At 36.0% G+C, this 202,417-nt stretch overlaps 1 protein-coding gene and 1 long non-coding RNA gene across 3 annotated transcripts; one reads left to right on the forward strand and one right to left on the reverse strand.

Moving 5' to 3' along the window:
- Positions 1-30,048: 30,048 nt before the first annotated feature.
- LOC150104916 (uncharacterized) lies at positions 30,049-50,903 on the reverse strand. The gene is made up of 3 exons (XR_016548522.1): positions 50,700-50,903; positions 49,017-49,076; positions 30,049-30,155 (listed from the first exon to the last, which is right to left on the reverse strand). It is a non-coding gene; the product is annotated as an uncharacterized LOC150104916 (long non-coding RNA).
- A 174-nt stretch (positions 50,904-51,077) lies between these two features.
- On the forward strand, positions 51,078-176,927 carry LOC150104917 (ATPase SWSAP1-like). 2 transcript variants are annotated; one of them, XM_090396052.1, is made up of 6 exons: positions 51,078-51,337; positions 135,824-135,979; positions 141,903-142,020; positions 164,500-164,576; positions 165,083-165,147; positions 176,059-176,188. In XM_090396052.1, the coding sequence occupies exons 1-5, from the start codon at positions 51,216-51,218 to the stop codon at positions 165,123-165,125; spliced, it is 516 nt and encodes a 171-aa protein (XP_090252178.1). In that variant the 5' UTR covers positions 51,078-51,215; the 3' UTR covers positions 165,126-165,147; positions 176,059-176,188. The 2 variants fall into 2 exon arrangements, with proteins under 2 accessions (XP_090252178.1, XP_090252177.1); XM_090396051.1 differs by lacking the exon at positions 165,083-165,147 and having other exon boundaries at positions 176,059-176,927.
- The last annotated feature ends 25,490 nt before the right edge of the window (positions 176,928-202,417 follow it).

Raw genomic sequence — 202,417 nt, forward strand, 5'->3', positions numbered from 1 at the left:
CGCGTCGTCGTGACTACACGTATCGATAATTAGTCATCGATATCTATCCTTAAGTATTTATATATTTCGATCTCCATCCTCCCACCCCCCCCCACATATTAGAAATTCCGTATGTGAATAGCCACGTTTAGGCATACAGTTTAAGCCATCTCTTATATGATCTGCTTTCCATAATTATCTCATGTGTTCCTTATTACATATTAAGTAAACGTTCAAATGTTACATAAATAAATTACAAATTCCAGCCTTCAATATCCAAGATGATTTTCCATTGTGTTCTGAAAGTGAAATACATTTAATTAATAACCTATAATGGGGGGACTCAACCGGTCCTAAGGAACGGATGAGAAAGATAGATAACCTATAAGAAGCTTATGAGATATGGCCTGGGAGGGATCAACATAAACTTACTTGCCCAGTTCACAAATATTATTTTTAATTTCAATGAATAAAAAAAGTTAATTGTGATAAATGTCATTTAGGTCAAAGTTGGGTTTAAAATTTGTGGGCTTTTTTTATTTTGTTCTGAGTTTTATGATAAAAATTTTATCTTCAGTAATCCCCCCCCCCCCCAAAAATACAATCTTATTATATTTGTTATCAAATTTCTGATCCTTTGATTCTGAACGATTGAAATCATTAGAACTCTTCAGACTTTTGAAAACTTTGTTTTCAAATTGCCTTATCTATGCAATGTTTAAACAAATTTTAATAAAGATCTTCAAATACTAATTTCTTCAAATGTAGCAAGCAAGTGCGGAATTGGAGTAGTACAATAGTAGTTGGAGTAGTACAATAGTAGCAACTAGATGAGAACCGAAAAGTTCTCATCTGGTAAAATTTGATCTTAGCATAACACTTTATAATTATGAAAAATGAACAATGTGCAATATATTAGGGTTTACTTACGCTTGTGTTTCCGAGAATATGAACGATTATACTTGAAACTTTATTCTAAAAACTGTTTTAGATTCTCATTATTACTGGCCGTTATTAAATTTACGATAAAGTGGGTATTCCATACATATGAAATACCCACAACTTAAAGACTTTTTTTTTATTACGTAATACAGAAAATATATATAGCGATCTTCATTTCTGTAACATCTGAATATAACAAATTTCAAAGTAAACACAAGAATAAAAGCCCGAATTAAAACCTTTGGAGAGAAAGGCAGTGCTGCCACATGTATACATCCAAAACGGAATTGATTTTTAACAAACACCTTATATATATAAATATATATATATATATATATATATATATATATATATCAAATCAGCTAACGCCATTTTATTCCCGTGAATAGGGAGTAGACGAGGCCATCTTACCCCTATCTAGCTTTTTAAAGACTGAGTGGGCAGTTCAATCTTCACTGGTACCTAATCAGAGTAGCTGGCCCAAGGCTATCATTAATTAAGCGGCACGAAGTGAAGAGAGACGGCTCAACAAGTGCTGCCATCTCGTGGTCCCTAACCCTAACACTCGTATTTAATATCTGAAATAATGTGGGTTCTACGGTTGATTTTACGGGAGAAAAAACCCGCTTGCCCGTGCCAGAGATCGACTAACTCGGGACACAGTCGAAAAAAGGCTTAGAAAATTTTTTTCTAGTCGCCGACTAGATTCGAAACCAAGAAGTCTTCCTTCGTGCGGTCAAGCGCCATGGTGTGCAAACGCCACATAGAACAGTTGACTCTTGAACAGCACAGGGATTAGGGTACGCCGAACCCCCGCGTCGTTCGAAAATCCACATATAACTTTTGACTCCCCCAAAAAAACTTAACTACTAATAGCCTGCTCTTGACCGGAAGCCTTAACGATAACATAAACAGTCGATTAACACGTATTTTGTATGTTATATGTATTATATATACAGTATTGTGTTCTTACGATAAAGTAAGCAGAGAAAAGAAAATGTTATGAAGAAAATCCATTTACAGTATAAGTACGAAACTGTACTTATCGATACCGTAAGTTTACGTCGTCTGTTTACAAGATGAATCGTCTGTCAGTATCTACATCAATATTGTCTTCTATGATACAAAACATTGTACATGTTATACGTATTACTAAGAGTAGACGTCAAAAATGAAAAGTGATGTGAAAAAGAGATTCATATTTATTTACAGGTATAACGATTCATGCTTGTCCGCGCGGTTAGCCTGGTGGCTTTGCAACTATATGACTGGGGAAGGAATGTCCCAGGTTCGATTCCCGTCAAAGACGTGAGGAATTTGAGGATATTCCTCAGCCATAGCCGGTCTTGTAGGGTTTTTCCGCAAGTTTATCTAGCGTTTTTCATCCCGCAAGCAGGCAAACCAACCCCGTGAACATACGCTGCTACAGTCAAAAATATATCCCCCAGCGGCAGGTTAGGTGCCAGGTCGGTTGGGAGTGATACTAATAAGAAGTCGCATCTAAGTAACACGCGGACCCTGCATATGAAGCGGGAATAACGCGTAGTGAAAGAATATAACGATTTGCTTGGATAACTGTTTTAAATTCTCATTATTACTGGCCGTTATTAAATTTACGATAAAGTGGGTATTCCATACATATGAAATACCCACAACTTAAAACGATTTGCTTGGATAACGAAGCAGTAGCAATATGATCTTTATGGTAGCCTAGTGCAATCGATACGATTGCTCAACGGAAGCCTAGTTTATACACTAATGAATGAATTGTTATAAAATTATTTTTATGCTAATTAATTTAATTTAATAATTACTATGTTACTTTTATGCGGTATGATTTACCCTATAGTGGGCAGAAAAGACAGGCTGATCGTCATTTAACTACATCTTTACGATGTTTACATTTCTCTCGACTGCGAATGGTGCCATGTACGGTCTGTAGGTTGTGTGCGTAAGTTTTAATAAATTTTAACTTTTTATAATAGATTTGTGTATATTTATAGTAGTAAATGATAAAATAGACTAATATCTACATATTTTATGCATTCATGGCATACCTAACTTTTTCTTATTTTTTTTCGATATTTCTAGCCGATATTTCGATTATTACTGGCCGTTATTAAATTTACGATAAAGTGGGTATTCCATACATATGAAATACTCACAACTTAAAATTTTTAAGTTGTGGGTATTTCATATGTATGGAATACCCACAACTTAACGTCAAAAATTTTTCCAATCTATTTATTGAAAAAAAATCGTGTATAAAGGAACCTGCACAGTTCAAACCCGTGTTGTTTAAGGGTCAAGTGTATATACACACACACACACACACACACACACACACACAGAGAGAGAGAGAGAGAGAGAGAGAGAGAGATACATACATACATACATACACTTCGCTCTAGGTAAAGGCAAGTTAAACTGCTCAGTTTGTGTAAAAATTAAATTTTGGTGAGAAGCTATGTCTCCTGTCAAATTTAATCAAGTACATCAGGAAGCTTTAAGAGATGGCGCGATGTACCTATATGCGACACCCATTTTATACCCTTTAAGATATACAATTATCAACTTGGCGAGGAACGGCTAAAGATCAAGTTGAACACAGCGCAAAACTCTTAATACGACAGACAAACATCGATTTCCAAGAGTACATGATAAATTAACTTTGTTTCTCATGATAATTAAGGTTATTTGGGCATTACGACTGAATTCCCACTTCATCTTGACTTGAGATTCCAGAAAACATTCTCCGCCGTTTGGAAAATCTCAGGCATAGCCGATCCTTCTTTTTACCTTGCATTTTGCACTGTTTCATACTTAAAAAAAATAATAATAAATAAAATAAAATAAAACCCAACGATGCGCAAGTAACAGAATGGTGGTACGAATAAATTAGCTATCACTGATTTCGGAAATTAAAAAAACAATATATTTTCCCATTTAGAGGAATGGCTGTTAGCAACATATAATCACTGTTAAAGTGACAAGATGTAATGGACTATTTATTTCCAACCGGTTTCAATATTTTTAATCACAGTCATTATTGCTACAGCATTCAGAATATTGATTTGCTGTTATTATGTCAAATTCAATTCCAGTGTTCGTGTTTGCCCTTTTATGGAAATAAAATTATACTTCACATGGTTTTAATTGGTACCATAAAAGCGAGTTGTTATAACAGTTGCTTATACAGAAGTAAAATATTAGTATGCCGCAAATGACTCTGCGGGAAAAAACACAGTTTATAATTCAGTTTACATAATAGTAGTTATAACATTTAGTTGCGCTCAAGAATGAAAATAAATATCTTTGGACCAAACTACATCAGACAAAATAAACTTTAATAAACTATCAAACTAATATCCATAATTACATATTTACTGAATGCATTTATAATGACATTTTTCATACATTAGTTTATTTAAAGAATCTTCTGTATGTTATCCCTCCTCTCAAGAAAGGTTGTTTGAAAATAATTTGGGTCAAGAGGTCAGAGTAGTTGGGAACCGTGCACCCAGCGAAACCACCATGCTCCGAAACTTCTCAACGTTGGAACAAAATGAGAAAGTCCTTAAAACTCTTGGATGAGGACTTTACGAAATTCTTATATGAGTAGGAGGCGAAAAATCATGTTCTGAAGGATAAAACACAGCTTTATGCCACCTCAGGTTTCTATAAAGCAAAGTGATGGTCGGGGGGGGGGGATAAAGGTGATGGAAATCTTTAACATTATCAGAGACTTAATTATTGTTTCTGAGTTCCCAGAACACTATGTATTCCTGGATAGCTCTTTTGTTTGTGCTCCTTGTCTTGCACTGTAGGACGTCGCAGTAAGGCAGTCGCGTTGCGAAAAGTTTAATTCCAAAGGAATCTGAGGCTGCTGTCAAATTCGAGAACAGTTAATCAGTGTGTTCGACTTTTTAGTTGGTTGAAAATTTTACAATCCTTAACCAAAATTTATTAGTGACCTATTGGTGAGCAGTGGCAAATCTAGGTTTGGAAATCGTCCTCAAGAAGTCAGAATAAAATAATATTGCAAAATTTCAGTTAAATAACATACTGTTCGACCACAGATGAGAAAATCCTGATATTATTAGTGAACAACAATATCCCTCCCGAAATCCAAGTATAGAATATATCATTCACTTCTTACACTCATTTTTATTAACGATCATTAATTATTTCTGAATCAGTTTTACTATTCCGTCAGGTGCTATGCGATTTTTGGGTTTTATTATTCAAATGCATTCTCTACAAAACCAGGAAGCAGTTTAGAGCTTTCATGAATACACATACGTAACTTCCTTTCACACTACTGGTTAAATCACCAATTTAGGTCAGTGATATCCGTGATGTATAAAATCACAGAGGATTTTATTGCAGCATACCAAGTGGGCCGGCTTGGTTAGCAGAGTGGTTAGCGTATCCGCTCTCTAGCCAAGAGGCTGCGGGTTCGAATCCCGCCTAGGCATAGATGTTTGTGATTGTCTTCTACCTTCGTACATTCATACAAGTGAATAAACACTTTCCCAAGATGGACTGGGTCACGGGAGAAGTAGACCCAACCCTCCCGCAATGGGAGGCCTTCACCCTGTAGTGGGTAGAAAAGACAGGCTGATCATCATCATCATACCCTTGGGAAGGGGGGGGGGGTGAGCATATAAATGGCGTATTATTCTATTTCTGGATATTGAATAGAATAAAATGTCTCCGACGAGTGAAACAGACATCTTGAAGCCTAAGTATTTAAGAATGACGAAAACACAATTTCAACAGTTTCTCTGGTTCCATCCTCAAGCAACACACGTTCGGCATTACATGACGCCTTGTTTATAAGGATGTACAACATATGTTGCCGCCCATACTTTTCAACTCCAGAGAAAGTAGTTCCTGTTGTACTTATTAGCCACTTGAAAGTCATGACATTAACAACATAACCACAGAGGGCACGCTCTTCTTAAATTATCCACTTACTTTCTTACTCTCGTCTCCGGAAACGGGGTAGGCTCTTAAATTATTCCTTATTTTCTTTTTCCAATCTGTATACGCATTATTACGCTGCTCTCGTAAAACAAGCTTAGTGAATTAAATTACCAGCCACTTACATGTCATCGAAAAATTTCTTTTAGCAATGCCAGTATGGTTTAAGGATGAACGTTAAACACACCCGCATTCAATAACGTAATCAGACAATGAAACGGAAGGGGTGGGAGAGAGAGAGATGAGGGTAAGAAATTTGTTTTACATGTAGATGCAACTTAAAAAAAAATTTTGTTTTTGTACATGTGTCAAAAATCTCCCTCTGCAAAATATTTAAATATTTGCTTTTCATTCTTGTAGAGGTACCATTTCAGATCGTTTTTACTATCAGGTGAATATTAAATTAAACACATACATACAGCATAAATTCAGCAAGTAATGTACAATATGCATTCATCTGACTGTTCATATATTAAAAAAAAAAAAGCGTTCAGTTTGCAGCATTAAGCACCTGTCCTCGTTTCATTGCAACAGTATCTGGAAAGCTTTTTAATTTCCGATAAATCGATAGCACTTCTTAACTGCTAATATCGATTATTGGAAGTAAAATGATGTATATAAATGAAAATGTTAGCAAAATTTATCGCTTGAAGAAGATCGAAGTCTTTTACAAGTTGCGAAAAGCCCTTGGTAGGAATTTACAATTTACTGATTCCCCCCCCCCCCCCCGAGAAGTTCGGAGAACATATCACAAAAAAGAGGACGTAAGAGGAAGTCCGTGCTGCGCGTTTCGATTCTATCAGTGATCGCAAATCTATAATAGTTCACCTGCTAGTAATCGATACTTTTTCGTGACACGCTCACACTAATGCATCTTCTGTAAAATACAACGCTCGTGTCTCAAGATGTGTTCCCTTCGAATGCTCTGTTTGTTTGTTTTTTCCTCAAAAATAATTTCGAACACTTTTTTTGCAATAAAGTACAGAGAAGGAATTGGGTAATTCGTATAGCTCATGCTAGTTCTATCTGATATACCTGTTTCCTTGGGGAAGACTGATGATGATGATGATGTTATATGAAAATACGAATCGACTACATTGATGACGATATTAGTACCGAATATTTCGACATACAAAAATTTCATTCTCCTTTTCTTCCAAGAAAAGGTTCAATTTAAAACTTTATGAAAATCAGACAAAGCTTACTAACAAACAAAATAACAAATTATAAAGAATGTGTGCTAAGGTATCTTAAAAATAGACGGCGTGTGTTCTCAGATTATTACGCATCACACTGGATGCCGTGATAGATAAGCTTCCAGTTTGTTGGTGAAATAACAGGTGTCGGTTCACAGCTGTGCTCTATGATTCCGATCCTCAACCCACATACTTCCTCTCAAACAAAGACAAAACACTACCGCAAACTGAACGAGTGGTGGCACCTCACACGCGGCATGATACATTATCGCAAAACCTGCTGTGCCATATTTAAAGTTCTTACTTCAACTTCTGGATCCCCAGCGTACCTATCTATCTCTTTCTTGACTATGTATTTACGTCAGTCAGGGCATTTCTCTAGAAGTTGTAGAAGCATCGTCAAAAAATGATACACTTTTCTAACTTCTTGTTAAACTGCTCTACCATTCGATAATTTTCTTAATGGAGAGCACAGATTGGAAGCATTTTTATCTTTGCACCTTGAAGAGGGGAAGCTACTAAAAATTCATCAACTCAACCATATGCTGCGTTATACATTTTGGCAACGCCTTATTAGCTTTGCTTAATTAGCCTTATGGGAATTTCGTGAATAGAAACCTCAATCACTGGGTCTGATAAAAAGAATAGTACTCACCTAATTCTAAGAACTTAACAATGAAGTGATTTTTTGAGTTCTAAAGCTTTCTGGATGAATTTCTTGGCCGACATTATTGGTCTAGTGGACGCTGAGTATCGGAATTCAGATCAAACCGTGAAGCAAATGCTTGTGAAAGTCAAATAGTAGATGATTTTTGTTGCTTGTGTGTGACCACCATCTGCTTATTAGAGGCTTGAAAAATGTTTGGTCTTTAAAGCAGGGTTTCCGGACTATCTAATCTATAGCACTAAGATGTAAATAGGTTTATTGCCTTTTGTAATGAAATTTGCATAAAAAAGAGAGATACTATTCAACTAAGATACTCCAAGTTATTCCATTTATGATTTCATGAGCAGTAATATCTCTTTTCCAAACTTTCTTCCAAATTAATGATTTCTGAAATATGGCGTCAGCGACTGATATTACTTTCTATCTTCTCTTTTGAGGACATTATACTCTGAAATAAGATAGCAGCAGTTCTGTTCGCAAGCCCTTAACAAGTTGGGCCATTTATGATGACGTTATGGGTTGGTGATCGCCAACCAGAGCGTTCCATTGGCTCTGTTGCAGCATTATGTTTTTTTCTTGTATTTCCATGCATGCTTCTCCACTGAACTGGCTACTATCACTCCTCCACTTTCCTTTAATCATGTACCAACATGAGCAGCTGTTGGTCAATACCACATACAGTTCAAATCCAAACTCATCGAACCAACTTCTCATCCTCTTTCATTCACTACATCTTCTCTTTGGAACAGTCTTCCCCATATACTGTTTTCTTCAATGATTACAATCGTCAGCTTTTCAAGGAACATGTCAACAAATTTCTTGTTATAAGTCTTGGGAACTCGTGCGTGGGGCTGACATTAAAAAACGTCAATCCACTTACTCTTAGTTTAAAACAGCTTCATTACCACGTAAGCTGTCACCTTCTTATACTTAGTGGTCAAAGAACGTCCAAAATGATTAAATGAATGAAAGACGGATATACACACCACGATTATTGGGAGCAATATCTATAAATATTCACTACGTTTGTTTCATTTCAACAGAATACAAATGATATATTCTAGCCGCTGCATGCAATTTCAACTGGAATCGATTCGTTTTCAAGACAATTCTCTGAGTCCGCTATCAAATGCATTAATACAATGCTATGAGACGTCCATTATAATTTCACACTGATTATTTTCTTTATCTAGATTGAATGGCATCGACCATAACACTATGATTCTGTTGCTTTTCGAAACTTTTTTTTTTAATTTTACATACGCACGATCATTTGTATTCGATTAAATTAAACGAAGAATTAGTCCTTAAATTCTTACACGAAATTTAAAGAGATAAAGAAAAACTAATTAGCCAACCAATGCTGATTTCACAAGGATCTGTTCTTTCAACTACTCTGCCGCTTACTGCAAATCCAATCCACAGTTTTACTAATGACAGTCTACTGCATTTCTTTTTCATGTGACCAAGTCTTGAATTATACAACCCAACAAAAACTTTCGGAATATCAATGTCTACAATCCTAAATTCTGAACACCAAACCATTCGTCAAACAGAATTATAATCAACTTGTTATTTTGAATGTGGCATAACTTAGCCCCATCTCATTTATCGCATAAAAAGAATCCTTTTGATAACTCACATCTCTAGACAAGAAAAGCTCTCTCTTCTGGGATAACTTTAACCTCCAATTTTCCATGGTATAAACATATTAAAAAAATATTGCTTAATCCTTAATCAGCAACTTTGAAAAGTGAGTCACTGCGTGGTATTACAAGTAACATTACGACGAAGGCATTTCTAGGGAAGGTCACAAATTTAGTGAACTTCACGTTGATCTTTTACCAATTAACTTCACACTTTTATAAAGATGTTTGTTTCAATCTTCTTTCAAACTGTACGGAGAGAAAATGATTACATATTTGCTCGTTTGTTATCCCATTCACTTTTTTCTTTCTTTCTGGAGTAATTCTGAAACAATTCTGAAGTAATTTTAAGTAGATATTACTGGAAATATCTTACTGCGACAATAAAATTATTTTCAAAATATTTCCATGATGATGAGGTCAATTCCCTAATCAGTATGGAAAAATTGAAAATAATTTGGTAGAAATGCTGGCTATTCCAGATTTCCTTCTATGAACTTTATCCAATAGTTTGTTTTTAGTTGCCAAAAAATATTAAAATCGAGCTCGAGCACTGAAAACAAGAAGAAAAATTTCTTCTGTGAGAGTGAACTACAAATAGCAACTGCACGTGTCTTAGTATATTTAAATGGAGTGGGGGGGGGGGGTAAAAAAACGATGCTAACATTTATGAACAGTGATCATGGATACATTTCTATGAAATGCAAACAGCAATAAAGGAACATATTTATGAGAGTGAAGTAGACTGGAGAAAACAGGATCATTAATTATTGACTGATCTCTTCTAAAATGTATAACTAATTACTTGATTGCTACCCATTTTCAGTGGTTTCCTAAGAGCAGGTTGTTTGGAATTATGGCCGAGACAACTATGAGGTGAGTGTATTATGTTTGTTAACTGTGTACATTCTTTTAGATGGTTTGCTTGATTTGCAGGATGATAAACTCTTCCGCCACTGTGAGACTAACTCACCTTCAACTGCAAAGTCCTTATAAAGATTCCTCGCGTCCTTGACGAGATTACGAGGAACACGACATTCAGAGATAAAGTAACACCCAAGGGATGAAAGAAAGCTACTTTCTCGGATGTTGAAGAGACAATAACGAGTAACATGTCGATGCGAAGAATGACGGTAGGTTAAAGTTATCAAAAAAAAAAAAAAATCGTCCTCTCTCGAGGAATTCCCATTTGTAAAAATAATATGACAGGCTTGAGTTTGTGACAATGAAACTAACATACATTGGTGTCCAAAAGCTAAGGATGAACTACATTTTTCCTGTGTATGAAAAAATTTTCATGACTACAGTTAAATGTGAAGATATTTTTATTGCCAGCATATTAATAAATTATATTACACAAAAATGTTTTATAAATTTCGTACAAATTAAATTGAAGTACATTTTTGGCAAAAGTTAAAAGTTTCCTAAGGACGTAGTTAAGGAATTAATGTACAGTGCTTACAGAAAACTATGCGGAGAGACACTTCAGTATGGAATATGTCCACCCCGAACAGTGATGCAGCCCCTCACAACGTCGCATCATGCTAAGCACTAAGCGATTCAGGAGTTCTTGAGACAAACTTATCCACCTCAGAGCAAGGATAACACCTTGTTTTCTGGAGGGTATTTAGAGCAGCAATGTGTCTCTCTATCGTCCCAAACTTGTTCTATGGGGTTCAGATCTGGGAAGCGTGCTGTCCACTAAATTTGGTTAATATCCTCGGTCTGCAGAAGAGGATATTAACTCCACTGCTCGTGTGCGATGTGATGTGCTAATGTCATCTATAAAAATGAATTCTGCCTACAACACCACGGAATAATCGAACATGATACTGAAGAACTTCATTGCAATATCGCTCAACAGTCATACTCTTTTTCCAGCACTCAATGCGTCCATTAAGCATAATGCCTGCCCACACCATGACTCCAGCAACGCCGTATCTATCCCTTTCAAGAACATTCTCGCTACGGTTAGCAGTATCGCTTTCATGGCATATCAATGTCGTCTAGAATTTGAATAAAGACTGAAACGACTCTCGTCTGTAAATAGTACATTAGCCCATTGGTGTCTTGCCCAAATTTCATGGATACAACACCACTGAAAACTGTGGCAAGACGTCTGCGACACGTAGGCCTATAGTCAGCGTCAATTACGTTTTACTGTTATAATGACTTCAGCACCGCCATATCCGTCCCTTTCAAGAACATTCTTGAGATGATAATATCAAGATATCCCCCCCCCCCCCCCCACCCCCCCCCCCCCCCACCCCCCCCCCCCCCCACCCCCCCCCCCCCCCACCCCCCCCCCCCCCCACCCCCCCCCCCCCCCACCCCCCCCCCCCCCCACCCCCCCCCCCCCCCACCCCCCCCCCCCCCCACCCCCCCCCCCCCCCACCCCCCCCCCCCCCCACCCCCCCCCCCCCCCACCCCCCCCCCCCCCCACCCCCCCCCCCCCCCACCCCCCCCCCCCCCCACCCCCCCCCCCCCCCACCCCCCCCCCCCCCCACCCCCCCCCCCCCCCACCCCCCCCCCCCCCCACCCCCCCCCCCCCCCACCCCCCCCCCCCCCCACCCCCCCCCCCCCCCACCCCCCCCCCCCCCCACCCCCCCCCCCCCCCACCCCCCCCCCCCCCCACCCCCCCCCCCCCCCACCCCCCCCCCCCCCCACCCCCCCCCCCCCCCACCCCCCCCCCCCCCCACCCCCCCCCCCCCCCACCCCCCCCCCCCCCCACCCCAAGCTTCTCGAGAAGTCCTCCACGTCCCAGTGTTTAAAAAAATGTGTTTCCTGTACCATGAGGATGTTAATGTTATGTGTTAACATAAGTCTCCAGACAGCTTTTTGCGCATACGGGTTGCGTAGGTCATTTGTGTTTAGGGTAGCAATTTTAAATTTCATGTTGTTATTCAGAGGATGGGGGGATGATGTTTCTGGACCTGAGAGTTCTGCTGTGAAATCCATGGCTAATTCTACCTCCGGGCCTATTGGGGGGGGGGGGGGGGGGGGCTCCAGCCTTGTTCAATAAGCATCGTTTTTCGAATTTTGACAGTATCCAACGGTTTTCATCTTTTTCGGTGTCAGTATATGTAAGGTGTTGCACAGTTGTTGCTTTTCTTCTTCATTTAGGTCCAGATAATCTCCCAGTTTAGGAGGCCTAGCCATAGCTATATCTTTGATATGTAAAGCACCCCAGTTTAGGTCAGTTCTCCTTCTGTGGAGCTTGAAGGAAGGTTCCCCTTTTCGCATCATTATCATATATAGTTTATCTGCTGTGCTCAGGGGTCCCTCGAAGTAATGTAAGATTGCCGAGCCATCTGGCATGTCTTCGTTGACAGATTGTTGTTGATTGTTGTCGGTTTCTTCTATATGTCTTAGATTGTCGTTTTTTTTTCCTTCTTCAGCTTCCATGTGGGTGTCGGTTTTGGGTTCGTTTGTTTCTTCTACCTCCGAATTTGACGTATCCTCTTCACTTTCATTGTTTTGCTTGGTTTCGACTGCTGGTGTAAGGGGTCGTGCGGTGGTGTTGGAGTTGCCTTCCTTCTTTCCTCTATAGGTTCGTTGCTATTTTCTTCAGTTTCAATATTATTCCTTGCTTTACGCTTTTTCTTTTTCTTTGTTTTTCCCTCTGCATTATTGCTAGGCGGTGAATGATTTCCGTTACTTATTTCCTCTATGACTGGGGTTTGAAGTGTTGGAAATAAGGCTTGATCTATAACGTTAGCCTCATTCACAGTTTCCTCTGGCGTAAGGGAGTCTCTCTCTGTAGGTTCCAGATTGTTTGCAGGAATGTTAGCCGGGATTGGCAATATGGTGCCTCCTGTTCTCTCTGCTATTGTCCTTTTAGAGCAATTATTTACCCTGTGGGTAGCCTCCCTACATTTCAGGCAGTGTGCTTTACATTGGGTTATCACATGACCCGCCTTCATGCAGTTTTTACATTTGTTCTTATTGCAGTCTGCGGCCAGGTGCCCGAGCGACCCGCACCGAAAACATTGTCTCCTCACGGCAGGATAATTTATCATCACCTTGGCTGAACCGATCATAATGAAGTTGGGGATTTCCTTCTGCATTATGATGGAGAATGATACTTCTCCCGATTTCCACTGAGGGAAATCTGCTTCTCTACCAATTCTTATGTCGCGAACGGGTCCCCATTGCGAAAAAACCCTAGAGATTATATCACCGTCTTCCTCTAGGTATTCAATCGGGAACCTATCTATTTTCACTATTTTGGCTATGCTTCCTACTACAAATGAACTAAAACTTTTCCCTTCGCATTCAATACCCTTTAGTAGTTTATCTCTTGTTTCAGCGTTTTTGCAGACGACCTGAAACCTGCTGCCACCGTACGGTGTAAAACCGGAGATATTTTCTGCCCCTACATAATTACTAATAGATTTAGCGAACACCCTCTTATCAATTGTCTCATCTATTTCAAAACTGAGGGTTCTCACCCTCGGTAAGGCCGAAGACATTGCTCAAGAAGTATGGGGAGGCCCTATGTTAGAAAAGTAAATTCCCATAGATTGTACTTAAAATCGAGCAGACAAAGAGCGTAAAATAGACAAAGGGAACGTAAGAGACAAACAAAGGATTTCTTACCAAAGATGCAGTCTCTTCAAGGCTTACCACAGGTTTTGGAGCTCTCTCATACGTTCGCGTGATCTGAATCCAAGCTGTAATATCGGTCACAAGAAGAAGTTCTCGGCTGCAGGAATGAAGCTCTCTCATTGGTTCGTCTAATCTGCTAATGGAAGGTCTCATCAGTGGGAGCCAGGCAAACAATACTGGAATAGGAGCTCTCTCTCAGGATCTGGTAATTGGCAACTGGAATCCAAAAGAAGACTGGAACATGGAGCTTTCTCTCGGGGCCGCTAAAGGTCTCTTCAGTGGGAGCCAGGCCCAAGTGGAGATACCAGGCAGAAGCATTAGCAGGTCATCTCTACCTATAGGAGTTGCCAAATGGTGTGCCACCCTTTTTTAATAAATTACTCTGGATTTAGAGAAAGATGTTGAAAGTTTATTTTTCACTTGGTTAGAGTATAATAAAATTCAGATCTAAATCCAGAGTAATTTATTAAAAAAGGTTGGCACACCATTTTTAGTAAAAAGCTTTTTACTAAAAATGGTGTGCCATTTTTACTCCAAAGGCCGATGCTTTTTTACTCCAAAGGCCGATGATGAGAAACATGAACTCCCATTCGACCTCAATAAAGGTCGAAACTAGTCTGGGTAGTGGCCCTTCCCTTAATGCATAACATTAGACATATCCGCAAGGAGATGTGTTTTGCATTATAGGAGATACTGAGATAGGAGTGTTGGTATCTTGCTTCACCTTTGCAACGAGTTGCCCTGGTGTTGTACCACCTTACCCCAGTCCTGAAGATACTTTCAGGCCCAAACTTTGTTTGTTCACACTTGGAAAAAGGATTAAACTAATTTTATTATAATAATAAGTGCTAATTTATAACTATACTACTAAAACACTATTTTGTCACTCAACTATAAAACATTAATGAATATTTATCCTGTTTTTCAACACAAAGAATAAAGATTTCACTCTCTCTCTCTCACTCTTTTCTTTATAGTTATAAATTATGAAATGAATGAGAGTTCACATATGAAAAATATATAATTCAAACAAGAAATTCTATGGTATCGAGAGGTTTGTTATTTCTAAAGATTTTCTGCCTAGTCTTTGACAAAAACCAAATAGTTTGAAACACTTATGGGGGGGGTTGGGTTGTTTGGAATTATGGATGAAGTAACTAAGGATATGAGATCAGTATATGTCTATTAATATTATGCTAATATATATATATATATATATATATATATTGTGTGTAGAAAGTCTTCATAATTTGGTTTCAATTTGTCCCTTTCAATGGAAAGACCCAAGTGCAAAAAAACTTTTATTAGAGCTTTTCACAATAGAAGGTGAGTTAGCTGGTCTCATACAGAGGTGGCAGGGCTTATCCTCCGAGAAACCTGGCTAACACATGCAATTCACATGCAAGAATATATATATTTAGGTACAAGACTAACCACCTTATCCTAAAATTACATTTATAAAAGCCAATCTGAGTAGATTGTGAGCATTAAGTACAGTGGGTAATTATTATTATTACTTAAATTCTTCTGGGTAGTTTGCCTGCTTTTCAGGATGAAAAATCTCGTTTCTGGAAGGAAAAATCTTGTTCGCATATGTGACTGGATAACTCAGTCTCAGCTAAGAAGTTTTATAAAGGTTCTTCAAAGCATCCTATCTGAAAGTGTGCTCAACCATACAGCATCATCATTCTTACAGACTGAGTTATGGAGACTCCAGGTTCAAAGGCCGTGATACTGTTAATCAAAAGCACCAATAAAAGTTGAATATATAGGCTCATAGAAGAGAGTTCAACTTTAAGCAGTACAGTATACAATACCAAGGCAACTCTCATGCCAAACACGTACCCATAAGCTCTGACACCTTTGAAACTTTAAGTTCATGAACTGTTCTTTCACTATACACAATAACAGATATTTATCATTCTTCCTTTTAACAGTACCAATTTATACTAGGAATTAATTTGCATTTTAAATATGTTAAGTAACTGCTGCATTTTCAGTGGATAACTATTTCTACTAATTTTCACAGCACTGTGATATTTTACAGGACAAATATAAACAAGTATAATGAATTAAAATAGCATATTTAAGAATAAAAAATGTTTTGTAATTATTATTATTATGTGACATCTCCAGGGAGTCCAAAGACTCCTCGAGGGAGGTCATCTACTCTACAACTCTGTATCCACTACTCAATCCAAACTACAAGGAACCACAACTACACCAACGCCATCTACTGCCCACTAATATTTTCAAAGACAATCACAAACCTCCATGCCCATGGCAGGATTCGAACCCTGGATGGAGAACAGGTAAGCTAACCATTTGACCAACCAGGCTAGCATTATCACTACAACCTAAATTTCAATGGCAATATACTTACTAGACAAATGAAGACATTTCTAACTATTTTTAATTTCATTAGCAGAACAGAAATGAATAACTGAGGTTATACTTTTTAAGAAACAAATAGTAAAATAAAATTTCCAATGAATTGCAGTGGAGGAAAATGAATAAAAGGGAAGAAAGAAAGAAAAGTTTATTCTATGAATACAGTGGCCAGACACCATGAAGGCCTTCGAGTCCTAGAATTGCAAAAACCCAAATCCCAGAACCCTTTTAATTTTTCAGGCAATAATAAAATATCTTTGATGCTCAAGGAATTTTGAGCAATTTCACTAAATTAATTTTGATTTTAACAGCATCTGTTTAAATGAAACTATAAGCAGGCATCTGCAATTGCTAATTATATGTGACTTGCATCTAGCTGAGGCTAATGATGTCAAAATTCAGGAGTGGTATAGAGTCTGTTTATTCAAAATTCGAATTTTTTACATTTTTCCTATTACACTTAAAATGGGTTTCTAATGTAATTAGTTTTCTTCTATCTTCTAAAGCAGTCCTACTTGACTCAGTCAATCTCTAGATTCTGACTTTTTCTTGCCTATCAAGATTTGCTTCGAAACATCTGCTTTTATTATTCTGCTAATCTTTTTACCTCCCCATTCTGTTTAACTTAACGTTACTAACTTAAATGAGTTCTTTTTACTTTTAGGGCCAACACATCAGCATTCATTAGGAATAATTATAGAATATTATTAATAATTATAACTACCATGTTAGAGAACTTACTGTAATTAAATTAAAAATTTAATATTCAATATTTTGACCTTTATATCATACTCATTTTCAGGAATGCAAGCGCACACACACACAGGATTCATCATGCTTCCATATATTAGCTCTATTTGTATAAAATTGGCAAAAATACTTAAGGAATATAAAATCAAAGAGTATTTATCCCATTTATCAAGATGAGATCACTACTCTGATCCACAAAACCTCGACATAGCCCACTTCAATATCTCGGTGCATATTGGCTAGGGTGTGATTGCCAGTCATCTTACTATGGACAAACAGAAAAATACTGAAGAATATGTCCAAGATATTGAATACCTCAGGAGTAAAAGCTCAGCACGTGTGCTCTCCTCAGCTGACTCACAAGATGCTTTGCAAATGAAATGTGTGTTATGAGATAAATTGGAACTGTTACACCGCTATGACACAATGGAGATAAAAAATTTGAAAGTCTTTGGAAATGGCATTAGATCCTAAACATCTAAATATTAACCTAAATATTAACTTGGATGAATACATCCTACCTTTCATTAACCAAACAGATCATCATCAATTTCCTGCTATATACCCCCAAGGGGTGTTCAGGTAACCTGTCATCTTCACTAAAAGCTGTACCTAAATAGCTGAAATATTTTACTTGTTCTATAGAATATGAATCTGAAGTTTTCTATACTCCTGCCTATTTTCAATAGTTTTGGTGTTTTTATTGCTGATTTTCATGCTACGTTTATTCAACATTTATTCTTACAGTTGTTAATCAAATTTATTAGTGAATCCTGGATACTTGCACTAGATGTGTTTAGGAGTAGGAAGTTTATTTGTTACTTGGTTAGACTATAATAAATTCAGTTTAATCCTTCATCCAAGTGTAAGCAAACAAAGTTTGCAACTGAAAATATCTTCAGGACTGAGGTAAGGTAGTGCAACACCAGGAAACTCCGAGCAAAGGTGGACCAAGCTCTCATCACTCCTTGTCTCAGCATCTCCCATAATGCAAAGCACATCTCCTTGCAGACATGTATACTGCTATTCATTAAGGAAATTTACCTATAGGTAAATATGACCTCTCCTATTGCTTCTGCCTTGGTATCTCCACGTTTGGGTCTGCCTCCCACTGACGAGAACTCAATAAAGGTAGAAACCGGTCTGGGTAGTGGCAATTCCCTTAATGCATAGCAGTATACATATTCGCAAGGAGATGTGCTTTGCATTAGGGGAGATACTGAGACTAGGAATGATGAGAGCTTGGTCCACCTTTGCTCGGAGTTGCACTACCTTACCTCAGTCCTGAAGATATTTTCAGGCGCAAACTTTGTTTACTTACACTTGGATAAAGGATTAAACTAAATTTATTATAGTGTATAGGAGTACATGATCATCTACAAAAAAGCAAAAGAACTAAGTTTGACATCTCCAATTCTAATATCAGGCTTGATGCCACTTTTTTTTATAATGTTTTTATTATTATTATTATTGTTCCGGGAAACTCCAAGGAGTCGACAGACTCATTGAGGGAGGCCCTAACATCATGTCAAGAACAACTATTCAACATTCACACAGTATCTATCATACCTTGCCTTGAACTCATTCACGGTCGTAGCACCCACAACAGACTCTGGAAGCTTATTCCACTCATTTACCACTCTCCAAGTAAAGAACCTAGCTCTAACACCCTTGTCAACCACGCTCTTGCCCAGCTTTCATGCATGGCCCCTGGTCCTCCCACCACCAGTCATATTTTCAAAAATATCTTCTGGATCAATCACATAAAAACCCTTCAGTAATTTGAATGTCTCAATCATATCACCCCTCCTTCGCCTATCGTCCAATTTCTGCAACCCACAAATCTTCAACCTATTCTCATAAGGTTCATTCCACAGACCTGCTATCATCTTGGTCACTCGTCTCTGGACCCTCTCCACTTCCTCCCCATCACAAAGAAACCCTGGTGCCCATAGCTGGGCACTGAAGTCCAGATGGGGTCTTATCAAGGCTCGATACAGAGGAACAACAACTTGTTCGTCCCTGCATGTTAAAGTATTTTTCAGAAGCCAAGTGATTTGGCGAGCTGTTTTAGTTACTTTTGCAATGTGCCCCCTAAACTTCAACTCCCTATCCACCAACACTCCCAAATCCCTGGCCTCATCAATCTCCTGGAGTATGGTTCCACCAATGCGATATACTGCTGCTATTCTTTTCACCCCAAAGTGCATAACCTTACACTTTGCCACATTAAACTGACATCCATTTTTCCTAGCCCAGTCCTCCAAACTATCCAAATCATCCTGTAAAATTTTGACATCCTGTGCACTCACAATTGCTCTACCCAACTTTGCATCATCAGCAAACAAGTGAACACTTCCTCTCAGATCCTTTCCAATATCATTGATGAACAAATTGAAAAGCAGTGGTCCAAGAACAGAGCCCTGTGGCACTCCACTAGTCACAAGACGTCTTTTAGACTCCACTGCTGAATAAACCACTCTTTGATATCTCTCCTTCAACCACCCTCTTATCCATCTCACCAACCCTATATCTATACCCATCTGCTCCAGTTTACTGATTAGGGTTCCATGTGGTATCCTATCAAAGGCCTTGGCAAGGTCCAGTAGTATCACTGTGAACCCATTACCCCTATCCAGTTCAGCCGTCACTGTGTTATAAAACGTGAGCAAGTTACTGAGGCATGATCTACCCTTCACAAAACCATGTTGTCCCCCATACAATATCCCATTTTCATCTATCCAATCCTGTATTCTTTTCTTGACTAATTTCTCTAAGACCTTGACAATGATTCCTGATATGCTAATCGGTCGGTAATTTACAACAGCAGTCTTGGAACCACCTTTATGCAGTGGAACTATTTTCCCCTCTTTCCACCCGCTCGGGACTAACCCAGACCCGAGACTCAAATTAAACAAAATGGTCAAGGGTACTGACAATTCTTTAGCTGCTTCTCGTACAACACGAGCTGGTATACCATCCAATCCCACAGATGTATTGACATTGAGGTTATGCAATAGACTACTCACCTCCACTTCATTAACCACAATTCCCGTATAATCTACTGGTTTATTCGTTTCTGCAATGTCACCACCTGGATGATATACTTTTGCAAAGTGCTCACTCAGTAACTCAACTATCTCAACTGATTCAGTTACCTCCCTACCATCGGCATTCTTTAAAATCAATCTGCCATGTACATTTTTCCTTTTACTTGCTACATATCTAAAAAACTGTTTAGGATTCTCTTTAGCCTGCATGGCCAATGTTCTTTCGTAATCCTTTTTTGCTCTTCTTACCACACTCGTCACCCTTCTGGCCTGCGCTTTATACCGTTCATGTGCCTGCCGGTCACCCTTCTCCTTAAATTCCCTCCATAGTTGTTTCTTTTTTTGCAACTCAAGCTTAATGGTGTTATTCTTCCATTTAACCCCTACTTGATTTATTATTCGGACTCTAGGTATACAGTCAGCCATTGCTTCATGCAAGCACTTCTTAACTACCTCCCATGCACTATCAACTTCTAGTCCTTGCAGTTGTACATGCCATGGCACTGAACCAATCAAACTCCTAAGCTTGTCATACTTTCCAGCCCGATAATTCCACATGTACCCTGTCTTAATTGAAAATTCTACACCTTTAGCCACCTCCCAAGTTAAGACCCTATGATCACTCTCACCGATTGGTGGCAATGTGGTCATATTTGTTACAGCCAAATCCTCAGATGTAATTACTAGGTCAAGCACTCTCTGACCCCTAGTATTTTCCATTACATGCTGTCGCAGATAGTTATCCCTTAATAACCGCATAAAATTCAGTTCCTTCCTCCCGTGTGTCCTCTCCTCACTCCAATCAATGCGACCATAGTTGAAATCTCCCATAATAATCACCCTTCTTCCACCCATTTCTTCTATTTGCTTGTGCATACTGTCACCACCATCTTCTCCATCACCTGGTCTATAGCAGCACCCAATTGTATATTTAGTTCTGCTAGCCACAATCTCACACCAAATGGCCTCAAATGTGCTCTTTTCTCTATCCTGCAATTCAACTTCTATTCTCCTTGGCTGGAGCTCATCAGCTATCATCAACAATACTCCTCCCCCCATTTTATTCTCTCTGTCATTTCTGAACACACTATACCCATCACATTCAATCCCACTAGTTATATCATCTACAGTCAGCCATGTTTCACTAATACCTATAACCTGTGGTCTGGAAGTGCCAACCATGGCCAAAAACTCTTCCTTCTTGTTCCTAATACTCCTAGTATTAGTGTACATGAATTTAAGACCCCCATTAGCCCCAACCCTACCTTGATGCCTTATATTAACTATCCCACTCAGATTTGTTGTCCTTATTTGCTCTGGCATATTATATTCATTCTTACATTCAACTGCCTCCATAAGGACTGTATCTCTACTCCCCCCCCTTAACAAATCTAGTTTCCCTGAATTTGCACATCCACTACATTCAGCAACACTTTCTCAAGTCTTCTTACACCGTAACCATTCAAATGCAAGCCATCTATTTTATATAGATCCTTTCGCCCATCAAACTCACTCCACACATCCACAAATTCCACACCACTCGTCATACATAACCCACGCATAAAGTCATTCGCAATTATGGCCCTCCTTTTAAACATTTCACTGTCATACCATGGCAAAAGACTAATCATTCTAACTCTCTCACTCTTTTCTTTTGCTACCTCAAACAATTCATTCAGGTCTTCTATCATTTCCATTTTATCACCTTTCAAATCATTCGTACCTGCTACAACAATCATTTCTTTCACCTTTCCTTTTGCTCTCTAATAGATTCAGTTACGTCCTTTATGGTCGCACCAGGTTGGTACGATTTTGTCAAATCCTCTACTAACACACCTCATACTAACGAGTCTCCATACAGCACTCTATCCTTCATTTTGTTCATGTTCACATTCATACGTCTATTTTTCCTGTCATACCTTTTATTATTGGTTGGTTCATTCAGTCTACTTTTGTTCATGCACTCTAGCTGCTGTTTTGCTCTTTCTATCGCACTATTCAACAACGCAATCTCACTCAATGCATCTATCTCATCTTTTTTGTTCTCTGAGAAACCATTTATACTATCATTCACACTCTCATAATTCTCACGTACAACCTTGCCGTTTCTTGTCATATCCCTATTTCCTTCATTCTGAAGGAAATAGGTGATCCATATAGATGAAAAATAAGAGTGGAGATCCTTGTCTTACCCCTGATTTTACATCAAACCATATTCCTGTATTTCCTTCAATTCTAACTGGTTTTAACCTGGCATTGTCACAGTTATTTCTTTCTATATCTTTGGGGTCTGTGACACCCCACCTTACTAACGCCGGGTTAATTCTAACTGCTGACTGACAACTTAAATATAGACTATGTATTGCTCTGTATAATGTTCCATTGACTTCATATCATTGCAATGTTTTGAAAAGCTTTTCTCTGGGTACCTTGTCGTATGCCTTTTCCAGATCTATAAAACTTAATACAGATCCTTTTCATATTCCTACGATTGCTCAACTATCTATCTGTCTTAAAGTGAAAAATCTGATCTTGACAACCTCTACTTGGCCTGAAACCATGTTTCTCTTCCACTATTTTTCTCAACCTCTTTTCAAGTAGGGTTGCATACGTCTTACCTGGAACACTTAGTAGAGAAATTCCCCTGTAATTCTCACATTCAGTTTTATTCCCTCTTTTATATAGATGGGTACTATGAGAGCTCTACTCCAATCATTGGGAATTTGACCTTCTGACCAGGCCCTCTGAATTATGCAGTGTAGCCACTGCAAAATTTTTATACCTCCATACTTAAGCATTTCTGGTCGAATATCTTCTACTCCAGCTGCCTTTCCATGTTTTGTTTTTGATGGCTTTTTCTACCTTCTAATGTTTGTATAGTTGAGTCTACAATTTACTTGTCAAAGCTGCTCAACTTTAATTCTTTTTAAAACTTTCTTACATTTCTTACATACATTCAGATCATGTAGACAAGCTTATATGTTGGTTGTGTATTACTAAATCACTTCAGGAATTGACAACGTACATAAAAATATAATAAATATTTATAATAAATAAATATTATAAATATTTATTTATTATAAAAAAGTAATAAAAAAAAACTTAATAAATATTTCCGATATTTCGGCAACGTTACATTGCCATCTTCAAAAGGAACTTACAAAAAAGGCACGTGCACGTAGGCACTACAACACAGTAACTGAGAATGAAATGAGGAAGCTATTGTTCTTCTAAAAGTCCTAATGGTGCCCCCCCTAGAGCTATGTGTTCTTGGCCGTTGACTACCCCCCCCCCCTCCCATAAAATCCAAAAAATATTGAAACCAACAAACCACCCCCCCCCTTCACAACAAGAATTACTCTAAATCCATCACCATCCCCTACATCCGAGGCACCTCGGAAAAAATTGCCATCTTCAAAAGGAACTTACAAAAAAGGCACGTGCACGTAGGCACTACAACACAGTAACTGAGAATGAAATGAGGAAGCTATTGTTCTTCTAAAAGTCCTAATGGTGCCCCCCCTAGAGCTATGTGTTCTTGGCCGTTGACTACCCCCCCTCCTGTAAAATCCAAAAAATATTGAAACCAACAAACCACCCACCCCCCCTTCACAACAAGAATTACTCTAAATCCATCACCATCCCCTACATCCGAGGCACCTCGGAAAAAATTACCAAAATCTTTAAAAAAACATGACTTGACCTTCTGTTACGGACCATACAAAAATTGGCATCCCTTATCCACTCCACCAAAGACCAACCACTTCCCCTAGACCTACCTGGTGTATACCAGGTCCCTTGCAGCTGTAAACTGTCTTACTTTGGCCAAACAGGTAGGACAGTGAATATCAGAATTTCGGAACACAAGGACTACATCTGGTTTCACAAGTACAGCCACTCGGGCCATGCGGACCATGCTCTGGATACATGCCACAGAATACGGTGGAAGAAAGCTACAATAATACATTGTAGCAAGTTCAAATTCGAAAGACTATTCATGGAATCAGCCTCAGCCCTAAAAAACTCTCCAAACCTCAACAAATTTGATTGCATTTCAGAGACTTACATTAGCAGACCTTCAGCCTAACGGCCAAGAATACTTACATAGCCTGCTAGGGGGCACCATTAGGACTTTTAGGAGAACGATAGCTTCCTCACTTCATTCTCAGTTACTGTGTTGTAGTGTCTATGTGCACGTGCCTTTTTTGTAAGTTCCTTTTGAAGATGGCAACGTGACATTGCTGAAATATCGGAAATATTTATTAAAGTATAATTTAATTTATATTCTTATGTACATTGTCAATTCCTGAAGTGATTTCTTACATACTGTTCTTTTCAATGTGATATCCATTGTTATCCTGCTTATTACTAAATAATGGTCATTTCAAATTTTGAATCCTCTCTACGTCTTGTATCCTGAAAAAGCATGAAGATACCACTATCAACAATGGCATAGTCAATGAGGCTTTTCTTATTTCTTCTCTCCATGTGAACTTGTGTGCATCTTTATGTAGAAACATGGTATTAATAATGTCTAGTCTGTGTCCTGAGCATATGATAAGCATAAATAATTATAGTTATTAGCTTTGCCCTTTTCTCCAAATTTTCTCAAAATGTTCCTATATGCCTGGTGGGATTCATTTCCTACTTTGCTGTTCAGATCTCGAACAAGAATCACTTTTTCCATTTTCTTTATGTCAGCTGCCTTCCAATGACTAGTCATATATATGCTGGATCACAAGCTACACTGGTATACACTACAGTGGACTACCTGGTATAATTTCTTTGTTTAACCATTGACTCTAGCTTGACTTCTGATGGAAAAAAAAATTCATAAAATTGATAAAATTACATCAGTGGCTATTAGTTAAGTGTTTCCTATAGTTCTGTTTTTGTCTGAGAACCACTGGATCATTAATCAAATTAAATTTTTATTCATCCTGATATCCAATATGTGAATTACTCCTGCTTGAAAAATTGAGTTCTTTTTCTGGATGCTATGTAAGTTGAAGATGAGCTATTCAAATCCTTCATACTTTTAGCAGTCATTTTTGTTGAGATCAGATTTCCAGATAAGCATTTCATAGCCTTCCTTGAATTTATGTTATACAGGGTTTGATCTGATGTAAACATTGGATGCCTTTCCAATCGGTCCTGTGGTGTGTTTGAAGAGTGCAGAGTGAGTAAGGCCTGCTTTTCCATAATGAAGGAATTTGATGTATTCTTTTCATTTTGGGATTGTGCATCCTGTTCCATCTTTGCAGGATAGATTAGAGGGTGCAACAGATTTAATATACACATGGATGGGTGGCAAGGGAATTCTTAGAAGAGCTGAGTATACATTTTATTTTCTGTGGTGGTTTAAAAGTGTCCTTAATGGTGTATTATGATACACCATTAAGAATACTTTTACATATCAAGTAGGTGATCCTGCTAATACTGACTGGTTCAAATGACAATTCTAAATACTATTTAGATGCGATACTTGATCTTTGTAAGATCACATATTGCATGACCTTATAAAGTAGCACATCCATTTGAGTGATATTCCAGATTAAATCTAGGTTTTTTTTTTTTGTCAAATCATTTGTGTAGGCAACAGCAATTATAATTTTCTTGATGAACTGAAAATTGGCAAACTTCAAAAGAAATAAATAATGGAAAATTTACTTGAAATAACTTTGTACAGAATTTTTTCCAGTTATCATTAAATGAAATGTTGCAGAGCAGGATGATTTGTTAATGTGATAGATCATCTGAGCCTCACCCAGACTAAGGTGAAGCTCAGTAGCAAAGACTAGGCCTAGCATCTTGTCTGACATGAGGAATGCTTATGACGGTTTTCAAATGAAAGAAAGTTAGCTGGACATACAAAATTTGAACATACTTTGGTACTGCATATGTCTATAATAATATGGATTCCTGAGATTCATAACCATCGTGACATTACAAGCTATACCTGAATGTGCTGTAACTGATATAGAATAATGCCATTTGATTTTTTTTATTGCTATATTGTATTCAAAAGAAATAGTGTATTGTTATATTATATTTGATTCCTTGCATTCTTCTACTCCTCTTTGCACTTCTTGAATATTTCCTACTAGTAACTGCTTATTTCATCTAACAGTTTTTTCAAAGTAATTACTCCAGACCTCTAGAATATCTTTATCTTCAGTTTTCATGTCACCTTTGATTCCTTTTACTGAACTCTTTTCTCCATTTCTAAGCTTTTTTTTCAATAGCCTATAGAACATTTTGCAACTTGATATTTATTTTCTGTATTCTTACTGAAGTCTTCAGGATTCTTGATAGGTTTTACCAAGTGTAAAGCAAGTACATTATATTACTAATATAAGGTATCATGCTTGTGCTGCATAAATTAATATATAAACACTTCAAATTATTTTTCCCCCCATATGTTTAGCAAATAGTTTCTTATTTCACAGCCTCAAATATTAAAGCTATTGCAAGACAGTTTTTTCAGTTGGTTAGAAAGCAAATTATAGTTGCCAAGAAATTATATTCTTGTTTAATCCTTTATCCAAGTGTAACCTATAAAAATTGAAACCAGTCTGGGAAGTGACTTTCCTTAATGTATTATTCAATTCCGAAAACCGTGCTTTTGCATCATGGGATTCTAAGGCTACTCGTGAAATCACCAGTCCCTCTATATAGCCTAATAATGAAAATACTTTATGTGCAAACTTTGTTACTTGGATAAAGGATTAAACAAGAATATAATTTATTGGCAAATTTAATAAGTAACCTACAAAATGTATTTTTTCATAACAGTATCCATTTATTCCAAATATCATTCGTTGAGTTCTCACTATTATTGGACTGTTCAGAAAATTTTCTGACAACAGACCTTACTATTCATTGCTAATTATCCTTCCTACTTTGGTGTTATCTGCAAATTTAGGCTAATTTCCCTATCAATGTTATTGGCAAAAATTAAGAATGATGGACCCAACAATGAATTCTGTGGATACCCACTAGTTAAAGGAGCCAAATCAAAGGCATAACCATCAAATATTACCTTCTGCCTTCTCTTCCTTAACTGTTTAACACACTTCTGTGCTTTTATCCTTAATGCACTATTTCAAGAATTTGTAATGAAGATGATTGTATGCTACAGTATAGAAATACCTCATTAAAAACCAAATATATGACGTCCAAATTATATTCAGCATACATTGTAAAAGTATCAAAATAGCTACTAAGTTGGATAAATAGGATTTGTGCTTAACATAGTTGTGTTACGATTTACATATTCTAAGAATATCTAAATGTCTCTGTAGGCAAATAATTAACATTCATTATTTTACATACTACAAATGCCTGTCTTGCAGGCCAGTAGTTATTTATTTTGCTATTTAATCCTGCATTATGGTTTGGCATAGCGTTTCCATTTCTATAGTCAAGTAGAACTTTTCCTAAATCTAATGAAGCCTCATTATTAAAGCTAACAGTTTTACTATATTTTTCCTTGTTTGATATAACATGGGATATATCAATTGTCATACATCAGCAGCAAACAGTTGTGTGCAACGAGTAAGAAATGAAGATTTCCATGCTTATTGTACACAGTTGTTTACTACATGGACAGACTGAACAAATTTTGGTAAACTAAGCATTGTTAATTTCTTGGAATAGACAAATACAAAAGGAGTGGCTTAGCTTTTATGACCACCTGCATCGGATTACAAGCCGGTTTATAACCTAATATTATCCTTGGGGACCATCCCCACTCCACCTACCTCTCCAGCCCTCCTCTCTCACTTTACCCAAATACTACCATGACTGTAAAAACCAATTAAAAATGAACCCTTCCAACAGAAACATGTCTACTAAAAGAAAGTATTGCTTGGGAAAACACCCCCCCCCCCCCAAAAAAAAATAGAAACGGTGAGCTTACAAATGTTGATGAAACATTGCTTCAGTCAGCATATTCATACAAATGATATCTGGGTATGTCATTATATTTTTCTCTCTAATACTTTTTTTGAATTTTTTTATTGAGTTATTGATAATTTAAAAACAAATAGGAGGAAGATTTATCTCATCACTAATATAGTAATGGTTATAACAAGGAATTTTTGTTGTCCCCTGATGCTCATTATAACCTCAAATATTCAACTGTAGTTTTGGTGTTCTGAATGTTGTTTTTTTCCTTCATCCTATCATATTCAAGATAAACAAAACCACACAGATTCTTATTATAGTCTTATGATCTCTAAACTGTTTATCTTAAAGTCTCAACAATCTATATTATTCAGCTTTCGACAATTATACATCCGTTTCCGAGGGGGGGGGGGCTGAAAAGTTCTGATTAAAACCAAAATAAAAATTAATTTTATGTCTTCTTATATATCTTAAAAGAAAAGGAACAAATTATTACAATTCAATGAAACATGGAGGTTAAAGGGTTTTAAGATATGTTCTTTCTTGTAGTTATATCAGTTGCTTTAATATCATACTACACAAATTTTGTGTGGAACATTTGGTAGAGAAATTCTTATATGAATATTTTGCTTTTTTTTTGTAAAATGGTTCAATAAGACCTCTACTTTTATTAAGTCATCTGGAATTCATCTACTCTAGTTACCTTTCAACTTTGTTGAAGAGCAGGTGTGCTATCCACTCAAACATCCAAGCCTGCCATTACTTCATATATTTATATTCATTATTATAATTTGTGATCTCCAATTTCTTTTGAAATATTCATTCATCCATTTCTCAACTTTTATTTCCAGCCTCCAAAACATTTACCACCATCAGGATATTTATCATCTAATATTCATCCCAAAATCTTATTTCTTAAGTATTTTTCATACATACCTTAGAACTAGTTTGGTTGAAATTATAGTTGAGTTTAACTTATGAGGCATGTGTTCTCTTAATTGTATGTATCCCCTATCTATTTTATTTGTTTCACAAGACACAAATCAAGCTTACAGAAGGAAAAGCCATGCCACTGCATAGGACTAGCAAGCTCACCTTCAGCTGAGATAGCAGTCTTATATGAATCTTAGTCTCATATAGTGTATAAGAAGCTATATTTTGATTCCATACGAAGTGTATAGCTTCGTAAGGAATCAAATATATAGTCAAGTAGAACTTTTCCTAAATCTAAATCTTCTTAGGAGAATCAGAACGATGACATGACATTATACCTTTGGTTGAAAAGTCCTAGAGCACAAATCATTTCCTAGAGATGTTAACCAGTCTTTTTGACCAAAAAGTATTTCACATATTGTACAAAAAGTACAATAAGTTGTACTTTCAGATATCTTCCAGCAAGTTCTATTAGGTTGTATGGTATATTTAACATGAAATTACATTTGTGCTATAATTGAATGACCACAATGAACATGAAGGGACAGTTTTTTTCTTTGTTGTTTCTTTTTTAGCATAACATTATACCTATGGGGGCGTCGTTGGTTGGGATTTTTTCAATAGTTTGTTATAGTGAGGAAACTCATTATAGTAGTATTTGCTGTAGTAAGCACTGGTTGTATTATGCATATTTTATCCTATTGTATGCAAACAATAAGTCGAAATACCTTTATAAACAAACCTTTTCTAAATAGGAATTGTTTCATCTTGAGTGTCTACACACACAAATTTTAATTTTATTTAAATTATAAATAAAAAACTGAATTTAAGCCAACTATAATAAATCAGATTGTAAATTAAAAAAATGTACTCAAAGAAATTTTTTGTTAATATGCATACAGAAGATCTTATCATATGCTCTGCTTTATCTCACAAACTATTTGATATATTTTAGTATTAAAAATAATATAATTTATAAGTATATGTATTACATGAAGAACATCTAAGTGAAGTGTCTCTGCTTTGCTTCAGCATCCACTTGGTTTGTAATAGTACTGTCTTCCTCACCTTCTGACCAAATTACTGTTTTCTCTACTGACTGTTAAAAAAAATTAATAAAATTCAATGATTTTTCTAAGCAGTAACAGAATTTATAATTTTATGAAATAAGACAAAAATCTGATTAGATTCTTCTGTGTGTGTGTGTGTGTGTGTGTGTGTGTGTGTGTGTGTGTGTGTATATATATATATATATATATATATATATATATATATATATTGACAATGGTTTTTTTTTTAATGTAAACTAATTTATTACAGACAACTTAAAATTTTAAAAATTCAATAATTTTTTAAAAATCTAAATTACTTTTTTTATATTTTATATATTGTTGCCAGTCACGATTCATCCAAATATGACATTTGCTTGCTATAATCTTGCTATAATATTTAAATGACACTTGATGCAGCAGAAACTGTACCAGGATAAAAGCATGAACTTTTTCTATATAAACTCCACACAACAATGCTGTATGTTTGCAAATAATCTGGGAGAAAGGAATCTGTTGAGTTTCTTGAAGAGCTGCAAGTTGCATTCATTGGGAAAAGGTATTCGAAAGAACAAACAGTACATAAAATGAAGTAAATAATTTGGTAAATAAGTAAATAAGTTTGGAGGTGAATATATACTGATAGTGACCAGCAGCTGTTTGTGTTCTTACAAGAACAGAGGAAAGTGGAGGAATAATAATGACCAGTTCAGTGGAGCAGCACTCTGAAAAATATCTATAAAAACAATGTAGAAAAGATCATCTGTAAAAAAATTGCATGTTTTGAAGGACAAGAAAATTGACCAGACTGGAAATCAAAATATTATCACAAGTAAGATTCTCCCCATCTAAGAAATAGGATAGGATCGAGTTTCAATAGCATTGAAACTCACTAGATCAGGGGTGGCAAACTTTTTTATGGGTACGTGCCAAAATTTTTTTAAAAAACTACCCTTGCATGTCCCTCAGAATTTTGCAGCATATTACAATTTTTCTCATAGATGTCTTACTTCACAAAAGCATTAAAAAAAATTAAAAAAAAGAGAGAGAGAGAGATAAAAGACATTTCATCATAATCATCACTAAATTACTGCCATGTACCCTCAAGGGGTGTACAGGATATGATAGTACTACATGAAAAAGTTACATCATTACTAACTTCCTATCTACAATTTTCCTCCAAATCAGTCTGTTACTTGTCAAGACTCCAACTTTATCAGATCTTATATTTCTATCGTCTAAGGCACTTTGTACCATATCAATCCACCTATATCTTGGTCTTCCTTTGGGTCGTTTTGCTGCCAACCTGGCAGAGAACACTTGTTTTGCTAATCTTTCCTCGCCCATTCTGTCTAAGTGACCATACCACCTGAGAATAAAGGTATTAAAATAAACTCTTTCATTAAAAAAATGTTCAAAAAAAAAATTAAAGGGTTTAATCACAGTTTCATTAGTATGTCTCACCATTCCAACTTCAATCACTGCATGAATACAGCTGTTTACTGAATAGTGTCTAAGTTTAACACACATGAACCACAGTAATAGGTATTTTTATTACGTAAATATTTCATCCTAGGTATCTTAGGACATCATCAGTACAGTAAGGCAATACTAGGAATGACAAAAGAAAGGGCGCGTAAGTACAAAGGAATCCAAATTGCATGCAGTGGTGCGTTGCAGCCTGAACTTAAATTAAATTGAACTAAATTACTTAAATTAAAATTAATTACAGTTAAGTTATTATTTTACACAATTTTGTATGACAATTTCCCATACTTTAGGGATGGCAAGAACATCATTGCGGTTTAGATTTGGTCTGTGGAGCACTTCAGCACTTTCTTTATATAAACGTTCATATTTATATGAAGATCTGTGTAGAAGTTTTGTTTTTTTCCAATGGATCTTGTGGTTTGGGTTTTCAACTCCGTTTTGAGCGAGGCTTGATTTATGTGGTTTGATGAGGCAGATATGGTCTTGATGTTCCGAAATGCGTTTAAAAACTGATCTGCCTGTCTGTCCAAAATAAGAGAGTTTACAGGAGCATGGAACCTCATATACACCAGGTAGTAGCATATGTGAAAGTTTGTCTTTAGGTGAGGGTAACAAGTTTTGTATCTGGTTGATGGGTTTGTAGGTGGCAACAAGATTGTATTCCTTAATCTCTTAATTTCTTAAACCCATCAACCAGATCCAAAACTTGTTACCCTCGCCTAACGACAAACTTTCACCTATGCTACTACCTAGTGTATATATGAGGTTCCATGCTCCTGTAAACTCTCTTATTTTGGACAGGCAGGCAGATCAGTTTTTAAACGCATTTCGGAACATCAAGACCATATCCGCCTCGTCAAACCGCATAAATTAGGCCTCGCTCAACACGGAGTTGAAAACCCAAACCACAAGATCCATTGGAAAAAGACAAAACTTCTACACAGATCTTTATATAAATATGAATGTTTATATAAAGAAAGTGCCGAGGCCCTACTCCACAGACCAAATTTAAACCGCAATGATGTTCTTGCCATCCCTAAAGTATGGGAAATTGACATACAAAATTGTATAAAATAATAACTGTAATTAATTTTAATTTAATTTAAGTTCAGGCTGCAACACGCCACTGCACGCAATTTGGATTCCTTTGTACGTACGCCCTTTCTTTTGTCATTCCTAGTATTGCCTTACTGAACTGATGATGTCTTAAGATACCTAGGACAAAATATTTATGTAATAAAAATACCTATTACTGTGTTCACATGTGTTAAACTTAGTCATGAATTCTCCACAGGTTTCTCTATATAATCAAATACTGAATAGTGTGTAGCATCACTACATGCCTGGCAGAAAGAATAGGTGCCGCAACTCAAGGTTCAGTCCCAGAGTAATGCTTTGGAGTTTAAAATTTTTTTGGGACATAGAATTCCACATGCACAAAAAATTTGTACACATGCCAGTTTGGGCACGTGTGGCATAGGTTTGCCACTCCCGTACTAAATATCTTCACCCTCTTGAGAATGGTCAAGAGAATAGTGTTTAAAGAAGTAATTACAGAAGTTCTTGAAGTTGAATCATTTCAACTCTACAAGGTTTCTCAAATGAAGAAAAATAGGAAGTACTGCCATCAACAAAACTATGAATAGGATTTGAGTTTTTTGAGATAAGGTCATTAAATATATGAAGAAAATTGGAGGTACAGCACAGAGCCTTAGGAGATACCAGGGCACTGACAGCAAAAAAAAAGTGACAAAGGAAACCAATCACCATAAAACGTAATGACCAGACAGGAAATGGTAACAACTGGAAAAGGAAAACAAACCATAAATTGGTAGCTTGGTAAGGAAGAAGGAGCCTCTATGCCAACGTGTCTTTCAGATGTGAAGAGTGAAAGAACTTTTCCAAACGTTTCATATTAAAGCTGGATAAAGTTAGAAGATCTACTGTGAGAAAAGTATAGTGGAATCCATGTTCAGTGAAGCTCTCAGTAATGAAGAAGTTGGTTGTAAATAGCATTCCTCCACTGTTGTCAAGATGAGGGCAATAGGACAATAGTTTGATGGCTGACTTATCTTTTTTTTTTTTTTATGGATGTGCTGTATCCAGCAGCTTGCAGAGACTTGCTTCCACGCTGTCAGGCAGATGTCATACTAGTTTTTAGACTTAAATTGATTTTTCTGAAAGCAGCTGGACACATTACATCCATACATATCTGAATGATATGAAAACAAGTCAATAACTAAAATAAAACCTCTTTACAGAGCTGTGCTATTTTCATAGACAATCATATTCCTATCTGCCCATAATCACCAACAACTCTTGAGATACTGATTAGTCTATAATTTGTCACCTCTGTGTAGGAGCCTCCATGTAAATGTACTATCTTATCGTTCCCTCTTTAACTACTCTAAGGAATCTCCAATGCTGAGACAAAGCCTGGTTAAGAGAACTACCATTTTCTTGTACTTTCTTGTAACACATGGACCAGCATTATTTCTACTTCAATCATCTGTATTAATTCAAGTTCTTCATTATCAAATTACTGACATGTACTCTCTCAAGGAGTGTACAAGATATTATTATTACACTGGTGCTTCGTAGTTTGTATTTAATTCATTCAAAAACCCATTCGAAGTCCGAATCAAGATTTTACATAAGAAATAATGGAAAGTGAAATAATCCATTCCCATATCCAAAAAATTTCAATAATTTTTTTTTTATTTTATCTATTTTAGGTTTTTTAATGTTAATAACTTAGAAAAAATTCAACAAAATAATCTTATTTATTTTATTAATTTTAATTATTACAACATAAAAATAACAGTGAAGAATATTTTTTTAATATAAAAATCACAAAGACGAAAATAATGCTTCCGTTGTTAAGCGTCTTCTTTCTGCTTCGGAGCTGGAGTTGAGAATGCTGATTCACATTCTCTTTTTTCTGCAGAGAAGAATCTAGCTAATGTTGTTTGGCGGTGACGATTTTCTTTGATATTTTTAAAATAACCATTCACGTTGTCATTGAATAAGTTGATATTCCTGGTCACTACTGTCTTATTAAGGTGCCATTTTTCCAGAATAGCTTGTGTTCTAACCCAAACGGAGAACAATTCTTGAAGATTGGCATTGGAAATGCATCCTTTGGCATCCTTCTCTTCCATAAAAATTTCTTTTTCCACTTCTTTTTGTTGTTGATCATGAAGATGTTGAAGTTCTGTGCTGAGTTTGGTTTTATCCTCATCACTCACCTCTAATGCTACAGCTTTACCCAAAGACACAATTTCATTTACAATAGACTCTTCTTCACTGACCGAAATACAATCTGGCCAGAGTATTTTCCAAGCAGAAATCATTGTTTTAATAGAAACTTCTTTCCATGCCTTATCGACGATCCTTAAGCAATGAAGAATGTTGTAATGCTCTTCCCAAAATTCTTTAAGAGTCAGTTCTGTGGCATTGGTTATTTCAAAGCACTTTTGAAACATAGCCTTAATATACAATTTTTTGAAGTTTGAAATCACTTGCTGGTCCATGGATTGTAGGATAGAAATGGAATTGGGTGGCAAAAACTTTATCTTGATGAAACTGAATTCACCAACTAAATCCCCCTCTAAATTTGGGAGATGAGCAGGAGCATTTTCCATCACTAGAAGAGCTTTTAATGGTCGATTTTTTTCAGCAAGATAAGCTTTTACAGTGGGAGCAAATTCTTGATAAATCCACTCAGTGAAAAACTCTCTGGTAACCCACGCTTTCGTGTTGGCTTTCCACATAACACCGAATTTTCTCTTTATGACATTGTTCTTTTTAAAAATGCATGGGTTTTCAGAATGGTAAACAAGCAAAGGCTTTATCTTACAGTCTCCACTAGCATTACCACAAAGCAACAAAGTAATTCTATCTTTCACAGGTTTATATCTAGGTACCGTCTTTTCTTCTTTTTTGTGATATAGATCCTTTTGGGAATTTTTTTTTTTCCAAAAAAGAGCTGTTTCATCACAATTAAAAACCTGTTGAGATACAAATCCCTCACTATCCACGTACTCCTTAAAGGTTTTTACAAATTTCTCTGCTTCTTCTACATCAGCACTCGCAGCCTCTCCGTGCATGACAACACTATGGATCCCAGTTCGTTTTTTTAATTTATCAAACAAGCCTCTACTTCCTTTAAACTCCCAATTTTCAGTACTGGTCTCAGGTGTGCATTTCTTAAGTTCACTATGCAGATGTTTGGCTTTCTCACAAATAATTCTCCCAGTAATAACGTCACCACGTAATCGCTTCTTGTTTATCCACACTAAAAGGAGTTTTTGCATCTCTTCAATAACATGAGATCTCCTGGAGATCAATGTTGTCACACCTTAATTTAGCCACATTTGCTGCTTTTATTGATTCCTTATTCTTAAGAATACTACTTATCGTTGACTTTGACATTTTAAACATCATCACCAGATCCATCAAACGTGTACCACTTTCATGTTTCATGATAATTCATTTTTTCGTCCCAATTGTCAATACTACAACCAGTGCCGCGGCGTGGGTTGGAGGTGCCCTTGTGCGAAACTTTTTTCAGCGCTCCCATAAAATAAGTTTCCATGAAACATTTTTGCGAAAAATTTTACTTTGTTAAAAGTACAAAACAGTTTATACGCATACATAAAAATAAATGTTATTTAACAGTAGTAGAACATTGCAATCACTAAAATTCGTTAATAAGGAATTTTTAATAATAAAAATTTTCAAAAATGTTTATTCCTTGATATATAAATACAACAGAATATATATATATATATATATATATATATATATATATAAACAAAAATTACTTTTATTTTAATATAAAAAGAAATATTACATAACAAAGATAATTTGGAGATATGCTTTTTTCTATATAACAATTACAATAAATGTATTTATTTTACATATTTATCCATCTTGCTTTAGCCACCACAAAATTTTTAATAATATCTTTAATGTCTAATGAATCCATAATATTATTTTCAATTGATATAACTGATAAATCCGTTAGACGCTCTCCAGACATTGTTGAACACAAATAATTTTTTATTAGTTTCAGTTTTGAAAAACTTCTTTCCTCCTGATGCTATGGATATTGGTAATGTTAAATAAATACGCATCACAATCACAGTATTCAGAAACATGTCGGTTAATTTATTTTCGTATATATAATTTAAAACATCCTGAGGAGCCTACTCTTTTTTTAATAAAACATTGCAAAGTTTTTAATTCCTCAAATAAAGTCATATACCATCAATATCGTGATTGTCGCTCGGTTTTAAGTGCAAATCTTTACAATGTTTCATTAAATCTTCATCCCTCCAATCTTTTAATTTGCTAATGTCTCTTATAACTTTAAAGTCCTCGCTATGTTGTTTTAAGAGTATCTCAAGTTATTGTTGTGTCTAAAATCACAAAGAAAAAATTTATTTTAAAATTGTGTTTAGGATCATGCGTTATCTCATCTAATGCTTCGTAACCAAACATTTTTGTTTTTGTTCTTTTGCGAATGTACCCTGTCGACGGTACTGGGCAAAGCACAGCGTAAGAATGAATTCATGGTCTGTCTTAATCTAACAATTTCCACTAAAAATATAATAAACAATCGAGAATATTTATACAATTTTCGCTGAGTTGATGCTTACTCTGTGAAATAAAATCTGTGATAATATTGATAACATTTCACTTCAAACAAATTATAAAAAACTGGTGATGTATTAAGTTAAAAATGTTGTTAGATTATTAAGAATTAATAATAATTTGAATGATTTAAAATTTTTTATTGCATTAACTATAATTTGTAATTGTGATATTTATATAGTACGATATAATTCAAGAATAAGAAAATTTATATATATATATATATATATATATATATATATATATATATATATATTTTTTTTTTACATTATTTCCCGTGGTGAAATGGTGCCCCTATCTTTGAGCGCCCTTGTCCGGCGCACAATCTGCATGGCTTGGCCCTGACTATAACTTTTCTTTTAGGTTTTGTTCTTTCTACATTCTTGGGTGCCATGGGCAATAAAAAAAAAATGCCAAAAACAGTTAAAAATTCTCTACACAAAATGTATCGCCCAATGACTTGGCTGTGTAAAGTAAGGGACAATGCACAGCGGACTGAGACAGACACACACACTGTGCAGGCATGGGGAAGTGAGCGAGGGAAATTAGTGGGGAAGAAGCATGCCCAATGACATGCCGAAACTGTCTATTGCTATATGACTTGAGTTCCTGGACTATAGTTCGAACTGCGAATCAAATTTGTGTTTTCAAGCGTTTGAACTCTGGAACGCTCGAAGTTAGAAGCATTTGATCTACGAGGCAGCACTGTATTATTATTATATAGCACCTCCAGGGAGTCCAATGACTCACTGAGGGGGGGGGGGACACCCACTTTACAGCTCTCAGTCTCCACCACTCCAACTACCTTCACCATCTACACCAGTGCCATCTACTGCCGACCACTACTACCACCACCACCACAATTTTCACAGACAATCACAAACATCCATGCCCAACCAGGCCGGCAGTAATTAATGCCAGCAACATCCGGGGTTCCCTCCCAAGTACTAACTAGGCTCAGGTTTGCTTAACTTCAGTGATCAGACGAGAACTGGTGCTTTCAAACCAATCTGGCCACTATAACAATCATATAGCATTAATCTTAACAATACTTTTAGTCCCAGTTACTCATATTTGTCAAGATTCCAAATTGTTTGATTTTATACTTTGGTCTTCAAAGGCACTTCTAACAACATCAATCCTTGGTCTTCAAGACAAAGGGTTGATACAGTTAGAAGTGCCTATTCTGTTAACACCTACCTATTCTGTTTAAGTGATGATATCACTTTGGATTATCTCTTTTGCATCTCTCTCTCTCTCTCATTCACCCCCTGACCCAAATTTTTCTCAGCACTCTCATATTTGTGGTCTCTAATTTTTGATCACCTCTTTTATTTCTAACCAGACTCTCATATTTACAAATTAAAATTGATTTAAATACTGTCATATACTGCTAGCATACTGTTGTGGCTAATTCCTTATTCCATATAAATTCTTCCAACTGGCTACCTACTCATCTAAATACTTGAAATGTTTTATGAGCTCTTCATTAAGAATGCAGATGATGTGTTTAATAGACAACCATAGTTTGGTTCTTTATTGCTGATTTTCGTGTGAAATTTGTTACAGCAGTTATGCAATTTAGTTAAACAATCCTGAAGCTTTGCATTATTCATTTAGGAATATAACATTATCTGCAAAGTTCAATATACCTCCAATTTAAACCTGATATTAAATGTCACTTTCTTTCAAGTGAGCTTCCTTCTGCATTACAACAAATATTGAGAATGTACTCGTCTACATAATATCCCATCTACGTCATATCATAGAGTGGTTTGAGCAGCTTTTCTCTTGATTAGCACCTTCGCGTATAGCTTTTCCATATCTATAAAACAAACAGATAATTCTTACATTCCCTTGATTTCTCAACTGTTTACCTCTTTCTGAAAACTACTATTTAGCCCAAACCAAAAACTTTTTCTTCCCTCATATGCTGACCATGTCAAGTTCTTTCCTAATATCCTCGTTTTTAATATGATATTGCCATCTGTTCATGCCTCTAATCTTTCTCAGGACTCTCATATCTATGGTCTCTAGTCTTTGGTCAAGTGTTTTACTTCTGACTCAGCTCTCAGATCCATAAATTAAAACTGGTTTGAACACTGTCTTGTATACAGTTAATTTAGTGTTTCGACTAATTTCTCTCTTATTCCATATGAATTTATTCAATTTACTTCCTACCATACCAGCTTTGTTGATTCTGTTTCTATTTCCATTTTAATTTACCATCTTCAGTAAAAATCGTGCCTAAGTAGCTGAAATGTTTTACTTGTCCCACAGGTTCTCCATTCACAAGACAGTTTACATTTTCAACAATTCTACCTATTTTCATTGTCTTTTTAATGCTGACCTTCATACCATATCTATTACAACAGTTCTTCAATTTAATCAGGGAATCTTGCAAACTTGTAGCGGATTTATTTAGAAGTATAACTTCGTCCGCATAAAGCAATGAGCTGACATTAACATCTCCAATTCTGATATCATGTTTAATACCACTTTCCTTCATAATGTGATCCATATAGATAATGAATAACAGAGGGGATAATGTACATCCTTGTCTCACACCAGATTTAACATTAAACCATCTTCCTGTACTTCCTTCAATTCTAAATGCCAACTTACAACTCAAATACAGACTAAGTATTGCTTATTAAGTATTGTTTTTTTATCACTTTTCATTTAGCAAATTTTCAAAGTAATTACTCCATACTTCAAGGATATCTTTTTCTCCCGTTTTCATATCACCTTTATCATCTCTAACTCCTTTTACAACACTCTCTCCTCCATTCCTAAGCTTCTTCAACAACCTCCAGAATATTTTGCCACCTTCTTGATATTTATTTTCTATGTTCTTGCCAAAGTCCTCCCATGACTTTTGTTTAGCTAGTTTTACACAGTGTTTCACTTTCGTATACATTTGTCTCTTTATTCTCCAAGAGCAAAAGCTGACTTATTTGCAGGAACTTTTGATAAGCTTACTTCTTTTCCTTCACTGCCTCTTTAACTTCCTGTGTCCACCATGGAGTTCTGATTTTTCTATCCTTGCAAACAACTTCACCAATTGCCTCTCTAGCTGAATCAATCAGGGTTTTCTTCAAGACTTGCCACTGAATCTCCAAGGTTTGGTTCCTGTTCTCAAACTCTTTCATTTTTTCTTCTATAATTTTTGTGTATTTAGTCTACAGTTCACATCTGAAAGCTGCTCAACTTTTATTCACTTTACAACTTTCTTACATGTCATTCTTTTCAATATGAAATTCAATTTTATCCTGCTCAACACTAAATAGTGATCGCTTCCAATTTCATATCCTCTGTACACTCTGGTGTCCTGCACCAGGGAGAAAACATCACTATCAACAATAACATAGTCAATGAGACTTTCTTATTCCTAGCCTCTTCTCTCCATGTGAATTTGTGCACATTTTTATGTTGGAACATGGTGTTAGTAATAACCAGTCCATGTTCTGAGCAGAAATCCAACAGGTATTTGCCATTATTATTAGCTTTGCTCTTTTCTCCAAATTTTTCCAAAATATTTTTGTATGTCTGACAATCATTTCCTACTCTGCTATTTAGATCCCCAACAAGACCAACTTTCCTTTTTCATTGCATCAGTTGCTTTTTCTAAAGCATCAAAAAATTCCTCTACTTCTACCATAGTAGAACCTTCTGTGGTCCCATAGGCACAAATAAGTCTAATTGTCCAATTTCCCATTCTGATATATGCACACATCAATCAACTTGAGACTGCCTGCCATTCAAGAAGATTAGCCTCATATTTTGTGTTGAATACTATGGCTACTCCTCCTTCTTTTCCTTGATTGTCATTTCCTGAATATAACATTTTGTATTTATTGTTCAGAAAGATCTCACCAGTTTTGTCTTTTTTGTTTCAGTCACCCCTATTATGTCGATCTGGTACTTATCTAATTCCTCAGCTAGCTCCATTTCTTTGCCATTCAGGCTTCTTATGTTGATAGTACTGATCTTTAACTCTGGTGATGTTGAGTTGGGGTGTGCTTTCAGATTTGTTCCAGTGACTTTTCGCTGTTCGCCCTGGTTCCCTGGCGAAAACAACAGGGGGTTGTTTAACAGGGTGATGCCCCAGCCAGCATGAAATTTTGTCAAGTTGTACCATCATTTTGTATTTTGGTTTAACCAAAATACAAAATGATGGTACAACTTGAGGAATACAATTTGGTCGGCTAAATCCCAAATTGCCAGCCCATCCTCATTCGTTCAGTATCCAGGTAAATACCCAACAGGGTGCACCATGAGAAGGTGAGGATTGGACATTAGGTCAGAAGCCCTGGTCAGTTCTCTACATTCCTTTAAAGGCTATGTGGAGATCTCCTCTCAGTTATACAGCTTTGACCCTTAAGCACCCCCTCTACTTGTTTAATTTCATCAGTATTGATTCTTATTTCTGGTTGGACATAGCTATTGAACATAACTTGGTTCGTCTTTAGGTTTATCTTTAAGCCAGCTGTTTTGCTAGTAATTTGGAGTTCATGGATACGAGTTTGTAATTCATGTGCAGTTGAAGTAAAGATAACTATGTCTTCTGCAAAGCGTAAATGGCTTAAATATCTTCCATTTAACTTCAGACCTTTCCCTTCCCAATCAAGAAGTCTGAATATTTCTTCTAGGTGCTGTGAATAATTTTGGAGTTATCGTGCCATCCTGTCTTATACCTCTCTGTATTTCCACAATAGAGATGTTTCCATTGAAATGAATTTCTGCTGCTGCATTGGTGTATGTTGATTTGATGGTCGGGACATATGTCTCCTCCACTTGTTGGTTTTGTAATACTTTAAGTATTGCACTTAAGGGGTGCTTAAGGGTCAAAGCTGTATAACTGAGAGGAGACCTCCACATAGCCTTTAAAGGAATGCGAAGAACCGACCAGGGCTTCTGACCTAATGTCCAATCCTCACCTTCTCGTGGTGCACCCTGTTGGGTATCTACTTGGATACTGAACGGACGAGGATGGGCTGGCAATTTGGGATTTAGCCGAACAAATTGTATTCTTACTGGTTAAACCAAAATATAGAATGATGGTACAACATGACAAAATTTCATGCCGGCTGGGGCGTCGCCCGGTTAAACAAGGCCCCCGTTGTTTTCGCCAGGGAACCAGGGCGAACAGCGAAAAGTCAGCTACTGGAACAAATCTGAAAACAAACCCCAACTCAACATCACCAGAGTTAAAGATCGGTACTATCAACGTAAGAAGCCTGAATGGCAAAGAAATGGAGCTAGCTGAGGAATTAGATAAGTACCAGATCGACATAATAGGGGTGACTGAAACAAAAAAGACCAAAACTGGTGAGATCTTTCTGAGCAATAAATACAAAATGTTATATTCAGGCAATGACAATCAAGGAAAAGAAGGAGTAGCCATAGTATTCAACACAAAATACGAGGCTAATCTTCTTGAATGGCAGTCAGTCTTAAGTAGAGTAATGTGGGCAAATATGAGAATGGGAAACTGGACAATGAGACTTATTTGTGCCTATGGTCCCACAGAAGGTTCTACTAAGGTAGAAGTGGAGGAATTTTTTGAGGCTTTAGAAAAAGAAACTGACACAATGAAAAATGAAAAGTTGGTCCTTGTTGGGGATCTAAATAGCAGAGTAGGAAATGATTGTGAGATATACAAAAATATTTTGGGAAAATTTGGAGAAAAGAGCAAAGCTAATAATAATGGCAAATATCTGTTGGATTTCTGCTCAGGACATGGACTGGTTATTACTAACACCATGTTCCAACATAAAAATGTGCACAAATTCACATGGAGAGAAGAGGCTAGGAATAAGAAAAGTCTCATTGACTATGTTATTGTTGATAGTGATGTTTTCTCCCTAGTGCAGGACACCAGAGTGTACAGAGGATTTGAAATTGGAAGTGATCACTATTTAGTGTTGAGCAGGATAAAATTGAATTTCATATTGAAAAGAATAACATGTAAGAAAGTTTTAAAGCGAATAAAAGTTGAGCAGCTCTCAGATGTGAGCTGTAGACTAAAATACACAAAGATTATTGAAGAAAAAATGAAAGAGTTTGAGAACAGGAATCAAACCTTGGAGATTCAGTGGCAAACTCTGAAGAAAATATTGATTGATTCTGCCAGAGAGGGACGAATTCCCGATGATTGGAGTAGAGCTCTCATAGTACCCATATATAAAAAGGGAAATAAAACTGCATGTGAGAATTACAAAGGTATTTCCCTACTGAGTGTTCCTGGCAAGATCTATGCAAGTATACTTGAGAAACGGTTGAGAAGAAATGTGGAAGAAAAGCTTGATGAAGAACAAGCTGGATTCAGGCCAAATAGAGGCTGTCAGGATCAGATCTTCACTTTACGACAAATAGTCGAGAAAGCATGGGAATATAACAAAGATCTGTATTTAAGTTTTGTCGATCTGGAAAAGGCATATGACAAGGTGCCAAGAGAGAAGCTATTCAATACGCTGCAGTTATATGGTGTCAATGGGGCATTATATCAAGCAATACTTAGTCTTATTTGAGTTGTAAGTCAGCAGTTAGAATTGAAGGAAGTACAGGAAGATGGTTTAATGTTAAATCTGGTGTGAGACAAGGATGTACATTATCCCCTCTGTTATTCATTATCTATATGGATCTCATTATGAAGGAAAGTGGTATTAAACCTGATATCAAAATTGGAGATGTTAATGTCAGCTCTTTGCTTTATGCGGATGATGTTATACTTCTAAATAAATCCGTTACAAGTCTGCAAGCTTCTCTGACTAAATTGAATAGCTGTTGTAATAGATATGGTATGAAGGTCAGCAATAAAAAGACAAAGATAATGAAAATAGGCAGAATCATTGAAAATGTCAACTGTGTTGTGAATGGAGAACCTGTGGAACAAGTAAAACTTTTCAGCTATTTAGGCACAATTTTTACTGAAGATGGCAAATTAAATATAGAAATAGACAACAGAATCAGCAAGGCTGGTATGGTGGGAAGTCAATTGAATAAATTCATATGGAATAAGAGAGAAATTAGTCGGAACACTAAATTAACTGTATACAAGACAGTGTTCAAACCAGTTTTAACTTATGGATCTGAGAGCTGGGTTAGAAGTAAAACACTTGACCAAAGACTAGAGACCACAGATATGAGAGTCCTGAGAAAGATTATAGGCGTGAACAGATGGCATCAATGGCAGTATCATATTAAAAACGAGGATATTAGGAAAGAACTTGACATTGTCAGCATCCAGGAATGCGTTAGCAGAGCTAATCTCAGGTGGTATGGTCACTTAAACAGAATGGGCGAGGAAAGATTAGCAAAACAAGTGTTCTCTGCCAAGTTGGCAGCAAAACGACCCAGAGGAAGACCAAGATATAGGTGGATTGATACGGTTCAAAGTGCTTTAGACGATAGAAATATAAGATCTGATAATGTTGGAGTGTTGACAAGTAACAGACTGATTTGGAGGAAAATTGTAGATAGGAAATTAATAATGATGTAATTTTTTTCATGTAGTACTATCATATCCTGTACACCCCTTGAGGGTACATGGCAGGAATTTGATGATGATAAGTATTGCACAAGTTTTTACTGAATCCAAGGTTTTCCATAATCAATAAAACCAAGACATAACGGTAACTGATATTCATTACATTGTTCAATAATCTGTTGTACAACTTAATGGTCCATTGTACTAAAGCCACTTTGAACGCCTGCCTGTTCATTTGGTTACACACACACACACACACACAGAGAATTTTGAAATGTTTAAATCATTCCAATTAAGATTGGGTTGACTGAGATGAACTTCATAGCATTCTTTGAAGAGCCTCTCAAATTTGAAAGGTCTTATGAAGAATTTGTTCTATCCCACACGATTCCATAGCTAGTAGAAATTCCATGTTCTGTAAGATGAGATTTTTTTTATCTTGGAGAAAATGGATATAATCCGCATGTTATGATCATCATAATGTCTACAAAATAACCAGTCTGGCCAAAATAGGAGAGACTGAGCTGCAGGAACAAGGAATCTGGTACACTCGCATGTGAGTCAAGCGAGGAATTTTGTCTTTAGTGTAAGGCGGAATCAACGAAATCTTACTTATTGACTTGAAAGCTGTCTGCAATTCAAATTTTTTAAAACTTCAGAAATGCTTTTATGTAAAGGAATGGAAATTTCCTTGATACTGAATAATGAAGTATTAATAGGAGAATAATTACACAAGATGTGTTGTTATTTGGATGGACAGTGTCTGTTGAGAATCAAGTCTTATAGATTGTAAAATTCTAGTCTGAGAATGTTCTCAGATGAGATGTGCCCTGTGGGAAAGTCTTGACAATTCCAAATTTTTTGTGAAAGGTGATGCATAGTCCTCTAGGATGTCTCTTCTGAATGGCTGCTTCTTATTTAAAAAAGTCATTCACTTCAATCTTTACGAGTGAATCCTTGTAAATTTCATTCAAGGAGAAAGGAATTGTTAATTTTATTAAAAATATGTAATTTGCCAAAATCTACCATTTGAGTATGGTAAAATAGTGAACCCGTCAACTTATGTAAACTTGGTTTCATTACCGAAAGTAAGTGGAGAGAGAAGGAGTGATAGTAGTGAAGAGACATTCTTCCAGGTGTTCCATGAAACACTTTGATAAAAGTGATGACAAGGGGAAGCCCATAACGTAGCCTTTACGCAATGGGTTCCCTCCTTGTCATCACTTTGTACTGGGTATTCTTTGCCTCTTCTCAAGAAAGTCTTACCTAGAACATCAAGTACAAAAATCCCTTTAATTTTCATTGTTTTATTTTCCTTTTCTGTTTTTTATAGATCCTCTAATCACCCAGAATTACCCTTCTGAATCATGCATCAAAAAAAATGTTTTTTTTCATGCTGTAAAACTTTTATACATCCATATTTGAGCCTTTCTGATCAAATGCCATCTACTCCAACAGTCTTTCCATATTTCAGGAACCTGAGGTAGAAAACACCAACAATGAATAACTTTCTACCTGAAGTACCAAGATATATCCTGATTGCATTCCTCTTCAATAATTTCTACCATTCTGTCACTGATTGTTTCATAGTAATTACTCCAGACAACCAGAATATCATTACCCTCAGTGTTTTTTGCCTGTTTTTTTTTTAATCTCTGATTTCTTTCACAGTTCTTTTTCCACCATTTTTAAGTTTTATCATTATTTCGCTGCCTTCTACCTGAAGTACTATAATCTTATATATTCTTACTAAAGACTTTCCATGACTTTTTCTTTGCCATTTTCACATTGCTTCAAATTTTTCTCTGCATAACTTTCTTCATTTTTATGATTGCCTTTTTAATGCCCAAGTCCACAAAGGTTCTAAATTTTATATCCTTGCAGACAATTTGTTCAGAATCTCCCAATGGGTAGCCAAGGTTTCATTCATGTTTTTAAATTCTTTCATTTTTTTCCTTCTTCTTGAATAATATATGCATCTACAATTTACTTCTGACATTGTTCAACTTGACTTCTTGAAACTTTTGTACATATTTTTCTTTTAAATATGAAATGCATTCTTATCCTGTTCAAAATTACATAGTGATCACCCCTTATTTCAAATTCCCTATATATGCTCGTTTCCTGAACCTATATATGCTCTGGTTTCCCGAATCTATTAAAACAATGCTGTTTTAATAGATATCCATATTAAAACAGCATTGTCAATAAGACTGATTTTGTGTGCCTTCTCTCCAGTGAATTTGTACTATACAGTTTCAGCCTATTACACTGATAGTACTTCTCTAATTATTTATATTGGAATATAGCATTAGTAGTCCATGTACTGAAATCCAGCAGGTACTTTCCTTATTGTTAACTTTGTTCTTTTCTACAAAATTTCCCAAAAATGATGATAAGTCTGGACTGATTAACAATAACCAGCTTTTCCTTTATGTCACCTGCTTTATATCTAATGATATGAAAAATGCCTGTACCAAGAAAGGAATTTTCTTCCTTGAGACCACAAGCACAAATAAGTCTCACCTGTCCAATTTCTCATTTTGAAATACCCACATTTCTCTACTTGAAATTGCCTACCATAATCTGCCTTAAAGGTACATCAGTGAAGACAAGCAAGTGTTTTCATAAATTTAATCTACACACTACCTTCAAACTGTTTTGTAAAATGTCTTCTTTTCTACCCTCCCTAAAATTCCAGCGAGGTAAAGGAAGATGAGGTAAAATTACCTCAGCAATCTTTTTTTTTTACCTGGTTTGAATTTTATATAGTACTTTTTCCTTGATAGCTATCTTCTTTTTTTTTTTTTGACAGACTGGCTCTTCTGCCAAAATCAAAATCCAAGAATATCAAGTTGCACCAAATACTCAAAATATCATCATCATCACACTTTTCATGGAATTAGGCCTTGATTTAAATTTGATCATCTTGTTCCCAAAACTTGTGAAACTTTACATCAATATCTGTAAATAATCACAATAAAATATATACAGGGCAAATCAAAATGATGCAAATGATTCTTGCCTATTTTTACAAAGAAACGATTAACAATAGGAAAATGGAACACGAAGTAATTGAAAAAGAAACTCAAGAGTTTCAGATTATGCAAGGATACCATCTTTCAAGCAAGATGAAGCACTACTGCACATCCATTACAAAATCAATGTTCCTTTTTGAATACCCAACTTTCTGTCAGATGGACAGACTGAACAGGTCCTACAGCCTGGCTTGCATGGTCACTGGACCTTACACCCCTAGATTTTTTCCTTTGGGGGTATGTAAAGGACTAAGTTTATGTGCCACTTTTGATACAAAACTTGTCTAATCTGAAGAATTGCATATGCAGAACTTCAGAAATGATTAATCATCAGGTGTTAGTTATTGTGTGGCAAAAAGGTGCATATCGTTTTGATGTGTGCTATACGACATGTGGTGCACATATTCAATTTTTATAAATCAGGTAAAAAAAACTGTTTCAGTTACTATTTCAACTAATGCAAGTTTTGTATTGTTGTGATCAACAGTTCTGTTCAATAAATGTTTCTAATCGCTCACATCATTTTGACTCATCCTGTATATTAATGATGTATAGTAATATGAATTATGTTCTGCAATGATTTTAAGAGGAACCTGTGGCATAGTAAATTAAATAATAAAGAAAGACTTAAAAACCACAGTGATATCTTTAATTAGTAAAAGGACAAATTACTAAGGGGAGACTTTTATCTTATGTAAAAAATCATTTATCTTAATAGATTAAATTTATTATTTTCTATTATTTCCTAGCACACGGTAACAATTGTATTTTAATAGGTGATCCACCAAACGTTTTGCTTGTATTCCATTCCTATTACTGTAACAGACACTGAAGATGTACTATTAATTTTAGTACGAAATATTTGTCCTTTTACTAATTAAAGATAGCACTGTGGTTTTTACGTGTTTCTTTATTATTTATGTTCTGCAATGTTTCTCAAATGATTTTGTTACTTTGATGACCAACATAAAATGGTAGATATAAAATTTGTATAGTGCATTAGTGACCTCCATTCTTCAATTTGCACTTATCAACCTAATTCCTATTCTTGTAAATAGTCCAAGAGAAATTAGACAAATTTGAGACACCACCACCTTGTAAAAAACAATGTTCTATGGGATGTATGAATTTGTACAAGATTTATATGTTACAATATAAATAACAGTACACTATTAAAACAGGTAGATAAAATAGGTAATTGAAGCATATGCTTTTTTTTTTTTTTTTTTTACCTGAAAAGTTACTTATTTTCAGAAACTTTCCCAACATCACTTCTGATCCTTCTCTTGGAGCTATAATGATTACAAATACAAAAAGTATTATAGATTACAGATATCAAATATTACCTTTTCTTTTTTACTTCCTACAATGTAAGGAAAAAAAAAACAGTAAACATTTTAGTATTACCTTACTGGAATCCCTTCCATAAAAGTGCATTATTGTTAAAAAGAAAAAAAAAAGGGAGAGAAGCCACATCCAGAAGTTTTGGTTAAAAAAAAAAAAAATTAACGATTTTCATAATACATAGAAATGCAATGTAAGTAAGTGTGGTAGGTGATGCTATATGCATTTAAGGAGAAATATAGAGGCACAGTAAAACTAACTGAATCTTTTTCTGCACTGTTTTATGATCCCATTCCAAGTAACAAGTATTCATATGGCAATAATCCTATATTAAAAGAAAAACACCATGCTGGTATTGTATCATTTTTTAAAGTTCCAATTACCAAAGTAAAATACTATAAAATGCATGCAATTGCAGTAGCTGCCCACTTTTTTATTATTATTACGTAACACCTCCAGGGAGTCCAAAGACTCATCGAGGGAGGGCACCCACTCCACAACTCTCAGTCTCCACTAACTACAACGAACAGCAACTACCATCATCATCTGCACCAATGCCATCTACCACCCCATCATCACTACTACTATTTTCACAGACAATCACAAACATCCATGCCCACGGCAGGATTCGAACCCGCAGCCTTTTGGCTAGAGAGTGGATACGTTGACCACTAGGCCAACCATTTAATCCATTACTTTTAATGTTTCTCAAATGATTTTTTACTTTGATGACCAACGTTTAGGTACTCATGCAGCAGTGAAATGTATAAGACACATAATTTAAGATTTTAGCTTCATGAAGTTTCCCTGGCGTGGGGGGGGGGATCTCAAAAAGTAAACTCAAATTTCCCTTCCACTCAAAATATTTGATGAATATAGGTGGGAATTCTGTAAAACACTAGTAACAGCTGATTTTATTATAAAGAGGTTGATTTTATACATAATATTCAATTATAACAAGGTGAGCGGATTATTTGCTCACATGAAAACTTAGTAATGATACTGATGTGGGAAAAAATAATAATAATAAATAATATATATATATATATATATATATATATATATACACACACACACACACTGTATAAATAAAAAAAAAAAGAAATAAATGGCTACTAACTGCAATAATATGTGCAACATCTGCAGTAAAGATTGTATCTAACATATTAAAGAAACTGATAATTATTATTGGTCTATTATTATGCTGTTTTTCCTGCAATGTTAGTAACAATGAATATTAAAGTATTTTTTAGAATAAAAATATTGAAGTGATGATACTAAAGACTGTTATCAACAAGCCAACACTTCGATTCATTAATGTAACAAAAACAATGTATATTTTATTAAAAATTATATTTCAATGCATATATCTCTTCGAACAGTCTCGAAGAGTTAAGATTAAGCTATATAGGGAGTTTTACAACTTTTAATATATTTTTAAAGTGCACACAGCGGATGCCCCATACCTGAAGAATGAACAAGTTGAACGAAGATGCAACGAAAAAATTGTTAAATCAAATTAACAATAACTAATTGTACCTGGTATATAATGACAAAATTTATTGACATACCTTTCCTTGAAATATATATATTGAAATAGAAAATATTGAAACTACGATGCTTTTTTCCATTTAATTTTAGTAATAACCTAGTAAGTTCTCTATGTGACAAGCAGAGGACTTACACGTTTGTTACATTTAATTGCATCTATGATTAGAGACATTAAATTTCTATTAAAAACTAACAAAATATCGTACGCATATAATAAAATAGCATGGTCTAGAATCAATGATATTAAAATGATAGCGGTTCCAAGTGCGTCTACGTCCTTTCCAAATTTATAACAATGACGTCAATGAAAGCCAATAAGAAGAAAGAGGAGAAAAAATGATGATGTAATTAAGAACGAATCAGAATTTAAGAAGGTCCATTTCGGTAATGGCGCCAAGGTTAACTAGTGGATAATATTGTTCACATAAGTAAACTCGAACTATTGATTTTTTTTTCGTATTAGATTAATAAATGCAAACGTTACGCACAGAAATACTTATTACTGTTATTAAATTATTCGCAATGCAATAACAGACATGTCCTTGTTAACAATATTTCCTCTTAACGAACTGCAGGATTTATGGATAGCAAGTAGAGAATCTGCAGAACTGTTAAGCGAGAAAAATGCGACAAGCTTGCTTTTAGGAGAAAATATGACGTGAGTTTTTTTTTTTTTTTTTACTCTTTTAAATCTCAAATGAAAAAACGTTAGGAATAAAGTCCTCTGTTGAAATGAACATAATAACAGCAGTACTTCTTAATCGCTTTTCATGCCATATAATTTTAATGTCACTTTAATTATGTTATATATATATATATATATATATATATATATATTTATTTATTTATTTATTTATTTATTTATTTATGTGAGTATAATTATTCCAACGATATACTGTATATGTGTGTATTACAATACTCCCACCCACAATGGGCCTGAAAAATTAAGTAATAAAATTCATTTACTATCCAAAGACTTAAAGAGATATATCCTTGTGACAGTGAGATGAACCCTACAGCCATACCCCCCCCCCCACACACACACTTTGCCATCAAGGGAAGGAAAAGAATGGCTACCCACATAGCCACAAGGTAAATATAAATATATCTTAACCAGTCTAATTATCTCTTCCTTGCGCAGAAGAGGTGTTATCCCCATGAGGGGATTACTGGCAAAATGCATCTCATATATATATATATTTCTACATATATATATATGAGGGGGGGGGTGAAAACTTCTGATAAACGCCTAGAACAAAAATGATATTAAGGCAGCTGATATAATCATATGAAAGAACATATCTTAAAACTCTTAATCCACATGTTTTGTCAAATTGTAATAATTTGTTATTTTTCTTTTAGGATATACAAGAAGACATGTCAGGGGTTCTGAAGAAATTTGAAGACACAGAGGTGCAGGCCGTCATCGAGTTTTTCATGCTGCAAGATAAGTCTGCAACTGAGATTCACCAAACTTTGTGTGAGACTTTAGGGAACTGTGTCTCAGCATATCCAACAGTTGTCAGCTGGGTGGCCAAGTTTAAAACGGGGCATCTTGAGACAGCAGATGCCCCCTGCTCAGGAAGACCTTCCACAGCAATCACACCTGAAAACATCGATGTAGGTACATGCCATGATCCTTGATGATAGACCAATACTAGTCAAAAACATTGCAAACACTGGGAAATATCCAGGGAATGAGTTGGGATTGTTATCCACCAACATCTGGACATGCAGAAACTCTCAGAGAAGTGGGTCCTCAAATGTTTGAATGGTGACCAAAGAGCAAGAGAGAGAGAGAGAAAGCATGTGCTGTCATCTCAAGGGATTTTTGGTCATTCTGAGAAATCAGGTGCAAATTTTTTGGCTTGTATTGTGACTGTTGATGAAACATGGCTTTATCACTAGGACCCAGAGACCAAACACAGTCAATGGAATGGAAACACAAAGTTTCTCTATGGCCAAAGAAGTTCCGAACACAAAAGTCAACAGGGAAGGTTCTTTGCCATTGTCATTTGGGATATGATTGATGTAATCCTTACCAATTACCTCAAAAAAAGGTGAAACTGTTACAGCAGCAGTTTATGCAACAGCTCTGCAGGATTTGAAAGAGTACTGAAGGGAAAAGTCACAGGAAACTGTGCATAGGCATGTTGCTTTTGCAAAAAAACAAACTTACTCACACTGCTCACGAAACACAACAGACAATACACAACTTAGGCTTTCAATGTCTGCCTCACCCACCCTATTTGCCAGACCTGGATCTGTTCGACTATTTCCAAATTTAAAGAAACACTTGAAAGGACAAAATTTGCACAGTTGATGAAGTCATATCTGCAGCTGAGGACTGGTTTGTGCAACAATGGAAAGACTTTTTTCTCAGAGGATTACAGATGATGCAGCAGCATTGTAACAAGTGTATAACACTTCGTGGGGAATATGTAAAATAATGTGTAAGTTACATGGTTCTACCTCAAATCCTTCATGGTGTTTATTACAACTTTTTTTTTTTTGGCACACCCTCATAGAAAACATCATTTATTGATAGAGTAACACTGTTTCATGGAAACGCTTTCACATTTTGGTATTATTATTAAGAGACACTTCCAGGGATCAGGGATTCATAGTCTGTATTCTACAATCCTGATATTTTTAACACTCTCCTTTGCACACTCTCTCCACTGTATCAGAGTCATAATGGAAACCAGGAGACCATGCCTACACACTGTATATCTATATGGTGTGTATTGTATACAGTATATGTGTATTATAAAGAAGCAAAATGACATCCTTATCTTTACATAGGAATATCTATGAAGTTCAAATAGTCATCATGGGAGGTTCACGCTGACTATTATTCACAATACCAATCATGTTTGAAGTCATTTGCTGATAAAGCACTTGTGACCAACTCTTACAACCCATTCCATTCATTCACAACTCTCCAAGCAAAAAGTCCTCATGCCTTTGCTAATCACACTCGAATGCAATTTTTAGGGGTGACTCCTTGTTCTCTGCCTTCATGTCCATATACTGAAAAATTCTTCTGCATAATAAGAGGAAAAAACAAGGAAACTGCATTTTATTATCCTGATAATTTGTATGTTTTATCATATTGCTTTTCTGCTTATCAGCCAATTTTTGTAACCCACAAACCTTGACACTATTGTCAGGGTACAGCATTCCATTGACCTATAATGTTCTTGGTCACTCGTCTCTTGATTTTCTCCTCCACTTTTCCATCTCCAAGAAACACAGACAACAACATCTGTGCTCATTTATCCAAATGTGCCATAATCAATGCTTTAGAGCAAGGTTTAGCAAACTTATTTTTCCCGTGGCCCAGTTATTTTAATACTTCATCTTCATGACCCACTAAACTTTTTATGGCCAATAGGTAAAATGAAACGGATTTGAAAAAATACGCTCTCTCTCGATGCTTAACTCAAACTGAACAAGCAGAGTGAGTACATGGTGGGTGAGCAAAACAAATGCCAGACCACCAAATGATTCAGCTGGTGGCACGGTTGCTGCTGTGCCACCAGCTCAATCTCTATTAGTTGAGCTACTTTACCTCGCCATTAGTTGAGTTACTTTACCACGGACAAAGAGACTGTGAAATGACGTGTTTTTCATCTCTATTAATTAAATTGTTTATTCATTCAGATGAAAAACCATGATTTGGCTGTGGTACAAGCCTATGCACCTAATCTGGAATCAGAATACTCTACCTTCCTAGAGGAAGTGGATGCTACTTTTGACAGGGTGGCAGACATGGAATCAGTCCTGCTAATGGGTGACTTCAATGCACATGTTGGAACAGATGACCAGACATGGAGGGGTGTGGTTGGGAGGTACGGCACCCCTGACCTTAACGCAAATGAGTTGAAATTATTGGACTTCTGCTGTACTAACAGCTTGTCCATAATGAATACCTTCTTCCAGCACCAAGAAGTCCATAAATATACCTGGTACAGGGATATTTATGGACTAGAACAAAGGTCTCTGATTGACTTCTTTATAGTCTCAGCAGACTTATTTTCCTCAGTGTTGGACGTTCGTGTGAGAACTGTCAACTGACCACCACCTTGTTGTGTGCACTCTATGGCTTCAGAAACCAGATGCTACCATCAACACTGGTAGGCCTAAGCAGCTATACTGCGAGAAATGGGAGGCATTGGAAAATGAGGTTGTGAGGAAGAATTTTGCAGATGACATTTCCTCCAGGTTCAAAGAGATTCCCAAGCATACTGCAGATGTTGAGGAGAACAGCTGTCACTGCCTCTGCACTCTCATGCTGTGGCAGAAAGCGGCTCGGCATGGCAACGGGCAGTGAGAAAAGGACACCTTGGTGGAGCCAAGAATTCCAAAAAACTGTCCGTGCAAAAAAGGAGTCCTACCTAACATGGGTCAGGTCACCTGAGATGTGTTTGTGGTATGCTGAGGCATGAAAAGCTGCAGCTGAGGCAGTAAAGAAAACAGCAAAGCAGAAGGCTTGGGAATCCTTTGGAGAAAGATTAGACTCATCCTATGCAAATGCAAACAAAGTATTCTGGCGGACCATCCGCTGCCTTCGAGGGAGGAATTCGTGCACATCAAGGGCAATTAAGGCCTCTGATGGTGCACTTTTAACAACTGAAAAGGATATCCTCCGCAGATGGAGGGAATACTTTGAGAGCCTTCTTAACCCAGGTGGCCCAGCAGTTGTGGACATCCAAGAGGTGCAGATCGAGTCAATGACTAGTCTCACAGCAGGAGAGGTCCATTTAGCAATAAAATCACTAAAATCGGGCAAGGCTGCTGGCGATGATGAAATTCGGCTCAAAATGCTAAAAGCCTTCAATCGAGATGGTGTTCTCTGACTGACTCGAGTGTGTCAGGCTGCTTGGATATCTGGGTGAGCACCAAAGCAATGGCAGACAGGAATAATAATACCAGTCTTCAAGAAGGGAGACCAGAAGGATTGCAGTAACTATCGTGGCATCTCTCTGCTCAGCCTGCCTGGGAAAGTGTATGCTATGCTAGGTGCTTTGGAAAGACAGTTCAGGAGCATAGTTGAGTCAAAGTTCCAAGAAGAACAATGTGGCTTTTGGCCTGGTAGAAGCACAACTGATCAAATCTTCACTTTAAGGCAAGTCTTTGAGAAATCTTGGGAATATGCCAAGAATGTCTACACATGTTTTGTGGCCTTGGAGAAGGAATATGACCGGGTTCCTCGGGATAAGCTTTGGCAAGTAGTACAGGAATATGGAGTGGATGGCCAACTATTAGCTGCCATCAAGTCCCAGTATGAATGCCCAGAGTTTTGTGTCAGGGTAAACAGCACAAAGTCTGAACCTTTCACAGTCTCCGTTGGCCTCTGCCTAGGGTGTGTTCTGTCACCCCTCCTTTTCATAATATTTATGGACTGGATTGATAGGCATAGACAAGGCAGTGAGTGTGTCAGAATTGGAAGATGTAGCATTGGATGTCTGCTTTTTTGCAGATGACCTAGTTCTGCTTAGCTTTTCCACAGATGACCTCCAGCGGACCGTGGATAGGTTTGTAGCTGTTTGTGCAGACGCCAGAATAAAGGTCAGTGTGGCCAAAACTGAAACATTTGTGGTCTCAAGACAACCATCCCAGTGTACTCTACATGTAAGTGGAGTCCCAATGAGGCAGGTGGAGAAGTTTAAATACCTTGGGTCCATATTCACGAATGATGGAAAATGGGACGTAGAGCTAGATACTCGAATTGGCTTAGCAAGCTCAATATTGCGGGAGCTTGGCCGTTCAGTAGTATTGAAGCGGGAGTTAAGCCAGAAGGCAAAGCTGACTGTCTTCAATACAGTCTATGTCACCATCCTCACGTATGGTCATGAGAGTTGGGTAATGACCGAAAGAATGCGGACACGAATCCAAGCGGCTGAAATGAGGTTCCTTCGAGGGGTTGCGGGGCTGACAAGACTCGACAGAGTCAGAAGCTCTGCAATTCGGGAAACCCTCAATACTCAACTGCTGCTTCTCCGTGTTGAGAGATCACAGTTACGTTGGTACAGGCACCTGGTCAGAATGCCACAAGAGAGGCTCCCTCAGCAGACCCTCTCTGCCAAGCCAGAGGGTGAGAGGCCATGTGGAAGGCCAAGGACTCGCTGGATAGATTATATCCAAAACCTTGAGTGGATACGTTTGGGAATCCCACCAGAACACCTGAGCTTGGTGGCAGAGGATCGTGACCATTGGAAGTTCCTCTTGCAGCTGTTGCCCCCACAACCCAATTAGGAAAGGTGGGCTTTGAAGATGTATGTATGTATTCATTAGTCCTGATTAAGCGCTATTTACTTATATTTTAGAGTTTCGTGAAAAAAAATAAAACCCAAAAATGAAACACCTAGGTTTTCAAGAGTTTTTTTAGGCGACCCGGCATTTAGCTTTCGTGACTCAGTGCCAGGTCATGACCCACCATTTGAGAAACGCTGATCTAGAGAGTTAATAATCTTTTTATCTGTGTTTGCCGTAGCTTCAACACTAGCTGATTCTGTGAGCTGTTTTGGCTACTTTTCCAATATATTCTCTAAAATTCAAATTCTTGTACACTACCTCCAAATCTCTAGCTTCATCAGTTTCCTGTAGCTCAGATCCATTAATATAGAATATGGCTTGTAATTTTTTCGTCCCATCTGCCTCCCACCCAGCTCACTGCATAAACTAGTTTATGCGGTAACTTTATACTTTACCACATAAACCAGAAATCAGTATTGTTTTTGTACTGTTAATCAAAATAGGCTGACAGTCATCCTATAGGACCTCTGCACCCCATTTGTTAACTGTTTCCCCCCTACCCATTATCTCTGTCCAACAAATTGGATATTTCTTCTCAAATCATTTGCTATATCATTAATATACAAATTAAATAGCAGCAACCTAAGTACAGTATCTACAATACACTGCTAGTCACCGCCCTACTCCTCTATATACTGTATATACAGTTATCCTCTTATCCATCTCCATTTCCTCCAATTTATATAACATAATTCCATGAGGTGTCTGTAGCTAAGCAGTAAAATCTGTATTGCTACCCTTCCAAATATTGTCTGTCCAAATTGATTATAAAAATGTTCCTTTTACTTGGGGATGAAAGAATACAATAAGCAATATGTTAGTATGTGATCATTGTGATCATATATCAGAAAAAATAAAAAGGATGGTTCAAAACTTGTAATTCTTAGGTATGTAACTCTCCACAATCATTAAGAAATGAATAATTATTAACTAATCATATTAAACATAGTAATGGCTGGCCTGGTTTGCCAAGTGGTTAATGTACCCACTCTCCAACTAGCAGGCTGCACATTTGAATCCTGCTGAGCATGGATGTTTGTTATTGTCTTTAGGTCGGAGATGAATTTCATCGTCCTGTGTGAGACCACTGCTTTGCTTATTAGAGTCTTGAAGTGGCTTGAAAAAGTTCCATGTTTGGTCTGTAGAGCAGGATATCCAGGCTATGCTCCAAAAAAATAATTAATTGATAAAAATAGAAAAAAAAGTCCTTAGCCTGTCCACAGTACAAAATATATTAGAAGTTTGCAAATAACCTTTTATGGTAGGAGCAACATAAAAAAATATTAATAAAGAAAAACATAGTAATTCTATCCAGTTTGTTATATTATTATATTCTCCGTGAGTCTCTGGGCTCACTGCAGGAGGCTATGTCACACTGTGTAATCCACACCAGAATGTATGTTTGTTTATTTTGTGTTCTCTGCATGCTTTGCTAGTTAAAATCCAGTTTTTGAAGAGAAAAAGTCAACTCTCTATTCTATATAAGGTTGCTTAACTCAACTTCCTTTAAAAAAATTCTCCCATCATGACTAGAATTAGATCCAGCTCTTTTCTAACCAATGTCATATAGTTCAGGAAAATGTTGTAAGGATTTCTGGAATTATGTAATAGAAAATAAGTGATCAGTTTCCTTGAAGAATGAAGATATTTTATTTCAGATAGCTTTTTTTTCCTGATTGTCTATTGGCTTTCTTAAACTTCATAATTCTCTCCATGAAGATTGAAACGGTTGGCTCACTTCCATTTTTCAATATTTTGGTAGTTGTAGCTAAGCCATATTCTCATTCTACCTCAGCCAAATGGACTTGGTTAACCCCTTTGTCACCCCCCCCCCAACATATTCAAAGCCGCCTTCTCCAATGTTGTTGGAAATTCCATCTTCTATTACATTTCATCAGAGAATCTTGTGAAACTATAAACTGCTCAGGCCAGAGTTTTAGCATATGGATTAAGAGTTGTGACATAGTAACAATTATTGGACACGTGTATTCACAAGAATAAAGAATAATAATTTTTATTATTGCAAATATTCTGCCAGAAATTAAAGGATCAGCATAATCACAAGTGAAGCTAGAACAAAGAACATTAATCCTATTTACAGAGCTGAGCCATAAGTCTGAGTGTCACCATACAGATGGTTAAAAAGTAAAATGAAATTCCAATTAAAGTTAAAACCAAATTAAAAGAATTTTGAAATACAACAAATAAATTAAGATAAATAAAATGATTGAATGACACAGCATAATATTTAAAAAAAAGAAAAGAAAATGGGGGGATGAAAAAGAAGGGAAGCATTTGATTGCTTACCATTTATGAGGATGAGACTCTCCCAAATCAAATGGTAGATGGTTCCCTGTCTTCAAGCTTCACCACCAATGCTGGATTACCTCAAGGGTTTGTCCTATCACCTACTCTCTTTCTCCTGTACATAAATGACCTACTCACAATAACCACTAATCCCATTGCAGATGATAGTACTCTCCACTCATCCTACTCATTTGACAAACCATGCAGTACTGTGACATCCCAGGCTACAAGATCATCTACAACTAGTGCCTTAAAGATTGATCTGCATTGGGGCAAGGACAACCTTGTTATGTTCGATGCCATCAAAACAGTCATGTTTTTTCATGCAAAAGAGATCCCAGCTCACTTACTGATAACCTTAGTAATACATAATATGTAATATATACGCCTCCGTAGCGCAATTGGAAGAACGACGGTACATTGCGCCCTTCGATTGGAATAGGCCTAAGTTCGATTCTCGTCGCGATGGGAGGAATCTTTATCTGGTCGATTTCAATGGATGGTGAGTTAGCCGATCTCATACGGAGGTAGCAGGGTTTTTCATCCCGCATACATACAAATCGGCCCTTCAGAACACACGCAATTTACAGACAAAAATTACTAGTTGTGGTGGTGTTGGAGGTGGGCGGTAGATGGCGTTGATTCGTAGTAGAGGTAAGGTGTAGAGACAGTTGAAGATGTCCTCCTGCGATGAGTCTTCGGACTCCTTGGAGGTATCAGGAATAATAATAATAATAAATCACCAGACAAAGTCAGATCTCTTTGCTTGGACTAATGTTTACATCCCGTCTCTCCTGGCATAAACACATCACATCAATAGTCTCCTCAGTATCCAATAAACTTTCATTCTCCTTCATTTGAGAGCCTATTTTACACCCAGCCAACTCTTCACTCTATACAAATCCCAAATCCATCCATGATTAGAATATTGCTCTCATGTTTGGGGTAGTGCACATAAAACAGGTGCAGTGTTTTAGCACTATGTCTATTCTACAGGCACTTTCATGGTCACCGTTCCAGTAAATTAGCAGCCATCATTCCTCCAGTTGCACGTGTTAATACAAGAGCTGCAGCTGCCTGTCCAGCATCCCTTTACTGCACAACTGTAAGCACACTGAATCTGCTTCTATTCATCCTGTTGTATTCTGTCCTCTGGAACAGCCTTTCTCAAAAAGTATTCACAAACCACAACCTGCTACTCTTCAAAAAGAAAAAACTTAGTTGCATACTCTGACTCATTTCATTTCATAGGTGGCATAGTTTTTGGAATAGTTGAATAGTTCTATTGCATTGTCAATTACATAAATGTCACTTTTCTGGCTTCTTACTTTTTTCAAGTTTTGCATAGAAGATTTACATCCTTTTTTTTAATGCATCCTTTGATTTTTTTTTTCCCCAGGCAGCAGCCAGAAGAATATTGGCCAATCTAGATACAAAAAAAAAAAAAAGAGGAAAAAAAATCTCTATTTCTGATGGCATTTCTGTGATTATTCTTAATTAAGGATTATTTAAGGGAGACGGCAAATTGTAGCAGAGTAGTGTGCTTTCATACATTGAGTCTCCTTGAGGTGTCATGTAATAATAATATTCTTCTATTCCACTGGTATTTGTTCTATAACTTGAAAATTAGCTCATATGTAGTTGCTTGTAGTAGAAGAATTAAGTAGGAGGAAAGAAGATTAGAGTGTGTAGTGGAGTGGAGCAGAATGTCCTCTTTCAGATGAGTCCTTGGAGATGTCATGTAATAATAATATCTTATCTATTCCTAAAAAGGTGACAGATCTTTACCATCAGATGATTGTCCAGTCACTCTCATGTCACTTCTTTCTAAACTAATGGAGAAATACATGAATAGGTCAGATTTTACACTATCTGAAACTTCTCAACTAATAAAAGATTGCCATTATGGATTCTGTCACTGTTGATTAACAGAGAATCTTCAGTATATCATCTATCTATGGATAAATGGCATAGGAAAAGCTTGAAGAAACTCAAGAAGTTGCTTATGATAATCTGTAATATTCAGTAGGATTGGCACAAAAGCTCATTAAATAAATTCTCATCTTACTGTCTGTAATTGGGTGGATAGCTTTCTCTCTGATTACACATTGTTTGGAGTGTGTGTGTGGGGAGGGGGGGGGGTACCTTATTATCTTTGATGCTAGTGAAACATAGTCCTGTCTTATTTCTTGCAAAAAAACTTTTTAAAAGTCTTAGTTTTGACACTACCATATTTCTAAACAAAATAAGATTTCTCTTCTAGGGATAACTGTAATCTCTAATCTTTCTTGGCAAAAAACATATTACAGCATCCAGGAAATTAGGATTTCTTCTTTCACTTTGCTGGCCTGGTTAGCATGTGTCCGCTCTCCAGCCAAGGGGCTGTGCGTTCGAATCCCACCATGGGCATGGATCTTTGTGATTGTCCTACAAACTTTGTGTGGAAAGGGAATCTGCGACCCTACCACTTATTCTAGCATCATTGCCAAAACTATGTGAGGTATGCCGTCTACGGATGTCAAATGTAAAAAAAAAATCTTTCACTTCAGACATTACTTTAGCTTCTTTACATCCACTGGTGGATATAGACCTCTCCCATAAATTAAATTTTTATTCGTTTCTGTCCTTGGCTAATGTCCACCATCTTATGTCAAACCTTTATAAATCTTCCCTCCATCTTGTTCTTTTCTGACATTTTCTTCTTATGATATCCACTCAGTGCTTAATTTTGACCATCTTTCATCTGTTAATGGTAATATGGCCAGTACCTCTCTATTTACTTGCATTACAATACTTCACTCCAGTCATCTTTCTATTATTTATAATTCTGTTCCTGTTTTGTTATGTGAAGTGTTCTTCTCTCCGAGGCTGTTTGGGCTATATGCATCCTCTCTTTCTGTTTTTCAGTCATTACCCATGTCTGGGTGGGGGAAAGGGGCCCTGTTCCCACCCAAAAAGAAAATGAAAAAAAAAATTAGAAAATTTTCCAAAATCTTTTTCTAATTAAAATTAATTTTTTATTTATGTTGTGCATTGTCTTCTATTTCTATACTACTTATGAATTAGCATCACAGAAGGTGGGAATACCGTATAGCTCTCAGGAATCATGGCCGCTGTGAACGCAAGGCGAATGAAGTAATGCTCCTGAAGACAGTTCGCTACTTCATTTGTCCGAGCTGAGCCAGAAGAAACCAAAATTGCTTTGTTTCCTAAGTGTGATTTGTCTATTTATTTATCTCATTTGTCCTTAAAGCTAACTTATTGTCCCAGGTAAACATAATATTCCACAATAAGATTATCTGCTAATTTTAGTTCAACTCGATCTGAATTTGTCATAAATTCTGTTTCAGCTATGTTAATCTTTAAATCTTTTTTTTTTCCCCTGCTTTTTCTGTAAAGATCATTTATTATTTTCTAAGCTTCTTTATTTTTTGCTAGCAGAACAATGTCATCTGCTAAATGATTTCATCTATTGATGTCTGATCTGATTTTCCCTTTCAGTCGTTTCCGACCATAGGTGACTTTGTAGGTATTGCCCACTAAGTATTCCAGGTGAGATTTTTACAGGGTAGTCACCAAGCTTTCCCCAACTCCCAATTTTATCGGGCTCGGTACCGGCATATGGCTGGGACGTATTCATGGCTGTAATCCATGTGTGGTCACGGGGCCAGTTTGCCTGTTCTAGAGGGGGGGAAAACCAGAGTTTCCAGGTCCCCTACCGTAGGTGAGTTAGCCAGTCTCCGTATGAGACCTGCTAACTCACTTTTTGGTCGAAAGAGACCAGATAAAGGTTCCTCACATCACTGACAGGAATTGAACCCAGGTCTTTCCGACCAAAGGGCTTCGTCTATACTGACTGAGCTATGGAGGCTCTTCTATTGATGTTAATTCCATATTTTCCTATCATACATTCCTAAAGACTTCTTCTAAATGTAGCAGAAAACAGTTTAGCTGATATCAGATTTCCTTGCCTCATTCCTCTCTTAATGCTGAATTCCTTTCTCTTCATGAATTCTGCTCTTATATTGGGGTGGTGTCCTTAAGAACTCCTAAAAATCCTTGACTTAGTGCAGAAAAAAAAGTAGTTAAATTGGTTTCTACATTTCCTCTTTCACAAAGGTATTGGTTCAGATTCCATGCATTTTCTTCATGATTACTGTTCATTAGCATTGATATCAGTAATTCTTCCACTCGCTTCTAAATCTGTTAAGGGGGACATATTGCAAAGGTGGTGAAGGTAACACAGAGGATTGCTGCAATAATGAGAAGGACACTGACCTGCAGAGATAAAAGGGTTATCATTCCGTTGTATAAGTCTCTGATCAGACCACACTTAGACTATTGTTCTCAGATTTGGTCCCCAGGATTTGAAGGGGATAAATTAACTGTGGAAAGGGTACAAAGGCAGATAACAAAGATGGTTTCAGGACTGTACCATGTTAGTTATGAGGATCAGCTGAGGGAATGTGGACTGCAGAGTTTGGTGAATAGAAGAAAGAGAGGTGATATGATTGAGACTTTTAAACTGTTGAGAGGTGGTTACAGGATTCACACTGGGGAATTCTTTCGCTTGGTTGAACAGTGGGAAGGAGTGATGACAAGAGGCCATCCCTGGAAGTTACAAAAGGAAACTGTTTGCAAGAGGGTGGGGAGTGGTTTCTTTGCATGAAGGGTGGTTGAACCATGGAATGCATTGCCTGATGGAGTGGTGAGAGCGAGAACGGTAAATGAGTTTGAGTAGTGGTATGATAGACTTTGTGTTTCTCAAGGGGGGGGGGGACCTCCCCTCGATGAGTCTTGACAGACTTTGTGTTTCTTCGGAAGGACCTCCCACGATGAGTCTTTTGACTCCATGGAGGACCCTGAATAATAATAATAATATTTAGTCACACTCCTTTATAGTTCATCTCCAGACTTGCAGAAAAAAATTTTCTTCCTCTTTCTTTTTATTACTCCTTCTATTCCTGTATTGGACAAAACTTCTAGAATATTTGCTTCTACAGTTCAAAATTCTGATATTCTTGTTAATTTCCATACTAGCAATTCTTAATGTTGCCTTATTTCTTGAGGAAGGGGGGTATTAGTATTATTTGTTAAACTGTTAACCACTGAATCAACCTTGACCTGTATACATCATTAATTACATGGATGTGAAGTGTCCATTGATGTTAATATAACCTTTGGATACTATAGAAATAATACAGAGCTTATATTTTTGATATACTTTATCCTTGTGACCGATTGAATGGTCAAATCTCTAGACAAGAATATTTCTACAGGATAATGTTTATGCCTATCTTTAATGGCATAAATATATCATAAGTATACCTGGGCATTCAAAAAAATTAAATTTCATCTGTTGCTCTAGGCCATTATCTTAAATAGCATCAATTAACTCATAGTTAGTTGTCAGTTAACTCCCACCCACAAACTTAATTAAAAAGAAAACACAAATTAGTATAGTGGGTGGGCTGAGAATTTTTGTTTTCTATTTTTTTTTTTATTGGGGGAGACACTACAGGGCATATCCCTGGGTTGTGAACCAGCAGGCAATTGCAATACCTGATCCATAGTGGGTGGCTGAAGGAACCATTAAGTTTTGTCAGATGAGTGTTGATGCACTGACTGAAAGCAAAACACAATTGAAATCTGGTGCAATATGGTAGTGCAAAGGAAAAGTACAACATGCTGACTCGGACATCACCTGAGGGGTTTAATCGATAAGTTAGCTATTGAAAGAAGTGCGATAAGATTAAAACTAACAAGACCAGCTCCGACCCAAGCAAATTTTTGAGTGTGGGCAAGATTTTTTTTTTTCCGCCCTTCAGTCGAAATTGTATATAGTGAATGAATAAATAATAATAATAAATAAATAAAATATTTTTGTTTATTATATAATGAGTACATAATTTTAACACAATTTATAAATATTATATAAATCACATTAAATATGACAAAACAAATATGAAAAATCTAAATTAAGAATTAACAGTTTTAATTATTTAAAAAAAAGAAACCTTTCTAGCCTTAATTTCAGCAAAAGACTTGAATGCTTCTTCTAGATCTAATGTCTCGGCTATATCTCCTTCAATAGATAAAGTGGCTAAGCCATCCACAATGCCCCAAGAGGGATTATCTCTCTTGGGACATTGTGGACCTCAAATAATTTTTAATAAGTCTTAATTTAGAAAAACTGCGCTCTGCACTTGCAACTGTAGTTGGGATTGTTACACATTAGGAAAAAGACTTATGCAGTTATTTGCACAAATATAATTTAATACTTCTTTGGGAGAATAATTATTTGATATCATCCGAGACAATATCTTTAATTCATCTAATAAATCTATTGCTGAAATATCTTTTTGATCACCATCAGATAGAACAGTTTCCAAGTCGAAACAAGCTTTTTTTACTGTATCATTATCAAATTTTAAGTTACCAATGTTAAAGAGAAACCTAAAAATTGATTCATATTTATTTAGCTGTTCAAATCTCTCAGTAATTGGTGTTATTGCTGAATCAAGAATTACATTAAAAAAAATTAATTTGAAACTGCCGCTCAATATTAGTAATTGATTCGTCAGGACATTCATAATCAAATTGAGTTTTTACATGTCGAGTTTGTGTGCTGTTGTTAGTTGGGAATTCAGCATTTAACCCAATATTTAGAGCAAAGTTATGTGCTTGCTGCTTAACTTTCAAAAAATTATTTTCGCTTCTGTATGACGTCAAGAATTTTTTCATGACATCTAATGATTTCAAGGCTTCCATAATATTGCAAGAGATATTTTGCAATTGTTTGCTAAATGCATTGACTTCATTTAGAATGTCATACCAAACAAATGTGCCAAATATAAACTTGAAAGAATTCATTTTTTTTGCTAACGAACTAGCTTCCAATTTTGTTTTAATGCCTTGTTGCCCAATTAAGCTGTCATCTTCTGTGATGAAAATTAAAGTTTCATGTATTTCTTTTACTTGATTTCTTATTGCTTTTACAGCTTCAACGCGACTTCCATATCTCGTCGTGCATGAAGGTTTTAGAGTAAAATTTCTTCTAGATCTAATGTCTCGGCTATTAATTTTTTGCTAACGAATTAGCTTCCAATTTTGTTTTAATGCCTTGTTGCTCAATTAAGCTGTCATCTTCTGTGATGAAAATTAAAGCTTCATGTATTTCTTTTACTTGATTTCTTATTGCTTTTACAGCTTCAACGCGACTTTCCCATCTTGTTGTGCATAAAGGTTTTAAAGTAAAATTTTGGATGTGGTTTTGAAGAACTTCCCATCAATGACTTGATAAAGAAAAGAAATTATAGATTGACTGAATAATGTCAAAAAATAAAACCGTATCTACATTGCAGCTTGCTGAATCGCTCAATACCAAGTTCAAGGAATGCATACAACACAGAACAAAAAATGCTCTAGGATTCCTTAAAAGTGCTTGTACCCCTGCATTCTTTACCTTCATATTTGACCGGTTGTCATATTCCTGACCACAAATATGTTAAATATTTAAGATTTTTTCTTCTAATAATTTTAAAATTACTTATTATTGTATTATTAATTTGAACTTATCAGAAATAAGAGTCAGCGAAAGAGGTGTTCCTGTGGAATCCCCCACTGAACGCTTCCTGTTGTATTATTAATTTTAATAAAATCTAGAAATCTTTCCTCTATTTGTATAATATCTTGGGTTTCTTCATTTTTTTCTTTATAGAAACATATCTTACAATTAAGGACATTTACTCCTGCCGTGAAATATCAGTGGTGCAATCAACAATTATTGAAAAATACTTAGCATTCATTATTTTAGATACAATTTTTTTTTTAAATTTCATTACTCGATATATTAATAATTTAATTTTGTATACATTTCCCTAAATAATGAACGTGAATTTCATTGTTTTTTTTGTGTTCTACATGTTTTTGTAATACACTCAAATTCGGCAAATAATTCAATCTGTTTCAAAAATTTTCCATTATTATTTATATATAGAGTATCTGAACTTCCTCTGGACGCTATGTTTTCTTTTGCAAGAAATTTAATAACTGATATTATACATTTTAAAACATGCATCCAGTGTTCTTGTTCTTTTTTGAGTAATTTTAGCTGATGTTGATCAATTGTAGTTTCATTTTTTTAAATGCTTTTCCAAATCAATCCATTTTTCAAAATTATTAAAATGTTCTTGAGATTTTTCGTAGCACTGAAGAACTTGGGACATATGTTTCCAATCGTTATTTCCTTCTGAAATTAAGTTCATAGTTCGAATATTAGAAAATAATTTGCAGCAGAAACAAAATACTGCATTTTTTTAACTTGAGTAAATTAACCAAGATCTTTTAATAGTTTCTCCGTTACTCAAAATCCTATTATAATGCGAACGTGGAAAAAAAAATCTCTTTTGATTCAGCAGGAGGACCTCATTTTACTAATATATCAATTATTGAATTGGACAAGTTTGGCCATAAAGTTGGATTGTCAAAAAGCTCATAATTTAGTGTTGAGGTATTTGTATTTGAAGTCGAAGCTATTGGATGTTTCTCAAGAGCCTGATTATCATCTATAGACAAATTCGAATTTTCAGATTCATTGTCAGTGGGGGATTCCACAGGAACATCTCTTTCGCTGACTCTTATTTCTGATAAGTTCAAAACTTTCCGCAATTGATTTTCTTCCTGAGCTCGAATAACTTTTCGTTCTGCTCGTCTTTTTCTCTATTGATGACCAGAAAGGGTTATCATTTTGTTTCTGTGGTCTGCCATTTTTGTCTGTTTCTGAAATCATAAAAAACGTTATTTTTTTTTTCATAAAGTATGGGCCCAAGACAAAGTAAAAAATTTAGAATTGAATCGTCATTTGCCAAGTCTAGCCCCTTTACACAATAATTTTTATCTGATTTTACTGCATTAAGAAAACAAATAAATTAGCAAAATAAAATTACCTTGTTTAATATTAACGTAATACTCCATATAGTAGTCAATGGGCATAATTTCAAATATATGCAAGAGCTCGTAAAGTAACAAGTTAAAAACAACATGGCTATAGCTACAAAGAAAATGAAATGAATAATTTATTTAAAAAATCATTACTAAGATAAATCACATATTTAACTACAAACTTACCTTCATAAATACAAGGTAACAAAATTCATTCAGCAAGCTAATAATATAATACACATTAATATAGGGATAGCAAACTGGCATGTAAGAAAATTTTGCAGATATGTGAACGATTTTTAATAATGATAATAATTATTATTATTATGAAAACCTTCATGGAGTCACAAACTCATCATGGGTGGTCCACTATTATACACATAGTTTATCATATGCCTTAACCTCACCACACCACACTTGTGTGAGCAAGGTTAGCACACCTTGCTCACACAAATTCCAAATCTCCTTATATCGCTTGCTTTCTTTACTTGCTCTTCCTTTTCTCTTTTCCTTTTGAGAAAAGTAGCTCCCGATAACATTTTCTCTGTCAAATTACTGATCTAAATGACAATAAATTTTGTATTGATAAATTATTCTTTTTCTATTAATTATTAATTTTGAGTTAATTTATTATTTTTAAGTTTTAAAACTTAAATCTTATTTAAAAAAATCGATTTAAAACAGTTGCCTTCTACGAGTTTTTACTATAAATAATTAATTTATACAATAATTTGATAATTAAAGGTAAACTATAATTATTGAGGGCAATGTAAGATGTAAAGTATGCTGCCACAAGCGATTTTGGCATTTTAGCAAAATGCGCCTCTGATTAATATGTTTATAATTTATAAACTATTATCTTTAAAATTTTATTTGTCTATCAAAAATAAATACACAATTAAAAACAAAGTCACTTAAACACAGAATACAATACACTCAATATGTTTCATTCAAAATTGAAATGACTGAAAAAAATAACGATACAAAATTAATAACAGAAAAAATTCATGTACAAAGATTATTTAATAGTATAATTTTCGCCTGTGTGTCAAATAATAAATAATCTTTGTACGTGAGTTTTTTCCGTTATTAATTTTGTATCGATATGTCTACTCACGGTATACCTCTTTTAAAACTTATTGAAAAAAATAAGTGCATATCATGCTGTTTCGTCTATCCAAATTTGATGGAGAATTTAAGAAAAAGAACAGCGTAATATACACCTATGTTTCAGACTAAATATTTGGATAGATCAGTGTTTCTGAAACTTCAGACATCTGTGTACCCCTTCTTTAATTTTCATTATTACCAAGTACCTTATCAAAATAATAATAATAAATAAAAATATATTTCATTGTAAATGTCAGTTTTATTTGAATTTAGATGTACATTTAAACAAAAAAAATGATTTATTTTTAATAGAACAAAATTTATAAAGATACTATACATTTTTACTTAATATAAATAATTTATCATCAATGAGAGGAGTGAAATTGCTTATTTCTATATCTGCTATATTGCTCTTTTGTGCATTTTATAAATCCAGTATTTAACGAATGATCCATACTTAAGAATTTGAAAGCTAAAAAAAAAACCGTATTTACTCGAATATAACTCGCACTTTTTTCCCAAAATTAAAGCTAAAAAATCGTGGTGCGAGATATATGCAGGGATTTTCGGAAACTAAAATTTTGAGAAAAAAAAAACTGAAAATGGGTATGACTTACCAAGAAACTTCTATTCTCCATCACTTCTTCTGTCCTTGAGAGCAGTTTTGTTGTGCTCAACGTCAAAATTATCTACCCAAATAGAGACATCTTTTTTCCCATTATATCAAGCAAAAATTATCAGTAATTTAAGACCTGAGATACATAATGAACAATCCTTGACAAATTACTAATGAAAAGTGAAGGATGTGCCGATTGTAGGCCAATAGAGAAAAAGCAACTATTAAGAAGTGCATATGATTGGTGCAGTATTAACAAAAGATCACGAGACCCAAACAAAAAGCAACAATTGAATGGAAATGCTAATTCTCTTAAACCGATTTCCATAATATCTGAAATACATTCACTATATATTTCTTAGTTTTAACACGTTCATGACGGGGTAGTGTTAAGCAAAACCTTATGTTGCATCGGCAACATGTGGTTTTGCTTGGGTATATATAGCAGTTTCTTTTGGAGGGGAGATGTAATTCATTAGTTAGTGTTTATATATTCCCAGTTGTCTGTAATTGCACTATTTGTTGAGAAATATATTACACAGTTTGCAGATGTCTGTGAACCTTACAATGCAATGAAGTGAAGAAGATGGTTAGAAAAGACATCAAAATGGCTAGAGGAACAATGTGAAGATATCAGTAAATATTATTATGAATATAGAACTAGAGAAGTATATATGAGATGACCAGAAACATCAACAATGAAATGGATCTCAAAGAAGAGAATCATAAAATATGGAATGGTTGATGAACACGGCATAAATAGGAGAGAGATGGACAAAATGCTGTGCAGAGTTAAATAAGACACAAGGAGATGTTGAAATCCAAAAAAAGTTAATTGATGAATTGAGGAAAATATCACCACCAGACACAGAGGGAAAAACAGATATACTGAGGGATGAGGTTTTAAAGGCACTAAAACATCTGAAAAACTAAAAGCCCTGGAAATGATGAGATCACTGGAGAAGTGCTGAAACATGGTGATGAGGTGATCATAGATGAACTATACTATTTTGTGTAACATGGCTTGGAACAAAGTTAAAGTGCCAAAAATATAATGGACATCAATTCTAATACCCATTCAAAAAAAAAAAAGGATTATAATTGTAAATTGTAAAAATTGTAAACAATAGATTATAAGGGGAATTTCAATTCAGTGTACAAGAATAAGTAATTCATGATTTGCAGATGACATAGTCATTGTTGAAGAAGATGAAGAGGAACTAGAAAGAATCAAAATGGACTGTAAAAACTATAGAATGATTGATCTAATGAGTCATGTGGGAAAATTACTTATAATGATATTAATGCAAAGAAGAATGCAACAAAATCTAAAAGATGAGCAAGCAGGATTTAGAAGAGATGGAAGTACTGTGCATCAAACATTAATGCTAAGATTAATTGTGGAAAAAACTCTATGTAAAAATAAAAATGTTTATACAGTCAAACTTTGTTGTAATAAGAATGAAAATAATGAGATTATGGCTCTAATGAGCAAAAATCTATAATGATTTTAATTTACACATGAACATACAAATGGCCACTTTTATAAAAAGCATACTACATGGATATACTGTACAAATTTTGGTAAATATGCAAACATTCTTAATTGTTCAGATAGTTCTTGAAATAGACAAAGATGAAAGGAGTAACTTGGCTTTATGACAACCTGCATTGGATTAAGTGCCACTTTATAACCCTAATCTTGTCCTTGGGGGACCATCTAACACAATCTCTCTCTCTCTCTCTCTCCCCCCCCCATCCCTCCTCCAGACCTGTAAGATTGTAAAATCAGTTAAAAATTAACCCTTCCATCAGAAACATGTCTACTAAAAGAATGGATCTCTCTGTTCACTAAAAAGTTGAAATTATTTGTGAGTTAGATCTTGGAGAGTGTGTGAAAAGTTTCCTTTGTCCTCTTCAACAGTATTGACATTGTGGAAGAATAAAGATGTTTACATATCGACACTGGAAAACAACATGACTGAAACAAAAAAAAAATTTAGAAAGTGCAAGTTTACAAATGATGATGAAGTTTAGCTTCAATGGTTCACTACACAAAGAAGTGTTTAATTCTCAGTCAATGATCCAATCTTGAAGACTCAAGTGTGGAAAAATTTGCTAAACAGTTTGGATGTAATGCTTTTGTATGTAACAATGGTTGGCTAGATCAATGGATTTCAGTTAGTCTTTTTAAACACTGACATTACATCATTATGTTTGTTTGTTTATTATTAATTAGTATTGTTTTTGAATTACAGAGAAATAAACTGTGTTTGCCATTAAATGTATAGTTTTAAAATTGTGGACAAATAAATTGTGTTTAATATTAAGCGTAATGTAGGAATTTTTTTCCACTTGGTTAGACTATAATCAATTTAGTTTAATCCTTTATCCAAGTGTAAGCAAACAAAGTTTGCACCTGAAGTATCTTCAGGACTGAGGCAAATCGTGGTAAAGGTGGACCAAGCTCTCATCACTACTTGACTTAGTATCTCCCATAATGCAAAGCACATCTCCTTGCAGACATGTATAATGTTATGCATTAAGGGAAGGGCCACTACCCAGACCAGTTTCTACCTTTATTGAATGTTCAAGTACAGGTCAAACTCCAAAAACACAGCATTGTGTTCCCTTCAGTAACAGGCTCGCCCTACCACTGAGAAGAACTCTCAGCGTTGGTTCTACCCCATGCCAGGCTCACCCCACCACCGAGCAGAGCTGCTCATATGTCATCTGAAGGGTAACAGCAACAGCTGTGCCTCAGTTAACTTCATGGGCTACAGCATTGCCACTCATTACCCCCCACCAGAACCTGCGTGACAGCAACAGCTGAGCCTCAGTTAAAAGTTCATGGGCTACAGCATTGCCATTCATCACCCAAGCTTCCAACCGGTTTCAACCTTTATTGAGGTCTTTTCAGTGGGTGCCAGACCCAGAGGTGATGATACTAAGGTGGAAACAATGGAGAAGTCATATTTACCTATACGAGTTGCCAAAAGGTGTCTCACCTTATTATTAAATTACTCTGGATTTAGAGAAAGATGTTGGAAGTTTTTTTCCACTTGGTTAGACTATAATAAATTTAGTTTAATCCTTTATCCAAGTGTAAGCAAACAAAGTTTGCACCTGAAGTATCTTTAGGATTATAGTCTAACCAAGTGGCAGGGGCATGCCAGTAGTGTCCAGCGCCTATGTGCAAAACTTTAGTTGGTGCCCCCATCCTCCCTGTCCAATAAAAAAACATTTTTTTTAAAGTATTTCCTCCTCTTTGGCACCTTTACTATCCTGGTGCCTGTGTACATTGCACACTGTGCCGGTGCACCCCTGCCAAGTGGGAAAAAACTTCCATCTTTCTCTAAATCCAGAGTAATTTAATAATAAGGTGAGACACCGTTTGGCAACTTGTATAGGTAAATATGAACTCCATTGCATTAGTATTACCACCTCTGGGTCTGGCTCCCACTGACGAGACCTCAATAAAGGTCGAAACCGATCTGGGTAGTGGCCCTTCCCTTAATGCATAGCATTATTCATGTCCGCAAGGAGATGTGCTTTGCATCAAGTAGTGATGAGAGCTTGGTTCACCTTTACCACGAGTTGCTTCAGTCCTGAAGATGCTTCAGGCACAAATTTTGTTTGCTTACACTTGGATAAAGGATTAAACTAAATTTATTATAAGTGTAATGTAATTTATACATGCATACCTATACAAATAATATCCAAGTATGTCATTATATTATTTTTGTATCCTCTCTGATACTTTTTTTTTTAAATCTATTTTTACTGAATTATTAAGAATTTAAAAAAAAATAGGAGGTAGATTTAACTCATCATTGATATAGTGATTAATGATTATAATGAGGAAATTTTATTCCATCCCCTGGTACTCGTTACAACCAAGTCTGACTGTACCTGTTTTTTTTTTTTTTGACCATCAGAAAGCATTCGACAGTATATGCAGAACATCAATGACAATGCAGAGGCTGCTGTGAGAAACAATGCAGAAATAGGAAGATGGCTTCGGACAACGAGGCACGAGACAAGGAGATGCAATATCCTCAAACATCTTTATCATGCTTTTAGAAAGAACAATGGATTATAAGGGAAATTTCAATTCAAGATACAAGAATAAGTAATTCGTGATTTGCAGATGACATAGTCATTGTTGAAGAAGATGAAGAGGAACTAGAAAGCGTAGTGCTGAAGTTAAGTGAAGAAAAAAAGAGATATGGGTTGATAATGAACATCAATAAAACAAAAACTGATATTTGGAGGTGGAAGATGTTAGGAACTATGCATTCCTAGGGCGCATTGTGATGCGCCATTTAGACTGTAGAAAAAAAAAAAAAAGAGAGAGAGAGATCTTGGATAACAAAAGCAAAAGTAAACCTACAAGATATGGAAAAGTAAATCATGAGCCTTCCCATAAAGCAGACTGCTGGAAGCATGCATATTCACATGCATTCACTGTGGTTGTGAGACATGGGTGATCATCAAAGACTATGTGAGGCAAATATTGACTTTTGAATGAACATGTTATTGAAAGATGCTACAAATTGGATGGGTACAAAATATAACAGATGAAGAACTGTATAGTAAAGTAAAATGTAAAGAGAATCTAATGCAGAAAATAATTTGAAGGAACCTAAAGTGGTTGTTTTTTGACATATCTACATAATGAGATATGTATTTTGATCTTTCTACTCTTAGATAACAGTAGAAAGATCAAAAGCTTGATGCTTAGTACAATAGATGGTATAAACAGAAGAGAATGGCCAAAGTGATAGTGAGTAGATGGTGTGAAAGAGTTGGTAAGATTTAAGTCACCTGGCAATGGACAGAGAGAAATAGCAAAGAATGGTGAAACAAGCAAACACCAACAGGCATTGGATCCATTGGCAGTGATGATGATTGTTTTAGTCATTTATTACCTGGTCTTGAAACTCTGCTCTAGGGATCAAGCATGGAAATTTTTCAAGCCATAATCAGGTCTCCAGTGGTCTCACACTGGACAAAGAAATACAACAGGATTCAAACCTGCAGGCTGTTGGTTAGAGAGCAGATATGCAAACCACTTGACCAACCAGACCAGCACTAAATATCGTTCTCACATTTTATAAGTACACCAGTCCATACATCATTCTTTCACACAGATGTTCATTTTTCTAAAGAAAAGGCATTTCTGTGGTCACTGTTTATCAGACTTGACATCAGTATTCTACCCTACCACACTCTTCTAAATATCTTTAGTCTCTTAAAGTGGATGTTCACTGTCCCTTCACAGATCAACTCCAGTCTCACAGAACAATTTTTCTCCCTCTTAGACCATTCACTCTGCTGCTACCTTTTGAACAGCCAATCTTCTTATCTATTTCCTAAAGAATACAATTTGCATCTCTTTAGTTCCAACGTTGCCAAGTTTCTTCTCAACTTTTTTGCACACTCATTCCTGTATGTGGATAGTGGAGGATTATTGTGAAGGAGAATTAAAAAACAGTAATACTACTCCATCATTAAGTATAATTGTCATATTTGCAAAAAGACAATCTGGATATCGACTATATGAAATGCAGTTGTATGTTTTGCACTCTCTGCAAAAGAAAGTATCATTATCAGGTTTCCATAGATCCAATTCTAATGGGAGGTCAGACTTTCCATGGAGCACAATGCCTATCATATCTTATCTGAACATATTCAACATTTGTGTACTCATCATCCACTATGCATTTCACTTATTTGCAACTCTCTTAAAAACCTGTATTTCTCTGCTTTCTTCCTCACAGTATCATAGTACCATGTGCCACTTTCTTTTACCCTATGTTATCAAAGTTAACAATTAGGTTGCTATCTGTGATTTTTTCATTTTTGTAGAAGTAAACATTTCTTAAGTTGCAAGTTTTTTTATTCCCCTTTTATTATAAAGATAATATAGACCGACAGAATGAAAGCAACTAATTGCAGATACAAAAGACAGTACGCATAATAGAACAAAAATTAGCATGATTGTAGGCACCACACCATGAAGGAGAGTATGAACGATAGAAAACAAAAGTGATTTTGATTAGGGGAAAGAAAGTATGAATGATGGAACAAAAGTAAGTGAGATTTCTGGAGCAAAAGAAAAGGATGCAAAATTTGAAAATTGAGTTAATCAGGATGAGAAATGAGATGAAGAAAATGTGCAGTAAGATTAGAAATTTGGTAGATAAGAATGAAAGAGTGTGGAAAGATAGAATGAAGGAAAATAGAGAAAAAAAGGTGATGAATGACTTTAAAGTGGTGATATATGGAGATTCCATTATTAAAGATATGGTGAATGAGAGGGTCCACAGTTTACGTTTTCCAGAATGAAGGATGAACAGACACTGTGGATCCTCAGACAATGATTGATGCTTTGGATATGAGAAGTAAATGAGCAAAAGAGCTAGTGGTTGGACAGAAGGAAAATATGAGGATGCATATCAGGAGGTTATTTAGGAGAGTGAAAGATAATAGCATGGTAGGAAAGGTCAGTGTGTTGCCAATGTATGACAGTGACGAGTTGAGATGGTTCAAAAATCATGAATATTAGAATCTTCAAATCATGAATGCTTTGAAGAGCTGTGTGACGAGAAAGGAGTGCAGTTTGTTAATGTATGGGATACATTTAAGGAAAGATTAATTTGTACAAAAGGATGGATTGTATTTAAATGGATTTAGTGTATAAGTCATCTGAAGAGAATGTTGCTAGAAAGAAATGTAATGAGTGATGCGAAAGATCAGTAAAGTAGAACCGGTGGGACTGAAGTGAATGGAGGAGAGTAACTGTGAGAAAAGAGCAGTGTTATTTTGTTAATTTGTTTGGCATTATAGACATTGAACAGGAAGATGTGATGAATAAAGGAGAGTTCAAGTGTGACTGAAGTTTTTTCTCTTAACAAGGGTTTTTATAATACCTTATTGTTGGGAGAAGGATGATGGGAAAGTTGTGAATGTATATACCCATGTGGTTAGGTTTCTGTAAACTGAGAAAGAAAATATTCTAATTATCAGTTTCAGATTCAGCTTATTCTAGCTGTCATCAGTCTTTTTTTCCTAAATGACTCAGCAGAACAGCTATTATTGACCTTAACCTCAGTGTCAATTTCCAGTGGGACCTTATCATGTTTCAATGTTAGGTCTTGTGTTTCGTATAGGATGTAGCATCCGTACCTGCCTTCAGATATTGATAATGTCAGTGTAACTTATTTTTAAGCAAACCTTGCTTTCTGATAGAAATCTTTCCAGCAGCCAGCTTTATGTATTCTATAAATTATGAAAAGTCAAAAATATAATCATTACTAGAGATGATATTGTTAACCACTCATCCAGCCGGCCTGGTTGGCCGAGTGGTTAGCATATCCTCTCTCCAGCCAAAAGGCTGCAGGTTCGAATTCCACCATGGGCATGGATGTTTGTGCTTGTCTGTTAAAATACTAGTGTTGGTGGTGGGCAGTAGATGATGATGATGGATTGAGTGATGGAGACAGAGAATTATAGAGTAGGTGCCCTCCCTCGATGAGTCTTTGGACTCCTTAGTGGCATCACATAATAATAATAATTCCCAGGAGAAAGCATTAAAAAATAATTCTTAAAAATGTCATTGTCACATTCTCCTGAATTAACCAAAAAACTGAAAACCTTTTAGTTTCTCATACCCTCCCCTTCTCCATTTTAAACCAGCCGGTTAGCTAAATCTTAACTCTGCTGACTTATTACTTTATCTTATGTAAAATATTCCACCCTCTTCAAACACTAATAACTTCAATTTGCTATCTAAACTGGTTATTGGAAGAACATATATAAACAGATAAAGGGTACAGCAATGTTTTCTCTCTCTCTCTCCAGCCAATTTGTATATAAATCCTTTTGAAAAACATGCTCTTGACTATTCTCAAACCCATGTAGCTGAGATATTAATGGTGTGTTTCTCCATTTGGCCAGATGTCTCAGACACATTACCCATTTCTTCTTCAGCTCAACAGCCAGAATTCAGTTCATTACAGGGAGAAAAAAAAAACAAGTCTGTCTTCTCTAGACAGTTTAATCACACCTTTCTAATGATACATTTTTTCCTTCTGAGTTTATAGAAACTTACTCACACAAGTAGATACATTCACAAACATTCTCATCATCCCTCTCCCTACGGTGTGGTATCATAAAAATCCAACAGAGTCACCAATCTCTATTCCAACTTCTCTCCTAGCTGCACTCTCCTTTATGCATTGCATCTTATCGTTTCCGATATCTTGGGCACAACTTGATCCCACATGAAGCTGGCTGGATGCCTGCTTGCCTTTATCACTCTCCTAAAGAACTCTCCCTCTAATTTCATGGTATATACAACTTTCTGCCATCCTTTCTTTCTTGAAAATTGTTATATTATGGACAAACTGGAAGATCTACAGCTATTTGTCTTGAAGATCTAGAAAGTTTTTCCCTAGTTACGAAGTGTATTATACCTAACAAGAAATTATATTCCTATTTTAATCTTTTACTCAAACATAAGTGAACAAAGTTTGCACATGAAGTATCGTCATGAACTAGTCTGCTTGTACATAGAGGCTGCTGAGTTCACATCATTTGCCTCAATAACCCATAATGTTTTTACATTTTTGGAAAGGTTGCTACCCAGATCAGTTTCAATCTTTATTGCGCTCTCATCAGTGGAAGCTAGACCCAGAAAGATACTAAGGTTAACTGATAAATGTTCTGGTGTGATGGATTAACTAGACATGTAGTTACTTATTCTTTTGTTGGATCTACAAAAGAAATAGTTCGATTAAGGTAATTATTGAGCACTTGGCTCACCCATTTTGGGCTACTGGCAGCAAGTTTAAAACTTACCTGTTCAGTATGATTTTTTGGGAGACTCCTGTGTTCTCTTTGCTGTAGTCTACCATTTGGTGGATGAATTAGTTAGGATGGATGGCAGAAATCTCCACAATAAAATGGTGTATCACCATATTAGAATGCTATGGATCAGAAAGTTTTTTGTTTGGTTATAAAGAGCATTATACTTGACAAAAAATTATATTGTTTTAATCATTTACCCAAGCATCTTTTTTGGAACTAGCTCTTACTGATGAGACCTCATTAACTGTTGAAACTAATCTGGGTAGTGATCCCTCCTGTAATGTTTTTGCATTATTAGAAACTGAGGCAATTGATTTGAACTCAACAGCCTATGAAGATGCTTCATACACACAAACTTTGCTTATGCTTAGGAAAAGGATTAAAACAAGAATATATAATAATTTCTTGTCAAGTGTAATATAATCCAACTTGAAGAACATAAATGTGTCAGCCACCACACTTTTATGCAGTCAGGTCTAGCTGACTATGCCTTGGACACCTTGCACAGAACCGAATGGAAATTACTATTCTTTACTACAGCAAATATAAACATGAAAGACTTTTTTGGGAGTTGGGGGTGGGAGACCTTCCACCACAATATAAGACTGGCTAACACCCTATTGGATTGAAAATACCTAATATATGTTTCTCACATTTTAGACGGGATTCAAACTCAGATCTTTCCAACCTAAAGACTCATCTAAATCACCTGAACTACAGAGGCTCACATGCAACTTACAGACATAATCTGTTGGCCTCATAGCTTTAATTGTTTCTGCCATATATAAATAAACTCATCTTGCATCTGACCAACTGCTTGGAAGCAAAGCTTTATCCAGCCTGTTCCCAAAAAGAGAGATAAAAGTTGCACATCAAACTATCGCCCTATTGCACTGACCTTAGTATTCACAAATAATGGTGACATGTAGTCATCAGAAGTTGGCTGTTGATAGCCTTTTCCATTACTACATTCACTACTTAGACTTACCGGTTACTTGGTGATTAACCTTTCCATTGCATATGTCCAGTGGTGGGTGATATAAGCTAAGAGATCAGCAGTGCATCTTGAATGACGGAATCCATATACTGGTAGTCACTAATTAATTGATGGGCCTCTAGATAGCAGGCTTGTCTTTTGATGATTTTCTCCATTATTTTGGAAAGGACAGAAGTGATGGCATTTGGTCGGTAGTTTGACTGTAGACTTCTTCCTCCCCCTTTTTTGGTATAGGCTGGATATGTGATTGCTTCACATGTTAGCATAAGTATCTGCTATAGACAATACAGGAATGGTGTTCTTTTCTAAATAATTTGGACTTTTCTGTGTCCAAGTTATTTAGTAATTTTCTGTTGTCTTTTTGGCGAAAATTTACATGATGATTCTGGGTGGAATGAGCGATTGAAGGCCTTCATTCTGGGAAGAATAATTTCTGGGACTCGTTTGAAGCAGGTGTGTTAGGGTTAGATGAGCTGAAGAAGTGGTCTGACCATGGAAAGGAGGACTAAAAGTTCTGGATGTTGCCCCATTTGGTGCCTGAAGATGGGTGGTCAGGAGTAGCTTGATGAAGGACGTTCTGTGAGCGAGGAGACTTGTACAAGATTGTGGCCTGAGTTGCCAAGAGGGCTGTTGATCTCTACAGAGTATTTGGAAGAAGTGGTTAAAAATAGATCCAAAATATTGGATGCGTGAAGAGGGTTGTCAGGAATTCGTGTAGGTAGACGAACAACTTAATAGGTTATTACTTATGGCAAAAACATTACTTATTTCGAACACTACCGATCAGTTTGAAAAGGGGAGCCAAATAGAATTATGGACATTGAGGTCACATAGGAAGATGACTTCACTATTTGGAATGGCTGGATTGTAGTCGAGTTTCATGGAGAGGAATGTGAAAAGGGCTGCATATTTCTTAGATTGTAAAAAAGATAAATGGAGCAGATGAATATTACTAGATGGGACAAGGAAACCTTAAGTCAGAGAAGGTCGAAAACAGGGGATTCTAAATTAGCTCTCTCTGGCAGGCAATGTGTGATCTTACGAAGGCATAAGTACCACCCTTGTAGCAAAAGGAATTGTGTAATTTGGACATTGGAGGTAGACAGTAGTGGATCTATATGCTGTTTAGGTTTTCTGCCAGGGGGGGAGGTCTAGTCTTTGATGACTGTAAATGATGGTGAATGTTGCTTTTGTGTTAATGCCGCGAATGTTTGAAGTGGATGTGAGATTAAGTTTTTAATGTGGAGATTCTGGCATGATTTGCATGAAGTGATAGATTGCGTTGTGTATTTTTTAATGGAATTAATTTTATTTATTTTTATATTGATTTCATGCACGAGAGGTTGAGAGACCTATAAGCACATCAGCGCCGCGTGTGTGTGGGGGGGGGGGGGGAGTGCAGATGAGTACTGAGATAGATTTTTGTTTGTTTTTTTGAAGAGCTGCATGTTGTAGTTATTTGTGAATACTTCTTGAGGAAGGCAGTTCCAGTAAACAGAGGTGAATGGAATAAAGAGGGAGAGGAGAAGCAGGTCAGTATGTTTGCAGTTGCGCAGTAATGGGATGTTCTGTTACTGCTCTTGTAATTAAGAGATGCAACAGAAAGTGGAGTAAACGCCAGCAAAGATTGGTCGATTGGTAGAGCCTCTGCTACTGATGGCTCCCGCAAAAAGTTAAGCAAGTTTGAGCGCAGTTAGTAGTTGGAAGCGATCAATCGTTCGGTGCAGTTGGCACACTCTCCCTCGATGAGTCTTTGGACTCCCTGGAGGTGTCACATAATAATAATAGTTGCCAGTTTATAATAGGAGCAGTGACCATGGAAGTACCTGCTGAAAGACAGCATCGCTAAGATAGAGGCTAAAGTGAATCTGTAAGAGAGGAATCATCAATTAACCTAATTGCTTGTCTCTGGGCAGCATCAACGATTTTAAGTTAGGAAGTTTTTAGGTACACCACCAATAAACATGCGAGCAGTATTCTAAGCATGGACGGATTTGTATATAGTTAAGAGTTGGTTGGGTATAGAATAGCCTCTTGAACAAAAGAGAATAGCCTCCTCAGCATCCTTGTTTTTGAATGCTGAGGAACTGATGTGATGTGTTTATGCCAAGTGAGACGAGATAAATGTTAGTCCAAGCAGCGAGATCTGATTTTGTCTGGTGATTTCTCTATTGAGGTAAGGGTAGGTGTGTTGAAATCGCTTTTGCGCGAGAAAAGGCAAGACTGTGTTTTGTGGCATTGAACATGACAAGGTTGTTCTCGTCCCATTGAATGACAGTATGAAGATTAGTGTTTGGAGCACTGGTTGTAGATCATCTTGTAGCCTGGGATTTCGGAGTACTTCATGGTTTGTCAAATCAGTAGGATGAGTGGAAAGTACTATCGCCTGCAACGCTATGGGTAGGATTAGTGGCGATTGTGAGTAGGTCATTTAATAAGAGGCGAAAGAATTCGTTTATGAGAAAGACTGCTTTTCGTCGCAGAGTGACTGTGATTGTTTGTAAAGCTCATCATTAGTTTGTTTATAGTTGATGGAAGAGTAGAGTGGGAACGTGTAGTGAGAGAAGATAATCTCTTGGACTTGACATCTATACAGCGAGTGGCTAGTCTCCTTGCTATAGGAGACTAGTAGAGACAGAGTAGTGGTGTGCAGGGGAAAACTGTCGAGGCCAAAGCCTCGACAGTTTTCCCCTGCACACCACTACTCTCTCTCTCCAGGCACGATATGGCAGCAGCTTTATGTACCTGTTGACTCAAAACTAATTGGCAACGGTTGACTTGCAGCACTACCGTTCTGACTGATGTACCCCCCCCCCCTGAAATGGAAGTTATAGTAGGTTTCTAAGTATGTATGGTGTGGGTTAAGGGTATCATTCTCATTGCACAGAGAAGGGAGGGATAAACACAAACCGGAATCCCTGCTCTGTAGACCAAACATCGCGCATGCCACTTTAGGCCTGTAATAAATCTCCTACGAACTAGTGGTCTAGTTGTCTTTTTCTTCAGCTTTGAAGATGCTCTTTTGCGCCAGAGTCCCTTTTGTGGAAACAGGCTACACCACGGGAAGGTAGTGTTGAACTGACAGGGAGAGTCTGTATCTTGCACATTGCTGCCCATAAGAGGACCAAATTGTACCTTGTTTACAAAAATATAATGAAAGCGAAATGCTTCTAGAATGACAACGTGAATATCGAAGATACAAAGAACTGAATACTCTATTTTGGGAAGAGAAAAAAAAATCGAAAATTCGACCGTTCAGTTAGTATAACATCTACAAATCTATTTCGTAGCCTGTCAGTCTGATTTGAATGCAAAAAAAATTGGAGCAGATTCAATGCCTTTGATATTTTGGAGGCTGCTTCTTCAAAGCATTGCTAGCGGGGTCGAACACGGATTAGAAATTCTCACTCTTCTCCTCTGGTAAAGTTACCAAAACGAGCGCAGTTAGCAGCAGTGGATTTTCTTATAGTTGTTTCTCTCTTACTGCCACGGGTGAGTTAGCCTCTCGCTCAGCTAATGGTAAATTAGTTGGTATGTGGTAGCAGATTTTCCTCTCCTAAAATCGTGGATTTTCTTTCCACACAACATGCAATTTATAGGCATGATACACTCTCCTCAGTTGGTTCGGTGATCTGAAACAATCAGGTCTGCGGGCAAGGGAAGAAAGGGCCTTGTGTGCATATGTGATGGTGTGTGTGGGGGGGGGGGGAATATAATAATAAAATAATCTCTAAATGCAGAATAGATGTGAAAACAACAAGAAAGACTTGCTATAGTGAGAACACTAACAAACCATCGTCCCTCTATGCCAGCGCTTCCCAAACTGTGGGCCGTTAGTTTTGTTGAGGGGGGGGCCACGAAATAAGGAAAACAAATTTAAAATGTTTTAAGACTAAGTGTGCCATGTCAAATGTGTATATAAAACGCTACAAATGTAATATTTGCATTTGATTTTGGCGATATTCGCTGTGTATGTTTTGTATTGAATATAAATACAATAAATATTATAATAATATATGTATGTATTATGATTTTTTTTTTCGATGGGGGCCGTGAAATATTTTAATTTTTCAGAGGGGGCCTTTACATCCATAAGTTTGGGAAGCACTGCTCTATGCCAAACACAGAACCCTGCGTGTGTGGGTGGGGCGAAACTGTCCAAGAAAATAATATTTTGTCTGTTAATTGTATTTGTTGTCAGGTTTGGTTTGCATATTATGTGGATGAAAAACCGTACCACTTCCGTAGACTGTTAACTCACTTTTTGGTTTTTTTAAAAAGCATTGCTATCTATAGGAAAATTTAGTGTATGCCACTGATATAAGTGTAAGTGGTATACTACTGTGAGATCGTTAATATTAATCTAATAGCTATTTAAACAAAATGTCTAAACATCGGTTAGATTCGTTTTGTCTGTCCGTTCAATAGTTTCTGGATTTTGATCAGACGGATTTTATTGAAATTCGGTATTTGGAATCCTTGAAAATTGTCAAACTCTATCAGTTTTTGTTCGAAACTGCGCGGTTAGCCTAATGGCTATGCGCTTCGCAACCATGTGCCTGGGGAAGGAGTGTCCTAGGTTCGATTCCCGTCGACTCAGCCGTAGCCAAGTTAGCCGGTCTTGGGCGTGGACATCAGGGTTTCTTTCCCCCTAGTTTATCTGGGGTTTTTGCATCCCGCAAGCAGGCAAACCAGCTCCCATGAACACACAGGCTACAGTCAAAAATGCATACTTAATCCCTCATTGGGAGGATTCAACCAGTCCTAAGGGGCGGTCGAGGAACGGGGAAAAACCCAGTTTGATATATCCAGACATTGAATAGCCATTGCATATGTTGTAGTACTTTCTACTCTAATTTAGTTGACTGATGAAATAATTGTGTGCTATTATTGCACTGTTTATTAGCAAAACGTATCTTAAATTCAAAATAATTTTAAAAACATCATTATTATTACTTTTAGGCTTGATGGAAGTTAATGATTTTTTTTAGGACTTGTATTAAATTTTTGAAGAATCATTTCAGATTTGTTTCTATCATTTTAATAACACAATTAGACAAAGCAAAACTCTACAGTACATGTGCCATAATTCATAGTTCCGTTCTGTGATGAATGTTACAATACAAGACCCAGATGTTAGGAAACACATCTTTTTTATTATTATTATTTACCATCATTTCCTTACTCGTTTTTAATATGAGCAGATATTAAATGGAATTATGATTATAATAGTTTATGATACCAGTAATTGATATATGTAGGTTTTTTATGTATATTCCTTATTGTAAAATTTAAGTATTATATCCAAACATCCGATAATAATATTCATGCACAGCTTAAGACCATCATTTTTATCAACTCAGGTGAGGTGTTAATATCACAAACGATTACTGTATGTGTCACCAATTGAGTACGATGTTCGCTATATGAATTGTGTTCTCCTGGTATCTGCTGTTTGCTGATAATAGCGAACAGAGTACGTTTCATCCGTTGTGCAATATTTGGATTAATCATAAAGCTGTCTTAACATTTATACAAACTTATTGTGAAAGAGAACTGGCAATGTGAAAATTATGTATGAAGTACTCCCAGATTAAAACAAAAGAAAAATTCATTTATAGTACTGTCTTTTTATATTTGAAAAGGCTTTTTTTTTATTATGTTCAGTTTTTTTTTTAGCTTTATTTCGCAAAACGACAAAAACCTATGTTAGCTTCGCTTCATGCATTCGTCTATAACTCTGACTTCATATGTGGATTCTTTTCTAAAATGTATCTTTGCACTTCAGTTTGTTTTAAACTGGTCAATTTTTGGTATAGAAACTATACAAACCTTTACTCGTACTTCTCAGTCTCACCAGAAAAGTATAAATAGCCACAAAATGTAAAACTTCGGACATTTCTTGGTTTACCTGCATACCCTTAGCTTTAAATTTAAAATTAGGAGGAAATGGCATTATTTCTCATTTTATTAACAATGTAAGTCTGAAATACTGTTTAACGGTAACACATGGTTCATTTTTAAGCACTTGATGCAAAAAAAAAAAAATTAATAAATAAATAAATAAAATGGTACATATTGCTATTTAACTGAAAATGCAATTCCATATAATATATACAGTATATCGCATATTGCACTATACTCTTAACATCGGGGGGGGGGGGATCAAAGTTACAAATTACTCATGCTGATTGCTGATTGTTACGTTAATACTCTAATTACAAAAACAGACTTCCATAGTGCATCGTCTTTGACGCTGAATAGGAGGAGCATCGTACGCGCGCAGCAGTGCGGATTGCAATTTATGTATTAAGGATGGTCTTGAAATTGTCATTTTTTCAGGACTTTGTTTTATGCTCTCACAAACTTAATGGAACTACTTACCTCCTTTATCTTATATAAATAAATCTGCTGACACCATTTATTCCCTAAGGAAGTAAGCAAGGCTGTTTAGCCCTAACTTTGAAGACTTGAGGAAGCCAAACACCACCCTTAGCCAGTCACAGATAGCTGGTCCAAAGCTGTCACTGATTTTAATTGACATTCGGAGAGCAGAGTACAACAAACTCCCTCCTCCCACCACCACCACCACCTCGTGGTCCCTAACCGTAACACTATATATTATCTGAAATAGCGCGAGTTCCTCGATAGACTTTCTTACGTTCCGGCATTAAAAAGCCGAGTTCCGAATTGCAAAAATTGCTTGTCTTTTGAATAGATCGACTAACTCGGGAAACGGTCGAAGAAAGGCTTGTGACAGGATCGAACTTATAACAGTCTTCCTTTTCCACGTTTCCACAGAGCTACATAGGCATTGGCCTTCTCTTTTATGTCACAGTTATCTTCTTTTTTTTTTTTTTTTCATTCTTCAGCATTTTAGTAGACTATCTAGGTCTAATGTTAATTACTGTATTAGGTTTGTCCATCTGTCATAGACTGCATCTGGAGTAAAGTGTTCATCCAGTTGTATTAGGCCTTTTATTATTGCATCCCTCCTTGCTCGAGGTCTTCCTGCAAGTCTTGTTTTGTCAGTTTTGTTCGTCAAAATTTTAAATTTATCAAAATTACTTACTTATCAAAATTTTAAATAAATACATGAGGTGTTTCTCCTTTACATTTTCCAGTTAAATCTTTATTTCTTCATCTTCTTCCTTTCACGAATCCAGGCTAGGTGGCCTGTCTGCGTCTCATCGGGCTGCCTCTGTTTCTTCGATCCTTTGGTTTGTAGTTCATCATCTTCCTGGGTATTCTGTCATATGTCATTCGTTCTAGGTGCTCTTTCCATTTGGTTCTGTATTTTTCTACTGTTTTCATTACTAGTGTGTAGTTTAGTTCTTTCAGCATGTCTCCATTCTCTCTCTATCTTTTAATCTAGTTTTTATAACCTGCTGTTCTCATGCATTTCCTTTCCGCTGTAGTGATTCTTTTGTTATCTCCTCTTATTGTTTGTGCTTCACTACTATATAATAATGCTTTGATAAAAATATTCTTCATTCTTAGTCTGCTTTTTTTGCTGACCTTAATTATTTATTTATTTACAGCAGTTCCCCCCCTTATCCGCGGTCAACCCCTGTCCAAAGATATTAAATGGAAAATTCCGGAAATAAACAATTTATAATTACACAGGCAAAGTGGATACTAGATCCAACATTATTTCAAAGCCGAATGTTTGTAGAAACTATGACGGTTTCGTATGTTGACCTGAGAGCTTACGAGAATACAATCATCAACATCCCCAAGTTGCGCTACCTACTTGACTTAAGTAGCTACGGCATCTCGGGGATGCCGAAGATTGTATTCTCGTAAGCTCTCGGGTCAACTTAGGAAACTTTCATAGTTGCTACAAACATTCGCGTTATATCAAAGACTAAATGTTTGTAGAAACATTCGGCTTTGATATAATGTTGGATCTTTATTCAACTTCATACACTTTGTCTATGTAATTTTACATCGCCGAAATGAAGCTGTATGGCTCCTCCTTTTAGTAATAGACTATTCGGCTGATCCCAGAGGTAGTCCAACACCAGGGCAACTCGTTGCAAATGTGGAGAAAGCTACACACATTCTGAGGTTGCTCAGATTCCATTCACATTCAGATAACTTTTTTACAGTATTTGTTATAGTTCTATTTATTATTAGTTATTGTTGTTAATCTGTTGTTGTGCCTAATTTATAAATTAAACTTTATCATAGGTATTTATGTATAGGAAAAAAAATAGTATATATATATCATCATCATCATACGTATCAAGGATTTAGGCCTAGTATGGCCTGTTCCGGCCTTAGAAGTCATCGTTGAATCGTTTGAGAGGACGTCCTGGTTTTCTTTTTCCTAATGGCTTGTCCTTTAAGGCTTGTTTTGGTAATCTTTCTGTTTTCATTCTTTGAACGTGTGCCATCCATCTATGTTTATATTTTTTTATTTTTTCAATTACTGGTTCTTGGTTTAATTCTTTCATAATATCTTCGTTTCTTTTGTGATCAAATAGGGTATACTTTGCAGTTTTTCTCATAAACTTCATTTCTGCTGTTGTTAATCTTTGTTTGTCTTTTTGTTTTATTGTCCAGATTTCGCTTCCATATATTAAGCCTGGTTTGTTTTTGAACTAGGTTTGGTTTAAATATAGAGTTAATTACTCCTGTTATTTTTAAATATTTTGCAATTTTTATGTTTATATCTTTTTCATTTTCATAAGTGATCATACATCCTAGGTAGTTAAATGAATTCACCTGTTCTAAGATCTTGTTATCTAATACTATTTTAGTTCTTGCTGGATCTTGTCCTTTAAAGGCCATAGTTTTTGATTTTTCCGTTGATATTATCATACCATAATCTTTGGATATCTCATTTAGATTTAAAATAGCTTTCTGTAAGTTATCTTCAGAATTTGTAATTATTATTTGGTCGTCTGCAAAGAGGAGAGTGTTTAAGTTAACTGTAGGTGAAAGTTTAATTCCTTGATGTAAATTTTTACTCCATTTTATTATTATTTCATTTAAGTAGATATTAAAAAGAGTTGCTGAGAGGGGACATCCCTGTCGGACCCCTTGGTTTATCTCTCTTGTATATGATAGCTCGTGATTTAATCTTATTTGTATTTGATTATTTTCATATATACTTGTGACAGCTTTTAGGATATTATTTGGTATTTGTCTTTCTTTTAATATGTTAAATAATATGTTTCTTTTAACTTTGTCAAATGCTTTTTCAAAGTCAATAAATGCATTATGTGTTTCTAAATTATATTCTCTTCTTTTCTCTATTATTAATTTTAGGCAGAAGGCTGGGTCTATACATGATCGTCCTTTTCTAAATCCATTTTGTACCTCTAGAATAAAGTTTTCGGAATATTTCATTAGTTTGTTATTTAAGATTCTGCTGTATATTTTGTAACATGAATTTAGTATACTGATACCTCTATAGTTTTTAGGGTCATCTCTGTTACCTTTCTTAAAGATAGGAATCACAATTGCTTTTTTCCATTCTATTGGGGGGATACCAGTTGAGTAAATTTTATTTAAAAATAATAAGAGTCTTCCTTTGAATATTGTTCCTGCGTATTTATATAGTTCTGAGCCTAGCTTATCTTCTCCAGGTGATTTTCCGTTTCTTGTTTCTTTCAGGCTGATTTCTAATTCTTCTTCAGTTATTTCCTTTTCATTTTCGTTAATTGTTTGCCAGTTGTCTTTTTTAAAATATTTGTCTGTCCCCAGTTCTGTGTAGTAATTTAGAAATTCTTCTAATTTCAATTCAGTGTTTAATTTTATGTTTTCTTTGGTATCTGCATTTAGGTGTTTCAAAATCTTATATACATTGGGTCTTATTTTATATAAATCATGTTCTAAATTAGAAACAAATTTATTCCATGATTCTCTATATATCTTTTTCTGATTTCTCTTTTAGCTATGACTCTTATTCTTTTGTATTCTATTTCATCTTCTAATCTTTTACTGCTTAACCATTTGTGATAGGCTTCTTTTTTCTTTTTGATTATTTCTTTGATTGTATCATCCCAGATCTTCAGTTTTTTTCTTTTATTGAATTTTTTGGTCTTTCCTAAGCTTTCATTTGCTGTTGCATTTAGTATCGTTTTTATATTAAGCCATTCTATTTCTATTTCTTCATTTTGTTTTATTTTATCTAGATACTGGTTAATTCTTTGTTCATATAGCCATTGTACATTTGTGTCATTCAATAGTCTAGTTTTATAAACAAATGTTTCAACTTTTCTTTCTGTTCTTGTTACTTGTAGCCATTTAGGTGGTAATCTTAATTTTATTTTAACAAGGAAGTGGTCACTGCTTATTTCATATCCTCTGTGAACTCTAACATCTAGTGAAAATTTTGATGTCTTTTCATTTAATATGAAGTAATCTAATATTGATTTCCATCCTCTTGCTGCCCAAGTATATTTATGTATGTCTTTATGTTTATAGAAGGAATTCATTATTTTTAGGTTATTATAAACTACAAAGTCAATCAATTTTTTACCATTTCTGTTTAGAGTGTGTTCTCCATGTATTCCTATATTATTATTAATTTTCGTGTTTCCAATTCTTGCATTTAAGTCTCCTGCTAAAATTATGTAATCATTTTTATTTATTTTATTATATATGTTTTGTAGCTGATTATAAAAATCAATATTATCCTGTACTCTTCCTTCTTCTGGGGCATATAAACCAATTATTGTTAAATAACCTCTATCTATTTTTATTCTAGCTTCTATTATTCTTTCATTCCATAATTTATAATGTTTTAACTGTTTTGAAAGGGAGTTATGAATCCAAATCATGACTCCTGCTTGTGCTCTTTGGTCTCTGTCGACTCCACTGTATATCACATTAAAATTTTCCGTTCTCATAGTTCCTTTTAATTTCTTTTTTGTTTCAGTGATTACTGCTATTTTAAAATTTCTTCCATTTAATAACTGGTCTAATTCTATTTCTTTATATGCTATTCCTCTTACATTCCAGTTTGCTATGTGTATTATATTTTGTCGTTTAGTATATATATATATATAGGGTTCGGTACTATCCGCGGTTTCAGGTATCCGTGGGGTGTCTTGGAACGTATCCCTCCGGATAAGGGGGGGGGGACTACTATATTTATTATTAAGACAGACTTCCGGGGAGTCAGGGACTCATTGTTCGATTTATTTGGGATAATTTGTTAATTTTGTTAGAATTGTCAAAAATCTTCATTGTAACTTAATTACAATTAACATTGTAAATTAGTTAATATAAGGCATCAAGGTAGGGTTGGGGCTAATGGGGGTCTTAAATTCATGTACACTAATACTAGGAGTATTAGGAACAAGAAGGAAGAGTTTTTGGCTATGGTTGGCACTTCCAGACCACAGGTTATAGGTATTAGTGAAACATGGCTGACTGTAGATGATATAACTAGTGGGATTGAATGTGATGGGTATAGTGTGTTCAGGAATGACAGAGAGAATAAAATGGGGGGAGGAGTATTGTTGATGATAGCTGATGAGCTCCAGCCAAGGAGAATAGAAGTTGAATTGCAGGATAGAGAAAAGAGCACATTTGAGGCCATTTGGTGTGAGATTGTGGCTAGCAGAACTAAATATACAATTGGGTGCTGCTGCTATAGACCAGGTGATGGAAAAGATGGTGGTGACAGTATGCACAAGCAAATAGAAGAAATGGGTGGAAGGAGGGTGATTATTATGGGAGATTTCAACTATGGTCGCATTGATTGGAGTGAGGAGAGGACACACGGGAGGAAGGAACTGAATTTTATGCGGTTATTAAGGGATAACTATCTGCGACAGCATGTAATGGAAAATACTAGGGGTCAGAGAGTGCTTGACCTAGTAATTACATCTGAGGATTTGGCTGTAACAAATATGACCACATTGCCACCAATCGGTGAGAGTGATCATAGGGTCTTAACTTGGGAGGTGGCTAAAGGTGTAGAATTTTCAATTAAGACAGGGTACATGTGGAATTATCGGGCTGGAAAGTATGACATGCTTAGGAGTTTGATTGGTTCAGTGCCATGGCATGTACAACTGCAAGGACTAGAAGTTGATAGTGCATGGGAGGTAGTTAAGAAGTGCTTGCATGAAGCAATGGCTGACTGTATACCTTGAATCCGAATAATAAATCAAGTAGGGGTTAAATGGATGAATAACACCATTAAGCTTGAGTTGCAAAAAAAGAAACAACTATGGAGGGAATTTAAGGAGAAGGGTGACCGGCAGGCACATGAATGGTATAAAGCGCAGGCCAGAAGGGTGACGAGTGTGGTAAGAAGAGCAAAAAAGGATTACGAAAGAACATTGGCCATGCAGGCTAAAGAGAATCCTAAACAGTTTTTTAGATATGTAGCAAGTAAAAGGAAAAATGTACATGGCAGATTGATTTTAAAGAATGCTGATGGTAGGGAGGTAACTGAATCAGTTGAGATAGTTGAGTTACTGAGTGAGCACTTTGCAAAAGTATATCATCCAGGTGGTGACATTGCAGAAACGAATAAACCAGTAGATTATACGGGAATTGTGGTTAATGAAGTGGAGGTGAGTAGTCTATTGCATAACCTCAATGTCAATACATCTGTGGGATTGGATGGTATACCAGCTCGTGTTGTACGAGAAGCAGCTAAAGAATTGTCAGTACCCTTGACCATTTTGTTTAATTTGAGTCTCGGGTCTGGGTTAGTCCCGAGCGGGTGGAAAGAGGGGAAAATAGTTCCACTGCATAAAGGTGGTTCCAAGACTGCTGTTGTAAATTACCGACCGATTAGCATATCAGGAATCATTGTCAAGGTCTTAGAGAAATTAGTCAAGAAAAGAATACAGGATTGGATAGATGAAAATAGGATATTGTATGGGGGACAACATGGTTTTGTGAAGGGTAGATCATGCCTCAGTAACTTGCTCACGTTTTATAACACAGTGACGGCTGAACTGGATAGGGGTAATGGGTTTACAGTGATACAACTGGACCTTGCCAAGGCCTTTGATAGGATACCACACGGAACCCTAATCATTAAACTGGAGCAGATGGGTATAGATATAGGGTTGGTGAGATGGATAAGAGGGTGGTTGAAGGAGAGATATCAAAGAGTGGTTTATTCAGGAGTGGAGTCTAAAAGACGTCTTGTGATTAGTGCAGTGCCACAGGGCTCTGTTCTTGGACCACTGCTTTTCAATTTGTTCATCAATGATATTGGAAAGGATCTGAGAGGAAGTGTTCACTTGTTTGCTGATGTTGGGTAGAGCAATTGTGAGTGCACAAGATGTCAAAATTTTACAGGATGATTTGGATAGTTTGGAGGACTGGGCTAGGAAAAATGGATGTCAATTTAATGTGGCAAAGTGTAAGGTTATGCACTTTGGGGTGAAAAGAATAGCAGCAGTATATCGCATTGGTGGAATCATACTCCAGGAGATTGATGATGCCAGGGATTTGGGAGTGTTGGTGGATAGGGAGTTGAAGTTTAGGGGGCACATTGCAAAAGTAACTAAAACAGCTCACCAAATCACTTGGCTTCTGAAAAATACTTTAACATGCAGAGACGAACAAGTTGTTGTTCCTCTGTATCGAGCCTTGATAAGACCCCATCTGGACTTCTGTGCCCAGCTATGGGCACCAGGGTTTCTTCGTGATGGGGAGGAAGTGGAGAGGGTCCAGAGACGAGTGACCAAGATGATAGCAGGTCTGTGGAATGAACCTTATGAGAATAGGTTGAAGATTTGTGGGTTGCAGAAATTGGACGATAGGCGAAGGAGGGGTGATATGATTGAGACATTCAAATTACTGAAGGGTTTTTATAAGATTGATCCAGAAGATATTTTTGAAAATATGACTGGTGGTGGGAGGACTAGCGGCCATGCATGGAAGCTGGGCAAGAGCGTGGTTGACAAGGGTGTTAGAGCTAGGTTCTTTACTTGGAGAGTGGTAAATGAGTGGAATAAGCTTCCAGAGTCTGTTGTGGGTGCTACGACCGTGAATGAGTTCAAGGCAAGGTATGATAGATACTGTGTGAATGTTGAATAGTTGTTCTTGACATGATGTTAGGGCCTCCCTCGATGAGGCTGTCGACTCCTTGGAGTTTCCCGGAACAATAATAATAATAATAGCTCAAATAATGAAAATTATTGGCTTGTTCGATTGCTTTTTTTATTGTCTATTACTATTTTTTGTTCGGATGGGCATTTTTCCTTTAAATGCTATGGTTTTGGATTTTTTTCTTGGGAGATTTACAAATTATATTGTTATTAAATTCAATTTATGTGCAGGTTGTCCTCAGTTGCTCAAAATATTACTTGTCATCATCAAAGAATAAGGCATCTAAAATGAAATTATCTATTAGAATTCCTTCTTTGTAGGTTAGCCTCAGTTCTTTTATTATTTCATTCATATATATATTCCAAATAATACTAGAGATAGATGACATCCTTCTTTAAATCCTCCTGTCATTTCAAATGTTCTAGTCCTGTTCTCACCGCGTTTTATGCTTATTACTGTTTTCTCATATAAGCTATAGACTGGTTTTAATAAATTTACGAAGGTGGTCTGAAAAGTTCTCAGCCTCGACCATAGATGGCGAAACTATTGGCAAGATTTTTTTTTCCCCTAAGTTGGTACATTTGTCATGAGCATCCAAGTAGTAGCGGTGGCGGTTTGAACAAGATCAAGATAAGGAATCGTGACGTCATTGTGGGCGTGACGTCATGAGATTGGAGTGTTTGGAATTTTCCTGGGGCATATATGTGTGTGACGTCACGTTGTTTGTTTTGTTCGCGTATGGAATTATGGGTGATGATTAGAGATAAGGAATCGTGTCGTGATTGGTGGTGCACTTCTAACAAGATCAAGATAAGGAATCGTGACGTGGGTGTGTGTTGTTATGAGATGTAGATAAGTGACGTAATTTGTTAGTTGTAAATAACTGACAGTAGTATGGGTGGCGGTAGTGACAAGATCAAGATAAGATAAGGAATCGTGACGTGATTGGTTGATGACGTCATTGTGTGTGACATCATGAGTTTGGAATGTTTGGAATTTCTCTGTGGGCATATGTGTCAATGGCTTCAGTTCTTGTGTTTTGGTTCGCATATGGAATTATGGGTGATGGTAGAGATAAGGATTCGTGTTGTGATTGGTGGTGCACTAGTGACAAGATGAAGATCAAGATAAGATAAGGAATCGTGACGTGAATGTTTGTTGTTATGAGATGTAGATAAGTGACGTCATTTGTTATTTGTAAATAAGTGATGTTGTTTTGAATGGAAAAGGGAGATATATTAGAGATAAGGATTCGTGTTGTGATTGGTGGTGCACTAGTGACAAGATGAAGATCAAGATAAGATAAGGAATCGTGACGTGAATGTTTGTTGTTGTCAGATGAAGATCAGTGACGTCAATTGTTAGTTGTAAATAAGTGACGTTATTGTTTTGAATGGAAAGGGAGATATATTAGTGTATAAGTAATCGTGTCGTGATTGGTGGGACACTTCTGACAAGATCAAGATAAGATAAGGAATCGTGACACGAATGTTTGTTGTTGTTATTGATTTTGGAATTTCGCTGGGCCCTTGTCTGTCAGAAATATCACGTGATGTTTTTGCTTCGTTTATTTCCTTGTGGGTGATATTTAGAGATAAGAATCGTGACGTTATGTGTTTGGAAATTCACAGTTTCGAGGTTTTCTGAATAATTTAATTATATGCTATGTCACTCAAACATACAGTTTTTTTTTTTCTTCTTCTTCTATAGATGGTTGTACTAATTTTTCCAATACAATTTGGGGTATTTCTTTACTGTTAAAGGGTGGTAATTCTTAGAATAAGTCGTGATGGTGACAGTCTTTCGAACTTTTCTGAATAATTAATTATATACTGGTGTCACACACACATACACATTAGACATGAAAAGTCGTTAATGTATCCATGTTGGTACTTTAATATGTATCCTATGATTATTCTTACGAAAAAAAAAAAAAACTATTCAGTATTAGAATTACGCTTACCAAAAAACATACGAACAGTGATTATTGTATTATAATTATCAATTGTTATGTTCAAGTTAAAAAAAAAAAAAACTTACATTTCTTTCCAGAATGGGAACATCTTGGTACTATCTAGGTTTTCTGAATATTCCAAATTGTTGATTAACATATATTCACAGAACACAAACACAAGTCTGAAAACACATTTCACTTTTTCATTATAGGTTACTGTGGCTAACATATATTCACAGCACAAAACATAGGAGTTGAAAGATATTTCTGTAAATAACCAGAAAAGCTAGTGGACTACTTAATTTACTTTAGTATCCGATTGGTTCTCTGTAGTAATTCTTTTCCACTGTTGCCCAACCGTGGTGGGAAAGTCTATGCGCCGTTTTGTTTAGGGTAAGTGTTATTTCCGGTTTCGAATTACGATTGCTGTTAGAGTATGGAATTCTGACAAGTGAAATTATTATTATTATTTTATTTTATTTTTTTTTTCAAATTGATTCGTTATTTTCTGTATTTTACTTTTACAGGTCATATTCTAACAGAATAACTGAGCAGAATTAATAAATATATAAAGTATGTGTGAATTTATTTTCCAACACTGTATATTTCTCATTAAGTCTTATCTTTAAGGTGTCTATCTTATCCGGTCGCCTTTTGTTGTACGTAGGTGAGAAATCGTGTGTTTTGTTTCGAACTCTTGGTTTCCGTTGGGAAATTACCGATATAACTATTAATTTTACCTTCGAATCCTTGTGCTTTTAACCTATTTCTGTAAGTGGAATTTATTTATTTTATTTATTTTTTTTCTTATTTTATCTTATCTTATCTATTTATTTATTTATTTTATCTGTTTTGTCTTCCGGTTTTCTTGAGGTAAGCCATTTTAATATATGCATTTTTATTTATTATTTTTTTTTTAATCTTGTATTCTCGATTTTCTCATTCCATATTCGAAGTCCTTGTTCTCTTTTCCATTTTTTTCCTCTTTTTTTTTTCATAGACAATTTTATGTTGTTTTATGTATAAATAATGTCAGATATTTCCATTCCTTTACTTCTATCTGCTCTTTCCATTCTATTTCTTTTAAATATTTATGCTTTCTTGATATGCATTTCTTTTTTTTTTCTCTTTGTAGTAATATATATATATATACTCTATACTATAAAATGATGAGCTGAAATTGGAAACAGGTGTGACGTCGGCTTGAAACGGATGTAGGCTGTAACGTTTTTACAATTTTAGCTTCATAGTCAGCCGGCATTTTTTGGGCTACAGTGGTTTTATGTAACGTTTTTGTCAAGTTATTTGAAACGTTTTGAAACTCAGTGGCTACCCTGAGTCTTCAAAATTCGAGTCATCGGAATTCAAGGAGAACTGTATATATATATATATAAAGTTTATAAAGTTCTTTACCCAGTTTGGTAATATTATATGTTACGATTACTAATTTATCTTAATTAGTATTGTAAACTCTGTAAATTATTTTTTTTTTAATTTAATAATTATAGATAATAATATCCATACTATCAATAACTGAATTCTACTTGAATTCAGAATATTTAGAATTTAGAATTTTTAAACAGATTGTATTTCTACTTTGGAACTTTTAAAACTTCTAAAAAACTCTCTCGACTTCTATGTGAGGTGAATACAGACACTAAACAGTCAGTTTATTAAAAATACTAACAGGATGTTGAGCCACTGCAATCCTTCAGAAGAGCCTCGTTACGCTGAGACTCCGACTCTATAAAGTTCTTAAAACCCCTGATATATATACACATATACGAGACATATACGTACACGCTAGATGGACATGATTACTTGCAGTTCCATCACGTTTGTTAGAGCTGTATCCAGTGGGCGTATCTAGAGCTTTTGTCGGCCCGTGGCGGTTCTGAATTTGCCGCCCCTCTCAATACACACCAAAAATACTACGAAAAGTCAAAACGATGTATACGGAAATAAATTAAAACACTATCTTTATGTTTATTTTAGTTGTAAGTATAGTTGTTAAAAACTAATTATTAATTAAGTAATAAAAATTACTAAGTTAACATAAATAAAAGAATCGAAAAATAAAATTGTGTCTCAAGTGTCGCCCTGGACGGGTCTCCACCCTTAGCTACGCCACTAGCTGAATCCCTGTCACAAACATATCTTCGTTTTATCATTATCCCAAAGATTCTCACCTGAGAGGAATGAGATTTGTTGACTATAATAACGAATCCATTACTGTAAATTCATTATCATGTTTATTTAACCATTCATGGATGATGTATCTCCAAAACGCTGTCACGAAGACATTGTGACATGTGTCCTTTAGTTATAAAGGACACATGTCACAATGTCTAATTTATATTTAGTTATAAAGATTTAGTTTCGAATCACTGATGCGAGAAACCTTTGTATGGATCTTTCAGCTGAAATAAATTCAGCCGGTCTGGTTGGCCGAGTGGTTAGCATATCTGCTCTCCAGCCAAAAGGCTGTAGGTTCGAATCCCGCCTTGGGTATGAATGTTTGTTATTGTCTGAAAATACTAGTGGTGGGCAGCAGATGGTGTTGGTGTAGATAATGGTAGTTGCAGTTTGTTGTATAGTTGGTGGATTTGAGTTTTGAGTGGTGGAGACAGAGTTGTAGAGTAGTGCCCTTCCTCGATGAGTCCTTGGACTCCCTGGAGGTGTCACGTAATAATAATAATAAATTAGCCAGTGTCATACGGAGTTTCCAGAGTTTTTTATTCTCCAAAACAAGTAGGCGCGTTGGGAAGCATACGATTAACTGACCGAAGTGTACTGGTCATAGCCTTAATTGCTTTGGCTGCCAATTGGATGATACGTACTCGACGACATGCCATTTTACCTGCTGGAATATCCATTACATACAAAGTACCGTGTTTTTCGGACGATAAGACGCTCCCCATATTTATGAGACGATTTTTAGAAAAAAAACATTTTATTATATAAAGATATTTACAAATTCTTACTTAATTTTTATTTATTGTTACAATCATTTGTATTAGCAATATTCAGTTCATCGTCACTCTCGGTACTATCACTGGTCTCGTTAATGTCACCGTTCGTATTACTTTCGTCTGAACTATTGTTGTCACTCCCTTCAAAAAACTGCGTTATCTTCGTAATCCATTGCATTACTTATCCCGCATTTCTTAAATAACTTTATAATCGTCTCTTCTTTCACAGCTTCCCGTGATTCCGAAATTGTTGGCTGTTTCATACGTCCTGTTGCTGTAACATCGTGATTTCGCTTTGCCATCCAATTGTTCCACTCTTCCCGCATAAAATTTTTGAATGGTTTATTAATAGATCCATCCAAGGGTTGTAATTGACTTGTAAGGCCTCCAGGAATGACAGCTAATTCTATTCATTTGTTTTAGAATCTTCTTGGTTGATTCTGTTTTATGCACTCTGAATTGATCCCACACTAACATCGCAGGGTTTTTAAACAACGCACCTGGAAGTTTTGCCCATATCTTTTGTATCCATAATTTCATTCCTGTTTCGTCAATCCAGCCTTTATCTTGAACTTGGATAATAATGCCACGAGGAATTTCATCTCTCGATAACGTTTTTCTCTTGAAGATTAGCATGCGGGGTAGTTTTGTTCCGTCCGCGCAACAAGCTAAAACTACAGTGCAGTGAGTTTTTTTCGTGACCTGTTGTTTTGATCACTATTGATTTGGTGCCTTTTGAATCTACTGTCCGATTTGAATGAACATCAAAAGTTAGAGGCACTTCATCCATGTTCGCAATTTGATTAAGCTCAAAGTTAACTTTCCTTCTCGCTGATATGACAAATCTATGGAATTTATAATTTTAGCTTCATAGTCAGCCGGCATTTTTTGGGCTACAGTGGTTTTTGTACGCATGCATAACCCGTGTCGTTTCATAAATCTAAAATACCAAGACAGTGATCCGGTAAAATCTAAAATTCCATTAGCAGTTGCCCGTCGTTTCGCTTCAAAAATTATCATTTTCGTAGAAACAGATATTCCCATATTTCGATGATTTGTTACCCAATTTTTCATTTGTACTTCTAATTCTGGCCATTTTTCTAGGTGCGAACGGAATGTTTTCTTGTGTTCATATAGCATTTTTAATTGTTCCTCTTGTTTTCTCCACTCGCGAACCATTTTTTCTGTTGGTCGTGGACCAAAATGTCTTTCTGCTGCTCTATGTTCATATTGTTTTGCATAATTTATCGCATTTAATTTATAACTCACATTATATGAAAGTCTTTTTTGTTTTACACTCATGTTTTCTAATTTTAAGATAAAAATTTTAACGACTTATAAAAAAATAATTCAAATGAACCGTACAATATGTTTACACACTAATGACTATTGACTCTCTAAATCGGTGATTCACCCACATGCAGCAAGATAACCTAGGTGGCCTTCGGTGGCGTACTTACTAATTTTATTAACATGTTCCGCCAGTAATTGAACTTCGCTAACAGTTTCGGTACAGTGTAAAGATTCGTATTTTAATGTTACCTTCGGACCATAAGACGCACCACAATTTTAAGTCGATCTTATGGTCCGAAAAATACGGTAAATCGTCAACATGATGGATGTACCTGATTGGCGACGATGTTCAGGCTGATCGCACTATTCACTTTTCTGGCATCAAGGAACCCAAAGAATGCCAGAATAAACATGGTACCAAACATCAAATAACATGATCCAGGATTCATCATGACACGTGGCCTAAAATTTTCCAGTCACCTATTATTCAGCGCTTCTGGTGTTCCTTCTCGCACCTTTTCGTAGCTGCTTGTTTTGGTTGGGCAGGTTGTAACTTCTGTGGTCATCTTCTGTTGTAGCCCATTGAAACAGTGCTCAACAAATGGTGTTAGATGTACTTCCTTGCAATTCCTAGTTACAAGCCGAGTCATTGGTATAGCATGTCTATTCCTGTTACTCCTTGTTATCGGTATCTAGCCGAGAAGTTGTCTTCTCTTGATCATACATTCTTTGTATATCCAATATGTAATCATCCTTGTAGAGCAGTGATTTCCGAGATAGTATTGCCCTCCTCTCTAACTTTCCTAGCATTCCCGGTTCAAAATCGTTCAGGTCATGACCCCCCCCCCCCTTCCACGTTGTTTTTACCAATTTCGCATTATTTTTCAGCTCACTTTTGAATACTTTAAATATCAATATCATCCTTAATCTTCATATTATCTAGGTAGTTTGATTTGTTACTCTTTATAATTAAAAAAATAATAATAAATAAATAATCCATTATGCTTAAACCTACATTGATAAAAAAAGAGGATTAGCTATAAATCCACCATTAAAACAAAATCATTTTTATGGAATCATAATGGAAGAAAATGCTAAGAAAGTCAGAATTCTAAGACTATTCGTCTTCCTGTTTTTTTAATAAGCCTGCAACTCTTACTTTGGCAGTCTGGTTGGGTGGTTAACGTACCCACTCTCCAATCAACAAGGTGCGATGCGAATAACCCATAGGCATGGATGTTTGAGATTGTCTTTAGGTGAGTGATGAATTTTGACTATTCGGTGAGAGACCACCATTCCACTTATTGGAGATCTCAAGTGGCTTGTAAAAGTTCTGTGTTTGGTGTCTAAGAGCAGGATTTCGGGACTGTGTAAAAATAAATAAAAAATGCAAACTAAATAAAATTATAAAAAATATTTTTAAAAATTCCTTAAACCCGTTTACTGATGTACTATAGATTTATAATCTTTCGTGGTTAGGTGAAGCATATTAAAAAAAAAAAAAAAAAAAAAAAAAAAAAAAAAAAAAAACTAAGCGGTAAATAGGCTGTGAGAATTTTGTAATCCTATTTAGTTTTCTCCTTGAAAGATAAAAGTGGAAATCCAACGAATATCATTTAGCTATTTGGATTTCCACTTTTATCTTTTCAAGAAGGAGAAACTCCCCTTTAGTAAACATTTTGTTTGATAACGTTTATTGGACTATATACTCTCTTCTAGAAGGAATTTTGTAATTTTTTTTTTTTTTTTTTTTTTTTTTTTTTTTTTTTTTTTTTTTTTGAATGAATGAATGAATACCCAGTGTTACGCTGTACTCCACTTAGAACCTATATTTATTTTAACCTTGGAGGTGATATATCTTGAAAAGGAAGTATAATATCTGTAGCAAATGAAATCAAACTGTGCAGAGAGGTTAATAAAGTATTTCCTTGTTTTAAAATCGAATATCTCTCGTGAATCACAATATCGGCTGTTATCGCATTTAGCAAAAATAATATTTCCACGCTTCCGTAGTGTGGTCTCAAGAACGACATAGCAATTTGCTTTTTGGTTAGAAAAACATGAATGAATCCCATCTCTGGACGCAGAGGGATTTAGTTACCCTCCTCGAAATAAACTGAGTAACTGGAGTCCGTAACACAATTGACACACACACACACACACACACATAATACTACTACTACCACATAACCCTAGGTACGTCTGACCCTTTTCCAACTCAACAGAATATTTTTTTCCAGGCCAGGGCCGAAGAACTTTTATAAGAGCTTATCATCTGGATGTAATTTAGCCGGTTTCATGCGGTGGTGACAAGTTGTTTTCTGTTGGAAATTCAGGTTTTTCATCTCGCAAAACATGCAAGATCATTTACAATTAAGAGACATAATACATTGTCTTGATAATCCAGTCCTCCTTGAATATGTTTCACAGATTTAAAGTGTGTCAAACTGCATATAGTAGCATTCTGGTTCTTATTCTTAAGGAGCTAGAATCGCAGTTTGTGATACCGATTATTCTGAATCCTATGTAGTCTCAAGTTTCCTTCGTAACATGCCTTCGGTTGGCTACCTTGCTGGACTCATCGGGCTTCCTATTACAAGAAAGGAGGACAGGCATACTTCAGGAGCAAATTATGTTAAGCCACTGGGTGAAAAATAAAAAAGGAATGCTCTTTGGAGGTATCACATGATATTATTTTCAAGCTACTGCGGTTACCGCTGTGGAAGGGAAGAAATATGGGTAGAATCCAGTTATATACTTCGTAATGGTTCCTAAGATAGAAAAGAGAGAGAGGGACGGACAACTGGAAATATTGTCGAAAAAATTGTAAAGGCGAACGAGTATGTTTTGGAGTTGCATAATCAACATGTTCCCACAAAGAACAAATCACGATAGAATTGTTTGATTAGGTTGTTTTGAATTAGTAACAGCAATTGAGGCTATGAGGCCAGTGCATTTTGTCTATTAATTGTATTGTCTGAGCGGTTTGCCTGTTTATCGAGATGAAACCCCAGTTTCCAGAAGGGAAAAAACTCCACCACCTCCGACTTTATGAAGTCCTTATAAAGATTCTTCGCGTCTTAGAAAGGATTCGAACTCCGGTCTGTTCAGCCAAAGGACTGCCGTTACCCGCGGAGCTACAGTGATTCCCAAAAGATTGAAAACAAATACCGTTATTAGGCTAATTGGGCACATTACAAACATTTGTTGTCGTTTACCTTGAGCATGCAAATTATAGTTTCTAGGAAACACTAATACAGGAAGGCTACTCATGAGACAGAGGTAGAAATATGAAAAAAAAGGAGTAATTAGTATAGCAAATTCGCAATTGGAATCCGATAAGGACTGCTTGCCCTTCATCTGTTCAAAGGCACTGGCTATTATAACTATCTGTTTATATTATATATAAGGTAGCAAACCTAGCCTTAGAATCAAATAAATTAACTATCCAACACACACGCACACACACACATGCTGTTTGGAAAGAAGTCAACGGACACCATAGTGCGAGGAACAAACAACCATTCGTTGCGATAACCGCAGCAGTCCTACGGGAATACCACAAGCTTAGGATAGCGATCAATGGGAATTTTGGACCATTCTTCCTGTATGCATGTGATGTGGAGCGGACGTCCCTCGCCCAACGCTCCAGTTCATTCCACAGATGTTCAGTAGAATTGTGATCAGGACTCTGTGGAGGCAGTCAATGTAGTGACGTTCGTATCCACAAACCACGCAGTTACAGAAGCAACCTTATGACACGGTGCAATTGTGAAAGACAATGATCAGTTGCTGAAAGAGACAATGGTCAGTTCCATAGAAACACCACCAAGTAGGAAGTATTGCATTGTCCACAATGTTCGGATACTTCTCGGAATTCAATTTTACAGAAGCAGCCTCATGACACAATGCATTATTTTGCTGAAAGACAATGCACTGTCACCACAAACAGAGGCCAAGCCAGAAAAATAAATAAAAAAACAGGACCATGCCATTAATTTTATATATCTGTTGGTGATTTGCATGCTTTTAGAAAGGCCACGATCAGACTTTTCTCCAGATTGCTTGCAAAGAAAATGTTTCCAATTTTTGGTATTTTGGCTAAAATTTAATATTTGTTCATCACATCAGTCATTTAATCCTGCAATTTTCTCCTTTTTAGTACTTCATAGCCATATTTTTAACTTTTCTGTTCCGTAATTGAGACTGTCTGTGGCGTCCGATTAGAACTAACCTCAGGAGTGTTATCTGTTATAAACTGTACTTAATCTTCTAGTAAGGTTTTAGGCCATACTGTTGCTGTGAATCATATCACAGCAGCAGCAGAATGGCTTCACATGATTGAATCTCTTCCATCTAATCACGTCTGGCCTCTGCCATTGCAGTGGTCATATTATTACCAACTCTAATAAAACATCGCTTTTAATATCTTTTTCATATAATATTCTTATTAGTAAATAATTTAACGGCGGGGTTCTGCTTTTAATATTTTATATATGACGATCCATATTATAATAGTGAATCGTGCAAAGTTTGATACCAAGAATACAGAGGTTCCCAAAATGGAGAGCGCTTATTGTTTAGGAGAAGACGTGGTTTGCTGAAATGGTAAAAAGACATATCAATATTTGCTTAGTTTAGAATTTTTCTAATCCGAGAAAGCAAAGTAAATTTCATTTAAACATTATGGTATATAATAGAAATCCTAGTAAAAGGATGAACTATTTGCTTACAGTTAATATTTTCAATGTAACTTTTTTAAAACAAATTTCCTTTTTTTCTTTTTTTTTTGTGAATCTTAACAACAAAAGGTCGTAAACCTTTCGCATATTTAGTATCATGAGTGGGGTCAGGGAACCCTGTTCTAGAGACCAAGCACAGACACAATATACTGTCCTCATATCCTTAGTTACTTCTACTCCGTATTTTTATCTCCCTCTTATTCAAATATTCTTCCTCACTTGAGAGTCGGTACGTTATGTTGTCGAATATGATTTTTTTTACTGTTTGTAGAGAACAATAAAACACAAAAGCATTTGTACTCCTGCTCTTTCTTGCACTTTCCTGCTGAATTAAATCATGTTCATTAGAATGTTTTTCAAACTTATCGCAATTTCACCCAAAGTTCTTCTGCGCTTCTTTAACGTAGACTATTGTGTGGGTGGGTGGGTGTGACTTATGTGACTCCCATCCACAAAACATTGTAAACTTATAGTTATTAGTAACACGGGGGAATAAGTTTTTTTAAATATTTTGTATTTTTATTTATTTTTACAAATATAACATTTTATAATTAAATATTCCAATTAAAATTTTGATTTCTTATGAATTGTCAAATTGTATACAGAATTTACATTGTTATTAAAAGAAAAAGGATGCGAAAATTAAGACCAAGTATCGTAGTCTCAGATGGCCTCAGCAATAATGTTATTAATAGGTCAGTGCTCTTAATAACTTTTAACATCTTTTACTACGATGGGTTTCTACAAAGAAATAAGTGGCTTTGATATTCGCTCATTTTACTTAGTTACTGTTTAAAGATGTAAAGTTTTTATTCGAATTTGTCCTTAGGCCGTAGAAGAGGATACATTGTCTAGTTTATATTGAATGCTTTCCTTCGTTTTGAATTTGATGCCTCTAACTTGCACATGCCAAACCTTGGGCTCATAGCTGTATGTGGTGCATATTATCAAAGCTCAACTAATGTCAGCTGCTTAATTATCTCCTACTGATAGCTTATTTCGGGAGTTGGAGGGGATGAGTAACCACTATATATTTATTTTATTGTTTGATGACAAACGGTGATAGTAGTATCTCTTCGAAGTAATCACTGATATTATATATCTTGAATTCGGAAAGTAGATTTTTAAAAAAAAATCATCTTCAATTACTAAGCTTTCTGTGAACAGGCATGGTCAAATCAGTTTTTTTGTTAATAATTAAAAACAGTTTGATACTTGCTGCTGAGTATTCCTTAAGGTTACACGGTTATGTTATTATTTACTTATTTCCTTTTTATTTGAGAAAACGAGTTACCGCAAGACAATTTAGACTGAATTGTAGTAGTTATTGAAACTGATGTGGTATAGTTTCGGTTATCACAGTTACGTAGGCGTGGTGGAATGTTTTTTAATAATGAAAATAGATATTTCATTGAAACAAATACGGGTACTTCCTTCGAACATTATTCAGCAATTTTAGATCATTATTTTTCAACATATAATCATCTGAAACGAAGTGTCTGGTGATGAAGATCGATTTCCATCTGTTCATGAAATTTTAAAACTGGTCTCGTCCCGAAATGTATGGTAGTCAGATGGACCATGTCGCGCTTTACATTTAGCGTCTGAAGACAGTCAAACCCATGATCACCATTCCCATCTGTTCAGGACGGGTTGAGTGTTTCATTGATTCTTTTCCTCCATTAGGTTCTGTTTCTTCTTCCAGCCTTGCCATCTGTTGGAATGAGGTCAAACCTCAGTGGATCTTTCCTTGCCTTGATCGCTTCCAACCCTTCCGTAAAGAAGGACATAAGGCAGTCTTTCTTGGCATATCCTGGCTATGTACCCAAAGCACTGTGACTGTATTTTGTGTAGGATGTTATCAGTGTAATCCAACTCTTCCCTTACTTCGTCATTTTTTTTTTTTTCAATCTGTTTTGTGCAGTTAATTCAAACCTTTTAACCTGTCTTTTTGTTTGCCAACTCTCTGTTATACAGCCACCCACTGGAGTGATCATTGAGTTGAAGAATTCAGTCTTTAGGCAATGCTTATTTTTTTTGTTTGTTTGTTTGTTTGTTTCTCCATATTTTATTTAACTTGTTCGTTGATGACCATCCTAGACTTATTCTGTGCTTGATAGTTTTCATATAACTTAGATCTTCAGTGATTAATGATCCGAGATAATCGAAACGTCTACTTGTTCTTTTCTTGTATTATTTATTTATTTTAACATATCTGAATAAAGTGGGGGGGTCAGAAAAATGTCATCTTATTTTAAGCGGATGATGTTTCTTCCATTGATTAGTTACTCCCAGGCAATTATCCAAGGATTCCCCAGCTACCTCTCCAATGAATACGCTGAACAAGTAGTGTGTGTGAGAGAGAGAGAGAGGGCAGCCCTGCATGACTCCCCTCTGGGATGGGATTTTACTGGTTTCAATATTCCTGAACTTTACTATTGTCTGTGTGTCTTTGAAGCTCTTTCTGATTAGAGTGGTTTTTTTTTTATCTTGCTCCCTCCCACGAAAGGTTATTTGCAAACCTATAAAACATTTTGTAGACTGGGTGGGTTAGGATTTTTTTTCTCCATTTTTATCAACTTTATATATTTTTGTATTTTTATTTTCATTTATTTTTTACATAGTCTGGAAGCCCTGCTCTAGAGCTCATACATGAAGTGGCTTAAAAAATCAACCAGAGATGAATTTCATCTCCCACCTAAAGACAATGACAAACGTCAATGCCCACAGCAGAATTCGAACAGTCTGTTGGTTAGAGAGCGAGTACACCAACCACTAGGCTGTCAAATTGGTAATCATACTAGTTAGATATGGATTCAGTCCTTTTCATGCAGTGTTTTTTTCTATCATACAGTTTCTATCGACTGAATCAAAGGCTTGCTTGTAGTCTATAAATCATACATAAAGACTTTTTTTTTTTTTTTACTTTTCTCGAGTCAAATCTTCTAGTCTCTTTAAAACGAAGATTGTATCACTGATTCCTCTTCCATCTCTGAATCTCAATTGCTTTTTTTTTTTCATTACTTCTTGATACTCTTTTTTTTTTTAATTCTGTTTTGAATGATTCTAATAAATATCTTGTAAGCATGGCTCAGCAGTGATATGGGTCTATAGTTGTCTCATTTTCTTTCATCTCCTTTTTTATCTATTAGGATGATGCCACTAAGTCTCCGGTCATCAAAATCTTGTTCCAATATTAGTTTGTATAAATAGTTCATATTGTATAATCCTTTCTCCTTCCTCCCACAATTCTTTCGGTATGTCATCCAGTCCAGATGCCTTTTCATTCTTCAGTAATTTTATTGCCATGATAATTTCTTCTAGAATTTTTGGTTTGGAGTCTGTTTGATCTATTTGTGCGGCTTGATGGGAGATACTGTTATTTTTGAATAATTGCGAAAAGTGTTTTGTCCAGTTTGTTTCTATTTCGGTTGAGTTTCTTGTCACCGTGTCTCTATTAACCATAGTGATGGGATAGGAGGAGTAACGCTTTGGTCGATTGTTTTGTACAAAGTTCTGGTGTCTTTTTTTTTTTTCTTTTCAAATGCATCTTTGCATTCTGCTTTTTCATTTTACTGGGTCTTTCTTTCCGTCTACTTTTTTTTTTTTTTAAACCACAAGCTTGTTTTTCAATTCTTCCTCTTCTTTACTAGTTTCAAAATGTCTCCAGTCATCCATGCACTGTTACTCATTTTTGGAGTTACCCAGGATCGTTGCAGCAATTCTTCGTATTATTCAGTAGTCAGACTAAGGCGCCGAATTTCTGCACTCGTTCATGCGTTTGTATGAAGCTATGCATTATCATACTGGAAAAAAAATAAAATAAAAAATAGCTGTTGAATATTAGGAACTCTTTGAATCAGTCGGTGTTAATGTAATGCTTAGAGTTAATGATAGCGTAAGCATACATCCTGAACTTACTACATCATTCATGTCCCGGAAAATAGTGTGAACAGCAGAGGGTACAGCCTTGAATTTATTTGGTGCTAGTCATCGACAAATAGCACTGGTGTCTATATAAACTCAATTATTGCATGCTGTTTCATCTGCACGATATCATCTCCATACATCGCTACAATTCAGATACTTTTAATGGCAGAACTGTGACACTCCACTAATGCGCTTGAAAATATGATGAACAAGCTTGCAGCATTGTTCACGCTATTACTTTTTTTAATTTTTTTTATATTACTCCCACACACGACAGACTGCTGCAAGGCCCATAGCAAATAAATGCCGTATGTTGGCTCCTCCATATGCTTGTTTTGTATTATAAAAATAAATAATAATAATAACTTTTCAACTCTGCTCATGTATTATCCTAGTTAGTGCCCTTCTTCGGGATGAGAGGAGGAAACAAATGTCTAAATTACTGGGATACATATGAAAATCGTGTTGTATTAGGCAGAGAAAAAATTCTCACTAAACGAAAAACAAATGAACACGACGAAATAAAAATATTTTGAGATTTGATTAGGTTTCAACGACCGAACAACTACGAAGCGAGCGTATTATGTCTGTTACTTGTTGTATTACCGGCCTGTTTGTCTGTTTTTGAGTAAGCGAGTAGTGCTACTACATTAATTCATATTTCGAGAACCGCTGCTTATTAATAGAGTAGCCATTTTTAATGTATAAGAATGGCACATAACTAAAAGTCTTTTTAATGCGCACTACTAGATACTTCAGTCGAGTGTCTTTTGTGGACGCAATTTTTTTTTCTAGGTCTTTTCAGCGAAAGTTCTGTTCTTGGAAGAGTTCATTAACCCTGCATCTCTGGTTTTACCTTAAAATAAGCAACTTCTGTTTTTTCATGTAATTGTTTATTATATGATCAGCCGAAAGCCATGCATTGGAATGAATCCGGTATAAAAATGTGTATTAACATCGACGGCAGGTGGTGCAGGCACAGCCTGTGAAGTTATTATGAGAAGAGACAAGCAGTTTCCCATTGTACTGCCACAGTCATTCATTGTAAACATATTCTCACAAGAAAATGCACTTCTGTTAAAACAATATCTCAGAATGTTATCACGGCAGCTCCAGCTGTTTTGGAACCGAGTTCTTTATTACGTTCTTCTCATGCGACATGGACACACCTCCTATTGTGACTTCCGTGAAGCAGTTCTTGCTATCCAGATAAAAAAAAACGACTGCATCATCGACTAAAACTCTCTCAGCATGGTTTATCCAGATCTCTGAATCTCAACGGTGAAATTTTTGTAAAACTGCAAATGCATTTAAGAAATTTTCTTAAGAATGCATTATGAAAGGTTGTTTGTTTCTATTCTTTGAAAAAACTCTTCAGTGCCCAATTTGTTGCATATCTCAGCTGTATAGCAAATCACAACATAGGGTTACATATAACATCATGTAGATGCTTGCTCCATCTAGTGTTGAATATTTTTTAAGAATAAAAAAAAAAACGTTTATTTTAAATTAGACAAATAGAGTCGAACTTGGTCGTTCTTGAGATACTCGTATTCGATTTCGAAATAAGACACTTGATAATCTGTATTTCCTAAAATAATAAAGGTGGGGCATTTCCTACACCCAACCTTTATTATTATTATTTTTATCATCTTTGTGACTACTAAAATGAAAGCTATCGCATATAACAAATACCAAAGCTGTTTTTTTTTTTCTTTTTTTAAAGACGTGATGTCGTAAAAACGATCTACTATTCTGTAATGTGAGCTGAGCAATTCAATTATTTCCGGAAATCGAAACTGCCGTGTAGTGATAGCGCATTGTAGTATAATTTAAAATTGTCCTACCTCAGAACATTTTCCTTTATGGGAAGTACATCATAAACTTTTCAAAAAATGCTTGTTGATATGCAGATGAAACAACTTAATACTCGTAGATGATCTTCCCCTTATCTCACAAACTTCTCCAATCAATTTCTTTCCGTTTCGGCTTTATGACTGTTTCTATAGGTATCTTCATGGTAGCTGCTCCGCCGAACTCGCCACCATTATTCTCCACTTCATGTAAACATTCAGTCGGTTGCTGGTCAACATCTATACAATTCGTCTCGAAGCTTACCAAATCAACTTCTCATCCATTCTCTTTCATTCCATCGAATAGCCTTTCTTACATTATATTTCCCTATGGCCTAGACCTCCAGTTCTTCAAGAAATACATCAACAGGTTTCTTTTTAACTGTGAACACGCCGGACTGTTGTGTTATAGGTTTTGCAACTCTATTGTTTGTGTGACTGTTTATATATTAAAGAGAGATAGAGAATTTCTTAACTTAATGCTGTAAAGGTTGTAAATGGTATTAAGCGTGGGGTCGGATTGTATCTCCCGGGTGTATATTTTTATCAATTGAAAGTTTTTTTCCCCTTATATAATGCAAAATTCCCATACTCATATTTTGGGCTATTTGCAAGTTAAAAGATGTTTGGAAAAAAAAAAAAAAAAGTGGCTGGGGTAAATAAACTTTTTTTTTCTCTCGGCTAGTCAGGCGATTAATTAATCACTCACTTAGCATTATGCATTATTGTGTGTTAATATGAATAATAAATTTTCTATCATTTTATTCGTCTAATCAGTATGGGTTGAGATCTGGTTTTAATACTCAAAACATGCTATTGTTTTATTTCATAAAACAATAGCATGTTTTGTCATTTCATTTTGTCATTGCATGTTATTTCATAAAACAATAGTATGGATAAATAGAGGAATGTATACCGCAGCCATGTTTCAGAAAGCGTTCGATTATGCATTCACGCCTTATTCCCGAAAATGTGTAGCCACTGAATTAAGGGTGTTACTAATGACTTTTTCAAAATCCTGTTTAAATAGCAAAAAACAGTATATCATCTATGCCAACTTGAATAACGCAACAAACATAATAAAATATGGAGACCCACGTGGTTTAGTGCTAGGCCCTATCTTTTTTTTTTTTTTTTAATACATGTTAATGATATCGAAAGTTTTTCCAAAAGTATTTGCTTTTCTGAAAGTATTCTGTAATTTATGTCGTATTATTCACAAACTTTTTGGCAAAATTATACCGTTTGCAAATGACACGATTAACATATACTAACATATGCTGAAGCGCCTCTGGAGGATTTAGAAAATCGGACTACCATGATATGATGAAGCTAAATTAATGGCTTAGTGCTGATGAAAAAACTGTGTGTGTGTAAGCTTACACACAATCTAACTATGAAATGTTATTAAACGAATTGTAGAGGTATCCAAAACTGTTGCCATAGATTAGTTAAAAAAATTGTTAGTGGAGCATGCATTTTTAAGATATTTATACTATTCATAGGTAAATCTCTTTTTTTTTTTGCAATATCACTACAACAATCTGCTTCCATTGATAAGATATCTAAATGGAATAATTAGAACTCCACCCAGTACTGATTCATTCGCGTGTTCCACTAGTGACCTGTTGCAATTCTTAATGTTTTGCTAATACAGAAATTCTATTGATGTATACTATTTTTAAGATATAACATTGTGGGTTTTTCTGTGTATAATTATATAAATGAATTCTGTATATTAGCCCCTCCGTAGCGCAATTGGAAGAACGACGGTACGTTGCTCCCTTCGGTTAGAAAAGGCCTAAGTTCGATTCTCGTCATGACGGGAGGAATCTTTATGTGGACTTTGTCATATAACGATTCCTCTCATACGGTAGCAGGTTTTTTTTTATCCCTCATACAGACAAATCAGCCCTTCAGAACACACGCAATTTACAGACAAAAAATACTAGCTGTAGTAGTTGTATGCAGTAGATGGCGTTGATGCAAGTAATTGGTAGTAGAGGTTCTGTGTAGTAGTGGAGACGGAGAGTTGTACAGTAGGTGTCCTCCCGCGATGAGTCTTCGGACTCCTTGGAGGTGTCACGAATAATAATAATAATAACAAATATTGTGACAGGTCTGTGGAAATCTAGACCTAACACCGAAGGGTGTTAGGTCTAGATTTTTGTTGGAGGATGGTGAATGGGTGGAATGCGTTGCCAAAGGTGGTTGTGAGTACTTCTTCTGTGAATGAGTTTAAAGAGAGGTATGATAGGTATTATACGCCCACAGTTCATAGACCCGGGGCTGGCAATGTGCCAAGAATAGTCAATTCATGTTGAGGGGCGGGGAAAGAAATAAAGGTTGTACGAATTGATCACCAACACGCAAAATCAAGTGCGTTATACGTACATTTTCCGACTGTTGTACAGGCAAAATAATTACCACTTTAAGAACTAGAATTTTCATAAAAGAAAAGCTAAATTTTCGATATTTAATAATAAACACTCATCCCACGAAACGCATTGATTACCCTAATATCGGTATGGATTCTCCTTCTTCTGACATGCCCAGAAGAGTCGAAGGGTCTCGCATATGTGGGCGTACAGTATTGTGTGAATAATGGCTATCATTATAGGGTTTCCCCTTGATGAGCCTTCTGATTCCGTGGAGATACCCTTATAATAATAATAATGTAGTTATGGTTTGCGCTGTGACAGGAACTTGCTGGTAGCTCTTAAAGCAAATAAATCTTTAATAAATATTTTGAACACTTAGCAGCGAGAAGCTACAGTAAACTGCCCAATAAAATAAATCTGTAATTTCAGAATATGCATTTAGAAACATATTAAGGAAATTACTAGAACTGTTATATGTTATGTCTCACAGTATATGGTGTATTGTTATATGTGCTGTCATGTATAATGATCCCAGATACATCATTTGATTAATAGTGACGCTTTCGCCTACGTTTATACTTCTCTGGTAACTAATATTGCTCTATGGCCCTTCTATCTCCTTTTTCTGTACTCAAGAATTATTCTTAAGTTTTTTTTTTTTAACCTCTCAGTCTCTATATTGTCACTTGTACAATAATTGTATTATATTTGTAGCATTACTCTTACGCTATTCTGTTATTATTTGTATTGCTATAATACTCGTGTTTTATGACTACTGTATTATATTTTTATTATCACTTTAATCTTAATAAATTTCAAAATAATAATAATATCCCACCCATGAAATGTTATAAAATCTAATCTAGAAACCAAATGTGGAATTTTTTTTCAAGCTACTTCAGACCTCCGATAAACAGGGTGGCAGTGATCTCACACTGGATGCTGCAGTTGAACTACGCCCGTTGTGAGATTTGAAGTCACAGCTTGTTTGATTTGAGAATGGATGCACTGTCCACTCAGCCGCATAAATATGTAAATATGTTCAGAGAAACTGAAAAATGGCTCAACAATTGTCACCAGATTTTCGTTTGTAATCTGTCGGTGCTCTGGGAAGGTTTATATTTTTTTATTTAATTTTTTTTTTCTATCTTTGTGGAGGTAAGGAGATACCGTTCAGTTTTTTGTTTGTTTACTGTAGAATATTAACGGACATTTTCAAAGGATTTCTATGTGTATTTCAAAAACAAAACAACAATAAAAAAAATAATAAGTTGTGCTTATAGAAAGCTATCGCAATGGCTTCGAAGAATATAAAATTGGCTGGCTGAAAAGTCATGTCTGTTTTTGAATAAAACCAGGATTTTAAGTAAATTTTGTGTAATTATTCTTTGTATAATAATTACTTGTATTGTCTTTTATTGGTTCATCCACTTTGTGATACTGGCAGGTTTTCACAATATTGAATTTTGGAATTCCGAGTAACTTTAAATAGCAGGGAATAGATTAAATATTAGTCACTTGGAGCAAAGTCTGGTCTGTAGGTTAGATGAATCATGTGTGGTTTAGCATTATTATGATATCTGATGATTTCATATTGGATCTTGTCTTTGTAGGCGTTTTTTAGTTTTCAGATATTATAATTATGCTACATATCCTTCTTAATTAGTCCTGTAGTTATGGCTTGATCACGACTTGATCAAGATTATGTCTTATATCTGACTATGACTTGATCAAGACTTAGAATTACCTAATCTATTCCCTGCTATTTAAAGTTACTCGAAATTACAAAATTCAATATAGTATAATACAACCAATTCCTTACCCGTTGTTACTATCTGTCTTAGCATTTTCAGCAACGTACTGCGTAGTGTTCGCAACTTTTGCGGTATGCCTTTCGACCTTCAATCATTACCCCTCGAATTTTACCTACCTCCTGGAGTACAGTTCCACTTTTACAGTACATCCTAAACATCTGCAAAATGCACTCGTTAAAATGTAAACCTTACTCATTTTCCCGAACTAAAAGTTTGTAAAGTTCCTTCTTGAAGATTTAAACATCGGTATCACACCTTATAATCTCCTCACCCCCCACTTTGCATCATCAGCAAACAGCTGGTCCTGTCAGTCCACATGAAATATTATTAACAAATCATTTGAAAAGAAAGTAGTAGTCCGAGGACACTCCATCCCTCTGTCATGCCACTGGTTACCTTCCTTTTCTATTTCCCTCCATACACAGCTTGCGGTATCTTTCAAACAACCTATCTCCTGTCCATCTAACCCAGCGATTTTCAACCGGTGTGCCACGAGATTTATGAAAACAAATTAATTGAAAGAAATAATGTCGTAATTTTGCGCATTTATTTATTAGTGTCTGGTCTTCCATCTTCTTGTGTGTGTAAATCAATCAAAATTATGCCTATTTTTTTGCCAGATCATCAAAAAAATTAAAAGAATATATTTTTAGTGCGCCGCACAATTTTAATAATTAGTCTAGATGTGCCGTGTTATGAAAAAGATTGAAAATCACTGATCTAACCAATCCGTTATCCATTCCCATCTTCTCTAACTCGTATAGTAACATATGCGGCAGTCTATTAAATGCTTTCAGAAAGCCCCAAAATTATCACTATATGTCTCCGTTTATCTATCACATAAGTCACTTTTTCGTAAAAGGAAAGTACATTACTAAAGCAAGGCCTTTACTAACGCTGGTTACAAAAACAAGACTCATTAAACAACACAGTCAAAGGTGTATGTCCACAACAACATATCATCTAACCTTACAAACATCTAGCAACTCGATACCTCGTACACGTCCGATTCATTCACATCCAATCTTTCAAGTGTTGGTTTCCCTTTTGGGCATTGCACAACATCATTCCACCAGTATAGATTACTCTTTCAAAATGCTTATTAAATACCATACCACTGCATCCACTGGAGGGGATGCTGCCATCACTATCTGCACACAGAGTTGATTTCCTTTAGCCTGACTGGCCGATCTCTTTTCACATTGGTTGTCCTAAAGCAGTTTATTGATGAATCATATTTATAATTCCCGAGTTTCTTGGAGACATAAAACCTGCGACCGCTATACGAGAATGGATGCCTCATCTTTAGATGAAAAAACCCTACTAAGAGTCTTCGTGTCCTAGATGGGATTTAAACCCAGATCTTACTAACCAAAGCGCACAGTCTATACCGACTTAGCTACTGAGGTTCTAGGTAACTGAAATACTTGATAAATTCGCATTTCTGTTAAGTTATAAAATTGTTTAATCCATTTAACAATTTGCATCTGATATGTATTGGGAGGAGGGAGAGCTAATTACGCTAGTGATGGCAAACAAACAAAAATATAATTCTTTTCATACCATGAAAATGGTTTGTCAGAAGAGAATAAAGTTGTAACATAAAAATAAAAATCAGAAAACCTCGCTTGACTACTTGACGATCAATTATCCTCTCATTAGTACATCCTGTATTAAAAAGGGCGTTCGTCCATGTCACTGCAGTACCGAAAAAGAAAAGCGTAATACTAGCAGATCCAGCAAAAGAAATACATTTTATAAATTGCAGTAAGATGATTTATTGTTTGGAAATATCAACTTGGATCAAACGAAATCAGTTATGCTTGTGCACACACCTACACGCGCACACGTACACACACACGCACACGCGCGCGCGTATATTCAACTTAGGACTTACGTAATTAAAAACCAGCATAGCCAGTTAAATTATTTTAAGTTATATATTTTAAAATAACTGAGTTATTATTAAATATCTTTTTGCTGTGAGTCGAAAGCTAATTAGAAATTATCGGAATTATCTTTTTAAAAAGTATTTTAATATATAATGTATAATCTGTATAATGTTTATGGTCTGTCACGGTTATTCAAAAGATTACTGCTCTTCTTTCCTCGCTGACCCCCTGCTAATCCCCAGTCATCTTTTATGTGATTATTTAAACTCGTTTTCCTTACTTTCAGTGGCGTAAGCAGGGAAAATTTTCAAGGAATCATTAGCGGACTCATATATTTCAATGGACAAGTTATGACAGCTTACTGTGTAATAGATGGTGTTTATATTATATTATGGAGATAAACTAATGGTTCACATACACATTGCCCTACATCGTTACTTGATACATATCCTCTAAAATTTGTTAGGATACAAACTTTCTCAAACCACGAGTCTTTTTAAGACTCGTGGTTTGAGAAATGTTAAAGTTTTCACATTTCATATTTCTTATTTTTAATATTTAACGCTCTAGTGTCCTTCCCGCACCTCATAATAAGATTTTGGAGAAGTGGTCGAGTCGTAGACGTAGAACTAATAAGACACACTAATAATCACATATATATATATGTCCATAGTGGGATTCGAGCCCCCACCCTATTGGGTTGAGAGCGGGTACGCTATCCACTTGGCCAATCAGGCCGGAAGGTGATGTTTAAAACAGAATTTCATACTAGGATGTGCTGGCCTGGTTGGTAACGTATCCGATCTTCAGGTGATCGAATCTCGCAGTGGGCATGGATATTTGTAATTGTCTTACTAATCATGTGTGGAAATGGAGTATGACATCTTCTAGCAGACTTCATCCCCAAATCCAAATGAGATACAGAAGTGACCCATTCGGCGTTCAAGAGACGCAACGTGACTAAGAATACTGGATATGTATGGTCACTGCAAGTCCAATAGCTCGCAGACTTAACTGCTTCAATTCTGGTTTGGGGTATCAAAACTGAGTTTGTCGCTGTAAACTCAGTAACTCACAGAATTGACTGCTGTAGTTTTGTGGGGGATACATAATCCACGAGAATTTTATGTAGATACAAGAATCGTATGATATTTTCTCCATCGCAAAGCAATTGTTTTTTTTTTGTTTGTTTGTTTGTTTTTTTCCCAAAAGAGCATGGTCATTTCTCTCTCTTTATATTCCACACAAGTATCGTGATTAGGTTAAGAGTTAAATTATTCTCTTTCTTTGCTCTTATAAAATATCGAAACATAAGTTCAGTGTTTGTTCTTTGAATCTGAACGTTTGATCCCTTTGATCGCATAACTCATGTACCTTTAAGCCACTTCAGGCCTTCAGAGTAGTGATCTCACAGCAGTAAATGAAATTTATTTTCATTTCCGGATGTATCGGTTAGAGAGCGGAAGCACAATCCCTTGGGCCAACCAGTCTGCGTTTCATTTGCTGGTTCAGAACTTCCTGAAAGTTACATAGGATTAAAATTGAAACCTTGAACAGACCAAAACAGGTTTTCTATATTATTGTCCTTGAACCACTCTAGTGTAGACAGGGAAACCTGAGGGAACTTTTGGTTGGAATTACGGAAAAGAGGCAAGTAAGGCTATGATGTATGTATGTGTATTATGCTTGTTAATGGTATTCTCCGGTAGAACACACACGCGCGAGGATAAACCTAAGTGTTTGGGATGGGGGAGGGGGAAACGTGACTTCGTATGAGACTAGTTAACTCACCTTCAGTTGAAAATCCTGTCTTCATGTTTCTCTTGTACAAACATTATATCCAGGTTTTTCTAACTAAAGGACGTCCTTACAACTATGCTAAAGTGGCGTGCGCAATACTGGACATTGTCATGCTGATTTAGACCGTATCCTTTTGCAGGGAATTCTGCATTTCTTTTATTTTACTACTAAAATGATCCGAGTGATGAATGAATTTTTACTTAAAGATTTTGAATAATAATTTTTATGACAATCTGTTCCGCCTGCAAAAACATACGCATTCAGAGGCGTAATATATATATATAGAGAGAGAGAAAGAGAGAGTCCCCGGGTTACGGACGAGATACGTTCCTGAGAACGTCTTTAGGTCGGATTTGTATGTAACTCGGATCGTTGATGAACAGCGCATATATGGTAATAATAATAGCAATACTATAATGGCTCATATGTGGCAGTAATAATAATAATATCCCTGTACTCTAATAATAAGTTACAGAAACTATTGTGCTCTTTCTTTTAATTCAAACAAACAGAACATAAAACAAATTCATACATGCGGTTTGTTTACATGCGCGCGGAAGAAACTAGTTCCCGAATTATTAATTTAATTATTTAATTCAGTGGTTCCCAAACTTTTTCGGTTTACGGCACTCTTAGTATATCAGGATTTTTCCACTATGCCCAAAGTCAGAACATAGGCCTAGCTAACAGTTGCAGTGCGCAGTTGGTCGGCTATTTCGGTTATTTCAGTGAAAATATTGGAATATTTCTCGGTGCACAGTTTGGGAACCACTGATTTAATTATCCTTATGGAGGAGTCTTGGGAACCCATTCGTAAGTACGGAACGCCGTAGGTCGGGTCGTCCGTAACCCGGGGACCGCATGTATGTATATATATATATAGTTAGCTTTTATAAGCCTGATAACTGAAACGCGAATTCGCGAAGTGCAGCTTTGCTTCTGTCACGAAATGAATAACCGTTTTTTTTTTTTTTTTTTTTTTTTTTCAATTGCAGTAACAACAGATTGCTTATGAGAAAGGGTTCCGGAGGTCCAATCATTAATATATATTAATTGTGTTATTTAGTAATTGAAAGCGAATCTCGCCAAGCTATGTCAGACAACCTGAGTTCAACTTTCCTCATGACCAGAGAAATCTTTGTATGGAATTTATGTTGAAGTTAGTTAGCCGATCTCACATGGAAATAGCAAGATTTTTCTCTAGAAACTCAGATTATTCATCCTGCATACAGGCAAATCGGCCAGAGAAAATATGCAGTTAGAAGACAAAAATACAATTACTGAGGCGTCACGTGATAATAATAATATTTTCATACTATTTGATGTGAGTTCTATTGACAACCAGTGGCGCACCGAGGGAGGGGGCCAAGCCCCCCCCCCCCCAAAAAAAAAGAAAAAGTTAAAAAACACTAGAAAATTTTCCAAAATACTTTTTCTAATTAAAATTCATTCTTTATTTATGTTGTGTCATGTCTTCTATTTCTATACTACTTATGAATTAGGGGTCACATAAGGTGAGAGAACCCTATAGCAGTGTTTCTCAACCTATGGTCCGCGGATCACAGGTGGTCCACGACGATGGGACAGGTAGTCCACAGGCTTAAATTAACCAAATAAATCTATATATTTTAATTATCCAAACAAAACAAATTAAAATTGAATAAGTAAGTAAAAATTATTAAAATAAAATGAATACTTAAAAAAAAAATAGCGGCAGAATGTTCATGGAATGATCATTCTGCCACTATTTTAATTTGTAGCGGCAGAATGACGAGTAATAAAAGAGGGGTGAAATGAAAAACAATATGGTTTTATTGCTTCCACCTTCCCTTGCTGTTTTGTCAGATTCGAAGTGAACATGTGTTGTCCACATGACCACATTTCAACCAATTGCTTGTTGTTTATTGATTTTTATTGTTGAAGGTTTTCCTCCTTCAACCAAGGCTCAATATATATCTTCAGAAGTGCTAAGTAATACTTAGACAAAATGTGTTGTGAATTAACTCCAGTATATATATATTTTTCGGAAATCGCGCGAAAAGCAAGCTGACAATTCAGTTGAAATGCTAACTCTCTTCAACCGAATTCCAATAATATGTGAAACTGCCATAACAGCATCCACTATATATTTAAATATATCTTAGTTTTAACACGTTTACGAATTTTAACACTTTCGGTTGAATTTTATTGCTGCCGAGCGAACTCACGCAATCTAATTAATAACAATAGTTTTTAGTTAGATACTGTACTGTGTTTGCCGGTGCAACATATGGTTTTTCTTGAGTCTATATATATATATATATATATACAGCATAGTTTCTGTATGAGGGGACATGTGATTTATCAATTAGTGTAGTTTCTATCCCACTTGTCTCTAATTGCACTATTTGTTGAGAAATATCTTACACAGACTGCTTATACCTTATTCACTGACATAATAAAAGTACTTGCTTTTCTTGCCTCTGCAATATAGTGGCTATTGGGGGAGGGCGTGTTGATTACCGCGGGAGCAAGTTACTATCGCCCTGCTCTGAACGTGTTTCAGCTTTTTTCATTTGCAAGGTATATGCGAAACTTTTTAATTTCTTTTTTTCGAAAAGTAAAATCAGGGGTGAGAGTTATATGCGAGCAAGTACGGTATTTCAATTATGGATAAGTACATTGGTACCTTCTTTAAACGGAAAAATATCTCGGATGACAGTGATAATACAAAACGAGTTTGTAATGACAGTTTGTGTGTAGTTTGTGAAGAGAAACTGTAACGAATCAACAGAAACACAGAATTCCCATCAGTTGCAATGCGATAATATTAATACGCTGAACGAAAGGAAAGATTTGCTGGACACTCGACCAGTGGATCGCATTTAAAGGTAAATTACAGTTGGTTATTTTGTAGGAACATTTTTCTGTTTTGTGACTTTTCTCCCTTTACGGTAATTATGCCTACATTATTGTGTTATTATTCAACAATGGTTTACAGGTTTGAATGTGTATATAAAGTCAATATCAACAGTAGCGTGATGAAAGGGATGGGGAGGTTTGGAGCTTCCCCGGATAGTATTCAAAAGATAAATACAATTGGTTATTTTGTATTGGGCCCCGAAACTTATTAGTTTAGAATTTAACCACTGGGAAAGGGTTTGTGTCCACCTCAAAACTCTGAAACAGAATTTGGAAACATTTTCCGAATAACTTTTTATAAGAAATTTCTGTGATTTCACAATCTATTTCAGGCTTGCAGCCACGAGAACAACCTTTCGTTATCGAAAAAGAACAGCTAATTGAGCTTTCAAGTGACAGTGGGCTTAAAATGCAATTCCGTGATCGTGGTTTGGCTCGATTCTGGATCTCGCATTCAGTGAGAAGTGAATTTCCCGAACTATTTGAAGAGGTCGAAAATCTTCATTCAATCTACAATCTATCTTTGCGAGAAACGATTTTCATCGCTCCTTCAAATAAAAACAAAATACAGAATTCGTCTTAGTGTGTGTGTGTGTGTGTGTGTGTGTGTGTGTGTGTGTGTGTGTGTGTGTGTGTGTGTGTGTGTGTGTGTGTGTGTCGATCTTCGACTGAAGTTGACCAATATTGAGCTAGATATCCAGCAACTCTGCAAGGTCGAGAAGCTCATCTATCTCATTAAAAGTAAATAGTAACATAATTATATCATTTTATTTATTTGTTTAATAAAAATTAAAACTTTGTTTTAATTTTTATCCACAAAATTTAACTTTTTATCTATATATCCGGCCTTGTTGGCCGACTCCAGCCAAATGGCTGCGAGTTCGAATCCCGCCGTGGGCATGGATGTTTGTGATTGTCTGTGAAAATACTAGTGGCAGTGGTCGGTGGTAGACAGCGTTGGTGTAGATGATGATGATTGTAGTTGTGGTTGGTGAAGACGGAGAGTTGTAGAGTAGGTGCCCTTCATCGATATGTCTTTGGACTACCTGGAGATGTTATGTAATAATAATATCGACAAGCTTTATATGTTCATTGTGCATCACATAGTTTGAATTTGGCACTGGGAAATGCTATATCTGTGACAAATAAGAAATTGCATTGGCATAATTGAAAAGGTACACAATTTCTTCAACCCCTAAAAGACAAGACTTCCTTGTTGTTTATAATATCTTTATTTAGCTTGCAAAAAATATTTGTGTGCATCTTACCATTGTTTAAAATAATGCAAAAATCTGACGGTGACCATTTAATTGCCCTAAATTTTGTTGATGATGTTGTGGCTCAATTAAATACCATTCGTGAAATACCAGATTCTTCATTTAAAGATATTTACGATGAAGAATGTATAAAAGCCAATAATTTTAATATTGACATTAAAAAGCCAAGGACTTAATCAAAACAAACATTAAGGTCCAATGTTCCAGCCGATTCTGTAGAAGAGTATTTCAGGAGAACTATTTCATTCCATGTATTGACCAAATATGGACTCAACTTCATGAACGTTTCACTGGGCACCGCAACATTTTGAAATATATATTTTTTTCTCTTCTACCAAATGGAAAAGATGCTTCCAACAGCAAGTGCAATGGAAGATTTTCGTCAATTGTGTGAATTTGATGCCGGTGATTTGCCTTATACAAATCCAGCAATTTTGAACGCTGAATTAAGTTGTGATATAAGAAATTTGAAAAACCGTTTGCAATAGATCCATGCAAAAATGCCGTTGATGAAGTTTCAAAGTGTGACAAAATGATATATCCTAACATCTATAACTTATTAAAAATATTTGCAACGCTTCCAGTAACAACATGCGTCAATGAAAGGTCATTTTCTAACTTACGCATTTTAAAAACCTATTTATGACACAATCACGATTGAACATACTGGCTTTGCTATATATATAACCACACAGAGAGAGATTAATGTAACCACGACTGAAATAATTCAAGAGCTTGGTAAAAAGAAAAGAAAACTGAATTTTATTCTTTAAATAAATTTTTATAATTACCTAATGAATTTTATTGAATGAATAAAATTTAACGAATTTTAGTTGAACGGATAAGAATAGTTTTATTTCAAATTCATTGTATTAAAAATATTTTTATCCGTTCAACTCGCCCCCCCCCCCCCCCCCAAAGATTAAATCCTGGGTGCGCCACTGTTGACAACTCAGCACACGCAGGAGATAGTACCAAGAGAGAGAGAGAGACTGTATATCGCCGAAACGAAGCTACAATGTATCTTTCGGTTGGAAGCACCTAAGCTCAAATTCTATCTAGGACGCGAAGAACTTTATAAGGATTTTTCAGGATGAGTTGGCCAGCCTCATACAATTGTGAGTTTTTCTTTCCAATAACTCGGATTTTTCATCCCCAAAGTGCAGACCACCCGGAGAACGTGCAGTTTACAGACATAACATATTGGCCTGCTTCATAGCTTAACTGTTTTTCGGTCGTAATTCCGACCAGATTGATGTTGTAATCTCTTTTCCCAAATCTGCAATCTTGCCCACTTTTATCCTGTAAACCAGTGCTTCCCAAACTTCTGGATGTCAGGGCCCCCTCGAAAAAAATCGTAATAGAGAGATATATTATTATAATATTTATTGTATTTATATTCAATACAAAACATACACAGCGAATATGGGCAAAAATCAAATGCAAATATTACATTTTTTGCCTCTTACCGTTTGGTTCTGAAGACGATGCGGGCTGTTCTGGTAAAATATGAAATACTGTCCTTTTTTTTTTTGTCTGTTTCTGCTTCTCATTGTTCGCGGGAATTTTTTTTTATTTTTTTATCAGCCACTTATCCATCTCAGGGTTATTTTTTTTAACGTAGAATAGATCAAATATCACCACTTACCGATACTGGCACACCACAGACTGATAACATGAAATTAGTGAATATTACCTGAATAAGGGAATCCCGGGACCAGGAACATTTTTCTCTTTTGTGACTTTTCTCCCTTTAAGGTAATTAAGCCTAACGCGAAACAGACAGCAAAGGCAGGTTATTAAAACGTGCATATGATTGGTGCGGTATTAACAAAAGATCGCGCAACCAAAAGATAAAAGCATAGCTGACAATTGAGTTGAAATGCTAACTCTCTTATATATATATATATATATATATATATATATATATATATATATATATATATATATGTGTAGAAAGTATTTTTACCTTGGGTATAAATATGTTAAAGATACCAAGCAATTTTAAACCTGGTTTTACTCCATTTTCCAAGTAAGCAAACAGACTAAAAGTCAAGTTTGCGCCTGCAATTGATGCAAGTCTAACTGATCCCACAGGTAGTGCAGGACCAGGGCAACTCGTGGCAAAGGTGGAACAAGATTAATTAGACTTGCATCAATTGCAGGCGCAAATATATATATATATATATATATATATATATATATATATATATATATATATATATTACTTTTAACACTTTTATGAATTTTAACACGTTCAGTTGAATTTTATTGCTGCTTTGGGAAATCGAACTCCACACATCTAATTAATAACAATAGTTTTTAGTTAGATACTGTGTTTGCCCATGCAACATATGGTTTTGTTTCAGTCTATACAGCATAGTTTCTGTATGAGGGGACATGTGATTGATTAATTAGTGTGTTTTTATCCCAGTTGACTTTAATTGTACTATTGGTTGAGAAATATATTACACAGACTCCTCATACCTTATTCACTGACAATAAAAGTAATTGTTTTTATTGCCTCTGCAGTATAGTGGCTGTTAGGGAGGGCGTGTTGTTTACCACTGCAAGCAAGTAAGCAAGTTACTATCTCCCCACATGAACTTGTTTAAGCTTTTTTTCATGTGTGAAGTATATGCGAAACTTTTATTGGTAACAGAAATCTAGCTCGGGTGACAGTGATAATATAAAACGAGTCTTGATATATATATATATAAAGTCAATATCAACAGTCCTTGATTACGAACGCATGATGAAAGGGACAGGAAGATTTGGAGCTTCCCTGGAGAGCATTCGAAGTAAATACAATTAACCACTGCTTTGAAATGAAACATATGAATAAGCAATATTTACTAATATTCATTAAGCGCTGAAATACGCAGGAAGCAAAGTTTGTGAACCAACACCAATGTGTGAATTTTTCCATTAAAATATAAAAAATAACAAAAAAGAAATAATAAAAGTTAAATACGTTTCTTTTAAAATAAAAATCTACTTAGTCTTAAAACATTTTAAATTTGTTTTCATTATTTCACGGCCCCCCTCAACAAAATCTACTCTCCCCCAAGGGTGGGCCGCGACCCACAGTTTGGGAAGCGCTGCTGTAAATGATGTATTTTACATATCGCCAAAATGAAAATATCCAGCAGTTGGAGCTTTTCAGAAGCCATGTAATCGATCCTGTCTTCCTTGTGTTTTCAGTTGAAAAATTAGGTTTAGTTATATGTGTGGAACACAGAGTTCTCGCCATGATCGTCGTTAGCGTATATGCCCCTCCTAAATTCAACAAAATATGTAAAGTTAAAAACAAAAAAAAAAACGGTGTTTTTTGGTTGAGATACAATTTTTGCTATTCTCCAAACATGCCGCTCCTAGGCATTAGTAGCTTACTGGATTTACGACGGCTCTGTCTCACTACATTCAGGTAAACTGTGCTTTACCTAAAAAAAAAAATACGGCCAATGATGCTGCAGCCTTTCTCGTCATCTTCGGCTACCGCATGCTTGGTTTTACTGCCCCACAACACGCACTACTTTTACCTTGACAACGCGCTGACTAAATTGGTATCGTGATTATTGTGCACTCGTCACCTCTCAGTGGTGCTGCTATCTAGTTGCAGTAGCAGACACTAAAACTTAAGAGATTTCGCGCCGACCTTCGAAAATGAAGACTTATATTAATGCAGTTAATAAATATTAATAACCGAAACGCTGATGTTTATTCTAGAACACGCGCATTTGAGTAACTTGGAAAAGAGCATTTTTTCTAAATCTTCTTTCTGATTATAGCAATCTAATTTTTAACTCTTGAAATTGGGAAAGGATGTTTTGAAACATCTTATGCGTGTAATTATCCCGGCATTTTATAATGAAGTCTCATGCTGGATTGCACTAATACATTTGCCAACACACACGCGCCCTTTTTTCATTCACGTGCTTGACGTCAAGAGATGCGTGAAGTTAAAAATCATTGCTGAATCAGTCCACTGTTAGAAAGACTCCTGTACATTTTGACCCCAGAATGTAGTTTTGTCTTTAACCTTTGATCTGGGATTTCATGAAGATAAATAATCTCAGTAGGACGTTGTGCCAAAGCTGGTTTCGAAAGTCACATGTCGAATAATATTGGGAAAAGCTGATATGTAGATAGATATATATATATATAGAGAGAGATATATAATGACGTACCGAATATGGAAGCCAAAAACGTTTATTCGCATTTCAAATAACTAAATTTATTAGTTATTTTGAAATTATGAGGCTGTGAAACGAGCGCTTATATCCAACTACATTGTGTCGATTTGCGTATTCTGCGGGAATAAAATCCGAAAGTTTCGGGGGGGGGGGTTCCACTTCTGTATGAAACTAGCAAATTTGCCTTTCGATATTTTAGGCAGGATAAGAACCTAGGGGTTTTCAGGAAAAAAAAATAAGTAAAAAATATAAGCATTCTTCTGACCTGCGCTATGGAGGAGCTCGAATAACTGAAGGAAATAGTTTACAATATTAGCAGCATAACTTTTATTTATTACAACAGTTTCCCCTCATACTTCACTGGAGATATGCCAGCGAGGAAGTAATGGGAATACTGCGGAATAATGATTGTTTTTTTTTTTTTGTGGATTTCCTTGCAGCTAGTTTACAATGGATCCCCTCAAGCGTCTTTGTTAAGTTCATGAAATGGTTATTCTTAATGATATCACTTTTATTTAGGACTTCCCCCTTCTCTCACAAAATATAGAGGTTAAGATTAATCCCCTCCCCCCCTCCTATGTCACGCTACAAATGGAAGTTATATATATTTCAGATAAATTGTTTTGCCTTTCAAATTTACTTTTTTTTATGACTTCAGTAAGTGAATATAACATTACAATGTCGTATTTTGAAATCGTACAGCACCACAAATAAGCACAGTTGTAAGAATGATTGAACATGTGTCCTTCGATTGAAAAATAAAAAATAAAATAAAATAAGACGGACCTTTTTACATCTAAATAAATCTACAGATTTATTTTTATTAATAAATTGGTTACTAATTAGGAAAAAACGATTTTTTTTTTTTGTTTTGATTTGTATGGGCAGCACCCCCCCCCCCCCCCCCACTTAAAATTTCACCGGCTGCCACTGGCCACGACAGTCATATAGGTCAGAAAACACCTGCAATTAACAGTAGGAAATACTGTACTATGTAGTGCGCAACGTAGATGTAATATTGTGTAATGTCAAGTGGCCTCCCGCGATGAGTCATGGCGCTCCATAAAACTGGCATGTAATGATATAATAATGAATAAGTAATTTCAATCTACCTGTATTCAGAAAATTTTTTACATCTTTTTTTTTTGTTGTTGTTCTGCACATTTTCAAATATCTTAAGATGCTGTATTTGTAATCTGAAAAATTCAGAATTTTTTTAAGAAACGCATCCACAACATGGAACGTGACATTATTCTAGAATCTGGATATACTCTAAATGTTACATTTTCTTGAACCGACTCTCCAAGAGTGTGATACTTCTGCTTATAGTTTATGTAGTGAAAAAAAAAAAAAATCTTAGGACCCGTCATCCTTAATTATGCCCAGTATAATATAATATCATTTAAGGATTTGTCCATGATATTCCGAGTTTTTTTTTTTTTTTTAATAAAGTCATCATCATCATGCGTATCAAGGATTTAGGCTAGCATGGCCTGTTCCGGCCTTAGAAGTCATCGTTGAATCGTTTAAGAGGACGTCCTGGTTTTCTTTTTCCTAATGGCTTGTACTTTAAGGCTTGTTTTGGTAATCTTTCTGTTTTCATTCTTTGAACATGTTCCATCCATTTATGTTTATATTTTTTAATTTTTTCTATTACTGGTTCTTGGTTTAATTCTTTCATAATTTCTTCGTTTCTTTTGTGATCAAATAGGGTATGCTTTGCAGTTTTTCTCATAAACTTCATTTCTGCTGTTGTTAATCATTGTCTTTTTGTTTTATTGTCCAGATTTCGCTTCCATACATTAAGACTGGTAGGCTAATGTATTGTATATTTTTAGTCTGGTTTGTTTTTTAACTAGGTTTGGTTTAAATATAGTTTATTGCACCTGTTTATTTTTAAATATTTTGCAATTTTTACGTTTATATCTTTTTCATTTTCATATATGATCATACATCCTAGGTAGTTAAATGAATTCACCTGTTCTAAGATCTTGTTATCTATTACTATTTTAGTTCTTGCTGGATCTTGTCCATTAAAGGCCATAGTTTTTGATTTTTCTGTTGATATTACATACCATAATCTTTGGATATCTCATTTAGATCTAAAATAGCTTTCTGTAAGTTATCTTCAGAATTTGTAATTATTATTTGGTCGTGGGCAAAGAGGAGAGTGTTTAAGTTTACTGTAGGAGAAAGTTTAATTCCTTGATGTAAGTTTTTATTCCATTTTATTATTATTTCATTTAAGTAGATATTAAAAAGAGTTGCTGAGAGGGGATATCCCTGTCGGACCCCTTGGTTTATTTCTCTCGTATATGATAGCTCGTGATTTAATCTTATTTGTATTTGATTATTTTCATATATACTTATAGCTTTTAGGATATTATTTGGTATTTGTCTTTCTTTTAATATGTTAAATAATATGTTTCTTTTAACTTTGTCAAATGCTTTTTCAAAGTCAATAAATGCAATATTTTTAATAAAGTGATTGTCAATTTCGTTTATTTTTCGAATTTCTTTAGAAAAACTGGATGTCAAAAAATGGTTTAAATAATTTAGCAATAACCACCTTTCAATGTATTAATTTGTTTTATATAACTTTCCGTCAGTAGGGGGTGTAAATAGGGTTGTAAGAACTGATAAGGTGTATATTATTTTCAAAATAAACTTGTAAAACTTTTTTTTTTTTTTTTGAAATCGTGTATACTGTATGCAATTTTTAAATTTAAACTGGTAAAGCGCATTGTAGAAAATAATAAAAAATAAAAGGTCGATTCCGCATTTATACAGTCATACGTGACATGAGATAAAATCATTTTGGCATAGCTTGCATTTCCCCCCCCCCATTATGAAAAAATTCATTATCAAGCGAATTCAGCGCGCACTCCGTTTCTCTTTTCCCCATCTCCTTGACAAGATGTCGGTCAAAAATCAATTTCTGCGTGTATGGTTGCTTTTCTGCTTTGGCTAACTTCCAGTTATGAGGTTCGTGAGCGCAGTGAAATATCCGTTTCAGAAGCACGCACAGACATGCCTTCCTTGGAGGAATTATACAGCACTCAGCTACTCTCGCTGTCGTTTAAGATTCAAGTGCCGAGCGTGTAGTTACCCTTTTGTGCCCAAATAAATCTGCGATAATAGGATGACATCATACCAACATTTCATATTGCTAATGAAGTTCCACCCTTTGCGTGACTTTTCCAATATTGACGTACTCTCTGACTCGCGGAATGTACACGAAAGATTTTTGAAGTTGCCAACAGTTATCAGTTATATTCACAAATTCGTTGCCTATCTGGCTGTGATGTCTGTTATGGGAATTTTAAGAATATAGGTACATTAATAATAAATTGCTCCCTGATAAAAGACCATGAACTGTCTTGCAGTAAAATATTAAAATATTCATATTCTAATATTAGACAACAGTTTTTTTTCATTTATAACAAGATTATTTTGGTCTTAACAGAGCTTTATAAAATTTATTGTTATGTTATTTCTGTCGCAATTCTAACCATAATATGTAGGTAAATAAATGATGAATTATTTTATGCATTTATCTGAATGATCTAGCTCAGCATTTCCCAAATTTTTCCTACGACGGAACACTTCACAAATCCTGAAATTTTTAACGGAACACCTTGGTTAGAGTCGCAGCATTAAAAACCATTCCAGGCTCATATTAATTTTGATAATTTTTCATGGAACACTTATTCACTTTCCGCGGAATACTGGTGTTCCGCAGAACACAATTTGGGAAACCCTGATGTAGTTTATAGTTATTTGAAAACACTGATACTGGTAGCACATTCAATCTAATGGCAGTCAGAATGAATGAGGAACAGTAGGCATGAGTTTAAATCTGGATTTAAACTCATGGAAAATAATCACTGGTTACTGCTCCATTATTCATCTTTTGATGTCAGAACTATAGGTTCATGGAAATATCTGTAGAAAATGTTGTACACCCTCTGTTCAAAAAAGAAACCGAACTTCGAAAATAGAAGAAACTAGTGGCGCCACCTGTTCTATCTTTTTGTTGTCGAAAGGGGCAACCTTCATTAGTGTTGTTTCAACTGTTTATGACATTTGCTTCATTAGAAGCCGAGTTATAGTGACAGTGTGTTTTGACGAACGGTCGGAATGAGTTTCAAACAGAGAGCTGCGATTGACTTTTGTGTTAAACCAGGGGCGCGCCGGTAATAAGTGCAATGCGTGCGACGCACACATTGCCAGGATAGTAAAGGCGCTTAAGATTTCAGGCGAGGCGGAAATACTTAAAAAATATTATTCATTAATTATATCAAAATAAATTACATTTTTGTTTAAATTTTAATTATATTTTATAGATGTGTCTTAAACAAATTATTTATAATCACTTATTTGTTATTATTGCTTAAGATCTTATTTTATTCTGATCCTAGTTCTAACAAGTAAAAACTTGAACTTGCGTAAGTGACACGCGTTTGAATTTCTTTAATCTTGTTCACACTCGCATTTACTCTAAACATATATAAGAAAATCTGCTGCAGTTCTTAACTTTATTCTATATTCTGCTTGTTATCAACAGAATATAGGCAACATCTTGCAATGTACCTGAACGTCATGAGAAAAATTTAAATCATTTGAACAATTACAAGAAATGGACAGAATTACATCCCAAAAAAAAATAAAACTTGTATTGATCATTTGCAGCAAACACTTTTAGATAATGAAAGGAAACGTTGGTATGAAGTTATAAAAAATAATAATTTTTGTAGTACAGTTTTTAGGCAAACAAAATCTAGCTCTTCGTGGTAAAAGCAATAAACTTTACGATCGCAACAATGGCAATTTTTTAAAATGCATTGAGATGTTAGAAAAGTTTGATCCTTTTATATCGGAACACACACGACGTGTAGCTAATGATCCTGACTTTAAAAGTATGCCCTCTGTTAGGAGATAAAATTCAAAATTAAATACTCACTTTATTGGCATCAAATATTAAAAATAACGTGTTTTTTTTTTTTTTTTTTTTTTATTGGGGGAAGGGTATAGGGGCGCTAACTAAAGTTTTGCCCACAGGAGCCGGACACTACTGGCACGCCCCCGTGTTAAACTTGATAAACGTTTTACCGAAACGCATCAAATGCTTCAAAAAGCATACAGTGATGAATGCTTATCCCATATTCAAGTTTACGAGTGGTTTAAGCGATTTCAAAGTGGTCGTGAGACGCTTGAGGACGACGAAAGTCCAAAAACTGGACTGTGCGAAGTTCACATCCAAAAAAGTGCGCGATTTCATCAAAGAAAAGAAAACCCGAAATCGTCCGTGAGATTGATTGAATATGAATTGGGGATTCCAAAATCAACTGTGCACAACATTTTGACCGGGAGTTTGGGCCTTCGTAAATTAAATTTCGCAATTTATTCCCCACAAGTTGACCGACAACGAAAAAATGCATCGAATTGAACACTGCGAGGACCTCATTAAAACCGCTCGTAAGGACTTAAACTTCCTTGAAACGATCGTTGCTGGTGACGAAACGTGGTGTATTGAGTCTGAGCCCGAAACAAAGCGCCAGAGTGCTGAGTGGAGACCACCAGAAGAGGGGCATCCGAAAAAAAGTCGCTTGGAGAAGTCAAAAGTAAAGGCAATGCTGATTTGTTTCTACGATTCGAAGGGCATTATCCACAAAGAATTCGTTCCGCCTGGCCAAACAGTCAATGATGAGTTTTATCTCGAAGTTTTGAAGCGATTGATAGCGAGAATTCGTCGCGTACGGCATGAATATCGTAATGCAAGCAGCTGGTCACTTTTGCATGATAATGCACAATCTCATCATTTGAACATTGTGAGACAGTTTTTGAGCAAAAAACCAGTTTGTGTGTTGGATCACTCGCTGTATTCGCTGATTTAGACCCTATGACTTCTTTCTCTTTCCCCGACTTCATTTGCCGATGAAAGGAAAGCAATACAACACCACTGAAAACATTCAAGTGACAGTAACCACGCCCCTCAACAGTATCCCAAAAAAACGATATAAAAAAACTCATTTAACAAATTAATTGACCATGCCAATCGTTGTTTCGAAGCTGTGGGGTGAGTATATTGATTGAAATAAATGATTTGAATAATTATAATTGGCTTGTGTTTTATTTTCTATCAAAAGTTCGGTTTCTTTTTGGACAGAGGGTGTAGAGACTTAAGCATACATGCACTAAGGTGCAGAATGAATCGGTAAGAGTGGTGCTGTTAATTAGTCTGTCACACTGTTAGACAAAATCTTAGGATTTTTGATGGCTTAAGGATATCTTTCCAAACACAGAGCAGCCTTTCATTTAGATCTCCAGTTAGCAATTTAAACAAAGACAAAAGATTAGCAATCAAGTTACTTAAGGACAACAAAAAGAATATTCTAATTACTAAAGTTGATAAAGGGGATGCAACTAGGCTGAAACTGATATCTTGAAAAAATGGAATTATTAGTAGCAGACACCAAAACACATGCAGCCATTGATTATAACCCTACTAAAAGAGAAATATTGCTTTACCCAGTAAAGTAACATCTTAGGCAACTGAGATAGTTAAAAAAAAAAATAATAATAATTTTAGTCCCCACACTACTGCCATATCCTCATAACATAGGATTTACATAAAAACATCCCACTCTTCCTATTGTAGTAAGTATAAATAGTCCTCCCTATTAAGCCAAGAAGCAGCAACACTCATGGACCAAATGTCTTTTCCTCTTCCTACATTAAGAACATATACATCATTATTAACAAGGCAATAGGCCTCATGCTCATTGCTGAAGATATTTTAGTTAGCTTTGGCATCATTGCTCTTTTCACTAATGATGTCAAAGATGCAGTTCTACTTCTGTATTACCACTAGATATTACTGTTCTCTTCTCTACACTTTCCATTACTCCCTCCTTCTCCCTTAGCAAATTTATACATGGAGTATTATGGATCAAGTAGCTATCAAACTCCTCCCCTTTACAACCAAAAGTATGGTCAGTGAAATAGTGAAAATGTTGGTGGATTTTCAATTATTTTGGAAAAGATATAGGTGAGAATAATGGATCATTTATGGGCTAATTTCCAAATTAGAGTGGAAATGCTGTTGGAATAAGAGTGTAAAGTGGTACCATAAGATGGGAGTTGTCACTGAACAGCATCTTCAGAGCAAACTCCTCTCTATAGTCTGAAGACCTTTATCTAAAATGTGAAAGGCACTTCTGTCCTATTGGTAATGTAAGACTGAAGGAATTTCCACTGTGTGGTATCTATTGTAATAGGGAAGGTGTGATGCTAGAAATGTTTTGTAGCTATATACTTCAGGAGAATATGTAAAATGAGCAGAAGCAGGAATGGGTATAGTTGCATTCAGTTGTCTCCTTAATGAAGAACCTGATGCCATAAGCTCGATTTGGGCACAAAACAATTTCTTCAGTTTGGGCCTTTTCATTGTCAATTTAGATTTTTGATGATAACTGTTTTGCAGATGTGAAGAGCTGTAGCTTACAGAGGGATAATCCAATTGTTTGACCACAGCCCTTTAGTGTAGTCAAAGATAGTCATGTGCATCACTAAAGCCTTTGATTATATTTTTTACTTTCTTTCTTTCTTTCCTTCTATTTTTCATCTCTACATCCTCTGTCCAAAAAGAAACCGCACTTTTCGAAAATAGAAGAAACTAGTGGGGCCACCTGTTGTATCTTTTTGTTGTCGAAAGCAGCAACCTTCATTAGTGTTGTGTCAACTGTTTATGACATTTGTTTCATTAGAAGCCGAGTTAAAGTGCCAAGAGTGACAGTATGTTTTGACGAACGGTTGGAAAATGAGTTTCAAACAGGGTGCTCTGATTGACTTTTGTGTTAAACTTGGTAAAAGTTTTACCGAAATGCATCAAATGCTTCAAAAAGCATACGGTGATGAATGCTTATCCCGTACTCAAGTTTACGAGTCTTTAAGTCAGTGATTCTCAAACTGTGAGGCGCGACCCCCAGGGGAGCGTGAATAGCTTGAAGGGGGGGGGGGGGCGGCATACAGGTGGCGCAACTAGTTTCTTCTATTTTCGAAAAGTTCAGTTTCTTTTTTGGACAGAGGGTGTATATTGACATTTTGATCCTCAGACTGAAATAATCAAACTTCAGCTTTGTGATTTTTTATCCAAGATCAACCAGATCTGTTGATGGCAGCACTAAGAGATGAATGTCAGAAGAAATTAGCATATGTCTTTGTTGTTACTCATGCTTACTTTAGAATTAGTGAGAGGCTAATCTATTCTAAAAACATGTACCATATGAATTAACAAGAATTTTAAAAACTGGATCTAATGTATCATTTATATTAGTTTATAAGCTGTACCAGTGGTGCACTCAGGATTTAATCTTTGGGGGGAGGGGACGATTTGAGAATTCATACTACGTATTGCATATGACCTATGACTGAGAATCTGCAGTGATTACCCATGATACCCATGATCTCCTCTGTCCCAGCTCGGGCAAAGTAGCGCTCAGTCTACCCGAGCACTACTTCATTCACTTTGCATTCACAACAGCTGTGATTCCCGAAAGATAGGGTATTCCTATCTTATGTGACCACTAATTCATAAGTAGTATAGAAATAGAAGACACAACACAGCATAAATAAAAAAATGAATTTTAATTAGGAAAAGATTTTTGGAAAATTTTCTAGTGCTTTTTTCCTTTTTCTTTTTTTGTTTGGGAGGGGTGGAGGGCTCCTTTCCCCCTGGGTGCACCACTGAGCTGTACATGCTGCATATTTTTATTTAAAGTTTCAAAATCAATATTATAAAATAACATCTAGAAAGTATATTTATTAAGAAATTCTTTTTCTTTTTATTTAGTAGACATAATGAACATAATGATAAATGCAAATTATTCTGAAAAAAAGTATTTATTTACTCTCTGTATCCTTAATCTTTAGATTTAAGACATCACTATTATTTCAAGCAGCATTAAGCATAGCATCTACTGGAGAACAAGTGATTTTTATTTGTCCTCAGGAGTTTTCATATCTGCCATCAGCAGTACATGGTATGCCAACTCCATCACCTGTCATTACACAACATATCAAAATCATGTAAGTTGTTATCATTTAGTGATAGTCTGTTTTAGTAATAATAATACTTGCTGTAACTCTTCAAATAAATTTTTTAAAAAGTTGGCAGAATGCCACATAGAAAACTATTACAAAAGTTGGAGCAAATGGGAATGAATATGAAATTAGTAGCATGGATGGGGCTGACAGACAGATACCAGAGAGAAGTATATGGTGGAGTGGAATCTAGGAGAATGAGGGTGACTAGTGGAGTACTTCAGTGTTCTGTACTAGGGCGTACTCTTTAATTTGTATATCAGTGATATAGGGAAAGATTTAAGGGAGGATATTCAGTTGTTTGTTGATGATGCAAAACTAGGGAGAGCAATAGTTGATAAAGGTGATGTAGATATCCTGCAGGATGATTTAAATAAACTGCCATTGTGGCCAAAAGATAATGATTGTCAATTTAATGTTTGAAAAATGTAAGATTATGTACTTTGGGATTGAAAAGGTTGCATGTAGTGTATCATATTCAAGGTACAGGATTGCAAGAAACTTGTGAGGCTAGGGACTAGAGGATAATCAGCAGTGCATGGTATGCCAACTCCATCATCTGCCATTATGCAACATATCAAAATCATGCTCAAAATCAAGTACTTATTATCATTATAAAATGCCTTTTTATACCTACTGCTAGAGCCTTGGTAAGACCTCATCATGACTACTATGTACAGATCTAGGTCACTTGGGGGAGGGGGATGTTCAGAAGCAAGTGACCAAGATGGTAGCAGGTCTATGGAATGAACCTTATGAAGACAGATTGAAGATTTGTGGGTTACAGAAATTGGCTGACAGTCAGAAAAATGGCAATATGATTGAGACATACAAATTATTAAAGGAGTTTTACAAGATCAATACAGCGGAAATTTTTCAGAACAGGTCTAGTATTGGTATAACTAGGGGCAATCCTTGGAAATATCCTTGCTAACTATGCTGAGCACAAGTGTAGTTAGCAAGGGTGTCAGGATCAGATTTTTTGCTTGGAGAGTGGTAAATGAGTGGAATAGGTCACCATAGTCTGTTGTGGACCATGACTGGGATTGAGTTCAAAGCAAAGTATGATAAATACTGTGCAAAGGTGGATAGTGCTTGGCATGATGTTCAGGGCTTCCCTTAATGAGTCTGAGGACTCCATGGAGTAGCCCATAATAATAATAATAATGGACAGAGAGTTGAAGTTCAAAGGGCATATTGCAGAAGTTGGTAAAACAGCTCAAAGGATTATTTGGATGTTGTAAAACATGCAAATAAGTAAAGATAGGGAAGTTATTATCCCTCTTTATAAGGCTATGATTTGGTATCGTCTTGACTACTGTCCATAGATTGGTCACCTGGGTTTTTGGGGGACCAGCAGGTGGTAGAGAAGATTCCAAGATGAGTGACTAAGCAGATTATGGTTCTGTGGAATGCTCCCTATGAAGATAATTTGAATGTGTGCAGTTACAAAGTTTAGTTAATAGGCAGAAAAGAGAGGATATGATAGAAACTTTTAAGATGTTGAAAGGTTTTTTTTTATTTTTTATTTATTTTTTAATTTTTTTTAATTGATGCAAATGAAATTTTTGAATTATGACAGGCAGAGAACTAGGGCTCATCCGTGGAAATTGTGTAAGAGTGTAATTAAGAGGGGTGTGTGTGGACTAGATTTTTTACATAGAGAGTGGTGAATGAATGGAATGGATTGCTGGAATTAGTTGTGAATTTCCCTAACAGTGAATGAGTTTAAGAAAAGGTATGATTGGTTTTATGTATATAATAGTTAGTTTGGATCTCTCAATGAGTCTCTGGACTCCATTGAGATACCATATAATAATAATAACAGAGAAGCAAGTTTGGAGCATAAATGTTAATGTTTTCCTTAGACAAATTTCCAAAAAACAAAGTTTACACAAAGTTTTATGTATATAATAGTTAGTTTGGATCTCTCAATGAGTCTCTGGACTCCATTGAGATACCATATAATAATAATAACAGAGAAGCAAGTTTGGAACATAAATGTTAATGTTTTCCTTAGACAAATTTCCAAAAAACAAAGTTTGCACATGCGTGAAGTAACTTCACAGCTGGGCAATTTGTATATAGAATCTAATGACTTTATATCACTTGCCTTAGTATCCCATAATGCAAAGCACATATCCTTACAGATATGTGCTCAGAACAGTTCTGACCTTTATTGAGGTCTCACCAGTGGGAGCCAGACCCAGAAGTGATACCAAAGTTGAAGTAATGCAGAAGTCATATTTCCATATACCAGTAGCCAGAAGGTGCCACACCTTATTACCAAAATTCTCTGAATTAGAGATAGATGTTAAAAGTTTTTTCTACTTGGTTATACTATAAATTAAACACCAAGAAATTATATTCTTGGTTTAATCCTTTATCTAAGTGTAAGAAGACAAAGTTTGTGTGTGAAGTAGTTTCACGACTGGGTAACTTGTATATAGAGGCTAATGACTTCGCATCACTTGCCTTAATATCCCATAATGCATAGTATTATACATGTCCGTAAGGATATGTGCTTTGCATTATGGGATACTAAGTAAACTTTGCAAAATTAGTATCCCATAATGCATTATGGGATACTAAGGCAAGTGATGTGAAGTCATTAGCCTCTATATAGTTGTGAAGTTACTTCATGTGCAAACTTTGTTTGCTCACCAGAGGCATAGCTGGTGGGGGGGGGGTCTGCCCCGGGCAGCACTTTTAACCTTTTTGAACTTTTGCAGTTAATTCTAAAATACAGTCTCGAACTCAGTTCCAAATATTGTAATACTACTGCGAATTCTCCTCACAATTGCTCTAAGTGTTGCTAGTTGTGAGAGGAGTTTTTCTAAATAAAATTGATTAAGAATTACCTACATTACTATGAATTAGACTTTGCCAATGTCATCGACGATTTTGCTAACAGAAAAACAAGTAAAATAACATTTTAGAATGTTGAAATTAAAGTTTTACTTCAAAAATAAACATAGTGTTTTAATTTATTTCCCCTATACGTCATTTTGACTTTTTGTAGTATTTGGTGTGTATTGAGAGGGGTGGCAAACTCAGGGACCGCCCCAGATGGCAAAAGCTCTAGCTACACCACTGTTGCTTACCCTTGGATAAAGGATTAAACTAAGAATATAATTACTTGTTCATGCTTCTAGCATTCATAATGCATTCCATTCATCCAACTCTGTGTAAAAATTCTATTCCTCACTTTCCTTTTTTCACCACACTTTACACAACCTCAAAGAATCACCTCTTGTTCTTACCCTCTGCTCTGGATTTATTTAAGTATATATGTCATAATATTTGATATATCATTTGACACACAATAGATATCATACCATTAGAAGCACATGCAAGTATTGTAGTACTAGTGTGCAATAGTACCAGTCCAGGACATTTTTTAAAATATGTAAGCATCTATTAGCTTTCCAGATTTTATTCAAATTTGAGATTTGGAATCCTTGCAAAAATTGGTCAAGGCATTACAAATTTTGCTTTAATCGGACTTTGTAGGGATATGAGGAGATAAAACATGTTGAAATTATACATTTCAATAACTTTACTCTAACCTGGGTGGAATTTAATAAAATTTGGTATCTAGATGTACATGATATGTCCACATGGTTCTTTTTGGTTTCAACAGGCCAAAGGAAATCCCAGAGTTCTTTTACTATGTGGCAAGCAAAAGTAAGAGTGAATACAAAAGAATAACTTTAACAAACACCAATGGTAGAAAAGTGCTAGGAACAGAAAAGATAGTTGAATTATTGAATGATCACTTTGTGAGTGTTCACCATCCAGTTGGAGTGATCAGTATGATGGGATCAAGACAAGAATAGAGATAAACGAACTGGAGGCGTTTGGGATATTAAGAAATCTCGATGTGAAAAGAGTTATTTGGTTAGATAAAATATTTTCCTGTGTGTTACAGGAAGGTGCAAGAGAAATTGCAATGTCCCAAAACCAAACTGTTTTTTTATGTCTCAGCACTGGCAGAGTGCCAAGGGAATGAAAAGAGAGTAAAATAAAGGAGACTCCAAGAATGAGACAGCAGATTATAAACAGTATTATTGCAGTAGTTGATGGTTAAGATATTGAAAAAATTGGTTGAGGGCAGAATTTAAGAATGGATGGATGGATAAGAATATGATACTGTATGGGGGGGGGACAGCATGGCTTTACAAAAGTCTTGTTAATTACAACAAGACTTTTGTAAAGTCTTTTATCTAGCAATATATCATGATATTTGCAATATCATGATATTGCTAGATAAAAGATACTGCATAGAACCCTATGACATAAGCTGGAGAAAATGGGGATGGACATGAAGCTGATGACAGGGATAAGAGAGTGGCTAATGAATAGATATTAGAGATGTAAAAGTGCAGTTGAATAAAAGAGAAGGCAGACGATGATGATGGTGGTGGTACACCACAGAGCTCTGTAACTTGATCCTTTGATGTTCAGTTTGTATATCAATAGTGGAAATAATTTGAGGAAGATTATTCAATTGTGGCCGATGATGCTAAACTGGCAAGAGGAAAAATTAATAAAGGTTTAAATCATCCTGCAAGACCATTTGAATAAACCGATACTTTTCACAAAGGATAATGGCTAATAATTCAGTGTAAAGATAAGCACTTTTGAGATTAAATCTATAGGCTGTTTGCTACACAGATGAAACTGTACTGCAAGAACCTGACAAAGCTGGGGTTTAGGTGTAATGATGGACATAGAGAGAGTTCAGAGGATGTATTATACAAGTAGAAAGAGCAATTGATTGCAGAAGATACTGGAGGAACATCTGACCATATTTATTGTATATAACATGTATAGTTTTTTCCCTTCATATTTTACTTATTATTCCCTGTATAATTAACCTGTTAAATTTAAGCTATTTTCATTTGTATCCTAATTTGCTGTAAATAACGTACCAATTACTTACTACTGTACCACTTGTGTTGGATACAAAATAAATAAATTATAGAAGTGCACAAAATGTCTCAAAGAATCATATGGATGTTAACAAACACACTGCAAAGTAGTGATAAGAAGGTTATTATGCGTCCAGAGGGTTTGATATCACATCAGGACTACTTCTGCACAGATTTGGTTGCTTGGATTTCTTTGGGGATACAGAAGTGGTGGAGATGATTCAGAGGTGTGTGTGATTAAAATTGCAACTGATTTGTGGATTTCTTTCACGAGATAGCCTGAAGGTTTGTGGATTATAAAGTTTAGCTGATATGCACCAAAGGATACAATAAAATAAAGCATATAAATTACTAAAGAAGTTTATAGAGTAGATGCAAAAAAGAAATTTTCCGGTGTGACTGGATGGGAGAGAAAAAGAAGTCAATCCTGGAAGTTGTATAAGAGTGTAATTAGTAAGAGTGTAAAGACTAGATTTTCTTTGTTTGGAGAGTGGTAACTGAGTGGAATGGGTTGCCAGAGACAGTTGTATTTTGTCAGTGACTTTAAAGAGAGATATGGTAGGCAGTGCACCAATAACTAGTGTGGTCCTCTCACAATTAGTCTGGAAATGGCCATCTAATATAATTACATTATATAATGTCAGTCTGGTTGGCCGAGTGGTTAGCATATCTGCTCTCCAGCCAAATGGCTGCGGGTTCGAATCCCGCTGTGGGCATGGATGTTTGTAATTGTCTGTGAAAATACTACTGGTGATGATCAGTGGTAGATGGCTTTGGTGTAGATGATGAAGGTAGTTGCGGTTACTGGAGTGGTGGAAACGGAGAGTTGTAGAGTAGGTGCCTTCCCTTGATGAGTCTTTGGACTCCCTGGAGGGGTTACATAATAATAATAATAATAATAATTCATAGTTGTAAAAGATATTTAAATGACACTGAATTACATTCTGCTGCTTAAATATTTTTGTTATTTCTAGGTATATCTCTTCATCAGCTGAACTTATAAAGTATCTTTCACATTTCCATATTGATGGTTCTCTTCCAGCTGCTTTAATAGTAGATGATTTACATTATTACATTACTCAGCTTTCCGAGGTAAGAGTCGATTTCCCAATATGAAATGCTATACTGTAGGTTATTATATAAATATCTTTTTATATATACTAGTGGTTCTTAAACTGAGTTGCAACCCCTGTGTGTGTTGCAAAAAATATTCTAAGGCTTGTAACAAACATTCATAAGCATGAGTAAATTAAATAATTATTATAGAACTATTGAAATTAATACATTACAACCTTTCATACTATATTTTAGTTTATTGCAGAAATAAATGTTCATCATGCACGATTACACTGATTACATGATTATTTAAAAGGGGTTGTGGATAAAAAAAAAGTTTAAGCATCTGTGATGTATACTGTGTATATAAAACAACAACAAAATATATCATTGTCAAATTCCTGACGTATACCTTCTGGGAGTGTACTGGATGTTATAATAGTATCACACAAAAAAGTTACATTACTAATTTTCTATCAACAATTTTCCTCCAAATAAATCTGTTATCTGTCAAGACTAATATTATCATATCTTATTATACAAGTAAAGTAAATATTAAATCCAGCATTATTTCACAGCCGAAATTAGAAACTATGAAAGTTTCTTAAAGTAAGTTGACCAGAGAGCTTACAGGAATACACTCTCCCCCAGCATTCATGAGTTACCTTAGTGCGGACTACATAGAAGACATAGGTGCTGCCCAAGTGTCTTTTGTTCACCTTTTATTAGTCCATTTTGATAAGCATTTCACTGGCCTGACAGCTGTTTTGAACTGGTTGGTTTTTTTCAGAGACCAGGCAGAAACCCTAAGAGAATAAAAATTCTCATTCGGTACTAAGGAACTTGAAATATCAGAGAAATGTATTTTTCGTAAGCAAACTCTTGGTCGATGCATAAAAGTATTTACTAAAATAAAGAGCCAGAAGGCTTCAGTTCAATGATGCAAAATTATATTCCAAGTTCCTTAGTACTGAACAAGAGTTTTTGCTCTCTTAAGGTTTCTGTTGATGATGTTTTCCTTTACTCTGGTCATCATAGGAAACTGATCTAGTTTACTGAATTATGCAGTGAAACCATTGTAAAAATTCCTTATTTACATATTTGCATTTCAAATTGAATAATTACTGCTCTAGCTGACTTTATCTGTAGATATTTTCATAGACACTGATGGCCAGTTCAGTTCCACTGAACTGGCCACTACTTTCATGTTTCACTACGCAGATAAAAACATGAGCAGGTGCTAGTCAACATCCATTCACAGTACAGCTTCAAACTTACTAAACCAGCTTCTACACATTCGCTTTCATTCTGTCTATTCTGTTCTTACAAACAGCCTATCTTGCATTGTTTTCCCCAAAGACTACAATCAACAGCTGTTCAAGAAATACATCAACAGGCTCTCTATTTATCCTTAACCACATTCCCATACATCCTATTGCTATAACTGTTTCAGTCTCTTGTTTGTAAGGTTTGATATTAAGAAAAGAAAAAGAAATGGTAACACTTTGGGAAGAACATAGAAGATATTCTTCACAGGAAGGGAGCAAACATATTCTGGAGGCTATTGAAAAAGTTTTGGTATGATCAAAATAATACAGCAAAAGGAATCAGATATGATAAACAAGACATAAAAGGAACATATGGTAAGGTAGTTGTCTGGAATAATTATTTTGAAAAGTTAAGCTTGCTGAACAGTGGTAGAAAATATCCAGGTGGAATGTAATCATGAGTATATTTCAGTATTGGAAGAAGAGAAGGTATGAAAAATGTGGAAAGACAGCTAGAGCAGATATTACAGTGTCCATATGCATAATTCAGAAGGCATGGTAGGAAGGTCACATTTTCAGTATATTTACATAAATGTTATCTGGAGTACTTACCAAGGAAGGTCCTCTAATTCTCATATTAAGTTTTATTTCTCCTTTTACAGATAGCTGCTATCATTGTAGTAGAGTCCTCATACTTCCCATCTATAAAAGGGGTAACTTGCAAAAAATAACAGAGGAATTTACCTTGCTAAATGATCCAGGTAATATATGTGTAAACCAGGGGCGAATGCTGGTCTTGAAATTCAAGCTTAAGCTTGCGTGGCAACTAATTATTGCCACGCAAGCTTAAGACGTCTTCTGTCTACAAAAATAAAAGCCTAAATGGAATTCTTATAAATGCATGCATTTATAAGAATTCTGTATATTAATAGTAAACAAGTTTCTTGAACCCTATTTTACTAGCATTTCTCAATTAATGAGCTTGCATAGCAAGCATAGAGAATTCGCTCCTGGTGTAAACATACTAAGAGGAAGATAAGAAAAATTGTTGAAAAGAAATTTGGAATAGAACACGCTGGGTTCAAGCCATATATTGGGTTGCAATAATTAGTTGAAAAATCCAGATAATATAACAAGGATATATATTTAAATTTTGAAGATTCGGAAAAGACACATGATGTCAAGAGAAATGTTGGAGGTGATAGTTGTATAGGAGGAGATAGTTTGATATAAAATCAAGTAAAGTTGCATCTGTCCACTGTTATTTATCATCTTTATCAACATTTTCTCAACTTCATATAGCTAGGGACTGTTTTTTTTTTTTTGTTGATATAATTTTTTTTTTGCAATCCATGGTGTCATGTGTAGATATGTATTCTAGTTAGTTGAATTAGATATTTCATGCCAGTAAAAATAAATAAAATAAATTAATTTCACTGTTTATTCAATGATTACATCCTATGTATTATATATTTACATTTTTCAATAAGAAAAGGACTAATGTAAATAATGTCGTTGGGCATCACATAATTGTAGTAGAGCTCTTATACTCTCCATCTATAAAAGGGGTAACTTACTGAGAATAACATGAATTTACCTTGCATCTGATTCAACATTCAGTCTATTTCTGTGTTTGGTTTTTAAGAAAACTAAAGCCAAGAAGCCAGTTTTATACTAATATGTTGTAAAGTAAAAGACAGTAGGAATCTACTTTCTCAGATACTTGGATGTAGTTTTTTGACAACTGAAAACTAAAAATAAATTGAGGCATGTTTATCAAAAAAAGATCTTTCAAAAGCAGTTATAAGAAAGTTCAGTTAATGAGGTAATTTCTGAATGATGTACTCATTTGTGATATTTCTTCATTCTCTATATTAATAGTAAACAGGTTTCTTGAACCCTATTTTACTAGCATCGATTGGCAGAAGATTATTCATTTAAACTTCATTTCAGCCCAAAAAAACCATGCTTCTGAAAAGATGTTCATTTTTTCCAGTATCATTTTCAGCATAATTCTTTTGTAGTTCAGCTAACGTAATTAAAAACGAATGTAAAATTCTCCCCTTTCAGTTTGTACTCATAACAGATGTTTTTAATTGCTGCTGCTGCTACTTTTTTTCTGCACTTAAAATATTAATTTTAGCACCTTGCAAATTTATGCGATTTAACTCATTTAATAAATACAATGTTGCATAAGTAGGCTGCCTTTGTTAATCAATGAATATAGCATCCCCCCACCAATGGAAGATGTTTCTCCAAGAACAAAACTTCATCCTTTGTTTAATTGAGTTATCTCAAATCATTTACTATTAAAAAAATAGCCATTGAATTTCACAATGTAACAAAGATACTTGTGTTATTCCATTGAGTGATAAATCACCCTATTTATAAACACATTCTTGAAAAGTTAGTTCAAAACTGAACTCATTTTTTTTTTGTGGCTAGAGTTGAGTTTTGGAATTAAGGCTGACTGTTTTCTTCTAGCTAGTTTCTCTGAGTTTCAGGGAGAAAAACCTTTCATATCAGAATCTCCATATTAGACCAGCTAACTCACCTTCATTTGAAAAAATCTTATAAAGGGTCTTTGTTTCTTATGATTCAAACCTGTCTTTTTAGCAAATTTGAACTGGTGTTACTGAACTGGACTATGAAGGCCCTCACTTATGGCCTCCATGTGAATACTACAGTGCATCCAGTCACTGTTTAGCACTGCTGCTTGGACCCTCACAAAAAAGACTAGTACACAAGTCACAGTCCTTGACTTAGTCCCATTAGGACTTAGTCCAACACATTTTTTCCATTCTATGCCACCTGGAATTATAACAATTATATTAACATTTTTTTCTACTATTATTCTTGTTGGAAGTCTCATAAGCTTCGTCTCGTCTTGCCCTTATATGTTATACTCAGTGGCCTGTCACAGCCAAGTAACTTAGCTTCATAGAAATTTAATGCTATGATATCGAAGTTAACTCTAACTGCATAGCCTGCTTGGTTAGTTGCATATATTCTTTGGTTGATTTGTCTGTCCTTCACACTGAAAAACCATTCCACCTCAGTATAAGACAAGCTAACTCACTTTTAGTTGTTAAAGCCCTTATAAAGTTTCTGTTCTGTTCTCTGCATCCTTGACAGGACAGCAATTGTTTATACTGGTTTGCCAAATAAAATAATCGTGCTGAATGGTGCCTATATAATTATATCTTACAAAGGACATCAAACTGCATGCTATATCTGTACTTTCATCCACTTGCGACAAACAAAACTATTTCTTTAGTATTTTTTACAATATTCGCAATGCCATGTTTTCCTGTAAACTAGATAGAGAAAGTGAATTCAGATTTTCTTGCTTTCTTCCAGAAACACAGAATATTATACTTCTTAGTGCAAAAAATATTCACATTAGTATGTAATGTGCCAATAGCATGCAAAAGGCCTGTCTCACAATTAGTTTTGAAACTTCATATAAAGTCAAAACCAAGTTTTCATTGGGAAAACAATTCATATTTCTTATATACCAAAACATCTATTGGCTGACGAGTATTCTCACACTTTATAATTCCTTTTATGGCACGTGTGCCTTTTAACCACGCTACCGGCCAGGATGTATATATACGTCCACATTTCCATGGATGCGAAGTGCATATTAAAATTGTAATACCATTGATATTACATTGAAATTTATGATGGATACGGAGCTTTTGAGGGTGCTTATTTGATCTTTAATCGCCGGTAAGGTGGTTAAGATCAGGTATTGCATGCCAGAGAGAGAGTAGCTAATTTAGAATTGCCTGCTTTCAACTTCCTCAAGGTTTTCTTGCCCCATCTGTTGCATTTAACATTCTCCAAACTCCAATATCCATTCAGAGCTCTTCACATTCCTCTCCATGAATCTCGGCCACCTGCAGTTCAGCCATCCAAATAGTGAAGTCATCTGCCTAAGCAACCTCAACGTCCATAATTCCAACTGGCTTTCCTTTTCCAGTACCACCAACCAAGCTGGACAAGAGATGGAAATATTTGCCATAAGCAATGACCTAATGCAAGTTGTTTACCTACCTACACAAATTCCTAATAACCCTATTCACTTACTCAATACTCTGGATCTCTTTTTAACCAGTTCTCCCTCCAAATACACCATAGAGGTCACTTCCCTCTTAGCAACTCAAATCACAATCTTCTACAAGTCTCCTCTCTCACAGAATGCCCTTCCTCAAGCCACTCTCAACCTTGCATCCTCTGGCACGTCAAAGGTGCCAAATGAGATAACCTTCAGAACTTCTACTCCATCTTTCCATGGTCTAACTATTGCTTAAGCTCATTCATCCCTAACACATGCTTCAAATCAGTCACAGCAATTATCCTTACTGACATGAAGGCCTTCATCGCCCATTCTGCTGAATACTCTCATTCACTTTCCAAGCTCTGGTTCAACAGAAAGTGTATCAGAACAGTCAAAGAAAAAAAATTCATCTTACTGCAGGTGACTCGCATCAAGAAGCCTTCGAATCCCTTGCTAAGGCTGTTGGGTGCAACTTTGGATCACTTGAACTCTGCTTCTCTCTCTATCATCGTGGTGGCATCAATGTTACTTCATCCAAAGATAAAGCTAACCTCCCAACATCACTGTTTTCCTCAAACTTCTGCATTGATGACCAAGGGAAATCATTTACTACCATACTGGAATCTGTGTACCTATGTCTCCTAGTTTTTCTACAAAAAGACATAAAAAAAAATTATTAAACAACTTGGACACTAAAAATCTCCTCATCATGATGGCCATCTCTCCAGTTCTTCTCAAGCATAGTCCTCTAGAGCTAACACCCATCCTGTATAGTCTTTACAATCTATTATACATAGCTGATATTTATTCCATGTGAAAGCAATCGCATATCCGGCCTATTCCAGAAAAGGGAGATAGAAATCTACCATCAACCTACTGACCAATTGCCATTACTTTAGTCCTCTACACAATAATGGAGAAAGTCATCAAAGGCCAGCTTCTCCACTACCAGAGGTCACCAAAATGACCACCAGTATGGATTCCATTATCCAAGATCCATAGCTGACCTTACATTAGCTTCTTACATTACCCATCACTGGACATGTGCAATGGAAAGGTTCAGAGAAACTTGTACTGAGCTCTCAACAATTCCAGAGCTTTTGATCGTGTCTAGTATCGAGACCTGCTAAACTAACCGCCATCCCTTGATCTACCTACTACCCTCTGTAATTGGTTTCAAGCTTCTTCTGTGGTCATTTACTGTGTGTCATGTTGGTTTTAATCAACGGTAATTCTATCCACAGCTTTGCAGATGATAGTAATTCCATTCATCCTACTCTGACAAATCATGCAATGTGCAGATATCCCAAGCAACAAGATCATCTACAACTAGCATCTTAAAAATTAATCTATATACTATTTCTACAATGGGGCGAGACAATCTGGTCACATTGAATGCCACCAAAACTCATGTTGACTCTTCTCTTGCAAAAGAAATCTCATCTTACATTCCCTTACCTTCAGTACTCAGTAATACACAAATCACCAGAAAAGATCAGATCTTTCTTTGGACTCACATTTGCATCTATTCTTCAACAAAGACATCACATCAATAGCTTTCTCAACATCCAATATTTCATTGATGCAATGTTTCAACTTTTTGTCTATTCTACAGGTTCTTCAATGGTCATTGCTCCACTGAACTTGCAACCATCATTCCTACACTTCCTGTTGCACCTATTAATACAAGAGCAGAAGCTCCTCAGCACCCTTTTACTGTGGAACCAGAAACACACTGAACTTGCTTTTTCTCTTCCTCTTTTATTCCATCTACCTTTATCCTCTGGAAGAGTCTACCACAAGAAGAAGTATTTCCAAACAAATAGAACCTGCAATGCTTCGAAAGAAAAAAAAAATGTCAGTAAACTGTTATCTGAGTCCTCACCTGCACCCCAGATATGGCAGTGATGTGCTTATGGGTCCTTAGACCGCTCATATATGAAAACAATGTGTGTGTGTGTGTGTGTGTGTGTGTTCTGGATGTTTGCATTCCATATATCATTTCCATTTCAATGATTTCACACACTCATTTGATAATGTTGCATAATGCACAGTGCCAAATAATTATTACTACACCACACTGCAAATACTTGTCCAAACACTACTCAAAAAGTTATGATTTTTGTTATCTCACTTCTAAACACATTTCACTTAATTTTTTTATTTATTTTTGCTTTTGATACCTTTATTTGTACTGATTTGCACATCACTTGAACTATTATTAATTGTATTTGAATTCAGCCATTTATCTGTATTGAAGATAAAAGGGCATTTCATTAAAAATAAATAACAAAAGAAAAGGGAACTCAATGTGCACTTGACTGTTTTTCACATCATTACTGATTTGCACATCACTTGAACTGTTATTAATTGTATTTGAATTCAGCCATTTATCTGTATTGAAGATAAAAGGGCATTTCATTAAAAATAAATAACAAAAGAAAAGGGAACTCAATGTGCACTTGACTGTTTTTCAAAAACTGCCTACAACTAATGTTGAGCATGTGCAGCCTATTCTGAACTCTGCATCATCTTTTGCAGTTTGATATCAGGGTTTGATCAGTCTGACATGCAATTGCTAGGCTAGGCACGTATGTCTTAGTCTTGAATACACTAAGACTAAATGTATATGCAAACATCCTAACTTTAAAAAAAAAACGGTAACAGTTAAACATTTCTGTCATTTAATGTGATTTTTTATTGATAATTAATTTTCTCTTTCAACATTTCACACGCTTATTTAAATGTTTATAATTGAAAAAAAAATAACGAAGCTTATTATGTAATGGAGCCACCCCATATCTCCAACCAAAGGTTAAGTTAAATGACTACTATAAAATTTTAATTTATACTAAAAGAATGATTAAAAGACATACCTGGTCAAATATTTTTATAAGGTGAGGATGATAAAATATTTGGAGCCAAAACTTCATTGAACAGCCAATAACATGCAGTAAGAGAATGGTGTTAATAATGAGGCATAAATAAAAAGTAAACAAGGAAAATTATTAATGAAATGAACAATAGATTTTGATACTCAAAGAAAAATATGACAAATAAAAAATTTTAAAAATTAAAAATTTAAAGACTAAACATGGAATATAAACACTAGTGAAATATGTACAGGACCAGCAATATGAAGATAGTGCTGGCTGTTTTGTGAGTCATTGTCAGATGATAAATAGCACAAAACTGACCATCTGATGGTAAATTTTGTGCTATAATAAGATCTCTTGTTGTTTTGAAGTTATTTTTACTTTAAAGTTGCTATTCATCTGGTGTTAATGCTTCTTTTTTGTTGTGGAGATTGGTGTTACCTGTAGTGTGGTGCTCCAGGCAATCTAAGGATGTATTTTTTTATCATTTAAAAAAAATTTTTTTTTAGTACAACTGCAACCTTCCTTTTGGTTTGATATGTAGATGATGTGTTTGCCATCTAGCCAGACTCAGAAGAATCTCTACCTACCTTTTTAACCAAAATCAATAGCCTTTATCCATGCATCAGCTTCACTATGAAAAAAGGATGGAAAATTAGCTTTCCTGGACATCCTCCTTTCCCATATCCCTTCTGGAATACTTATTACTTCTGTTCATCATAAAGCTATCTTCACAGGCTGCTGCCTACAACAAGATTCAGCATTATTCACATTATACATCTCAAAAATAAATAAATAAATAAGCATCTACAGATCTTTGCTCAACAGGGCACGTTATCTGCTCAAATTCTCAAGCTCTTCAACGAGAATTGAGCACCATACAAAAATGCATCTTCCTATAGAATAGCATCACCTCAAGAAAGTTTAAATTCATCTTGGACTCTTACAAGCCCATCACTAAGAATCCTGAATCTGTATGGTGAGTCCCTAATTCATACATTGCAGGTATCTCTTTTGGGACGATTACTAAGATCCTGAAAAGATAAAGTTCCTACATTTTTCCCTATCAACAAAATCTCCTCTTGGTTACCATCCACGAAAAATAAACAGTCCCCTCACTCCCTCCCTGGTGCTTACCAAGTTCAGTGTGAGTGCCTCTGCACATTCTTTGGGCAAACAGAACTTTCTATTGTAAACTGACTACAAGAACACCAGTCTTATATCATCAACAATAAACCTGAAAAAATCTGGCCTTGCTTATCATGGTATAGACACTGACCATGATATTGAATGGTCCAGTACCCATCTTTTACATTGGTGCAGGTTTAGGTTTGAGCAGTTATTTAAAGAGAATGCTGAAGCACTTCTTCACCCAAATTTAAATCTGAATGACATCCTCATAAATGGCAAGCAATAGTGCATTCTCCTTTCCCCCCATTTTAATAATTTAATTTTTTTTAAATTTAATTTAATATAATACTGTGTTATTCATTTCATTATCTAATTAATTTTAATTTTGTTTCAAATCACTTAATTTTAAATTTGGGCCTTTATTGTAATCACCTGCTAGGAGGCATTGTGGCATATGGCTCAGCTCTAAATATGATTAACATTCCTTGTTCTAGCTTCACCTTGTGATTATGCTGATGCTCTGATGATGATGACATGTTATTTTGGCCAGAAACTAACATGATGACATGTTAGTTTCTGACCAAAATATTTGCAGTAATAAAATATTATATTCTTGTGAATACATGTGCCTAATAAATCTGTGGATTTGTCCTGTTGTTAGGATTGTATATACGTTGTCCAAAACTTGGAGATTTTTCCCATCCCATTCAAGTGCCTATCCAGGAGGTTGACTACCATGATTTGATTCATGGTTAACTATGGGTGTTGCGGCATGTGGTGAGGACCCTATCTCTTCCACATATTGCCATAAGTATTCATGGCTGTAAATCTGTGTGTGTTCACAAGACCTGTTTGCCTGTTCTTGGGGATGAAAAACCCAAGTTTCCTGCTGAAAAAATTTCCGACCAAAGGGCTTCATCTATACTGACTGAGCTATGACTGAGTGTTGCGGCATGTGGTGAGGACCCTATCTCTTCCACATATTGCCATAAGTATTCATGGCTGTAAATCTGTGTGTGTTCATGAGACCTGTTTGCCTGTTCTGGGGGATGAAAAACCCAAGTTTCCTGCTGAAAAAATCCCCTACCTTCGAAAGAGATAAAGATAAAAAAGATAAAGGTACTTCACATCATGAATGGGAATTGAGCCCAGGTCTTTCCGACCAAAGGGCTTCATCTATACTGACTGAGCTATGGAGGCTCCACGAATGTTTCACATGCCTCTAAATTTAAATTTTCTTTCATACCATGACTTTGTGTGATTAAGAGTTAGAGCCTTTCCGATTATTTCTATGGAAGTTCTCTAGTGCATAGTTAGAAAGGCCAATTTTTCAATGATGGATTAGGCAGATATGGTTTTTGTGTTATTTTTTCCTGATGTCAACTGTGTGTGCCCAGTTTCACCAATGTATGTCAGGTTACATGTATATTTAATTTGGTATACTCCTGGACTTGAGAGGGGAGGGAGGGGTCTGATGTGTTGAATAAATGCTGGCCTAGCTGTCTGAGTAGTTAGCATATCTGCTCTCTAACCAGTGAGCTGGGGATTCGAATCGCACCATGGACATGTATGTTTGCAATTGTTTTTAGATGTAGGCGGGAGATGAATATCATCACCTGATATGAGACCAGCACCCCTTTTATTGGAGGTGTGAAAAAGTTCCATATTCAGTCTCTAGAGCAGGTAAAAATAAATAAATAAATGAAAATTACAAAAAAATATATAAAAGGACCTTCCAGATGAGTCTTTGACTCCATGGGATCTTGGGTAATAAGAATAATATACAAAATCAATAAAAATATATATTAGAAACTCTCCTAGAGTACAAATGTACTATAGATTCACAAATAAACTTTTCTTGGGTAGGAGGCACAAAAAATTTTTTAAGTTTTATGTGTTATCTTTTTGCTTAGTATGTTGTCAATTATCTTTTTATATATCCATTTTTAACAAAGGGTTCTAATCCATTTCAGTTCCTATTTTGAGATCATTATCATTCACACAAATTGTTATTGCTATGTTTATGAGGGTATTTATGATTTCTAATTTTGTGTCATGTGGTGGTATATGTACAAATTGACCAGTACATGTAGGTTTGTGATAAATGTTAAATGAGAGACAGCCTGAAAAACATAGAGTTACAAATGTATCCAAGAACAATACATTTTTTTTTTTCTATTTCTGTTGTGAAGTTGTGTTTCTGGTTGTATGTGCTTGTGTTTTGTTTAAATGGCTGAGGAAAACATTCCAGGTTTGGTGGAAAGATTTCCAGCATCATTGATATACAAGATGAACAGCAGTGGTCCCGGTACAGACCCTGTGGCACACCATTGGTCATTTATTTTTTTCGTCCAACTTTTATTATTATTACTATTATTATTCGACACCTCCCGGGAGTCCAATGACTCATCGAGAGAGAGAGAGAGAGGGCACCGGCTCCACAATCCTCTGCCCCTACTACTCAATCCACCAACTGATCGCAACTATACCAATGCCATCTACCACCACCACCAGTAGTTTTTCCACAGACAATCACAAACATCCATGCCCGCAGCCTTTTGACTGGAGAGCGGATATTGCTAACCACTCGGTCAACCAAGCTGGCCGAGTCTTCCCAACATGCTTTTCCTTCTGATGTATATCAAATACTTTTGCAAAATCAGATCAACTATCACTTTATTGTAGAAAGTAAGTAATTTACTAAAACAAGACTTTCCTCCCTTCTGTGATATTAATTAGTCTATAAATATATTGTTATATTTGAAATATTAGTCTTGGAGCCTCCTTTGTATGATGGAACAGTTTTGAGCCTGTTTTCATTCCCATTTCTACCACTGCTGAGACTTAAGCAGTCTGGTTAAAGACACTGTCATTTCTCTGGCACTTTCCCAAAATGCACAGGCTGATATCTCATTTCAATCCTGTGGCTGTATTCATGTTGAGATTTCTTAATATCTGAAAGATCCCAAGTTCGTTTACCTCTATTCTTGTTTTAATCCCTATCTCATTGGTCACTGCATTATCTTCACCTGGATGATATACACTTGCAATGGGATTACTCAGTAATTCAAATATTCCTTCTGTTACTGTTTTCTATAACTGAATTGAATAACTCCAGTAAATAAATATGGGATGAAAATAACAAATGAAAAAATGAAAATTAACTACAAAACAACAGATGATAAAATGGAAATTAACTACAAAACAACAGATGATAAAATGGAAATTAACTACAACAATACACTAGCAGCATACAAGGTCATATTATTATTATTATTATTATTATTATTAAACAAGACCTCATGGAGTCAAAGACTCATCTAGGAGGTCCTTTTATCTCACACATATCTCATCATACCGCATCTTAAACACATTCAAAACTCCTTGCAGACACCACACTCTCAGGCAAGGCATTCCAATCACTCACAACTCTGCACAAAAAAAAACCTGCCTCTCACTCCCCTACTCACACCCTCTTTATACAGTTTCCAGGGATGACCTCTGGTTCTCCCCTGATCTCCCACTATTCTCTGTAGAACTTCTCCACCATTGATCCTATAACAACCCCTTACCAACTTGTAGGTCTCTATCATATCTCCCCTCTTCTTTCTCTCCACCAGACTCTGCAAATTACATCTTCTCAATCTTTCCTCATACTCAACATTCCAGAGGTCAGAAACTACCTTAGTCAGTCGCCTTTGGACCCTTTCCAACATCTCTTCATCCTTCTGAAAACCAGGTGACCAAATCTGGGCACAATAGTCCATGTGTGGCCTAATCAAAGCCTTATACAATGGAACAAGAATCTCCCTACTTCTACACATCAGTGTCCTCCGCATCATTCCCAGAAGTCTTTGTGTTGTCTTCACAATTTTGGCGATGTGTCCCCTAAATTATAGATCCTTATCCACTATCACCCCCAGATCTCTTATTTCCTCTACTTCCAACAATATATTCTCACCCAGCATAAATTCTGCATCCCATCTTTGTTTTCCAAATTTTAAAACTTTACATTTTGCAACATTGAACTCACATCCCCATTTGCTTGCTCAATCACTCAATTTATTCAAGTCTTCTTGCAAGGCCACAACATCTTCACTACTCTTTATGGTTCGTCCCAACTTTGCATCATCTGCAAACAACTGAATATCTCCATCCAAATCTTCGCCAATATCATTAATATACAAGTTAAATAGTAATGGCCCTAAAACAGATCCCTGAGGCACTCCACTAGTGACTTTCCTTTTCCTGGATATTGCACCCCCATACACAACTTGTTGATACCTATCAGATAGACAGTCTCCAATCCAATGCACTAATCTAATATCCAACCCCATCTGCTCTAGTTTGACTGTCAACTTATCATGAGGTACTCTATCAAAAGCTTTTGCAAAATCCAAGTATATTACTGTGTATCCTTCTCCTCTGTCCAAGGAAGCAGTCACTTTATTGTAATAAGTAAGTAGATTACTAAAACACGACCTCCCTTTAGCAAATCCATGCTTTCCATCAAAGATTATACCATTGTTGTCAACCCAACTCTGGATCCTAGTTCTCACAAGCTTCTCCAACAACTTAACCACAACACCTGACACACAGATAGGCCTATAGTTTGATGCTTGAGTTCGATCACCTCCTTTATGAAGTGGCACAATCTTGCCCTCCTTCCACTCTTTAGGGACTTGACCAAGTGCAAGACTCGTATTAAAAAAATATGTCAAGGCAGTTGTCAACTCTCTGGCACATTCCTTCAGAATACGCGATGATATATTATCAAGTCCCACAGCCTTATTTACATCTAGTTTACTCAACTCCCCAAACACCTCTTGCTCACTTACAGTCAGTCTCTCCTCCCCATCATCAACTGCTCTTAATCTCTCCATGAAGTCACATTCACAAGATTGAAAGATCTTTATGAACTGCTCATTAAGTATCTCCACCACACATTCTGCAACAGCTGTCTTTATACCATTTCCTCCGATCAATGTCATCCTTCCATAATCATTCTTTCTTTTGCTGGCTACATATCGAAAGAACTCCCTAGGATTCTTTTTGGCTTCATTAGCTAACTGCTGTTCATACCTCTCTTTAGCTACTCTCACCAACCAAGTCACCCTCCTTGCCTGGTCTTTGTAGACCTCATGAAATTGGTTGCTTCCACTTCTCTTATGCTGCCTCCACAATGCCCTTTTTCTCTGTATTGCATGCTTAATCTCTTTATTCATCCATCTCATACCTACCTTATTTAACCTTCTCACTCATGGTATACATTTAGACATTGCATCTACTAAATATTTTTTGAAAATCCCCCAAGCTGCGTTGATCTCTCTTTTCCAGCTAACTCCTCATTCCATGCTACACCTGCAAGCTGTCTCCTGAGCTCTTCATAATCACCCCCCTTGTAGTTCCACATATACCCTTTTTTTCACAGGGGTCCTTGCACTGCTGGCAACCACCCAAGTAATCACCTCATGGTCACTTTCACCAATTGGTGGATGATTTGATACCTCATTGATAATTACATCCTCCGATGAGATGACCAAATCCAAGACCCTTAATCCTCGTGTGCCCTCTGTTACATACTGTCTGAGGTAGTTATCCCTCAAAAACTCAAGAAACTCATTTTCTTTACTTCCAGTTGCTATCTCTTCATTCCAGTCTATATTGCCATAATTAAAATCACCCATAATGATCACCCTTTTCTTATTTGCTTGGCTTATTTGACTATACATTTCAATATCACCACCATCCACATTACCAGGTCTATAACAACATCCCACCAAGTATTTGATTCTGTTCACCTCTATCTCACACCATATTGCCTCAAAACCACTGGCCCCATTTCCCTCTTGCATCTCTATCTTGTATGGACATAACTCTTTCTCTATCATCAATAGCACTCCCCCTCCCTTTTTACCCCTTCTATCCTCACGAAACACATCATACCTTTCCATCTCTATTCCTGTCAGGATGTCATCCTCATCTAACCATGTCTCACTTATTCCAACAATCGCTGGGTGCACAGCAGATGCAATTAGTGCAACCATTTCATCCACCTTGTTTCTTATACTTCTAGCATTGGTATACAAACACAACAACTCATTTCTGGATCTACAGCTAGTTCCACTGATACCACTCACTCAATGTGATCTCTTCATGCTGGACTGGGGCCATTTCCCTTTCTGCTTCTTCATTTTAGAACCCATTGCAATTTCATCTGTTTCCTTTTGATCCCTGATCATCCCATTACTTTCCTGCCTACACATGCTCTCACCTCCTCTTGGAGCATCCACCTTTTTCACGCTGTGTATCCCTGTCCACCCTGAGCCTCCCCATTTCCCTGCTCCTCTTGCACACCCATTCTCTCATTTTCTATACTCATACCACTCACTTCCCCATTCATTTCCACTTCTTCAATCTCTCCTGTCTCACTCTCCCGCTCTTCCACATCACTCCCCTCTCGATCTGATTCATTCTCTCTATTCACTTCTCCACTTTCCAGCAGCAGCAGTCTCTCCAAGCGACTCACACCATAACCACTCAAATGCAGTCCATCGCTCCCATACAGCTCACTTCGTCCCTCAAACTCATTCCACGCATTAACAAACTGTACTCCCATCTCCTCACACATTTCAGCCAGAACATCATTCATAATCCTTGCTCTCCACCTCATTTCACCACAATCATACCTAGGCACTGACTACCCTTCTTGTCACACTATTCTCTTTTATCTTCCCAAGCAGTCTCCTGACATTCATTTTGACATGCTCTTTGTTCTCTCTCAAATCATTTGTACCAATTAATACAATTAACTCTTTTGCTCATTCCCACCTCATATTCAATGCCTCAATCACTCTACTCATTTTACCACCTGGAAAACATGGAGTCGCCATACAATGCCACTCGCTCATCTTTTGTTAACTCTTTCATGCCATCATGATTTATTTTAATAGTTTTGACCTGAATTCTCTTAATTTCATTCCGCATCCATTTCATTTCTTGCTTCATCCAATCCAATTCACCTTCCGAACCTCGCGACACATTCTCTCTATCATTAAATCTTTCTAACTTTCTAACTCTCGACCCCCTCTTCTCACTTTCCCTCTCATCCTTTTCATCCTTCTTTGTTTCCGTACTTTCGGTCCAACATACGTGCAACTTTCACTATCATTCTTCTCACTTTCACTCTCACATATCTTTGTTTCCGTACTTTTGGACTAACATGTGTCCAACTTTTGCTATCATTCTTCTCACTTTTACTGTCATTCATCTTTCTTTGGTTCAGTACTTTCGTTCCAACATGCGTCCAACTTTCGCCATCATTCATTCTTTTTTTGCTATCATTCATTCTTTCGATTTTTTTACTTGCGATTTCTGCATCACGCCATTTCTACTTTCATTCGTCTTCTCAATTTCATTTCTTTCCGCCTCACTTTCGTCCCTTTTAACATCCATTACAGTTGTCAAATCGCGCTCTTTTTCTTTTTTTCCTGATTTTTTAACATTTTTTCGCCTGTCTTCCTCACCATCCTTCTCTTTCAAACGTGCACTCGCGACACAATCAGTACTAGCACTTTCTGTCATCAGTTTCATATTCGCATTCATCAATTCCTCGTTCAGGTCACATTTCGCACACACACCCTTCTTCCATCCGCACTAAACATCCACAAATCATTTATGTAATCGAAGGAATACATATAACAGACCTCACACTTAACGAAACGACTGAAATCTAAATTAAAATCATGGAATGACAATGCTGCCGCCTTTTTTTTTTTTTTCTCTGCAGGTTACTAGGTCTAATATTAACGATTTCGTATTTAGTTTAGGCAAGAAAAAAAAAACCCACACTAATAATATTGGTAGCGTAACGTTTACAGCCGCTCTTACTTAAACAATTACGCATATATACTTAATTATTCCTAGTAAAACTTATCTGAATCAGGAGCTCTTCAAAACACGTCCATACGCTTGACCCACTCAAGCCAGTTTTAATTTATGAATGTTGAAAGCAGGTTTAAAACTAAATAAAAATATTTAAAAAAAACACTGTTTAAGCATCATATTAAAAAGGAAGATTAGAAAGGAACATGACATTACTAGCTTTCATGAATGTGTACGTGCAGCTGATCTAAAGTAGTATAGAATGGATGAGAGGAAAGTTTAATAGAAGGTTTGTCATGATGACAGGAAAAAGACCCAGGGAGAAAGGCAGATCTAAGCTGATTGATAGAGTTACTGTTACCTTCGAAAATTAAAATGTAGGTTGACAAAATTAGTCCAGTGCATATGTCATGTGTCAGTAATCCAGAATTTGAAAGAAAACTGTAATAATGTAAACTTAATGTGTTGTACTGTTCATAGTATCATCTGTGCTTTGAAGTTACAAATGATGATGATAATGAAACATGTACTTGTAACAAAAGAGTAATAAATGGAGAATTATGAAACACACATATGTGATGTTCCTTTTAAATAAGTTTTCAGCAGCAGTTTTAACAAATGAAGATGAATTATGATGAATGGGTTAATGATTATCCCATTCCAATTAGTGAACAGCAACCCATTTCACTGTATACTACTCTCTGGTGCCCACCCCACATCCTTGCTACCAGCTTTATATCCATTTCCATTTACTCCCAATTTTCTGATAGTTTTCCATGTAGTGTTCTGTCAAAGCCTTTGCAAAATCTAGTGATATCATGATGTAGCCATTTCGTTTATTTTAATTCTGCTGTCATTCTATTATAAAATGTGAGTAAATTACTCAGGCAGGATCTACCTTTAACAAAGCCATACTGCCACTATAGAATATCATATTCCTATTCACACATTGCTGGATTTTACCTTTAACCAACTTTTCTAATAATCTAACCACCATTCCTGAGATATTAATTGGTCTGTGATTTGCTACTTATCTAATCCATTATCTAATTATCTATATTCTCTATATCTATATCTAATTAGATAATATATCTATATTATCTAATTATCTAATCCAACTGTTATCTAATTGAACTATCTTACTCTCTTTCCACTTCCCTGGAACCTCATCAGCTGAGACTTAGATTAAACAACTTCATCAGAGGCACTGCCAGTTCTCTTGCACATTTGCATATCGCACGGGTTAACATGCAATCCATTCCACTGATATATTCACACTGATGCTTTTCAACATACTGTGCACCTCCCCTCATCTATCTCAATTCTCACATCAGTCTCTGTCATATTAGCAACCGCAAAATCTCCACACCTGAATGACACACTCTTGCAAAGTGACTACTCAGCAACTCAACTATTTCTTCTGCTTCTGTCACCTTCCATAATCATTCTTCATCTTACTTACTTGCTAGATAGCAAAAAAAAAAAAAAAAAAAAAACTCTTTTGGATTTACTTTGGCCTGCTTAGCTAATTTTCTCTCATATTCTGATTCGGCCTTTCTTACCATACCAGTCACCCTTCTTGTCTGCACTTTATACTGCTTGTGAGTATGCTGATCACCTTTTTCTTTTTATTCTATCTACAATGTGGAGATGCTGGAGAAGTTCTACAGAAAATAGTGGGAGATCGGGGGGGGGGGGACCAGAGGTCATCCCTGGAAACTGTATAAAGAAGGTGTGAGCAGGGGAGTGAGAGGCAGGTTTTTTTCGCGCAGAGTTGTAAATGATTGGAATGCCTTGCCTGAGAGTGTGGTGTCTGCAAGGAGTTTGATTGTGTTCAAGACATGATATGATGAGCTGTGTGTGTGTGAGAGATAAAAGGACTTCCCAGATGAGTCTTTGACTCTATTAGGTCTTGGGGTAATAATAATAATAATAATGTTTTTTTTTTAGCTCTCCTGCTTTATATCTGTTCATCCACTTAACTCCCACTTGGTTTATCCTCCTGACCATGGATATGCAGTCTCATACTGCTTCTCTCAAACAAACCCTGACCACTATGCACTAATCTTGCTATGCACTAATGACATTCTTTCCTTGTAGCTTCTTAAGCCATGACACTGCTTCAGGCTGCCTCCTAAGTCTTTCATCATTACCAGCTTTATAGTTCAACATAAAGCCTTTCTTGACAGAAAATTCTCCATGTTTAACAACCTCTCTGAATAAGACTGCATGATCACTTTTCTCAATTGGATGCTGATACCAGATCCAGCACTCTCAAACCTTTGGTCTCTTCCATGACATGCTGTTTCAGGTGATTATCCCTAAGCATCTGTATAAATTCTATTTTTATCTTGCCATGCTACCTTTCCTCCTCCAATCCATTTCCCCATAGTTTGTTTCCCCAAATAATAATTGCTTGGCCTGTACTCATTGTGCTGATGCATAGCATCTACATCTTCCTCCATTTTGTCAGAAACTCATCTCCTTTATTTCTGATACTTCTAACATTTGTGTACATGCATTTCAACATTCCATTGGACTCACAGTTACCCTTGTGTACTGTTATTACCAACCCACTTAGATTTAAAACCTGTGAAATTGCATTTGATATTATTGCATAATCACTTTTGTATACACGCATTGTCCCAGGTGGTGGCTGAACTTGCAGTGGCCTGTATTCCCCCTCCCCCTCCAAATACTTCCCATTTGTCTGAGTTTGTACTTCCAACCTCTCACTAAATAACATTCTCTCTAAGCATCTAACTCCAAGCTATTCAAATGCAGTCCATCAGGCATATACAAGTCCTTTCGTCCATCAAATTCACCTCACATCTATAAAGTGCACACCATTCCTCCTGCACAATCTTCTTACAACTCAGCAATCATGGTTTTTCTTCTGAATTCATTCATATCTCAGGGAAACTTGGGTTTTTTATTCAACATACAGACAAATTGGCCCTTCAGAACACATGCAATTTGCAGACAAAGAATAATAGTAACCTGTAGTGGTGGATGGAGTGGTGGAGATGGCAGTTGTAGAGTAGGTGTCCTCCCTCGATGAGTCTTTGGACTCCTTGGAGGCAGCACGAAATAATAATAAAATAATAATATTGAGACAGTAGACTCGCAATCTTTACTTTCTCACTCTTATTTTTTCACTTCTATTAGCAGCTCTTTCATAGCTTCTCTCATTTCATATTTCTCACCTTTCAAATCATTTATGCCAGCCAAAGCAATCAGTTCTTTCATTTCTCTCATCTGCATATTAACAGCTTTTCTAACACCCTTGAGCTTCATACCTGGAAAACATGCTTTTGTTACTTTCTCATTAGGTACACCTTTTATCATCACATCTCCATACAGTACCTTCTCCTTGCTCCCAGTTTCTTGCACTTTGATACTTTTCTCATTCAATTTTTCTTTAATTCTCTCTTTCGCTCTCTCTCTTTCTTGACCACATGCCAGTTGTTTTTCCTGTCACTCTAGCTCACATTTTGTCCTATTAAGGACTCTGTGGAAGCATGCTATTTCACTCCTCACACATCATCCGCCATAATGTGGATGATGTCATCTCATCATCCACATTATCTTCAGCCACTTCTTTCATACACTCATTCATATTTTGTCCACTATCACTCACTCATTCTGCATTCTTCATAACACTTTCACTATCCTTTCTTACATTGTTAATATTAGTTACTTCACTTTCCACACAACTCACATTTCTTGGACTCATGCATGAAACATTTCTGACACACATATTCTCTCTCTCTCTATAAAAAGTTTTTTACCTTGGGTTTATTATACATTAAAGATACCAAGAAATTATATACTTGGTTTTAATCTTTTCTCAAGGAAGCAAAACAATGTTTTGCGCATGAAATATATTCACGTTTGAGCTACTTGTATATAGAGGATAATGACTTCATATCACTTGCCTTAGTATATATCCCATAATACAAAGCACCCCCCCCCTTACGGGTGTGTATAAGGCTATGCATAGTTTCCTTCCCATTATATACATGCCTGTAAGGGGGTACATTTTGCATTATGGGATACACACTAAAGAAGTGATATGAAGTTATTAGCCTCTATATACAAGTAGCTCATACATGAATATATTTCACGTGCAAAACATTGTTTTTCTTCCTTGGGAAAAGGATTAAAACCAAGTGTATAATTTCTTGGTATCTCTCTCTCTCTCTCTCCACTCTTGCTTTTATACCATAAACCATTCACTCCTGGCAATGAATACATTGAACACACACACACTACATTATATGAAATCCCTCATGTTGAACTCAGTGAGCAAGGAAGCCTTAGCCATCATTTTCCTCATATACATTGGTGCCATGAAAAACCATTTTTGAATGATATCCCACATTAAAATTTGCAAATAAACATGCACACACCCAACCAAACAATCTAAAGTAGACTGTGTGTGTGTATGCATGTTTGTTACTTGGCAAATTATCTTGGTCATCAATAAAAAGTCTGTGCGGTTAACCTAGTGGCTTTGCGCTTTGCAACCATATGCCTGGGGAAGGAGTGTCCTAGGTTCGATTCCCATCAACGACGTGAGGAGATCAAGGATTTTCCTCAGCCATAGCCAAGTTAGCCAGTCTTGGGTGTGGACAGCAGGGTTTTTCTGCCAGTTTATCTGGTGTTTTTCATCCTGCAAGCAGGCAAACAGGTCCGAGGACACACACGGATTACAGTCAGGAATACTGTAATCAGCCTATGCCAGTTCCGAAGCCTGGATAAAATTTGGAGGGACTAGATGGTACTGTGAACTCCCCTGTAAAGGGGGAACGCTATATCATCACATGGAATTTATTTTTTATCAATAAAAAAAATCTATACCCACCTCAAGTAAAGTAAAAGTTGTTCATTTTTTAGGTTTATAGTTCAGAACAGTTTGCAGTGCTTTTGCTTCTGCTAAAATGTTTTGAAAATTAGATTAGCGGAAAGTCAAGCAGAGACTTCATATGCATGTTTAGCATCGCTTTCTCTTTTTTAGACTAACTTAATAGGTTAAAAAAAAACCTTCACTTAGCAATAGGATTTAAACTGCAATTTTCCACTCAATAAACAATAATTAGTATAAAAGAGTGTTAATAAAAGTTGATAAAAAATTATATAGAAAAATATGCATATGAAGTGCTAGGAGTTGAAAGAAAAAAGTAAAGGAAAAGCAAAATTAAGATTTGTTTCATTTATTTAATTAACCAAATCAAATGTGTCAGTAAGTTATTCAATTCCAAAATATACAAAATTTATTTTAAAACTTTAGGAAAGCAGCTTGGAAAGAGCCTCATTCAAGTTGTGTGCACTTCTACAAGATACTGCAGGCTTTTGTTCTGAAAAAAGGTTTGTGGAAACATTGCTAAATATATCAGAATGTTTAACTATCTGTTCTCAAATATTTTGATATTTTTAATTTATGTTCATCACTTGTTAGAAAACAATCACTTCATTCTTGATACATTCACAGTGAATCATATCTGGTTGTCAGTAAAATCAGAATATGGCTCAGAATTAATAAGTTGGGTGAACTAGCGTATAATTTGCTGCATCACTTGAAAAATAAATATACATCCCTTCCCATCTTCCTTTATGTATTATTAGGCCCAAAGTAATAATAGGAAGCTTAATACATATCCATAAGCTTTATATGTTTCCGGTGCATCAATTTTTTTTTTTTTGGCTTTTCTTTCGTAGGAAAAGAAAAATCCTACCATCTCAGTATAAGAATGGCACCAATCGAGATAATTTCCCTTATTGTTCATTTTCTAGGTTAATAGTTTAGAAACGTTTGCAATGCTTTTTCTTCTGCTTTATAAAAAAAAAAACTAATAAAATGTTTTTTGAATTAGATTAGTGGAAAATCAAGGGATGACTCAAAACATAATGGAGTAGCTGTGGTACTAAGGAAGTTCAGGCAAGAACTCTTCTTGGTTATAATTCCTGTTTAGCATTACTTTCTCATTTTTAGACTAATTCAATAGGTTAACACATACACAAAAGACATCATTTAGCAATAGAATTCAAACTACAATTTTCTTTTCAATAAACAATAACCTACTCCCCCTCTTTAAAGAGGTATTTACTTAGATAATAAACAAGTAAAGAAAATGAAAAGACATTTAAAGTAGTGTGAAATATCTGTGAAACTAACCCCCCCCTGTATATTCAGGGGGGGTTAGTTTCACAGATTGTTTGTGTATATTCAGCATTATATCAAATGCTGAATATACACAAAAATCCAAAATAAGGAGGAAGGGATTTAATTAACAAATGTAATTAATAGCAAGGTTTTTTTTTACTTGGTCAAAAAAAATATTATACTTGACAAATGATCTTTTACACTCATGAGTATATTACACTCACAATATTGCCTCAATATCCCATAATGCAGAGCATGTCCATTTGATGTGAATTTAAGCTCTACATTCAAGTAGCCTAGTCATAAGAATTTCGCATGTAAACTTTGGTTTGCTCATGCTTGGGTAAAGGATGAAAACAAGAATATAATTTCTTTATAAAGAGCACCAGAAGAACAAAACAAATAAATAAGTTTTTGAATTACTAATATTTTTTTGGATTTCAAACTAGCATCAGTTATAGTAAGGCACACATCACTCCATTAAATAGGTGCAGAAACAGTTCAGATTATAACTGAAAAGGAACTAATATCCTATCAAGGGTGCCTTCTCTCTAGGGATCAGATAAAAAACAAAATTGAGGAAAGTAAAACTAAATGTGGTCAGCTGTAACAATCTGAGTAGTGTGTGTTTTATTATAATTGTAATTTGTGCTCTGAAGTTAATGGTTTGAAATCTAGTGAAATATTAGTAAACTCATAAATTATTTATTTTGGTCGTCTGGTGTTGTTTATCCCATAAAACAATATGATAAACTGCCACACCTAAGCCTATCATTATATTTACAAACATGATTTCTTGTGAAATATAATTTTTTTTTTTACCAAAAAAATTAAAAAAGCTACGTCCAGAATGATTTAATAATATGGTTATTATTTGGCTCCTTGTATATGGAAAATGTCTTCTATCGTACCAACCCAGTGTAAACGTTAAGAATGTAAGTGAGTCAATTAGAATGCAAAAGCAGTGGATGAAAGAATTGATAGTGGTAGCAGGTACAAATGATTTGAAAGGAAACAAAAAGGCTATGAGTGAGGATGTGAAGGAATTGCTTGAGGTAGCAAAAGAGAAGCATGAGAGAGTTAGGATGGTGAGTCTGTTGTCACAGGGTATGACAGTGAAGAGTATAGAAGGAGGGCCATAATTGCTAATGACTTTATGCGTGAATTATGTTTGATGAGTGGTGTGGAATTCGTGGATGTGTGGAATGAGTTCGATGGGTGAAAGGATTTATATAAAATGAACGGTTTACATTTGAATTGATTTGGTGTATGGAGACTTGAAAAGATGTTGTCGAATGTAGTGGAAGTGAATGTGCAGAATCAGGGAAACTAGAGTTATTAAGGGGGGGGGGGAGTAGATATGCAGATTTTAGGGAGACAGTTGCGTGTGTGAATGTGTGTAATATGCCCAAGCGAGTAGGAAAGGCCACGAATCAGAATGGGATAGTTAGTATAAGAAATCAAAATAGGGATGGGACAAATCAACTTCTGCAAGTCATATATACAAATGCCAGAAGTATTAGGAACAAGAAGGAAGAATTTTTGGCCTTGGTTCACTAATGCCAATAACTTGTGGTCCTTCCAGACCACAAGTTATTGGCATTAGTGAAACATGGCTGACAGAAGAGGACACAGCTAGTGGGATTGAATGTGAGGGGTATGGTGTGTTCAGGAGTGACAGGGAGAATAAAATGGGGGGGGGGGAGTGTTATTGATGATAGCTGATGAGCCAAGAAGAATAGAAGTGGAACTGCAGGATAGAGAAAAGAGCACATTTGAGGCTATTTGGTGTGAGATTGAAACTAGCAGAACAAAATATACAGTTGGGTGCCGCTATAGACCAGGTGATGGAATAGATGGTGGAGATAATATGCATAAACAAATAGAAGAAATGAGTGGAAGGAGGGTAATTATTATGGGAGATTTCAACTACGGTAACATTGATTGGCAGGAGGAGAGGACACATGGGAGGAAGGAATTGGATTTTATGCAGTTATTAAGGGATAACTATCTGCGACAGCATGTAATGGAAAATACTAGGAGGTCAGAGAGTGCTTGACCTAGTAATTACATCTGAGAATTTGGCTGTAACAAATATGACCACGTTGCCACCAATTGGTGAGAGTGATCATAGGGTCTTGACTTGGGAGGTGGCTAAAGGTGTGGAATTTACAATTAAGACAGGGTATGTGTGGAATTATTGGGCTGGTAAGTATGACAAGCTTAGGAGATTGATTGGTTCAGTGCCATGGCATATACAACTGCAAGGGCTAGAAGTTGATAGTGCATGGGAGGCAGTTAAGAAGTGTTTGCATGAAGCGATGACCGACTGTATCCTAGAGTCCGAGTAATAAATCAAGTAAGGGTTGAATGGATGAATAACACCATTAAGCTTGAGCTGCAAAAAAATAAACAACTATGGAGGGAATTTAAGGAGGAAGGTGACTGGCAGGCACATGAACAGTATAAAGCACAGGCCAGAAGGGTAACGAGTGTGGTAAGAAAAGCAAAAAAGGATTACGAAAGAACATTGGCCATGCAGGCGAAAGAGAATCCTAAACAGTTTTTTTGATATTTTGCAGGTAAAAGAAAAAATGTATATGGCAGAATGATTTTAAAGAACGATGGTAGGGAGGTAACCAAATCAGTTGATATAGTTGAATTACTGAGCGAGCACTTTGCAAGAATATATATTCCAGGACATTGCAGAAATGAATGAACAATAGATTATATGGTAATTGTGAATGAAGTGGAGGTGAGTAGTCTATTGCAAAACCTCAATGTCAACACATCTGTGGGATTGGATGGTATACCAGCTCGTGTCGTAAGTGAAGTGGCTAAAGAATTGTCAGTACCCTTGACCATTTTGTTTAATTTGAGTCTCGGCTCTGGGTTAGTCCCAGACCCGAGACTCAAATTAAACTCAAATCAAATTAAAAGAGGGGAAAATAGTTCCGCTGCATAAAGGAGGTTCCAAGACTGCTGTTGTAAATTAACGACTGATTAGCATATCAGGAATCGTTGTCAAGGTTTTGGAGAAATTAGTCAAGAGAAGAATACAGGATTGGATAGATGAAAATGGGATACTGTATGGGGAACAACATGGTTTTGTGAAGGGTAGATCATGGCTCAGTAACTTGCTCATGTTTTATAACACAGTGATGGCTGAACTGGATAAGGGTAATGGGTTTACAGTGATTCTACTGGACCTTGCCAAGGCCTTTGACAGGATACCACAGGGAACTCTAATCAGTAAACTGGAGCAGATGGGGATAGATATAGGGTTGGTGAGATGGATAGGAGGATGGTTGATGGAGAGAGATACCAGAGAGTGGTTTATTCAGGAGTGGAATCCAAAAGATGGCTTGTGACTAGTGGTGTGCTGCAGGGTTCTGTTCTTGGACCACTACTTTTCAATTTGTTCATTAACAATATAGGAAAGGATCTGAGAGGAAGTGTTCACTTGTTTGCTGATGATGCAAAGTTGGGTAGAGCAATTGAGTACACAGGATGTCAAAATTTTGCAGGATGATTTGGATAGTTTGGAGAATTGGGCTAGGGAAAATGGATGTCAATTTAATGTGGCAAAGTGTAAGGTTATGCATTTTGGAGTGAAAAGATTATAGACTGAATTTACAAATGTTTATTGTTTACAAATGCCAGAAGTATCAGAAATAAGGGAGATGAAATGTTTTCACTGATTGAGTTTATCAGTGAAAACCATTGAGTTTATTCACCTCAATCATTGGAATAAGTGAAACATGATTGAATGAAAATGATATCCTAAATTGGAATAGAAATGGAAGGATATTTCATAAGAATAGAAAGGGCAAGAAGGTAGCAGGAGAATCATGTCCACGTAAGGTAGACACGAAAGAGGAAAATAGTGGCAATGGTTATGAGGCAGTGTGATATAAAGTGGAAGTTGACAGGAAGACATATTTAGTTGGATGTTGATAATAGACCAGGGAATGTGGACGGCAGTGATGAAGAAATGTATAAACAACTTGAATTAGTGAACAAGGGAAGGGTAATTATTATGGGCCATTTTAATTATGTGGTATAGATTGTAATGAAGAGATAGCATTTGGGAAATAAGGAAAATGAATTTCTCAAATTCTTGAGAGATAACTATCTCAAGCAGCATGTAAAGGAGGGCATGCAAGAATTGGGAGTTTTAGATCTGATCATTTCATCAGAGGATGTAATTGTGAGTGGAGTTTCACATTTTCCTCCAGTTGGTAATCATGAAGTGATCACCTGGGTTGTGGGTAACCATATGCAGACTTCTGTAAGGAAAGGATATGTGTGGAATTACAAGGCTGGTGATTATGACAAGCTTAGGAAACAGCTTGGTGCTATGGTGTGGAACGAGGAGTTGAGCAGTAAGGAAATAAATGCTGCTTGGGAAATGACAAAATCGCATCAATGTGTGAATGTATTCCGAAGGCCAAAAGGCTGAATAAGGTAGATGTAAAATGAATGAATGTGGAGCTTAAGCATGAAATCTGAAGAAGGTACTTGGAGGAAGTACAAGATAAATAATGATAATAATCAGTTACATAAAGAACAAGCCAGGAGAGTAACTCAGTTAGTAAGGAAAACAAAAGTGCAGTATGAGCAGAAATCGGTAAACCAGGTGAAGAAAAATCCTAGAGTTTTTTAGATATGTTGCAAGTAGAAGGTAGAATGATCGTGGTAAGATAATGTTAATGGATGAAAGTGATAGAATGGTAACTGCTGCAGAAGTCATTGTTGAGGTATTCAGTGATCAATGGGGGTGGGGGGAGGATGGCTTAATTGTGAGAGAGCAAGAGGTATTTGAGGAAACAAACTTGATGTCAATATGGCAATAGGATTTGATGGCATATCATCACACATCTTAAGAGAATGTTCCAGAGAATTGGCAGTAGCATTGGAATGCCTGTTTAATAATAGTCTGGCAACAGCACAGGCCCAAGGGAGTGGAAAGAAGGTAAAATTGTTCCACTGCATAAAGGTGGTGATAAAGATGTGGCTACAAATTATAGGTCAATCTGTATATTTGGAGTTGTGGTGAAAGTACTAGAGATTGGTGAGACCTAGCATACAAAAATAAGTGTAGAGAATACTGCTTGATGACAGCAGTATTCTTTGTGGTTATCAGCATGGGGTTTGTTAAAGGGAGATCATGTTTTACTAACTCACTTATGTACTATTACAAGGTGACAAATACTTTGAACAGGGGAGATGCATATACAGTGGTGTACTTGGATTTTACAAAAGCTTTTGATAGACTGCCACACAACAAGCTGTGAAATAAATTGAAACAGATGGGATTGGATGAGATACTTCTGAGTTCAATCAGTGACTGGCTGTCAAATAGGTATCAGAAAGTTGTATATGCAGGTGCAGTATCCCAAAAGAGGAAGGTCACTAGTGGTGTGCCACAGGGGATCATCGGGTTTTGGGACCATTGTTGTTCAATTTGTATATTAATGATATTGGGATGGGTTTAACTAGTGATATGCCGCTGTTTGCAGATGATGCAAAATTGGGGAGAGCAATGCAGAGTGAAGCAGATGCCATGGCCTTACTGGAGGACTTGAATAGATTGCATGAATGGGCAGGTAAGTGGAACTGTCAGTTCAGTGTTGCAAAGTGTAATGTTTTGAAATTTGGTAAGCAATGATGGGATGTAAAGTACAGGTAACCCTCGTATGACATGGTACTTATGCAATGCAGTTTCGATATAACGCGGTCTAAAATTGTAGTAACCCTTTATCTTTTCATTTGTTTTTCACCACACGACTTAAAAATCAAATTTTATCTTCGTTAAATTTGTGTCTGCCTGTGTCCCACATGTAATTATAAGTAGCGAATTTATATTAGGGGAAATACCCTTTAGTATGCATGTACCTCAATTGTTTATCGTATAAAACGTTTATTGTTGAAAATTGTCCTCGTTTCTGCCAGGAATGTGCATTAAAAACCATAAGTGTGTTCATCTCAAGCTGAGCACTTTATTTTCTGGTGAGTTACATACAATATGTAATGCTTGCTTTTTTGTGTAAAAAAATTATTTTTATAGTAATGGCCACAAACTGCAATGAAAGGGAAAAAACCAACATTGGAAACAAAATTAATTTCTTTCGAAGAAAAAAATTCAAAATCTTGGATCGGTTGAAAAATGAAAAAAAAACCAGCAATTTTTGCAGAGACTTTGAATTTAAATGAATCAACATTTCGAACAATCACACAAAATGAACAGAAAATCCGAGAAAGTGTTTATTGCTGGGTCAACGATAAGTGCAAAGCGCGTTGCTCGTGTATGTGATATTCTAATGGAAAAATGAGAAATCTCTAATGATTTCGATAGAAGATTGCACCTCAAAAGAAAATTCCTATGGATGGCAATCTTATTAAACAAAAAGCTCTCAAAGTTTATAAACATTTATAGTGCAGACCAGGTGTTCAATGCGGATGAATCCAGGTTATATTGGAATAAAATGCAAAAACGCACCTATATTTCAAAAAATGAAACATCAGCTCCTGGATTCAAAGTTTCCAAAGATAGAATTACTTTACTGTTTTGTAGTAATGCATCAAGTGATTACATGACAAAACCAGTGTTTATTAACCAATCCTCAAATCCTTGTGCTATGAAAGATTAAAATATGCACTATTTTATTTTGCCTAAAACATTTATGCATTACATGCAATAAAGCTTAATTACGACTTGTAATTAAGCTTCTTTGATTTACATGAATTACATGACTTACATGAATCACCTGAATTAAATAAAAATATATTTTTTGTTGGATATGTCATTGTTGTTTATATAATTAAAAAAAAACGATTTTGGAACATAACCCTACTCTTTCATATGTGATATAAGGCTCCCATAACTCAATTTATATAATGCGGCATTTCTGCGAAACCTAACATCCGCATTATACGAGGGTTACCTGTATACACTTAGTGGGAAAACTTTAAAGGAGGTAGAAGAGATGAGAGATCTGGAAGTGGTGGTGGACAAGGACCTGAAATTCGCGAGCCACGTTGCACTAGTTCTGAAGATGTCACATCGGATAATAGCAACGATGTGGAGGACTTTGACATGCAGAAATAAAGAGGTTATGATGCCATTGTATAAGGCTTTGATCAGGCCTCAGGAATTATTGTGAACAGATTTGGTCGCTGGGTTTTCATGGTGACGAGGATGTGTTAGAAAGGATATAGAAAAGATTCACAAAGAATCTGTCAGTGGTCTTTGGAATGTAGAGTACTAGAACAGATGGAGAGAGAATGTAAATTGCAAAGCCTTGTGAATAAGAAGAGGAGGAGGAGGGGGAGAGGAAGAGATATCATTAAGACGTATAAGCTAGTCAGGGGTTGTTATCAGGTTGACATGAAGATTTTTCATAGAATGGGAGGTGTGGGGGGGGGTAGAACCAGAGGCCATTGCTGGAAGAGGGTGTGAGCAGTGGAATAGGTTCTTTGCATGGAGAGTGGTTGATGAGCAGAATACATTGCCTGAGTGTGTTGTGAATGTAGACACATTGAATCAGTTTAAAGAATAGTTGGATAAGCATTCTGCACAATAGTGTTCCTCTCATGACAAGTCTCTGACTCCATGGAATTCAAATGTTAATAATAATAATATTTTTATGTCGTTTTGATTTCTTTTCTAACTAAATTTTGCATTTTGACAAATTCTGTATTGTCTTTGCTACTTCAATGTTGCTTTTTTCGCTTAATTTTTCCCTTTTTTTTGATTAGATCAAGTGCCTATAAAGTAAGTTTTTCTCTAGAGATTCTATTTGCTGCTATGATTTTCTTAAACTTTCAGTAACTTCTGTTATCGTTGAAGCCATTTCCCCCTCCATTCTATCTGATAATTTTTCCCTTTCATTCTATGCTGGCCTGGCTGGCCAGCATAGAATGAAAGGGAAAAACTTGTGGCTGGAGTGCATCTGCTCTCCAGCCAAAAGGCTGCGGGTTCGAATCCCGCAGTGGCCATGGATGTTTGTGTCTGTGGAAATACTAGTGGTGGTGGTGGTCGGCAGTAGATGGCGTTGGTGTAATTGCAGTCAGTTGGTGGATTGAGCAGTGGAGACAGAGTTGTAGAGCAGGTGCCCTCCCTTGATGAGTCCTTGGACTCTCTGGAGGTGTCTAATAATAATAATAAGTCCAATTCATTCATATGTCATTTCTTCAACTTTCCTTCCATTATTTCTTCAAATTTGCTAATGTCAATCTCTCCCTCTTGATGTTTATTTTTATCCTTGCTCTTACTAGCCTATGATCACTATCACAATTAAACTGGTTGATAAAAGATACATCTTTTAGTATTTCCATGTTGTTCACTATAATGTAAATAGTTTCATTTAGTTTCCTTTGTAAAGAAAGTATTTCCTCTCTTCAAATTCAAGAAGTTTTTGTCCTCTCTCATTTCTTTGGATGATGCCTTGCACATCTAAAGCACTTTCTCTCTGTTGCTTGTTGCCTACTTTACACTTAGTCTCCTGTTAATTTTCCAGTAACATGTATTATATTATTATTATTGTTGTTGTTCCGGGAAACTCCAAGGAGTCGACAGACTCATCGAGGGAGGCCCTAACATCATGTCTGGAACAACTATTCAACATTCACACAGTATCTATCATATCTTGCCTTGAACTCATTCACGGTCGTAGCACCCACAACAGACTCTGGAAGCTTATTCCACTCATTCACCACTCTCCAAGTAAAAAACCTAGCTCTAACACCCTTGTCAACCACGCTCTTGCCCAGCTTCCATGCATGGCCCCTAGTCCTCCCACCACCAGTCATATTTTCAAAAATATCTTCTGGATCAATCTTATAAAAACCCTTCAGTAATTTGAATGTCTCAATCATATCACCCCTCCTTCGCCTATCGTCCAATTTCTGCAACCCACAAATCCTCAACCTATTCTCATAAGGTTCATTCCACAGTCCTGCTATCATCTTGGTCACTCGTCTCTGGACCCTCTCCACTTCCTCCCCATCACGAAGAAACCCTGGTGCCCATAACTGGGCACAGAAGTCCAGATGGGGTCTTATCAAGGCTCGATACAGAGGAACAACAACTTGTTTGTCTCTGCATGTTAAAGTATTTTTCATAAGCCAAGTGATTTGGTGAGCTGTTTTAGTCACTTTTGCAATGTGCCCCCTAAACTTCAACTCCCTATCCACCAGCACTCCCAAATCCCTGGCCTCATCAATCTCCTGGAGTACGGTTCCACCAATGCGATATACTACTGCTGTTCTTTTCACCCCAAAGTGCATAACCTTACACTTTGCCACATTAAACTGACATCCATTTTTCCTAGCCCAGTCCTCCAAACTATCCAAATCATAATGTAAAATTTTAACATCCTGTACACTCACAATTGCTCTACCCAACTTTGCATCATCAGCAAACAAGTTAACACTTCCTCTCAAATCCTTTCCAATATCATTGATGAACAAATTGAAAAGCAGTGGTCCAAGAACAGAGCCCTGCGGCACTCCACTAGTCACAAGACGTCTTTTTGACTCCACTCCTGAATAAACCACTCTCTGGTATCTCTCCTTCAACCACCCTCCTATCCATCTTACCAACCCTATATCTATCCCCATCTGCTCCAGTTTACTGATTAGGGTTCCATGTGGTATCCTGTCAAAGGCTTTAGCAAGGTCCAGTAGTATCACTGTAAACCCATTACCCTTATCCAGTTCAGCCGTCAGTGTGTTATAAAACGTGAGCAAGTTACTGAGGCATGATCTGCCCTTCACAAAACCATGTTGTCCCCCATACAATATCCCATTTTCATCTATCCAATCCTGTATTCTTTTCTTGACTAATTTCTCTAAGACCTTGACAATGATTCCTGATATGCTAATCGGTCGGTAATTTACAACAGCAGTCTTGGAACCACCTTTATGCAGTGGAACTGTTTATATCTGAGAGTGTTTGAGAGATCTATATAGAAATTGTGTTTCTTCATCTGAATGACTAGAGGTGGGTGCATATATTTATATTATATTTGAATCACACTGCTTATTGATTTTCAATCTAAGAGTTGTAATTTATCTGGGAGGCTGGTTTAAATTCAAGAATATTATTTTTCCATCTTTTATGGACCATAATTCCAACTACTCCTTGACTATGATCTCTCTCAGTGGTATGCAAAATATAATTGCTCGTGTCAGTATTTTTTTCTTCTATTCTTGATTCAGAAAGTCCAAGAATATTCCAATTTATTTTCTCCAGTGCCTTATACAGCTCTTTTTTTTCTTTTTCTTTCAAAGTTCTGATGTAAGTACAAATGAATGTTTAATTTCTTTATCATGGTGTTCTTCTCAGATGAATTATCCAGAAAGAACCTCCCACTTGGGTTTGAATCAATTCTATCATTAGGCTTATAAAAATTATGTTTGCTTAATTAAAATATTTGTTCTGTTTGGAAATCTGATAATAAGAATTAAATAAAAAGATTCAATCTTCCACAATTTCTTAGTCATCAATGAATGATCAAACACTTCATGTTTTTTTTTAATTTAGATAAAAACTTTATTCATTTTTTTGTATCATTTTATATATATATATATATATATGCTATCCTCCCTTTCACTTCAATACCCCTAGATAAATAAAAAGCTGTTATACATGTATATTTTTGTATTGTTTATTTTGCATAGGCAACAGACTTGCATTTTATTGGTGGCGGCACTGGAGTGTAAGCAAGATGGTTCCTACTTCAACCTATGTAAACAGTTTTTTCCCTATGTTTGGCAGATTAATCCTTCAGACTGCACATCTGAAGATCGTAGTTACTTCTTGACTTGTTTAAATAAGCCTTCATTTCGAATTTATTTTTATTTTAAGAAAGAGCAGATTTTTCTTGATAAAGTAACAAAACTTAAGTACTCTTGAATTTAAAGTTGTAATATTTGTATGTAAGCTAAAACTCTTCAAGTAAAATAAAACCAAGTGTTTTTTAAATGACCTCTAAAAAAAAGCAAAGGATATTTATTCAACAGAATTAAAGTAATCTTATATAGTTTATATAGTAAGTTTACTTAACAAAATTTGACTGCACTTCTGAAGAAATAAGTAGGACTTTCTTTTACCATTTACTTTAGGCTGGTCCAATGGCAAGTGGCTCAACGTTTGATGAACACAATTTTAATGATTACTGGACAGTTAATTTTATCTTCATGGCTTCTATATCTGGTTTGATAACCAGAAGGAAAAACTCCCAACTCCATGTGAGACCAGTTGATTCACCTTTAGCTAAAAAAGCTCTCTATAAATGTGCAGTTTAGAAAAAAAAAAAAAAAAAACATAAAATTAAAAGAATGGTAATATAAACTAATAAACAATCATTTGTCCTCAGGGATAGAATCCATACTTGAAACAAAAAAAAAAGAGAGAGAGAGACAGGACAGGACAGGCAACTTGTAATGAAACATGAAATATTCAAAATGTATAGCAATTAATGAGACTGAAAAAAAAAAAGATTTATTTCATGATGGTGTTGTAAAAATAAAGACTGCATTATTTTTGTTCTTCCTGTTCTAGAGAGACAATATCAGTATTGTGTTAAGATAGTATTTAGAGCCCAAAATAAAATTTACTGTGGAAGTCAAAAATGATGGTACAATTTTGTAACTGTTTTCTCATTATAAGATGCTATTCTGAAATATGCTTCATACAGAAAGCTTATGTGTGATGAAACTTAAACATATAAGATACCTTATTTCTAAATGAAAAGATATAGATGAAAAGTTATGTATTTTATTTTATTTTTTTATTTTATTTATTTTTTTTGTTATTAGAACACAAACAAAAGATTGCAAAACCTATAGCACATCAGTGACATGTTGGGGAAGGAGAGCAGGAAGAAAGAAAGAAGGATTTTTTTTCCTGTGTTTCTTGAACATCTGAAGGTTATAATCTTTAGGACGACAGAGTGAAGGAGGCTGTTCCAAGGAACAGAGGTAAATGAAATGAAAGAGAAGGAGGAGAAGTTGGTCCAGTAAGTTTGATATTGGACATTTAATGAATCTTGACCAGCAGTTGCATGTGTTTTTAGTCTTGGAAGAAAGTAAAGGAATGATGGCATTCAGTTCAGTAGAACACTGACCATAAAAATATCTATGGTCATAAAAATATAGAGACAGGCATAAACAGAATGTTGAGAAAGTGATTCTATAAGCTGCTACACATAATATCACTTAAGAGTAGCTTAAAGGACAAAAGCCAAATAACTGGAATGAGACCTCCACATCACCATTAAGGAATGTGCAGAACTGACTAGGGTTTCTAACCTAATGTCCAGTCTTCACCTTTATATGATACACCCATTAGCGGGTATCTGCTGGGTAATGAACAAATGAGGATGGTCTAGCAATTTGGGCGAACCAAATTGTACTGTCTCTCTCTCTATTGGCTTAAACTACAAATACATATTGATGGTACAACATGACAAGATTTCATGCTAGCTGATGGTGCCCAGTTAAACTGTTTTCATCAGGGAACCAGGGCAAATAGTGAAAATTCAGCTACTTGGAAAAACTCTAACCCAAATTAGAAGACGAATAAATGCAACATCAGAAGAGGTGAAGGCAGAAATCTTCAATATAAGGAGTATTAATTGAAAGGAAATCAAACTTGAAAAAGAACTGGAAAGTACCGCATGGATGTTATTTGCATTACTGAGACAAAGAAGAGAAAAACAGGTGAGATCTTACTCAATAATAAATATATTATGTTATATTCATGCAATAATGATGAAGAAAAGGAAGGAGTCATTAGAGTAGGCAACTAACATAAAGAAAATGGAAAAAGTGGTCCTTATTGAAGATTTAAACAGAAGTAGGAAATTAATCCAAATAAGCATATTGGGCAAATTTGGAGAATGGAGCAAAGCTAATAATAACAATTAGCATCTGCTGAATTTCATCAAGATACAGACTAGTCATTGCTAACACTATGATCCAACATAAAAATGGACACAAGTTCACATGGAGAGAGAGGATGCAAGAAATAAGAAAAGCCTCATTGATTATGTCATTGTTGATAGTGATATCAACATTTTTCTTTCTTTCTTCTTTTCAGCTATTTTCTGCCCACTGCTGGACGAAGGCCTCCTCCAGTTCTTTCCACCTTTCTCTGTTCTTGGCAATGGTTGACCAATTTTCTCCAACAAAATTTTGACAATTCATCACTCCACCTTCATTTAGGACATCCTCAGTCCCGTTTCCCTTCTTTAGGAATCCAGTTCATTAGTATGGTGGGCCATCACTCATCTTCTCTTCTGGACAGATGTCTAGCCCATTTCCATTTTAGTCGCTTGTGGTGAAAAATGATGTCAGTGATGCAAGTCTGGCTTCTTATCCAGGTGTTTCGCTTCTTATCTTTTAATGTGATGCCTAGCATCAACCTCTCCATTTTTCTTTGAGTTGTTGTTGTTAATTTATTTGCCAGTGCTTTTGTTAGCGACCAAGTTTCACAATCATATGAGATGACTGGAAGTATACATTGGTTAAATGTCTTCCTTTTTAAACAGAGTGGGACATCATTGTTTTGAAAAATGCTTTTCAATTTTCTGAATGCACTCCAGGCAAGTTGAACTCTCTATTTATTTCCTTTTGAAGTCCACAGTTCAGATCAATGAGATGACCTAAGTATGTATATGAAGAGACTCTTTCCAAGAAATCGTTTTCTATTATTATGTTTTTTGGTGTTACAAAATGATTAAACATGATTTTACTTTTTTCTCTGTTTATCTTTACACCGACTTTTCTGCTTTCATGATATAGGTCTTCTATCACTATATTAAGGTCTTCTGGAGTGTTTGCAAAAATTATGATATCATCTGCATATCTTAGGTGTGTTAAGTTTCTGTTATTAATTTTTATACCAAGGTTTGTCCAGTTTATATTATTAAAGATTTCTTGAAGGACTGCTGTAAAGATTTTGGGTGATAGAGAGTCTCCTTGTCGGACACCTTTTTCAATTGATATATTATTGCTACTCGTGTGAAGTTGGATTGTTGCTGTTGCAGTGAGGTATATTGCCTGGAGGAGGTCCATATATTCTCCAGGAACTCCCTGATTCTGGAGTGCTTTGATTATTGTATTAGTTTTGATGGAATCAAATGCTTTTTCATAATCAATGAAGGCTAAACAGAGAAGCAATTGGTTTTCTTCTGCTTTTTCTATTATTTGTTTTACTGCATGAATATGATCAATTGTGTTAAAGCCTTTATGGAATACCGCTTGTTCTACTTTGTGATTTGAGTCTAGAAGAGGTGTTAACCTGTTTGTTATTACTTTTGTGAGAATTTTGTACAGATTAGAGAGAATACTAATTGGTCTATAGTTCTTTACTTCTTCTTTGTCCCCTTTTTTAAAATAACGGTATCAGGGTAGCATTTTTCCAATTTTCTGTATCTTCCCCTCTTCTAGGCATAGATTTAAAAGTTTGTGACATGGTGAATTATATTGTTTCCTCCCCATTTAATTAATTTTATGTGAATTAGGTCTTCACGAGGACATTTTCCATTTTTCATTTGTTTTAATGCTTGTTTTATTTCATCTGAAGTGTTCATTTTAGAAATTATGGACTTTACAATCGTGTTATAAATAATTCTTTTAATATCCCAACGTTTCGATCTTCATATTAAGATCATCATCTGGAGCATATATAAATATACAGGACAAGCTAAGTTACATTAAATACAGTAAGCTAGAGAAACAATGAATTGATCACAAGTTATTCTACTGGCATGATCTCTAGTGAAAAAAAAATAAAAAATAAATAATTATTTATAAACTACATCAAGCTAAATTCTATTTCTGATAACATGAATAAACATTCTTTCTTACAGATAGTTTTCTTTTAGTAACAATGATGTCCTACTTTTAGCATTACAACATCATTCCGAATTGCATCAAGCTTAAGAGAAAATTCACCTCAACAAAGGCGCAACGAATATACCACCGCATGGAGAAAGTGCTACTAAGAGAACAAATCCAAGCTACCAGAAAGAACTTAGCCGTTACTCAAAACCAGTTACAAAAAGAAAAATCAGAACTTTCAAGCTACTTAAACACAGATATCTGGATGATCCTGGAAAAGATTACGGACAACACGACGAACCATATCCTCCAAACGAAGAAAGAAAACCTAGTTTCCAAATTTCAAAGACTAAAAGATCGACAAAACCAGCTGCCCTATTCAAATTTCTCCACAGGGAATGATAACAATCAATCAGAAAAAAGAAACAACAGGACCCACCTGTTGTTTCTTGTTCTGATTGATTGTTATTGCCCACAGGTAACAGTAACATAGTTAACCTATCCGACCATGCTTTAAACAAAGACGAACTATCAGTATTAAATAAAGGGCTAAATTTTGCCGTGGCACCCAAGTCGATAAACAAACTTGAATTTATTTGTAACATAGAAAAAGGCTTAAGATTCATCCCAAACAACATAGCAGACAAAATACGTTTTAACAAAACACGAATTAACAGCAGTAAAATCATTAAAGTCAAATCTGAATATCGTAATAACTAGAGCTGATAAAGGAAGTGCCACCGTTATTTTAAACTGAACCACTTATGTAGAAAAAATGAATCTGCTAGTCTCGGACAATAACACATACCAACTCGTTAACTACAACCCAACCAATAGAATAAAATAGAAAACAGAGAAAATACTTAAGTCAATTACCACATGGCCCGAAGATACGGTCAAAAAACTATTTCTGCACTATGCTCATTTCCCCAAGAATTTATGGGCTACCGAAAATTCATAAAGAAAACACACCACTCCGGCCTATAGTGGATGGGATCGATAGCCCGAATTATCACTTAGCCAAAAAATTAGCGGCAACACTCAAGGAGTTGGTAGGTCATTCCCCCTCCTATATCAAAAACACACAACACTTCATAATCATCATCCAAAACATTACATTAGAAAAAGATGATTTATTAGTCAGTTTTGACCTCTCTGCTCTCTTCACGAATGTCCCAATCAATGACACAATCCTTCTTTTACAGAACAAATTCCTCCAGATATCACAGCACTCTTTGCACATGTATTGCGCTTGGGTTCTTTTGTATGGCAAAATGCTTTCTACCTACAAAAAGAAGGCACAGCCATTAGCTCGCCATTATACCCCCCTATTGCTAACTTTTATATGGAACATTTTGAGCAACTTGCTTTTTGGTTCCTCTCCTTTAAAACCCAAAGTCTTCACGATCTGGTCCCATGGCTGCCAGACGCTAGACACATTCTTTAGCCACCGAAACAAACAACACAAATGCATACAGTTCACAATTGAGATTGAAAAACATAACACACTTCCATTTCTAGATACACTTGTGACACGTAATTTTTCCTTCACTGTTTACCAGAAACCGACACATACTGGCCAATACATACACATAAACTCCTACCACCACCCAACACAAAAATTAGGTGTCATTAATACTCTAAAAAACAGGGGCTCTGAAGATCTGCTCCAGTAAACAGGCACTGAAAGACAAATTTAAAGTTATCAGCAATACTTTTCAAAAAAATGGGTACAGCCAAAACACTATCAACAAAATTCTCTACAAGATAAAACAAAGACAAACCAGACGACAATAAAACTATAACCATTCCTTACATTAAAGGGACATCAGATAAAATAAACAGCAGAATACTACAAAAATACAACGTCAAAGCTACCTTTAAACCTCCTGCAAAATTAAAAAGCTTACTCAACTTATCCAAAGATCCACTCCCTCCGCTGGCCCACCCTGGAGTAAACTGTATTTATTGCACTTGTAACATGCCATATATAGGAGAAACAGGACACACAATTCCTATCAGACAAAAAGAACATAAACGACACATCAAATATAATAATTATGGTGAAGCTGGCCTTTCGGATAATGCTCTGAACACCTTACATAGAATTGACTGGAAAAGCACTAGTTTTCTACATCACACCAAAACATGGTATGAATGCAAATTTAAGGAAGCCTGTGAGATTATTACCAACCACCCCAATCTGAACAATAATGATGATCTAAAAATCCCAAACATATGGAAGGCATATATTCGACCCACGGAATCTTCCTCTCTAAGAGCAACTATAAACAGGACTGTAGAAAATCCAGGACCCTAAATCAAAAATAACAATTGGAATGCTAAAAGCAGGACATCATTGTTACTAAAAGAAAACTATATGTAAGAAAGAATGTTTATTCATGTTATCAGAAATAGAATTTAGCTTGATGTAGTTTATAAATAATTATTTATTTTTTATTTTTTTTTCACTAGAGATCATGCCAGTAGAATAACTTGTGATCAATTCATTGTTTTTTTAGCTTACTGTATGTAATCTAACTTAGCTTGGCCTGTATATTTATATATGCTCCAGATGATGATCTTAATATGAAGATCGAAACATTGGGATATTAAAAGAGTTATTTATAACACGGTTGTAAAGTCCATAATTTCTAAAATGAATATTGATCACCATGTAACACTAAAAGAAAAGGTTAATCTGAAGTGAATGGGGGATGAATTCCATATGCGATGGAGAAGAGTTATTTATATTCGATTTATCTATTGAAGGATCACTATAGAGTTCTTTATAAAATTCTTCTAGCCTGCTTAGGATTTGTTCTTGGTTCCTTGTTGTAGTTCCATTCTTATCTTTTATTGCAATTATTTGACTTTTGGCAACTGATAAATGTTTTCTTAGTATTTTCATATTTTTATTGTTTTCAATTGTTTCTTTTATTTTTTTTAGTGTTATAAGATCTTATTTCATTTCTCATCTTTTTCCTTATTGTTTTGCATAGTTCTGCATATTCTATTTTAGAAATTAAGTTTTTTTCTCGCTTCATATTTCACCTCTTTTTTAGTAGTTGGAAGGTTTCCTCTGAAAGTTTATAGTCTTTTTGTTGTTTTTGAATTCATTGCCTGCTGAGATTATTACTTCCATTAGGTTTTTACTTATTTTATTTATGTTTTCTTCTTCAAATATATTAAGTCTCGTTTTTGATTGAGTTTTTCTTCGTAATCCTTCTTCTTGTTTTTGATAGTTTTAAGTCAAAACTTCTGATTTTTTGTTGTTTAGCCATTTTATTTTTTCCAATTTGGGGTTTATTTTAAATTTGGCTCTGACCAGTCTGTGGTCACTTCCTGTTTTTACTTGATTTAGTACTGAGGTATCTTGAACTATTTCTTTATTATTACACAGTATATAATCTATTTCATTTGTTATTTCTCCATTTGGACTTCTCCATGTCCATTTTCTTTTGAGAGGGCTTTCTTAAAAAATGTATTCATAATATAAAGCTTGTTACTGATAGAGAATTCTGTAAGAGCCATTCCAGAGTTGCTGCTTGTACCATATATGTATGGTTCTATTGTATTTATTTAGTGAATGGAATGACCTACTTTGGCATTAAAATCGTCCATTACTATATTAAAGTTTTGATTGCTGTTTCTTTTTTTTATCTAGAGTGTGCTGCAGTGAGTCATAAAATGCTTCTATCTCTTCATCAGTGTGGGATGAGGTGGGAGCATATATTTGGATGATCCTGATTTTAAGTTTAGAGGTTAAGTGTAATTTCTATTATTCTTTCATCTGTATAATTAAATTCTTCTATAAGGTGTGTAATTGTTTTCTTAATTAGAAATCCCACTCTATATTGTCCTTTAGTTTTTCCCTAATAGTATAAGTAGTCTCCATTTTTTAGTTTTATTAAATGTTCATCCTGCCTGCAAACTTCACTTAAACCTATGATGTCCAATTTAATATGTTTTAGTTCTTGCTGTAAGATGGTAAAGTCTTCCTCTTCTTTAAGTGTTTGACTAAATGTTCCTATATTCCTATATAGAGGAAAAGAGGATTGTATTGATTACTGTTATATTTATGAATTCTTTAGGCTATTCCAGTATTGCTTATTATTTGGGAAAGCTCCCCCACTGCTTCATTCTCTGGTCTCCATAAATGGTTTCGATCAGAGTAGTCATATAGTTGGGGAAATTTAGTCTCATCCAGTGATTGCCCATTCTGGCCATGGGCTTTATGGCCTTTCTTTCTTTCTTCTTCTTGGCATTGTAGTGGAGGGGTTGTGGCCTAATCTCCCACACTGGCCACATAACGTCTTGGGAGATGCATTTTATAGCTTTCTGCCAGCTCTTTGCTTAGTGTCAACTTTGCCATGGCTCATTATGACACCATGTTTCCCAGGGGGTCCATGCGGAGGCATGATACTAAGACTTCCTGGGTATGGCCCTCCAGACTTCACCAAAATATTGGCACTGCCATCTATATCAGTTCCATCAGTGTTTTTGACTGTGTTGTAGGTTGCCAGCCCACCACGGAAATCTATCCCAGACTTAAATGTGCTCAACATGCTACAAGCATGACCAATGGCTAGTCAGCCAAGATCCTGGTAGGAGAACACAGCTAATCCCCCCCCCCCCCGATATCAACATTAAGCAGTGCCAAAGTGCAATTGGAAGAACAACAGGACATTGCCCCTTCAATTGGAAAAGACCCGTGTTCAATTCTCATCATAACTAGAGGAATCTTTATATGGACTTTTTCAAATGAAGGTAAGCTAGCCAATCTCATATTGAGGTATTAGGTGTTTTTTTTCTCCCAGAAATTTAGATTTTTCATTCTGCATACAGGCACATTGTCCAATAGTACACACACAATTTACAGACAAAAAATTACTAGGTAGTACTGGTGGTGGGTGTAGATGGTGTTGTAGTATGTGGTTGGGTGATTCAGTGGAAGGCACAGTGAGTGGTTGTGTAGTGTGTGTGTGTATGTCCTCCCACAGTCAGTCCAAGGACTCCTTGGAGGTGTCACGTAATGATAATACTAATATCTTCATGCTGGTTCAGAATACAAGAGCATAGAGAGGATTTGAAATTGGAAGTGAAGATCACTTAGTGTTAAGTAGGACAAAAATGAATATCACATTGAAAAAAACATTATGTTAGAAAGCTTTAAAAGAATTTCGCTTGTGAAAGAATTTGGTTTGGCTTCCAAGTACCTAGAGAAATTATTTATTGGAATGGAACCTAATGCAGAAAGTCAGGGAAACTAGATCATCTGGGGAGTGGGGGGGGGGAGTAAATGCTGAGGATATGTATGAATTAGTGTGCAGCTGGAATTTGTAGACGAATAGTGATATGAATGTCAGTGAGCAAGATTATGAATCTGCTGAATGGATGGACTACACTTTGGGGTTGAGCATTTTGTGTGTGTGTGTGTTGGGAAGGAAAAGAGAAAGTTGCCGAAATGAGCCAAGTAGACTGTAGATTTAAGTATAAGAAAAGCAAGGAGGTAACTTGTTATGCCTATACAAAAATGCCAGGAACATTAGGAACAAAGCGGTTGAATTTGTTGCATGAATACATTGTGGCCTAAAATTGTTGTAATTAGTGAAATCTGGCTCAGAGTTGGATGTCATAATTGGAATCAAGTGCAAAGGATATAATATTTTAAGGAATGACAGAAGAGATAGGAGAGAGTACTACTAATGATATCAGATTAGATGAGTCCAGTTAGGATAGAAACATGTGAAAGCAATAATCGTAATAATGTCACATGTAGCATTGAGTTTGGGGCTATATTATGGTGTGATGTTGCTACAGACCTGGAAATTCAGTTGCTGGGGATAAAAATGCACTGCCAAATTATCCTGAGGAGTATTAAACAAGTAATTATTATGGATGACTTATCCTAATATTGATTGAGTAGCTGAGAAAACTTGTGATAAGAATGAATAAATGAATGATAAATTATTGAGCTGTTACATGACAACTTCCTCAAGCTGCATGTGAAAGAAGCAACTTGAGGACAAAGATGTTGGAAGTTTTTCCACTTGGTTATACTATAAATTAAAGATACCAAGAAATTATATACTTGGTTTAATCCTTTTTCCAAGTGTAAGCAAACAAAGTTTGCGCCTGAAACTTCAGGACTGGACAACTCATACATAGAAGCTAATGACTTCACTACTTGTATGAAAATATGACTTCTGCATTACTTTGGCCTTGGTATCACTTCTGGGTCTGGCTCCCACTGATGAGACCTCAATAAAGGTCGAAACCAGTCTGGGTAGTTACCCTTCTCATAATGCATAGCATTATACATGTCCATAAGGATATGTGTTTTGCATTATGGGATACTAGGGTAAATGATGTGAAGTCATTAGCTTCTGTGTACGAGTAGTTGCCCAGTACTGAAGTTACTTCAGGTGCAAACTTTTTGCTTACCTTTAGATAAAGGATTAAACCAAGTATATAATTTCTTGGTATCTTTAATTTATTGAGGATAAAGAGTGTTAGATTTGATCATAGTGTCAGAAGGTGTCTCAGTTAAGGATGTGACTATCTTGACACCTTGTCACTATCTTGTTGGTGACAGTGATCATGCCGTACTGTCCAACTGTATGGATGTTCCAATCAGGACAGGTTATATGCTGCACTACAAATCTGAAAATTATGACAGTCAGGAGAACACTGTCTTTTGTTACATATGTCATTCACATTCAGTATCAGTTACTGAATATGAAGGATATCAGCAGTGTATGAGGAGCTTTGAAAACATGCATGAATGATGTGGTATCCCACAAAAACGTATCCCTAGAGTTCGAAGAATAAATAGGAGTGAAATGGATGTGTAATCTCATTAAACAAGAGACCTATAAGAAGATGATGATGTGGAAGGAATATTATGAAAATAACAGTGAGAAGAGTGCAAAAGTAGCTAAACAAAAGTCCTGGGAAAGACTTCAGAAAGAATATAGAGAAAAATATATCAGGAGGGGACAAAATATTCTGGAGGCTATTAAAAGCTTAGAAATGGAGAGAAAAAGTACTGTAAAAGGAATCAAATATGATAAAGGTGACATAGAAACTGAAGATGAGGACATTTGCCATAATTACTTTGAAGGAGTGTTAAATGAAACAAGCAGTGACAGAATAGTATTAAAAGATTTGCAAGAGGAATGCAAAGAGAAGCATATCAATACTTGAGATAGAAAAAGCCAATCAACATTTAAAATGTGAAAAGGCAGCTGGAGCAGATGATATTATTACTATTCAGGCCTCCATGGAGTCGAGAGACTCATCGCCAGAGGTCCTTCCTAGGAAACACAAAGTCTATCATACTGCTCCTTGAACTCATTGACCGTTCTTGCTCTCACCACTCTATCAGGCAATGCATTCCATGGTTCCCCACCCTCCACACAAAGAAACCACTCATCACCCTTCACTTCTTGCTCACAGCATCCTTTTGCAACTTCCAGGGATGGCCCCCCTTGTCATCGTTCCTTCCTGCTGCTCCACCAAGTGAAAGAACTCCCCAGTGTCTACCCTGTAACTGTCTCTCAACAGTTTAAAAGTCTCAATCATATCACCTCTCCTTCTATCCACCAAACTCTGCAGTCCACATTCCCTCAGTCCTGAAACGATCTTTGTTATCTGCCTCTGCACCCCTTCCACAGTTAATTTATCCCCTTCAAATCCTGGGGACCAAATTTGAGAACAATAGTCTAAGTGAGGTCTGATACAACAGAAAGATAGCTCTTCTATCTCTGTAAGTCAGCATGCTTCTCAGTATTGCAGCAATCCTCTGGATCACTTTCACCTTTGTAATATGCCCCTGAATTTCAGTTTTCTATCAATCATCACCCTCAGATCTCTTGTCTCCCCCTACTTCCTCCAGTAGAGCTCCTCTGATCGAGTAGGCAGCCTTCCATTGATGTATCCAACTTCAAGACTTTACATTTTCCTGTATTAAACAGACATCCCCATTCATTTGCCCATCTGTCTAGTTTATTCAAATCCTCTTGCAGGGCTACCAAATCTGTACTATTACTAATAACCCTTCCCAGCTTCACGTCATCTGCAGACAACTGAATGTCCCCTTGCAATACCATTGATATAAAGGTTAAACAATACAGGTCCCAGTACTGAGCACTGTGGAACTCCACTTGTAACTTTCTGCTTCCTCGATATTGCACCACCATACACAACTCTCTGATACCTATCAGACAGCCAATCCTGAATACAGTTGACTAACCTGATCTAAACCCATATGCTGTAACTTAAATATCAGCTTATCATGTGGCACCCTGTCAAATGCCTTTGCAAAATCTGAAAAAATTGCAGTGTATGCCTTTCCCCTCATCAACTACTCTTGTCACTTTATTATAAAAGGCAATCACATTACTTAAACAAGAGCACCCTTAACAAATCCATGTTGATTCTCACAGATAACATTACCTTCATCTGCCCAATGCTGTATATAGTCCCTCACTAGTTTCTCCAAGACCTTAACAACTGCTAATGACACACAAACTGGCCTATAATTAGACACTTCAAGTCTACTACTGCTCTTATGCAATGGCACTATCTTACCTTCCTTCCATTTCTTGGATACGTTTCCGTAGCCAAACTTGCATTGAAAAGCCAGGTCAAAGGAGCAGTCAGTTCTTTAGCGCATTCTCTCAAAACCCATGGTGAAATACCATCCAGTCCAACTGCTTTACTGACATCCAGAGTACTCGGTATTTGGAACACACTCTTCTCTTGCACTCTAAACCTCGAACCTGCCCTACCACCACCCCCTTCTAGTATTAAAACCTTCTTCTCCAGGATGAAATACTTTAATAAAATGCTCATTGTATAATTCTACTATGTCCTCTGCATTAGTCAGTCCATTCCCATTTTTATCCCACAATGTCATTCTTCCATAATCATTTCTCCTCCTACTGGTCACATAGCTAAAAAATTCCCTAGGATTTTCTTTAGATCTTAGTGCCAATCTCTTCTCATATTCCAGTTTTGCCTTCCTCACCATACCAGTCACTCTCCTGCCCTGAGTCTTATATTCTTCATGCATCTGCTCTCCATCCCTCTCCTTATATCTCTTCTTCCATAATCTCTTTTTCACTTGCATTTCCTGTTTGATATTGTTTGTCATCTTTGATACTCTTGTATGTCTACTCATCTTCCAAGTCAAAACCACATGGTCACTCTCTCCAACTGGGGGAGGGGGGGGGGAATGTCATCTCAGTTATTATCAGCTCTTCTGATGCTATAACCAAATCCAAAACTCTTGAACCTCTCATTCCCTCTATTACATGTTGCCTAAGACATTTGTCCCTCAAGAAGTCTAGAAATTCCACTCCCTTATTACTACATGCATTTTCCTCTTCCCAGCATATACTGCTGTAGTTAAAATCTCCCATAACAATCATTCTTCTTGCACTTGTCAAGCTCAACTGCCTAAACATCTCCTGCTCCCCACCCCCATCCTCTGTACTGCTTGGCCTGTAGCAACACCCCACTAAATATCCTGTCTTGCCCACCTCTATCTTACACCATATGCTTTCAAAACCATTAGTGTCACTGCCTTCCAAAGCTTCCACTCTTAGAGGACATAAGTCATGACTTATCATAAGCAGTACTCCACCACCACGTTTTCCCCTCCTATCCTGCCAAAAAATACTGTACCCTGCTACTTCTATTCCTGCTATTATATCATCTTCTGTCAACCACATCTCAGTGATCCCAATAATCTTTGGTCAGGCTGATGCTATCAGCGCCACCAATTCATCTCCTTTATTCCGGATACTCCTGGAATTACTATAAAACATAAAAATGTCACTGCTTCTATACTTATCATTATCCCCTCCAGACCCCACTGGACTCAGTGTTACTTGATGTCATACCCCCTTCTCCCAAGTACCCATTCCCACAAGAGGCCACCCCCTGCTACCATCTGCCCTGAGAATTCTAGTTTCCCTGCATTGACACACTGACTTGTTCAGAAAACAGCAATCTGTCCAGATATTTATGTCCTTCCTCATTCAAATGCAATCGGTCTCTCACATACAGTTTCTTTCTGTCCTCAAATGCCCTCCAAGCATCCACATATTCCAATCCTCTCTTCTGACACATTCTGGATATTATGCTATTCATTATTACTGCTCTTATGCTAAGCTTCTCATTATCATACCTGGGTAACACACACACACACTATCTTGCCTCTCTGCATTTTCTTTTGTACAATCTCAAGCATGAATCTCAGATCAGATCTCTCGCCACTCGATTTACACTGCCTCTCAAGTCATTTGTGCCCACAACCACAATCATTTCATCCACCCTTTCACCCTGCTTAATTGCTATAGCCACACTTTCTATTGTTCCTCTAAGCAGACACGCCTCTGGCATCCTATCTTGCACATCACGGATCATCAAGTCTCCATACATCACATCTCTTACCACTCCGTTGCTTGATTGCTCACCTGCATCCCTCTCTCTCTCTCTCCCCCCCCCTCTAACTCTTTCTTTTGGTGTTCCCCTACTTATCTGCTGTGCTGACATCACTCTATTCCTGGTTCCAGCACTCCCTTGCATTCTTCTTACTTCCTCTCTCTGACTGTTTCCATTCTCTCCTCTTCTGTCATTCCCATAAATCTCTCTCTTGTTCCCTCTGTTCTACTGTTTCCATTCTCTCCTCTTCTATCTTTTCCATACCTTTCTCATTCCCTCTCTTCTACTGCTGCTCCTATTCTCTACTCTTCTATCATTTATATACCTCGCTCTTCTACTGTTTCTATTCTCTCCTCTTCTATTAGCCCCATACCTCTCTCTCTCTCTCATTCCCTCTTTTCTACTGTTTCTATTCTCTCCTATCATTCCCATAGCGCTCTCTCACTCCTCCTCTGATTTGCCTTGCATTCATCTCTTCCATTTGCCTACACTCATTTCATACTTCTCATCTCATTGCCAAGACATTCCACTTCCTCTTTCAACTCATCTATCTTTCTCTCTCTACAAGTAATTCACTCTTACTCAGATATGATGATAAATGATGACTTATGTCATCACTTATCACGATCATCTCCAGAAACTTCACAATCATTCAAGTCTTCTACACTCCCCACTCTTTTTTTTTCATTAATATTTCGCTCGTTATTCTCAGCTATCACACTACTCGTCTCTCGAGATTTTCCTGCTCCTGACACAATAAAGTTGGATATCATAACATCTAACTCGCTGAATTCCTCCCATTGCCTATTTTACGCATATATATGCACTCTCCCCTTCTTTCACTCACCACATTACCCAACTGCTGGGATGCATACATGCCACAAAATCCTACCATCACTGACTTAGTGCCGAGAAACTACTACAACTAAATGATAAATACTATGTTATACGCTCTACTGTAAGCTAATTTACTTACGCAATACTACAAGTATAAACTCTATTTAACTATACTAAATAATGAAACCTTATCTTCTCTTCCACCACAGATGCGTCCAACTCTGACCTCGCCTTCTCGGTAACCCACAAATAACACAATATAACAACTTCAACATGAAATGTTTAAATGTGAGGTATAAACGTTTTGTGGTGATTGTACTGCATAATTCAGAAGGTTGAATTCCAGATGATTAGAGTAGAGTGCTCATAGTTCCAATGTATAAAAAAGAGAATAAAACTAAATGTGAGAAGTACAGAGGAATTTCTCTAAAGTGTTCCAATTAAGATTTATGCAAGCATACTTGAAAAGAGGTTGAGAAAAATCGTGGAAGAAAGAATATAGAGAAGAATAAATTGGCTTCAGGCCAAATATAGGTGTCAAGATCAGATTTTCACATTACGACAGATAGTCGAGAAATCACGGGGTTATTATTATTATATGGACACCTCCATGGAGTCTGAACACTCATCGCAGGACACAATCTGTCATACCTCTCCTTGAACCCATTAACAGACAATGCACTCACAACTGACTGACAACCCATTCCACTCATTCACAACTTTCCAAGCAAAAAAAATCGAGTCCTCTCATCTCTACTAACCACATTTTTATTCAACGTCCAGGGATGACCCCCCGCTTTCTTTTAGTCCCTCTAGCTAAGTTCTGAAACATTTCCCCTGCATCTATCTTATAAAACCCTTTAAGCAACTTAAATGTTTCTATCATATCCCCGTCTTTTTTCCCTATGAACCAACTTCTGCAATCCACACAATCTATCCTCATAGGGAACATTCCACAGGCCACTCATCATCTTAGTCACTTGCCTCTAAATCCTCTTCATGGCTTCCTCATCCTCAAGAAGCCCAGGGGACCAGACTTGAGCATAGTAATCCAGATGTCAATGAATCAAGACTTATGAAGGGGAATAACCTCCTTATCTGTACATGTTAATGTGTTCTTCAATAGCCAAGTAATCTTGTGAGCTCCCTTAGTAATATGTCCTGAACTTTAACTTCTCTATCTACCACCACTCCAAAATCTCTAGCTTCAGCTATTTCCTGGAGTACAAGTAATTATAAGTACAAGTGGATTACTGTTTTTCCTAAATGCATAACTTTACATTTCTTCACATTAAACTGATACTCATTATATTTTTCTCATACTGACAGCCTATTTAAATCGTCCTGCAAGCTCTTTATTTTGCCTTGATTAACTATTACTCTACCTAATTTCGCATCATCAGCAAACAACTAAATATTTCCTTTCAGGTTATTTCCTATATAATTTATGTCCAAACTAAACAGCAGTGGTCCCAACGCTGAACCTTGCGGCACACCACTAGTTACCTGTTTTTGCCTCAATTCTGCCACTCCATACCATTTTTTGATATATGTCCAGCAGCCACCCTCTTATCCACTTTACCAGTGTCATGTCCATCCCCCATTTGTTTTAATAAGCTTAACAGAGTTCCATGCGGTATTCTATGGAATGCCTTTACAAAATCCAGCAAAATCATCATGTAGTCATTTCATGTTGGAGGTTTAATGGAATATTTACAGCACTAGGAAAGGATTAAAACTAATTTTTAATGCTTCCAATATTTTGAATATTGGAATAATGCTTTCCAATATGTCTCAGTCACTAAGACATCTTCAGGGATTACAATTAACTCTTATGACACACATGCACACACACACACACACAAAGACAACACAATACTAAATGAAACAGTTGAGTGACTCTAAAGTTCTATCTAGGTAGTGCACCCTCTATGGGCATTTGTAGGTGGCCTATGATGTAAAGTGGGACCTCTGACAATAATTGTTTACCAAATTTTGGGAAGTTTTATGCATCTCCTTTTATTTAAATTCGGTTGATTTCTGCAGTGGCACTCAGAATGGGTGTAGTTGAACATGCTTTGTTCAACTAAATGAAAAAAATACTAAATGAAACAATTGAATGTCTCTAAAGTTCTATCTAGGTAGTGCACCCTCTATGGGCATTTGTAGGTGGCCTAGGATGTAAAGTGGGACCTCTGACAATAATTGTTTACCAAATTTTGGGAAGTTTTATGCATCTCCTTTTATTTAAATTCGGTTGATTTCTGCAGTGGCACTCAGAATGGGTGTAGTTGAACATGCTTTGTCCACCCATAAGATTAAGCAGCAGCAGGTGACCCTCCACCATTAAGTTATTTTCAACACATTCTGTGAAGCACTACCAGCCAAATATAAATAATAATGAGTCTAGTGTCCATCTGGAAAATCAGTAGAACGTTTAATTAGGATTATTGAGTCTCCATAGTTCAGCTGGTTTCGATGATGCCCTTAATTGGAAAGACCTGGGGTTGAATCCCATCTAAGACACAAAGAACCTATATCTGGGCTTTTCAGTTGAAGGCAGGTTGGCTGGCCTCATAAGGAGGTAACAGAATTTTTTCCTTTTTGAATACCAGAGGTTTTGAAACTCGCAAAATAGGCAAACCAGCCAGAAGAATACATGAAAGTGCAGCCATAATACACTATATAGATAGGATTAACTACATAGTGTTTATCGGAATATTAATCTTGTTTCAAAGAAGTCAAATTATCTGGCCATCCTAATGAGAATGGAATGGGAATAAGGATTATCCAAAATAGCAGTACAAGTTTTTTACTTATTTAAAAGCTGCTCTGGTGTAACTGTCATCTTCTTCACATTGGGTGGACAAAGCATGTTCAACTACATCCATTCTGAGCCACTGCAGAAATCAACTGAATTTAAATAAATGCATAAAACTTCCCAAAATTTGGTAAACAATTATTGTCAGAGGTCCCACTTTACATCCTAGGCCACCTAGGAGTATGAATAAGATCCATAAAGAGCTCTGTGTAATACATGCAACATCTCTTTGTTGTTTTTGTTTCCGTTCTTTTTGTTCATTCTGCAGATGGTTGAAGATTACAATATTTTAGTTTCCGGAAAATAATTTTATAACTCCAATTGATTTATAGACATAATAAAGCTTAATGGAAATAGAGCTGCCTCTTAATATAACTCTAAGGCTAGAAATTAATTATTTATTTACAGATTAAAATTTTATATTAGAAAATACTGGAAATTCTTGAAGGTAAAGATTGCCATATTTATGAAACTATCAAATTAGATACATAATTTTCATTTTTTTTTTTATATATTGAACTTGATAAGGCCAAAATAGTATGAGGTTAGAAACAGTATGTAAGGTGAAGAACCAATAAACATTTTATAGAAGGTAAAACTAGTTTTATTTATTTATTTAATAATCCCAAATTAATTCCAAAGTATGTGAGGAACACTTGATTTGTTCCTCACATACTTTGGAAAAACTAAGTTAAAGATATTTGCCAGGAACAATATCTTAAAAAAAAAGCTCATAGGCATAACTTGGGGTGTAATGCTTTGACCCCCAGAACAGCATCTTTGACTCTGCTCTTCCCAGCTGCAGAATGTTGCTCCCAGTTTGGAGCTGAAGTCACCATACAACTCATGTGGATGCATAGCCCGACATAACAGTGAGAACCATCTCTGGTATTTTAAGGCTTACTCCTCTCCCATGATTGCCTGTCCTTTTCCATCATCCTCTATTCTTCAGAAGAGAAGCTGCTGCCATTAAAGAAATAAATAAAATCAGAAATGTCATCCTTCCCATACATCAAGATATTTCCCCACCTCTAGTTTACTGTCTTACCTCCTGATCTCCCATCTGACTTGTGGAAATACCAGACAACGGTCCCCAGGACTGGTGGAAAAGACTGGAACAAACTACATACAAGTATCTGATCACAGATCTAAGGGTATTAAGGTAGGTTGAATCCTGGAGCCAGCTAAACAGATTTTAAGACTGAACAAGGCCACTATGCCCATTTATTACAGCTGTGAAGAATTTCACAGTGATCCTTTTGCATGTGTAGTGCTGTGCAGACATGCATCATATCACTGATGACTGCCCCACACATTCCTTCCCTGGAGGCCTCAGGAACTTGCATTAACTCTCAAATGAATGCTGTTGACTGTTTAACTGAACTTCTGATCTGTATATAGTTTTGCTCATGAATTTCTTATATTTTTACTTATATGATTGCGGCAGTTTCTCTTCTGAAGAAGAGGCGTTAAGGCCTACTCCTCTCCCATGATTGCCTGTCCTTTTCCATCACTCCTGAAGAGGAGTGATGGAAAAGGACAGGCAATTATGGGAGAGGAGTAGGCCTTTAAATACCAGAGATGGTTCTCACTGTTATGTCGGGCTATGCATCCACATGAGTTGTATGGTGACTTCATCTCCAAACTGGGAGCAACATTCTGCAGGCTGGGAAGAGCAGAGTCAAAGATGCTGTTCTGGGGGTCAAAGCATTACACCCCAAGTTATGCCTATGAGCTTTTTTTTTAAGATATTGTTCCTGGCAAATATCTTTAACTTAGTTTTTCCAAAGTATGTGAGGAACAAATCAAGTGTGTCATCAAGGTAGCATGAGTTACTTTCATGGATTAAAGTCCTGTTGCAGAAGTTGGTTTGGTTTTCTGTAGATCTTATGGTTATTTAGATAAAGTTCGACTAGATGTTGGAGGGATATTACTTTTATACAAGTTGAATGGAACTCAGTTGAGGACAGTTCCTTCTAGCAGTCCATCCAGTAGGATAAATGTATTGCTTTTTTGTGTGTGTGTGTGAATTCAGATGAACCTTTATTTTTTTATTGGAGAACATTTGTTCTAGTAGTAGTTCTAAACCCAGCTTGTTTGCTGGGTAGGATGGCTTTTATTTTTCTAAGAGCAAAAATTTGGCTATCTAATTTCTTCTCCTCAATAATAAATGATGAACTATTCCCAAAACTTTAGAATGAATCAAAGATAATAGCCTTAACAAAACCCAACAGTTCAACTGATAACTCTAATAACCAGGCCTTGACAAAATATGTAACATCTACTCATTATACAAAAACTTTACTTACCCAAGCATCTCCATTTTTTTAATATGTCCCAGTAAATCAGTAGGAGTTCCACAAAATAAGTATCGGTGCTGTACTGTAGTCAGTGAATTTATCTTTTTCTTAAATAAAAAAATTGTTGCGCTCTGCTATTAACTATCACATGTCCCTATAGCATTGCTCTGCACTCCTTAGAAATCTTTTGAAGGGATTATCTTATCTAGGATTTCTCCAAATTAATTTTGAACTTGCTACATAAGGAGATTCTGGTTCCATTGTATAAGGCTTTGATTAAGCCACTATGAACTACTGTGCACAGATTTGGTCACCTGGTTTATTTCAAAAGAATGAAGGGACGTTGGAAAGGATCTAGAGGTGATTGGCTAAAGTAGTTTCTGATCTCTGGAATATTATTATTATTATTATTATTGTTCCGGGAAACTCCAAGGAGTCGACAGACTCATCGAGGGAGGCCCTAACATCATGTCAAGAACAACTATTCAACATTCACACAGTATCTATCATACCTTGCCTTGAACTCATTCACGGTCGTAGCACCCACAACAGACTCTGGAAGCTTATTCCACTCATTTACCACTCTCCAAGTAAAGAATCTAGCTCTAACACCCTTGTCAACCACGCTCTTGCCCAGCTTCCATGCATGGCCCCTAGTCCTCCCACCACCAGTCATATTTTCAAAAATATCTTCTGGATCAATCTTATAAAAACCCTTCAGTAATTTGAATGTCTCAATCATATCACCCCTCCTTCGCCTATCGTCCAATTTCTGCAACCCACAAATCTTCAACCTATTCTCATAAGGTTCATTCCACAGACCTGCTATCATCTTGGTCACTCGTCTCTGGACCCTCTCCACTTCCTCCCCATCACGAAGAAACCCTGGTGCCCATAGCTGGGCACAGAAGTCCAGATGGGGTCTTATCAAGGCTCGATACAGAGGAACAACAACTTGTTCGTCTCTGCATGTTAAAGTATTTTTCAGAAGCCAAGTGATTTGGTGAGCTGTTTTAGTTACTTTTGCAATGTGCCCCCTAAACTTCAATTCCCTATCCACCAACACTCCCAAATCCCTGGCCTCATCAATCTCCTGGAGTATGATTCCACCAATGCGATATACCGCTGCTATTCTTTTCACCCCAAAGTGCATAACCTTACACTTTGCCACATTAAATTGACATCCATTTTTCCTAGCCCAGTCCTCCAAACTATCCAAATCATCCTGTAAAATTTTGACATCTTGTGCACTCACAATTGCTCTACCCAACTTTGCATCATCAGCAAACAAGTGAACACTTCCTCTCAGATCCTTTCCAATATCATTGATGAACAAATTGAAAAGCAGTGGTCCAAGAACAGAGCCCTGCGGCACTCCACTAGTCACAAGACGTCTTTTAGACTCCACTCCTGAATAAACCACTCTTTGATATCTCTCCTTCAACCACCCTCTTATCCATCTCACCAACCCTATATCTATACCCATCTGCTCCAGTTTACTGATTAGGGTTCCATGTGGTATCCTATCAAAGGCCTTGGCAAGGTCCAGTAGTATCACTGTAAACCCATTACCCCTATCCAGTTCAGCTGTCACTGTGTTATAAAACATGAGCAAGTTACTGAGGCATGATCTACCCTTCACAAAACCATGTTGTCCCCCATACAATATCCCATTTTCATCTATCCAATCCTGTATTCTTTTCTTGACTAATTTCTCTAAGACCGTGACAGTGATTCCTGATATGCTAATCGGTCGGTAATTTACAACAGCAGTCTTGGAACCACCTTTATGCAGTGGAACTATTTTCCCCTCTTTCCACCCGCTCGGGACTAACCCAGACCCGAGGCTCAAATTAAACAAAATGGTCAAGGATGCTGACAATTCATTAGCTGCTTCTCGTACAACACGAGCTGGTATACCATCCAATCCCACAGATGTATTGACATTGAGGTTATGCAATAGACTACTCACCTCCACTTCATTAACCACAATTCCCGTATAATCTACTGGTTTATTCGTTTCTGCAATGTCACCACCTGGATGATATACTTTTGCAAAGTGCTCACTCAGTAACTCAACTATCTCAACTGATTCAGTTACCTCCCTACCATCGGCATTCTTTAAAATCAATCTGCCATGTACATTTTTCCTATTACTTGCTACATATCTAAAAAACTGTTTTGGATTCTCTTTAGCCTGCATGGCCAATGTTCTTTCGTAATCCTTTTTTGCTTTTCTTGCCACACTCGTCACCCTTCTGGCCTGCGCTTTATACCGTTCATGTGCCTGCCGGTCACCCTTCTCCTTAAATTCCCTCCATAGTTGTTTCTTTTTTTGCAACTCAAGCTTAATGGTGTTATTCATCCATTTAACCCCTACCTGATTTATTATTCGGACTCTAGGTATACAGTCAGCCATTGCTTCATGCAAGCACTTCTTAACTACCTCCCATGCACTATCAACTTCTAGTCCTTGCAGTTGTACATGCCATGGCACTGAACCAATCAAACTCCTAAGCTTGTCATACTTTCCAGCCCGATAATTCCACATGCACCCTGTCTTAATTGAAAATTCTACACCTTTAGCCACCTCCCAAGTTAAGACCCTATGATCACTCTCACCGATTGGTGGCAATGTGGTCATATTTGTTACAGCCAAATCCTCAGATGTAATTACTAGGTCAAGCACTCTCTGACCCCTAGTATTTTCCATTACATGCTGTCGCAGATAGTTATCCCTTAATAACCGCATAAAATCCAGTTCCTTCCTCCCGTGTGTCCTCTCCTCACTCCAATCAATGCAACCATAGTTGAAATCTCCCATAATAATCACCCTCCTTCCACCCATTTCTTCTATTTGCTTGTGCATACTGTCACCACCATCTTTTCCATCACCTGGTCTATAGCAGCACCCAATTGTATATTTAGTTATGCTAGCCACAATCTCACACCAAATGGCCTCAAATGTGCTCTTTTCTCTATCCTGCAATTCAACTTCTATTCTCCTTGGCTGGAGCTCATCAGCTATCATCAACAATACTCCTCCCCCCATTTTATTCTCTCTGTCATTCCTGAACACACTATACCCATCACATTCAATCCCACTAGTTATATCATCTACAGTCAGCCATGTTTCACTAATACCTATAACCTGTGGTCTGGAAGTGCCAACCATAGCCAAAAACTCTTCCTTCTTGTTCCTAATACTCCTAGTATTAGTGTACATGAATTTAAGACCCCCATTAGCCCCAACCCTACCTTGATGCCTTATATTAACTATCCCACTCAGATTTGTTGTCCTTATTTGCTCTGGCATATTATATTCATTCTTACATTCAACTGCCTCCATAAGGACTGTATCTCTACTCCCCCCCCCTAACAAATCTAGTTTCCCTGAATTTGCACATCCACTACATTCAGCAACACTTTCTCAAGTCTTCTTACACCGTAACCATTCAAATGCAAGCCATCCATCTTATATAGATCCTTTCGCCCATCAAACTCACTCCACACATCCACAAATTCCACACCACTCGTCATACATAACCCACGCATAAAGTCATTCGCAATTATAGCCCTCCTTTTAAACATTTCACTGTCATACCGTGGCAAAAGACTAATCATTCTAACTCTCTCACTCTTTTCTTTTGCTACCTCAAACAATTCATTCAGGTCTTCTATCATTTCCATTTTATCTCAGAAGCCAACCTTTCTTCATATTGAATATGAAGAAAGGTTGAAAAGATGCAATTTAGAGAATTGTATCTTCTTAGTGGATAAGAGGAAAAGATGATATCATAGAAGGGTACAAGTTGGTAAGGGGTTTATAGGATTAACATTGAAGAGGTTTTTCATAAAATGATAGTAACTGGGGGAAGAACAAGAGGTCATTCCTGAAAGCTGTATAAGGAAGGAGTGAGAAGCAGGAGTTTTGCATGAAGAGTTGTGAGTGATTGGAATGTATTGCCTGAGAATGTGGTATCTGCAGAGAATTTGAATGTGTTTAAGGCATGGCATGATGAGATGTGTAACAAAGGACCTCCTAGATGAGTTTTTGACTCCATGTGTGTGTGTGGGGGGTCTTAGGATAATAATAATAATAATACAGATGTGCTCTAGTCAACTATATTATGATTATGAAGACTCATCGCAGGAGACTCGAACTATCCATACAATCTATCATACTTCTCCTTGAACCCATTAACACACAAAGTGCTAACAACTGAAGTGGGCAACCCATTCCATTTCATTCACAACTCTCCAAGCAAAAATTCTAGTCCTCATGCCCTCATTTCCCCTACATCAATCCTATAAAACCCTTTAAGCAACTTAAATATTTCTATCATATCGACTCTTTTTCTCCTATCAACCAAATTCTGCAGTCCATGCATCCTCAATTTATCCTCATAGGGAAAGTTCCACAGATCACTCACCATCTTGGTCACTTGCCTCTGAATCCTCTCATTCCTTAGCAAAGTAATCCAGATGATGGAAGTATAAGGCCTTATAAAGAGGAATTGCAGCTTCCTTATCTCTTGTTAGTCTATTCTTCAATAGCCAAATAATCTTATGAGCAACCTTAGCAATGTATCCTCTAAACTTCAGTTCTGTCCACCAAAGTATATCTTCAGTATATTATCCCCAAGAGTGAACAATATTCAAAAGTTGGGTGGATTTGTGACTTACGTACAGAAAATGGTTATTCAGAGATAAAGTACTGCATTGGAAAAAATAGAATCTAACTTGAATGCTGATGATGTGATATTTGTAACCTGTGCAAAAGAGATTCCAGGTTAGATTAATTCCAAGTAGAAGAGTCTAATCATGTCAGTAGGGTTTCTGAGCCTGGGATATTTTTCTATTCTCGAGACATTATTTTTTATCAAATCGAACGAGAATTCAAGGGACTATCAATTTTCACTTATGAAAAAAAATTTAAATGTATTTATTATATTTTTTTATAAAAAGAGGCCATTAATTTAGCAGTTGTTGGCCGCTTTATAAAAAGAGGCCAACAACTGCTAAAAATACTTAAAGAATAATCCGTTTCCGTTAATTCTTTAAGTTTTGATATTTGCTATTTTTTTCATATAAAAATTAACTTTAAGATGTTTGAATCAATTTCTATTTTAAAATTTATTCGCCTATAAAGGAAATATTGGCCATTGGTCGAATTGAGATTCCATCTTTGGCAGCCAGATATAGTCTCTCGTAATTTTTTCGTTTTACAAAACTAACTTAATAAATAAAATATAGAATAAATGACTGATCAGTCTTTTTAATGATACTTGGAGTGTCTCTGTATTTTACACATTGTGCCCTTTGGACAATAATTACACTGAGCTGCCTCATCATTTTTACATTTCTTAAAGTGTTCCTAAACTAAAGATTGATTTATTTTCATTTTGAAGCCAAAGTAAAATATTATATATATATATACGAGTGTGGTTTAAAAAGTTCTCGGCCTAATGAAAAAACGAATTTATAATTTCAAAATTGTTTTTATTTTTCAACATAATCTCCCTAAAGACTAATACATTTAGTCCAGCGATGCTCCATTTCATTCACAACTCTTCAAGCAAAAAATCTAGTCCTCACGCCCTCATTTCCCCTACATCAATCCTGATGTAGGGGAAAGATCTGCAAAATTCGAAAAACGCTGACCAGCGAGGAAGAGTTTTAGTTTTGGGAATAGATAGAAGTCAGAGGGAGCCAAATCTGGGCAATAGGCTGGATGTTCCAACGATTCATTGTGCAGATGTATGATGTTTTTCGTCTA

Source organism: Typopeltis vanoorti, chromosome 7 (genome assembly GCF_054136105.1).
Source record: "Typopeltis vanoorti isolate ZY-2024b chromosome 7, IOZ_Tvanoo_1.0, whole genome shotgun sequence".
NCBI classification, from domain to species: domain Eukaryota; kingdom Metazoa; phylum Arthropoda; class Arachnida; order Uropygi; family Thelyphonidae; genus Typopeltis; species Typopeltis vanoorti.

Coding starts and splice junctions, on each gene's coding strand:
- LOC150104917 (XM_090396051.1), top strand. CDS start 51,216: ATGTCCTTGTTAACAATATTTCCTCTTAACGAACTGCAGGATTTATGG. Junction 142,021..164,499: donor ACATTACTCAGCTTTCCGAG/GTAAGAGTCGAT, acceptor TTAAAACTTTAG/GAAAGCAGCTTGGAAAGAGC. Junction 164,577..176,058: donor GGCTTTTGTTCTGAAAAAAG/GTTTGTGGAAAC, acceptor TATTTTGCATAG/GCAACAGACTTGCATTTTAT.